Below are 272,430 nucleotides of genomic sequence, written 5' to 3'. Positions count from 1 at the left end.
GTGAAATATTATCCGAATTTTTTTCAGCGTCAAGAATGGTTAGGTAACGTTATCCCGGATGATAAAATCTGAAACCATTCAAACTAGAAACATCATGTAACCTTTAGACTCGACTCGTCAGCCATTTGAATATTGTATGGCTTGTTTAAATATTCGTATCAATAACTCGCTTTTCTTTCAACAATTCTTAACTGATATCAGATATCTGAGGCGTCAATGACCACTGCACAGATTTATATACTGCCGGATCTGTAGCATCTGTTTTTGTCATACATTTGTTTTGTTTTGGTTTTTCTTTTTGCTTAGTAGAACGCGCACAGTAATTTGATTTACGTTTAATTTGTCTTTGGAGAACCCGTTAATCAGATGGGAAATTTTTTAGACCGCAAGTAAACATCGAGGTAGAGGAGGAAACTAAATCGTTTCTCGGCCAAAGCACACGTATATTTCCTGCTGTTCTCTTTAATTTCCTCGAATTACAGTAAATGGTTTGTCTAAATGGACAAGCTATCACTTTCTCTTTGCAATTCACCCTAAATGAAACTGGAAGATTTCGCGAGCTTTCGGCTACAGCTCTGTCACTGAAAAATGTGAGGAATATGAAGATGGCTCCTCTCAGAATAAGTGGCTCAGCTTTTTGTTTGATTAGATCTAGTTTGTTCTGGACTTATCAGGAAGCGGCATGACGCGGACATGCTTATATGCGTGCCGAGGAAGCGTTCGGGCGACTGTCGTGGGCCTCAAGCAAAGTAAACTTAGGTATCATCACTGAGTTCGCTACAGACTCCTTACCATCAATCATCACCTCCTCTAAATGTAAAACGATTTCGCGATCTATCCGAAGAGTTTGCAACCGATGGTGTCTAACCCAATGAACATGGCCAACAGGAGGAGCAAACATACTTGTTCTCATCTACTGCATCGAGAATATCAATTTGTACTTTTAGTAAAGCGGTCTCAGTGTAGGCATTCGTAAGCTGACTGATACCTTACTTTAGCCCCGACAGCTCTTTCAAAGATCATACTTACAAACGTTAAATCAGATATGGGCAGTTCATAGTTGCGCTAGTAAAAGAGAGATCAATCTACGTACTCCCAGCGGCCCCAAAAGTCCCTTTGCAATCTACGGTACCATCATTATTCAACACAACGAGACCACTTTGCCCAAGGTTCCATAGTTGATATTTCGTTTCGATCTGCACTAAATGAGGCTTTTCAAAGATGATTGTCGGCGGTGGCGGTGTCGGTGTCGGTCCCCTGTCCGAGATAGAAATATTTCATCCTCAAAGGAAACAGTAAATAATCATCACCCTCGCGATGCTGGTTTATATAAGATTTGAAAAGGTGAGAATTCATACTATGTTAATTGTTTGATAAGCTTAAATTTAAAAGTCCGGTTAGAGGCCTCTCTTGCTTCATCAGTAAGGAGGCCCGGTGGGGATTCTGAGTTAGAATGAGGAGTTCAGTTACAAAATAATATTAATGAAAAGAAAATATATACATACATACATACGCGCATACATGCATGCATACATACATACATATACATACTATATATATATATATATATATATATATATATATATATATGTATGTATGTATTGCTGTCAATTCTATTAGAAATGACATCTATAACTATAGTGTTGATGTGAAGAGATTCCTAATTGATGGGGTACGGAAGATCTTATCTAAGTTGTAGTAACCGAGTAAGAGAACCTAAGAACCTAAGGAGGACAATTTAGTAGCGCGCGTTTGGCCTCTAAAATAAGAGATGGAGGTATTTTTATATCTGTTTTGTTTTGCTTTGTTTTTTCTAAGATCCTATCATATTTCTTTTCCTGAAAAATTAAAATTAAAATTTAAAATACAAAGTTATGCCTGCATTCTGGAAAAAAAAAAAAAAAACGTAAAGGTTGCTGTTGGTTTCGTACCTTTACAATTATCAATGAGTAGGAGACAAACGATCCACTTAACTTACTAAATATTAAGTTTGAACTAGGAAAATTTTTAAACCTTACCCCTTCAGCATGTAAAGTGCAACCACACTACATGCTAGAGCGGTGTTGCTAACGAGATGTGCCCACCCCAATGCAACACGATGTAGCTTCCATGTCCGACCCTACAAAAGTAGGAGAGATTTAATTGGGAAGTAAACTAGATCCGTCTCTTTTTATTTTAACCGGGAAATGTTACACGGCTATATCAGTCCATTACAACAGTCTTAAGATATCTTGATTTAGTCTAAAATATGATTTGCCTTCAATTTCATTGCTTACCCTTTTTTGAGTAACACATTTGCCCAAAGATTAGCATACTGCTCTCCAAATCGAAACTTGGCTGAGATTATTTAAATTAAAGTATTTTTGCATAAGATAGGAAGATATAGCTTTCCTTTTATTTCACAGTTTTTTCATTTACTCGGAAGAATCAATAAAAAATATCAGAAGATTATGCCGGGGGATAGCTTGTTATGAACTTGAAGATTAATACCAATTATTAACTATTATAATTCACCGACAGTTTAGCTACATTTATCACAGACAATCTGAGTCGGCAAGTGGCTCATTTCCCGTTGTGTTCCTACTTTTCCCTAGTCCTCCTTTCATCATCCGTTGTATTAAATGAATAATTCTTTGATACAATTGCATCAAGACGGGAAATGGCAGCCTTTTTTCGAGGAACAAGTGGATCAAAGGCCTGGATACTGCTATATTCAGGAAAGAAATACAAAGGTTTCATGGAAGTTCCTAGAATGCAGCCAAAACTAATAAAACTAATCAGGAATGCTGCTGCGGGATGTGGGTATCAGCAGGCTCTACAGGGACAGGGCTATCAACCAGTGTCCATCTGGGCTCCCCTTGAAAAATTTTCAGGAGAGTGGGGTGTGTCATTAAACATAAAACGAGAAAATGGAAGTTCAATTAGTTTCTATGCGTTTTGTCTTAAACTGGAACTAAATGGAACTTTTCATTAACTTTTGGAGGCTTTCTTTCAGGGATGAGAATAGGTTAAGCGATTTTAAAACGTAATTAAATAAGATGATATGATTCAGGAAATATAAATTTTAAGTAGAAAACGTGAGCTGAAAGGTGTTTTTAATATTCAGCAGAAAATAATGAAAAACTTCAAAATCCGATCCATACTAGTCTGGGCCAGCGCCAGTTTTATCCAGACCTTGACGCCATGAAGCATTATCCATCATCAAATCATTATTCAGTATTCATTAATAATTAATAATGCCAACGAATAATACTAATGAATCAAGCTTGTGAATAATGCTTATAAATAGCGGTGATAAATGATAATTAGTATTAATAATACTATGAGTAATGCCATTACCGAGCCGCGATGCGTTCAGGTAAACATTCATCACTTCTACCTTCCACTTCGGTGAATAATTGTTTATAATCATCATCATGATGTTAATTTATAGATAAATTAGAAAGAGAGACGCACACCAGACAAGACGACCCTGGTTCTGAACAAAACCCAGTGTTTAGGGATTTAATTTTTCTATTTCGAAATGGCTGTCAGGGGGTGGCAATTGTTCATGAACTAAGTTTCCTGCTGTTTTGATCTGATATTCATCTAAGACTTTCTTACCCTCTTCGTTTGTTTTAAAGAAACATCCCCTTCAGAGATAGAAGTTCCCTTTGTTTCGTGTTCATACATTTCGACCGCATCAGCTGTTTGTGAATCCATCTTTATATCTATAAACATTAAATATAGTTAAATGAATATAGTACTAAACATTAAAATAAAAAAATAAAAAAACAAAAGTTTAAAAAAAAATTAATAAAATATTTCATATACTATTTTATCAGTGTGATAATTGTTCTTCTAATGAGATTAGGAAACGACGAAGAAATACTGATCGTTCTTTAACGCCGGAACCTCTGATTAAAAATAAAACGCTTTTTCGTCTTTTAAAAGAAGGGTACTTAGAAGGGAATTTCTAGAACTTGATGCGTTTAGGTTCTACTTCGCCTTACAGAACAAACAAAAATATTTTAAGTTGGTCTAGAAAGAAATAATCTGATTGGGACCGAAACGCATTTTACGCCAGAATGAGTGAATATTACACAATAACTTTAGCTATTTGAGGTTTCCCTTCATCGGGACACAAACTTCCAATGTAAAATGCACAGTTTGGTTTGCTGCAAAACCTTTTTTTTTTATTCATTTTTTCACTTGTTAATTAACCCTGCGACCTTAACTCTCTCTTATACCATCTGATAATGGCGGCGACTTCTCGTAATATGTGACGGAAGGTTAAGAGCGAAGAGGGATGGAAGGGAAACGAAAAATATCGAACAGCTCGGCTGAACTGACCAACTGGAGAAAAGTCTAACCCTGAAAATCCGCTTGGCTAACAGAAAGCAGAAATATGTCACATATTTCTTAGTAAACGTACGTCATTACTTTACCATTAGTATAAGTCGAGTCTTTGAATACCTTGAAGCTTACTGACAGACGTGATGTTTCTTACGCAGTTGTAAGACAATTTGTTAAAAAGAATAGCTATAGCCTTAGAAAAAACGATCACAGATAATAAGATTACCCGTTTGGTCTGAAGTTATCGACAGATAATGACACCGGGTCGCCTACGTCATGCAACAACAACAATAACAACCTTTGTAGCTGCCAGGATTTCAAGTTATTACGTAATTGTATTTTTTTCGTGCTTTTCGTTTCTGCTTAGCATGGTTTTTGCGCCTTTGTAGCCTTTATTACCATTGGTCAGTAAGTCTTACCTTGTGAGTTTATTCCTGATCCGATGAAGTGTTGATAGCAGAGTTCCTTACCAAGGATCTCAGAGTTGGTCTTTTTTTTTTGGTGTTTCGTCTGACCACAAGTTTTTGAGATATATTTGAAACTTATGATGTCCAAAATGGAAAGTTTATCAATCCTTTAAATGTGCTCTTGGCCATGCTTAAAGGTATGCGCTTTTGATTTTATTTCCATTACCGAATGATTCCGGTATTTTATCCGTAATCATGTTCTTATGACTTAAAAGTTTTGCTCTTCCGTTTTCACTATATTGTCTTTTTGCATTTATTTTATAGTCCGCATACACAGCACTGAAGAGTCTTCATAAGTTTTTTTTATAATAAGCACAACAGGACAAGCAATTTGCTTGGCTGTCAAGTGAAAGGCTTCCACATGTGGTCAAGAGCTTTAACAATGAAGTATGGTTTGTAGAATTTACTTCTTATCTGGAGCATTGGAGAAGTGACATGTTTCACAGTTTTAATAAATTTTGAGGTGTCAACTGAAACATAAACAGAAGAGGAAGGAGGTGGAACATGAGAAATTACGCTATTTTAAGTCGTTTGTGACCTTCCGAAAGATGACGCAGAGGTTTTGTTGCTTTTTTTTTTCTTTAACGTCAGGCTTAAGATATCGAAACCTACCCCAGCATGTTTACTTTATGACACGTTTTGTGGGTTTTCGGCGCTTTTGATCCTATTTCCATCACCAAATCATAAGTTTTGTCTGTAGTTATATAGTTTTAAATATAATGGGTGCCAAGCAGGCTCAGCTTAGCTCTAGATTTTGAAGTCACTCGATAGTGAAAAGGCACATTGGACGTGCTCTTCTGGACTAGAACTCAATGAACCATGTCCTGCCCAACCAAAGGTTTAATACGATTCAGTACGGAAGCGTCGACATCTCGCCCCCTCATATTTCTTTTTCCGAGTTTAATGTGTAATATCAACTTAGATCCATGAGTCCTTCCGAAAAGTAAAGCTAAGCAGTTTAATGATTGACGTCAGGCCTTAGATACCCAGAAACATCCAGACATACTTGCGGTATTCAACTATTGCTTCACTTACGGCGTCGCTGAAAAATTAAAACCGGCCAACTTGAATCTTTAAATACGCCAGGGATACTGTCCGTCCGTATTGGTGAAGGTGTGACTTTGTAAGTCTTGTAACTTGACTTGCTTTAGCTAATGTGTCAGGGACTTTAGATAATAGCGAAGAGTGAAAAATGAGTGGGATAACCACGCTGCAACTCGTCTTTCCCTGGTTTGTTTATTGACCGTAATTAACTTAAGGTTGATATTTGATATACGTTGCAAACTGTGAAAATATCAGAATGGATGTAAAAAATCAATCCAATTTAAGAATCAAGGTTAAGGCTTTTAAGGCTGGCAGAAGTCTGTATTTATTTTATGCGCCACACGCAGTGGTATTCGTTCAAAAACACCATCCGGTCATTCGGAAAAATTATCTACTGTGTGTGGGGGCCCTCTATCGCAGTTGAGCAACAACCTCTCCTTTCCCTTCAAGCCCAAGCTAGTTTTAAATGGATCGACGATTATCAAAACAATTGACGTGAACTGAGACCGAGACACTCGGGAAGAGGAGAGGGGTTATTTTGCTCAGAAAATGACTTTAAGTATCCCGCCTAAAAAAACAATTACAGAATTGGATACCTGTGTATTCCGTTAGAAGAGACGGCGACTGAGATTTTTATACCGAGCACAAGAAATTGTCAAACTAGAACAGAAATAAAAGTTACGGGATTGCAACTACATACGATTGAAACTCTCCAAAAACAACTTTCCTTCCTGCTACCAAGGCTCCACATTCGATAAGTGGTGCCTTTCGTGATATTAGACGACGGATTCAAAGTTATGCTATACGCATAAAACATATGATGGCTGCCCGAAACTTTATAACAAATCTTATACAATAACATTACCTATTTAAGGTTTTCTTCCATACGAGCACACTTTCGTTCAGCCCGGCAAACGCCTGATGCAAGGTACATGATAGTCTACTTTGCCACGAACGCTCTTTTATCTTATTTCCAACCGTTAAACGTTAACTGAAATAAATACCTGCTCACCTTCGCTTTTCTTAAAACATCTAGGCTCTTGCAAGTACACCACTGCTGGAAGACAAAAATCGTATATGGAACAAATCAAAGACACAAGTATTTATAACAGTAACTACTTAAAAATGTTGTGACACAGCAGTGAAGTTGTCACCGCCTGCATCGCTCTCACGAAAAGCATCTTAACTATACTAATAACAGGAATGAACAAACCTATGATAACAATGTCTAAAATAGGAAAGTTCAATTAAATTTTAATGATTTTTTCGTGCCTGTTGGATTGCTTTTGCTTTTGCCAAACGTAACTTAGGGTCACGTTAGAAGTAAAAGAATTGTTGCATGGGTCTTCGGTCCTTCTAAATATATTATTCTTTCTAATTGTGATATTATTCTTTTCAACACGCGTAAAAAAAGAAGGAAAAAAAGCACACGAACTTATTCTTGTTAAGTCCTGTTCGAGACTTCAATCCTTTGGGCAAATTTCCACCATTCAATTCTCACTGTGATTATACGTCTTGTTCTAACAAATTGCTTTTTACTTTTCCTGTCATTTTCTAGAATGGTTAGCGCAATGGACTAATTCCAAAACTAAAATAAGCCCTTGTATTAGCTTGTATAGGAACAAAAAACGCACACGAACTTATTTATGTTCTGTCCTATTCGAGACTTAAATTCTTTGGGCAAATTTACACCATTTAATTCTCACTGTAAATTAAACGTCATGTTCAAACAGACGTCTCCTGCCATTTTCTGGGATGGTCAGAGCAGTAGACTAATGCCAAAACTAAAATAAGCCCCGGTATTAGCTTGGATTGTCTTGATATGAACCATAACGCATGTACGTATGTCACGTTATTTAGGAATATATATTTTTTTTCTCGTCGGTTTACAGAACCATAATGAATTTAAAGGAGTGTTGGCAGGTTATAAAAACGAAAGAAAATTAATTGGTTATTCTTAATAGCAAGCTGTTGATGCAAAAATTTAAATCCTGCACAGAATAGTAAAAAAATACATCTGGCACACTCGGATATTTAATATGACGGAAAGAAAAAAATGCAATTCAACTTGCACATGATTTACCAGAATCTTAGTTTGAGAAATTCGCTAAATAGAGAATAATACATGCGTACTTGTAGGTTAGGAATTTCGCTGCGCTCACTCGTGAGCTGTCGAGTTGAACGCTCGAAGAGAAATTCCATACCTACGCGCACCCATGTATTATTCTCTATTCAGCGAATTATTCTTTTTAAGTCCTATTCGACTCTTAAATCCTTGGGCGGAAAAAGTCGAAAAGTGCGTCGACGATAAGGCTCAACATCGCGCAGAAGTGTGTGGCACATCCGGGATATTTACGGGTGCAATGGCGCTAACTTTAAAAGACCGAGACGACAAATGGCATCACACAATAAAGAAAAATGGCCGTAAGAGGCAAAGGTCTCCCTGCTTTTAATATTTTCACAGCTTAACTACAAAAAAAAATCGAAAGGGTTGCATATGGCTTTTAAAAAAATGATTTTCATAGTGAAATAACAACCATGGATGACCAAACGCGTTAGATCATTACAAGAACAAAATTATCAGTTATTGACTCTGTACCGGCAGGTGTTGACTTTCGTTCTCAGCCGCGAGAAATGCCATTACCAAAGCCACTGAATAGGTAAATTTCGGTTTTTCTTTTCGTCCTTTGGTTTTATTCCTCTTCTAAGAAATTTTTAGCGTCACTGTTTGAAAGCTATAATAATTTTTCACTGTTTTAGGGACTGGTCATTAGTTATGTAGAGGAACGGGGGAAGAGAGAGAGAGAGAGAGGGGAGAGATATGTTGGCGGATTAAAATTTCTGCAAATAGCAAGTAACCCCCCTTCCCTTCTTAATTCAATATTCAATATCTACGTGATGACTCCCCCCCTGTCAGATCATATCTCCTCTTACATGTCTTGTAATTAATATAATTCATGTCACATACAAGCCTAAGATGATTACTTTGCATAACAACGGAACTAGCCTACTAAATTACAAAATCGGCGTATCGTGGAGACTTAGTGACCAGTTTGTCTAACATGCCTTGTAATTAATGTAATTCATGTCACATACAAACATCAGATGATTACTTTGCATAACAACGGAACAAACCTACTAAATTACAAAATCGGCGTATCGTGAAAATTTAGTGACCAGTTTGTCGTCAAATTCTTCATGTCTTTTGAACATACCAGTATTATTAAATTATTGAGAATGAAGTTTTGTTAAATATGGAAAATTATATCTTGACTTTGGAAAATTACTAGATAGTTACAAATTATGTCTTCATGGTGAACAAAAATATATATAACAACCATGCAGAATTTATTCTTTTCCAACGATTTTCTGGCAATTGTAATAGGACTACTTTCTTGTTGTTATATCATGTTTAATTATTTCTGGGGTTATTGAAGTTACAAGCTTTCTGTCAAAGAAAGCACAATAAAACTAATGGGTCTGGACTCTTTATTATTTAAAATTTGAGATAACAACTAAATCACATCATAAATGGTTTTAAAAATATACAGCCATTAAAAATCACTAAGATGTAGATCACTGAGTGATGTTTAAACCAAAAAAACTGTAGAATTAACACAAAATGTATAATTTCACATTACTCAAATATATTATTTACAATCTACTATTTAACTGCTTTACCCACCTTGGGCGATGGACCACTCTAAAACTGTACCTCAACTTGCTGATGCTCCCCTCAACTTCTTTACAAAAAATGTCAGTCCTCTTTCTTGCCAATCTGAATAGCCTTAGCCACCCCCCCCCCCCCACTTCTTTTATTCCTCCCCCTCCCCCTATCTACTACGTAAATAATGACCGGTCCTTTAGCAGCCATAATCCAAGATTATTTCAAAAAAAGACCTTGGATTGAGAATAGCGAAGGCTTTCCCATTCATCTAGCAACATGACGGAGTGGCGCGAAAGGAGGATTACACGCCAGTAGCTGATTGGCTATATCAAAGACACGTAAAAAAATTATCGTATTATTTTTTTCGCGTGTGTTATTGCGACTTTTCCCAGGGCAGAAAATCCTTGTGTAACTCTTTACATCGTAATATCAATATGCATATTCTCCATACTGTTCTCTATACATTTCTAAAGGTGCTGACAAGGAGAATTTGTTTAACAATCAAGAGCTGCTTTGGTTGGTGATCATTTCCTTTATTCTCATGATCCTGATATGTGATTCCGAGGTGATGGTGTAAGGAGAATTTGATGCAAGTCACTCCAAGGGTTGATAGGGTTAACACCGTAGTCTATGTGATGAATTAGTTTATCGAACTTTATTAATCTCAAATGAATAAAGGGGTAAGTTTCTAAAGAAACTGTGATACTGTTTTTTTTTCTGGCGTAGCTCCTTGGTAAGTTTCTTATTAATCTCAATTTGATAATTACGAAGTGTCCTTGTAGACTGAAGTACGAGGAAACACGTTAGTAGACAGAGAAAAGAGAAGGACAAACAAACAAATTACCAAACAACCAAACTCTCTGTTGGCAAAGGCAAATTTGTTCAGCATTTCACATCTAGTTTTCTACGCGAAGCCTTGCAAGGAATTAATCAATTAAAATAGGCTTCGCGGTGAACGTGCGCGTAGCTAGTTATTACTATTATCATTACTATTATTATTATCATCATTATTATTATTATTATTATTGTTGTTGCTATTATCATTATTATCTCTTCTATCAGAGTCTTTGCTAGTGTTCTTTTTGTGCATCAGCCAGGCGCATACCATGCACCCAGGGCATCAGTCACGCACGTCAATAATCATTATTATCATTATTATTATTTCTATTCATTTAATTTTTTCTTCATCATTTTGTTTTTCATCTTGTGTCTTAGTGCATTTTTCAGTGTTCATGATAAGTATGCCAATACGGATATTCTCATCCAGGAAGGTATGCCAAAGCTTAGTCCTTATTTTCCGATACAGAAAACAAAACCAATTTTTACAGTCAATATATACGGTGACGCTAAAACGTGAGTGTTAAGGGTTCATATCAAACTGAAGTAAGATACCAAGGAAATTATCGATGCAGTTCTCTTGGTCTGTTGCTTGTTTTAACAATTTTCTGCAGCCATTTTACGTGTAATGGATATAATCCGTGATGTTTTCGGCAAGGAAAGGGTTCAATTATTTGCTTAGTGTCTGGACGCAGACTGAAGGCTGAAGAGGAAAAGGGTGAGAGAGAGATTAAAGAAGCTAACGCATGCTATTGTTTTGTTTAAATTTGTTGTGTTGTTGTTGTTGTTGTCTGGGTGGTTGTTTTTACTAATGCATGACCTTTTAATTAATAATTTCGTAAAAATCCTAACTTAACTTCTTTTGCATGAAATTCAAGAAATTGAAAATTGCAAGAAAGCTTTGCTATAGATAACTTAAAATATTTTCCAGCATTGAATGTTTTTTTATCTTATGATAGCAAACTACAAAGGTCAATTTTTTTTAGACATACTTTGGTAGATCTTATAATCACCATAGGCGCGACAAAAATCAGCTTTATAGGACAAGAAAAAAAAACGGTAAATCTACATGTAAGAAGCTCAGAGAAAAAAACATGGTTAAATAGTGAATGTTGAACTTCGGCTACCTTATTTCATAATGTTTTGCTGGATTTTGATTTCACGATAGCAGAAAAAATTGCAAAAATACAATTCAAACAACTTAAAAGAAGTTCCAGAAACATGACATGACGCGAAATGTAAATGATAATACTGAGGGAAAGAGAAACAAAAAAAACCAACCGTGAAACGATCAACGCAAATTTCAAGAGACAAAAGATTTGCTGTTTTCCTGTAATTATTTTGTTAAGAAATTTGCGCAATGCTAGTTTGCAATACGACATTTACGTGTTGTAAGTAAGATTTCATGAAATAAAGTTACCGGCTAAAAAAATCTACACCTAAGTTTGTTTATATTTGGAAAATCGAGCTTCTTTTCTTCAGCAATCCATACTGAAATCATCCTTGAAATGCAAGTAATGCTTTCAGCTATCCAACTGGAAAGAGACTTGCACGCCGACTAAGATTGTAGCAAATAGTCTATAGTATCATCCCACGAAAGATTAATGATCGCATTAATTATTATCTTTGAAAACGAATCATAGTAAGCATTAGCCTGATAATAATAAACCCAAATAAAATATAATGCTATACAAAGTTTATAAGGATGAAGGTAAGAATAATTCAAGCAAGTAGCCAACATTCTCCTTTGCCATTTGGCCTGTCAAATTAAAATGTATTAAGGATGAAGAGTGTTTGAGGGTCCGGATAGCTGAGGTCCCAATTTTCAACCAAAGTTGTTTTTCCAGTGTGGTCGCATCCCAGATAACAGTTGCTGTAGAAACAATTTCTGAACATTGTATAGCTCCAGAAGTACAAAGGCTCAAAGACACTTACGTCCGAAATAATTCCTGACACTGGCACTTCCTGAATATAAAACAACTTTGATTTAGAAATAATGTAACAATGTATCAGATAAATCAATAAAGGGGGTATGTTTCCCAAAAGACTTTGGTGCTGCGTCGGTGGGAGAGTATAACAGGGTAACGTAGTATTATAGTCTCTCTGATAGGTATAGTTACACTAAAATACCGGGAAGACGTTAGCCTTCTGAATCATACATCCTAAAAAGGTTGACCTAAATAAAATAATCCTTTTATTATTGGCAAATGATGAAATGACCAAACTGTGAAGAAAACAAAGAAATACTGGAACCAATCAGTTAGTGGCCAGTAACAGTGAACGATTATAAACAAAGGAAAGAAAGAAAGAAAGAACAGCGAACGGATGGATGGGTGAAAATCCTGTCTCTTACATTGGTTTTAACCTGATTTCCTTTGCCAGTTCCAGTCAATACATAATTCTTCTGTGCGTTAGTGTCTTTGAACATTAAGGCTACATAAAACGTTTTCTGTCTTGTTCCATCTATAGCTTCAATTCGAACTAGAGGGAAAATGAGAGCAATTTTAAGTTCAGCAAGCAACCAGAATACAGAGGACAGGCTGCCTTGTGCGACGTCCTAAAAGACTACAACCCTTATCACAACCCCCCACCCCTCCCCCCTCCCCAAAGCGTCACCTCTTCAACCTAATCATACCACACATATGGTGGGTAAGGCGTGTTTGTTTGTTTGTTAGTTTTTTTCAAGATAATCAAATTCCATTTTGTAGAAATGGAGACCTTCAGCATCACATATTCATCGATCATTCAGATCAATGTAATAGATAAGCGGATACAAATCGTGATAATAAGCCACGTGGCATGATTGACACTCTCTCCTGTCCGCATATTTTTCGCATGGGTATCAATGCTATCTTGCACCTAACACACACCGTTCGTGGTGGTGGCTGAGGGCAAAGGCTAAATCACGGTAAGGGGAGGGAAGGAATGCGAAAAAGCCAAGAAAAACACACTTGTTACATTCTGTATCATTTAGTATTTAGTTTAGGTGCGTTTAAAATTTAGCTCACTTACTTATGTTTTGAAGTAGTAAATAAAGTTTTACCTACCATCATCACTCCGGGCCATGTTAAAACTTCCATTGCAAGTAACAGAACCATCTTTGGTATCTCTCATCATAATACCATCGTTGGTCTTGCTAACTAAGCTCCACAGTCGGTAATTGGTGTTTATTTTGACTGGATGGGTCCTCAAATAGTTGATAAGCCCTCCAGAAATGCTTGCCTCAACCGCATACCAAGGGATTTGGACTTTTGAGTTTTCTTTAAGACAACATAATCCCTTCGAAGAAAGGATATGGCCATTAATGATGCGCTTATAAGGCCTAGTGTCAAAACCCAGACAAACCCAATGTGTGACATATCAGACATGGCATATAGTATGTAATGATGTTTATGATTTATATCTTCCTTCCACTCACTAGACGTCAGATTTCTTACTCCTTAAGCCCAAGAGTAATTCTTATTATAATGATAGTTAGAGCAATAATGGTGATGGTTATGATGACGATGATGATGATAATAATAATAATAATAATAATAATAATAATAATAATAATAATGGTGATGATGCAATGATGATGAAGATGAGAATAGTTATAAAAGCAAAGTATAATTCGATGAAATTCTTGCCAAAGCAATTTTCGGAAGATTTGGTGCGAATCAAACGTTTTGAAGTCAGTGCTTTGATGGTATTTCGGATTGTGATTTCACGATGACTCGGCTTTCTATTTTTGGGACGTAAAATGTTTACATGAGTAATTCACGATTCCCGCATTGGTAAAAAGATAAAAAAACATATATATAGGAAACACATCTCAATAAAATTTCAATTTGACGAATTTTTGCATTAAAAATTTCAATGTCGATCGAAGACCGCCTCGGTATTTTTACCTTCACTATCTCTTCCTCTTTCCATATGAATGCTCGGAGTCTCTTTTTGTCATCAAGTTTATCGTTATTTTGAAGTTCCTGGTAGTCTTCCGGACCCATTTTGTCATCGCACTGTAAAAACTTGACTTGAATTGGCGTGACCTTGCTTGGTAACACGTCAGAGAAGACGTGCAGAAAAAGATGGCAAAATCCCTGAACATCTCCGTCTTTTTGATAGGAAATAATTCTCTTTGTTTTGTTGTACGTCACGTTGACGTTAATCACATCGGCCATGTCTAGGTTCTGTAAAGGTCTTAAAGATAAATGAAGACAGGTAGAAATTGTGGTTTGTTGACTTCCCATAGGCATAAATAAAATAGCAAATATGTGAACTTCTTATTTTTCGGGGGAAACTAACACTTTTAAATGATGGCAATAATTGCGTCATCTCCGAGTTAGCGCTGTCTTCAATAAATTTGTCTAACTGCTTCTCTGTCTCGTAAATTTCTTCCTGAGAGTCCTTTCGTTAGCTTGCATGTACAGCTTCCTTGCTCCCAATGATAACGTAATAGAGTGGGGAAACATGACTTTCACCGCAGCCAAAAAAACAGATATAAATGACTAGAATTAATTACCATTGCATGCTTCTGCGTATTAGTGAATACCGTTCACAAATTGTGAGAGATGTCGAAAGTCAAGTAACACGAACGTTTTTGGCAAACAGGGACGACAGAGCAGAGGACTTATGACAGTTTGTTGTGCAATGCGATTGCGGACGTAATTCACGCTAACGACCGACAATACGACGTCAAAAACTGATCTTTTGCCCTCTGTCCACTTGCGATCTAATCCTCAGTGTGAAAATATTTGTGTAGTTTATCAATGCCGTGAGTTTTTTTTCTTTTCTCTTTTCTTACATATTGCGTGGTAAGTTTCAGAACAGAGAAAGTGGAAATGAAAACATCTGAAAGCCGATTTTGACAAGGGAGAAAAAACTTCGATTGATGTCATAATTAGAGAAACCGTCTGCGGTTTCAACCAGGGAAATGCTACTTCAGACTATTAGTGGGACAAAAATAGATGAAAAGGCCGCAGCGCTTGAAGATTCCCAAAATACCTGTTCTTGTTCCTACTTCTCTTGGCTCTTTTAGTCCTCTTTGGATTCTCAGTTGCGGATAGAGTGATGGAGACCTTCAAACCGAGATAAGGCGATTGGGATGACAGTTGTTATACGCAGGCAACACAAGTATTTATAGCAGTAACCAACGTAGGCATGTTAAAACAAAGAAGTGAAATATCATCTTCGTTTTCTTGTTTAAACTAGTCGCTGATGACATAACATTAGAACGCTTGAGCCAATTTGCACCGGCGTTTACTTGCATTACCTTTTTTTTAACATGTTTCTTTTTTTACGTATTTCAATATGTTTTCCTTATTTTGTTATTTTTTATCCTGATTAATCATTTTGTCATAACAAGTGACCTTTCACAAAACCAGGATTGAAAATGTTATTCTATACTATCGTGCTTAAGGCCAACACAATGGATTTGTATCAAAATAATCACTGAAAACTAAAATACATACCCGACATCGGCTTGAAATACCTAATTAATTTTGAGTATCGTTCTTCACTCACAGCAGAACAACATGCAGGTTGAAGGCGTCTTAAATATGTAAGATTGTGAGACAAACAATTAAAACCAAAAAAACAGTTCCTGACTTGAAGTGTATTATATGCCATTATGGAAACATTATGAAGCTGTTACAAATATTTCATTTATTTCTTCTTTATTTGCATTCTGCAGTTAGATGAGAATGCGTGTTTGTAAAGGTAGTCGTGGATACGAAGTGATCTTTTTCTAAGGAAGTTGTGTACAAAGTTGAGCTTACAGTTTCCGTGAGATGAATGGACATGGAATCCACTTTTTCTACGAGATGAACCAGGAAAATCGCATTTTATGCTCAGCATTCTGTTCAGGCAACGAATTTTCAGCTTCAGTCCTGCTCGGAAGAGGTGATAATGCATCGTACAAAGTTGGCAACCGGCCGGGTAAACGATATACCTGCGTTATGCAAAGGGTTACGGACATTCACATACTATTGTAGGCATCGCCGTATTACCAAAAAATTCACCACCACTCATTATACATGAATGGGTTGAAGAGGCAAGCTTTCTGAATACATACATTCCAATTTTTCGCTTGGAAAAGAAAGTTTCACGCAACCGAAAGTTACAAAACTTTCCTTACTTGCCTCTGTCGTGTAATTACCTTTTCCTAGTGAATTTCAAAAATCATACCTCGTACTGTATGACTTCAGTCTTTAGTCACTAAAAATAAAACTTGCATTAGCTGTGGATAAGAGATGTTTGCGGTTAATAATGTTCAGCATTGGCTTTAGTAAAGTGTAAAAGCATAAATGAAAGAGAACTTTTTTGCCGAATACCATAAAAGTTTGAACCCACCACTGAAAATCAATTTTTGAATTAGTAGCCTCGTATAAACTGAAAACGGAAGTCACACTTGAAATAGACAACATGACATTGCCTGTTCGCTTTTTACCGCAGTCGGCTCAGGTATCTTCATCTTGAAGAATATGAGTCTAGGCTTGTCATCATCGAACAGTTCCCAGTTCTTACTAGTGTCAACGCAAAGAACATTGTCAGTTAAATGATAACTACTGGTTTGTTAGCTTCGCCATTCCAATCTGTAACTGTGCATCCCCAAATGATAGACACTGACGCAAGATCGTGATCGTTCTCTACAGTTCAATTAGCTGAAAAGCCTAGGTCATCCTACTAATCAGTTTAATAAGGATTGGCTTAATTTACTTAGTCGGTTACCCATAAAACGATTTTATTACCTTTTATTGGCCTGAATGCACGCATGTTTATACCATCGGTTCACACCATTAACGCTTTGTGGCGATAATTAAAGAAAAAGCTTTGAAGCACTGTTTGAAATACCAGCCCCAATCCCTTGAAATTTCTATCAGAAATAACGCATAGCATGAAATTTTATTCATCTTATGCCTAAGGGAAAAAGAAGTCAACAAACCACATCCCTGACTGTCCTCATCTATCTTTATGACCTCCTCAGAACCTAGACATGGGCGATATAATTAACGTCAACGTGACGTACAAAAAAACAAAGAGAGATATTTCCCATAAAAAAGACGAAGATTTAAGGGACTTTGCCGTCTTTTTCTGAAAGTCTTCTCCGATGTGTTATTAGGCCAGGTAACGCTAATACAAGTTTAAGTTCAAGTTTCTACAGTGCGATGACAAAATGGGTCCGGAAGACTACCAGGAACTTCAAAATAGCGATAAACTTGATGGTAAGAAGAAACTCCTAGCATTCATATGGAAAGAGGAAGAGATAATGAAGGTAAAAATACCGAGACGGTGTCTTCAGCTGTCAAGTGTTTCGATCGACAGTAAAAATTGTTAATATGGAAATTTGTTGACTTGAAATTCTACTCTTATGTTTTTCGTATATATTTGTTTTTTTTTTCTCTTTGTCAACACGGGAACAAAATCGAGAATTACTCACCGTGAATTAATCACCGTGAGATTAATAAAGTTAGAAAAACTCATTCATTTTATAAACGGCTACGGTGTTAATCCTAGAAACACTTGGAGTGGCTTGCATCAAATTCTCCTTACTCTATAAAGCCAGAATCACACATTAGGGTCATGAGAATTAAGGAACTGATCACCAACTAAAGAAAAAAAATACATGTTGATATTAAGATGTAAAGATTTATACAAGGATTTCCTGCCCTGGGAAAAGCCAGAACAACACACGCGAAAAAGATAATACGATAATTTTTTACGTGTCTTTGATATAGCCAATCAGCTGCTGGCATGTGACTGCTGACACGACTTTCAAATCGGGTGATGGCGGACATCGCGAGAGTCCTGGATCGAGTTGCATGAAAACGAGGCCAGAAAGGCCACACTATCGCGTCCCTCTTCGTTTGTTATGGCGAGCACTTAGAATATTTCAAAATGCGAAATTTCTTACGGAAAACGATATACCTGGCGCTTCTCTTCTCAGAAGAAAACCTGAGGAGTTAAAAACCTCAAAGATTAAATTTTGGCTTAAATGTTGTGGAGACGCGGTGAAGCGAGTGCATGACTACATACGAAACTTACTTTCTGGGCCGAACAAGGGCAGAAACTGCTTTCTTATTACCTTGAATATTTTATTAAGTTCGCGTAAGCAAAGCTTTTCAATTGAAATTGTCTGGTAAATAACAACAATGATGGTGAAGTCTTGTGAACAGCTACATCTTGTTGACCCTGTCATCCACAGTTTTCCTGCAAAAGCTATTTTGCTATGACATCTCTGTTTTTTATCAACGGAATTGATAATACCATGCTTCTACATTCAAATATTCTTAATTGTCGTGAATTTACTTGTTGACTGGCAATTAATACCTTAGATGAATAAATTCTTATTGTTTTGTAGCTTTAATTTGTTGTGGGTTGAAATTTTTCCAACCAGTTTGATTTTTAATCTCCTTTGTTTCAAAGTATGCTAAAGAATACAAAGGAAAATTAAAACCAAACTGGTTTAAACATTTTGCACCAAAGATGATTTAAATACAACATAGACAACATGGTCTTTACATACAGAAAAGAAGTCACTCAATTATGATGTAAACCTTACAATAAATAGTAAGAACAGAGGGGAAAATGTTGTCTTTATCTGAATGACTTATTTGTAGCCCCTTACAATCTAGGGAGAGAAGAGATTTGTAGACAATTTATGGGTAAAAGAATTCATTCATGCCTCACATGAATGTGATATTTTGATATTATGTTAGGTTGTGCATTACAACAGAATGCACACACTGCCCACATGTGGTTTTCAACTATTCCCATTTGATTCAGTAGAACAACTCTGTCCCAGATGTGAAAATTCTCAATCCTGTTAAAGGCAGGTTCAACATGTATCCGTAAAATTGCAATTTCCTGTGTTTTTACCACATCTTCTACAGCTATCTGAGAAGATGCTCCAAGAAAGGGTAGCAAATTTAAACTGACTCCCAAAGGCAACAAATCCTAAACTATGAATCCCTTATCTGCCATAATGGAGTCTTTGTCATCAAATGGTAGATTTAAGAATCCACTCCATCTCACAATTTCCCGATCAGAGATAGAACCTGTATACAGTTGACTTCTGAATGTCACTGCTCCACTGGGAGAAATACCAACAAAACCTTTCAAAGTTGTGTGATTTTTGTAAGCTCTGAAAAGTTGTCAATTCAACTGCAAGCTGTTTGGCATTTGACATCTAACCTCAGTACAGTCAATTATGACTCAAGTAGATTTGTACCTTCCCTTAAAAGATTTGGGCATTGTATCAATTACTTTTCTGGTGGGCCAAATGTTTATTTGTCCAAACTTAAAGGACACAAAATTGACCCATGTGACAAATATTCTACTTACTGTGGATGCTGATACATTAAATAATTGAGCTAGATAGTCCTCTAGGAATCCTTGCCTTAGTCTACACATGACTATAAAAAATTCATCAAGGGGCCTTAAAGATCTAGCTCTCCCCTTTTTTGTTAGAAGTCTGCTTTCACTATAATCAGACTCAGTGATGTTGTCAGTTTTTGACCGCCAGTAGGAAATGATAAAGATACTCAAAAACAGCCATTAAAGTCTCCCAGCTTTGAAATCCAGTATATAAAGCAGCATTGGAATCTTTTGACTTACAGTTTTCAAAGTTAAACAATCTTTTATTGAGAGCATCACGTTGCCGCTGGGTATCTTGCATTTGGCGCTTAAGTTCCTAAATTTCCTGTTCGAGTTTATGAATCTTCTCGTTATTGTTGTCAATAATTTCTCTCAAGTAGGCCTCCTGGTCGGTAAAATCAGTCTGTGTTTCGTCTTCGACTTTTAAGCTACAATCTGGTAGATCTAGAACCATTTCGTTTGATAATTCGTTTGACGATTCATTTGATAATTCTTCAAGAACAACAGCTGGGGTAGACAATTTTCGTGATGCGCTTTTCGAAGCTGTCAGCTCGAAGTTTCTTTCCGCCGGCTCCTTTCCCTTGCGTGGCGATGTTCGAATTCATGAAAACACAGAAGGGACAACTCCATCTCTTAATTCATTTTTGACTGCGTGACATTTCTAATATAACCTTTCCTGAAATGCTGGGAGCATATCTTTGTATTTTCAGTTAGCTTGAAGTGCTTTCCTTCGTCTCTTCTTATCGCGTAGAGGCATTTCTTCTTAACGGGTTCTCGGTCGGAAATTAAAAATAAGACTCTTTTGTCCCATCGTCTATCCGGTAGCATTTCTTCGTACATTCTGGAACACAACAATGAGTCGGCATTTCCTCTTCTTGTAAATAATTCGACCGAATCGAGTCAATCCTAGTAGACCTTTTGTTTACAGTGATGTCCTGAAGTGTGGCCTTTCTGACCTCGGTTTTATGTTTAGGAGTGTTTGTCTGTAAAAATCAAACACATCACGGCAAGGGTGGAAAATTCGATTTCTTTCTTATTTTAATGTTAGATAGGTTAGACTATAACTAAAATCACCGGATACTTTTTTTGGCAAAATATCTTTTTATTTCAGAGAAAAATACAAATAACGAAGTTCCGTTAAAATCGTCATTTTTAGCAGCAAATTATTGCACTAGTTTGAGAGCTTCGCGTGCAAAAACGAATCACTTTCTCGTCTTTTAGACACTCAAATCTTCTTTTTCGATCTCATAAGACCTCACAAAATGATTTTTGTAAACATTGCGCTCTTCTTTGCCCTTAAAATAATTTAATTTCGAAAGCATGCATTTCTCTTCAGTAAAAATACTTCGTGAATAAAATTAATTTTCACCATGTGCTAAACCTTCAAATGGATTAAGCTTTTGGTGATTGAATTTCGAAAAGATGTTCTCAATATTACTGTAAAAATTTGTTTGGGCAAATGATTGAAAGCGATACAAAAGCTTTTCAAAGTCCGTTAAAATGCAGTTCTTTGACCTTTTGCGGTCAACATTCCAGTCGCGAGTCACACATATTTTAATGTTTCAACCCATATGAGGCCGAAAAATGTACATAGAAAGATATTTCCAAATGCTCTGACCTCATTTGCCGCAGAAGACCGATCCAGAGACCATTTTAGTGTGATTCTCTTGTCGTTCGTCGTATTCTGTCATCATCATTTAACCATCAACCTTGTCGAACACCATCTTGGGTAAGTACTAAAACAAGGAACGACGTAAAACCACCTGAAACCACCTAAAACCACCTAAAACCACCTAAAACCATCTACAACCACCTCAAAAGATTCAACAACCACCTACAACCACCTCAAAAACATCTACAACCACTCGCAAACTATCTAAAACCATCTAAAACAAGGCATAAATGTCTAAAATAAGGCGAAACGAAAACATGTCACGTACACGAAATACGAGAATCGAACGAAACCTCTACCTCCCACTGAAATCTTACTCTCCCTGGTCCCATGTATAATCAACCATCTCACGAAATGAAATGCGATAGCATGCTGATTATTGTACATTCCCTCAGCAAAAGACTTAAAGAACTTTACGAAATGAACTAACACGTTACAAAAAATAATAAATAGGGAATAATACATTGGCGCGCGTAGATATGGAATTAATCTTCGAGTGTTTAACTCGATAGCTCACGAGTGAGCGCAGTGAACGAGTGAGATGTCGAGTTGAACACGAGAAGAGAAATTCCATATCTACAAGCAACCATGTATTATTCCTGTTTATTATTTTTGTAACGTGTTATAAACACAATAGCCCTTTTCTGGGAAGAAAATCCGACCTCATTAATGAATGCAAATAAATGAATCGACAATCCTCGAATAACAATCGTAGAGTGCGTTGGCGCTGACTCTTAAGATGGAAAATGCTTTGAATCATGATTACAAAAACTTCCATAGATACGCGCGCCTATGTATGATTCCCAATTCAACGGTTCAGTTGACTGCGAGTATTGCTCAGTTTACAATGCACTAAAAAATTACATCTGACAGTCTCATTCAATCCTAAACTGAGTTGACTACAAACATGTACGCCCTTTGAGTATTTGGGTTGTCACGCAATACCGGTGACAAAGGAACTTTAGGGGGTAGGTGAAGGGCAAAACTCCATATAATTAAGCACTATCAGAATTGAATTCTTGGAACCTACACAATATTTTATTCTGTAAACATTTTTGTAATAGTGTCATCTTTGTCTGGTGACAAACAGTAAAATATATTTCTTTATTGCAGGGAATAATTCTTGTTTTTTTGGCGCTCTGTGCCTGTCGTACTTATTAGGGGTGTTTTTCTTTCGTCTAAAATTGCAAGGAATACCCTAATAGCATGAAAGAGAACCTTTTGTACATTTTTACAACACCATGCTACAAAACGCAGTGGTGGGGATGTGTGGCTTATGTGAGGCTGGGGTGCTATGCTCCATGGCCAATGGGTGAGGCTTGCATAAGGGAGTGGTATTATTAACCGCTGTTAACAGACCCAACTACCGTTTAAAACCATAAACTACAGAGGGGCCGACATATGTGCGCTCGGTACAAAACAAGGTCGATCTCATCTTCAGGACCGGTAAATTTGAAAGCCGACTGATGACTGGCGATATTCTTGGTGCATGAAAGTAAAGGAACAATTTCCGTTTCACGCATTCGATCTCTAGTGTTGTAACCACAAACTCCGCCAATAAGCAACTTAAACGAACAACAACCTTCCATTTTTTTTTATGTAATAAAGTTGACTGTATAAGTTAGTGTATTTGTGAAAAACAAAGTCCGAAGCCCCGCCTCTAAGCGAACAATAGGTATCGTGTAATTACCATAAACCAGGTTTTGTTTACTTAGGCTTACTATATTTAGCAGGTACTAAATTTAGCTTTCCAACGAGTATTAGCCAAAGGCCCGATCTCCGCGACTTACATGTGAGAGATTTCGATGTTCACAACAACAAAAAAGCTTAGCAGCAGAGTGACGTCTTTTTTACTTTCCCCTCCCCCTACCCCCTAAAAAATAACTTTCCATTGTATCATTTGCATTGAGTGACGACTCTCCGTAAACAAAACTACGTTGACTGCAACATATGTGTAGTGCCACTTTTAAAAGCGTCGATCAGTTCTACTGCACCCCAAACCGAGCAACACTCACAGTCCACTGAACCGCTGGATAAGATGCCACAGTGCAGAAAGATGTCAAACGTTTTACAACGAAGGTTGGTGACAGTTTGCAGATTGACAGGCAGTTTCATCGGATGTTATAAATACGACGAGCGACAAGATAACCAAAGTAAAATTGTCTTTGGATCTTTCTTCTGCGGCAAATGAGGTTAGAGCATTTGGAAATGTGTACCCATGTACATTTTCCGGCCTCATATGGGTTGAATCATATTAAAGTAGATGTGTGACTCGCAACTGGAATGTTGACCGCGAAAGGTCAAATAACTGCATTTTAACGGACTTTGAAAAGCTTTCGTATCGCTCTCAATCATTTGTCCAAAGAAATTTTTATAATAATATTGAGAACATCTTTTCGTAATTCTATCGCCCAAAGCTTAATCCATTTGAAAGTTTAGCACATGCTTAAAATTAACTTTACTCACAAAGTACTTTTAGTGAAGAGAAATGTATACTTTCGAAATCAAACTATTTTACACGCAAAGAGGAACGCAGTGTGTACAAAAATCGTTTTGTGAGGTCTTATGAGGTTGAAAAAGAAGATTTGAGTGTTAAAAAGACGAGATTGTGATTCGTTTTTGAATGCGAAGCCCTCAAACTTGTGCAATAATTTGCTGCTAAAAATGACGATTTTAACGGAATTTTTTTAGTGATTTTAGTTATAGTTTAGCCTATCTAATATTAAAATAAGAGAGAAATCGAATTTTTCACCCTTGCCGCGAAATTTAGAATTTGTCTGATTTTTACAGACAAGCGCTATTAAGTGATTACCAATCTCGCGCTCCGCGGCCATCATGAAAGTCGTGTATGTTGCTTAATGAATGGCAAAGTCTTCGCTATTCTCAATTGGAGGTGGTTTTTGAAATAATCTTGGATTATGACTGCTAAAAGCCGGTTATTATTTTTGTAGTAGATGGGGGGAGGGGTAGGGATAAAGGAAGTGGCGGGGGGGTGGGGGTGGTTAATGCTATTTCAGATTGGCAAGAAAAGAAACTGACAAATTTTTATAAAGAAGTTGAGAGGGGCATTAGCAAGTTGAGGTACAGTTTGAGAGTGGTCCATCGCCCAAGGTGGGTAAAACAGTTAAATAGTAGATTGTAAATAATAACTCTGAAACAGTAATGTGAAATTGTACAACTTTGTGTCAATTCTACCGTTTTTTTGGTTTAAACACCACTCAGTTTTGTACAACTTAGTGATTTTTAATGACTGTAGATATCTGAAAATCATTTATGGTGTGATTTAATTGTTAACTCAAATTTTAGTTAATAAAGAATCCAGACCCATGGGTTTTGATGAGTTTTCTTTGGCAGAAGGCTTGTAACTTCAATAACCCAAGAATTAATTAAACATGATATAACAAGAAGAGAGTAGTACTGATACAACTGTCGGAAAATCATTGGAAAATTATAATTTTACTTGATTATTATATATATTCGTTCACCATAGAGGCATAATTTGTAACTATCGGACAATTTTCCAAAGTCAAGAAATAATTTCCTATATTTAAGAAAATATCGCTCTCGGTAATTTCATAATACTGGTATGATCAAAAGATATCAAGAATTTGACGACAAACTGGTCACCTAATCTACACGATATTCCGAGTTTTTAATTTAGTAGGTGAGTTCGCTGTTATGCAAAGTGATCATCTTATGGTTGAATGTGACATGAATTATAATAATTACAAGGCATGTAAGATAAACTGGTCACTAAATATTCACGATACGCCGATTTTTTTAAAGTTAATTGATTAATTCCGTTGTTACGCAAAATCATCTTATGTTTGTATGTGAAATGAATTATAAAAGTTACGAAGCATGTAAAAAGAGATATGAGGTGACGGGGGGGGGATATTGAATAAAGAGGGGAAGGGGAGTCACTTGCTATTTACAGAAATCTTGATCTTGCTAAAATATCCCCCCCCCTCTTCCCCGTTCCTCTACGTAACTAATGACCGGTCCCTAAAGCACTGAAAAATATCTTATAGCCTATACACAGTGACGCTAAAAATTTCCTAGAAGACAAAGAAAACGAGTGAGCGCAGCGAACGAGTAAGATGTCGAGTTGAATACGAGAAGAGGATTTCCATATCTACAGGCACGCATGTATTATTCTCTATTTAGCGAAGTTTTCATGCTGAGATTATGGTAAATTATGTGCAAGTTGTATTGCAATATTTTAATTTCCGTCATATTATATATCCGACTGTGCCCAATATATTTTTCCTGTTCTGTGCGGGATTTAAATGATTGTATGCAATTCATTGCATCAACAGCTTTCTGTTAAGAATAATCAATTATTTTTCTTTCTTTTTTTTTATAACCTGCCAACACTCTTTCAAATTCATTGTGAAAAAAATGCATTTATATCGATGCATGTTTCGAAGAAAAACGTCCCTTTACTTGAGCTCTGCCCGAAAAAGATGTCCCAACGTGAAGAAAATGCTAGAATAAACACAACAGATGATTTGGAACAATTTGGCCACAAACTGTGGCAGTTTTAATTAAATCAATTATAACTAAGTGATAACAAAGAGCGGAATATCTGAAATTATCAACCGATAATGTCAACGTGGGGCGACAAAAAACGCCACAAGCCACAAACTGTGGCTGAAGCCCCACAAAAACGAACAGACACGACAAATACAAATGAAAGAAAGAATAAAAATGCAAAGCTCACGTAATGGAGGGAAAGCAACTCTACACAAAAATCCATGAAGACTGCAGCCCATGTCTGAACAGTCCCATGTGACTAAAATCAAAGAGAGAATGCAATCCAAAAAACGGCAGCCACTTGTCTGAACCCACTGGAAAGCATTCAACTCATCGAGATAAGTAACATGAATGACCTGAAGTTATAAAGAAGAAGTGGGCAAAAAACACTAAAACATTTAATGTAACGGCAGAAAGCCTGCAAAAAAGCAGCCACTTAAAAAACCGGCATGACAACAACTTCGCAGCCCTTGACTGAACGAAGTGGCGCCCAAGACTGTAATGGTCTATCAATTAGTAGTAAGAATTTCGGAACGTAAATAAACTTTAAATGCATCCGATTTCCAGCGGCCAAGCGCACGAATTTGGGCATCAGAAAAACCATTGTCGGCAGCATGACAAGCGCCACCAATGCGAAAACTATGGCTTTTATAGCGGCTAAGATCGAGACCACAGTACGTTAAACACCTCTGAAGTTCTGTGTTGAATTGATGTAAAGACACAGGCGAAAAATCAGCGCTACAGAAAAGTGGACCTGACCGTTCGCCGCGAAGCCTAGTATACTGCAAGAGAGCAGTAACTGGGCAGAGAGAAGGAACGTCTTCTCGAGCAAGCAAAATGTTAAATGGCCTTTTGGAAGGGTTGTGTTTGTATTCGGAAATGCTAATTTTCGCAATATGGGACAGGCCGTGACAAGTCATATTGAACAACTGATGAGCCCAAATGCGTGCTCTTGACGACAAGTTCGCCAATGCGAAATAGACCATAGAAAGCGACTAAAAATATTGTCCCAAAAAGAGAACGTTGCCATGCCGAAGAGTTGGTGAAATCCAGAGACCGAACAAGTTGATGTAACACAGGCTTCGTCACGGGAAGACGAACGTCTGCAGCTCGTTGCCGACTTAATGCTGTCAACAACTTTTGAATTAAGAAAGATTTGGTGGGGTCACGTAAGCCCTTTAATTTGTGTACATAAGAAATAGCCGAAAGGTAGGAGTTTATTGTAGAGTATGCCATCTTCCGAAAAGAGAGGTAAGAAATGAAAAGTGGAATACAATTTGGAACTAAAGGTAAAATGGGATTTTCAGACCCATAAAAACGACAATAAAATTGGCGGAAAACAGCCCAAGCGCGTTGATATTGACGCCTGGAGCTATCTGTCAATGCACTCCCTAAGAGGCCTCGGCATTTGAGTGGATTTCTATCCACCATCTCGGAGCTCAGTCCGTTTTACACATTTTAGACGATTTTCTCTTCATTGCGCCGACCAAAGCCTAATGCACACGCGACTTGTCGAATTTTGTTGCTTTGTGCGAATATATTGGCGTTCCTCTCGCCCCCGAGAAAACAGTAGGTCCGGATTCAGTTTTGCAGTTTGCAGGAATAATTTTAGACTCCGTTCGCATGGAGGCGCGACTTCCAGACGATAAGCTGGCTAAATGTCGCCAGTTATTGACTGTTTTTCTCGCTCGTAGATCTGTTTGCTTCAAAGAGCTTCAATCACTCATAGGCTTACTCAATTTCACGTGTCTCGTCGTCGTACCCGGTCGGGCGTTTTTGCGTTGCTTAATCGATCTTATGAAAGGCGTTCGCAAGCCCTATCATCATATTCGTCTTTCAAAAGGCGCAAAGCTGGACATCGCACTTTGGCTTAGATTTTTAACAGATTTTAATGGCAAATCGTTTTTTCTTGATGACGCCTGGGAGACATCAGACACGCTTAAACTTTATACCGACTCAGCTGGTTCCATCGGGTTTGGAGCTGTGTTTGGCAATCGTTGGTTGCATGGTCTTTGGCCGGCCTCTTGGAAGACCTACAATATCGCTGTATTAGAGCTTTTTCCAATCGCCATTGCAATTCACATTTGGGGTTCGTTGATGGTTGATAAGTGTGTATTGTTTTTTAGCGACAACGCCACCGTTGTTGACATTATTAATAAGCAGACATCTAAGGACGCATCTATTATGGTTCTCCTCAGGGATTTAGTTTTAAGCTGCCTTACGCACAATATTCTGTTTCAAGCTCGCCATATTCCGGGGTTGATCAATTCTCGTGCCGACTATCTTTCACGTTTCCAGGTTGTGAAGTTCAAAGAATTATCACCGGAAGCAGACGACTTCCCCACTCCAGTTCCCGAGATTTCTTGAGCACTTGACGTTCGAATGGCGAGGGATAGAAGGGCGAATCAAGGAATTTCTCCTGGTTTTAACATAGCAAACTCCGCCCTTACTACCGATTGGTTACTGTTCGTACCTGGTGCAAACCTCCCAACGGGTTATCATATAAACATGCCCCGACATAAAAAAACATTATGTCTAGACATAATGTTTGTCTATATTCCCAAATAACGTGCATATATACATGCGCTATGGCTCATATCAAGACAACCAAGCTAATACCGGGCCTTAGTTTGGTTTTGGCATTAGTCCATTGCGCAAACCATTCTAGAAAATGGCAGGAAACGTAAAAAGCAATTTTTTTAGAACAAAACGTTTATTTTACAGAGAAAATTAAATGGTGGAAATTTGCCCAAAGGATTAAAGTCTCGTACAGGACTTAACTAGAATAAGTTCGCGTGCGTTGTTTGTTCCTATCCAAGGTAATACTGAGGCTTATCTTAGTTTTGGCATTAGTCCATTACGCTAACCATTCTAGAAAATGGCAGGAAACGTATAGGTAATTTGTTAGAACAAAACGTTTAATCTACAGTGAGAATCAAATGGTGGAAATTTGCCCAATGGATTTAAGTCTCGAACAGGACTTAACAAGAATAAGTTAGTGTGCATTTTTTTCCGGCTTTCTTTACGCGTGTTGAATAGAATAATCTCCTAATTCGAGAGAATAATGTGTTTAAAAGGACTGAAGACTCATGTAACAATTCTTTTACTTCAAACGTGGCCCTAAGTTACGTTTGGCAAAAGCAAAAGCAATCCAACAGGCACGAAATATCAATTCAAAGTTGACTGGACTTTTCCTATTTTAGACATTGTTATGATAGCTTTGTTTATTCCTGTTATTAGCACAGTTAAGATGCTTTTTGTGAGAGCGACGCAAGCGATGACAACTTCACTGCTGTGTCAGAACATGTGGAGGTACTTACTGTTATAAATACTTGTGTCTTTGATTCCTTCCATAAACAGTTTTTGTCTTCCAGCAGTGGTGTATTTGCAAGAGCTTAGAAGTTTTGGGCAAAGCGAAGGTGAGAGGCATTGCCTTTAGTTAATCTTTAAGGAACAGTTTTCCACAACATTAAGAATCCTTTACAATTCAGAGAATTGCTTTTGAGGTTAAAGCCAAAGAAAACTTTGCTTTTTTTGATAGAGCTAGAGCGTAAAACTCAAAAGGAAAAAGCAAAAATTTAGACGGTCAGATTGTGAGTAGACTGAATTAACACACAATTATGTGTCTCCGTTTCACCCTTGTAGACATATGCTTACCTTTTCTCGAAAAATCCTCCTCTGGTGATGGATATTTCCGTTTCTAACATAGGGTCAACAAGCATTCAGTTTCCGTTGTAGCCGCCAGCCTCACCATAAACTTATTTCCTCACACAATTTCAATATCACAGTATCAAACAGACGGGTTGTGAGGTAAATTGCGTACACTGGACAAGCTGGCATGGCATAGGATTTGATATAACATCACGTTTTTAGCTAACAGAGTCACTATAAGGAAATAATGGCAGAAAGTCTGGACAATATTTAGTTATTAGCAGATAAAGATTTAGAAACCATGTCACGCAACACGTTAACAGTTTAGAATCATTTGGAACAATTTATAATAAATGTCGGCAGGGTTCATTAAGAAAGAGCTGAATGCATTTATCTGAATAGGTAATTAATCCTATTCAATAAGATGCAATTGCGATTTGACTGAAATGAGAGGCATAGTATTCATACGAGGTCAGTTTATAATAAAATGCAACAAAAATTTTAGTTTCTTATCGCTATAAGAAAAGAGCTGGAGATAAAAGAATTTTTATGGACAAAAATGTAGGTACAGTTCAAAACTCGTACTCGTATCGAAACAGTTTCAATTACTGGACCATCTGCTGAAAGAAAAAAACATCAACAGCAACATCACTTGTGATCCATAGGAACCATGCAGTTTGACCCTGTAAAAGTACAATATTTGATCTACTATATGACAAATGAAGACACCATGTAACAGAATTACCGTCATGATGCACTGATATATCCTCATGAATTTTCCAAATTTTAGAGATGGCCGATCAGATTGATATCCATGTGACCTACAAGGATTCGAAGCGCATCATTTCCTGTCCAAAAGGAGAAGTTGTCGAGGACTTTGCCATTCGTTTTCTTGAAGCCTTCGCCGATGTGTTACCGCGCGAGGTGGAGCCAAGTAATGTCAAGTTTCGGCTTTACGTTGAAAAATTTGATGACTATGTGGATCTGCAGAGCGACGAACTGCTTAAAGATGGCATGAAACTTCGAGCTCGAATTCAAGAGAGAGGACAGGTTGAAGAAGCAATTTATATTAAGTAATTAACTTAAAGTGGCTAATTTTTGAGTAATGATAAGTCTCGCATGCGCGTGTGTTACACAAGTAATACCTCGATGCGAGTATTCGGCAAAGTTTGAACAAATTTGAATTTTGGCCCTCTACGGATTAGGCCTGTAAACTGCAAGGAAAGTTACAGTGTAACAACGATCCGTGAAATCAGTGAGTGTTGCGTATCTTGCGGAATCAACGCGCGATAAAGAATGAAAGAAAAATTAAAAACCAAATGGAAAAGCAATCTGATATTTTACTCCATGCTCTGTTACTGCCGAGTAAAACTAGAGTCTTCTTCTATCGTAAAGTGCTGGAGAAATAATCTGCGCATTCATGTTTTTCATTTATTCATTTATTAAATTTTTCCGCTTCCGATGAGATCGCAAATGATCGAGTGAGAGGTTCAAGATGGCCAGAAATAAACGCCTCAAACGCCAAACGCTGATTTGCCTCAAATAAAACAATCCATGAGTGTTAGTGGTATCTACGAAATGTCACCCATCAACTTTTATGTGATTTTTTTCGGTCACTTATTAAGCGTCATCCCATCCTGCCGAAGACCATTTATCGACTGTGGAGCCCCGTTAGCAGAAAGAATGAGGGTGTTGTAATGAGGAATCCAAGCACTAACATTGTGACTTGCAGTGGAACTTTTAGCTCCGGTGGTGACAGTACGTATATCATTCAGTTAATTTTAAGAATAACGTGGGCTGTATGCAATTTCTACCCAAATGTCCCTGTATAAATGAAAGCTTCGCAATGTCAATGTATGTGTTTTTTACAGTTCCTGCCCATTCCCCCTCATCTCATCATGACTTCCCTCTCTGTCTCATTGACACTTCTACTGTGAAGCTCATGTTAACCTTCAGGCAGAAACAACCCTCATCAACTGACCTCAATAGTATAATAGCAGATGGAAACAAGAGGCTTTTTCCATAACAAAGCAGCGAGAAGAAATTACCCTAGCATACTAACATTTATCAAAACAAGGATCAATTTTTTGTTATTTCTCATAAATGCCAAATGAGGCCTCCCATCCAACAGTCCAAAATTTAAGGTGGATGAAAAATTCACCAAATTTGGTAACCTAAACTAGCAGTCTACCAATTAAGAAATATTAGCAATTTGAATTGAATATCCTAATATGAGTGATATCGCAGCGCCCAGGGAACGTTGATAAAATTACCAGAAATTGCCAAAACTTTTGTGAGTCAGGTAACTGGTGTGACTGCTGGTTGATTGAGGAACTCGTTTAACATGACCGGCTTCCTGGACCCTTATCATAGGAATTGAAATATCATCTAACACTACATCTTCTCTATGTCCCTTTTAGCTCTTATGGAGACCATTGATGAAACATATAGTCAGACGGCTTCATTTGCCCTGCTATTCAAAGATGGAGCAAACAAACCGTTAGCACTGACCGGAGATGGTAAAGGAAATCCTGTCAAAGCCAAGGTAACTAATGGTATATTCTGTCTTATCACCTCTCTCTACTACATTCGCCAGTTCCTTTACCTTTTTTATCTAATAATTAATACACATAGAATCGTTCCCATTTAATAGCTTTTAAATTTTTTATAATCAATTTATTCTTTTCATTGTTCCATTTATATATTTTCCCCAGGGTCCTTTTAAAATAACTGATTTCTCCAACTGAAATGTCTTTTTTCTCCAACGCCAAAATAACTAAGTGCTATAGGGAAAGCTTGTCTTTCTAACTCGAAGGTGACTTAAAGCAATCTTCGATTGAGTGCCGTAATTAAAACCAAAACTAACTGAAAGCTGGGAATCGCAACGGAAGGACCAAATCGTAATGATTTTAGTTTTGCATCTGTTGGTTGAGAGAGTGGCGCAAGGTTTGTGGACCAATCAAAGAGCGAAAGCAAACCTTGGGCAACTCCGGATTACTTTCGACACTCAATAGAAAATTGTTCAAGAAAGGGACTTCAATAAATCGCCTGAAAAATGTCAATTGTTTCCAAGGTTGTAGCTAAGAAAGCAACAAGGGAAAAGAGCGTTATTTAACAATGAGAAAAAGAATTCAAAGCTTTTTAATTCAAAGCTTTTAATTCAAAGCTTTTAATTCAAAGCTATTTTTAAATAAGGAAATACCAGTTGCAGCAAGGACTCCAGATGAATCCATCTTTGATCCTGAATACTTCTGGAGCTATACGATGTTCAAACAACGTGGCAGTGACTACTATCTGGGATGTGATGATTCTGGAATTCTGACTTTGGTTGAAAATTGGAATCTTAACTATCCGAATCCTCAAGCTCTTTTTATTGTTAACGAACCTAATAAGTCCACCTAAGATGGCCAAAGATTCATTGACTTTCGCTTATTAATACTTTGCTTTTTCAAATTTCTGTATTTGAGTCGATAAAATCTTAACAGGTGTATTAGAGCTGCAATAACCTTTCAAATCTCTAATAAACCATTAAATATTTTGAGATGTTCAGTTGTGGTCCATTTCTATATCATGGCTTAAAATGACCAATTCTATAATTTCTATTCTACTCAAAGAGTTAAAGCAAAGCGATAGTTCGACAGATCAAAGTCTAAGGCAAGGTTACTTCTCTTCCCGAACACAGATGCCCTTCTATTCAGAAAGGGATGTTTGCGCAAATGTTCATTTGTGTGTTTCTTATCAATGTCAGACTGCTGAGTGGTCACCCTCCTGAGAAGTCAAAAGTGTAATAAGCCGATGTTCGCACACACCTTGACAGACTAAACACAGCCAAACTTATGGTGACAATGAAGCCAAACATTGATAAAGTGAGATGGCAAACTTTGACCTCCCCATGGAATGTGAAAAAATGTTTTTAAATTGAATTATGCATCGACAGAGCGCAAAAGTTATCATTCATTTATACACACAGCGTTACCCTAGAGGAGAAATAACACAACAGACATCGACAGAAGAAAAACTCACTTTTTCCACAATGTCCTAAGTGAAATTAGAATAAACAACTCCTTGGGATGGTTACTTAAATTAATGTTTTTCACCTTGACCTTAAATTAATGTTTTTCACCTTCAAAGGATTTGCTAAATAATCTGCGTGTTATATCATTCTAAGTTGATGTTCCAGTCTTGAAGGCCATGTAGACTTCAGTAGGGGTAAGCTGTTCATATAACTCCAAAACACCAGCAATGCAGTGGGTTGGAGCATTCACCCACTCACTAAGCCATGTGAAACAACTCTTATTATAAAGTTGGGTCACCATCTTGTCAATGATGAGGATGTCTGTGGTTGCATTAAATCTGGTCTTCGCCCCCCTCTGTTCCCCTTTTGTCACGTTATTTGCGTTAAGGTGGATGTCACGTGGGATCTGCATGCACGATGTGAACCATTTATAGATGTTGTGAAGACTAGTGATAGGTCGTTAGTTCTCACTCTAGAAGTTTCCTGGTTTGGGTATGAAGTCTCCTGGTTTCTGAGTATTATTATCATTATTATCATCATTATCATCATTATCATCATTATCATCATTATCATCATCATCATTTTCATCATTATCATCATTATCATCATTATTATCATTATCATCATTATCATTATCATCCTTATCATCATTATCATCATTATCATTATTATCATTATTATCATAATTATAATTATTATCATAATTATCATTATTATCATAATTATCATAATTATCATTATTATCATTATTATCATTACTATCATTCAGTGAGAATCAAAGTGTGAGAGTCTAAAAGGTATAAACGCACCACGACAGTCAAATCTATATGAATCCTCTTTAGGAGCGAGGGAAGCATAGAAAAATATAGAAAAGGACATAAATACTTGCTTTTACAGGCTAAATTATCTTGAATATAAACGCGGTATGAAATTAATTTCGTTTTAGAACGACTTGATATGTGTCACGCTTGTCATGCAACTGATATAATAAGATGGAGAAGATATATAAACCGGAACTCAAATCTGGCTAGAATGTCGTATAGCATTACGTGATCATCGAAACAGCTAATAAAATCATAAATAAACAAGAGTATTATGTTAGATTTTTTTTACAAATTGTAATGATTTATGCTCGTAAACGGTGGCGACAAGTAGGCATACCATGCATATTTCATAGTCGCGAGAAAGTAAATTTTGACGGACTTTGAGTTCCTCTCAAGATAGAACAACACAAATACACAAGGAAATTTTTACAGTAACTTTGTAGCCATTTTTTTGTCTTTTAAAAAGCTTTCTGCTACTTTTCGACAAAGAAAGAGGATCTCGGAGAAAAATATTTACCAAAAAAATTAATATTTCTTTACCAGCTTCACTAATGACAGGGGATTAAGTTTAGATGATAAAACAAAGGATTGTGTGGACAGAAATACCGGAGGTCAGATAAATTCGTTACATGAGGTCACACAACTCGGATAATATTCACGGTGAAAAGTTGCATATTTCAGCGGTCGAACGAAAAGAATCATTCTCGAAAACTGAAATATATTTTCACAAAAAATTACACTACAACCATTAGAACACACCGGGCTACAACATATGGAAGTAGGAGTAACAGCAAATTCTGGGTGGCTTGCCACTGTTTGTCTCATGTATGTTGTCATTAACTCTTAAAATCTCACTTAGACGATTTTCCCCTTCTCACTTCCGATTTTTTTCGCACTATAATATAGATAAAATGACAGGAAGAAGTTTAATTTTGGATGGCATTACGAGTACTGTAAATGTAAGAAAATAATATTTCAAGACTGAAATGCAACGACTTAATTCGACTTAATCTTTTTCATCAAGATATTTACAGGCGCAATCACTTCTGTCCATATCTTCTACATTCACATTTGTGAGCAAAAATCTGCAGAAGAATCCGCTCATTGGGGTGCATTCCTCTGATCCCGTGCAAGCAACAAAGGGACAGTTCCACCAGTTTCTAAAATCATCTTCGGTATGGAAGTTGTCTCAGTTTTTCCACTCGCCTCTGTACTTGACTCTGTCATATCTCTTTGGTAAAGTTTCTGTATCTACAAGAAACTTTGGGGCTGCCTTGGTAGAGGGTATTGCAAAATAACATGGTTTTATCATGTGATTTAACAATGTAAATTGGCCACCGTAGAGAGCTTCCAAAGTTGACTTTTCTAGTGTCAGAGCGGAGAAAATAGGAGCACATCTTTTCGTTTTAAAAATTCTAAGGGTTAAAGGCCAGATTTAAACTGGTTAACAGAATTAAGTAAGTCAAATTCAAATCAGAAGTTTTAGAATATTTTACCTTGTATATTGCTTTTGTCTTTTTTGAAGTGTTTGGCAGGAGCCAAAAGAAATGCCAAAGACAAAAGCAAAACAACACTTGTGAGTTTGAAACTCATCTTAGAGATAGAGCACACTGGAGACACTAGAGCGCACTGGAGGATAAGAGCAAACAAGAAACTAAAATAAATCACCAAGAGTAAGAAATTGTTACTTAATAAAAAAGTTTAAAATGACAAAATAATTAAGAATATACTAGTACGGTTGTCCCATTGAGCTACTCTCTGCAAGGCGAGTGTATCACCGCTCTTTTAACTCATAGTTCACATTACACAGAAGGCTTTTGTAGAAGATCATCTTGCATTATGCAATAGAAAAAACGTAAAACTTTCACTTCTAAAAAGCGTGGACTTCATGATAAAATCCATAGACAAAGATAACCAACACCACACCGGAGAATAAAACGAAAGAAAAGAAGCTGTTATACGGTCAAATATTAGAGACATAGTGAAGAAAAATGTAATGCAATTTTTGTTGTATAATTACATACCATAAAAATCATAAATTTTATGTGATTTCTCTTCTGCTGAAAGGATCCCTCGTAATTATGAGCTTTGAGTGAGAAAAAAGAAGTTCAAGAATGTACAAAAAAGGTTTCAAGTACGACAGGACTGTACCTCAAAACTTATCATCAACGGAGCTTTTGGTTTCAATTGCATTGGAGAATTAAAACGTCTTTGCGCTGCTCAATAGACAAAGCGTTTCACGGAACAAAGCAACCAAACTTCGACCAAGCTGCAAACTGAAAAAAACAGTTGAAAAATTTAGGTGACCTTGCTGGTATATTGAAGGTACAGTCTGACAAACAATCTAGTTTATATACATTCATCACTTGAACAAGTGGTGTATTTTCAAAGGCGACTGGCTTTGTGCATTGTTTGATTTTCTTTTGCTTCTTTTCTTAATGTACTTATTTTTAGCCCTTCCTAAAGCACCTTTGTTGCCTTTAAGAAAAACAAGAAAATAACCGGAAATTGTTTATAAAAAAGGGAGAAGCTCGTTTTAAAACTTCAGACTGGCAAACCAGAGACTGATTTGTTTCTCTATTTTATAGCCGCGTCTTAAAAGAAACGTCAAGATTTTCCCATCTAGACCTAGAGGAAAGGAAATGGCCGATCCTTTTCCATAATACCAAATGGAAGAGAAAAAGGGAAAGCATTAGCAAATTCAAGTTCAGTTACGAGCAAAGGCAATGTCCAAATTGAAATATTTCTGCAAGCGGAGAAATCCAAAAACACTAAATGTAAGAACGGGAGCGACTGAAAAGCATAGAAGTAGTTTTATCACCCACTAAAACACCTTTGTTCCTGTGTTTTCTCAATTATCATTACTTTATCTCCGTTCGTTAACAAATGGTATCAAGTACGAGCCGTGTACAGTTTTTTAAGCTGCTTGCATGAAGGCCCGAGAGAAAGGATGCTCTTCCACTACAACGCATCAAAATGTCTTCAAGTTATGTTACAGCGTGAACGGTGACACACTTGAAGACTGTGCATACAAGATCAACGTTTTCTGCAGTGATTAGTAGAAGCTCGCAATGCTTTTTTTTTTTTTTAATCAAGCGTGTACAAGAATACGGCAATTCTTTACTTATTAACCAAGTTTGTCTAAGCCTAGCCTTTGAACAGTTATTTTAGTCCTATTTGAACTGGAGTCAAATGACAGAATCGACGGAAAGGAAGAGCGAAGTAGAAATTTAGTTGCGTATGGTATGGATGCCAGGGAAGGTCCAAACCATCGGATCTAAATGGTGTCGTGATCGAGCCAGTCAGAGGATTGTAACATAAAACTATAACTACATTCGAAACGGTAAGGTATGAAGTTTAAGAACAAAATGTTTGGAAACATTGTGCCGGCAAAGAAAAAAGTTCGTAATATTGACTGCTTAATACCGGGCAACTGAGTTATTTCCCGCGTTAACTCTTTCATCGTAACTCGTAACTCGTCAGTTAAGAAATCGTTTGGAGTTGTAACACCATTCAAAATTTGTAGTAAATGTCAGCAAAGGATCGAAAAAGGTTCATGCAAAATCTTTTTTAATTGTCATACATTGAATGCATCTGCTAACGCTGTTACTGCAGAAAGAAAGAAAGTCAGTCTTTACGAAGAAAGTGTTAAATCGTTATAAGGATACACAAAGCAAGTTTCTTTCAAAACAATGAGATTTCTCCAATTATGGGTGGCTGATACATCTCGAAATATAGTTTTTTTGAGAATTAATTTATGAGTAGGTCGATAAATCCTGTATAATCTTTCTATATAGTCACTGTCGATGACGATGATCAAGATGATAGTATTCATGATAACGATGTTAATAGTGATGATGATAATGATGATGACGTGATGATCAGTTAAAAATGTACTTTTCTGAATTTAGATACGACCCTGTACGTCTGCTTCTGTAGACGCGTGAACAGTGGGTAAAAACAAGTTTGGTGAAAGGGATTTTTAGGTGGAGACTCGAATGCAAGAGCGGATTTTCACCATCATTAACATATTCCCATAAGGATAGAAAAAATATATATGAATGGTCTAAATAACAGACAAAATCCTCCGTTTCTTGGCAGCAACTGAGTCAGATGTTCAACTCTGATTTGCAGCTAAGGAATATTACAATGACCTGTTACATTACAGAAGACATGCAAGGAATTCCCCTTCTGAGTCTTTGATTTGAGTATCTTTGATTACTTTGATCGTAAGTGCTGATCGTGACTAGCATAATTACATTCAATCGAAATCATTCTTCGCTCTCTGAAACGAAAAATGGAAATTTAGTTCAAGCAAAACTGGTTTACAAAAGAGGCACTGTACCAATCCCAACACTTGTGCTCATAGTAACAATGTTGAGAAATTGGCGGTTTAATTCGGAGAACCTTTCGCTCATATGTTTAAGAGCTTTGTTAATGGGGCTCATATTGAGGTGGTCATAAGCTAAAAGTATATCCAGGAAAAACACAAGTTTACAGAAGAATTGATATACTTATTTTTCTCATTTAGCACCAGTTCGATTATTTTGAAGCTGATGGTAAAAACTTCCAGCTTTTAAGTGGATTGGTAGCTCGCGAGTTGATCTGCGTCTAATAAAGTTCATAATTTCATCTTCTGAAGAATTTTTTGACTCACTGCTCCTGTTACATTCAATGTTGTCTTGTAAAGTGGTTGTTGCAGGGGAAGACTCTTCGATCCGATATAGTGTTGATGAAGTTCCTTCACATGAAATTTCACGATTATTTCTAAGAGACAATTGGCTGATCACATAGAGCAATTTTACATCTAGTCGTTCATCTTCCCTTGCGAGATCACCGGCCAACACACCGATCCTTTCAAACAACTGTACTAATGAAGAATCCAAATCGAGCTCAGTTGAAGAAACTTTTTCGGGTGTTTCGGGCGTTCTTTTTAAAGATTTTGGATTAATCGATTCCCCCAACTCCAACTTGGTTGCCGAATGCTGTGATGGGGATTTTGTAATGGGTGTCTGATTTGCCGAGTTTTCGTTAGATTTTGAGCCGCCGTCCTCGGACGTTTGTTTAAGAGGGAAATCGAAGTTGTCCAGGGAATTGGTTGAAGCTATGTCATCCTCTCTCACTAAGTCATTATGACCCGCATCTTTCCCTCGCTGGTTAATTCTTAACATCTCACACACTCTCTCGAGTATAAAATCAGTCATCTCAAATTCTTTGGATTGTTTATCAGTTTTGCTTTTGACGTCTTCGAAAGAATTGTTCAAAATTGCCACGAAAAAGTTCATAAAAATGAAAGACATCAGGGTAAGAAAGGAAATACCGTATAAAGGACCCAAAAAGCGATGAACTCCTGTTAACTCATGAAATCTCATTTGGCCGCCAAGGCACACGATGACTTCTGAAAACAATGCATTGTAGACTGATGAGTAACCATGAATGTGGTTGCCGAACGCCAGCTTCCCCATCTGAGCGTATGAGACGAAAATAATGATAAAAATCACAGAATAGGACAACAATAAACTCTTAGAAATGCGAAAAGAGGACATCATTATGGAGACCTGCTGATTAAAGCGAATTACGTGTAGAAGTTTCAAGGTTGTGAAGAAAGCTGCAATGGCTAAAGCAGTGGTTTCTGCATGGCTCCAGGTAACAGCTTCTCCAAAACTTACGGTGGCGAATGGGTTTTCCTTCACATTAGCAGCGAGTTTAAGTATCAGCTTGGACTTTATTATGTAGAATACCACGACCAGTACCGACAAAAATATTCGTAGAATTTCCACCCAGTTCCACACATCTCTTAAATAGGTCCACGTGGCTCGATATAGCTTGTACATCTCGATAATGAAAAATACGAATGCCATCATGATAAATAAGAACTGACAAATCAGGTAAAACTCGTAAAAGCCTGTTTCAGTACTTGTAAGCAGAAGAGTGTCTATCTTTGGAAAAGGATAGCCATACCCTGTCGGCAATATTTCAAAATGGTATGCTGAAATGATAAGGTAGCCCGTGTTAGGGTTATAGATAGTGAACTCAAGTAGGACGACGCGGGTCTGCCGGTCGATCCAACCGTATTCTATCAAGTCGGAGATGACTGCCTGAGCTGTACTGCTATTGTAGCCTAGATCTGCAACATAGCCACCTCCGTCATAGAAATTGAAGTAACCCCAGCTCGGTGAGCTGCGGAGTTCCTCGTTTGGCACATATTGCCATGGCAGTGGGCATAGCTCGGAAAAATTTCCCCATTCTACAGAACCTCTGAAGGGCCTCCAGCCTGGAAGGTTTGCAGGAGTTTTATCCTCTTCGTCGAAATCATAGAGGTCGTAGCAGCCCCTGTTTATGATGCCTCGCACTATCCTTGGAACAATGCAAGAATCTGACGAGAAAAAAAAAAAAGCTAATGTCTAAAAATATTCCTCACAACTTTAATTGCTTTGTGTACTATTCTTTCTTGTTGCTGGGGCGAAGATTTCATTGTCATAATCAGAGGAATCTACCCTTCCTTTATTCTTTTATTTCTTTTCGTATCCAATGTTTTCCTTTATTCCCACTCTTTCTTTTCTTCTCTATCATTAATTTTAGGTTCTAACATTTGCTATATATGCACTAAAAACAGGACAGTATTGTGAAGTTTATTATAGAAAATCACCACAATTTTCTTGCTCCTAGTTTCACCGCCGACGAGGATTTTCACCAATTTTACATTTATAAGATTGAACATACCTAAGTAATGTTATACTTACCTTTCTGTATCCTTAGTTGTCGCAAGCGAGGCATTCCTAAGAGAAGAGAAATCTTGTTGCCAATGTACTCTTGCTTTTTGATTTTGTTGTTGTTGTACCAGTTGCTGCCGTAGACATCGTCCACAAACTGATTATCAAGCCATTCCCAGAAATACCGTGGATCGTGAGCCTAGGCAAGAAAAAACGTTCTAAAATGTGCAGTGACAACGAATCAAAAGGGACACATACTGGGGTCTCTTAGAGGAGGAAGAGTAACATGCTGTGTCATTATAACGCGATAAATTTAAAATTGAATGTGAGTGGTTACAAGTGTTTAAGAGCAGCTAAGTAACAGCCACCTCCGAAATAAACTTCGACTTTCGTATAGGGGATTTTCAGTAGTAAAATCTTGCTTTAAAATGAAATATAACAGTATTATATCGAGTATAGTTATATCTAAATGTGCTTGGTGGAACTCTCGGAGTAATGACAAAAATCCAAAAACATCCCATATCGTCATCTACACTAAGTAAACCCAGGCCCTGGCCGAGGAATACGATTGATCTCATCACTGCCTCATTTCCGTCTCCCTATGACTCTCAAATAGGGACGCTTAAATTTAACAGAATCAGTCAGTTACCCTAAGATTTAGAGCTACTTACCAAAGAAAAGTCTAGAAGGGTATCTTTTAGATCCATAGTCATGAGATATCCATGATAACTTCTGCTTCCGTAACACACAATTATAAACAAAAAGAGAAACAGAAGATATCCCAGAAGCTCTCTCAAAAAGGAAAACATCTTTGCCTCCTTTGTCCTGTACTCTCTTGCAAGTATAAGGTCACCCTCTTTTGGCATCTCTACTTCAACACTCTGATTTTCGCTGACAGATTTTATTTCTGATTGCAGTTTCCCTTCACTATTGTGGCTGACAGTTTCAGTTTCATTATTATTGCGAAACAAAGAAGCAGTTAACACCATAATAATCAATATCTTCATAGGCTGGAGGACAAATAGGTCTTGGGCGAAAGATACAAACATCGAGGAAAGCCACTGGTTCGAAATATCCTTTCCCCACTGCAAACTAAAGAGGAACGTAAAGACGGCACACACAGAAACAGTAACAAGGACCAAAAACCAAGCAACGTGGATAAAGAAGTGAGGGAGCATAAATTTCTTCTTGGCATCAGCCTGACTTTGGGGTTTTTTATTAAAATATGACCTCTTTTCATTTAGCGTGACATCAACGTCGTGAATATCCCCTGAACTGGTAGTTGACGACTTGCCACAAAAGGGAGCAGGACTGCTTTTCGGTTTTTTTGCGTCGACTTTATTCGGAGTTTTCTCGCCACTCCTCTTGAAAAATGTCATAATCATCAAGTTTACTGGAGTTATTATCAGGGCGCTTTCAATTCCCACCATTATTTGTCTCCAGCTGAATTTTAACGGACCAATTTGTAAGGTAGGATCTGGCTCTTTGTCCGTCCGGTAGAATAGGGCATTTGCTAACATCGCAGAAAACAATATACAAAGGCAGCATGTTGCCCTTTGGACACGTGAGAATTGACTCCTCGGTGGCTTAGTAACAACCGAAAGCCAAACGTGTCCATCGGAAAAACCTCTGGAGCCTTGCGATCTCAAAGAATAACTAAACTTCTGCATCTCCTGCGAACCTACAGGGGTTAGAATTCTGTTTATTTTACCGTCCCCTTTCTCAACCGCAAACCAATCGTTGCAAAAAAATGTCAATTTTCTACCCGTCTGGAGATCCATGACAATCGCATGGCTAAGAAACCATGAAGGATCTTTTCCAGAATTATCGTGCCATATGTGAATGTATTCAATTTCACCCAGTGACATCGGCAGGTGAATCCTGAATGTATCCTCGTTTCCACGCGCCAGCAACGTCCTTGAGTCTATCGTGTTCTTGTGCAACATTAGAGGTTCACTTTGCGCCTCGTTTCCATGAATGGTGATAACGATACGAGCATCAGTCCCAGAATTCTTCCATACTCCTGTGGCCAATGTCAATTGGTAATTAAATTCATTTGCGTCGTGAAAAGAAGGTAGATGGAAAACAGGACCACTCTGAGAATTAAAAAAATGCGGTGACCTGCTTAGATCAGTTTGATTTACCAATATATTCAACTCATATCATTACCGTGTAGCAGAAAGTTACGCAGCTTTGCAGGATTTGCATTTGAAGGTTATAAAATCTTCCTTCGATAGGGAAGTAAAAAAGTAAACAAGAAACAATGAAGCAGTAAAGGAACACGATTTGTTCAGGATAAAGGGACGAAACCAAATTGCAAATGAGATGGGTCTTTAATTGGGGCGAAAATTCCGTAGGGACTGTCAAATCTGTTACAAAATAATGAAGCTGCAATGTTGCATCGCCTAGTTGTTTCAATTTTTCTACTTTTTGACCTTGTGCTGATTTTTTTTTTGGAACTAACTTCCCATACTGCTTAGCATCTGTCTGTGATAGACCTCCCCTAAGATCATGCTTAAAAGTATTTGTAGAAAAGCATTACTGTTATCATCATTTCTGATGCGACCACGTGTGCATCGAACCTTCGAGACCATGTTCTTCTCCAATTTTGGGTAATAATGATAATAAATTGACTGATTTTTTCCCACAAAATGAAAACTCCTTCTTTGTTCATATTTACATCAATGTATTAGTCATTCTTACTTCCACTTGATTGGTGGTTGCTACGCTTTTAATTTTATTACTTTTCTTAATTTGACAGCTGAATGTATTTCATTCCTTTAAAGTCTGTCCTTAATTTAATAGAAAATATAAGTTCTACCTTTTCCATACCTTGGCCCTATCTTTTCTATCATATTTCCTTGCAAATACTACCACTAAAAAGTACAATAGCAGTACTGCAATTATTGTGACAAGGACGGCAACATTTCCAGTCTCATGGAGGCGCGTGAGTTCATAGAAGACTACATCAAAATCTAGCTTGTTCGGCATCATTAGGACACCTCCACCAAATGACGTCAGATGATTACACAAACAATGTAAGGATGACACCTCTGACCCTGGGCCTACCTGCAAAAGATCAAACGGTCAAAGGATAAGAGGGTGAAATTATTTTCATATCGAAAAGATAGGAATAACTCGAACTCCTTAAAACCGAAATCCCGTCGTAATATAGTAATGTGAGGCAAGGAACAGTTGAAAAAAGATAATTTTTTGCACTAGTTTTTTCAGAGATTGCATTTTTGAAGAGGATTTAATATCAGCATTTTGTTTTTCAGTGATTACAAACTTAAACTTTGCTTAGGCAAATCAGTCACTATGGTAAATAAACTGTGACGTCACATGGAACACAGGACGATCTACACTAACCTTCCTTTCAGAAATTACTTTTACTGTGGAATTTCAAGATGGCATATTTTTTATACCCACAAATTGTCTTTTCCCATCATTTTAACCCACCCTATCAAATATGTCATAAGTATCTTTCAACATCTCTCCTCCTCCCATTCAATTTTTGAGACAACTCATGTTTGGTCAGTTAAGAGGTGCAAAAAAGAGAGGGTGATGCTTGTCTATGTAATTGGGTTTAAGCAATATTAGACAAACCTACTTTGCAACCTCTTGATAACCAACGTTCTTCTTTACTGTCCCAAAACAGACAGTTTTCTTTCAGCAGACTCAATGAATAATTCACGTCTGTCTTTGGGTCGTAAACTGGCTTTACAGTGATGTTCTCAGGTCTTGGTGCTTCCTTAACCTCCACACATGATCTCTTTTGGCGGCCCCCTCCGGAACATGACCGTTTCTTACGTCGACTCTGAAGTTCTCCTTCATCATTTTCGTACAGTATGCCAATATAGTATTTTCCTGGTTTGTTCACCTTGTCAGGTAACAATAGGACGTCGTACGCATCATTTCTGCAATGGCTGTAAGAATCTTGGGAGGACTTCAAGCACGAAGGATGTGGAATTTGCCTCGATACATCATGCTCTCTGACAGTTGGTCGCTGGCCATATCGCACGAATACTTTAAAGATGACTTTGCCTTCACTTGGTTTTATCTGAAAGAATAGTGATTTGATGAGCAACCATTTTATCCTCAGGCAGTTTTCAATTGAGCATCAAAGGTGTCCCAGGGTTGCACTGCTTTTAATCACTTCATTATGGACTGGTGTAAAATAATGATACCGCCCCTTTAACTGGTCACTTGCAAAACTAGAGCTAGTCCCCTTATCTTGGTCACCCGCTTTTTCTGCGCCTCTGGCCGTTGGCTTAACATTAAGTCTCTTTTTAGTCCTTTTTGCTATTCTCTTTTCTTTGGATTTTCGCTATGATCACTATGGTTCGGGTTCATGAAACTTATCGAATAAGTTTTACAGCGGGTAAATCCAAATTTGCATCCCTTATTCTTACAGTATCTTAAAAAGAAAACATTTAAGCCTCCTTAAGCATTCATTTAAACAACACCTATCCAATTTTCGCCTCCACTTGCTGCCCTCTGAAAGATATTGCTCATAAGCTGAACACATTCTCCCTTTAAAGGAAGGTGTCCTCGTATTCTCTCCTCCATAATCAGTTTCTTGTTAATTTTAAGTCATAATACTTACTCTAAATCTTACAGCGCCACCGTCCGCATGCTGCAAGCTCACTACATGGTACTGCATCTTTCCTTCACTACTGGGTTTAGTAAAATACAAGCCACTTCCTTCGGGCTGAAAATTGCCCTCACGTGGAATCTTCATCTCGATATATTCGTCACTATCTTTCACTGATAAAGTCTGACCCTCGTGGTTTTTGATGGTCAAGCTGAGGACGTTAGAATCAACACGGGATGCACTGTCGTCCCACGTAAAAGGATTGAATGTACTCAGAGTCATCTGATAGAAAAATAAGAAAACCAACTTTGTGTTTTATAGTAGAATTTTACGTCGATGCCGTCACAGAAGTGATGCATAGAACCCTTGATACATATATTGTAAAAGCAACGGCCAAAAAGTAGCCAGTCAGTTAAAGTTTCGCAAAGAAATCCTTTAAGAACTGGGTAAGAGAAATGCATGTTTTGGAAAGACTGATGAAAGTTTTTGTGTGATAGTTTCTTTAATAAGAGGGGAGAGGTATCCGAAATATGTCTGACGAATCATTTGTTTTTCCTACGAAACTAAGAAGTAAACCATACATAACTACAAATTTAAAATCATTCAAATCTCCTGGGAAAGCTCACTTTGCTTACCACACTGTCTATGTACTCAGCATCTCTCGCTCTCTCGTCGGTTATGGCGTTAATGGAGAATTTGAACTCTCCTGCATAAGGATCGTCTGTAAAATTTGTCGCTGTTCCCAGTGATCTAGGACTAAGTCTGTTGAGCACCATGCTCAAGGACTGTGTTTGCACGCGGTTGGGTTCCTGGTCCACTAACATTTTTGATAGGAGAGCAACGCTTACATCATCGATAAGCTTCGCTGTGTCTTTCGAGACATTTTCGCTCTGTTAAAAACGAAAAAAAAAAACACGGAACTGAGGGAGTATATATTTGTATTTGATTTTAGTGTCGGACCTCGCGTTGAAGAGACACATGCACCGCCAGAAAGAGAAAAATGGAGAGTGAAAGAGGAGATGAAAACGAAGGATTAAATGAAAGAAGAAATGAACTGATGAATGAATAAGTGGATGGACAAATGGATGGAAACTGTCTAAATGAATGAACAAACGAATTAATGAGGGCTTGGACACATTCAGAAAAGAATACTCAGAAAACAATGAAGCAAGGTATTCACCTTGGACCGTATTTCCGATGTCTCCGCTGTTCTTTCGATCACACTTGCCTTCTGAGAAGCAGAGTTGAGAATGTTACCCAGACTCAGTACCAGGTTCTCCCCGCCTTGTTCAACTAGGACAGACTCTGAACCGTAATCTTCTTTGGTCTTGCTTCGTAACAATGACGTCATAGATCTTAAAGTTTGAAGAGCAAGATCCTAAAAGATAGATGGAAGATTGTTTTCAAGTCTCGCAGTCAATGAACGTCAAATGTTAGAAGAATATTCGGCTACCCCTTTTCTTTGAGGTAATCATGTAATTGAGACAATGAGACCTCTCGATGAAGAGAGTTCAGCATTTATCGGTGGAGCATCGCTCCGAATTCGATGTGTAAGCGCTGTACATACCTGTGTATCAAATGTCACCTCACTCGGTTCCAGTGTGGCTCGTGCGATTACAGACGTCACTTGAGTCAAGGATTGTAAATTATTCACTTGAATATTTGACACACTTCGCACAATGGAGTCTTTGATCTGAAATACCAATAAACCTATTAGCCTAACGTTGAATAACACCCTTACTAAGGATCATTTAACCCCTTTCCCTCCTCCCCCGTGCCACTTCAGCACCTCTTAAAGAGAAAAATTGGTAACAAAATATGGTGTTGTAGGCAAAACGAGGTCAAGACATTTTTCTTTCCTTCTTTGGTTGAAAAAAAGGAAAGGGAAAAAAGGGAGAGGAGAAAAATGTTTGACATAGTTTGAAGCTACACTGGTTTGCAGATTTAATGAATGTAACCGAAGAAGTTACAATTCATAGACCCAACGTTTCGACACTCCTGTCTAGTGCCTTCATCAGGGGTGATCTAAACGCTGCAACAAGAGGTCCTTTTATATGATCACTAATTGGCGGCCTTTTTTCTGACGAGGTGTAAATAGGCGTCAGGAAGCAGACCGCCATCGTCACGATTTAAAGGAGCGTGGGCGGAGTTAATGTGCCAAGCCTCCAAACAAAGGCGCTGGTGGTAACGCCGATTAGTAGTGATAATTTTAGAATTATCCCACCCAATTGTATGGTTGGTTAGGCAAGTATGCTCCGATAAAGCTGAATTTTCCTTTTTGCAAAGAAAAACCGCTTTTTGGTGCTCTTTTAACCGTGTACCAAACTGGCGTTTGGTCTGTCCGATGTATTCGTTATCACAGTCATTGCAAGGAATAGAATAAATGGCGTCGGTTCGTTGTTCTTTCGTGACAGGATCCTTAGGTTTGGCGAAAATATGCCCCAAAGTCTGAAAAGGTTTTTGAGCAACTTTAAGTTGCTCAAAAACCTTTTCAGACTTTGGGGCATATTTTCGCCAAACCTAAGGATCCTGTCACGAAAGAACAACGAACCGACGCCATTTATTCTATTCCTTGCAATGACTGTGATAACGAATACATCGGACAGACCAAACGCCAGTTTGGTACACGGTTAAAAGAGCACCAAAAAGCGGTTTTTCTTTGCAAAAAGGAAAATTCAGCTTTATCGGAGCATACTTGCCTAACCAACCATACAATTGGGTGGGATAATTCTAAAATTATCACTACTAATCGGCGTTACCACCAGCGCCTTTGTTTGGAGGCTTGGCACATTAACTCCGCCCACGCTCCTTTAAATCGTGACGATGGCGGTCTGCTTCCTGACGCCTATTTACACCTCGTCAGAAAAAAGGCCGCCAATTAGTGATCATATAAAAGGACCTCTTGTTGCAGCGTTTAGATCACCCCTGATGAAGGCACTAGACAGGAGTGTCGAAACGTTGGGTCTATGAATTGTAACTTCTTCGGTTACATTCATTAAATCTGCAAACCAGTGTAGCTTCAAACTATGTCTGATTGTCCACCTGGTTGCCGTGTGAACTTTAATATAGAAAAATGTTTTTTTAACATGCAGTTGTAAAATTTGATTGAATTATATATATTTCTATATTTTTTGTAGTAATTCCAAATTTTTTAATTCAATCGATTCTGAGCGAGAAGTTGACTTTAGATGACTTGCAGTCGAACTTGTGAAACGTCAGGTAGTACAACCCATGGCTGTCTTTCTAAGGGTCACCCTGACCTAGACGTTACGAATGCATAGCCACAGATAGCTTGAGAGGATGAAAAGTACAAATACCTCTATCTTGTCTTCGGTGGACGTAGAATTTGATCCCTCGACTGTTCCTAACACAGCATTTGCTAGTTGTGTAGCACCTACAACATTCCCTGACTTGACCAAAATGTTAAACTGGCTATTGTTTCCAACTGCAAGTCCACTGAGACTGTCATTAGCAGGCGGCGGCTCGACCTAAAAACACGGAAAGGTAACATAGGTTTCCCATAAACTAACAACTAACTTTCCCCTTTATCAAGTATCACACTGGGGCGTAGTTACGGGCGAGGGGTCCTGAAATGCCCATGACCCCGGCCCCCCTTCCTCCTTGGTCAAGCTTTTTTAAAGGCAAACAACCTACAATATTCAGTTTGCAAAAACTGTTGAGTACCCTCTTTTTGACACAGTGTGGCCCCCCTTTCACGTCATTGTGACATGACACGATAGAGCAGCGTTAAGTGACTCGCAAGGGGTTTTGCTGATTGGCAAAAAGAAATTAACAAACAAACAGGCAAGCAATAAAAACAAAAAATTAACAAAAAATCAACCAAAATCACAAAATGTTTGCAAATTGCAAAACTTGCAAATTGCACCCAGTTTGGAAATTACATAGTTTACTTGTTTATATTTCAGGGAAATATCCTAATTATGTTCTATTACCTGCCCTTCCTTAAGAGTTCGAGTTGCTAGTAATTCGAATTTTCAAAAGTTTTCAAGTTTTTCCGTGGAAAATTTACACCTTACTCTGATCATCGTATCCTTTGAACTCAAATAATGGTAAACATTTTTCTATACTATTTGGAATTTCAGACAGAGCTAGCAAGTATTAAAACAATTACCTTTAGGTGGAGAACATAGTTGCTGGAAGCCGACAGACTGTCTGTTATCAAAATTTCAAAATCAATGATAAATCCACCATTTCTCTTTCCTGAGGGAAGCACTGTTGACACGTGATCAGTAGACCCGTATTGCACGACGGTATACAAGCCATGGTCCGTTTTGTAATGAAACTGATACGTCAGAGGTTGATGTGGATCCTTAAAAATATAAGAAATGTATAACCTTTGTAGAATGTTTGAAACCGGCGGTCAATGATGATATGAACTAATCGACTGATTACTTTTATTAATTCATATCTGAACTTAGAATAAAAAGCCTGAAAGTGTGAAGGAGGAAACTGCAGGAAGAAAAACGTACCAACACTGAAAGATCAGATTTGGTTAGAAACTCCTGGCTTTCATGTGAAGTCGCATGTCAAAGGATTGCTAAATAGGTTGGCAAGGTTTGCTCTTTATGTTTTTGGTCGTCGTGCAAGAGAATTCTGTCAGGAACAAGCAATTTTATTTGTTACCTGCCTGTCAGGAACAGGAAATTTTATTTCTCACCTGCCAACCAGTGCATAAAATTGAAAATGCCGTCTTCAATGCCTGTCCACTCTTCGGAGTCACAGTGCAATTTCCGGGAATTGGCGGAGCGTTCACTCTGAACTGATAAGCTGCATTTCCAGCGGGTCCGTGCTCTTGCGAGACCCAGACTTTCAATCGATAAATCCAATCACTGTTAATGAGTGGAGGCAGTTGATTTGCTTTGATGATAATACCAGGAAGATCCATATCCGTCTCTGTCATGTTACGGGTCAGGATATTTCCTGGGAGCTCATGTCCAATGGAATTCACAATGACAAGCTGCCAGCTGTAGATTGCTGTCTGACACGCTAATCCCTCGCACGTAGTTACAATGCTGATTCTTGTAGAGGCGCTTGCCATCTTCTCACAGTTAATTAGGCATCTATGATGTAATAGAGATGAAGTTGCGAAAGGAAGTGGTATCGCAGTTGTTGTTGTTGTTGTTTTTATTGTTGCTTATCTAAATCTATACAACACACGATACTTACGCCATTCTCAACCAATAATTTGCACAAATTCATTGCACGCATGCATTGCTAGTATACGTTGTACGCTTACTTTTGAGCAGTCAGGCTTTTAAAATATTTCTGAAGGTAATCGCTTAGAGTAAATTAAAATGACAGTTCAGAGGAAGTAGCCATGAAAATTCATGTTGGGAAGAGGCAATTTGTTCACTAAAACTGCAAATGGTTTATTTATATAAATTCCTGTGAAATCGATTTACTAACAGTTATTCCCAGAATTACGGTTCAAAAATTCGACAATAAGTTAGAGGAATGATTTTTCATCATCAAACGACACCAATTCATTAAAAAATTCGTTTCGACTGGCCAAAATATTTCAAAATAGAATTAAGGTATTAATTCTTATAGGTACTTACCGGATAGTCACTTGTGGTGGATTACCGCTGACAATCTTAATTTCTTGAATGAAGTCGTCTATTCTGTTATCCTTTGTAACGATGAGCTTGACGTCATACATCTCACCAACAGTCATCTGACTCGTGTCCAATTTCACTATTGAACCATTGGAGCTTAGTTTTCCAACACCGGTTCCAAAACATCCACCACTACCAGGACCCAGAGAGTTGTTAATCACTGGTAGCGAGTGCAACGAACCATTGGGAAAGTGCTCTTGACGTTTCTTGCACAGCCACGTGAAATGCATCGATGCATGGTTACCAGGCTCTACGTCTGGATCTCTAGAGGCTGATCCGTCCAATGAAATGGGATTTCCCTTTCCTCTTGTGACTTTGTTCCCTCCTGCAATGTCGGCTATAAGTTGAGACTTACTTATTGTAAAAAATCCTAAAGCACTGCTAATCACAGAAGGTTGGTTTGAGTAAGTTGCTCTAACATCCACGTAGTACTGCCCATAATCAAGCATCCGTTTCTGCAAGGTCCACTCTGTAATTCTTGAATCCAAGAGAACTGTCTCCTGTATCTGGACCTTTCCTGAAGCTCTTACCTCAAATTTAAATAGATACCACGCAAATTGTAGTGCTTGTGAAGAGTTACACTCCGCCTTTCCGACATAAGCCTGGATAATAAAATCTTTGGAACGCGAGATGGAAACAGCAGATTCTCTCCCTCTTCTCTCTGGTAAATTAGTTATTTTGACTTCGGGAGGACTGCAAGAATTATCTGTGAAATAATAAGGTATGCTTAAGAGTTTTTAAATATTTAATGTGTGGTTAAAAGGTTACGAGCAGTTTATATTGTAACAGCAACAGACACTTCACAACAACATCTCTGGGTGAAGGGGGGTGCTCCTTTACATAATATATGTGAAATCAGCTGCCCAATAAGGTCTAATCCTTGCGTCGTCTTTTGACTGAAAACGGGTTCAGTGCACAGATTTTGGCCATAATGGCTACTACTACAAATCATGTTTGGTTCTCAAATGAACGAGAAGAGATCGTTGAATTAACGGTTAAACTTCGCCAAATTTGACTTAGCATTGGTCTCCAACATAGAAGGGGTTTCAGAGGCCGGCTCTGAACGCAGATATGGAAAACAGCATGCTTTGGTTGAAAACAAGATCCTGATTGAGAAGTCCGGGGATCGAATTTCTTCTAGAGATTCTTCAGAATCCCTGCACAAAGGAACCACTCGAGCACGTCAGTAACGCATAATTGTATTAGCATTGACCTAGACTAACACTGATATCCTCGTTGACACATCACAGCATTAAAGGAATTAGTGACGTACCTTCCACACCCCAGTAAAGCGCAGTCAAAGTTATCTTCCCCATTTTACCGGTCTTGTTTAACTTGTTTAATTCCTCTTGAACCTTTGGTGTGTCGTGTTCATTTTCAAGGTTTAAAACAGCGGTTACTTCTACGCTTCCGGGTCTGTTAGATCAAGAAAACAGAATGGAATACACAAACAGATAGAAATTGACCGATCAAAACTGACGTTTCTTGAAGCTTTCGACTAACAACGATATGGCAAATTGATCAATCAGTTTCTTCGAGCCAGTTCCAAGGCATTCAACCGTGATGATGACTTGTGCTTAAATTTTCGAAACATAAATGAATGCCATCCATCATCAACAGTCTTTTTAAAATTTTTGACCATGAAAGTGACTAAATATTGACTTCTCCTTACAACATAACCCTGAATCAAATAGTAAGGTTACGAGATTAAGGGAAAGATTACCAAATGAAGATGCTCTCAGTTGTTTTTTAAACAAATTCTCCGTGTCAGCGTCTTATGCAATTTATTCAGAGAACAGTGGAAAATGTGCCTACTGATATTAGGGCTTTGAGACTACAAATACTTTTAACGAAAAAAGTGAACACCTAACATAATAATTATGTCACATATTCGAAACACTCCACTCTAAAAAACTTCTGGTCTCAATGTAAATACATGCAAGAAAGACAGTTGCTCTTACTTCATAGAGAGAATCTTGACGGTTGTGACACCATGTGACCCAAGACGTGATAAAATCTGTAAATACATCACAGTAGAAATGAACATAAGTAAAATCGTGATTTTGTAGTGCGCACACCGCGTACTTTTTCAGGGCGTTTTCCATTTATCATAAGAACTGACACAACATGTTCTGATAGCCCAAGGGACTGCACAAAAATGCGTGCGCATATTTCAGACGATACGACAGGAAAACAATCGAAACCACGCTACTTCCGTTACCGAAGCAGGGAGGTTTCGATTGCTTCTACGGTGTAAAATCAGGGGGATTAGTGTTTCGATTCTTATATATATTGCAAGAGCCACTTCCTGTTCAAGATCAGCTAGATCTGATAAATGAAGTAATTCAAGTGGCAATAAATTAAAATATTTTTTCGATATGAAGTTTAATAACGCAAGAATGCAATCTTCCTGATATTGCTATTTCTTTACGTTAGAGCGACTTTTCAGTCATTTTGATCTTCCGTTGAGCAATCCGCTTGGATTTTTTACCTAAGTCAAGTGTATTGAATTACTCAAAATAAAACAAAATGCAGAATAAATTGCCCACCCAAAACTAGGGCTGATCCATGTATCCCGGTCACACGCTTTACGCATGCTCTTCTTCAAATGTCGGTTAAGAATGAGCTAACTTGGTGAGCTTTGTAGAGCAGTCTGACTGAGATTGTCTTCTACTCTTCTAGAAACCAATCTTGCCTTACCTCACTTGTTACGTTTGCCTCTAAACGTTTATAGATTGCAGAGGAGTCGTTAAAAAGGTCGAAGTCAAAATTGAAGCTTTTCAGCAAAAAGACAAATCGCAAAGTTGTCACTAAAGGAAAATAGATATTTAAGCATTAATGCATTTTTGCTCATTTAGTAAATCATTAACCGAAATATTACTTCTAAAGGAACCAGAAAGCTTGGAGAAGGGAAAAAAGTCGTGAGGAAGCTAGGTGGATCACTCCTGACAGAAGTTAGGTTTCGTGGTATCGGAGGCATGAATTCGAAGTAATTGAGAGTTTTTCTTCCCTGGGCGAGCGCTCCCCCCTTCCCTGCATTAACTAGGTTGCTTTAAAGTCTGTTGGAACAACAGCTTAGTAGTCGATATGTTTTTCTTCCTCTCTGTTCTAGCAACTTCTTACCTATTCGTAACAGTGGCAATGTAATTGCTGTTGATTGTTGAGTTGAATAAAATTGACTTGAAGTTGCTGTTGTTTGGACAGTGAAGCTGGTTGAATTTCTCTCCTGTAAAGATGAATGAACGCTAAGTTTTGTCGTTTTAAATTTTTGTTCGGAAGAACTGACTTCAGGCAGTAAAGTAGAAGGTTTCGGAGTAGACTCGTCGTCAAGTGTGGACGTCGGTGTAAGCTTTTGCTGAAGGGTGGAGTTTACAACAAGTACAGGTGTTGCAAAAAGCCTAGAAGAGTTCTTGTTTGGCGGTCTTAGTATCGTCGAGTTATCTTGGTGTATAATTGATGAATTTTGCTCCACAGTGTGTTTATGAGCCAATGTTGTTTGCAATGAGTTTGATTGTACAGAAGCTGATACCGTCATCAACTGTTCTCCAGAATATTTTTGAGAGACAAGATTTGTTGGTTGCAATGCTGTTGTAAATTTTTGTTCTACGGTTAAATTTGCCAGAGGAAGGGCTGATGGCGGTACTTCAGTGAGAATGGAACTGTTTTGAGGAATAAAAATTGTCAGTTGCACAAAGGAGTTCGCTTGAGATTCGGCGGATGTTGGCTTCAGGCTAAAAGGACTGTCTTGAGAAAGCAATTTCACAGCTGATTTTGTTTGATTAACAGGTGATGATGGTTGTTCAGCAGAATTGCCTTGGAGAATCAACGACGAAAGTTTAATCGAAAGATTCTGCTGAGGCGCAGAAGTTGAAATCTGCTCAGTATTGCCAGTGTAAGGTATTAGAGTTGCATTTTGTACCTTTGAGCCAACGTCAAATAAATCAGTTGTTGGTTTTCCACTATATATTAGCGACGTAGGTTGCTGCTTATAAGTTATATTTCCTTGGTGCGTAATGGATAGTAGCTGCTCAGTGTAGTTATCTTTTGTAATCGAAGATGGTAACTTTATGGTAGAATACGGCCTAGTTGAAGTTGTTGCTAACTGTTCAGTAGAATCATTTTGAAACATTGAAGGCAATGATAGTAGTTTTGGAGTTGAGTTTACGTAAGGTTCGTATGTTTTTGTCTGTTCCAAAATGCTGTTTTGAGGTTTCCTTGAAGAAAGTTGGGCAAAGGAAGTAGTGTGAGATGAAACAGTTGTTGGCTGTCCATTGGAACCATTTTGAGCCAGAAATGTGAAATTTGGTTTTTGTATAGGTAAAGTTAGCTTTTCCACTGATAATAATGATCGAAGAGAAGAACTGTTTGAAGAAACCATAGTCTGAACCTTGGCAGGGGCACCTTCGAAGGATTTAACAGTCACTGATTGCTCATGGTATTTACTCTGAGCGAGAGAAGTGTAATTGTGTAGTTCCTGTGCTGAAGTCACCCGGTCAACCACTGATGATGGCTGAGTAGATTGTTGAATTGAATAAAATTGACTCGAAGTTGCTGTTGTTTGGACAGTGAAGCTGGTTGAATTTCTCTCCTGTAAAGATGAATGAACGCTAAGTTTTGTCGTTTTAAATTTTTGTTCGGAAGAACTGATTTCAGGCAGTAAAGTAGAAGGTTTCGGAGTAGACTCGTCGTCAAGTGTGGACGTCGGTGTAAGCTTTTGCTGAAGGGTGGAGTTTACAACAAGTACAGGTGTTGCAAAAAGCCTAGAAGAGTTCTTGTTTGGCGGTCTTAGTATCGTCGAGTTATCTTGGTGTATAATTGATGAATTTTGCTCCTCAGTGTGTTTATGAGCCAATGTTGTTCGCAATGAATTTGATTGTACAGAAGCTGATACCGTCATCAACTGTTCTGCAGAATATTTTTGGGAGACAAGATTTGTTGGTTGCAATGCTGTTGTAAATTTTTGTTCTACGGTTAAATTTGCCAGAGGAAGGGCTGATGGCGGTATTTCAGTGAGAATGGAACTGTTTTGAGGAATAAAAATTGTCAGTTGCACAAAGGAGTTCGCTTGAGATTCGGCGGATGTTGGCTTCAGGCTAAAAGGACTGTCTTGAGAAAGCAATTTCACAGCTGATTTTGTTTGATTAACAGGTGATGATGGTTGTTCAGCGGAATTGCCTTGGAGAATCAACGACGAAAGTTTAATCGAAAGATTCTGCTGAGCTGCAGAAGTTGAAATCTGCTCAGTATTGCCACTGTAAGGTATTAGAGTTGCATTTTGTACCTTTGAGCCAACGTCAAATAAATCAGTTGTTGGTTTTTCACTATATATCAGCGATGTAGGTTGCTGCTTATAAGTTATATTTCCCTGGTGCGTAATGGATAGTAGCTGCTCAGTGTAATTATCTTTTTTAATCAAAGATGCCAACTTTATAGTAGGATACGGCCAAGTTGAAGTTGTTGCTAACTGTCCAGCAGAATCACTTTGAAACATTGAAGGCAGTGATAGTAGTTTTGGATTTGAGTTTACGTAAGGTTCGTATGTTTTTGTCTGTTCCAAAATGCTGTTTTGAGGTTTCCTTGAAGAAAGTTGGGCAAAGGAAGTAGTGTGAGATGAAACAGTTGTTGGCTGTCCTTTGGAACCATTTTGAACCAGAAATGTGAAATTTGGTTTTTGTATAGGTAAAGTTAGCTTTTCCACTGATAATAATGATTGAATAGAAGAACTGTTTGAAGAAACCATAGTCTGAACCTTGGCAGGGGCACTTTCGTAGGAATTCACTGATTGCTCATGGTATTTACTCTGAGTGAGAGAAGCGTTATTGTGTAGTTCCTGTGCTGAAGTCACCTGATCCACTACCGATGATGGCTGAGCAGTTGAATTGTTTTGAAGTTTCAAAGATGGAATATTTGCAGAGGAACCTTTGATTGGAGTAACGGTTATTGGCTGACTGTACTGAGTACTATTTTGAACCAGAGAAGTGCTATCTTTTTGTTCCAGAGTTGAATGTAGTTGCACCACTGGTGATAATGTGCGACTAGGGTAACTGTTTTTAGATATCGAGGACTGAAGCTCAGTGTTATTGTGTAGTTTCTGTGCTGAAGTCACCTGATCTGCTACCGATGATGGCTGAGTAGTTGAATTGTTTTGAAGTGTCAAAGATGGAATATTTGCAGAGGAACTTTTGAGTGGAGTAACAGTTATTGGCTGACCGTACTGGGTATTATTTTGAACCAAAGAAGTGCTATTTTTTTGTACCAGAGTTGAATGTAGTTGCACCACTGGTGATAATGTGCGACTAGGGTAACTGTTTTTAGATATCGAGGACTGAAGCTCAGTGTTATTGTATAGTTTCTGTGCTGAAGTCACCTGATCTGCTACCGATGATGGCTGAGTAGTTGAATTGTTTTGAAGTGTCAAAGATGGAACATTTGCAGAGGAACTTTTGAGTGGAGTAACGGTTATTGGCTGACCGTACTGGGTACTATTTTGAACCAAAGAAGTGCTATTTTTTTGTACCAGAGTTGAATGTAGCTGCACCACTGGTGATGATATGCGACTAGGGTAACTGTTTTGAGATAACGAGGACTGAAGCTCTGACGGGGAACCTCTGAAGGATGTAAGGGTTATCGGTTGTCCAAAGGACGTATTTTGAGCTAGAGAAATGGTGTTTTGATGTCTCAAAGATGCTACTGATTGGTCCAATGATGATATTTTCTGACCAATGGAAGTATTTTGAGGTAGCAAAGACGGGATTTGGTTAAAGAAACCTTGATGAGGTGTACTAGTTGTTGGCCATGGCTGCCCATAGGATGTGGTATTTTGTTGCTCCTGAGTTAAATTTACCTGGTCTACTGATGTTAATGGCTCACCAGCAATCAATGACGCATTCTGTGGAGAGGGATTCAGCTGAGACTCAACTGTCTTTGACTGTTCTGTAGAAAAGTTTTGAGGATGTAAAGGTAATGATTGTACTACATTCGTCATTCTATATTGTGGAGTTGAAAGCGTGCTAGGTACAGCCGTTCCTTGCACTCCAGCAGTGCTTGAAGGCGTAGGTATCTGCTCTTCATGGTAGCTATTCCCTGGCGCCGTTGTTGATGTATGCCCAGAAGAACTCGTTTGAGAAATCAAAGATGCACGCTGCTCCTTTGAACTCTTGTGAGACTGTAAACTAACTTGCTGTTGATTTCCGGTGGAACTGTTTTCAGAAGCAACTTTAAACGTTTCTTGAGATGCAATATGATTGTGTGTAGCCAGAGTTGCGCTACTTGTATCGAGCACAAGTGTTGCTGGTTGATATCGCCATTGCTGGTCTACCTGTGAAGCTACATCTGGAGATCGAGCCGTAACTGATTCCTTAGTAGATGCGTCCAATGCCTTTGATACAGTTGAGTCGGATTGCAGAGCTGTAAAAACTTGATGTGCAGTTGTTGTTGGATGCTCAGTGTAAGTTACTTGACGTTCTAAACTTGTCGTTGCTTGCACAATCAGCCATGTTGAAATCAGTTGAAGTCTTGTAAACAAGAGCATCGTCATCAGAACGATGGGAACTTAAAGTATGTAAATTAGGCACGCTAGGACCGAAAAAAAAAATAAGTTGCTAGACATTAGTAGTGGCCATTCTGCAACGAAAAAAAAGCACTCAGAAGTTAGATTTCTAAGGAGGTTTCGGCTTTCAGTACAAAACCGTGCGTGACTAAAATATAAAAGCGCTTGATAAAGAATATGTGTGAATTAAATTGACAACGTAAAACTTAATCAAGGGATAGATAAGAAACAAATGTGCGAAATTAAAAGAAAAGAGTATCGTTTCGGCAACAGCTCGGAGTTATTGTTTTCTTTTCGTGGACAAATCGTTGGCAATAATTCTAAAGTTGTGTATACATTTTTTTTGGCCAGCTGTCCTTAGCGCAATATTTGCAATGGTTCTTAAGGATGTCTCTGGCTGTCAAGCAACCTAACCGCTCGGGGCCACACAGAACTTTTATTAAGTCTTGTAAGGTAACTGCTAGCGACCTACAGCGCGTTACCGCATTCGAAATCCATTGTCGTCATTTCCTGACTTGACTAAACACATACCCCGGAAATATTTTCAACTTATTACCCAAAAATGTTCTCAAAAGGCGTAAGAATGTAAAGATAGATTAAGATTTCACGATGTTTCGTTAGGTAAACGATTGTGGAAAATATATGTGCACCTTTCGATTCCGAACCCAGGGCAAGCCGTCTTCTGAACATGGATGTGAAAGGCTTCTCGCAATTAAATTATGTTTTTACGGGATACGTCCTACGGTTTTTGTTTAGTCTTCGGCAATGTTAATTAATCTTTTCTTCTTACCGAAGTAATGACCAACAAAACAAAAGGAACCTGAAATTCAATCAATGCTTACAGCTTTGACCACTCCAAGAAGTTCAAAGAACTATTTTGAACTGTTAGTCACCTTTAATATCTTATTTGAACTGTGAATCATAAAAGCTGTTCGAGTAGCTGTACCACTAACTAAATACATGCGTAGTTATATTTAAAGTTGAGATAAGGCATGGTTGTAGGCAGGACACGGCCAAATTATCCATTCTGAAAGGGCAATCGACTGGAAATTTTAATCAATTATTCAAAATTAACTGTTTGTGAACCTGGATTAGCCATGAATATTTTAAACGAAATATAGCATGACCGTCCAAAAACATGGTCATCCCGATTTATATCCCATGGTCATCCCGATTTATTTTTCTCTTGATATGCGTTTTTCTACTAAAAAAAAGATATACACTGTTCTTGAGTGGTTTTTGAAGTGGCCGTTAATGATCGAGAATTAGAATAAATTTCGTTCCGTCACGAAGCAGTGTAATTTCTCGCAACTTTCTGCAAGTTGTTCGCTTTTTCTTTAAGCAGTTCCACTTGCGTATGACCGAAGCCATCCCAGATAAACAGTTGAAACATAAAGAGCTCATCATGAGTAAAAAGAAAACACGACGAATTAATGCTTTAAACTGGCTAGAACATTCTCGATAATTTAATCAACGCAAAATTTCTCACTACAGTAACAGCAGAACACACCCGGAACATTATATCTTTGCAAGAAAAGAGACATATTTCGCACGGTGCCGTTTCGTTCTATCTTGCCAGAATAATATGGGCGAAATGTTCACAATTCTTGTAAGATAGATTGCATTTTTTTGCGCGGCATGTGTCATATCAACTTCGATATCCTAACGACCCTTACGCTAACGGCAAAAATGGAACATATTTCCGTCAGATACCAGCCTTTGTAACTTACCTTTACTGACGTTTCGAGCGTTGGCCCCTCGTCAGAGCAATGAAGAAGGGCTAACGCTCGAAACGTCATCTTTCAAACTTCCTTTGGTGGCCAATTTACTTAATTACCCTATAATATTCTCCCACCGACGCAGCACCACAGTTTCTTTAGAAACTTACCCCCTTTATGAAAGCATTTACTCGGAATAATAATATTTTCCAACTGGAGTAAAACATAAGTTACCCGAGGCAAAATTTATTTTCGCCGTTATTTTTGACGTCAAAACGACCTGCTTGAACCTTCTCCACTAAAGTAAAATCTTGACTTCATAGAAGTTGTGTTTTATGAAAATCAAAAATTCTACCTAACCCAGCCCCATTGTAGATGAATCTAGAAGAGTAATTATAAGTTATTTGCTCAATACCTTGAACATTGAGTGATCTTTCGCGACTTTTGAGCACACTTTGTTAACCATTAAAATCTCTAATTATGCATGATGGCCGAGTTTGCGCCTGGTCGAGTCGTAAACAAAACACCTATTTTGGTCATCAAGAAAAGATGTTCCTGTTAGATCTTTATCGCATGGAATGATGACAATTGATGTCTGAAGCCCTCAGGCACCCCGCAAAAACTCTGTAAGAAAGTGTTCAGTAGAGAGTCATCACTAACTACATTTAGAATAAAAAATAGTGCCGCTTTTGCTAACAGCCGACCAGGGGAGTAAAATTTACTCTAATGCTGTATAAATTTAAATATAATTATTGGAAAGGTTCAACAACCAACAACGTTCAACAACGTTCATTTGAGTGCTAAAATTTCACCGTCGAAGATGGCCTCATCGTCGAAGCGTGCACGGGTGAGCTTTATCTCCGCAGAAATTGCTTTAGAAAAAATATTTGACGGTGAAGACTCCGCTGATGGGATGGAAAGTGGAGAAGAAAGTGATTTAGACCGGCAGATCGAGGTGAGAAGTCAATATCGGCCATCGCGAAATGGTCGCCATCGCACATGTTGTCTTGAAATGCGAAGTTGTTCGCCTCAGATAGCCTTTTTGTGATTGATTTCTCGTGTACTTCTTGAAATTTGATTACAAATTGATTTTTGCGACTCTGAAAATCAATAATTTACGCTAAGAGTGTGTTTTTAACAATGAGATGTGATTCAAACTATTTGCACAAGCGAAATATTAGACGCGTAATTCGATCAGCTGCTAGTTGTTGCTATGGAGATATGCATTTTTCGAACGCGTCGGATGCTTGGGATTCGTTGGCGATTTGGCGATTTAGTTAAGTATCGCTTGTTCATTCGGTTAATTTTGAGTATTTTACGGAATATAAGCAGTGTACATTTTATATTTTTAGCGAGGGAGAAGTTGAAGATGACGAGCGGCCGGAGGAGGCTTGCGCTTCGACCTTGGAACCCATGGCTCCTGGTGAGTGAAATATTTCCAACCTGCGAAATTTAACAACAAGTATAATTTCCGAATGCGTATACCATAGAATAACTTGAATTTGTTTAGGATATTATTCTATAAATGTTGAGGATAATTGATTTATTCATTGCAAATTATATTTTTGTTTGAATGTGTTGTTGGTGGCCCCTCTGCTCCTTCTGCTGCTACCAGATTCTAACCACAAATAGTGTACTACGTAATTAAGTCCATGAAGTGGTGGAAAACTATGGTTTACCACCTATTTGACATGGCTGTAATCAATGGCTTTATCCTTTTCAAAGAGCATCGGGCTCAGTTTCCTGACAATAAAGCTCTAAAAAGGCCCTCTCAGTATTCTTTGTGTGATTTCTGGGAAGAAATTGTTAGGCAACTCTGTGGTTTACCCGGTTATGGTAGTCCACCAGAGAATACCATGGTGAAATCACCCCCTTCCACTCCAGAGGAATTTACAACTGTCCATATCCCAGTTTTCTCTGATACAAAGAGACACTGTGTGGTATGTTATAAAGAGGGTAGGGGAAATTTCAGGGTTCGATCTTATTGCAATGCCCCTCAATGTCAAAAGTATATGCATGTTAGTAAGGGTTGGGATTATTTTGCAGTGTTTCACTCTAAGAAGTACCACAGGCAAATTTTGCTGATGTTTATTCCAATGTTTTCAGATGTTGTGTTTCTCAAAAATATCAGAAAAAAAATAACTTTTTTCACCTTGTTGCTTTTATCTTTGTGAGTGGGAATAGTTGTGATTTGGTCCTAGTTTTCTCAGGGAGGACTCTCGTTAGTTAGTAGGGATGTTAAAAGGCAAATTCATTCACCCAGTAACACATCAGGGCCTACCCATCCTCCTGTTATAAAGTCGAATTTCCCAACAAATTTTTTTTCTGCTAATTTTTTTGAATGACATTGGCGCACATAAAAATTCATAAAAAATTCATTATTTATTCTTTTTCTTTCAGAATTTCAGGAAATGTTGCTGAAAAGGTAATAATTAACTTCTGCTATCAATTAATCTTGAGTAACCTTTACCTGTGAGGAAAAGTGACTTTGACCTCAAGTTTTACACCACGTCTTACTTATTTTGTGTTTTAAATTTTACTTTTTAGGAAAGTCCTGGGTTTCAATGATGATTTTTTTTTCCTGAGAAGCCCATTTTATACACTTTAAAATAACATATTGTAGGTGTTATTCCTGTAAATGTTTGTTGAGATATGAATTAAAAACTGAATGTGGACAAATTTTTGCTAATTTTTTTGGAATGACATGGGTGCACATAAAAATTCATAAAAAATTCATTATTCTTTTTCTTTCAGATTATCAGGAAATGTTGCTGACATGTTAATAATTAACTTCTGCTATCAATTAATCTTGATTAACCTATACCTATGAGGAAAAGTGACTTTTACCTCAAGTTTTACACTTTTACACACACGTTTTAGGAAAGTGATGAAATTTTTTTTTCTGAGAAGCCCATTTTATACACTTTAAAATGACACATTGTAGGTGTTATTCCTGTAAATATTTGTTGAGATATGAATTAAAAACAATGTGGACAAATTGTTGCGTTTTTTTAACTGATGTTGTTTGGACCTCGTCTTTCAACTCTTAAAATTCTTGAGTCACAAACCGGCTTTAAACCCACTGAAACTTTTCATTATACACACTTCTCATCCTGCCACTCTTTTATGAAAGTGTTTTATCAAAGGAGAAGCACTACGTCTTTTAAGAACCAACTCAGTAAAGGAGAATTTTGATAAACACAAACGAGGCTTTCAACCCTATTAAGAACCAATTAAGTCACTAGGGGTAAATTTATCATAGAACCAAGACAGAAAAAATAATCTGAATTTTTTTGTCAAATTCACAAGATGGGTACTAAGTTAAATATGTACAAAACGAGAGACCTAACTTTGTATGGTCGCACAATGTCAGTTAAGTCTCCAGGCCTATGCAAGATCGATAGTTCATGCGGCCTCAATGCTTAGTGTTCCTAGAACGGTTATTAAAACAGTGCAGGATAGAATATTCAAATTCTTGTAGAAAAATAAACAAGATAAAGTAAAAAGAACAGTAATATATCAGCCTCTCTCTCATGGTGGTGTGAACTTCCCAAATTTCCTCACTGCGGTAAAATCACTACGCTTGAGCTGGTTAGGCAGGTTCTTAAATTGTGCAAATGAGCAAGTTATTCTTAATAGTTATTTTAACAAATATGGCGGATTATTATTCTTCTTGAAATGTAATTACAACTCTAAGCACTTTGACAAGAAAATTCCTCTTCTTTATAGCGAAATGTCAGACTATTTCAAGGAATTACGCAGTGGTTATCCGGATGTTTAAAATAGTGAATTTATTTTTTGGAACAATAAAGAAATTACAATAGAGAGCAAATCTATTGCTTCAAAAAGGAATTTATTTCGTACAGGATTTACTAAATAGAGACGGTAAGTTCTTATCTCTGAAAAATTTTCAAAGGAAATATGATGTGCAACTAAACTACTTGAAATATTTTCAACTTATTGCTGCAATCCCAAATTATTTGAAGAGAAAAAGAAATATATTTTAGTAATGGGATATTTTCTATCTGTTTAAAAACAAAGTTATCTCTTTAACTAGATGTAGATGTAAAGATTACAAATTGCTTCAGGAAAAGATTAGGACAGAGCCTACCGCTGTTAAAAGATAGTGTAGACGTTTTGCGAACTTTGACTCTAATTGGAAACAGATCTTACACAAAATTTACAAAAAACGCTAAGGGAATTTGGTTATAAGGTTTTCCACAGAATATAAGTCACTAATAAGGAACTCAAGCAATTCAGAATCAGGAATGATAACTTGTGCTTTCAATGTAAAAATCCCAATTCATTAGAACACCTTTTTGGAGTGCTCTATGAGTATTTAATTCCATCATGAAATCCTATCTTCGTTCAATACTTTGAATAGCACCCACATAAGTTTATCTGTTGACCAAATTTTACTTCAGAATTTCCCCCTCCTGCTATTAGGGATGACCTCCTACGCCGACTGGATTTGCTTATCTTACTAACAGGAAGGTATATATATTTATATATAGTTGTAAAATTAATAAGAAAAATCTTTATAATTTACAATTTATAAATAAGATAAAAATGCAAAGGACAATTGAGAATTTAATTTAAGAGATTCAAGTATAAATATTGTCAACAAACATCTTTGTGTGTTCTTCTTTTTCGTGTTTAAATTTATCGAATTGGTATTTCATTCAGTTGTAAGTAATCAAGTAATATAAACAATTTTACATTAAATAAATGTAATCTTGTACATATAGGGGAAAAAAACTAGAATTTCATACCATGGGTTAATAATTAAGGAAAAAGAAAAGAGATGTGAATAATGTAAGAAAAGTGTTGTAATTGCCAGTGGTGTAAGTAACCAGTATTGTAAATACTGTAAGTAATGTATGTAGATCGCAACGGCTTACATTCTTTTTCGTTTATTGTTCTTGTGCAAGAGTGCTAATTGTAGTAAAATTTTGTGTGCGCTTTCTTTGTGTCATTGAGTAACGTTGCGTAATGTAGCGCGTATTTAACCGTATTGTTCATCGTAGTTTGGGGCAGTTTTGCAGAGTAGTTTCGTCGAGTGTGGTTTGGTATATTTGTTCTTTTTGCTTCATGCTGTTTGTTCGCCATTAGGCAGGATCTTTAACATCGCAACAAATGTAAGTTTTGTATCATGTAGTTTTCTTCGTTGTTCTCGTTGTAGCTTTCCTTGTGTATTTAGTCTAGTTTATATAATAAATTGTAATAGTTTTCGTTCGCTGTTTTATTTGCAGTTTTAACCGTACCGTGTACCGTTCGCGTTTAAAATTGTTAGAATTATGAAATTAGAAGATCCTCGCAGCTAAGAACACTACTGAAACTAGTAGTTGTAAGTAGGACCTGAAAAAAAAAATTTCGGGCCCGTACGGGATTTGAACCCATGACCTCTGCGATACCGGTGCAGCGCTCTACCAATTGAGCTAACAAGCCAACTGGGAGCTGGTCAATGAACTGGGTACAAATAAACATCCGAGTAAATGAAGATTTAGATATATGAAAATTCACATATTTGCACTGCGGTGGAAAGATGAAATTAGAAGATCCTCGCAGCTAAGAACACTACTGAAACTAGTAGTTGTAAGTAGGACCTGAAAAAAATTTCAGGCCCGTACGGGATTTGAACCCATGACCTCTGCGATACCGGTGCAGCGCTCTACCAATTGAGCTAACAAGCCAACTGGGAGCTGGTCAATGAACTGGGTACAAATAAACATCCGAGTGAATGAAGATTTAGATATATGAAAATTCACATATTTGCACTGCGGTGGAAAGATGAAATTAGAAGATCCTCGCAGCTAAGAACACTACTGAAACTAGTAGTTGTAAGTAGGACCTGAAAAAAATTTCAGGCCCGTACGGGATTTGAACCCATGACCTCTGCGATAACGGAATTTTCATATATCTAAATCTTCATTCACTCGGATGTTTATTTGTACCCAGTTCATTGACCAGCTCCCAGTTGCCTTGTTAGCTCAATTGGTAGAGCGCTGCACCGGTATCGCAGAGGTCATGGGTTCAAATCCCGTACGGGCCTGAAATTTTTTTCAGGTCCTACTTACAACTACTAGTTTCAGTAGTGTTCTTAGCTGACTAAAAAGTTGCCTATGTTTTTGTCACGTTTGAATGAAATAAGTGGGGGTTGCGAAAAGATAGTGCCAGTCTCTGGATCGTTTTGGAGTAATTTAAAACTTTTAAGAATGATAGATTTAGTTGCGTGATTGTGAGGGTGAAATGTAAGAGTAAATTGAATGCGGTCAGTGTTATCCTTCTCAGCTGTTTGTAGTGCTGACTGTCGATCAATTTGTTGGGCACGGTGTTGGCCCGCTTGAACGACAGCGACAGGATAGCCACGTTTATCGAAAAACTGGCACATTGCCTTTTTCGGAAAAATCAGAGTCGTCACTACATAAACGACGAAGTCTGACAAACTGTGAAAAAGGTATGGAGTTCTTGACGTGTGATGGATGTGAAAATGAATACAACAAGTAACAATGTGAATCTGTTGGTCTGTAGACTTCGTCGTTAGTTAAATCTATACTTTCCCACCGACGCAACACCACAGTTTCCTTAAAAACTTACCCCTTTATTCATGATATAGTGTATTGTTATTAGTGTAAGTAAGCAGTATTGTAAGTAATGTATTGTATTTGCACGTTGTTGCACGATAGCTTTTAACAAGAGATGTCGATATCATGGAATGCAAAAGACGAGCAAAGGCTTTAACTTTTTCGCAAAAACCGCCTTGTAACCGCAATGGCAGAAGGAAAGACTACATTGAAGTCATAAAAGAACTATGAGACGAGAAAGGGATTGGCACCTTGAGTTGAAAAGTCAAAACTTACGAGATCAGGCATCGAGGCTAGAAAAAATGAAACTTTCTCTGGCATGGGAGATCTAACGCGAATACTTCATATATTGCTGCAACTCACGGCCACGGTTCTAGTCGGGAATTTGGGGAAAGTGAAAATCAAAATATTATCGGTCACCAATGCGAAAATTCTAATATTTCACTTCCGCTCAGCAACTTGGATTTACATACGTATGCCACACGGTCCCTACAGGACGGAAGTGCTAATGATCCTACGGGTGTCGAAAGCCCGTCTCAAGATCATTTTGAGATGCCAGGGTGTTTACCTAATTATGAACCCGTGAGCATGCCTTCAAGTGTTTATTGGGGACGCAAAAGTGACGGAGCAGAAATTTGGCTGAATACAATAGCTATTGCCAAGGCGTACAATGAAGTGACGACCTGGCGGAAGAAAACCTTTCTAGTCCCATATGGGAAAATTGGTCGTGATTTTATTGACCAAGTAGCCAAGCACAATAATGACTGGAATAATAAATCGGAAATGCACAATACAGCAGTCATTGTTCTTTTGGCATTAGCGCTGCAAAAACCTAGTCAAGGTTCAAAAGCGAAAGATCATCAAGAGTGCTTGTCAATGAGGTTAGCTCTATGGAAAGAGGGCGAGATAGACACACTGCTACGCGAAGGACGAATGATACAAAAGCGCCTCACAAGCCTCGAAGAAATGATCCACCGAATAAAGCTAGGATGTTCGCAAAACTGATGTTGGAAGGTCAGATAAATTCCGCTCTTCGGTACCTTAGTAAACAGGACTCTGGGGCATTCTTCCACCTACTGATGATGTAGTGATCTAACTTCACGATAAACATCCGAGTAGACAGAAAGCCCAGTTAGGATCCCTGGTCTTTGGTCCAATTAAAGATATCCCTCATGTTATCCAAATAAATGGAGAAATTATAAAAGAAGTGGCACTTGAGACAAAAGGTTCTGGCAGTCCTTCGGGGATAGATTTAAATGGTTTTTAGAAGAATGGTAGCCAGCAAGTCCTTTAAGAAGTCCAGTGCAAGTCTTTGCGACGCCATGGCCATGCTTGCCAAGAGACTTTGTACAGAGCTTGTTGATCCTGCTACAATCGAACCAATTTTAGCAAGTCGATTGATTCCACTCGACAAGGGCAATGGTGAAGTGCAACCGATCGGAGTCGTAGAGGTGGTGAGGAGAATAATCCCCAAGTGTGTAACAAAGGTGACAAAGCAGGATATTATTGAGGCCAGCGGCCCACTACAAGTGTGCGCGGGTCTGAAGAGTGGAGCTGAGGCAGCCATTTACGCCATGCACGGTTTATTTAATGCTGATGATGCAGATGCCGTGTTACTAATTGATGCATCGAACGCTTTTAATTCGTTGAACAGGGCTTCTGCCTTGCATAATGTCGCTGTTCTTTGTCCTACTTTAGCCACATACGCCCCCAACACCTTTAGGGCTTCTGCGCGCCACTTTGTCACGGGCGGTAAAAAACTGAAATCTACAGAGGGCACTACACAGGGTGACCCCTTGGCAGTGAGCTTCTCTGCTATAAGTCTTCAGCCTTTAATCACGCATCTCAATCTATCCAGCAATGCGAAGCAATGCTGGTACACTGATGATGCAACATGTTCTGGTTCGCTCGAAGAGCTAAGGAAGTGGTGGGACGGGCTAAATGAAATGGGACCTAGCCTGGGGTATTACCCCAATGCTAAGAAATGCTGGTTGGTCACCAAACCAGAAAAGGAGAATGAAGCGATGGAAGTATTCGGTGACACGGTAATAAAACATCGACTTAAGGCCAAAAACATCTGGGCGCCGTGCTAGGCTCTAGAACTTACCTAGAGGAGTACATGAGAGGGAAGGTAGAGGACTGGGTCGAGCAAGTGGCGAAGCTCGCAGAATTCGCTGCAGCTAATCCACAAGCCTCATATGCAACCTTTACCATTGGATTGAAACATCGTTGGACTTATTATCTCAGAACACTGCCTGACATCGAAAATTTGAAAGAGCCGCTAGAGCGCGCAATAGGCAAAGTCCTCATACCCGCTATGACAGGGCACACTTGTACACCCGCTGAGCGTGAATTATTAGCTCTACCGGTGAGGCTAGGGGGACTGGGTCTCACAAACCCATGCCGAAACGCGACTAAGGAGTATAAAGCCTCAATCAGGGTAACAAAGCCTCTGGTAAAGCAGATAGAGGCTCAGGCACTCGAGCTTCCGGAAAATGATGACATACGGAAAATGCAGCAGTACAACCGAAGGGAGAATGACAAACTTCTTAGAGAAAGGCCCAGAGGAAGTAAAGAGCGTACTCCCTGATAACACCAGGAGAGTTGCTGTCCTTGCTACAGAAAAGGGCGCGTCTAGTTGGCTAACAGTTATCCCGTTAAAGGATATGAAATTTACTTTAAACAAGAGAGAGTTCAGGGATGCCGTTCATCTCCGCTATGACTGGCACATAGCTGACACGCCCTCCACTTGCGTTTGCAGAGATGCTTTTACGGTGGATCATGCCATGATGTGTAGACGAGGAGGATTTATCATCCAGAGGCATAACGAGCTGCGTGATCTTGAGGACGATTTGCTAAACATTGTTTGCCACGATGTGCAAGTGGAACCCGTTCGCCAGGAGATAACGGGAGAAGTGCTGACGAGGGGTACGAACCCAGCACTGGATGCCCGATTGGATGTTCACGCTCGTGGGTTTTGGGATAGGCAAGGCTCTGCCTTTTTCGACGTAAGGGTTTCTCACCCAAACGCAGAGTCTTACAAAGATCTCAACATTCAGCAGATTCATCGCAAACATGAAGATGAGAAGAAGAGGTTATACGCGAACAGGGTTTTGGAAGTTGAACGAGGGACTTTTACACCTTTAGTCCTCAATACTACCGGAGGCATGGCGGACGAATGCAAGCGTTTACACAGTAGATTAGCGGAACTCATATATATTAAGAAAGGAGAGGAGTACCGCACAACGATTTCATGGATACGTTCAAAAGTGTCCTTCGCTCTATTAAGGTCCGCCTTACTTTGCCTGAGAGGTTCACGCACCACCAGGCGTGTCCCTCTGAACATTGAACATTGTGACTTTGAGATCGAAAAAGAACAAGCAGGATTTAGAGAATAGTTTTTGTTTTTGTTTTGAGATTTTTTAATATAGAAGATGGATGTTTTTTAATCTTCAAATAAGATTTTCCATGATATTTCCCTTGAGCTAGGCTGAACTCGGAAATAGTTAAGGATAGGATTAGGCAGTAACAGGGGCAGGGTTAGAAGATTTTGGTAGTGTCAAAATAAATTTTTTCCGACCCTCCCTTAAGGCTTTGTAGTATTCCAAAGACCCACCCCTCTCCATTCTCTCAGAAAATATGCGATCCCTTAAACTCTGCAACGTTTTCGACAACAAGTTAGACGACCGATTTTCTAGTAAATATACGCATAAGTGTTCCAAAAAGAATATCTCAGTCAGTGAAAAAACTATTTGCAAGTTAAATACAATTTATTGTATTGTAATGTTTTTCTAACCTTAAATTGAATTAAAGGTGATGCTTAACCTTCGAAGATGAGTTTTTCAATAAAATTATTATTACGCTGTGTGAAGGAATACCTTATTCCGTGTTAACTGATGGAGAGAATTTACAAATGATTTCATGACTCAGGAAAACCATGAACAATATAAAGGTCTACCAGGTGTCGTTGTTTTCCGAGTAGAAAGCCAATGAGGCATAAGATTATTATGCCGCAATCAGTGATGGTAATTAGTTTGCGGTTTTGAATTTTTTAAGAATTCTATTGCAGCATTGACCTGTCAGAATCAAATCAAAGTGTTCAAGATTTTCAGAGTCCTACCACTCGACCGTCGACAAAAATATCGATAACTTACAATTTGACGTAACGTGAATCTTTTTTAGATATCTCCACCCCATTCGCCGGAATTCGACCAGGGGAGCCCATTTACATTGCACATTAACTGATAACTCTACCCTGCACTGCTGGTCAAAGATATTATGTTGACTTAGCCGACATCCTTTTAATTGGACAGTGTAATAGAACAGTAAAAAGACAGTTAACAATCATGCCTGTCTGGGTGGACAGAACGCATCAAGTGCGCGCGCTGTCGTCTCAGATTTCACCGAGTTTTTTTGTTTTGGTTTTGGTTTTGTCTTTCTTGTGAAAACGTACAATCGATGTCTAGATTATTTCTTAAATTTTGTCCTAGTTTTGATTAATTGTTAACAGGACTTCGTGTCGCCAAAATCTATCTTTAATCATACTCGACATTGACAAATCGGACTCCCGCTTCGCGGTCTTTTGTTTTTGTTAATCACTAGAATAATTACAGACCGAATTGGACTCCACTTAGTCCTATTACCATTATTTATGAGCATTTAGCTTGATGATAACAGGGGAAAACTTTAAATTTCATCTTGTTATTTTTGTTTTGTTTTTGTTTGTTTTTTATCTTTTTTACTAAAAGCATAATTTCAAGCGCACTTCAGATAAAGCATATGCTAAAAAAATATCATTGCTCGAGTTACTTTCCAAAGTAAATGCGGCATCCAAGCCTTGACACGATTAATCAAAAACTGCGTCATATTCCGGAGGGACACGAGTAAATGAGAAAGGGACCATGCTAATAACCCCTCACCTTTCCCCCCTGCGTCTTGGTTTTAACGCTACTTGTTTTGGCAACCACCAATCCAGCGGAAACGATCCTTGGACTGAAGAAAAGGCGAGGTCGGTCACCTGACAAATACACTTTCCTTTCGCTTCAGCTTTTCTTTCAACTTTAGGAACGTCAACAAGTTAGTGAGCGTCAAGGTAAGAAAGGTATTGAAATATTAAATCATTAACCTACGTATTCACTATTAATCTTCAGTGCTGACTAAAACGTCTGACAGACGGATTCGATGACGAGTATCACAGACGACCAGATTGAGGTTCATTGCTTTCCCATCCTCACTGATTTGTGCAAGGAATTTACTAGATGCATTAGATAGGCCAGATAAAGCTTTTAGCCTTTTCCAGTCTTTCTGGATTGTCTCATCGCTCGCTATTACGTATTTCAAAAGAAAAAAGGGGTTCAATTTTTACCTAAATGGTGACTTATTTGAGTTGATTGAGGTATTCTACGACTCTTCTTTGATTGAATTGTACCTGTTGGCCTACATTAGTTTTGGAGCGTAACACACACATCGATCGAGAACGAATTTTTAGGAATACTTCATAGTGGATTTGAAATTTTGTTTCTTCTCCTAAGGTATAACATGTATCGAATATAGCTGGATCATAAAAGCTCGTATTTTGTTTATCAACAGAGGATCTCGAGCGTATAAAAGTTGTTTTATTTTTTAAGCACCAGAACGTCGACAATTTGACGCTGTCTGCAAATATATTGATTCTTGGTCAGTTGGAGCGACATGATCAAGTAAAAGGCTTTCTTCAGCATAAAATGATGATAATTTCCAAAATTCTCATATGTAATGGAAAAATATTGGCTTCTACACAGTTAGTTTCCGTTCTTACTCGACTGCAATAGAAGGCCCAATATGCAGTAAATAATTATCCGCATAAACTAATAGCATGGTTACGAATGCATTCAGTTGTATTTGTTACTAAACGAGTAGCATTTGAATTTTGGTGAATGTGGCATATAAAAGCCATATAAACTTCTACAAGCCTTAAATGCGATAAGAGTAATATCTTAAACTAGATTTTTTTAACATCCATTTTGACACTTTCACAGTTTGCAACGTTATTCGAACACGATATCAACCTTGTGTTCAGGTCAATACAACCACACAAACGACGTGTCGTGCAATTGTTATTCTAAAGACCACTTAAAAAAGTTGAATTCCGTAATTAGTTGAGTTGTAATTAGCTTTTGTTGACTGGCAAGTATGTATGGGTGTTTTTCGGTATCTAAGGCCTATCGTCAATCATTAGACTACTTTGCCCAACCCCTTGTTTGTTCTTAGTAGCACTGAACTAACTCAGTGGTCCAATACTATCCAGTTTGCTTTTAGGGGCAAGAGAAGGGGGAAGGGGGGTTCGACTCCATATTTTCATTCACTTTCGCGTGTGGGCTTCTTTCTTCAAAAGCAATGTTTCCTCTTTGTGCAAGTAAATAGACCTTTATTTTTGAGCAGTCCAAAAATTAATGACCTAAGGGAAGCATTTATTTCACTTCTCCAGTAGTTAAAAGGAAATCAAGTGAATAATCTAGTCATTTCAGAGAGCATTTTATCGGTATTGCCCTTTTGATGTTTGATTTTGAAATTTCGCAATCAATCAAAAATATTAAAATGTAAAATTTTAAGACTCCCATAATACTTTAAGAGACGAAAAGATACGGATCCTTTTAAACGAATGGTATAATTACGGAAACCCTTTCTCCTGAACGGCCATGAAATAGTGAAGTCAGTTCAATGAAGTGACGATATTCGCGTGTTACCTTCTCCTGCATGTACCTTCTCAGTTCCGCCATCGACGAATTATGGCAGCAGAGGACTCAAACGGATGAAAGTGAGTTGCTATTCAATCTCTGAGATCTCTTTCAAAATATCGTAAGTTCTGGGCTTTAAAAAGTCGTGGTATTTTGTTTTAGCCTTGCTCAGTCCTTTAGCAAAACACCAAGAGTTATCAACAGATCTATCTAGGTCGCGTGTGATTCGAATTCAGTGTGTTCGTCCACTATTACCCGATGCAGCTTAATGGAAAATTTACCTGGCTGACAGAGTAACACTGACATTTACAGCTTAGTATAGTTGAATACCGCAAGCATATCTGGATGTTTCTGGGTGTCTAAGGCCTGACGACAGTATTTAGGCAAAGCGAAGGTGAACATGCATTGCCTTTAGTTAATCTTTAAGGAACAGTTTACCACAACATTAAGAATCCTTTACAATTCAGAGAATTGCTTTTGAGGTTAAATCCAAAGAAAACTTTGCTTTTTTGATAGAGCTAGAGCGTAAAACTCAAACGGAAAAGGCAAAAATTTAGACGGTCAGATTTTGAGTAGACTGAATTAACACACAATTATGTGTCTCCGTTTTACCCTCGTAGACATATGTTTACCTTTTCTCGAAAAATCCTCGTCTGGTGATGGATATTTCCGTTTCTAACATAGGGTCAACAAGCATTCAGTTTCCGTTGTAGCCGCCAGCCTCACCATAAACTTATTTCCTCACACAATTTCAATATCACAGTATCAAACGGACGGGTTGTGAAGTAAATTTGCGTACACTGGACAAGCTGGCATGGCATAGGATTTGATATAACATCACGTTTTTAGCTAACAGAATCACTATAGGGAAATAATGGCAGAAATTCTGGACAATATTTAGTTCTTAGCAGATAAAGATTTAGAAACCATGCCACGCAACACGTTAACAGTTTAGAATCATTTAGAACAATTGATTGGCGTTTGAGGAATGTAAAAACATCAACAACAACATCACTTGTGATGACCATAGGAACCATGCAGTTTGACCCTGTAAAAGTACAATATTTGATCTACTATATGACAAATGAAGACACCATGTATCAGAATTACCGTCATGATGCACTGATATATCCTCCTGAATTTTCCAAATTCTAGAGATGGCCGATCAGGTTGATATCCATGTGACCTACAAGGATTCAAAGCACATCATTTCCTGTCCAAAAGGAGAAGTTGTCGAGGACTTTGCCATTCGTTTTCTTGAAGCCTTCGCCGATATGTTACCGCGCGAGGTGGAGCCAAGTGATGTCAAGTTTCAGCTTCACGTTGAAAAATTTGATGACTATGTGGATCTGCAGAGCAACGAACTGCTTAAAGATGGCAGTAAACTTCGAGTTCGAATTCCAGAGAGAGGACAGGTTGAAGAAGCAATTTCTATTAAGTAATTAACTTAAAGTAGCTTATTTTTGAGTAATGATAAGTCTCTCATGCGCGTGTGTTACACAAGTAATACCTCGATGTGAGTATTCGGCAAAGTATAAACAAATTTGAATTTTGGCACTCTACAGATTAGGTCTATAAACTGCAAGGAAAGTTACATTGTAACAACGATCCGTGAAATCAGTGAGTGTTGCGTATCTTGCGGAACCAACGCTCGATAAAGAATGAAAGAAAAAATTAAAAACCAAATGGAAAAGCAATCTGATATTTTACTCCATGCTCTGTTGCTGCCGGGTAAAACTAAAGTCTTCTTCTATAGTAAAGTGCTGGAGAAATAATCTGCGCACTCATGTTTTTCATTTATTCATATATGAAATTTTTCCGCTTCCGATGAGATTGTAAGTGATCGAGTGAGAGGTTCAGAATACCCAGAAATAAACGCCTCAAACGCCAAACGCTAATTTGCCTCAAATAAAACAATCCACGAGTGTTAGTGGTATCTACAAAATTTCACCCATCAATTTTTATGTGATTTTTTTCAGTCACCTATTAAGCCTCATCCCATCCAGCCGAACACCATTTATCGACTGTGGAGCCCCGTTAGCAGAAAGAATGAGGGTGTTGTAATGAGGAATTCAAGCACTAACATTGTGACTTGCAGTGGAACGTTTAGCCCCTGTGGTGACAGTACGTATATCATTCAGTTAATTTAAAGAATAACGTGGGCTGTATGCAATTTCTAACCAAACGTCCCTGTATAAATGAAAGCTTCGCAATGTCAATGTATGTGTTTTTTACAGTTCCTACCCATTCCCCCTCATCTCATCATGACCGTCTTCCCTCTCAGTCTCATTAACACTTCTATTGCGCAGCTCATGTTAACCTTCAGGCAGAAACAACCTTCATCAACTGACCTCAATAGTAATAGCAGATGGAAACAAGAGGCGTTTTCCATAACAAAGCAGCGAGAAGAAATTACCCTAGCATACTAACATTTATCAAAATAAGGATCAATTTTTTGTTATCTCTCATAAATGCCAAATGACGCCTCCCATCCAACAGTCCAAAATTTAAGGTGGATGAAAAATTCACCAAATTTTGTAACCTAAACAAGCAGTCTACTAATTAAGTAATATAAGCAATTTTATTTGAACCTCCGAATATGAGTGATATCGCAGCGCCCAGGGAACGTTGATAAAATTACCAGAAATTGCCAAAACTTTTGTGAGTCAGGTAACTGGTATGACTTCAGCTGGTTGATTGAGGAACTCGTTTAACATGACCGGCTTCCTGGACCCTTATCATAGGAATTGAAATATCATCTAACACTACATCTACTCTATGTCCCTTTTAGCTCTTATGGAGACCATTGATAAAACAAATGGTCAGACGGCTTCATTTGCCCTGCAATTCAAAGATGGAGCAAACAAAGCGTTAACACTGACCGGAGATGGTAAAGGAAAGCCTGTCGAAGCCAAGGTAACTAATGGCATGATTCTGTCTTATCACCTCTCTCTACTTCATTCGCCATTTCCTTTACCTTTTTTATCTAATAATTAATACACATAGAATCGTTCTCATTCAATAGCTTTCAAATTTTTAATAATCAATTTATTCTTTTTATTGTTCTATTTATATATTTTCTCCAGGGTCCTTTTAAAATAACTGATTTCTCCAACTGAAATGTCTTTTCCTCCAACGCTAAGTGCTACAGGGAAAGCTTGTCTTTCTAACTCGAAGGTGACTTAAAGCAATCTTCGATTGAGTGCCGTAATTAAAACAAAAACGAGCTGAAAGCCGGGAATCGCAACGGAAGGACCAAATCGTAATGATTTTAGTTTTGCATCTGTTGGTTCAGAGAGTGGCGCAAGTTTTTTTGGACCAATCACAGAGCGAAAGCAAACCTTGAGCAATTCCGGATTACTTTTGACACTCAATAGAAAATTGTCCAAGAAAGGGACTTCAATAAATCGCCTGAAAATGGCAATTGTTTCCAAGGTTGTGGCTAAGAAAATTGGCAAGGGAAAAGAGCGTTATTTAACCATGAGAAAAAGTAATTTAAAGCTTTTAATTCAAAACTATTTTCAATTAAGGTAATAGAAGGTGCAGAAGAATCCATCTTTGAGCCTGAATACTTCTGGAGCTATACGATGTTCAAACAACGTGGCAGTGGCTACTATCTGGGATGTGATGATTCTGGAACTCTGACTTTGGTTGAAAATTGGAATCTTGAGTATCCGAATCCTCAAGCTCTTTTTATTGTTAACAAACCTAATAAGTCCACCTGAGATGGCCAAAGATTTATTGACTTTTGCTTATTAATACTTTGCTTTTTCAAATTTCTGCATTTGAGTCAATAAAGTCTTAACAGGTGTATTAGAGCTGCAATAACCTTTCAGGTCTCTAATAAACCATTAAATATTTTGAGATGTTCAGTTGTGGTCCATTTCTATATCATGGGTTAAAATGACTAACACTACAATTCCTATACTACTCAAGGAGTGAAAGCGAAACGATAGTTCGACCGATCAAAATCTGAGACAAGGTTACTTTTCTTCCCGAACACAGATGCTCTCATATTCAGAAAGGGATGTATGCGCACATGTTCATTTGTTTGTTCCTTATCAATGTCAGACTGCTGAGTGATCACCCTCCTGAGAAGTCAAAAGTGTAATAAGCCGATGTTCGCACACACCTTGACAGACTAGACACAGCCAAACTTATGGTGAAAATAATGCCAAACATTGATAAAGTGAGATGGCAAACTGTGACCTCCCCATGGAATGAAAAAAAATGTTTTTAAACAGAATTATGCGTCGACAGAGCGCAAAAGTTACCATTCATTTATACACACAGCGCTACCTAGAGGAAAAATAACATAACAGACATTGGCAGAAGAAAAACTCACTTTTTCCACAATGTCCCAAGTGAAGTTAGAATAAATAACTCCTTGGGATGGTTACTTAAATTCATGTTTTTCACCTTAATATTTACAGTTCATGCTGCTCTCATGGGCTCTCATTGGCACCTTCATTGCAGCGTTGTCTTTCCAAGTACTTTGTCTGTGTTACGCGTGAAAAACCTAACAGTACATGTGCCAAACTTTTCTGAGGATTTGCTAAACAATCTGCGTGTTACATCGTTCTGAGTTGATGTTCCAGTCTTGAACGTCAAGTAGACTTCAATAGTACATAACTCCAAAACACCAGCAATGCAGTGGGTTAGAGCATTCATCCACTCACTCAGCCGTGTGAAATAACTCTTATTATAGAGCTGGGTCAACATCTTGTCAATGATGAGGATGTTTGTGGTTGCATTAAATCCAGTCTTCGCCCTCCTCTGTTCCCCTTCCATCACGTCATTTGCGTTAAGGTGGATGTCACGTGGGATCTGCATGCACGATGTGAACCATTTATAGATGTTGTTAAGACTAGTGATAGGTCTTTAGTTTTCACTAGAGAAGTCTCCTGGTTTGGGAATGGGCCGTGTTTTACCCTTTGCAAACCATAACAGGGAGGCCTCGTTGACTTCAGAAATGGCCTTAAATGCTCGCATAATCGCTTCGTGACACCTTGCTCGCTTCCACCAGAAGTTGACTAATCTCTCCGGACCAGGTGCACTAAAGTTTCTCTTCTTGAGAACGACCTTTACGAGTACCGCGGTTTCTAGCATCCAGTCCTGATCTGTAAAGGAAATTGCTTGCTACCAGTCCCTCTTGTTTCCCATAGGCTCTTCCAAAAGATACTCGCATCTTCAATGTTCTCGAATACATCAGTGTTACCATAAGAAGCGTTCTTAGTTTCTCTTGGTTACGTAAGTCAATCTTATGTTCCATCACACATGAATGCAAACAAAGAGTAGGACCGTCTTGTATCTTGTTTAAATTGTTGTTAAGTGATCTTTCCTCATCTTGTTTCAGTTGCCTGCTGTCCCTTGTCTCTCCAGCTCTGCCTTCGCAACGGATATTTTCTTGCGGATTTCAGCCGCTTTATCCTCAAAAACGTTCTTCTTCCTGGTACAATTCTAAGTTCCACTGTGACTCGTGGCTATTTTCCAGCCTTTTAACAATAGAGAACAGTAGAGAGCGCAGTTATCGAGCCACAAAGAGCCAAAAGGGTTTTCAGAGGACGATACGCGGTGCTGGTTCATAAATTTCATCACACTCTTATTTATGTGTTATTATTGTTATTATCTCTTCCATCACAGTCTTAACTGGAGTTTTTTTTTTGAGCATCAGCCGGGTGCAAACCATGCACCTAGAGCATCAGTCACTCAAGTCAATCATTCTGTTCATACGCCAAGCACCTTGTGAGGATTCGCGCAGATCCCATGTGCTTCTGATACTTTCTTTACGTCTTCCACGATCCTCCTCTTTTCTGTACCAAGCGCACCAACAACCACAGGGATCACCACGGTTTTCATATGCCACATTCTCTGTATTTCTTATTCTAGGTACTTGAACTTGCTTTTCTTCTCCACTTCCTTCAGAGCGATGTTTCTTTCTGATGGAACAGTCATATCAATCAGTTTGCAGATAGAATTCACTGGATCTCTAAATACGATATCTGGTATATTTTCTGTTATAGTTCAGTCAGTATTGACCGGCATGTACCATATGATAGTGATGTTGTTGTCTCTGTGTGCATCACAGTCTCTGGCTCATGTTGGTACCATTTGTCTGTAGTCTCGATATCATGATCTTGACAGATTCTCCACTGGAGTTGGAGTCCTAGACTTGAATATGTGTTTCAGGGCCTTAGCATTTTCCGAGGCCAATTTATCTCCTCTGTTCTCAAGCTCTGGCATTGTTACTTCCCTTTTGAACTTAGTAGCATTCTTGGTTATTGAAATTTTGTCTTTAGATCTTTCATGTTCCAACACCTGCTTTGGATATTGCCCCCTGTGTGCCTCAGATAATTATTGAGCGCTATTGTTGCTGTTTTGAATGCCGTTTCTACATCAATCAGGCCTCTTCCTCCATCTTTTCTTGGGATGTACAGCCTTTCCACACCTGCTTTAAGATGTAACATCTTATGCATTTTCAATAGTTTGCGTGTTTTTGTGTCAATCTCCTTCAGTTCCGAGATTTTCCAGTCTATTTGACACAACTAGGACTGCAAGACTATTGATAGCTTCTACTTGGATTCTTCCATTGAGCTCAGTTTTTAGGATCAATTTGACTCTCCTATTGTATTCGTTTCTTATCTTCTCTTTCAATTTGCTTTGCTGGATACCATCACTCTCATCTACACCCAGGCATTTGTATATCCTTTCCTGGTCCAACTCTTGCAATTCTGTGTCTTCATCTATTACTATGTTTCCAGCTGAGGTCAGTTTACCTTTCTTCATACAGGCTTTGGCGCATATACCAAGGAGTTGGCATATAATTTGCTGTTGCATATAGGCCAAATACCATACCGATATCATCACTGAATTGTTTCACTATTTTCAGTTCTCCAACTTGTTCCTGCTCCTTCTTGCTGTATAATTTTAGATCATCAATATAATACAGATAAACTGATGTTAAAGACACAAGGGCTAGGCAAAGTAGCAGAGGTGAGAATGAATCTCCTTGAAAGATTACCCGTTTGATCTTGATCTGATCCGTTGTGATGCATCCATTATTGTAAAGCAGCTTCATTGTAGTTTTCTAGTTGCTCATTAAGGTTTCCACTAACTTGATTAGTTTTTCATTTCTGCTGAATTCTTCAAGATGGAACGCCGAAATGTTTCTGTTGCTTCTTTCTGGTGGTTTTTCAACTGATGTCTGTTCTTTACCAAGGTTTCTAAAGAATTTTTTCTTTTGTTTGCAAACATCTGGTTTTGCCTGAATTGTTTTCTTCTTTTTACATATCTCCTGAGTTTTTGGGCTTTTGCTTGAATTTTGATGGATTCTCTTACTGTTTGCAGTTCTTGATTACTATCATTATTATTATTATTATTATTATTATTATTATTATGATCATTATTATCATTCAGTGAGAATCAAAGTGTGAGAGCCTAAAAGTTATAAACACACTACGATACTCAAATCTATATGAATCCTCTTGAGGAGCAAGGGAAGCCCAGAAAAAGACAGAAAAAGGCACAAATACTTGCTTTTACAGGTTAAATTATCTCGCATGTAAACGTGGTATGAAATTAATTTCGTTGCGGAACGATTTGATATGTGTCACGCTTGTCATGCAACTGATATAACAAGATGGAGAAGATATGTAAAACGGAACTCAAATCTGGCTAGAATGTCGTATAGCATAACGTGATCATCGAAACAGCAAGTAAAATCATAAATAAACAAGATAAGAGTGTTATGTTAAACGGTGGCGACAAGTAGGCACGCCATGTATATTTCATAGTCGCTAGCAAGTAAATTTGCCAGACTTTGAGTTCGTCTCAAGATAGAACAACACAAATACACAAGGAGATTTTTACAGTAACTTTTTAACCGTCCTTTTGTCTTTTAAAAAGCTTCATGCTACTTTTGGAAAAAGTATCTGGGACAAAAATATTCGCCAATAAATAAATATTTCTTTACCAGCTTCAACAATGACAGAGGATTAAGTTTAGTTAATAGAACAAAGGATTGTGAGGACAGAAATACCGGAGGTCAAGTAAATTCGTGACATGAGATCATACAACTCGGGAAATATTCACGGTGAAAAGTTGCATATTTGAGCGGTCGAACGAAAAAATCATTCCTCGAAAGCTGAAATACATTTTCACAAAAACCCTACACCACAATCATTAGAACATATTGGGCTACAAAGTATGAAAGCAGGAGTAAAAGCAAACTTTTGGTGACTTGCCGCTGTTTGTCTCATGCATGTTGACATTAGCTCTAAATATCTCACTTGGACGATTTTTCACTTCTCATCTCCAATTTTTTTAGCACTATATTTTCGATGAAATGACGAGAAAAAGTTTAATTTTGGATTGCATTACGAGTGCTATTAGTTTTAGGTAAATGTAAGAGAATAATATTTCAAGACTGAAATGCTACGCCATTTTATTTCCCTCTTTTCCATAGTTGCATACTGGATTTTTCTGATTATTAATCCGATTTATTTCTCTTCAAGATATTTACAGGCACAATCACTTCTGTCCATATCTTCTACATTCACATTATCGTGCAAAAATCTGCAGAAGAATCCGTCCGTTGTGACGCATGACCGTGTTCCCGTGCAAGCAACAAAGGGACAGTTGCAATAGGTTCCATAATCATCTACGGTATGGAAGTTGTTACAGTCTTTCCAGCGGCCTCTGTACTTGACTCTGGCATATCTCTTTGGTAAAGAATATCTATCTACAATGAAATAATGAATAAAGTTCTTATTAACGATAGTAAGCAAAACATATCATAGTTTGCACAAGCCTAAATCATTCTCTTCAATCTCCAGACGTACTGATGTGCAATGTATCACACGTCACCAAAAAAAGAAGAAAAACAAATAAACATCAAGGGGAGTAAGTTTCTACAGAAACTTTGGGGCTGCGTTGGCAGAGGGTATTGCGAAATAATATGGTTTTATGATGTGATTTGACGATGTAAATTGGCCACCGTAAAGAGCGTGTAAAGCTGACGTTTCGAGTGTTAGCCCCTCGTCAGAGCAGAGAAAATAGGAGCACAATTGAGATATAGCATCCTTTCCTCGTCTTTCGTTTTAAAATTCTGATCGTTTAAGGCCAGATTAAAACTGGTTAACAGAATTCAATAAGTCAAATTGAAAGCAGAGGTTTTTAGAATACTTTACCTTGTATCTTGGTTTCGTTTTTTTTCAAGTGTATGGCAGGAGCCAAAAGAAATGCCAAAGACAAAAGCAAAACAACACTTGTGAGTTTGACATTCATCTTAGAGATAGAACACACAGGAAACTGAAAGAAAAGCAAACAAGAAACTAACAACATCACTGAGAGTTAGCAATCGTTACTTAACAAGAAAGATTAAATGACAAAATAAGTACAAATGTAGGAGCACGGTTGTCCCGTTGAGCACACCGTCTGCGAGGCGAGTGTATCACCGTTCTTTTAACTCATAGTTCACATTACACAAAAGGCTTTTGTAAAACTTCTTCTTCCATGATGCAATTGCAAAAAGTCGAACTTTCACCTATAAAAAGCGTGAAGTTCACGATGAAATACATACACAAAGATAACCAACACCACGCAGGAGAATAAAATGCAAGAAAAGAAGCTGTAATACGGTCAAATATCAGAGACAATTATTAAAGACCATAAAAATTGTAAATTTTACGTGATTTCTCTACTGCTAAAAGAATACCATATAACGACGAGCTTTGATTCAGAAAAAGAAATTGAAGAATGTCCGAAAAAAAGTTTCAAATATGAAGAGACTTTACCTCAAGACTTATGAATCAACAGACCCCTTGGTTGCGTTTGGATTGGAGAACTGAAACGTGATTGCCCTGCTCCTTAGATAAAGTTTTTCACGGTGACTGCGTGGGACAAATGTAACAAAGCAACCACACTGCAACCAGACAAAAACAGCCAAAAAATTTCGGTGAGCTTGGTGGAATATTGAAGGTACAGTCTGATAAACTATCAGGTTTATATATATTTATTACCTGAACAAGTGCTGTATTTTGAAAAGGGTGATTGGCATGGTGCTTTGTTTGTTTTTCACTAGCTTCTTTGTTTTATTTTTAGCCCTTTCTAAAGCGCCTTTGTTGCTTTTAAGAAAAATAAGAAGATGACCGGAAATTTTTGAAAAACATAACAAACGAGTTTTAAAACTTTCGACTAGCAAACCAAAGAGACAGATGCGTTTGTTTATTATATGTGCGCTTCTCAAAAGGACTAGAAACTGTCTAATTATATTACTAACCTAGTCAAGATTTTCCCGTTTACACCGATATTTTTGGCTTTTTCCCCACCAAGTTACATAGGACAAAAAATGGCCGATCCTTATCCATAATACTAAATGGAACAGAAAAAGGGGAAGGTATTGGCAACTTCAAATCAAGTTACGAGCAAAGGCAACGTCGAAATTGAAATGTTTTTACAAGCGCAAAAATATAAAAACATTTAATGTAATACTAAGAGCGACTGAAAAGCATGGAAGTAGTTTTGAGAGTCACTAAAAGAATGAGGTTTATTGAAAACATACCTGCCTTTGTGCTGGAGTCCCCTTTGTTTAAGTGTTTTTTCAATTATCATTATTTTATCTCCGTTCGTTAACAAGATGGTACCAAGTACGAGCTATGCACAGTTTTTTAAGCTGCCTGCATGAAAGCCCGAGAATAAGGATGCACTTCCATTACAACGCAGCAAAATGTCTTCATGTTTTCTAAGAGCGTGAACAGTGACATCTTGAAGACTGTACATACAACATCAACGTCTTCTACGGTGATTAGTCTAAGATCGCAATGCTCAACTGACGAGAACATATCAAGCCACAGACAGGCGTAAAATTCACTACATTTTCTTTATCGAGCGTGTACCACAATAACGGCCATTTTTTTTCTTCATTAACCAAATTTTTCTAAGGCTGGCCTTTCAACAGCTATTTCAGCCCTGTTTCAACTGGAGTCAAATGACAGAATCGATGGAAAGGAAGCGTGAGCCATAAAAACTGAAAAAATAAGTGCCTGGGGAAATTTAGTTGCATATGGTATGGACCTTAGGGAAAGTCCAAGCCATCGGAGTTACATTGTGTCGTCATCAAGTTAGTCAAAAGATTGTAACATAAAACTATAAGTACATTTCGAAACGGTAAGGTACGAAGTTCAAAAAAAAAAAAAAGCCTCGAAACATTCTGCCGGTAAGAAAAAAGTTCGTAATATTGACCGCTTAATACCGGGCAACTAAGTTATTTCTAGCGTTAACTCTGTTATCTTAACTCGTAACTCGTCAATTAAGAAATCGTTTGGAGTCGTTACACCATTCAAAATCAGTAGTAAATGTCAGCAAAGGATCGAAAAAGGTTTATGCAAAATCTGTTTTATGTGTCATACATAAATGCATCTGCCAGCGCTATCACTGCAGATGAACTTGTTCGCTTCTCTCGTCTTGAACAGCTATTCAACGAAAGTCAGTCATTATTACGAATCAAAGTGCTCTGTGAGCAAACCCGTGAATTGACACATGATTTTTTAGATTATGTTTAATGTTATCTGGTTTAGGGAATTATGTGGTTGATTGTCATATCTAGAGTACGAGCAGTAGTTCAGTGTTCGCTAATGTAGCAGAGAAACAAAGTAACGTTGGGATAAGAAGGCATTACAATTGAAATGATCATGCTATTACGTTTGACCAGGGTGGATGGTGTCGTGTTTTAAACGTATATCGTTTTTGTTTCTGGTTCAAAAGAAAAGGTTGGAAGTAAATGTGGGTGAAAAGTGAAATTTACTGTCTATCATTGGGAATATTAGAAAATCAAGAAAATATTAATGAAAATATTAACGATTCCCTTCTTGTCAAATGAGACAAACGGGAACGAGTTTTGAGTGATATAACTAAGCTAAGAATGCCGCCGTCATTTTGGATCTCCGCCTGGGTAGATTTGAGTCACGTGCTAGGCAACGTATAATCAAGAACAAGATAGAATTTCATTTCAGGCCTATTTATCAATTTTGTGGTGTATAACTTCCGCATTTTAGTACGTAATATCTATTTTGAATCTTCAAATTGTCTTGAAACTTAAAAGAAAATTGTTCTTTAAGAATTCACTGAAAATTGATAGCTAAAATTGTTTGTTTAGGTGTTATTTGATTTTCGTGTTAAATTGTAATTTCGTCAGTCGCCGGCATCTTTTATTGCTTCACACAGGAAAAACACACGATACGAAACGTAATGATCGATTTTGTCCTCAATCTCACGCCATAACAGAAAAAGCTTTTGAACATCTGTAAACTCCGAGCGCTTCGCAGTAAGTGATATTTTCCATGAATCTTCGGATTGTTTTCAAGTTCAAGGATTGTAAATTACAATTTTATGAAAAACGAAGGTTGTTCTGTTATTTCAGTGTGAATCCTTGGATGCCTGCCAGTCGCTGGCGCCGCTTGTAGAAACTAAAACGAAAAAAAAAAAACTCTTTTAAGATTATCATTGGCTTCTTTTTCACCCCACCACTATTCTTAGCAACAAAGGTCGCCATTTCGTTTGTTTATTGCTCGCCAAAAACTATCAAATGCACTCAAAAGCCTAAAATCGAAAAAAAGTTTACAGGAATCGACCAATCGAGCGAGCGAGTGCCATTCTCCACATCATATCTACAACTCGCTCTTCCGCATGCACGCAATTCACGAGTTAAAAAGGTTTGAAATCGTCATAAAGTTTGACAAGCAAGTTTCTTTCAAAACAATGGCAGTTCCCCAATTACGGAGGGTTGTTACATCTTGAAATATGGTTTTATTAGAATTTATTAATTGGTGCGTCGATAAATCCTATACAATCTTTCTATATAGTCATAGTAATTATAAAAAATTCCCCCTCCTAGAAGAAAAATGGAAAATGTAGTTCAAGCGAGACTGGTTTTCAAACGAGGCACTGTACTGATCCTTACACTTGGGCACTCAGAATAGATGTTGAGAAATGAGTGGTTTAATTCTTAAAACTTTCGTTCACATGTTTAACACCTTTGTTAATGGAGCTCTTCTGGAGATGGACATAAGCTAAAAATACATCCATGAAAAACACAAGTTTACGGCAGAATTGATTAGCCTATTTTTCTTATTTACCACCAGTTCGATTATTTTGAGGCTGATGGTAAAAACTTCCGACTTTAAAGTGGATTGGTAGCTCGCGTGTAGATCTGCGTCTAATAAATTTCATAATTTCATCCTCGGAAGAATTCTTTGACTCACTGCTCCTGTTATATTCAGTGTTATGTCGTCAAGTGGTTGTTACCGAGGAAGACTCTTCGAGCTGATGTAGTTTAGATGAGGTTCTTTGGCATGGAATTTCATGATTGTTTCTAGGGATCTGGCTGATCACATTGAGCAATTTTGCATCTTGTTGTTCATCTTCCATAGCGAGATCACCGGCCACCACACCAATCCTTTCAAACAGCTGTTCTAGTAAAGAATCCAAATGTGTTTCGGGCGTTCTTTTTTCAAGATTTTGGACTAATCGGTCTCTCCAACTCTAACTTGGTTGCCAAATGCTGTGATGGGGATTTTTTAACGGCTGTCTGCTTAACTTTGGCGCTCAAGTTTTCGTTAGGTTTTGAGCCGCTTTCCTCGGACGTTTCTCTGGGAGGAAAATCGAAGTTGTATTGAGAATTAGTAGAAGCTGTGTCATCCTCCCTTACTGAGGCGTTATGACCCGCATCGTTCCCTTGCTTGCTAATTCCTAACATATCCCACATTCTCTCTACTATAAAATCAGCCATCTCAAATTCTTTGGATTGTTCATCAGTGTTGCTTTTGATGTCTTCGAAAGAATTGTTCAAAATTGCCACGAAAAAGTGCATAAAAATGAAGGTCATCCGAGCAAGAAAGGAAATACCGTATATAGGGACAAAAAAACGATGAACTCCTATTAACTCATGAAATCTCATTTCGCCGCCAAGGCACATGATAACTTCAGAAAACAATGCACTGTAGACTGATGAGTGACCATGAATGTGGTCGCCGAATGTCAGCTTCCCCAACAGAGCGTATGAGACGAAAATAATGACAAAAATCACAGAATAGAACAACAATAAACTCTTAGAAACGTGAAATGAGGACATCATTGTGGAGACGTGCGGATTGAAGCGAATTATGTGTAAAAGTTTCAAAGTTGTTAGGCAATTCGGAGATGACTGCCTGAGCTGTACTGCTATTGAAGCCTAGATCTGCAACATAACCACCTCCGTCATAAGCATCGAAGTAACCCCAGCTAGGTGAGAGTTCCTGGTTTGGCACATATTGCCATGGTACCGGGTATGGCTCGGAAAAATGTGCCCATTCTACAGAATCACTGAAGGGTTCCCAGCCTGGAAGGTTTGCAGGAGTTTTATCCTCTTCATCGAAACTATAGAGGTCGTAGCAGCCCCTGTTTATGATGCCTCGTACTATACTTGGAACAATGCAAGAATCTGCCATCTCTTTATTCTTTTCTTACTTTTATTATCTAATTTTTCCCTTTATTCTCTCTCTTTCTTTTCTTCTCCATGATTTAGGTTCTAATATTTGCTATATTTGCATTAAAAACAGAAAAAAAGTTGTGAACTCTGTTTTAAATGATCACCACAATTTTCTGGCCCCTAGGTTCACCGTCGACAATGATTTTTACCAATTCTACGTTCATACGTTCGTTCTACGCTCATCGAAAGTTCTTAAATAATGTCATAATTACCTTTCTTTATCCTTAGTTGTCCCAAGCAAGGCATTCCTAAGAGAATAGAAATCTTGTTACCAATGTACTCTTTCTTTTTGATTTTGTCGTTGTTGTACCAGTTGCTGCCTTAGACACCGACCACAAACCGAATATCGAGCCATTTCCAGAAATACGGTGGATCGTAAGCCTAGGCAGGAAAAAAACGTTCTAAAATGTGTAGTGACCACGAACCAAAAGACACACATAAAAAAAAATTACGCAACAGACTGTACCTTTCTGGAAATTGCTTGTTTTATTTCCTGAAGCCATTCAGTATTGTTGTTACCAGTCCCTCTTGTTTCCCATAGGCTCTTCCAAAAGATACTCGCATCCTCAATATTCTCGAATACATCGGTGTGGCCATGGGAACCGTTCTTAGTTTTTTTTTTCTACGTAGGTCGATCTTATGTTCCATCACTCATGAATGCAAACAAAGAGTAAAACCGCCTTTTATGTTGTTTAAATCGTTGTTCAGCGATCTTGCCTCATGTTGTTTCAGTTTCCTGCTGTCTCTTGTCTCTCCAGCTCTGCCTTCGCAATGGATATTCTCTTGCAGAGTTCAGCGGCTTCATCTTCAAAAACTTACTTCTTTCTGGTAGAATTCTTAGTTCCACTGTGACTCGTGGCTATCTTCTAGCCTTTCAACAATAGAAAGGCAATAACAGTTAAGTAGAGAGCGCAGTTATCGGGCCACAAATAGTCAAAAGGGTTTTCAGAGGACCATACGCGGTGCGGTTCATAATTTCCATCACAATCTCTTTTATGTGTTATCATTGTTATTATCTCTTCCATCGCAGTCTTAACTGGAGTTTTATTTTTTGAACATCAGCCAGGTGCAAAGCATGCACCTAGGGCATCAGCTCTCAAGTCATTCATTCTGTTCATACGCCAAGCACCTTTTTGAGGATTGCGCAGATCCCATGTGCTTCTGCTACTTCTTTATGTCTTCCACGATCCTCCTCTTTACTGTACCAAGCGCACCAACAACCACAGGGATCACCACGGTTTTCATATGCCACATTCTCTGTATTTCTTATTCTAGGTACTTGTTCTTGCTTTTCTTCTCCATTTCCTTCAGAGCGATGTTTCTTTCTGATGGAACAGTCGTATCAATCAGTTTGCAGATGAAATTCACTGGATCTCTTAATACTATATTTGGTATATTTGCTGTTATAGTTCAGTCAGTATTGACCGGCATGTCCCATATGATAGTGATGTTGTTGTCTTTATTGTGCATCACAGTCTCTGGCTCATGTTGGTACCATTTGTCTGTAGTCTCGATATCATGATCTTAACAGATGCTCCAATGGAGTTGGAGTCCTACACTTGCATATGTGTTTCAGGGCCTTAGCATTTTCCGAGGCCAAATTATCTTCTCTGTTCTCAAGCTCTGGCATTGTTAGTTCCCTTTTGAACTTAGTAGCAGTCTTGGTTATTGAAATTTTGGCTTTAGATCTTTCATGTTCCAACAACTGCTTTGGATATTGCCCTCTTTGTGCCTTAGGTAATGATTGAGCGCTATTGTTACTGTTTTGAATGCCGTTTTTACATCAATCAGGCCTCTTCCTCCATCTTTTCTTGGGATGTACAGCCTTTCCACATCTGCTTTAGGATGTAACATCTTAAGCATTTTCAATAGTTTGCGTGTTTTTGTGTCAATATCCTTCAGTTCGGAGATTTTCCAGTCTATTTGACACATCTGGGACTGCAAGACTATTGATAGCTTCTACTTGGATTCTTCCACTGAGCTCAGTTTAGGATCATTTTGACTCTCCTATTGTATTCTTTTCTTATCTTCTCTTTCAATTTGCTTTACTGGATACCATCACTTTAATCTACACCCAGGCATTTGTATATCCTTCCTGGTCCAACTCTTGCAATTCTGTGTCCTCATCTATTACTATGTTTCCAGCTGAGGTCAGGTTACCTTTCTTCAAACAGGCTTTGGCGCATTTCTCAAGGCCAAATTCCATATCGATATCATCACTGAATTGTTTCACTATTTTCAGTTCTCCAACTTGTTCCTGCTCCTTCTTGCTGTATAATTTTAGATCACCAATATAAAACAGATAAACTGATGTTAAAGACACAAGGGCTAAGCAAAGTAGCAGAGTTGAGAATAGTTCTCCTTGAAAGATTCCCCGCTTGACCTTGATCTGATCCGTTGTGATGCATCCATTATTGTAAAGCAGCTTCATTGTAGTTTTCTAGTTGCTCATTAAGGTTTCCACTAACTTGATTAGTTTTTCATTTCTGCTGAATGGTTGTTCACTCTATTTTTCTTCAAGATGGAACGCCGAAATGTTTCTGTTGCTTCTCTCTTAGGTGTTTTTCAACTAGTGTCTGTTCTTTACCAAGGTTTCTGAAGAATTTTTTCTATTGTTTGCAAACATCTGGTTTTGACTGAATTGTTTTCTTCTTTATTATGATCATTATTATCATTCAGTGAGAATCAAAGTGTGAGAGCCTAAAAGGTATAAACGCACTATGATACTAAAATCTATATGAATCCTCTTGAGGAGCGAGGTAAGCCCAGAAAAAGACAGAAAAGGGCACAAATACTTGCTTTTACGGGTTAAATTATCTGGCATGTAAACGTGGTATGAAATTTATTTCGTTCCGGAACGATTTGATATGTGTCACGCTTGTCATGCAACTGATATAACAAGATGGAGAAGATACGTAAAACGGAACTCAAATCTGGCCAGGATGTCGTATAGCATAACGTGATCATCGAAACAGCAAGTAAAATCATAAATAAACAAGATAAGAGTGTTATGTTAGATTTTTTGCAAATTGTAGTGATGTATGCCAGTAAACAGTAGCGACAATTAGGCACGCCATGTATATTTCATAGTCGCTAGCAAGTAAATTTGCCAGACTTTGAGTTCGTCTCAAGATAGAACAACACAAATACACAAGGAGATTTTTACAGTAACTTTTTAACCATCCTTTTGTCTTTTAAAAAGCTTGATGCTACTTTTAGAAAAAGTATCTGGGACAAAAATATTCGCCAATAAATAAATATTTCTTTACCAGCTTCAACAATGACAGAGGATTAAGTTCAGGTAATAAAACAAAGGATTGTGAGGACAGAAATACCGGAGGTCAAGTAAATCGGTGACATGAGATCATACAACTCGGGAAATATTCACGGTGAGAAGTTGCATATTTGAGCGGTCGAATGAAAAAATCATTCCTCGAAAGCTGAAATACATTTTCACAAAAAACCTACACCACAACCATAAGGACATATTGGGCTACAAAGTATGAAAGCAGGAGTAAAAGCAAACTTTTGGTGACTTGCCGCTGTTTGTCTCATGCATGTTGACATTGGCTCTTAATATCTCACTTGGACGATTGTTCACTTCTCACCTCCGATTTTTTTAGCTCTATATTTTTGATCAAATGACGAGAAAAAGTTTCATTTTGGATGGCATTACGATTACTATTAGTTTTAGATAAGACTGAAATGCTACGCCATTTTATTTCCCTCTTTTCCATAGTTGCATACTGGATTTTTCTGATTATTAATCCGATTTAATTCTTATCAAGATATTTACAGGCACAATCATTTTTGTCCATATCTTCTACATTCACATTATCGTGCAAAAATCTGCAGAAGAATCCGCCCGTTGTGACGCATGACTGTGATCCCGTGCAAGCAACAAAGGGACAGTTGCAATAGCTTCCATAATCATCTACGGTATGAAAGTTGTCACAGTCTTTCCAGTCGCCTCTGTACTTGACTCTGGCATATCTCTTTGGTAAAGAATATCTATCTACAATGAAATAATGAATAAAGTTCTTATTGACGATAGTAAGCAAAACATGTCATAGTTTGCACAAGCCTAAATCATTCTCTTCAATCTCCAGACGTCGACAGAAATCGTTACTTAACAAGAAAGATTAAGTGACAAAATAAGTACAAATGTAGGAGCACGGTTGTCCCATTGAGCACACCGTCTGCAAGGCGAGTGTATCTCCTTTCTTTTAACTCATAGTTCACATTACACAAAAGGCTTTTGTAAAACTTCTTCTTGCATGATGCAATTGCAAAAAGTCGAACTTTCACCCATAAAAAGCGTGAAGTTCACGATGAAATCCATACACAAAGATAACCAACGCCACGCAAGAGAACAAGACGAAAGAAAAGAAGCTGTTATATGGTCAAATATCAGAGACAATTGTTTAAGACCATAAAAATTGTAAATTTTACAAGGCGAGGCGAGTGTATCTCCTTTCTTTTAACTCATAGTTCACATTACACAAAAGGCTTTTGTTGAACTTCTTCTTGCATGATGCAATTACAAAAAGTCGAAATTTCACTTATAAAAAAGCCCGAAGTTCACGATAATACATACACAAAAATAACCAACACCACGCAAGAGAATTAAATGCAAGAAAAGAAGCTGTTATACGGTCAAATATCAGAGACAATTGTTAAAGACCATAAAAATTGTAAATTTTACATGATTTCTCTACTGCTTAAAGGATACCATATAACGACGAGCTTTGATTGAGAAAAAGAAATTGAAGAATGTCCGAAAAAAGGTTTCAAATATGAAGAGACTTTACCTCAAGACTTATTAATCAACAGACCCCTTGGTTGCGTATGGATTGGAGAACTGAAACGTGATTGCCCTTCTCCGTAAATAAAGTTTTTCATGGTGACTGCGTGGGACAAATCTAACAAAGCAACCACACTGCAACCAGAAAAAAACAGCCAAAAAATTTCGGTGAGCTTGGTGGAATATTGAAGGTACAGTCTGATAAACTATCAGGTTTATATATATTTATTACCTGAACAGGTGCTGTATTTTGAAAAGGGTGATTGGCATGGTGCTTTGTCTGTTTTTCATTAGCTTCTTTGTCTCATTTTTAACCCATTCTAAATCACCTTTGTTGCTTTTGAGAAAAATAAGAAAATAACAGGAAATTTTTTAAAAATATAACAAACGCGTTTTAAAACTTCCGACTAGCAAACCAAAGAGACAGATGCGTCTGTTTATCATATGTGCGCTTCTCAAAAGGACTAGAAACTGTCCAACTATATTATTGATCTAGTCAATATTTGTACATTTACACCGATATTTTTGGCTTTTTCCCCACCAAGTTACATAGGACAGAAAATAGCCGATCCTTATCCATAAAAGTAAATGGAACAGAAAAAGGGGAAGGCATTGGCAACTTCATATCAAGTTACGAGCAAAGGCAACGTCGAAATTGAAATGTTTTTACAAACGCAAAAATATAAAAGCATTAAATGTAATACTAAGAGCGACTGAAAAGTATGGAAGTAGTTTTGAGTGTCACCAAAAGAATGAGGTTTATTGAAAACATACCTGCCTTTGTGCTGGAGTCCCCTTTGTTTAAGTGTTTTTTCAATTATCATTATTTTTGTCTCCGTTCGTCAACAAGATGGTGCCAAGTACGATCTATGCACAGTTTTTTTAAGCTGCCTGCATGAAAGCCCGAGATTAAGGATGCACTTCCACTACAGCGCAGCAAAATGTATTCAAGTTTTGTCAGAGCGTAAACAGTGACAAACTTGAAGACTGTACATACAACATCAACGTTTTCTGCGGTGATTAGTCTAAGATCGCAATGCTGAACTGACGAGAACTGATCGAGCCACAGACAGGCGTCATATTCACTGCATTTTCTTTATCGAGCGTGTACTAGAATAACGGCCATTTTTTTTCTTCATTAACCAAATAAGTCAAATGACAGAATCGATGGAAAGGAAGAGTGAGCCATAAAAACTGATAAAAAAACTGGCTGGGGAAATTTAGTTGCACATGGTATGGATCCTAAGGAGAGTCCAAGCCATGGAGTTACATTGTGTCGTCATCGAGCCAGTCAGAAGATTGTAACATAAAACTATAACTACATTTCGAAACGGTAAGGTACGAGGCTCCAAAAAAAAAAAAAAAATACCTGGAAACATTCTGCCGGTAAGAAAAATGTTCGTAATATTGACTGCTTAATGCGTTAACTCTGTTATCTTAACTCGTAACTCGTCAGATAAGACATCGTTTGGAGTCCTTACACCATTCAAAATTAATAGCAAATGTCAGCAAAGGATCGAAAAAAGTTTATGCAAAATCTGTTTTATGTGTCATACATAAAATGCATCTGCCAACGCTATCACCGCAGATGAACTTGATCGCTGCTCTCGTCTTGAACGGCTATTCAACGAAAGTCAGTCATTACGAAAAAGAAAATTTCCCCAATTACGGAGGGTTGTTACATCTTGAAATATGGTTTTATTAGAATTTACTAATTGGTGCTTCGTTAAATCCTATACAATCTTTCTACATAGTCATAATAATTAACAAAATGCCCCCTCTTAGACGAAAAATGGAAAATATAGTTCAAGCGAGACTGGTTTTCAAACGAGGCACTGTACTGATCCTTACACTTGTGCACTCAGAATAGATGTTGAGAAATGAGTGGTTTAATTCTTAAAACTTTCGTTCATATGTTGAACACCTTTGTTAATGGAGCTCTTCTTGAGATGGAGATAAGCTAAATATATATCCATAAAAAAACACAAGTTTACGGCAGAATTGATTAGCCTATTGTTCTTATTTATCACCAGTTCGATTATTTTGAGGCTAATGGTAAAAACTTCCGACTTTTAAGTGGATTGGTAGCTCGCGAGTTGATCTGCGTCTAATAAATTTCATTGAATTCTTTGACTCACTGCTCCTGTTATATTCAGTGTTGTCTTGTGAAGTGATGGGTACCGAGTAAGACTCTTCAAACTGACGTAGTTTAGATGACGTTCTTTGGCATGGAATTTCATGATTGTTTTTAAGGATTTGGCTGATCACATTGAGCAATTTTGCATCCTGCTGTTCATCTTCCATAGCGAGATCACCGGCCAACACACCAATCCTTTCAACAGCTGTTCTAATGAAGAATCCAAATCAAGCTCACTTGAAGAAATTTTTTCGGGTGTTTCGGGCATTCTTTTTGAAGATTTTGGACTAATCGGTCTCTCGAACTCTAACTTGGTTGCCAAATGCTGTGATGGGGATTTTTTAATGGCTGTCTGCTTAACTTTGGCGTTCAAGTTTTCGTTAGGTTTTGAGCCGCTTTCATCGGACGTTTCTCTTGGAGGAAAATCGAAGTTATCCTGGGAATTGGTAAAAGCTGCGTCATCCTCCCTCACTGAGGCATTCTGACCCGCATCTTTCCCTCGCTTGCTAATTCCTAACATTTCACACACTCTCTCTAGTAGAAAATCAGCCATCTCAAATTCTTTGTATTGTTTATCAGTGTTGCTTTTGACGTCTTCAAAAGAATCGTTCAAAATTGCCACGAAAAAGTGTACAAAAATGAAGGACATCAGAGCAAGGAAGGAAATACCGTATAAAGGACCCAAAAAGCGATGAACTCCTATTAACTCATGAAATCTCATTTGGCCGCCAAAGCACATGATAACTTCAGAGAACAATGCATTGTAGACTGATGAGTAACCATGAATGTGGTCGCCTAATGCCAGCTTCCCCGTCTGAGCGTATGAGACGAAAATAATGACAAAAATCACAGAATAGGACAACAATAAACTCCTACAAACGCGAAATGAGGACATCATTATGGAAAAGTGCTTATTAAAGCGAATTATGTGTAGAAGTTTCAAGGTTGTGAGGAAAGCTGCAATGATTAAAACAGTGGTTTCTGCATGGCTCTAGGTAACGGCTTCTCCAAAACTAACGGTGACGAATGGGTTTTCCTTCACAATAGCAGCGAGTTTAAGTATCAGCTTTGACTTAATTGTGTAGAATACCACGACCAGTACCGACAATAATATTCGTAGAATTTCCACCCAGTTCCTCACATATCTAAAATAGGTCCACTTAGCTTGATACAGCTTATACATCTCGACGATGAAAAAGACGAATGCCATCATGATAAATAAGAACTGACAAATCAGATAAAACTCGTAAAAGCCTGTTTCAGTACTTTTCAGCAGAAGAGTGTCTATCTTTGAAAAAGGATAGCCATACCCTGTGGGCAATATTTCAAAATGATATGCTGAAATGATTAGGTAGCCCATGTTAGGGTTATAGATAGTGAACTCAAGTAGGACGGCACGGGTCTGCCGGTCGATCCAACCGTATTCTATCAATTCGGAGATGACTGCCTGAGCTTTACTGCTATTGTAGCCTAGATCTGCAACATAACCACCTCCGTCATGAACATCGAAGTAACCCCAGCTAGGTGAGAGTTCTTCGTTTGGCACATATTGCCATGGTACCGGGCATAGTTCGGAAAAATTTGCCCATTCTACAGAACCACTGAAGGGTTCCCAGCCTGGAAGGTTCGCAGGAGTTTTATCCTCTTCATCGAAATTATAGAGGTCGTAGTAGCTCCTGTTTATGATGCCTCGCACCATCCTTGGAACAATGCAAGAATCTGATAAAAAAAAATGTAAATTAATGTCGAATACAGTCCTCACAAGTTTAATTGCCTTGTGTACTTTTCTTTCGTGTTGCCGGAACGAAGATTTCATTGTTATAATCAGAGGAATCTGCCCTCTCTTTATTCTTTTATTTCTTTTATTATCCAATTTTTCCCTTTATTCCTTCTCTTTCTTTTCTTCTCCATGATTTAGGTTCTAATGTTTGCTATATTTGCACTAACTTGAAAAACAGAAAAAAAGTTGTAAACTTTATTTTAAATAATCATCACAATTTTCTGGCTCCTAGGTTCACCGTCGACGATAATTTTTACCAATTCTACGTTTATGAGAATGAAAGTTTTTAAATAATGTCATAATTACCTTTCTTTATCCTTAGTTGTCTCAAGCGAGGTATTCCTAAGAGAATAGACGTCTTGTCACCAATGTACTCTTGCTTTTTGATTTTGTCGTTGTTGTGAAAATCGAGCCATTTCCAGAAATACGGTGGATCGCAAGCCTAGCCAGGAAAAAATGTTCTAAATGTGTGGTGACCACGAACCAAAAGACACACATGCCAGGGAGGTAGAGAAATATTCTGCGTAATTATAACGTGATAAATTGAAAATTGAATGTGTGTGGTTTCAGTTGCTCAAGTGCAACTAAGTAATAGCCATCTCTAAAATAAAACTTTGACTTCCGTAGAGGGAATTTTCAGTAGTTAAATCTCGCTTTGACATAGAATATATCAATATCATATCGCGTTCAGTTAAATTTAAATGCACTTAGTGGAACTTTTACCATTCATTTAATACATAAAGCGCTACCTAGAGGACAAATAACACAACAGACATTCACAGAAGAAAAACTCACTTTTTCCACAATTTTTTGGGGCGAAATTAGAATAAACAAATTATTGGGATGGTTACTCAAATTGGTGACATAACTCCAAAACACGAGCAATGCAGTGGGTTGGAGCATTCATCCACTCACCCAGCCATGTGAAATAACTCTTATTATAGAGTTGGGTCACCATCTTTTCAATGATGAGGATATCTGTGTTGCATCAGATCCAGTCTTCGCCCTCCTCTGTTCCCGTTCTATCACGTCATTTGCGTTAAGGCGTATGTCGCGTGGGATCTGCGTGCACGATGTGAACCATTTATAGATGTTGTTAAGACTAGTGATAGGTCTTTAGTTCTCACTCGAGAAGTCTTTTGGTTTGGGTATGAGTCGTGTTCTACCCTTTGCAAACCATAACGGGTAGGCCTCGTTGACTTCAGAAATGGCCTTAAGAGCCATTTTCAGAGAAAATCGAAAATCGCATGACACTCGTGAAAAAAACGAATTTTTTTTCCTCTCGCCAAAACATCCCTTTTAGTAACCTTATTGAAGAAAAAATAATTTTGGGTTCAAGCGATTCATTATACGGGAGAAATTACAAAAAGTTTGAAAAATCGATTTTTTGCTGGTTTTTCGTACTCAAAAGAACAAAATCCGACCGCAACTTCGAGAAAACGGTGAACGCATAAGAAACAATCCCTAAAATCGAAACTTCAGCCGAATATTATTTCGTACTTACTCTTTAATTTCCTGAAAGAAATTTGAAGAAAGAAGTTTTTAACATTTACAATCGACAAGTTTAAAAAGGTCAAATTTGTATCCCTGGAAATGTTAATAAATGAAGGCGAACTTTAACTGTTGTAAAAGGCCACTGGTATATGCTGATTCTTAGTAAAACCCATATAGAATAAAACCTTGGCTATTGAACTAAATTACTGGAAAGTTTTAGCTCCGGAAATCCAATATAGTCCTCACACTAAAGTAAGCAATTTGAGTATCTGAGTAAATAAAATTTATGCAAATTAGACGGCCCGCTGAATGAATTCATATTTTTAACGCAAAGTTTTGTTGAACGAACAACTTACCATTGCTTGTTGCGATAGAAGTTAAATCCATCTCTCAATCTGTTTTTCCTGTGAAGTGGCAACTCATCTATACCTGATTTTGACCAAAATGTGTCCAGCAACTTCAGCGCTTGAGCTATCTAAACTCTTCCCACGCAGCGCTTATTACGCAATATAAGACGCTTTAATAATAATGAAACCCGATTATGTTTTGGTCCGAAAATAACATACAATGATGAAAATTAACCACTGCTCAAACCACACAGTTAACAAGGTGAGTATTATTCTTATTGAGCGAACAAATCAGATACTAGACGGGATAACAAGATCATGTGATGTGTAATTTAGAAAACGTGCAGAGATTGGTCACGCTAGCTTGTCGCATATGACGGTACGTGCTATACTTCGTACACAATGTAAACAGACAAAGAAGCAATTACAGCAGTCCCAATGAAAAAATGTACAACCGTACGTCTGTTTATAGATCATCAGTGTAGAAATATTCGACTCTAGGAACAATATTAATAAAACATTTCCAGGTCAAATGCTCCTGGAATAAAATTTATATATTGTCACGAACTGTTTCGCCACTTACTATTGCACGTGCCTCTACGATATTATTTTTAATTGAATTATTCCCGTCTAGTATTACGAATACCGAAACAGTGTTAGTGGAGTTTGTCTCGTTTGTTGGGAGAGCTTTGTTTTTTGTCATGGCTTCGGCAACGTTTCACTCGTGTAGTTTTTCTGGTTTATTACACGACGCCACACCCTGTGGTTTAAGCAGCGATTATCCAGGCCAAGTTGAAGTTTTCGCTTTAAGAAATTGTACAAGGGACATTTCGAGGCACTGCAAGCTGTATGGATTAAAAGCAGATACAGCACTTGACACTGAATGGAAACTGCTGTTAGCAAGAGCAGGTAAATCTTATGTACTGTCTTACCGTCTTACGTAGCGGCTAATAGTGGTGTACATTTCCATCATCTCTTTATCGCAGACCTCACGATGGTCATGTTATTCTAAGAAAATCTTCGGGTGATTTCCATTCAGCCCAAAATTCCGCAAGTTTCGGTTAGAAATCAAATGGAATGGACCATTTTGGTTCGGTCCTACCAGAATATTTGGGAACGCCTTTGAAGCTGGTCCAATTTGACCGGTCAGGTTATTTCGGTCGATCGAACCGAAATGTCCCCTTCCATTTGACAAAATTGTTTTCCCCAGTACTTGCCTACCGCTCTTTTGTATCCTTCTTGCAAGAACAATAAGCAAACGAGTTCATCTCTTTAAAAATCGCAGGCTTTTATCCGCGGCGCTAATATTTTGCAAACCAAATATTAACGCTTACGATAGCAAAAAAGATCTTTATTCACCACCACCACCCCCCCCCCCCCCGCTCCGCCACCCACGCACACACACCTGTCACTGATACACAGACTTTAAAGACTTTTTTATGAAAAAGGGGACCTCGAGATCTCCTAGCACACGAGCCTCTCAACTCGCTCTTGATGCATGCAATGGGTAATTTTCCCTTTACCTTTGTTTAGGGGTATTTGCAGTGGAAGAGTCCCACTTGTCATTGACAATATGCCCTCACCACAGAGCGGAATTTGGTATGCGCTGGAGATCCTCAAAAGTGAAGCGTAGCATTCCACTAGAAATAGCTGCTCACAAAACAGCCTCGGTCAAAGGCGATCGGCATTTGGACAGCGTTCTATCTGCATTTATTTTAAACACTGAAGGAATACTTATTCAAGTTGGATCGCGTAAGTTTATCGTAACACATTTGTAGCCAAAGTATACGCTTTAATTTTAAACGAGCGAGGGCGTAAAGCAACATATGCGCAAGCGTTACAATACCCTTTATTATCCTGTTCCCCTCCCCCCAAAGAAGAAAATGGCTTTGAAGAATAGTAAAGAAATCGGCGATGGCCTTTTAACAAGGTTAACATTTATTTTTGCTACAGCTCTTTGCAGAATGTGCAAGCAACATTTCGCGGAGACAAACCAACAACGGAAAGTGACACCCGCACCAATGATTGAAGTTACTCCATGCGTAGAACTAGAGACTTCAGAAGCAAATGTAAGTAAGTAAACGGTAACCTTGGATACAGACTGTTATTCCAACATAACAAATGCCAAAATTCCGAAAGGGCTGGGTAACTGTGAATAACTGTAAACTTTGAAAATGACTCTGAAAATGATTTTAAGACGAATAGGTCACTGTTCGTTTCTTTAAATTCCTTTCGGTCTGGCTGGAGCGGGAGTATTTATAATGATAGCGGTATGCATGTAAATTCATATTTTCTTTTTTTTAAAATGATTTATAACTTAAGTTTCGAACTATAATAAAAAAAATAATTCCTAAAGACAAAATAAACAGAAATATTGAAGTAACATTGATGTCTAATCGTCTTTTTTGTATGTTACAGAACAGCTCAAACTCATCTCCAGGACAAAGTGATGCTGGTCAATCTGTTGAAGAGTTCGCAGAAAGCCTTGGACGTCTAACAATCGCTGATGACACCTTTCTGTCACCAGACACAATAAGCACAGCTTCCACTCAGAGTGACGAGCCCACACCTGTGATCTTACATGAGCCGCGCGAAAAGCTGAGTGAGTTCCTGGCAGCATGCAAACTTGAACCGCTTGGAAAGCCATGGCTTTCTTGGAGTGATTCCTCTGAGCGAACAAGACAACGTCAAACAAGGACAGCCACAGAAATAGTAGCAACTGTGCTAAAGAGCGTCACCCCTGATAATGCTGGTGAACTCTGGCGACGTTTAGCCTCTTCTACGGCTATGAACAAGGCCCTAGGTGTAAGTGAGTTGTCACATTCAGAGCATTTGTATTTAGAGGCCCTAGCAGAAGTGTACCAGAATGCAACCAGCTGGGATACCCGTAGACAAGTGCTTTCGATTATGGCAGGGGTTGGAACTTTCAACGACACTTCCAGTTATATCCCGGGGTTGACAAGATACCGATACTCCATGGCTAATCTTCATCGATCACAGTTTGGCCGAGGCGCTCAAGTTCCACAACAGCCTACCACACGAATACGAGTAGACTTGAGGCAGCTTGACCACTTTCTTGGTTTCATCACGAGCCCGCATCTTGTTCAGGACCTTCCATTTGGGGAAAAACATCTCAAGCTTTCGTCTAGTGAGGTTATTCAAGTACCTAACGTAATCCGTATGATGATACCCGAGCGAGTGATACAACAGTACACTCAGTACTGTTTGGAGATCAACTTCAAACCATTCAGCGAAACTACTATGAGACGGGTACTCTTTGAGTGCAGTGCCTCTGTAAGAAAATCACTGCAGGGCTTAGATTATTTTGCAGCTGGAGGTGCTCGCGCATTTGATGATCTCGTGGCCCTCGTACGCCAAATAGGGGGATTAGGTTCCGGCAAGGAGTGGGAGACTACAGTTGTGCAAGCTCTTATGACAAGCAAGCAGTATTTGAAGGGGAACTATAAGGTAATGTGAATTCTGACTCCAGAAAGACAGCTTGAATAAAACTAAAAGTAAGTACTTATTTTACCTCGTCAACAAAATCATTCCGTAGAACAAATATATATTTTGTACTCTTTTTCTTCACTAAATGGTGCACGTGTAACTAGCTTACATAAATTCTCGAGATTAACAATGCGCGCACGAGGATAGTTTTTTTTCTATGGTTAAGGTTAAAAGTTATTCGCCCCCTTTCGATAATAATATACGTTAGATTAAAAAATCATTTGATTAACTATTATATTGAAGTATAAGCACAGACAAACAGTAATCTCAGTTTTGTCTTATCAACAGGTTCATGTCACAAGCCCCTCTAACGTAGCAGACCATTGTGTGTTGTTTACTCTTAGCGAAAGTAGTGATGCAGATTACCAGCAACAATGCAGTCACCAACACACTGATCTTTGTGACCGTTGTCAAAGTCTTCAGGAAACTCTGGCAAAGATTGAACGGGTCCTTGGCGAGACGACCTTCCGACTCAGGACGCGAAAGACGAAGCGCTATTTATATTCCAGACAGCCCAGCTGGCCATAATGTCCTGGAAATGCCACATCCTTAGATCAGCTAACCAAGACCAAGCGAGAATAGATGCACTGGAGAAACTTGATAATTAACGACTGGGCCATGAAGTTCCTGCCACAGAAATACAGAGAGTCCCAAACCGACTGGTTTGGTAAGCGAGGTATCTCCTGGCACGTTTCTGTCGTCTACCGTCGTGTGAGCGGGGTACTCCAGTGGCAGGGCTTTCTGCACATAGTCCAGTCGTGCAATCAAGGCAGTGCTGCAGTGGTTAAAATCATGCAGGATGTCCTGAATACCATCAAGCTGGAGCACAGTGAGATTAACAAGGCGTTCTTTCGCCAAGATAACGCAGGATGTTATCATTCGTCGTCCACCGTACTCTCATGCCCAGTGATATCCTCCTCCACCGGCATCGAAATCAAGCGCATTGACTTTTCTGACCCACAGGGTGGAAAAGGTGCCGCAGACAGGCTCGCTGCAACCTGCAAGAATCACGTCAGGACTTTCATAAACGAAGGAAATGACGTGACCAATGCCGAACAACTGAAGAGTGCTCTTCTTTCGCATGGGAGGATAGAAGGAGTTCGAGTTGCTGTCATGCAAAGTGTTGAAGAGGAAGCAGTAGTAGATGACAACAGAAAGATTATTGGTATCAACAAATTAAACAATTTCGAGTTTAAAGACGAAATTCTCGTAGCTTGGCGCGCTTATGGTATGGGAAAGGGAAAAGAGATCCCATTGGAAACAACATCAGAAGGTTAGCCTAATGAAAATTCACAATTCTTCCTTTTTTAGAATTATTTAATCGCGCAAATATATATTTTTTTATAGTTTGAGTAAAAAGGTGTACGTTTATCGTTTGTTATAGCCTTCAGACGCATGAAAGGCATCCATTTCCCATCCTGGTACGCAGCAGGAGCGGGTGTCTGCCACCCCGTGGGGTTTTGCTTTGTAAAAGACTTAAGCCCCTTAGACCCTTTATAAATTTATAGTCCTTGATTTGTTCTACAAAATTTTTAAAACGAACATTGCAGAATATGGCGGTTCTGAAGAACATGTCCGGTCATAAGATGTAAAAAGCAAACGTTTCATCTGTTCGCGCAGCAAAGTGGACCAAAGGGGCACTCTTCACAGGCTGTGCAGAGTGAAGTATTGAAGTAGGTGAACAGTGCTTTTTTATGTAAATCTTGTTTCTTTATGTGTTATCTACTTCAGAGCATGGCATTGGTTGGCTTTCATCTGAGTTTTCTTCTGGAGACTTTAGACCCCTTAGCCCAAAACCGACTCAGTCAAGGAAGAAGCAAGAGACGGAAGTGGAGCAGGTTCATGATCCCACTGACAATACAAATGAATCGTCATCCGTGTTTACCTGCCCTCAGGATGGGTGTGTTAAGGTCTTTCAAAGGCTGTCTTCTCTCGAAAAACACCTATCTTTAAAGAAATGCACCAAGTCTTTAGAGAAACGGTCTTTGTTAGACCTTGCCAAACTAGACTACAAGTCCAGGTTCAAAGAGGGCACGACCAGTCAAGTTATTTCGTTTGCGTCTTTTAGGGATACAAGAGAGGCTACATCCGGCGAAGTAGAGGTAAAAGAAGGATGGGCGCTAAAGCCGAGCGAAAAAGCATATCGCTTTAACCAAAACCAGAGGGATTATCTAAATGCGAAGTTTACAATTGGTCAAACCAGCGGCAGAAAACTGGACGGTGATATCGTATCACGTTAGATGAGACGTGCACAAGGACCTGATGGTGTTCGTTTGTTCAAAGTATCCGAGTTTCTTACCCCGCAGCAGTGCACTTCATATTTCTCACGTCTTGCAGCGAAGGTCCGACGGCAAACATCCGACGATGCTGAAATCCAAGCTGTAGTAGAAGAGGAAAACTTTACCATGGCAAGAGAAACAATCCTATCCATCACGCTACAGCACCCCATCACTTACGATCAGTACGATCTCTGTGCCATGGCCAAGGGAGGATCTCTGGAGCGACTTAAACTTGGAATGCTTCAAAACATTTGTCAGCAACTAGAATTAGAAGTACCTCCCAAGCCTGTTCGCCGCAAAGCGCTCTACGTTGACCTGCTGAAAAAAGCCGTCATTAATTGCACTTGCCAGCTCCGTGGGAAAAATATGTAGAAACAGAAAGTACTACCCTGCTCACAGACGTTTTTCTGTTTTGGGAATTTGGTGCGCGCACAAGATAAGCGATTGCTCGTGAGAGAGGGCGGAACGCGCTTTTTTTTATACGTGCACTCGACGATATCTAAAAATGAAGAGAGTCTGTGAACAGGCTAGTAAAGTACACAAATTGTAGAGTTTTGCCTAAACGGTGTTCTTACTTCTCCTCAGAGGCTTGCTTCCAGGAGTGAATCATTCACCATTTGCTCTCGCCGGAATAACTAAGTCAAGAAAAAATCTATTTTGTTGATTGTTTTGCTTCCTTTACTTATTTTTGAAGTTTGTTTATGTTTAAAAGAGCGTTCCTTTTCGGAAAGTGAGATCATTTCTTGTTTGTCAGGGTGAGTCCTTGTTACAAATCAGTCAGTTACCTTTCAGCTTGTGACTATTTGTACATTGTAAATGTCTCTTCCCGCTCTGACAAATCAATGACACCTTATCTTATAAGTGTGAAGAGGCATTTTAGCCTGCATAACAGCCGCTTTATGAGCCAAGCGAGGCGAACACGGTATTTGTTCGAAGCACGAAACGAGTGCGAAGCGCGAGACGAGGGATGGAGAAAAATAAAGCTTTATTTTTCTCCTCCCCTCGTCGCTTCTCGCGCTTCGTGCAAAATGCCACTTTCGCCTCGCTTGGCTCTTTTATGCAGGCTGGAGGTATTTCTGCAAGCTTTTTGAGTTAACCAAAGATAACTTTATTTATCTTCGCTAAACAACACTTCTAGAGGTCTCTAGAGAAAGCGTTACGCGCGAGAATGTGGAATTTTATAACACTTCACATCGCGTATTCAGCCCTGCGGAGTGGTTCTCCTTTTCTCGCGCTCGCGGCGTGAATTGGTCATAGTTAACTCAAAGATTATTATTAGCCTCAATAGGCTTTTCAACAATTTTGAAGAGGTCTGGAAGGTTTTAAGGATGCGATAAGCACACGCAAGTTTGAAGTTGTGTTGTGGACAAGCTCTAAATGAAACTGAGAATTTCTAGTTACCTGGCTAGGGTTTCCTGGTTTCGAGGAAAAATTATAAAAAAAAATCCAAAACAAAACTAAAGCAAGCTATAAAGTTGACTTTTATGCTTTTTTTTTTTTTTTTTGCTGTAGGGACTATTGCAAGGTGGGAATTTCGGGAATAACGAACTTATTAAGGAAACATTTGTGTTTGAAATATTTTGGGAAATATTATACCACTCTGAATCAAAAACTGTGATGAATGTCTTTCACAGCCGGTCAGCATATGCATGTGTCCAGACCAATACAAATATATAAATCAAATAATGCAAGAAGGTCGGTTCTGTAAAAAGTTTATATATTTCTTTCTACCAAAACAAAGGCCGAAAACAGAAGCTATTGAGTATTTCGTGACAGTTTGCCAACGTGACTTTGGCATGTAACCGATTTCCGGGTGAGTAGAGGTCATAAGACCTTGTGGTGGCTTGAAATCTTAATTAAACGAATTCAAAATCGAAGTCAACGGTGATGATGATGACAATCTTTAATGAGGAAACTTTTTCACTAAAAAGTGGTTTACAAAAAGGACCTCGAAAATTAAAAATTAAAAATTTACAATGAATAAAAATGCTAAAAGATGCTACTAAAAACTAATGTATCTTATGTGTAATACAAAACTTAAATCAATGAATTAAAAATCTGACGCTTCAAAATATTTACATTATCAGAGGCTCGTATAGTTTTGTCCAGCGAGTTAAAATCACTTACAGCATGATAGCCAGTTCTTTGTTTGCCCCAGTTTCTTTTAACGGATGGAATTTTGAGGTTTGCTTTATTTCTTGTGTTGTAACTATGCTGTTCTTGCTGAGTGACTAATGTTAGTTCGTGATGCGTGAGACCATTAAGACATTTATATACATGTACGCATCGGCGCTGGAAGCGCCTTTTTTCTAGTGTTAACCACTTCAGTGTAGTTAACGCATCAGACGCAGAGGAATACAGTGGTCGATCTAATATTATTTTAGCCGCCTTATTTTGAAGCACTTGCAAACTAGACATTAAAGTTACATTATGTTTGTCTCCCCAAACTAAATCAGCATACTCGAATAAGGGCATAACAAGGCTTTTATAAAAAAGGATGCGCGCCTTAAACGGTAACAAATGCTTAATGCGTCTAAGTAGGCCAAGCCTTTGATTAACTTTCCCTGCCATGTATTCGACATGATTTGTCCACGAAAAATCAGACGATATTAAGATTCCAAGATATTTAAAACAAGTAACATTGTTTATACAATGATCAAAGATTGAAACAGTTAGAGCTATTTTCCTCTGTAACTTCTTGTTACTGCCTATAAGCATGCATTTGGTTTTGTCCAGATTCAGTGTTAACTTATGTTCATTCAGCCATTTCGCCACAGCCAGGAGGTCTTGGTTGAGCTTTTCAGTCAGCTCCTGAGAGGAAGACCCATAGCAGTAGATCACCGTGTCATCTGCATAAAGTGATGCTTGACAGGCATCTAGAACGCTTGGCAAATCGTTAATGTAGATGACAAATAGCAGAGGACCCAGAATACTTCCCTGAGGGACCCCATGGGTAACTGGCAATTCATCAGACAACTCATTCCCACAACATGTACGCTGTTTCCTGTCATTAATGTAAGAGCGGAACCACTGAAGCGAGTTCTCACATAAACCAATTTTGGAGAGCTTGCGTAACAAAATCCGATGGTCCACAGTGTCGAAAGCCTTGGTTAAATCCAAAAACACGGCCCCACACAGTTTACCTTGTTCCATGTTCAATAAGACTTCATCAGCAAATGATGTCAAAGCAGATTCAGTAGAGAGACCCTTCCTGAATCCAAACTGTTTCCTTGTGAGAAGGTTGTTAATAACCAAGTGCTGGTACAGCTGGGAGCGTACGGCTTTCTCGAGAATTTTACTGAGTGTCGGTAAAATAGAGATAGGTCGATAGTTCGATGCATTTGACCGGTCGCCTGATTTAAACAAGGCTGTAATTTTTGAACATTTCCACAATTTAGGAAATTTACCAGTAAGAATCGATCGATTCAACAGCTTAGTGATGGAGGGAGTGATTGTATTAGCAGAGCTCTTGAGTAGTCTAGCACTAATTTTGTCCAAACCAATTGCTTTATTTTTCTTCAAAGAGGTAAGCTGCTGAAGCACAAACGATTCCTCTAGTTCAGTTAACTGGAACTGAAACAACGGTTGTTCTAAAACCAAGTTGCAATTCGACCAGGTAGTCGTTATTTTGTCAGCTAGGCGCTTGCCTATGGATGCAAAGAAGCTATTCAAAGCAACAGCAATGGATTTGGAAGTGGTGTGCTGAATGCCATCGGAAATGATGCACTGAACCTTTTCTGAGGATGAATTACGATTGCAAGCTTCGTTTACAGCTTTCCACATTTTGCCGTGATCTCCTCTGGCTTCCTCGATCATTTCGCAGTAATATTTCGACTTAGCAGATTTTACTAAGCGGTTTACTTTGTTCCTCAGTTTCCTGTAAGTGTTCCAGTGCTTTTCTGAGTTCGATTTACGTGCTTTACGATGATACCAGTCTCGATCTCTCATTGATTCGCTAATTTTGCTATTCATCCAAGGAATAGGTGTTCCCTTCACACGTCGTCGTTTGACAGGTGCATGATCGTCTGCAACTTCTGAAAACAGTTTGTTCCAAGTTAATAAAGCGTCATCGATATTGTTTTCATTGCCAACGACGTGCCAAGGAACATTCCTAAGATCTTCGTTAAATGAATTCGCATAAAAATTCTTGTAAGAGCGATACTCAAACATTCTTGGATGTGCTTTTGTGTGCACACCAGTCTTTAGAATGCAAAACACCAGGTAATGGTCACTCAATGGAAACGGAACAACACCAGATTTAACAATGCGATGTTCATTATTGACAAAAATCAGGTCAATCAAGGTCCGTGAGGTGTCAGATATTCGAGTAGGCTCTTTTATCAGCTGTGTGAAGTCAAAAGCGCGCGAGAAGTTGAGAAGTAGTTGTTTGTCTTTCTTGGGCAATTTTGAATTAGGCATCATGTTTGCGTTTAGATCTCCTAAAATGATCACATCCGATTTTTCAAGATCAACAGCAGGCATACTATCTCGCAGAGACGAAATAAAAGTGCGGAGATCGGCATCTGGTGCTCTATAAGCGCAACATAATAACGTTGGCTTACATTTATCTCGAATTAACTCAATCCATAAACATTCCTGTCCACCAGTATTGATATCATTCCGCAAACGAAACGCCAAATCTTCTCTTACATACATAGCAACTCCGCCATATCCCTCTTTATTGCCAGTGCGATCTAACCTTATGCACACAAATCCAGGGAGTTTTATTTCAGCATCACTTGTTGAGGAATCCAGCCAAGTCTCGGACAGAGTTAGCACGTCAAAAGTTTTGTTGTTAATTCCCTCAAGACGCAGAGAGTCGGTTTTGTTTGCGAGACTTCGTATATTCAAGTGAGCAATCTTGAGACCTCTAGTGGACTTGATATCAGCAAATGTCTGGTAGCCGGGATTAACCTCAATGTCACCAGCAAGAGAAATAAGAGTCAAAGCAAAACAGGCACGATGAAAAAGCTTACAAAGCATAACACTCTTCAGTCGTCCATTAGACTCTTGCCTCCGGGTCGGTTCGTTTCGATGAAATGAAGCACCAGCAACTTCAGCCCTGCAATTCATCTGGGAAACAAAATACGTCTCTCTATCGTTAAGCAAAGTGTTCTCATATACATCTGAGAACCTGAAGAACTCCAAAGTGATGTAAATACAGAGAAACACACATAAATTTGCGGAGAGCTTGAAGCCGCGTCCGAACGCCATGATAAAAGTATCACCTATGATGGCTTGAAATCTTAATTAAACGAATTCAAAATAGAAGTCAACGGTCTCGAATGCATTTTAATTCTGCTTTTTCCCCCTGAAGAAAACTATTTTAAAATTGTGGTAACGGAGTTTCGTCAAGCGATGACAGCTTCAGTTCGAAGTTGCGATCTCAATGATTTCGCTGGTAGCAAAGTAGCTAAACAAACGTTTTTCAGTCGTCATATAAAAAGTTATTTACGGCTCTTACCAACACAGCTGAAAGCTAGAAATAACATTTTCACTGTAAAAACATATTACAAGCAACAGTAAGTAGTCCTTTTACACTAAACTTTGCATTTAGTATGAATTCATTCAGCGGGCCGTCTAATTTGCATAAAGTTTATTAACTTAAATTCTCAAATTGCTTACTCCAGTGTCAGGGCTGTATTTAATTTCCAGAGCTAAAACGTTCCTGTAATTTACTTCAATAGCCAAGGCTTTATTCTATATGGGTTTTACTAGGAAGCGGCATATACCAGAGGGCTTTTACAACGGTTAAAGTTCGCTTTCATTTTCTAACATTTCAAGAGACACAAATACGACCTTTTTAAACTTGTCGATTGTAAATGTTAAAAACTTCTTTCTTCAAATTTTCTTTTAGGATTTTAAAGATTAAGAACGAAATAATACTCGGCTGAAGTCTCGATGTTAGGGATTGTTTCTTATGCGTTCACCGTTTTCTCGAAGTTGCGGTCGGATTCAATTGTTTTTAAGCGCAAAAAGACTGCAATAAAACGGTTTTTCAAACTATTTGTTATTTCTCCCGTACAATGAAACGCGTGAACTCAAAACTATTTTTTTCTTGAATAAGGTCACTAAAAGGGATGTTTTGGCAAAAGAAAAAAAATTCAATTTTTTTTTACGAGTGTCTTGCGATTTTCGATTTTCTCGGAAAATGGCTCTTAAATGCTCGCATAATTGCTTCGTGACACCTTGCTCGCTTCCACCAGAAGTTGACTAATCTCTCCGGACCAGGTGCACTAAATTTTCTCTTCTTGAGTACGACCTTTACGAGTACCTCGGTTTCTAACATCCAGTCCTGATCTGCAATAAACTGTACCTTTCTGGAAATTACTTGTTTTATTTCCTGAAGCCATTCAGCATTGTTGTTACCAGTCCCTCTTGTTTCCCATAGGCTCTTCCAAAAGATACTCACATCCTCAATATTCTCGAATACATCAGTGTTGCCATGGGAACCGTTCTTAGTTTTTTTTTTTCTACGTAGGTCGATCTTATGTTCCATCACACATGAATACAAACAAAGAGTAGAACCGCCTTGTAACTTGTTTAAATTGTTGTCAAGCGATCTTGCCTTATGTTTTTTTTAAGTTTCCTGCTGTCCCTTGTCTCTCCAGCTCTGCCTTCGCAATGGATATTCCCTTGCCGAGTTCAGCCGCTTCATCTTCAAAAACTTACCTCTTTCTGGTAGAATTCTTAGTTCCACTGTGACTCGTGCCTATCTTCTAGCCTTTCGGCAATAGAAAGGCAACAACGGTTAAGTAGAGAGCGCAGTTATCGGGCCACAAATAGCCAAAAGGGTTTTCAGATGACGATACGCGGTGCCGGTTCATAAATTCCATCACATTCTCCTTTATGTGTTATCATTGTTATTATCTCTTCCATCACAGTCTTAACTGGAGTTTTTTTTTTTGAGCATCAGCCGGGTGCAAACCATGCACCTAGGGCATCAGTCACTCAAGTCAATCATTCTGTTCATACCCCAAGCACTTTTTGGAAGATTCACGCAGATCCCATGTGCTTCTGACACTTTCTTTATGTCTTCCACCATCCTCTTCTTTTCTGTAGCAAGCGCACCAACAACCACAGGGATCACCACGGTTTTCATATGCCACATTCTCTGTATTTCCTATTCTAAGTACTTTTACTTGCTTTTCTTCTCCATTTCCTTCAGAGCGATGTTTCTTTCCTATGAAACAGTCATATCAATCAGTTTCCAGATGGAATCCACTGGATCTCTAACTACGATATCTGGTATGTTCGCTGTAAGTTATAGTTCACTCAGTATTGACCGGCATGTCCCATATGATAGTGATGTTGTTGTCGTTATTGTGCATCACAGTCTCTGGCTCGTGTTGGTATCATTTGTCTGTAGTCTCGATATCATGATCTTAACAGATGCTCCAATGGAGTTGGAGTCTTGAACAAGTGTTTCAGGACCTTAGCATTTTCCGAGGCCAAATTATCTTCTCTGTTCTCAAGCTCTGGCATTGTTACTTCCCTTTTGAACTTAGTAGCAGTCTTGGTTATTGAATTTTTGGCTTTAGATCTTTCATGTTCCAGCACCTGCTTTGGATATTGCCCTCTTTGTGCCTCAGATAATGATTAAGCGCTATTGTTACTGTTTTGAATGCCGTTTCTACATCAATCAGGCCCCTTCCTCCATCTTTTCTTGGGATGTACAGCCTTTCCACATCTGCTTTAAGATGTAACATCTTATGCATTTTCAATAGTTTGCGTGTTTTTGTGTCAATCTCCTTCAGTTCGGAGATTTTCCAGTCTATTTGACACATCTGGGACTGCAAGACTATTGATAGCTTCTACTTGGATTCTTCCATTGAGCTCAGTTTTTAGGATCATTTTGACTCTCCTATTGTATTCGTTTCTTATCTTCTCTTTCAATTTGCTTTGCTGGATACCATCACTTTAATCTACACCCAGGCATTTGTATATCCTTTCCTGGTCCAACTCTTGCAATTCTGTGTCCTCATCTATTACTATGTTTCCAGCTGAGGTCAGTTTACCTTTCTTCATACAGGCTTTGGCGCATATACCAAGGAGTTTGCATATAATTTGCTGTTGCATATAGGCCAAATACCATACCGATATCATCACTGAATTGTTTCACTATTTTCAGTTCTCCAACTTGTTCCTGCTCCTTCTTGCTGTATAATTTTAGATCATCAATATAATATAGATAAACTGATGTTAAAGACACAAGAGCTAGGCAAAGTAGCAGAGGTGAGAATGAATCTCCTTGAAAGATTACCCGTTTGATCTTGATCTGATCCGTTGTGATGCATCCATTATTGTAAAGCAGCTTCATTGTAGTTTTCCATTTGCTCATTAAGGTTTCCACTAACTTGATTAGTTTTTCATTTCTGCTGAATTCTTCAAGATGGAACGCCGAAATGTTTCTGTTGCTTCTTTCTGGTGGTTTTTCAACTGATGTCTGTTCTTTACCAAGGTTTCTAAAGAATTTTTTCTTTTGTTTGCAAACATCTGGTTTTGCCTGAATTGTTTTCTTCTTTTTACATATCTCCTGAGTTTTTGGGCTTTTGCTTGAATTTTGATGGATTCTCTTACTGTTTGCAGTTCTTGATTATCATTGTTATTATTATTATTATTATTATTATTATTATTATTATTATGATCATTATTATCATTCAGTGAGAATCAAAGTGTGAGAGCCTAAAAGTTATAAACACACTACGATACTCAAATCTATATGAATCCTCTTGAGGAGCAAGGGAAGCCCAGAAAAAGACAGAAAAGGGCACAAATACTTGCTTTTACAGGTTAAATTATCTCGCATGTAAACGTGGTATGAAATTAATTTCGTTCCGGAACGATTTGATATGTGTCACGCTTGTCATGCAACTGATATAACAAGATGGAGAAGATATGTAAAACGGAACTCCAATCTGGCTAGGATGTCGTATAGCATAACGTGATCATCGAAACAGCAAATAAAATCATAAATAAACAAGATAAGAGTGTTATGTTGGAACTTTTTGCAAATTGTAGTGATGTATGCCAGTAAACGGTGGCGACAAGTAGGCACGCCATGTATATTTCATAGTCGCTGGCAGGTAAATTTGCCAAACTTTGAGTTCGTCTCAAGATAGAACAACACAAATACACAAGTAGATTTTTACAGTAACTTTTTAACCATCCTTTAGTCTTTTAAAGAGCTTGATGCTACTTTTCGAAAAAGTATCTGGGACAAAAATATTCGCCAATAAATAAATATTTCTTTACCAGCTTCAACAATAAAAGGGGATTAAGTTTAGGTAATAAAACAAAGGATTGTGAGGACAGAAAAACCGGAGGTCAAGTAAATTCGTTACATGAGGTCACACAACTCGGGTAATATTCACGGTGAAAAGTTGCATATTTGAGCGGTCAAACGAAAAAATTATTCCTCTAAAACTGAAATACATTTCCACAATCATTAGAACATATTGGGCTACAAAATATGAAAGCAGGAGTAAAAGCAAACTTTTGGTGACTTGCCGCTGTTTTTCTCATGCATGTTGAGATTAGCTCTTAAAATCTCACTTGGACGATTTTTCACTTCTCACTTCCGATTTTTTTCGCACTATATTTTCGATCAAATGACGAGAAAAAGTTTAATTCTGGATGGCCTTACGAGTGCTATTAGTTTTAGATAAATGTAAAAAAATAATATTTCAGGACTGAAATGCAACGCCATTTTATTTCCTTCTTTTCTATAGTTGCATACTGGATTTTTCTGATTATTAATTCGATTTAATTCTTTTCATCAAGATATTTACAGGCACAATCACTTCTGTCCATATCTTCTACATTCACATTATCGTGCAAAAATCTGCAGAAGAATCCGCCCCTTGTGGTGCATGACTGTGATTCCGTGCAAGCAACAAAGGGACAGTTGCAATAGCTTCCAGAATCATTTACTGTATGGAAGTAGCTACAGTTAAACGAACGGCCTCTGTACCAGACTGTTTCATGTATCATTGGTAAAGAATGATCTACAAGAAATGGAAATAATGAATAAAGTTCTTATTAACGATAGTAAACAAAATATGTCATAGTTTGCACAAGCCTAAACTATTCTCTTTAATCTCTAGACGTACTGATGTGCAATGTATGACACGTCACCAACATTAAGGGGAGTACGTTTCTACAGAAACTTTGGGGCTGCGTTGGTAGAAAGTATTGCAAAATAAAATGGTTTTATGATGTGATTTGACAATGTTAATTGGCCACCGTAAAGAGCGTCTAAAGCTGACGTTTCGAGTGTTAGCCCCTCGTCAGAGCAGAGAAAATAGGAGCACAATTGAGATATAGCATCCTTTCCTCGTCTTTCGTTTTTAAAATTCTAATAGTTTAAGGCCAGATTAAAACTGGTTAACAGAATTAAATAATTTTTAGAATACTTTACCTTGTATCTTGGTTTTGTGTTTTTTCAAGTGTTTGGCAGGAGCCAAAAGAAATGCCAAAGACAAAAGCAAAACAACACTTGTGAGTTTGAAACTCATCTTAGAGATAGAACACGCTGGAAACTGAAAGAAAAGCAAACAGGAAACTCACAACATCACCGGGAGTAAGAAATTGTTACTTAACAACAAAGATTAAATGACAAAATAAGTACAAATGTAGGAGCACGGTTGTTCCGTTGAGCACACCGTCTGCAAGGCGAGTGTATCACCGTTCTTTTAACTCATAGTTCATATTACACAAAAGGCTTTTGTTGAACTTCTTCTTGCATGATGCAATTACAAAAGGTCGAACTTTCACTTATAAAAAGCGCGAAGTTCACGATGAAATACATAGACAAAGATAACCAGCACCACGCAGGAGAATAAAATGCAAGAAAAGAAGCTGTTATACGGTCAAATATCAGAGACAATTGTTAAAGACCATAAAAATTGTAAATTTTACGTGCTAAAAGGATACCATATAATGACGAACTTTGATTGAGAAAAATAAATTGAAGAATGTCCGAAAAAAGGTTTGAAATATGAAGAGACTTTACCTCAAGACTTACGGATCAACACACCCCTTGGTTGCGTTTGGATTGGAGAACTGAAACGTGATTGCCCTGCTCCTTAGATAAAGTTTTCACGGTGATTGCGTGGGTCAAATGTAACAAAGCAAGCACACTGCAACCAGACAAAAACAGGTGGAATATTGAAGGTACAATCTAATAAACTATGAGGTTTATATATATTTATTACCTGAACAAGTGCTGTGTTTTGAAAAGGGTAATTGGCATGGTGCTTTGTTTGTTTTTCATTAGATTCTTTGTTTTATTTTTAGCCCTTTCTAAAGCGCCTTTGTTGCTTTTAAGAAAAATAAGAAGATGACCGGAAATTTTTGAAAAATATAACAAACGTGTTTTAAAACTTCCGACTAGTAAACCAAAGAGATAGATGCGTCTGTTTATTATATGTCCGCTTCTCAAAAGGACTAGAAACTGTCCAATTATATTATTGATCTATTCAATATTTGCCCATTTACACCGATATTTTTGGCTTTTTCCCCACCAAGTTACAATAGGACAGAAAATGCCCGATCCTTATCCATAATAGTAAATGGAACAGAAAAAGGGAAGGCATTGGCAACTTCAAATCAAGTTACGAGCAAAGGCAACGTCGAAATTGAAATGTTTTTACAAGCGCAAAAATATAAAAACATTAAATGTAATACTAAGAGCGACTGAAAAGCATGGAAGTAGTTTTGAGAGTCACTAAAAGAATGAGGTTTATTGAAAACATACCTGCCTTTGTGCTGGAGCCCCCTTTTTTTAAGTGTTTTTCCAATTATTATTATTTCATCTCTGTTCGTTAACAAGATGGTACCAAGTACGAGCTATGCACAGTTTTTTAAGCTGCCTGCATGAAAGCCCGAGATTAGGGATGCACTTCCACTACAACGCAGCAAAATGTCTTCATGTTTTCTTAGAGCGTGAACAGTGACAATCTTGAAGACTGTATATACAACATCAACGTCTTCTATGGTGATTAGTCTAAGATCGCAATGCTGAACTGACGAGAACTGATCAAGCCACAGACAGGCGTAAAATGCACTACATTTTCTTTATCGAGCGTGTACCAGAATAACGGCCATTTTTTTTCTTCATTAACCAAATTTGTCTAAGGCTGGCCTTTCAACAGCTATTTCAGCCCTGTTTCAATTGGAGTCAAATGACAGAATCGATGGAAAGGAAGCGTGAGCCATAAAAACTGAAAAAATAAGTGCCTGGGGAAATTTAGTTGCATATGGTATGGACCCTAGGGAAAGTCCAAGCCATCGGAGTTACATTGGGTCGTCATCAAGTCAGTCAAAAGATTGTAACATAAAGCTATAACTACATTTCGAAACGGTAAGGTACGAAGTTTAAAAAAAGAAAATGCCTGGAAACATTGTGCCGGGAAAAAGTTCGTAATATTCACTGCTTAATACCGGACAACTAAGTTATGTCCAGCATTAACTCTGTTATCTTAACTCGTAACTCGTCGGATAAGAAATCGTTTGGAGTCGTTACACCATTCAAAATTAGAAGTAAATGTCAGCAAAGGATCGAAAAAGGTTTATGCAAAATCTGTTTTATGTGTCATACATAAAATGCATCTGCCAGCGCCATCACTGCAGATGAACTTGTTCGCTTCTCTCATCTTGAACAGCTATTCAACGAAAGTCAGTCATTATTACGAAAAAGGTTTGAAATCGTCATAAAGTTTGACAAGCAAGTTTTTTTCAAAACAATGGCAGTTCCCCAATTACGGAGGGTTGTTACATCTTGAAATATGGTTTTATTAGAATTTATTAATTGGTGCGTCGATAAATCCTATACAATCTTTCTACATAGTCATAATAATTAACAAAATTCCCCCTCTTATACGAAAAATGGAAAATGTAGTTCAAGCGAGACTGGTTTTCAAAAGAGGCACTGTACTGATCCTTACGCTTGTGCACTCATAATAGCTGTTGGGAAATTAATGGTTTAATTCTTATAACTTTCGTTCATACGTTTAACACCTTTGTTAATGGAGCTCTTCTTGAGATGGAGATAAGCTAAATATGTATCCATGAAAAACACAATTTTACAGCAGAATTGATTAGCCTATTTTTCTTATTTACCACCGGTTCGATTATTTTGAGGCTGATGGTAAAAACCTCCGACTTTTAAGTGGATTGGTAGCTCGCGAGTTGATCTGCGTCTAATAAATTTCATAATTTCTTCCTCGGAAGAATTCTTTGACTCACTGCTCCTGTTATATTCAGTGTTGTCTTGTGAAGTGATTGGTACCGAGTAAGGCTCTCCGATCTGACGTAGTTTAGATGACGTTCTTTGGCATGGAATTTCATGATTGTTTCTAAGGATCTGGCTGATCACATTGAGCAATTTTGCATCCTGTTGTTCATCTTCCATAACGAGATCACCGGCCAACACACCAATCCTTTCAAACAGCTGTTCTAATGAAGAATCCAAATCAAGCTCACTTGAAGAAACCTTTTCGGGTGTTTCGGGCGTTCTTTTTGAAGATTTTGGACTAATCGGTCTCTCGAACTCTAACTTGGTTGCCAAATGCTGTGATGGGGATTTTTTAATGGATGTCTGCTTAACTTTGGCGCTCAGGTTTTCGTTAAGTTTTGAGCCGCTTTCCTCGGACGTTTCTCTTAGAGGAAAATCGAAGTTATCCTGGGGATTGGTAGAAGCTGCGTCATCCTCCCTCACTGAGGCATTCTGACCCGCATCTTTCCCTCGCTTGCTAATTCCTAACATATCACACACTCTCTCTAGTATAAAATCAGCCATCTCAAATTCTTTGGATTGTTTATCAGTGTTGCTTTTGACGTCTTCAAAAGAATCGTTCAAAATTGCCACGAAAAAGTTCATAAAAATGAAGGACATCAGAGCAAGGAAGGAAATACCGTATAAAGGACCCAAAAAGCGATGAACTCCTATTAACTCATGAAATCTCATTTGGCCGCCAAGGCACATGATAACTTCAGAAAACAATGCATTGTAGACTGATGAGTAACCATGAATGTGGTCGCCGAATGCCAGCTTCCCCATCTGAGCGTATGAGACAAAAATAATGATAAAAATCACAGAATAGGACAACAATAAACTCCTAGAGACGCGAAATGAGGACATCATTATGGAGACGTGCTGATTAAAGCGAATTATGTGTAGAAGTTTCAAGGTTGTGAGGAAAGCTACAATGGCTAAAGCAGTGGTTTCTGCATGGCTCCAGGTAACGGCTTCTCCAAAGCTAACGGTGGCAAATGGGTTTTCCTTCACAATAGCAGCGAGTTTAAGCATCAGCTTTGACTTAATTATGTAGAATACCACGACCAGTACCGACAAAAATATTCGTAGAATTTCCACCCAGTTCCACACATCTCCTAAATAAGTCCACTTAGCTAGATATAGCTTGTACATCTCTACGATGAAAAAGACGAATGCCATCATGATAAATAAGAACTGACAAATCAGATAAAACTCGTAAAAGCCTGTTTCAGTACTTGTCAGCAGAAGAGTGTCTATCTTTGGAAAAGGATAGCCATACCCTGTGGGCAATATTTCAAAATGATACGCTGAAATGATTAGGTAGCCCGTATTAGGGTTATAGATAGTGAACTCAAGTAGGACGGCGCGGGTCTGCCGGTCGATCCAACCGTATTCTATCAATTCGGAGATGACTGCCTGAGCTGTACTGCTATTGTAGCCTAGATCTGCAACATAACCACCTCCGTCATAAACATCGAAGTAACCCCAGCTCGGTGATAGTTCCTCGTTTGGCACATATTGCCATGGTACCGGGCATAGCTGGGAAAAATTTGCCCATTCTACAGAACCACTGAAGGGTTCCCAGCCTGGAAGGTTTGCAGGAGTTTTATCCTCTTCATCGAAATTATAGAGGTCGTAGCAGCCCCTGTTTATGATGTCTCGTACTATCCTTGGAACAATGCAAGAATCTGATAAAAAAAAAGTAAATTACTGTCGAATACAGTCCTCACAACTTTGATTGCCTTGTGTACTTCTCTTTCGCGTTGCCGGAGCAAGATTTCATTGTTATAATCAGAGGAATCTGCCCTCTCTTTATTCTTTTATTTCTTTTATTATCCAATTTTTCTCCTTATTCTCTCTCTTTCTTTTCTTCTCCATGATTTAGGTTCTAATATTTGCTATATTTGCAATAAAAACAGAAAAAAAGTTGCGAACTTTTTTTTAAATAATCACCACAATTAACAACAACGATGATTTTTACCAGTTCTACGTTTATAAGATTGAAAGTTCTCAAATAATGTCGTACTTACCTTTCTTTATTCTTAGTTGTCTCAAGCGAGGCATTCCTAAGAGAATAGACATCTTGTTACCAATGTACTCTTGCTTTTTGATTTTGTCGTTGTTGTACCAGGTGCTGCCGTAGACACCATCCACAAACTGAATGTCGAGCCATTTCCAGAAATACGGAGGATCGTAAGCCTAGGCAGGAAAAAAACGTTCTAAAATGTGCGGTGACCACGAACCAAAAGACACACATACCAGGAAGGAAGAGAAATATTCTGCGTAATTATAACGTGATAAATTAAAAGTTAAATGTGTGTGGTTCCAGGTGTTTAAGTGCAGCTAAGTAATAGCCACCTCCGAAATAAACTTCGCCTTCCGTATAGGGAATTTTCAGTAGTTAAATTTCGCTTTGAAATAGAATATAACAGTATCATATCGCGTTTAGCTAAATTTAAATGCGCTTGGTGGAACTTTCGGAGTAATGACAAAAATTCAAAAACGTCCCATATCTTCATCTATACTAGGCAAACCCAGGCCCCGGCCATTGAATGCTATTGATCGTATCACTGCCTCATTCCTGTCTCCCTATCACCATGACGTTCGAATAAGGACGTTTACACTGACCGGGTCAGTCGGTTACCCTAAGATTCAGAGCTACTTACCAAAGAAAAGTTGCCAAGTGTATCTTTTAGATCCATAGTCATGAGATATCCGTGATAACTTCTGCTACCGTAACACACAATTATAAGCAAAAAGAGAAACAGAAGGTATCCAAGAAGCTCCCTCAAAAAGGAAAACATCTTTGCCTCCTTTGTGCTGTTCTCTCTTGCAAGTCTGAGGTCATCCTCTTTTGGCATCTCTACTTTAACACTCTGATTGCCGCCGTGAGATTTTATTTGTGATTGCAGTTTCTCTTCACTATTGTAGCTGACAGTTTCAGTTTCATTTTTATCGCGAAACAAAGAAGCTGTTAACACCATGATAAGCAATATCTTCAAAGGCTGTAGGACAAATAGGTCTTGGGTGAAAGATACAAACATTGAGGAAAGCCACTGGTTTGAAATATCCTTTCCCCACTGCAAGCTGAAGAAGAACGTAAAAACGGCGCACACAGAAACAGTAACAAGGACCAAAAACCAAGCAACGTAGATAAAGAAGTGAGGGAGCATAAATTTCTTCTTGGCATCAGTCTGACTTTGGGAGTTTTTATCAAAGTAAGACCTCTTTTCGTTTAGCGTTACATCAATGTCGTGAATATCCCCTGAACTGGTAGTTGACAACTTGTCACAAAAGGGAGCAGGACTGTTTTTTGGTTTTTCCACGTCGACTTTATTTGGAGTTTTCTCGCCACTCCTCTTGAAAAATGTCATAATCATTAAGTTTACTGGAGTTATTATCAGGGCGCTTTCAATTCCCACCATTATTTGTCTCCAGCTGAATTTTAACGGACCAATTTGTAGAGTTGGATCTGGCTCTTTGTCCGCCCGGTAGAACAGGGCATTTGCTAACATCGCAGACAACAGTATGCAAAGGCAACAAGAAGCTCTTTGGACACGTGAGAATTTACTCCTCGGTGGCTTAGTAACAACTGAAAGCCAAATGTGTCCATCGGAAAAACCTCTGGAGCCTTGCGATCGCAAAGAATAACTAAACGTCTGCATCTCCTGCGAACCAACAGGAGTTAAAATTCTGTTTATTTTACCGTCCCCTTTCTCCAGCGCAAACCAATCGTTGCAAAAAAATGTCCATTTTCTACCCGTCTGAAGATCCAGGAGAATCGCATGGCTTAGAAACCATGAAGGATCTCTTCCCGAATTATCATGCCATATGCGAATGTATTCAATTTCACCCAGTGACATTGGCAGGTGAATCCTAAATGTATCCTCGTTTCCACGCGCCAACAACGTCCTTGAGTCTATTGTGCTTTTGTGCAATATCAAAGGTTCACTCTGCGCCTCGTTCCCATGAATGATGATAACGATACGAGTATCAGTCCCAGAATTCTTCCACACTCCCGTGGCCAATGTCAGTTGGTACTCAAAGTCATTTGCCTCATGGCAAGAAAGTAGATGGAAAACTGGACCACTCTGAGAATAAAACAAATGCGGTGACTCGTTAAGATCAGTTTGAATTAGCAATATATTTAACTCATATCATCACCGTAAATATTAGCAGAAAGTGAAATAGCTTTGCGAGATTTGCATTTGAAGGTTGTAAAATCTTCCTTCCGTAGGGAACAAGCGAAGCAATAAGGAATACAATTTGTTGAGGATAAAGGGAAGAAACCAATTTCAATTGAGTTGGGTTTTTAATGAGGCGGAAATTCCGTAGGGACTGTCAGATCTGTTACAAAATAGTGAAGCTGCAATGTTGCATCGCTTAGTTGTTCCAATGTTTCTACTATTCGACCTTTTGCTGATGTGTTTTTTTTTTTTTTTTGGACCTAACTTCCATACAGCTTAGCATCTGTCTGTGATCGACCTCCGTTAAAATCGTGCTGAGAAGTATATATAGAAAAGCATTAATATTATCATCATTTCTGATGTGATGGCATCGAACCGTCGAGACCATGTTCTCCTCCAATTTTGGGTAATCATGGTAACAATTTGACTGATTTGTGCCCACAAAATGAAAACTCGTTCTTTGTTCCTATCTACATTAATGTATCAATCATTCTTACTTCCGCTTGATTGGTTGTTGTTACGCTTCTGATTTTATGGCTTTTGTTAATTTGACAGCTGATTATATTTCATTCTTTTTAATTCTGTCCCTATTTCATAGAAAATGTAAGTTCTGTCTTTTACATACTTTGGCCTTATCTTGTCTATCATATTTCCTTGCAAATACTACCACTAAAAAGTACAATAGCAGTACTGCAATTATTGTGACAAGGACGGCAACATTTCCAGTCTCATGGAGGCGCGTGAGTTCATAGAAGACTACATCAAAATCTAGCTTGTTCGGCATCACTAGGACACCTCCACCAAATGACGTCAGATGATTACACAAACAATGTAAGGATGAAACCTCTGAACCTGGGCCTACCTGCAAAAGATCAAAGGGTAAAAGGGTGAAATCATTGTCATATCGAAAAGATAGGAATAACTCGAATTCCTTAAAACCAAAATCCCGTCATAATATAATATTTGTGAGGCAAGAAACAGTTGAAAAGGAAATAATTTTTGCACCAGTCTTCAGAGATTGCATTTTTGAACAGGATTTTATATCAGCATTTTGCATTCCAGTGATTTCAAACTCAAACTTTGCATAGGCAAATAAGTCATTATAATAAATAGGCTATGACTTCATGTGTAACACGACGCAAGGCAATTTACAACATAACTGATTTTTCATAACTGATTTTTTTTCTGATTTTTCAGGTTTTTTCAACCGATGTTATGGAAAACAGGATGATTTGCAATAACCTTCATTTAAGAAATTACTTTTCCTATGGAATTTCAAGATGGCTATCTTTTATATCCACACATCGTCTTTTCCCATTATTTTAAACCACACCCTATGAAATATGTCATAAGTATCTTTCAACGTCTCTCCTTCTCCCATTCAAATTTGAGACAACTCATGTTTGGTCAGTTAAGAGGTGCAAAAAAAAAAGAGGATGATGCTTGTTTATGTAATTGGGTTTAAACAATAGTCGATAAACTTACTTTGCATCCCCTTGATAACCAGCGTTCTTCTATACTGTCCCAAAACAGACAGTTTTCTTCCACCAGATTCAACGAGTAGTTTACGTCTGTCTTTGGGTCATAAACTGGCTTTACTGTGATGTTCTCAGGTCTTGGTGCTTCTTTAACCTCCACGCATGATCTCTTTTGGCGGCCCCCTCCGGAACATGATCGCTTCTTTCGTCGACTCGGAAGTTCTCCTTCATAATTTTCGTACAGTATGCCAATATAGTATTTCCCTGGTTTGTTCACCTTGTCAGGTAACAAAAGGACGTCGTACGCATCATTCCTGCAATGGCTGTAAGAATCTTGGGAGGACTTCAAGCATGAAGGATGCGGAATTTGCCTTGATACATCATGCTCTGTGACAGTTGGTCGCCGGCCATATCTCACGAATACTTTGAAGATGACTTTGCCTTTACTTGGTTTGATCTGAAAGAATAGTGATTTGACGAGTAACCATTTTAGTCTCAAGAAATTCCCAATTGAGCATCAAAGGTGTTCCTGGGTTGCGCCGCATTTAATCACTATATTATGGACTGGTGTAGAAGAAAAATACCGCTCCTTTAACCACTCAGTTGCAAAACGAGAGCTAGTCTCCTAGTCTTGATCACTCGCTCTGTCCTAACCCTCTGGCTGCTTGCTTGATATAAGCCTCATATAAGTCTTTTTTGCAATTCTCTATTCTTAGGATTTTCGCTATGATCACTTTGGTTCGGGTTCACAAACTTCTCGAATGCACTATAGAGCGGTAAATCCCAATGTGCATCCTTTATCCTTACAGCATCTTAAAAAGAAAACATTTCAGCCTCCTTAAGCATCTCTTCTAATCAACCAACACATATCCAGTTTTCGCCTCCACTTTCTGCTCTCTGAAAGATATTGCTCATAAGCTGAACACACCCTCCCTCTAAAGAAAGATGTCCTCGTATTCTCTCCTCCAGAATCAGTTGTTCATTTTAAAGTCATAATACTTACTCGAAATCTCACAGCGTTACCGTCCGCATGCTGCAAACTCACTACATGGTATTGCATCTTTCCTTCACTGCTGGGTTTAGTAAAATACAAGCCACTTCCTTCGGGCAGAAAATTGCCCTCACGTGGAATCTTCATCTCGATATATTCGTTACTATCTTTCACTGATAAAGTCTGACCTTCGTGGTTTTTGATGGTCAAGCTGAGGACGTTAGAATTAACACGGGATGCACTGTCGTCCCACGTGAAAGGATTGAATGTACTCAGAGTCATCTGATAGAAAAATAAGAAAAACCAACTTTGTGTTATATAGCAGCATTTTGCGTCGATGCGGGCTCAAAGGTGGTACATAGTACCCTTGAGACATATATTGTAAAAGCAACCGCCAAAAAGAAGCCAGTCAGATAAGTTTCGCAAAGAAATCCTTAAAGAACTGGGTAAGAGAAATGCATGTTTTGGAAAGACTGATAAAAATTCTTGTGTGATAGTCTCTTTGATAAGAAGGGAATGGTATCCGAAATATATCTGATAAACCAATTTTCTCCTACGAAACTAAGAAGTAAACTATACATAACTACAAATTTAAAATCATTCAAAACTCTCAGAGAAACTCAATTTGCTTACCACACTGTCGATGTACTCAGCATCTCTCGCTCTCTCGTCGGTTATGGCGTTAAAAGAAAATTTGAACTCTCCTGAATATGGATCGTCAGTAAAATTTTTCGCTGTTTCCAGTGATTTGGGACTAAGTCTGTTGAGCACCATGCTCAAGGACTGTGTTTGCACGCGGTTGGGTTCCTGGTCCACTAACATTTTTGATAGGAGAGCAACGCTTACATCATCGATAAGCTTCGCTGTGTCTTTCGAGACATTTTCACTCTGTTAAAAACGAAAAAAAAACATGGAAAGGTGGTATATATTTCTGTTTGGTTTAAGTGTCGGACCTCGTGTTGAAGAGACACATGCACCGTGAGAATGAGAAAAATGGAAAGTGAAGGAGGAGGTGAGAATGAAGGGTTAAATGAAAGAGGAAATGAACTGATGGATGGACAATGGATGGAAACTGTCTAAATGAATGAACAAACTGACGAAAACACCAAGAAGAACGCACAAAGAAACAGGGAAAGAGCCAACAAATCAATCAGCGATTGGACACATTCAGCAAAGAATGCTCAGAAAAAAATGAAACGAGGTATTCACCTTGGATCGTATTTCCGATGTCTCCGCTGTCCTTTCGATCACACTTGCCTTCTGAGCAGCAGAGTTAAGAATGTTACCCAGACTCAGTACCAGGTTCTCCCCGCCTTGTTCAACTAAGACAGACTCTGAACCGTAATCTTCTTTGGTCTTGCTTCGTAACAATGACGTCATGGATCTTAAGGTTTGCAGAGCAAGATCCTAAAAGATAGATGAAAGATTGTTTTCAGAAGTCTCACAGTCGATGAACGTCAAACGTTAGAATAATATTCAGCTACCCCTTTTCTTTGAGACAATCATATAATTGAGACAATAAGACCTTTAAGAGCTGTAAATACCTGTGTATCAAATGTCACCTCACTCGGTTCCAGTGTGGCTCGTGCGATCACAGACGTCACTTGAGTCAAGGATTGTAGATTGTTTACTTGAATATTTGACACACTTCGCACAATGGAGTCTTTGATCTGAAATACCGATAGAACCTTTAGCCTAACGTTGAATAACACCTTTACTAAGGATCATTTAACCCCCTTCCCCGTGCCACTTCAGTACTTCTTAAAGAGAAAAACTGGTAACAAAATACGGTGCTGTTCGTCAAACGAAGTCAAAACATTTTTCAAATCAACAGTCTTTCTCCTTCTTTGGTAAAAAAAAGAGGAAAAAAAGGAAGAGGAGAGAAATGTCTTTAAACCCGCAGTTGTAAAATTTGATTCAGTTAAATAGTATTCCTATATTTTTTGTAGTAATTCTAAATTTTTGAAAATTCAGCCCATTCTGAGCGAGAAGTTGACTTTAGATGACTTCCGGTCAAGCTTGGAAACGTCAGGCAGTACTACCCATGACCCTGACCCAAACGTTGCGAATACACGGTCACAGATAGCTTGAGAGGATAATAGGCACAGATACCTCTATCTTGTCCTTGGTCGACGTAGAATTTGATTCCTCGACTGTTCCTAGCACAGCATTTGCTAGTTGTGTAGCACCTATAATATTCCCTGATTTGACCAAAGTGTTAAACTGACTATTGTTTCCAACTGCGAGTCCACTGAGACTGTCGTTAGCAGGCGGTGGCTCGACCTAAGAACACGATAAGGCAATATAGGGTTCCTGTGAACTAAAGCTAATTTTCCCCTTGATCAACTATCACACTGGGGCTAAGTTGGGGACGAGGGGTCCTGGGATGCCCGTGACCCCGGGCCCCCTTCCTTCTTCTTTAAAGGCAAGCAACCTACAATATTCAGGTTGCAAAAACTGTTGAGTATCCTCTTTTTGACACAGTGTGGCCCCCCTCCCCCCCCCCTCCCCTCCTCCCCCACGCCATTGTGACCTGACAAGATAGAGTAGCGCAAAGTGATTCGAAAGGGGTTTCGCTGATAGACAAGAAACTGAGAGATTAACAGAAAAACAGGCAAGCAATAAAAACGAAAAATAAACAAAACACAAATAAAAATCATTAAACAGAATGTTTGCAAATTGCATCCAGTTTGGAAATTACACAGTTTACTTGTTTATGTTTCAGGGAAATATCCTAATTATGTTTTATTACCTGACCTTCCTTAAGAGTTCGAGTTGCTAGTAATTCGAATTTTCAAAAGTTTTCAAGTTTTTCCGTGGAAAATTTACATCTTACTCTGATTATCGTATCCTTTGAACTCAAACAATGGTAAACATTTTCCACAATACTTTGTAACTTCAGACAGAGCCAGCAAGTACTAAAACAATCACCTTTACGTGGAGAACATAGTTGCTGGAAGCCGACAGACTGTCTCTTATCAAAATTTCAAAATCAATGATATATCCACCATTTCTCTTTCCCGAGGGAAGCACTGTTGACACGTGATCAGTAGACCCGTATTGCACGACGGTGTACAAGCCATGGTCCGTTTTGTAATGAAACTGATACGTCAGAGGTTGGTGTGGATCCTTAAAAAAATAAATAATGTATAATCTTTGTATAATGTTTCAAACCGGGGATCAATGATCATTTGTGCCAGGATTTCTCCTCAGTTTATCCCTGTTTAGCCTGGGGTATTGATTTCAGCTCTTTGTTCATGAGACGTGGGAATTCCTCATTCATTTTGATGGCGAGGGACTTGATAGAGAGGTAGAGGTATTGGTATGGTGTCTTTACATAAAAGTGACATCTAGCACTACACAACATGAATCATTCACACGGAAACTCTATCGAATAGAACTTCCATTAGTCTCTCTAATGCCATCACTTTCTTCGGTTTACCTTTTTTCATTTAACTTATGAAAGAATCGATTGACTACTTTTATTGATTCATTTCTTAACTTAGAATGAAAGCCTGAAAGTGTGCAGGAGGAAACTGCGGGAAGAAAAATTTACCAACAATGAAAGATCAGATTTGGTTAGGAATTCCTGGTGAAGTGTGGCTTTCATGTGAAGTCGCATGTCAAAGGATTGCTTGAAAGGTTGGTAAGTTTTGCTCTTTATGTTTTTGGTCGTCGTGCAAGAGAAGTCTGTCAGGAACAGGCAATTTCATTTTTATCTGCCCTCAGGAATAGGCAATTTATTTCTCACCTGCCAACCAGAGCATAAAAATGAAAATGCCGTCTTCAACGCCTGTCCACTCTTCGGAGTCACAGTGCAATTTCCGGAGCTTGGCGGAGCGTTCACTCTGAATTGATAAGCTGCATTTCCAGCGGGTCCGTGGTCTTGCGAGACCCAGACTTTCAGTCGATAAAACCACTCACTGACAACGAGTGGAGGCAGTTGATTTGCTTTAATAATGATACCAGGAAGATCCATATCAGTCTCTGTCATGTTACGGGTCAGGATATTTCCTGGGAGCTCATGTCCAATGGCATTTACAATGACAAGCTTCCAGCTGTAGGTTGCTGTCTGACACGTTAATCCCTTGCACGTAGTTGCGATGCTGATTCTTGTAGAGGCGCTTGCCATCTTCTCGCAGTTAATTAAGCATCTATGATATAATGGGAATGAAGTTGCAAAAGAATGTGGTATCGCAGTTGTTGTTGTTGTTGTTGTTTTTGTTGTTGCTTATCTAAATCTATACAACACACAATACTTACGCCTTTCTCAACCACCAATTTGCACAAATGCATTGCACGCATGCATTGCTAGTATACATTGTAAGCTTGCTTTGAGCAGTCAGGCTTTTAAAATATTTAGAGGGCAACCGCCCAGCCTTTAAAATGACAGTTCCAAAGATGGAGCAATAAAATTTTTTTAAGGAATGTGGCAATATGTTCACTAAAACTGCAAGTGGCATATATATATATAAATTCCTGTGAAATCGATTTCCCAACAGTTATTCTCAGGATTATGGTTAAAAAATTTGACAATGAGTTAGCAGAATGAATTCTCATCATCAAACGACACCAATTCATTAAAAATTCGTTTCGAATGGCCAAAACATTTCAAAATAGAATAAAGGTATTAATTCTTATAGGTGCTTACCGGATAGTCACTTGTGGTGGATTACCGATGACAATCTTAATTTCTTGAGTGAAGTCGTCTATTCTGTTATCCTTCGTAACGATGAGCTTGACGTCATACATCTCACCAACAGTCATCTGACTCGTGTCCAATTCCACTATTGAACTATTGGAGTTTAGTTTTCCAACACCGGTTCCAAAACATCCACCACTACCAGGACCCAGAGAGTTGTTAATCACTGGTAGTGAGTCCAACGAACCATTGGGAAAGTGCTCTTGACGTTTCTTACACAGCCACGTGAAATGCATCGATGCATGGTTACCAGACTCTACGTCTGGATCTCTGGAGGCTGATCCGTCTAATAAAATGGGATTTACCTTTCCTCTCGTGACTTTGTTCCCTCCTGCAACGTCGGCGATAAGTTTAGACTTGCTAATTTTGAAAAATCCTAAAGAACTGCTTATTACAGAAGGTTGGTTTGAGTAAGTTGCTCTAATATCCACGTAGTACTGCCCGTAATCAAGTGTCCGTTTTTGTAAGGTCCACTCTGTAATTCTTGAATCCAAGAGAACTGTATCCTGTATCTGAACCTTTCCTGAAGCTTTAACCTTATATTTGAATAGATACCATGCAAATTGTAGTGCTTGTGAAGAGTTACACTCCGCCTTTCCGACAGTAGCCTGGATGATAAAATCTTTGGAACGCAAAATGGAAACAGCAGATTGTCTCGCTCTTCTCTCTGGTAAATTAGTTATTCTGACTTCTGGAGGAATGCAAGATTTATCTGTGAGAGAATAAGGCATGCTAAAGAGTTTTTAAATATTTAGTGTCTGGTTACAAGGTTACGGGCAGTTTAAATTGTAACAGCAAACAACACTTCACAAAAACATCTCTGAGTGATTGGGGGTGCTCCTTTACAGAATCTATGCTGGAATGAGCTGCCCAGTAATGTCTGGTCTTTGCGTCGTCTTTTGCCCGGAAACGGGTTCAGTGCAGAGATTTTAGCCATTGTGACTACTTTGGTCTTAAATCGTTTGGTTCTCAAGTGAACGAAAATAGATCATTGAGTTAACGGTTGAACTTCGCCAAATTTGACTCAGCATTGGTGTCAGGTCTCCAAAATAGAAGGGGTTTTAGAGGCAGGTTCTAAAAGTAGGTGTGGAAAACGGCACGCTTTGGTTTAAAACAGGCTCCAGATTGGGATAACCGTGGGGCATCGAATCCTTTCTAGAGACTCTTCAGAATCCCTCCACAAAGGAACGACTCGACAACATCAGTAATGCATAGTTGCATTAGCATTGACCTAGGCTAGCGTTGACATCCTCATTGACACATCACTGCATTAAAGAAATTAGTGACGCACCTTCCACACCCCAGTAAAGCGCAGTCCAAGTTATCTTCCCCAATTTACTGGTCTTGTTTAACTTGTTTAATTGTTCTTGAACCTTTGGTGTGTCGTATTCATTTTCAAGAATTAAGACCGCGGTTACTTCCACGCTTCCGGGTCTGTTAGATCAAGGAAACAGAATGGAATATGAAGCTTTCGACTAACAGCGTATTGGCAAATTGACTAATCAGTTTCTTCGAGCCACTTCCAAGACACTCAATTATGGTAATGACTTGTGCTCAAGTTTCAAAACATAAATGAATTTAATCATCGACAGTCTTTTTAAAAATTTTACCCTTAAGAGTGAACCCTGAATCAAACATTCAGGTTACGAGAATAAAGGAAATGATTACCGAGTGAAGAAGCTCGTGATAGAGAACAGTTTGGAGAATATGCATACTGATATTAGGGTTTTGAGTATTACAGATTAACTTTCATCCAGACCACAGCTTTAAACCATCAGCTGTTACTCTGAAGCTTAAACTGTTCAATATAAAGCAGAGTATGTCACTTATTCCCCCTGAGACTGCGAATATTTTTAACGAAAAAGCCAACACCAAACATGATAATTACGTCACATATTCGAAACATTCCACTCTGAAAAACTTCTGGTCTCAATATAGATACATGCAAGAAAGGCAGCTGCTCTTACTTCATAGAGAGAATCTTGAAGGTCGTGACACCATGTGACCCAAGACGTGATAAAATCTGTAAAAACATCACGGTAGAAATGAACATATGTAAAATCGTGGCTCTGTCGTACGCATACCGCGTACTTTTTCTCGGAGTTTTCCTTTTATGATATGAACTGACACAACAAGTTCTGATGGCCCAGGGGACTGCGCAGAAAATGCGTGCGCATATTTCAGACGGTATGACAGGAAAACAATCGAAACTGCGCAGCTTCCGTCACGGAAGCGTAGCGGTTTCGATTGTTTCCACAGCGAAAAATCAGGGGATTGATGTTTCGATTCTTGTTTATACTTGCAAGGTCGAACCACTTTCTGTTGAAGATCAGCTAGATCTGATAACTGAAGCAATTCAAGTGACATGAAAATAAAATGTCTTTTCGATACAAAGTTTAATAACGCAGGATGCAATCTTCCTAAAAGTTGATATTTCTTTACGTCAAAGCGACTTTTGAGTCATTTTGATCTTCTGTTGAGCAATCCGCTTGGATTATTTACGTAAGTCAGAGTATGTTGAGTTACTCAAAATAAAACAAAATACAGAACACATTGACCACCCAAAGTAGAGCTGATCCCTGTATTTCGAACACACGCTTTAAGAATGCTCTTACTTCAAGTGTCAGTTAAGGATGAGCTAATTTATGAGCTTCATAGAGCAATCTGACTGAGGTTGTCCTATCCTCTTCAAGAAACCAATCTTGTCTTACCTCATTTGTTACGTTTGCCTCTAAACTTTCATAGGTTGCAGAGGAGTCGTCGAAAAGGTCAAAGTCAAAATCAACGTTTTTCAACAAAAAGACAAATCGCAAAGTTGTCACTAAAGGAAAATAGAAAATTATACTCATTTAATAAATCGTTAACTGAAATATTACTTCTAGAAGAACTAAAAAGCTTGGACAAGGGCAAAAAGTCATGAGTAAGCTGAGTGGATCGCTCCTGACAGAAGTTAAGTTTCATGGTCTGGGAGGCATGAATTCAAAGGAGTTTAGAGTTTTTCTTCCCCAGGCGAGCGCTTCCGCTTCCCTGCATTGACTAGGTTCTTTTAAAGTTTTTTGGAACAAGAGTGATCCACCACGATAAAAAAATACTTCTTCCTAAGCATATTATTCAATATTTTTTTCTTTCTCTTTGTTTTAGCAACTTCTTACCTTTTCGTAACAGTGGCAATGTAATTGCTGTTGATTGTTGAGTTGAGTAAAATTGACTTGAAGCTGCTGTTGTTTGGACAGTGAAGCTGGTTGAATTTTTCTCTTGTAAAGATGAATGAACGCTAAATTTTGTCCTTTTAAATTTGTGCTCTGAAGAACTGATTTCAGGCAGTAAAGTAAAAGGTTTCGGAGTAGACTCGTCGTCAATTGTGGACGTTGACGTAAACTTTTGCTGAAGGGTGGAATTTACAACAAGTACAGGTGAGGCAAAAAGCCAAGAAGAGTTCTTATTTGGCGATCTTAGTATCGTCGAATTATCTTGACGGATAACTGATGAATTTTGCTCAACAGTGTGTTTATGAGCCAACGTTGTTCGCAGGGAATTTGATTGTATAGAAGCTGACACCGTCATCGACTGTTCCGCAGAATATTTTTGGGAGACAAGATTTGTTGGTTGCAATGCAGTTGTGACTTTCTGCTCCACGGTTAACTTTGTCTGATGAAGGGCTGATGGTGGTATTTCAATGGGAATGGAATTGTTTTGAGGAATAAAAATTGTCAGTTGCACAAAGGAGTTCGCTTGAGATTCGGCAGATGTTGGCTTCAAGCCAAAAGGACTGTCCTGAGAAAGGGATTTCTCAGCTAATTTTGTTTGATGAACAGGTGGTGACGGTTGTTCAGCGGAATTGCTTTGGAGAATCAACGAATAAAGTTTGATCGAAAGATTTTGCCGAGACGCAGAAGTTGAAATATGTTCAGTATTGCCATTGTAAGGTATCAGAGTTGCATTTTGTACCTTTGAGCCAACGTCAAATAAATCGGTTGTTGGTTTTCCACCATATATCAGCGCTGTAGGTTGCTGCTCATAAGTTGTATTTCCCTGGTGCATAATGGATAGTGGCTGCTCAGTGTAATTATCTTTTGTAATCAAAGATGCTAACTTTATAGTAGAATACGGCTTAGTTGAAGTCGTTGCTAACTGTTCAGCAGAATCATTTTGAAACAGTGAAGGCAGTGGTTGTAGTTTTGGAGTTGAGTTTACGTAAGGTTCATTTGTCTGTTCCAAAATGCTGTTTTGACGTTTCCTTGAAGAAAGTTGGGCAGAGGAAGTATAGTGAGATGAAACAGTTGTTGGCTGTCCATTGGAACCATTTTGAACCATAAATGTGAAATTTTGTTTTTGTATAGGTAAAGTTAGCTTTTCCACTGATAATAATGGTTGTAGAGAGGAACTGTTTGAAGAAACCATGGTCTGAACCTTGGCAAGGGTACTTTCGTAGGGTTTAACTGTCACTGATTGCCCATGGTATTTAGTCTGAGTGAGAGAGGTGTTATTGCGTTGTTCCTGTGCTGAAGTCACCTGATCCACTACCGATGATGGCTGAGTAGTTGAATTGTTTTGAAGTGTCAAAGATGGAAGATTGGCAGAAGAACCTTTGAGTGGAGTAACGGTTATTGGCTTGCCGTACTGGGTACTATTTTGAACCAGAGAAGTGCTATTTTTTTGTTCCAGAGTTGAATGTAGCTGCACCACTGGTGATAATGGGCGACTAGGGTAAATGTTTTGAGATATAGAGGAATGAAGCTCTAAAGGGTAACCGTTGAAGGATGTAAGGGTTTTGGGTTGTTCAAAGGACTTATTTTGAGCTAGAGAAATGGTGTTTTGATGTCTCAAGGATGTGGCTGGCTGGTCCAATGATGATATTTTCTGCCCAATGGAAGTATTTTGGGGTAACAAAGATGAGATTTGGTTAAAGGAAACTTCATGAGGTGTACTAGTTGTTGGCCTTGGTTGCCCATAGGATGTGATATTTAGTTGTTCCTGAGTTAAATTTACCTGGTCCGCTGACGATAATGGCTCACCAGCAATCAAAGACGCAATCTGTGGAGATGGATTCAGCTGAGATTCAAACATCTTTGACTGTTCTGTATAACTGTTTCGAGGATGTAAAGGTAATGATTGTACTATATTCGTCGTTTGATATTGTGGAGTTGGATGTACGTTAGTCACAAAAGTTGCTTGCACTTCAGCAGTGCTCGAATGAATAGATTTATGTTCTTCAACGGAACTAACAACAGAACCCTCAGTTGTTATTGGCTCTGGTGCTCGAAGGATAACAGCTGGTAAGGGGACCGGTTGGAAATCTACTTGGAACTGTGGTTGTGCTTCTGTTGTTGTCTGCTGCTTAGTTCGGTGTACTGATGCCAAGGTTGTTGATGCTCCAAAAACTGATGTTAATAATTTTTCAGCGTAACTGTTGTGTGAAACTGGATTTGTCGTTTGATATTGTGGAGTTGAAAGCGCGTTAGGCACAGCCGTTCCTTGCTCTTCAGCGGTGCTTGAAGGCGTAGGTATCTGCTCTTCATAGGAGCTATTCTTTGGCAAACTATTTATATTTTGATGATCCAGGATTGCATGTGCCTGTTGTATTAGGGATATCAGCCTTGGAGTGTCGTCGTCTTGAACATGCTCAGTGGTAGAATTCACCGCTGTATTGGTCGCAATAGCGTAGGATGAAACTGTTGTTTGTAACTGAGTTGTATTTTTAAGAGTCAATAAAGTTGTTGGTTGTATTATAGGGGCCAAATACATATCAGGTACGACCGTTGTCTTCTGTTCTGTCGCTCTTAAAATTGACGTTTCTTGATCTGCTTCTTTTCTTGATTGTCCACTGGGACTATCTAAGGACGCTGATGCAGGCTGCTCTTTAGAACTCTTGTGAGACTGTAAACTTACTAGCTGTTGTTTTCCGGTGGAGCTGTTTTCAGACACAACATTAAACGTTTCTAGAGATGCAGTCTGATTGTGTGTAGCCACAGTTGTGTTACTTGTATCGACCACAAGTATTGCTGGTTGATATCGCCGTTGCTGGTCTACCTGTGAAGCTACATCTGGAGATTGAGCCGTTACTGGTTCCTTCATAGACGCGTCCAATGCCTTTGATACAGTTGAGTAGGATTGCAGAGCTGTAAAAACTTGATGTGCGGTTGTTGTTGGATGCTCGGTGTAAGTTACTTGACGTTCTAAACTTGTCGTTGCTTGCACAATCAGCCATGCTGAAATAAGTTGAAGTCTTGTAAACAAGAACATGGTTATCAGAAAGATGAGAACGTAACGTCTGCCAATCAGGTACGCCACGACCCAAAAACAAATCAGTTGCTCGACATTAGTTGACCGTTCTGTAACGAAAACAATCACTTGGCAGTTAGATTTCTGAGGAGCTTCGGCTTTCAGTACAAAGCTGTGTAAGACTGAAATGTAACAGCGCTTGATAGAGAATATGTGCTAATTAAATTGACAAAGTAAAACGCAATCAAGGGATAGATAAGGGACAAACCTGCGAAATTAAAAGAAAAGAGTATTGTTTCGGCAACAGCTCGGAGTTATTGTTTGCTTTTTCACGGACAAATATTTGGCAATAATTCTAAAGTTGTGCATACAATTTTTTTCTCCAACTGTCTTTGGCGCTATATGTGCAGTAGTGCTCTTAGCCACTGGGGCTACACAGAACTTTTATGAAGTTCTGTAAGGTAACTGCTAGCGACCTACAACGCGTTACCCCATTCGAAACCCATTGTTGGGGTTAAATTAGATGATAGAAGGAATCATTTCCTTACTTGTCTCAACACAAACCCCCGAAAAATTTTCAACTTTTTTATACTTACCCAAAAAATGTTCTCAAAAGACGAAAGAATGTCAAGGTAGACTGAGATTTCACGATGTTTCGTTGGGTAAACGATAGTGGAAAATATATGTACACCTTTCGATTCCGAACCCAGGGCGAGCCGTCTTCTGAACATGGATGTTAAAGGCTTCTCGTAATGAAATTATGTTTTTACGGCATACGTCCTACGGTTTTTGTTTAATCTTAGGCGATGTTAATTGATCTTTTCTTCGTACCGAAGTTATTATGACTGACAAACAAAAGGAACCTGAAAGTCAATCAATGCTTACAGCTTTGACCATTCCAAGAAGTTCAAAAAACTATTTTGAACTGTTAGTCACCTTAAATTGCTTATTTGAACCGTGAATCATAAAAGTTGTTCGAGCTGTTAACCACTAAATGAATTGACGCGTATTTATATTTACAGTTGAGACAAAGCCTGGTCGCAAGCAGGACACGGCCAAATTATCCATTCTAAAAGGGTAATCGACTGGAAATTTTAATCAATTATTCAAAATTAACTGTTTGTGAGCCTGGATTAGCCATGAACATATGAAACAAATATAGAATGACCGTACAGAAAAATGGTCACACCAGGCTTAGAACTCATCCCGACTTAAATTCCTCATGATATGTACTTTTCTACTTACGTACCATTTTTTTCATCCGTAAAGCATTCGAAAATAAGATATATTGTTTATGAGTAACGAGTGGTTTTTTAAATGGCCGTTAATGACCGAGAGTAAGAATTATTTTCGTTCTGTCGCGAAGCAGTATAATTTCTCGCAACTTTCTTCAAGTTATCGCTTTTTCGTTAAGCAGTTCCACTTTCGTATGACCTAAGCCATCCTAGCTAGATAAACAATTGAAACATTAAGAGTTTATCATGAGTGAAAGAAAACACGTACGATGAGCCTATGCTTATTACTGGCTAGAACATTCTAAATAATTTATTCAATACAATATTTCTCATTACAGTTACAGCAGAACACACCTAAGACATTTACCTATCTCTGCAAGGAGAGAGACGCATTTCGCACGGTCCCGTTTCGTTTTGTCTTGCCAGAATAATAGGGGAAAAATGTTCACACTTGATATGAGAAATATTGTAATTTTGCTGCATGACACGTGTCATATCAACTCCTATATCCAGACGACCTCTACGCTAACGGTAAAAATGGAACATATTACTGTCAGATACCGGCCTTTTTAACGCACCTTTGAAAGCATTCCGTAAAGAGTTTCAAGCTGACGTTTCGAGTGATAGCCCTTCGTCAGAGCGATGAAGGTTTAATGCTCGAAACGTCAGCTTTGAAAATTTTTACGGTGGCCAATTTACTAAATTACCCTGTTATATTCTCCCACCGACGCAGCACCACAGTTTCTCTAGTAACTTGCCCTCTTTATGAAAGCATTTACTCGGAATAAGAATATTTTCCAACTGGAGTAAAACATAAGTTACCCGAGGCGAAGTTTATTTTTGCCGTTTTTTTTTTTTTGACGTCAAAACGACGTGCTTGAACCAACCTCACTGAGGTAAAATTTTGACTTCATAGAATTTGTGTTTTATGGAAGTTAAAAATACTACCTAACCCAGCCCCATTGTAGATTAATCTAATAGAGTAGATATAAGTTATTTGCTTTATAATACCTTGATCATTGAGTGAACTTTCGCGACTCTTGTGCACACTTTGTTATCCATCAAAATCTGTAATCATGCATGATGGCCGAGTTTGCGCCTGGTCGAGTTCGTAAACAAAACACCTATTTAGGTCATCAAGAAAAGATGTTCCTGTTAGATCTGTATCACATGGAATGATGACAATTGTTGTGTGAAGCCCTCAGGCACCCCGCATAAACTCTGTAAGAAACTGTTCAGTAGGGCGTCATCACTAACTACATTTAGCATAAAAATAGTTCCGCTTTTGTTAACAGCCGACAAGGGGAGCAAAATTTACCTTAATGTTGCATAAACCTTAATCTGATCATTGGAAAGGGGAGATTCTTGAGATTACCCGTGACTAATTCTTTTTTTATGTTAAGTAATTTATTTCAAAACAAGGTATCTTTAATTTAAAAATGTGGCCTAATGGATGTCGCTGACTAAAGCACACGGGCTCAAATTCCCAACCACCTGCTGATAAGTCGGTTGAATGTGAACACATCTCCGTGACGTCAGTAAACATTACTTCTAACATAGTAGTCCATTTATTCGATGACGCACCGCATCATTCAAAGGTATCGCTTGAAGCTTAATAAGTATCATTTTTCAGAAAATGATAACAAGGAAAAGTCCACCGTAAACAGGAAAAATGTTCAAAATGCTTTGCATCGTCTGTTTCGATAGGAGAAATTGGCTCACAATTTGCAAATATAAAAAAAATTACAGCTTCTCTTTTGATATTCGAGTACATTCGAGTGCGTTGTTATTAATGCGAGGAAAACATTTTTGTTGATATGGATATGAATTGATCAACAAGCCTGTTTTAAGGCCCAGTCAAACGTACGCAATATTTCAACGCGGCATGTTGCAGCCTTGTTGGATCGTGTTGTAAATATTGCTACAAAAATGATATTTTAGCATTTTCAAACATCTCGCAACAGTTTGCAAACGGGAGGTCAAGCGCATGTCGCGCATAACACGCTGCGCGAATCATTGTGACAGGATAATGGGTTGAAATGTTGAGTGCATTTGACTGAGCCTCAAGAAAAAATTTTCCCGCTCAGGTTACTTTTATTTCACACGCGTTATTGAAAACCCCCCAAAATACACCAGCTTCGCCGGTTATACTTCAATTCACCCCCCAAAAGGCTTTCCATAATTTGAAGAGTGTGTAGATCCCTCTTTCCAGAGGGATATGTGTACCATATGATAAATTTTTTGTTATTCAGTAGTGATCCCAGTTCTTTGAACTTGTCTAGAACAGAGAGAGTATGAGATTTTTAAAGATTTACACGGCTCTAGGTTTCCTTGATCTGTCAGGAACGAAAGTGAAATTTTACGAATGGAATGAACAAATGAGATGGGAATGGGACCAGAAGAGGACTGGGCACCAATGTATCGCTCGGCCGACACGTTGCTTCAAAACATTGCTTCGTCGGTCTGATGAGTGTAGCGATATGCGGCAACGAACTCAAACATCAGTAATTTCTTTAGTTTTTCTTTTTATCTGCGTTAGATGTTTTAATCCTTTTGACGAGGGGCAATATGATATTAATTGGGGTGGACCGGTATCGTTGCGAGAAGGACAAGTGACAACGGTGAGTTGGCATGATAAATGCTCACTACTGTAAATCGCTTGTTCTGTATAACAATTGAGCAACTGTTTTGTAATATTTGCCACAAAATCTGCTACCTTTTGTCAAGATCATGAAATGAATTCCTGTAAGCAACAGTTCCGGCCTAGTTCATTGAACAGTTAGAAATATTTACCGAAAGAGCCTAAGTTTTAGAATATCAGATGGAAACGATGTTCTGTATATTTTTTAAGCTTTGGATCTGAGCTTAAATAATATCCTACCGGCACAGAAACGTTATGAGTGGAATCTTTTATCATTTTGTAAATCCTAGGAGATAGTCTTTGGCATCAAATTGCGTCAAATAATTAGATGGAAGCGAAGAACTGCCAAAAGTCAGGAAGAATCTTCCAAACGACGCATTCAAAATTGTCCCAAAAATTCTTATTCTGAGCTTGAAATACACAGATTGGAAAATGTTGTCATGCCCCATTGTGTATTTGTTTGTTGTAAAAGATATTCTTCGATACATTGATTATCAAATTAAATACAAGTATTTAATCTATCTACAATTCATAAAATCAACAGTAAAATTGAAGATAAATTTTCTGATATCAACCAATGTCAATTGGATTTAAACTAAAATCTGTAGTATGGTTGAACAAATACATGCATTGAAATGTTTTAATGGGGTTTGCCAATCATCACATCAGTAGGAAGAAATTTAACATTGTCTCTGTGGCTGTAAGATACCATGTACCAGGACTGTAGATAGGAAATGGGGCTGCTGGCTAATATTTCAAATGAGGCAGCTTAAAGAAGGAACTTTGCAGCTTCTATTGTTATGCTTTACCGAGCAATCACTGGCAAAAATCAAGCTGGAGATTGCCGCTTTTTCGTTCAGTCAATTTAGGTGGCAGCCATGGCTTAGCAACAATCTTGCTTATACACTCATGAAATGAGCCAGTTTATCAATATTTCTTTCCATGTGCCAGTTTAAACATTCTCATACTCCCCAAGCTCATATTCTGAGCTAAATGGCAGCCAAGGCATAGCAACAATCTTGCCTGGACACTTATGAAATGAGCCAGTTTTTTCTTGTACTGAACACTGCTTTGCCTTCCACGCCACATGCATTGGGCATGCACAACATTCCTGTGGATCAAAAACATCATCACAGGTACACAGGAAAATTTCGCATGCATGAATCAGGTGAAAGAAATTTTTCAAACTGGTCGAGCAATCCTTTTACCTGTGTAATTTTCCACAATTTATTACTGACACAGGGATAAGAGGTACCACAGGCAGTCTATTTGACTGATTATTGTCGTTAAAGGAGAGTTCAAACATATTACTTTTTGCTAAGTGAAAATAATGACATAGATAGTTAAATGAGGTCTCACCTAAACTGCCATTTTACACAAGCACTGGGCTGCAGGTATTCTTTATGAGAGGGTTGATTTAATGAAATAGTCATGTTCCTTCCACTCTTAGCTTTTGGCCCTCTTGAAACTAGTCACAAAAAGAAATGTTCAGATTAAAGGTTCAGCTAAATTCAAGATAGTTAAGAATGTGGTTTTGTTAAGCAATGGCTATACTTTGTTTAAATAGCTGGCTCATAACAGGGCTCAAACTTAACTTTTTTGTCTACTAGCAAAGTTTTGCTAGTAAGATTTTTTTTACTAGCAAAAGAAGGAACCTAACTAGCAAATGTTTGCCAGAAGATATTTTTTAGACTTGCAACTTCGAAAAACCACTCGCATTTCGTGAGTTTGCGAGTGCTAATTTCGAGCCCTGCATAATTGTTTGAATGAATGAAAAATTAATTGAAGGAATATCTCATTGCTTTCAGAATGGTGAGGAATTCTTAAGCAGTAGAGAGTCAGTGGTAATGATAACAAAGGATAATGAAAAATACAGATGTATACTACCCAAAGATGAAACACTTAATGAGGTAAGTTGATTTAACATTGGACTACCTGTTGCTAATTTCTGAACCACATGATGTGATTATACTGAAGAGAATTTGGTTTTATCAACTGGGTTGATAATGTAAATTGACCTTAGTAAAAGGGTTTCTAAAATGATTTTTTAAGAGTCATTTTCTTTGACATAGAGCTAAATAATGGTTATTAACACTTTACACCCTAACATCAGTATGCATATTCTCCATACTGTTCTTTATACATTTCCTAAGGTGTTGACAAGGAGAATTTGTTTAACAATCAAGAGTTTCTCTAGTTGGCAATTGTTTCCTTCATTCTCATGACCTTAATTTGTGATTCAAGGATGAGACTGTAAGGAGAAATTTCATGCTGATCACTCTTAGGGGTCACAGGGTTAAATTATTCAAAGAGTGAGCTTCTCTGCAGGAGATTCAGCCAAACCATATGTTGACTTTTTAATTTGCATTATTTGTAGAAAAAACATTTGTACAATGAACCAGATCCAGAGATACTTTTGGAGTCTCTTCTAAGGAGAGGAGAGTGCTCATACAGGGTGAGTTCTGCCCTCTAGCTGTTACACATTACCTTGTCAATTAGTACATAGAATTTGTTCATAGATCATGATAACAACTTCTACCTGTCAGGTAAATAAGTTATAAGTTTGAGTAACTTCTCATGTACAATGGTGTGCATCACTCATAAGAGTTACAGGATTAAATTTGAGGCTAAAATTTTACTGTTGGCAATCATTTCCTGCCACCAAGGTTCCAAAAGGAAATAAAGATTTTTTTTTAACTTTAGGCCCTGCTTCTAATGATTTTTGTTTTGATTTGTTTTTGTTTTTGTTTTGTTGTTTTTTGCTTTTGCTTTGTAGTTAGATTCATATTGGACATATGAACTCTGTCATGGAAGACATATCAAACAGTTCCATGAGCTTAAAGCTGGTGTACAGGTTTGTAAAGTCTTTCTTTCTGATAGAAAATTTTTAAACATTTTCTTAGTTTAAATAGACATTAGTTTATGTAGACATTCTCAATGATTATTTTTGAGAGAGAAGTATGCTTTTGAAATCATGAATATAATTAGTTTTCATTTCTGCCATTTAACACCATAATGAAATTCTGATGGGCTGCATTTTGAGATTCTAAGGAGTAGCCTTATCTGTTGGAAATTTTCTCTTCAAGTGCGCTAAAAATTTTGGCTGCTGTTACTATCATTTTAATTTTGCTCAGCTTTCTGACTCCTCGTTTATGAAGCAACCAAGGCTTCCTTTTTTTCCATCTCATCCAAGCAATCTGTTTTCATAAATAAGACCCACCCAAATGGCATTCTTGCTTCAAATGATGAATTTTTTTTTCAATGACCAGTGCCAATGTCATTCCTACTATTTTTGATGTAAGGCTCGTAATGCCAGGTCACTAAGTTGATTTCATTATGATAATGGACTCTTCCAAGTTTTATTTCTGAATGGTCATGCTTAAAATGCACCTTAACTTTCTATACCTTATCATGAGTATGCATTTCTCCATTCTGGTCTCTTTGCATTTTCTCAGTTACTGACCAAGATAATATGTTTAACAATCAAGAGCCTCTTTATTTGGTGATCATTTCCTTTATTCTCCTGACCTTGATGTTTGATTAAGGGGTGATATTGTGAGGAGAAATTAGAACTCTTAGGGGTCAAAGAGGACAATCTCATAGAAACCCAGCCAAGAGGAAGGCTGACTGTTATTCTTTTTCCATCTACCTGTCATGTATTGCATGGTTTTCTTTGTACTGTATGCATGACCTAGAGCACTTTACTTTTTAGGATTCAAAAGCGCAGGAGTATTACTTAGGAAAACTTGAACCCAAGATCTTAGACAAGAAGTCCTCAGGTACAAACATGTGTGGATGTAATTATTTTATCCCAGTAAATTGGCCATGAGTGAGTCCCTAAGATCCTCATCTTAAAATTCAAGCTAAATGCAAACCTTTTCTTGTGAGTTTGGTTGATTTAACCCTTAACTGACCACCAGAAGTGATTAACATGTTACTTCTCCCAACATTATCCAGCCATTATCCAGCAAACAGATAATGAGAATATCATTAACTTATCAGACTTGTACAAGTTGCTATCTTGATCTAACACCAAACTGTTGTAAAATGAAGAGTGTCTCAGCAAGAGGGGAGAATTAACTATTACATCATGGGAGTTAAAGGGTTAAAAGCAAGGCTTTGGGAATCTTCAGTATGGCATAATGTGGACTGCCTCATTTTATTTTGTTATCTCAAATTAGTTTGTTTGTGTTAGGGTAGGAACAAACAGGTGAACCTGTTTTTTTAACCCTTCCTCCCCTCCCTCCCCTCCCTTTCCCACCCCATCCCCCAATGTAAACTATGTTTTCCATACAAACCCATAGCTTGATTTGGTATTGTGGTGTTCGCCTGGCTCAGAACTGTCGCTTTTGTTCAATTTTTTTGACTTACTCTGACTTCTGAATAAAGGGGGTAAGTTTTTTAAAAAACTGTGGTGCTGCGTCGGTGGGAGAGTATAGCAAGTAATTTAGTGTTAATAACTGAGTTGAAAACGTAAATGGGCCACCGCAAAGAGTGAATAGGCTGACGTTTCGAGCTGACGAAGGGCTAACGCTCGAAACGTCAGTCTGACACTGACTTCTGTTCTTGAGTATGAGTTTTGTGTTTATATGTTCATCTGTTGGATTGAAAATAATGTTGGATGCTTGTCTTTTAGGTGATCCCAAACCTTTAGATTCGCCTCCTATGGAAGCAGAAGATCCTAGCAAGATTGTAAGTTAGAATTGTGCCATACTAAAGCAACTAGTTGAGGTTTGCTTTCATGCTCAATTTAAGTGTGGATAGCTAAAATAAGTGCATTGTCACAATTTCTTAATAAAATCAGTTTCATTTCACCTTTGAATGAAATTCGAGCGAAGAAATACTCCTCTCAGGTGGACTGCAATTTTAGAAGTTGCAGAAAAGAAGCCTGAAAAAATCCAGACTTCGACGGAATTCGAACCCGTGCCTCCTCGATATTAGTTGAGCGCTACAACCAACCGAACTACGAAGTCACACGCTGGCAGAGTGGCAAATCTCAGAGGGTTTGTCTTTCTCGTAAAGAAATCTTATCGCAATTTCTCAAGGCTTCTCGAATTTCTTATCCAGCGGATAAGTGTTAACAAAATGTACTGCGCTTTCCGCCAGAAAGAGATTTGTCCAGTGGATAGCGTGAACCAACCAAGGCAGCTGGGGCCTGATCTGTCACGTTCTGTGGATCTCACTGTTTTACTTTAGTTAGTAAGGCTGTTTAGATCAGGGAACTCTCTGATGCCAATGGCGAACTATCTCACTAGCGTCAACAATGACCTCGTAATGGACGAACTGATCATACTACTCAGCCACTGATTGATCTACTTTTTTACCACCATTGCCAGATTCCAACTCGCAAGATCAATGGTCAAGTCTTTCCTTACTACAAAGTGGTCATGGATAATGGCACCGCTTGTGATCTGCTCGGCAATAAACCCCGAACAACAAATATAATTTACATGTGTGCACCGAGGTCAAGTAACGAGGTAAGACATTGAGGCAAATTTGTCCATACTACGCTAGATGCATTTGAAAACGACTTTTCTTCCTTTTTTTCCGGTAAACGCAATTTAGTGTCTTAGGTTCTTGTTATTATTATCATTAATTACGATTAGTTTTACAGTTGATGAAAATGAATTGCGATTGTAAATTGGAACCCATGTTCCTGAATGAGAACGAAGCAAAATAGCAGAAGGGGCCAATGATAGATAAACACGAAAAGTGATTGCCCGAAGCGCGGGAAAACGCGGGTGACCAAGTCGCGACAACTTGTAGTTTTATTTACATCTGATTGGCTGAGAGGATGACGCGAGTTGTCAAGGCCAATCACAGACCATGATGACGTTTACTCGAAAACTGATGTGAAATGGTTTTCTTGGTTCAGCGTAGCTGTAAGCTGAAAATAGCTTGGGTTTAGGACTGAAAATGACCGTAATTGTAGAACAAAGAAAATAAATAGAGGGATAAAATACCGAAGGAAGTAGGAAACAGAAAACTATGGGTGCTCTGTTTCAGTTCCAAAAATTTTTTTTTTTCCCTAAACTTTATTAACAAATTAGGACTCTTTTTCAAAAGTTGTCACGTGGGCGAATTATCATGTTGTATTTATCAACGCACACTTTTCTTTGGAACCGATTACTTGGTGCTTGTTTATTGTCCCGGTGGATCTTCGTGGCTCTTTTTATTATTTTATTTATTGTTTATCGCAGTTCGTGGCATGTCAATGTGCGCGTTGGAACCTTTTTTAATTTTTCTATCTTTTATTTTTTTGTAAATTAACGGCTTGGTACCTTGTGATCTTTGCCATGGCTGCCTGTCCTCAACAAAACCACATGTGCTTAAAAAAGTTTTTTTTTTTAATTTTGGTTAGTATAGAATAAAGGACATCGGAACATATATTATAACTTTAAACGGTTACGCAATTGCATTTAGTTTTGCAACAATTGTAGAATCTCTGAGTAGACGATGCTGTATTTGGTTCAATGTAGATTTTGCAAGCGCCATTTTCAGTAGTCTTCTCTTCACTATCTGATGTCACGGTCTCGTCTTCCTGAACTTCTGTTTGTGTTCGTTTCGATTGTTCGTATTCCTCAGCAGACATTTCAGGTGTTGGCTTTGGTGTTGTTTTGTCAAAGGACGATAAGTCCGTCTTCATCGCGTCGTAGAGGGAAATGTTGCAAAACTTCTGACCCCAAAGAATTTCATCCGCCAAGTAAGAAGTTTTAGCCTGGATAACACTACCTGTTGATTCCACTACACCTTCTAACACAACGATGAATTCCATCCGGGAATTCGCCAGCTGTTGAGGCCCAATTTTGTACAGCGGACTTTGCTTGTCAATGACATGCACTACTGTCAGAGGTATCAGCAGAAACGGCTTGATGAGCTCGTCGCTCTCCTGTTCATGCTCGATAGTGATCGGAATTTTTCTTTGAGACTTCAACACTTCGTGTCCATTTTCGTCGGTCTTAAAGCGAAAGCAGTGGAGAGAGATTGTCGCGTCTATCAGTTGGCTCTTACGCGCGTCAGCAACCCGAAACATTAATGCCAACTGGTCGTTGTGTAGCTTCACGACTGCACACTCCGAGAACAGGACCATTTTGCTCCTGGGATTAGCGCGGGAGAGTTTTGCGAAAAAAAAGCCAAGGAGCGACGTAGTTAAGAGGAAGCCAGCGAGAGACTGGAGAAGAAGGCAGACCACGGCCTCAGGGCATTGAGGGGTTATCTGAAGTAAAACAAGAAAAGAAGAGAAAAGTTAAAAAAAATATATTTATTCGCGTAAGTTTCACTTGTTTGCGGAATGTGTTTTTCACGACTTTGTCGTTTGCGAGACAACACTGCATGGCTCAATATCTTGTTTCAGATATTAAGTAGGACGAATTTTGTAAAGAGTGGAAAAAGTCCTTGATTCTCAATTTAATTAAAATGGCCAGAAAGTTTTATTGTTTAAATTTTAAAACTATGTAAACCCTCATCTTGAATTAAAACAGGACAGCTCTACGGGCTCGCTAAGTTACCGAGACCTTCGAGAAATGGTTCCCTGGCCGGGTCAAATTGTTGTGTTGTTGGGCAAAACGTTTTACTATCACGGTACCTCTCTCCACCAAGGAGTATAAATGGGTATCGGAATCGTGATGAAATGCTGGGGATTTACCTTGTGAGCATGCTTCAGGGGTGGGGGAAGGGAGCAGGGATACTCCCAGTCACTTCATGCTTCAGAAACTGGTTTATACTCCGACTGGATGTGTCGCTAGGCTCGAGTACAGACTGATTGTGACTTGTAGACCTTTTACAACAAGAGAATTATGCAGTGTGTTTGTAGTGGTTTTTCGACCAATACCGGACGAAGATGAGCAAAACAAAAGCAATCCTGGTCCACTTTTGACACTGAATGGGATGATACTTTTCATCACTTACAGTCCGCTTTTTGTTTCAACAGGTTCATCAGAGTACTTAAAAAGGACACTTAAGTTTTAAGTTCAACCTCGGCAGATCCTCGGATTGGCGCATGAAACGCTTATTTAAAATTCTCATTTTATTTGTCCAAATCGTGGCAAGATATAATATTTGTTGTTGTTGTTGTCGTTTTTATATATATTTTTTAATTGTTTCTTCCTTTTCGGATTGCAAAATTTGCGCGTAAACAGCGACATAAACTTTGTGTTCATACACACGCGATGGGCGGGGGGGGGGGGGGGAGTGCTGCTCCCCTCGGGCATGTCTCGCCCCTCATGTTCGCCTCGCGCCTGCTTCAATTCGCATGAAAAATGCAGAAAAGAGGAAGGGGAAGAACAAGAGCGCCATACCTGTCGACCGCCATAACCAATAGTAGTCTGCGTTTCCACAGAGAGTAAGAAAGCAGAGGTCCATGAATCAACATTGTCCACGCAAGTGACCCCACTATCGAACCGAAACCGGAGCCAAAAGATCGCAAACCAAACTGTGCCGAAAAATGCCCAGCTGAAGATGAAAACAACCAAGTACATCCCAATCACCAAACACCAATTGGCCTCGACGAAGGTCGTGAAAAAATCACTCATGGTGAGCTTTTTCATCTGAGGTACTCTGGAGGGCTGCAGAGTCACTTTGCCACTTTTTTGTATCAACCGATTGGCCTTTGATGGGAGAGTGTAACTCTTTGTTAGCGAGAAATCTGAAAAGATACGGTAAAAAGTTATGTAAATTTTTTAGAATTGTTTCTGGAAGAAATGCTCGCCGAAGTTGGGCTGGGTCTGCATGCCACTTATCTCTCCAAAATGCCTCAAACCTCTTGCTCTTCTTCAAGTTGCACAATTGAAAGTATTTCTAGTTGAACACGTGAAAAGGAAAGAAAAGAAGAGAAAAGAAAGACCCAATGATAAGAAAAATAAAACAAAGGAAAACGACTTTATTAGCGTTTTTCCGAATAATTTTCCTTGAGACGTTTCCGGGAGGACTCGCTTTCATTTACTCGATCCAGGTCCACTGGCTAGCGTCCAAACACATTAAAGGTTGACTTGCCAGACATTTCACTCTATTTCCTGCTATTAACAACTCTCTCACTGATTCAACTCACCTCCTCTCGCACATGCTACATTACTATGAGAGAATTGTTTTTCTTACCTGGATAACTGAGATCACGACAATCCAATTTTCTTTTGGGTATCGGTTTCATACTGTACGCCATAACTGCAGAAAAATTATACCGTATTTATATTACCTCAAAACTGTCTTTATATTATCGTTGTTTCAGAAATTTTAAAATCCTAGACTGTCATCTATTACAGTTTTGTTGACAGTAAAGCAGGCAAGGAAAGTTAAGGTTCTCTTCCGTCAAGGAATTAACGTTAAACGTTTTCGTTAAACTTACTGATGCTATACAGCCATTGAAGCAGTTAAAAGTGAAAGAGAACTTTAAGCTTGACATTGTGGGTACAATTCCAGCATGAAGTCAAAATGAAGTAGTGAGCTAAGATCTTGGCCACATCTGTACACTTCTACTGGCTAAACGTATGTAGTTTTTCCTTTGAAGAGGTGCACTTTATTGTACTCGAGTCGTGAGTTACAGTTTATCAATACGGTAAAACCGCCCTTTGCAATAGATTTCCATAAAAGTCGGTTATTAGCGGTCTACCGCCGTCTGTTTAGCCTGCGAGCTGCCTCTCTCGCTGGGGTTTCGCCTTATGGCCACTATTATGGCACAGTCGCCTATCATACCTTCGGCAACCATTGAACCCCTACCTTTGGGGAGACGTGCAACCGAATGCTTCAAGAATACGTTACTCGCAATCCGGCGATCCTGACTTTGACTCCTTCGCTATGCTCGTAAAGAACAAACTGGTGCTCCTCCTACCTGTTACTTTAAAGCCAAATATTTATCATTGAAAGTTTTGCTCAGCCTAACGAGCGTTTATGTTATGAATGCTGCCGATGTAAACGCCGAGATTACTTACTTGAATTTACCGTTCAGAAGTTCGACTTACCACGTTAAACGAGAAGATGACCGATTCACTTTGATGACGATCAGAGAAAAAAAATATTTGCTTGTAGATGTAGGACTGCTGCTGCTTTTAGGAGAGAGTGAAGTTGAATAATAGAGTCATTTCAAGCAAGGTCGTACTTTAAAAGCGTTTGTGATCCGAAAGTGGAAGAAAGTTAAACTCCGCTGTCAAGTAATGTTGAATACAGAATTAGATGGAATCAACGTGGTCGGAATTTTACGGTGAATAACAGTGAAATCCCGATCTAGCGCCGGATGTGACGACAGACTTTAACAAATACGTTTGTGCCTTATTAACAACTCAAAGAAGTTCTTGTGTTGGAAGACCTGAGTAATTTTTTTCTATATATACACGATTAAGCTGAGCCAAACATGGATTAAATTTTTACTGAACCCTTTAACACCAAATAATGACTAGCATCTAATTTCTCCTTACAATATCACCCCTGAATCAAATATAAAGGTCATGAGAGTAAAGGAAATTATCATTTACTAAAAAAAGCTGTTGATTGTTAAACAAATTCTCCTTGTCATCGCCAAAGGAAACATTAGTTTGTCCGTGTTAAGTTTCAGCGTGTGCGTTTTTCTGACGTTCAAGTAAATTCCACGTGTTTCTTTTTCGGGTTTATTATTCCCTCGTTCACGTTCATGTCGAAACCGAAAAACTTAGTGGTGTAATCTTTCGAAATTCAGAAGCTTAGAACAATGCCTTTTTTGTAAAGTCGAACAAATAAATTGTGAACGCAAGTGGTTGAGGCGTTTGTTTATATTTTGTGTTGCAAAACATATTTTCGAATAGTTATAGAGCGCCTCTGAGAGCTGTCAACTTCTATTCCCGTCATCTGCGTTGTAACCTTCCCCTCAAGCTACTCTACAGCTCTTTGAGAATGAATAATGTTAATGTTAAATTAAGATAACACCCCAAAGCTGATAAGTTTGTATTTTCTAATGATCCGTTCGCAGGTTGTGTTAACATTTTAAACACACGGTTTTTTCTAAAATTCTCCTCCAAGAATTGTAAGGCTGAAAATAGAAAAAAAATTGCTTTATCAACTGAGTTGGTAATGTAAATTGGCTACTGAAAAGAGTTCAGCTCTAAAGCTGACGGTTCGAGCGTTCGTTGTTTCGATTCTTTCTGACGAAGGGCCAACTCTCGAAACGTCAGCGTTTGAAACTCTTTACGGTGGCCAATTTACGTTATCAACTAAGTTATAAAAACCAATTAGGCCATTTTACAGTTGGGCACTTAGTCGCGAAGCCTTTGATTTGGAGTGAGGCTGAAGGTGACTTTGTTGTGATAAAGGTCAGTATCTAGTTAGCATGATAACAAAGTAATTTACATTTGAAAAGCAGCAAGGTTTGTATCATAACAAGGTCACCCTTAGCCTCACTCCTATTCAAAGGCATGGCAACCAAGCACACAACTGTAAAATGGACTATTGTCTTGTAACACACCCTCCCCTCCTCCCTAATCGACGCATCACCATAGTTGTTTTTAGAAATTTACCTCTCTTTAAAAATAGAGTCCAACCTCTGGAATCCTTATGTGGAAGTTCTGCACCGCAACATAACAATACTAAATCATGTTCTTGTTTCGATCATCAGATTATTTCTGTCAAAGAGATCCATACTTGTCACTATGAGGTTGAAGTGTTCACGCCACTTATTTGTGCCAACCCAGCATACAGGTTTGTTTCTACTTTATCTTTCGAATGAGACTCCGATGGTCTGTATCACGAAAGTCTCAATAACCTAATAGACTCGAAGCGTAGTTTTGAAATTGTTAGAGAACGGTCATTATTTATCGCGCAAGGGGGTAGGGGAGGGGGAGGGGGAAAGGATTTTGGTTGTATCACGATAACATTTGCCCGACAAAGCTCTGTAATATTTTTAAAATTCCCACCCATGATTGGCAGTTAATTTTCGGTTGTTCCTTCTTTGGCTTTGAATAGGAAAAAAAATGATAAAAAGATGAAACAAGATCAGTAAAATTATAATTTGCGAAGTAAGAAAAACACAAGAGGTACAAGGTTACCAGAATGAAACGGGAATGGTTAACCCTAGGACCTTGAGAGTGGCTGGCGTCTAATTTCTCCATACAATATCACTCTTGAATCAAGCTTAAAGGTGATGGGAGTAATAGAAATGATCACCTATTTAGGAAGCTTTTATTTTATCACAAATTCTCTTTGTCAATACCTCAGTAATTGTAAAGAGATTAGTGTGGAGAATATGAAGGCTTATGTTAGGGTGTAAAGGGTTAAGAACCAAGAAGACGAGCGCAGATTGCAAATTGGATGCGCAAGTCATTATACAGCTGCTTGTAGATATGTGCAAAATATTGCCGACTCGTTTTATTGAGATACAACTATGGCACTGCTCCATCAGTACTGTTTTAAGCAAGTGGAAAGTGATGTTTGTCGTTGCTGTATATAATTCTAATTTCCTCTTTATTTTTTCAGTTATCGTGAAAAGCCTGTGCATCATATAAGTTGTCACTCGATGGAGGGTTCACCAGAGTGAGTAATTGTTGTTCTTAACATCTCTAGTCAGAAGAATTTTTAATTCGATATCTTAAAGCGAAAGAAAGAAATCGCGGAGGTACATCAGAAAAATCTCAAATGGAGCAATTTTTATTTGAGTTTCGAAAGTTATCCATGTGTTCCTTAAGTTTTGCGTAACTCCGCTCTGTGATTGGCCAAGAACACTCGCGCCACTCTCTAAGCCAATGAGATTTAAAAGTAAATCTAACTCGCGTTTTCCCGCCCTTCAGGCAGATTACTTTGAGTTCTTAGTGGCCCCTTCTGATATTTTTCTGTACTCTGAGTGGCTGTTTTGATAAGCATGATTTTGGTATTTGGATACTGTAATTATAAACTAATCAAGAGTCGAAGTAGAAAATAACCGAAACTGCCGGAAGCAGAACGAAACGGGAGTCACGAAGTTGCGCTTAACATAGTTTTGTGTGTTTTCTTCCCGTTCAAACGGGGGTAAATTTTAAACGCTGTAGATTTTTAAGGTAGGAAAAATACATGATGACACGGCAAATGACAAATCAAAAATTTATGGCACTCAATTTTCAGGCAAATTTTGTGGTGCTAATTCCTATCGTAGCCACCGATTTTCATCATGACATCATTGATTAGTAGTGTAACGTTTATGGAAAGAAAGATGAATGTCCCTTCAAGTTCCTTCTCAAGATTAGGCCAGCTCTGTGTTCGCTAAAGTTCTCAGGCCTAGAAATGGTATCAATTACGGTTCTTTAATTCTATTTATAGTGAGCCCAGAAGTTATTCTGAATTGATGGAGGAGAAATTTAGTGTTGAGGGATTCTTGGTAAGAAAACTGATTATAATTAGCCAGTTATTAGTGTGCACCAAGTATTGCCGCGTATAGGTGTTTCAAATGTTTGAAAAAATTCGTAGTGAGATTTGTTTGTTTAATCCTCCTATAACTTGTTAAAGATGTTTCCGTTTTTTTATGACCCATTTAACAAGTGAAACAAATATTCGGCGGTTTTCCCTTTTCCGCCATGGTCCAAAGTCTTTCACTGACCTGTTTTACTCCTGAGATCGCTGGCCCAACTACTAACAGAGAACTCCTGTCCAGAGATGGAACACCTCTGGTTAGAGATTCTCGGCCGAAACAAGTACAGCAAAGCGTTGGTGGGCGTGATTTATAATTCTGAACGTATTCTAAATCCATCCAGCTGGTTAGATAGCCGCAAGAGTTTGCTAGGTCATCTCACAGTGTCATGGGATGGCATGCTAATCCTTACTGGCGATGTCAATATCGACATGCTTAGTCTTCTCCACTACCTTACAAAAAGGTACCAGACCATCCTTGACGTCTTTGGATTAACGCAAGTAGTGACGCATCCAACAAGAATTACAAAGACAGCGGAAATTCTTATAGATCACCTCATCAAAAACTACCCACAGAAGGTTACGGACACAGGTATAGTACCTTATTTTATAATAAGTGATCACGACGCCATCTACGCTTGCATCAATGTCCGTTTGCCCCGCTTTCAACCGTGGTTTAATCGCAAACGGGATATGAAAAACTTCAAAGAGGAGTCTTTTGTAGAGGATTTCTCTACGCTTCCCATGTCCATCATATCATATTCGGACGATCCTGACGAACAATTAGAGACCATCAACTCCCTGATTCGAGAATGCATAGAAAGACACGCCCCGTTAAAAAGGATACGTGTTACTGGGTCACCAGTGCCTTGGACGAAATGTTCCAACATTAGAGACCTACAAAAGGAGAGAGACACTGCCAGATATGAGGCCCACATTACCCCTTCTGTTACAAAGTGGGACTACTTTCGTTCAGTAAGGAACAAACTGAAAGCTGCTATCCGAACTGCCCGTAAAGCTTTTATTGAGAAAGCGCTTTACTCAAGCAAGTCAAGTGAAGTATGGTAGGTCATCCACAGAATTCTTAGGCCTAGCCCAAAGCCTTTGTGCTTCAACCCTGATGAGCTGAATGGTCATTTCACGTCTACAGCGCAAAGACCTCTTAACATAAATGCGACCTCCTACGTTGAGCTGACGGAACTGATCGAAAATCTCCCCGATGTATATAATTCTACTAGAGAAGAGGTATTCAAAGCGATTAAAACCTTAAGGTCCGATTGTTCCTCGGGAGCTGATCAGATTCTAACTACATTCATAAAGCTAGTGGCTGACCACTTGGCGGGCCCCCTCACTTGGATCATTAACGGTTGTATAACTGGAGCATACTTCCCAAAGCTTTGGAAGATCGCCAGGGTGTCGCTTATATCCAAGGTAGACAACCCAACGACCAATAACGAACTAAGACCAATCTCGATATTACCGGTGTTGTCTAAGGTGTGCGAAAGGTTGGTCGGCTGGCAGACGTCGGAGCTCGCAAAAAAGCGCCTCTCTTCTTCGTGATAACATTTCCAGTTTCTGTAAAGAGCACTCTACCACTACTGCCCTTCTTGGAGTAAGAGATGACATAAAGCGCGCTATGAAAAGGAGAGAGGTCACCTCGATGGTTCTCGCCGATTTTACTAAGGCTTTTGGTACGGGTACGGTTTGTCTCAAGACGACGCTAAAGAAATTCAACAAACTCGGCTTCTCCAAAAACTATTTAAAATGGCACCTTTTTATTGCGCGGGGTTAACATCCACATCTGCTTCAGCATATTCAGTTTTCCGCTGCCAGCTTTGTCACGGATCACTATATGAAGTCTGTGAATACTCTATTTAAATTAGGCTGGTTACCAATGAGAGAGCGTCGGGACTGGCATTTAATTAAAGAAGCACACAAAGCCTTGTATGATGAACATTGGCCCAGGAATCTGAGGCTTGAAGCAGTACAACACGGTAGATGCTTACGTTCCAGCGAAACTATTCACCTTAAAATACCACTGGAGGCAGGCACATTTCAAGACTGTGCCGCTAAGCCTTTTAACTCCCTCCCAGCTGCAGTGAAATCCTGCCCGGACTTTAATACCTTTTCAAAAGAAACTCATAAAATTTCAAAAGCCGTAGTAGATATTTCGTAGAGATACGCATGTCTATATTATTATAAGTAATCCTGATTTATAGCATTTTTTATTTTATTTTATTGTTATACCTAATTTTATGTATGTATATTTCTTTGAGAAATATCTCGTGTCGTGGCCATCATGATTATTTGTTCCTCAAGTATTACAGTCACGTGGCGCTAGGTGATATGGCGTAATTACCTTAGCAGCTAAACTGAAATGACGTAATTCTTTGGTTTTATTTCCTTGAAAGCCTCCAGAAGACGATGACAAGTCACCAGTGCCAGCAGATGAACACAGAAAAATTTTACCCCAGCCTGACAATCTGCTGACTGCATCATTTCTAAGTGGAGATTACTGTCTTGTTGGTGTGAGTACAAAGCAGACATACCTGAGTGAGCTTTGCAGATACGTACAGGAAGGCCCTCATTATTAGTGTTACAGGACGCGCTTTTCTCCGCCCGCAGGAAGATCTGAGACTAGTTGGGGTACTTTCCCAATGGTGACGAGACGCTCGTGCTGAAGAGCTAATAATTAGGGCCGTCCCGTTTTCTACTCTTTACGAGAAGTGCGTGGGTTCTTTAGCGTCCCCTGCTAACCAGTACAGAGATGTAGGGGACTGGGCCTACGGCTTATCGTCCGTACTCGCGAAGGCTAGAAAGTCTAACCTTTTTGCAAATGTCATAGCGAAGGCAGCATATTCCCATCAGTTATTTTAAGACCTTGAGTGTTAGTCCAGTGTGGGACGAATTTTGGTCGTCTGTTCATATAAAAAAATTACAGCCCAATTTACCTGTGAACTGAGAAATAACAGCGAGTCATTTAGAAGTCAAATTGAACACACGTAACTTACTTTAAACTTAGGAATATGTGAGAGATCAAGTCGCAACAAGTTTTGCACCTGATTGCGGGAAGGGGCGGGTTGTTTACTCAGAGCCACTTGAAGCAAAAGCAATGCACTCCCAGATTGCCTTAACCCCTCCACCATTACGAGTGACTAGCATCTAATTTCTCTCTATTACCACTACGTAACAAAACATAAAGGTCACGAGAATATAGGAAATTACCACCCATTCATGAAGCTCTTCATGGTGAAACAAATTCTCCTTTTAATACCGTAGGAACTGTACAGAGAATAGTATTGAGAATGTGTATACTGATGCACACTGATATTAGGGTGTTTTTCGCTTGGTGTTTGTTTTCAGGGAGGGTCTGGCTGGTGGAAATATGAGTTTTGTTACGGCAAACAAGTGACACAGTTTCACCAAGAGGTAGGGAACGTTTTTGACACAAACTAAGCGGAGAGATATTGCAGCATTTTTAAAACATTTCTTCTGCCTTTTTGGAGGTCGTGTGGATAGGGTGTTAGGCCAGTAATCTGATGGCTCTAGGTTCATTCCTTTTATCCTGCTACTTATTTATAATTGCATTTTGTTCTCGTTTGCACCAAGTTCAACTCCTTGGCTTTATGTAGCCTAATGGTCTACCTCCTGCCAGTTGGGATTTTTATAATACACGATGGTCTGACCATTTATGTAAACTTTAGCCGTTGTTCAACAACACTACGTTCTAAACTGTGTACAAGTTAGCTGAACCTTTTATCTGAACATTTATTTTTGTGAACCGTGTCAATAGAGCCGAAGGCTACACTGGAAGGACATTTAGTTAATTAAATCAATCCTCTTATAAAGAATACCTGAGGCCCGTTGCTTACATAAAAACCTTACTCTGGGTTGAACCTCGTGTAAATAGCCGGCAATGTTGGGTTCCAGTTTGTTTGTATTGGCTCTGAACTGAAAAGCCCCATTGGGGGAGAGGCCAATTAGGTATACATACGTTGTGAATTGATGAATGACTCATTTTATTTTATTTTGTAGGCAAATGGTCCCAGAATAAATATACTTCTCGGAAAATGGGTGGAAAATGTATGTTGTGGTCTTGAAATGTTTAACTTGTACAGTGTGCATTGGCCAATTAAGCATTCCAGTCATTTAGGGCAATTTATTATATGCAAAATAAAAAAAAAAAAGCAAATAGAATATCTGTACTACCCTGAAACAAACTTAGACGTAACCCTTACAAGAGTCCTCCCCAATTGATCACTCCTATATAATAATCCGTTCACCATCTTAAATAAGATGCATGCCTTAGGCTGTGCTAACGGCTCGACCTTTTGCATATCGATTCCCCTCTTTCACTCGTTCCAATGCCTTGCATATCCACCGGTAAAAAGATCTGTTTTGAATTACAGGCTCATATCAGCTGGAAGAAAGATAAATGGGCAGGTGACGGGTAAGATATACCAGTTACATCTTCAAAAGTAAATAACACTTATTCACTGAAGTGGAGGCAAATATCCACCACTTTCACCGACACTGCGAGAAATAATGTTTTTATTATTTTTTTAAATTTATTTTTTTACGGAATACACCACACAGGAAGCACCGAAATTAGTGTACTTCTTTTAATAAACCAGTGATTTTGTCTCTTCGGCTGCTGGGAGTTGAATGATACCTGTTACTCACTCCCGAACTGTTCAATCCGCGTGCGCTAACAGCACTATTCGCTCGTGTGGTATATACTAATCATAATTAGTAGTACATGAGAGCTGAGCCAGTTTACTAGTTAGTCCGCTGGATTGTTGACTTTTGTTTGTCTTTGGGTTTTTTTTTCTCTGTTTTAGTGTTTTGTTTTGTTTGTTTGTTTGTTTTTTAATGGTTATACTAGTCACGGACGCAAGGGAGACCTTTTTTTAGGTAACGCTGCTTGAATTTGATGCTCTAAAGCTCTCATTTGAATTGTCACACCCAATGGTCTGTCCAGCGGAGATTTTTATAATCGTAAAACTAGAAAGCCAAGCTAGCACATGTCGTTAAGTTAACGATGGAGTCGTATTTGTAGGGTTAAAACATTTCTGGCGCTGTGTCGCATATTCTGTTTTCAGGTACATCGATCATTTTTACAGTGCAGGGGACGTTTGCGACTTAACTGGAAAACCAAGGAGTGTCGTAGTTAGATTAAAGTAGGTATAAAGCCTTCAAAGAGCCATTGAACGATTGTATGATGCATCGTAAGTCTTTTTAAGATGGGACAATAGAGACATTACGGCGTTTTTTTTCGTCCTAAAGGAGCAAAGAGGTTTGCATATCGGTAGAGCTTTCGGTTTAATTTTTTTAGCAGTTATTGTGAATGGGTCAGTGGATCATGCGCAAAGGACCAATAGGTATAGAAACACACATGATGAAAGAGACAGACAGACAGACAGACACGATTGAAGGACGTAAGGCAGCTTTTCAAGGAGTTCAGTCAGTAACACGGGGCGAAATAGCGAACGGAGTGATGGTAGCAGAAGAGCAAGTGAAAAATCGAGGAAAGTCTGAGTCATGTGGGATTCATTACGCGACTCGACCAAAACCTCCCTCGGTTTTTCACTTCTCTGCTTCTCTAGTTAATAATTATTCACCGAAGTGGAGGTGAATAGTGAAATATCCACCACTTTCACCGACACTTAAATGAATAATTGTCTTAGTGTATACCACACAGATACCGAAAAAATATATAGTGAAAAGTAGTCGTAAATTAGTCGCTTGACGCTCGATTTTGTCCCGTAGGCTGTTTGGAAGTGAATATTACTTGCTATTCAATTCCGAATTAGCCAATCAATGCAGGCGAAAAGCATTTTCACTTGTGTGGTATATACTAATACTGTTTACTTTTGCGCTTCGTTTTACTAACTGAACGCTCGGAACAGAGTAGACGAGCAGACGTAACGACGGACGAGCCGGCGGACGAACAAACGTGTACGGAGAGACTATTAGTTTGAAGATCTGACAGGCAGACCGAGAGACAACACTGGAACATATCAGCTAAGTTTATGGTATAACTAAGCAACAAGGTCTGGTAATTAAAAGTAGCATTCGACCGCGCGATCGAAACTGGCTTGAGTTGGAACCCCCACAATCGTGACAATTGTGCAACATCTTACAATTTGACACATACTTGTTGCAGATGCAAGGAGTCCACACATCTACAAGAAGTTGCCCTTTCGCTAACGGAGCCAAGCACGTGTGAATATATTCTAAGGGTAAGATTGATAAACGTAAGGAAAAAAAATACCTGATTCAATTTTTCAGATGCCAGGTGTCAATTGTCTGGAACCTCATTTCAGGTGACCGCTTAATACGATTTATAACTCAGGGGCCGGTTTTTCAAAAGGTGGTTAGCGGTAATCCAGGATTCAAAAAATTGATTTAACCTGTATTTCTCGTTAAATTTGGGGTATATAACGGCTCACGTTTTCAAGAGTTTAACAATAGTGTATAACAAAACTGAAGGAAAAAAGTACAAATTGTTTTAACTGTCTGTAAAGCAACAAAACTGAATCAAATATTGTTGGGTGACCCTCGGTTAGCTTAATCTTGCTTTGAACAACTCGGCTCAGGCCTTTATATTCAAGTGTAAAGTGGCTGAGTTATTGTTTTGTGTTCTCAGACAAAACACTTGACTCTCCCTCTGTTTCTCTTCACCCACGAGTATAAACGGATAGTGGCGAATTGTCGGGGAAGCCGGATTAAATGCTGAGGGGTAACCTCGTGATGGACACTGGCATGCCAACCAGGGGGGAGTAGTGACGATCTTTGTCGCTCATGCCATGGAATCCGGGTTAAGCTCCGGCTGGGTGAGACACTGGGCTTGAGTGCAGGCTTTACCTTACCATCTCGAGTGAAAAATTATGTTTGTCCTTATTTTACGTCTACTACAGGTTGAATCTCCAATTATTTGTCCTCTCTTGGAAAAGATGGATGAACATGGATTATTTGTAGTGGAAAATTTGTGAAAAAAAAACCCGTCTGCCGATGAACGTCTTCATCCGAAAATACCAGCAAATTTCTTTTTGTGAAAATATAAGTGAGAAAGACAGTGTTTATCTATGAAAAATAGAAAACCCTGTTTTCTGGGCTTAAGTATCAATTAATTAAAACTATTGCATCAGGGTCAGCCAACTTTGGATGAACTCCGACGCTCCGCTTTGTTGGCTTCGCTGACCTCACTTTTAAGAACCATCACAAAACTGCTAGCCTGAAAGGTTACATAATGGTTCTATATCGTAAGGTATTTTCACGAAATTTGCTGAAACTTACGTTGGGCGGGTTTTCTCGCCAAGTTTCCCATGAACCGTTGCATTGCTCGGCTCTTTTGTTAAGAGAACAGAATCGTGTTCTGCTTGGTTTCTTCGTTTCCTGTCTCAATAGCCTAAGTCCTTTTTTTATCGCTGTGAAAAAACTATCGCAATTATGCAAGGGGTTGCAAAATATTACAAAGACAAGATAGCGCATCAAAAAGGCAGTGATATTAAGAGGAAGGAGTGATTGTTAAGGACAGAGAGGATTAAATCGGTTAACAAATACTTAGCCTCATTAGGTTTGGGTATTTTGTTTTCGTTTTGTATTATTATTATTATTATTTTATTTATCTATTTTGTGCGCGCGTGTGTGTGTGTGTGTATGTCTGTCGTGCAATAACCGTGAACCTCAATATCGTAGTTGAAGACACTTTCTCTAACCTGCATCGCTGGAAATAGTTTTGAAACGAGCAAAAGAAAAAAAAAATTAGGAAAAGAAGACGAAGAAGAAACTGAGGGCGCTCGCCTTACATAAGAACTGGCCGGCCATTCCGGTTTATCAGAAAAGAGAATTCCTCTGTAGATCAGAGGTGTGCAGCTACATTTTTAATTCCTATATTCCTATAACCTTTACAGTGTACTGTTGCGTTTTTATAGGGGAACACTCCACTGGGAGACATTTTTATTTGCCATGTGTCGTTTTGGCCCGTGATTTCTGTAAAATAAGTGCCCCATTGTTTAGAATGCTCTCGTGCTGTTCTTTCAGTACGATTTGCTACGGTTTGTAATTAAGATATTTTTACAAATTTGAAAGGAAACAATTTATTTAGGGTAATTATATTTTATGCGAAAGTCTAATGAAAAAGGTAAAAATCAGAGAAAAAAAACCATGGGGCTGTTGTTTGTGTTTTATTAACGTCGTTTTAAAACATGATTCAGCTGTCTAAAAAAATCCTTTCAATTGGTAACACAATAGTGAATTGTGTTGAAATTGGAGGAAAGATTGTGGATTGCAGTTTCCGTTGCGGCCGTGCTTTGGGCTGAATCAATACCCTTCCCTTCCACCCCCACTCATTGTAAATAAAAACAAATTTCGGCAGCGCTTCCTAGGCCGGGACACAGTTGAATTTTTCTAGCATTACCACTTCGCTGCTTGCCATCATTTTACTACAAACCCTAAGAGAGGTTTAAATATGAAAGTTTTGCTGATATTGCTGAAAGGAGACCAGAAGCGTTTTTCTCAGAATCTGAAACAACCACAAGACAACAAAGGTACGTGCGGAAGGAAGTGTTCGTTCTGAATCAACACAATTCATTTTGTTACACCCAGTCCCTGTTCAGGGAAGGATTGAATTTATGTCTCAGTTTGTCAGGCCTTTGAGGCGATTTTAATATTTGAAGCAATTGGGTTCCCTGAAGCATATCCTTCATGTAATCGAGGAGTTTAGTAACAGTTTGTGAATCGTAAATTTACTGTGAATCTTCAAAGCCCATAAATTGCAATCCGTAACAGTCTGCTCCATCCTTGACAACTGGTGCCCTTCCTTTTTGACAATTGTCTATCACACCGAAAATTAATTTAATTCTTCCAGATTATTTTCTTTTGATCAAGCTTTCCTTCTCGCTGAAAGTAATTTTCACCTTACTCAAATTATCTCACCGCGGAAGTTGTTTTCTTCCGCTTACTCTGCAGTAGAAAGGGGGAAATTACAGTGGATGGAAATCGGAGTAACAGTATACGAAAGAAATAGTCATTTGTCGTTTATGAATTCAAATTGGTGCATAGGTTTAGCGACACTGGAATCGAAATACCATGTTTCAAGGGAACGATTTAGACAAAAACAGGAAACCGAACGTAACACCCGTTTGACTTCGAGAAACGCTTCAGTGACAGTTTCCGCTATGATGAGGTGAAGCACTTTGCGTAATTACTGAAATTACAGGACTGATTAGATTAATGAGCTCATTCGAAAAAGAGGAAATAGCGAAATACTTTGATGTATGGAGACATTAGTGACGTTAAATGAATGAGTAAAGATTGGGTAAACTAAGTTGGAATTCTTTTTGAGTTCACAATGCCTCTACTTCTCAAGTTCATCTTACAAACAGCCCATACGTGGGCGAATGCCGTCGCCAAACATTAGAAGATCGATGACAACATTAATTGACCTCTGAAATCTCATCCACTTCCGTTCAAACTCTATTAAAAAACCGCCGTCAGCGCACGAGACGTTATTCTTCATCAACTTACCTACCTTGTTTCAACAGGCAGTTTAACCCTCCTAGCCATGAAGAAAGCAACTTTGCTGCCCTTTACGGTGCTCGTTGCCTTAGTACTTTCACTTGATTTTTCTGAAAGCGCTGGGGATTTTTTTTCGATCTTAGACCAAGAAACGGCAGAGTATCTAACCAAAGATGGCACAGTTAAACTTCATCGAAGCAGTTCTGGTGCAGTTCCAGCGCCTAGGAATAACAAATATTTGGAAGCATCGATGCAGATCATCAGGGGTAAGATCGTACAAACTGAGATAAGTTGTACACCTCTGCGATTTGTATGTCGTAACGAATTTTTCAAACACTTTGCTCTCAGGTAATATATTATGACTGCTGACTCTCAGGCTTGCAGAACGCTTTTTTATTTCTGACACCAGCTACGTCTGCGAATTAATCGCTCGCGCCTTGAAGCGGAAAATTTGTGGCACAATAGCCTTCACTGACACATTTCCACATTTCCTCGATGCAAGAAGAAGAGTTTATATGAATTATCATATTTTTTTTAAATTTGCGATCTCTTTTAGGAGAGTACTGGACACAAGGCTTAGTCTGATTTCGGAAACTTTCGCAAAGTCTCCTGAGCGATTGCGAGAAATGACCTAAAACAGAATTCGTCCCTTTAAACTCCCATTTCCCCACGCGAATATGCTTGTTTAGAAATGTTAGTTTAGTAAAAACTTCGACTTTAGGCTCGCGGTTTTTGTTGCTCTCAGGTCTCTTTCTCTCTCGCATAAAACATTTGCAATTAATGAGGACTAAGAATAGTTTGTAAAAACAACAGAATTTTAATCAGCAGCGTGTAAATGTAATGTAATTTTGTAATTGCGTTATTACACGGCAGGAGTGCGTGAGTAGAATCGGTCCATGGGCACCATGTATTTCGATCGTCACAAGCAGTATAAATGTTCGGATTTTTCTATTTTTTTTTCATATTGTTTTGAAATTTCCGCTTATCCGATTTCGGATTTTTCTCTTCTGCCAGGTATGGCCGAGGCAAAGGTGACGACAAGAGGAAGAAGTATGGATTTGGATTCTACCATCAAGAAAGCTGTCAAGAACAAAGAGATCCCAAAGGCACGACAGATGATAGGTCACCTGGTGAGATGGTCATTTTCAAAACAATTCAGTCATTTAAAACAATCCAGTCGTGTTATAGAAAATGTTTTTGTTCACCGTGGTTCTAGAGATAAATTTGTATTTAATCGTGTTTCACGATGCAAGAGTCAGACTAATCAGTTGAGGTAATCGCAACGTTTCGATTGCTAGTCTTCGTCAGGCGACGAGGTCAAAATTCTACATGTCGCTCATGACCGTGGTGTGTTTAATTGCACGCTGTCATTGTAGCATTTCGTTCCTCATAATTATTCCGACTAGAAGATCCTGTTCCCATCATGTCCCGACTCGTCACTCCTGCTTTTTTCCTGCATCGTTCATTTCCGAATTTGCTCATTCTTGTTTGCGTTCATTCCTGCATGTTTGGGTTTCCTTGTGTTCTTTCTCCGCAAATGTTAATCCCTGTCTTTGTTCATACCTGTGTGTGTTCATGATAGTATAAAGTTAGCAAACAGTTTATGCGTATCGCCAACGTTGATGTGTGACGCACATGATTCGTTAATTTATGAACCAGCGTGAGGCGTGATTGGCCTCCTGAAATATACGTGACCCGTGAATCTTTAATTTCGGGAAAACCTTAAGATTTCCCTGAATCGTCGCATACATGTGGAGTGATTTGAAGTTTCCCTTTACATACGTGACGCATGTTTTTTTTTTCTAAAAATTTGCGCATGAAACGGGATTAGGACATTACTTTGCCACCCTCTAGGAAATATCCGTCATTTCATACGGTTCTTCATTTGATGACCCATGATCCATGGAGTTATCTACATTATACCGGCCTGATTTTCAGCATAATAGTGAGGCAAAAAAATCCAGCATTATGCTGGAATAAAAAATAAAAAAAAAAAAAAAAAGAATTTCATATGCATTTCTTATTCAAATTATAATGGAGCATAACAGTGATGTGATTTGAGCATAATTGTGACATCTAATTTCTAAGTATAAATAATTAGCGTTACATGAAGCATCGAGCTTTATCGTTCGAGAATATCCGTTAAGCTAAATTTTAATTGTTTGTTGTTGTTGTTTCAATCAAAACAGTTTGAGTGCCACTGTCCACCGGAGCAAGGAAAATGCCGGAAAGGAGACCTGCCGCGCCACTGTAGAAAGAAGAACAAATCGCATGAAAATGTTTTCAAAAAGCTTCGTAAAGTTTTAAGCAAAACAGAATTTGACATTCTGCTGGGAATCACTGGCGATGTATCACTTGTTTTCGTCATTGATACAACAGGAAGTATGGGTGACGAGATTGAAGCCGCAAAGACAATCGTTAAGGCTATTGCAGCTCATCCGAGGGATTCTTCGGTAGATTTTATCCTGTCGCCATTCAGTGATCCAAGTAAGTGTACAGGTTTGAGGTGTGAATAAACTAAAATGAGGACTACTTTGTCACACTTCTGCTGGCAGCGTCTGTAAATTTAATTGCAGTTGTAATTACAACTGCATTAATTGCAGAGGGTATGATCAGACTTAGGATCCCATAGAATCTCTTTGTTTTATATGAGTAACCCTTTAACTCCCAAGATCTCAATAGTAATTCTCCTTACTGTCTGCCATACAGTTCTTGTGATGTTAGTTTGGAGAATTTAGTATTGGATCAACTCATAATCCACTGACTGATGTTTTTCTTTATTCTCACTCTTGTCTGCTTGATATTGTATTCATATTGTGAGGAGAAATTCTGTCTTGGTCACTCATGGGAGTAAAAGGATTAAGAGGCGAAAGGTTGATAATAGTGACTTCATCTACTTGAGCATAAGAAAGATCCAATCAGAGAAGACGTGTATAATTTAGCTAAGTGTATAACGGTTTTTGACCGATCGGAGCACAATCGTACTCACTTTATGATTTCACAGCCGTCACCTTTATACCCCCTAATTTATTTTGTGAAACCAATTTTATTTTAAACAGCCTGGGGAAACACACAGAGATTTCCTGATGAACAGTCGTTCGTGCAAGCCCTGGACCAGCTGACGGCTAAGGGAGGTGGGGATTGCCCTGAGTTGACTTTCAACGGGGTCATCGACGCCATAGAGAATGGAGACCCCTATGTCGGCTCGCCCATGTTCGTATTCACCGATGCTGGCGCCAAAGACGGTGAGAGGCCTAAGTACACCCAGGAAAACTCTATTGGCCTCGCCCTGCAGTACATGATACCTGTGAACTTCTTCTATAGTACCGAATCTGGGCGTTGTGGTTCCTTTCGCAACCACGACAGCCTCATTGATCTCATGGACAGTACTGGAGGCTTTGGACTGCAGTTCAATTCCTCCGGACAGATATCGAAGATGGGTAATGTTGTATCTGCAGCTTTGGACGGTACAACAACTATCGACGAGGGCCGATCAAGCTTGGGAGAAGTACGATCTTTACGTTCCTCTCCGCGTCGCAACTCCAATATAGAGAAAAGATACACAATTCCAGTGGACAACACTGTTGAATCGTTAATTGTTACATACTTCGCCTCAGCTAGAGCCAATCTGGTCGAGCTCCGCTCTCCTAAAGGGGTTGCTCAACCTCGAACGGAAAACCTTTCCCAGGGAGGGTTGTGGATGATCGAGGGCCCCACCTTAGGGACGTGGGAGCTGTTTGTGCCAGCTGCGGTCGGGACGCATTCTTTCAAGGTCAAAGCAACCAGCAGGCTGAACTTGGAATTTGATTTCTTCTTCCTTCTAAGAAAGAAGCTTGGAAGGCGGTGGTACGAGTATCCAATAGATTACCCATTATTAAGTAAGTAACTTGCGGAACGTTTTGTTAAATGGCAGTGTTCGTGAATGCTGAAATGATGCACAGAGTTAATCCGCCGACATAGACCCTACAATCTGATTTTGCCTAACTAAACTTGTAATGACTTAAAATTTGACATAGAAAAAATATTACAAATTCGCAAGCGTTTAGGACAGCTAGAGAACACTGATAAACAGTTTTCTATCTCTTGTTCCCAGTAATACTGTTATACCTAAGAGCACTAACTAACGCGAGCATAAAGTAAGCGAGGTAGGTCTTTGAGGCTGTGGGAAAACACGCCATTATTTAGTCAGGTAGCCATTCATTCAGTCAGTCACTAAATAATTCAGTCAGTCAGTCAATGCGTCAGGCAGGCTGACACTAACAGCCAGTCAGCCTGCAGGTCCTGCAGTCAGTCAGCCACGCAGGCCATTTCGTTGGACAATTCGTCAGATAGTTTGGTCGTTATACAAACAGTAAGACTAGCAGTTTGGGGTTGAGGCGAGAAGTAAAAGAAGCCAGGCAGAGAGGTAGACAATCAATCAGTTAGTCTGTCAGAAAAAAAAAAGAAAGCAGCTACACATTCAGTCCGTCAAGTTGTACCAGCTGCACCGCTATGAAGGCAGGCAAGCGTCAAGGAGGTTAGTTAGTGGCGACAATATATATTTATAAGTACATACACGTATCATTCTTACAGCTTTGCGTCACCTTAAATTCCAGATCAAAGTTCAACTCTAAGCCTGGTAATTCCACTACAAAAACGCTTAAAACGTTCATCCCTCCAACTGTCCCTCGTCGATGGATCAGGACGCGTCATTCAGAACGCCAACCTAGCCACACCTAGTCTGGTAGGTACATTTGTTCCCCCTGCAGTGCCCTTCAAACTCAAGCTGTCTGGGACAACAAAGGCCGGTCGGCCTTTCCAAAGGATCTCTCGTAAATTCATAAACGCAAAAAACCTTTTGCTTCAGCTGCAAAACACACAGCAGTATGATACTTTAGAGTGTGGCAAAACCTTACGACTCTATTTTGTGATCGACTACACTGGAGCTGCAGGCGAGGTATTTGATGTCATGGTAAACTCGACCCTGAAAGATTCCAACACGTCGACAAAAGCAATTGAAGTTAAGTACAGAAAGACGGTGCAGAATGTTTGGACTGGTAATAGAGTTTACCTGACTGTACATCTGAAGACACCTCTGGATGTCGAGGAACATATTGGCAAGTGGGATACTATTCAAGTCACTGTAAAGAAGAATCCGGTCACCAGTGAAGCTGACGTTGCATACTTCACCGAGCACTTCAAGATAACATGCTCCGAAGTATTTTGAACCTTAATAGACAGAACGTAAAACGTTAGACACTTTTGTGTAGAGTAATTTTCGTTAGCGTCAAAAGCATTAGAGCAATTTTCAATTGTGTGTCAAATGTAATCCGAGACTGATTTGATTTTGCTCGTGCCAATTTTTCTGCCAATCAGATTCAAAACTGAAATCAATCGTGACTTGGTCACTCGCGTTTTCCCGCGCTTCAGGCAGTTTGCTTGTTTTTACCTCGAGTTCTCATTGGCTCCTCGTGATATTTTCCTTCCTATGATTGGCTATTGTGATTGCTTTGTTCTTTTATTTTACAACCTCAATCGAAAGGCGCCCCATGGCACAGGGTGTTTTGATTTTACTTCACGGCGTTTTGTTTTGGCTCACTGGGAGCGCTCTTGTCATCTTCTAAAACAGCCAAAGACAAACCTAAAAACCAATCACAACTTGGCCAATTGCGTTTTCTAGCGCCTTGGGCAGTTTAACCGTATTAACATGCTTCTGTTTCATATCAATGATCCCTTTTTAAGGCTGTAGTGATTGATTTTGTTTTGGTTTCACGATGCTTCTATCAAAATACGCTAAACTCAGGGTCTGAATTCGTATAAGTAGTTGCTACTGAAGTCGCCACGAGTTAGGGAGTTGGTAGAATAATAGGCGCAGCTAAGAGGAAATGAAGGCATTTTTCTCGTGAAAGATTTTGCAATATTCTCTCACTTCTTAGGAAATTACAGGGACATTTATAAGCTCTGTTAACGAATTGTATTTTTCCGTTTTTCAACCTGTATACCGAAATCATGGAGAAAGGAACACTTGTATGATGAAGAGATTTCATGAAATATATTTCGCTTTTTAGTGTGGCAAATAAACGAAAGTTTTATGAACAATCTTTCATATGGTGCTTTAGAAACGTGAGAGGTGATTGAATCTTTATTTATCTTGGAAAAGCTATCAGTATTGAAAGAATGCAGAGTGAAAATTTATAATGACGAGTTTCTATCGTGGAGCTCCCTTCTGCTAATAAATCAACCTTCCAGCTGCGTGAAAATGTCAGATTGACTTTCTCTAGGCTTGATTTCCACCGCTTTTCTTATGGTCTTATATCCAGTCTTCGGAAGGGGGGTGGGGGGAAAGGAAGGCGTTCTGAGTTAGTACAAGCGTGAACATACGTGTGGTCGATGTACGAACTACAGTGTAGCTCTAAAGTAATGGATGGTAAGGATTGGGAATCAGTAAGACCCTTCGGAAAAATTCCAGGAAAAGACTCCAAGCAGAACTTATACAAGGTACTGTTTATTTCAAGCTGTACAAGATGTTTCAACTTAATAGTCTGTTGGTGAATCGCTTAACTGTGACAATAAAATGAAAGGGAAGAGAAGAGCTCTGATCTTTAACAAAACGCAAGTAGTCAACAAAGCATAAAATTTAACGCAGTCACTTTAAGAGTAACACGGTTTTGTTTATCATCCCTGATTGTCCTCGGGTCTCCTCCGGAGACAACACGAGGCCTCAGGAAAAGTATTATGATATTTTTAGAGCACGGTGATATTTCGTCGGCTCACGAAATTGAATCAAACGTTAGTTAGAGATTGGTCAGATTGTGAGAATAAGGAGAAAACTGAAATTTCAATTTGTTCTGAACTCAGTTAGTCATGACATATTGTGAAGTTTTCGCAATTTCCTGCGCTCCTAGTGGTTTGACGGCTATAAATTCGAGATAAGATTAGCTCCTTGAGATATTTTCTTTGTTTTAATTGCCGTTTAGTTGTTCTTAGAAAAGCATTCTTCTGAGGAGAACTTTTGGAGTATAGCCTTTGGAATAGAGCACTTTTCAACTGAGTGTTGAGGGTGGGTTTTGCTCACGTCGCTGTATGATTGGCCCAGAAAACCCGTGCCACTTTTTCGACCAATCAGATTTAAAATCAAAACTAAATGCTGCTTGGTCACTCGCTTTTCCCGCTCTTAAGGCAGCTTGCTTGTTCTTTTACCACGAGTTCTCACTGACTCCTGGTGTATTTTCCTTACTATGGTTGGCTGTTGTCGACACTCAATCGAAAAGCGCTCAAAACGGTTTCTAACTCAATTGCTTCAGCCGCTCGCATACCACTACAAAAACTTCAACACTCCTACAATGCAATTCAATCACTTACATGAAACAGGATTCAAACTTAAAAACCCTAACGTTTTTTTTTTCAGCAGAAAAATATATATACTTTCACCTAACTAGTGTGAATTCAAATTCCCAACTCTCAAACATTAGTATCACATGCCAGAGCGTGTCTGCCGCAAGGGAGGGGTACCAGAGGCACTATGCGGTGATTCAGATCTACCGACAGGACCACCGAGGGGTTTTTGCTCCATCATTTGTTGAATTAGATGTGAGTGAGCTGGCGGGGATTGCCGCATCATTGGGTTCGCTTGAGGATGAAGTGGCTGAAAATAAATCAGTAAATAAGTAAAACGAATGGAAATCTAAGACCTCCGGCACAGTTTTTCCCCAATACGGACCTCCCGTCTGGTGAATAACATATATGTATGTACACAGCCATTACTGAATGAGGACGCGATTTTTTCAAGGGTTATATTACTTTTCTCTTGCTCTTACGCACAGCAAGCGGAAACGTACATCGCAGTTTCACTGGCCCCGATTCTACCACACCAAGTCAACTCCATACCGCTTTTCAAGATCTTCCCCGAGCGCACTTAACTGTAGTCAATCTTCAGCTACCGAAGGTTCCTTGAGCAGGATTTCACAGCGCAGTTGAACTTATTATTATGTATTCTCTATGTCCTACATGTTAATGTCAATGTTTGATTAGTGTCAAAAGGTCTTAGTAGGCCTACAAGTCCGTGAGGCGTGGTAGATCCGTCCCAAACTTCTCGCCGCTTTGACACTCGCTATTACGTTTTGACGCCGCTTGATGCTTCAACTATGCAAGCAGTTTTTTTTTTCTTTAAGTTTTCAAAGATTTCCGAACAAAACCTATCACTTTCCAACCCCTACTCCCCCTCCAAAAAAGAAAAAACAAAACGTAACAAGAAAAAGCAAAACGAAGTACCCCCTTTATTATATTATGAGAATAAACATCGTCACGATCGTCACCTGTGGTCGTATAGGTGGGACCATTGGTTTTATCAGTGGAGGCGGGCCCTGCAGACCCCCCTGACTGGTTCGTGGGACTCCGACCTGAGCTTGCAAGGGGGGAGGATGACGTTGAGCTTGTGATCCAGACGGCTTTAGAAGAGGCGGCGGCTGACTGGGGAGGCCTGGAATGGGATGCAAATCAAAAGTTTTGCTTTTCAGCGTAAACTCACCACAGGAAACTTTTTCAGGGCACATTTCCAACGCGTATCGTTTAAGCAAAACCAAAGTAAAAACAACAAAATTCTCAGGAAGCCGATGTGAACTCAACCTCACAAAAAAAAAACAAAACAAAACAAAACAAGCAAACTGCCTTAGCTAGTCACGATCGGCTTAAGTTTTGAGTCCTATTGGTTGGAAAAGTATCGCGAGTTTCTGGACCAATCCCAGAGCAAAGTTAAGCAAAACTATTTAAACTAATCTCTGACTACTCTCCACAGTAATAAAAATTTCTCTGAGAGTCCAAGGTAATTCAGAACGATCATCTGGGAATGCAGTGGTTTAGGTTCACTGCACTATGTGACCGGTCTGGGAACGCGACTCATCCTCTCAAAAAATCAGAAGCACATTCGTGTTTCCCCAGTGCATCAAGCAGCCTTTTCTCACTGCTTCTGAAATATTTACCTTTTCCCTGATTATCGACTTATGTGACTGATGATTCTAGCTATATCGAAATCCCATCAAAACTCTAACCAGGAACCAACAGAATAAAACTGCAACAAGCATATCGCCTCCACTAGCAGAATTATGTAAGCAGCAGTATTCAATTTTGTTCCATACATGTACGTTTGAAAATTGCACAGAAGACAAATACTTACCCTGATTGGGAATGGACGGAGAGGACCTGTCTTGTTGATTGGGAGATGAGTTTCCACTGCTTCCGGGAGATCCTGACATGTGCAGAACCTGCAAGTCATCGTCTTTTCTGTCACTGCTTGTGATTCCTTGTTCCGCTTCATACTCTTCCAGAACTTGTTGAAGATTGAAGCGTCTTCGGTAGTTGACGAAGAAATTTCGGCACTGGCTGACACTCTTATTGCCCAAGACTTCAGCCATGGCTTGGAAGTCTTTCCCATAGCGTCTAACGGCTATGCAGAAAATACGCAAACATCAAACCTCCTCGAAGCAACCACACTTAAATTGGATATCAAGCCTTCATCCGAGTTTTCAAGTAGAGTAACTTTCATCTCCGTATCAAAGCATTCATGATCTGCACCACTTTTCTTAGCAAAACTAAGAAACGGAAATCGAAATTTCTGACGCCTACCTTCTACTGACAGCACATACTACTAGTTAAGAATAAGATACTTTTCCGCCTCTTTCTTCCCAGTTAATTCAAGGAGCAGCGGAAGGGCGTGCAAAATCAGGGTTCCTGTTTGATATAAACCCCTGCTGTGACCATCACATTGTCGCTTGGTGATCAAAAGTCAACCAGTCTCTGACTGAGGCAAGATAAAAAGGAACTAATTCCAAACTTACATTGCACCGCTAAGAGAAGCTCATCGTTTGACCATCTGGCATTGTTTTTGTTATTTTGCTAAAAAATATAAAATAAAACAAAAAAGCAATGGAAAAAAAACATTCCACTACAAGAAAAAAACGTTTCTTCGCGGTATACTTATTAAGTCTAAAGTTAAAGACAGTAAATTATAAGTATCATTTGCATCACAAGTGGCGTGTAACTAGAGGTACAAAACAGGTCAAAATTCCTTGGGATAGTAACTGAACATGTCCCACATCCAAATATATGTAGAGTATTACAAAAGACCACTTGTTGTTTCTTTATGGTATACTTATCAAGTCTGAAGTTAAAGACAGTAAATTATATGGATCATTTTCAACACAAGCGGCATGTAACTAGAGGTACAAAACAGGTCAAAATTCTTTGGGACGGTAACTGAACATGTCCCACATTTATATATATGTAGGGTATTACAAAAGACCACTTGTTGTTTCTTCATGGTATACTTATCAAGTCTAAAGCTAAAGACAGTAAATTGTATGTATAATTTTCATCACAAGTGCCGTGTAACTAGAGGTACAAAAGAGGTCAAAATTCCTTGGGATGGTAACTGAAAGCATATCCCACATTCAAATGTATGTAGGGTATTGCAAAAGACCACTTATTGCCAATTCAGGTGTGTACACAGAACTTCACCCCCCCCCCCCAAACAATGATGGAGACCAGACAGTCACCATGCCTTGGTAAAGTTTATAAAGCACACAAAATTCAAAATACTTAGGGGGGGAGTGGGAGGATTAAACTTTTGTAACATCCCGTTCTATGTTTTAACCTCCCATTGTAGCTTTAGCATGGAGTGTGAACTGCCATCGCATCAATATCAGTATCTGGGCAACTGTCCACCTACCCCTCCCCTAACCCAACATTAACTTTAAATTGTTATCAATTGACTGTTGTTGAGTTAGGGAAGGGGTAGGTGTGCAGGACACTGTGACAGTGTGTCATGTATTACTTAAGAACTACACACCCCAAACAATATGGCGGTTCGGTAAGTAAAAGACTGTTTAATGAAGCCTCATGCGTGCGCATGAGCAAACCATATATGGTAACACACAACATACAACACACTGGAAAACCATAACATTCCTCCACACATACACGATCTGTCCCTAGTTTTCAAAACAAGCCCTAAAATACAATTTCAAGGAAAACATAAAATAAACCAACAGTGTCCGGTAACCACAGTTCGAAAGGTAAGAACGACCTTTAAACAAGAAAACGAACAGAATAAAACAAAGTTCAGAGATCAAGCCTCTGTGGTGCCCTGCGAACTCTCTGAGGGTGTTGTCGCATTTTGACCATCGGACTAACTGTAGCTGGTTTAGCATCAGGAGGGTCAGGTACCGTAGGTGTGGAAACAGGAACCATCTTTGGTTGATCTTTTTTGGAACCTCCTGGAGCTGTGCCGCCCTCAGTGGTTGGAGTACTTGATGTAATTGGGGTCAGTGGTGTGTTGGCCATTTCAGGTTGGCTGACTTCAACACTACAGTCGGCGTCAGTGCTTTCAACTGTGTGTCCAACTGCCGTTGGTCTCAACTGATCAATATGTCGGCGCCAGATCAGTCCCGGTGCCACCTGTACCTCATACATCAGCGGACCTGTCTTGTTAACAATCAGCCCTGGACGCCACTTCAGATCCCCTCGATAATCCCGTGACATAACTGAGTCACCCATCTCTAACTGGCGATACTGTTTACCCTTGTCAATCGCTGCCTTAATGCTCTGCTGGTGTTGTTGGTTAACCATCTTACGGTTTAAGTTAGGTTTCACCAAATCTAGGAGAGTACGCAATGGTCTTCCCAGGAGTAACTGTGCTGGGCTCTCACCGGTGGTGGAGTGTGGAGTGTTCCTGTAAGCTATGAGAAACTTCGCCAACTTCTCCCTCACTGGCTTGGGGCTTTGACGCATGGAACGCAAAGCCTGTTTGAAGGTTTGTACTGTCCTTTCCGCAAGACCATTCGTCGCTGGATGGTACGGTGCTGAAGTTATATGGCGGATGCCATTGGACTTGACAAATGTCTGGAATTCCTCAGAAACAAACTGTGTACCATTGTCACTGACTATCTGTTCTGGAATTCCAAATCTGGCGAACAAATCGCGTAGAATTTCGATAGTCGAACTTGAAGAAGTTGACTTGACTGGAACCACTTCTGGCCACTTGGTGTGTGCGTCGACAACCACTAAGAACATCGAGTTCTGAAATGGCCCTGCGTAGTCGATGTGTATACGCTGCCATGGTGTAGTGGCCCACTCCCACGGATGTAGTGGTGTTTTAGCAGGCATCTTCTGGTTTTGCTGACACCCGCTGCAGCCTTTCGCTAGCTCTTCCAGATCACCATTGATATTAGGCCACCATACGTAGCTCCTCGCGAGTGCTTTCATTTTGACCATGCCCAGATGCCCATCATGAAGTTCCTCTAACACTCTGCTTTGTAACTTATTGGGAACTACCACTCTCATTCCCCATAGGATGCAGCCTTGGTGAACTGTCAGTTCATTGCGTCGCTCGTAATAAGGCTTGTCTCCCTCCACACGAGTAGACCATCCTTTCACGATAGAATCATGTATCCTCGCTAGGACAACGTCACGACGTGTTTCTCTTGCCACTGCTTCACTGGTTATAGGTAATGGCACAAACTGAGAAGCGTGGAACACCTCTGTTGAATCCACCTCCAAGTCTTCTCGCTCTTTCTGCTGGAGAGGGAGCCGCGACAGTCCATCGGCATTGCAGTGTTTGGTTGTACTCTTATACTCAATGATATAGTCGAACCCAGACAAGAACAATGCATATCGCTGAAGCCTTGCAGCAGTCATGGCTGGAACTCCCTTTTCTGGGTGGAAGATGGCAGTGAGGGGCTTGTGGTCTGTAATGAGCGTAAATCGTCTCCCATAGAGGTAAACATGAAATCGTTTCACCCCCCACACAATGGACAATGCCTCCTTGTCTATCTGTGCATACCGTCGTTCAGTCTTGGTCAACGATCGGGACGCAAAAGCTACCGGCCTTTCGCTACCATCGGACATGACGTGTGAAAGAACCGCGCCGATGCCAGTTGGTGAAGCATCACATGCCAGCCTAACCGGTAATGCTGGGTCATAGTGCGTTAGCACCTGCTCAGATGTAATCATACGCTTAGCCTCAGTGAACGCTCGCTCGCACCGTTCAGTCCACTGCCATTCGTTGTTTTGCTCTAACAACTGGTGAAGTGGGTGGAGAACTGTAGACGCATTGGGCAAGAAACGGTTGTAATAGTTTACGAGCCCTAAAAATGAGCGAAGCTGTGACACATTCTCAGGTCTTGGTGCACTGACCACTGCTTCAATCTTCTCTTGTGTCTTGTGTAGACCTTCCTTATCGATCTCATGCCCACAAAACTGAACTCTATCTTTGAAGAACTCGCACTTCTCCTTGTTAGCCTTCAGACCCGCATCTTGTAATCGCTTGAGTACACTCTCCAGGTTCTCCAAATGTTCTTCATCGGTTTTGCCTGTGACAATCATGTCATCAAGGATGCACTGGGTCCCAGGTATTCCCTGTAATACCTGGTCTATGGCACGCTGCCAAATGGCTGGAGACGAAGAGATGCCAAAGACTAAGCGATTGTATCGAAAAAGGCCCTTGTGTGTATTAATCGTAAGGAGTTCCTTGGATCTTTCGGTTACTTCCATCTGGTGATAAGCTTGGCGAAGGTCAAGCTTGCTGAAATGTCTACCGCCAGCCAAATTTGCAAAAATATCCTCTATACGTGGCAGAGGGTACTGTTCTGCAAGAAGTACTGGGTTCACTGAGACCTTAAAATCGCCACAAACTCGTACCGATCCGTTTCGCTTGACTACCGGGACAATTGGGGTCGCCCATTCACTGTATTCTACTTTAGAGAGAATACCTTCCTTCTCTAAGCGTGTCAATTCTGCTTCTACTTTGGGGCGGAGTGCGTATGGCACTTGGCGTGGTTTATGAAAGCTGGACTGGCAGCCTTCCTCGACCTTCAAATCCGCCTTGTAGCCTTTAAGTGTGCCCAGATTTTCGGAGAATACAGACTCGTACTTCTGTAGTAGCTGATCCACTTTGCGTGCCATACCCCCTTCTGAAGTCTTGCTAAGCTTAAAGGTTTTGATTTCACCCCAGTTCAGTTGAATGCTGGACAGCCAGTCACGCCCAAACAGTGCTGGTCCCTGCGTCTCAACAACTTGTAGGTTTAACTCTTTTTCCTGGCCCTTGAACTTAACATTACATCTCATCTCTCCCTTAGGTGTGATTTTCTGCCCAGTGTATGTCTTAAGTGTCACAAGGCTCTTTGAAAGTTTGACATGATTAAAATGTTCCTTATATTGTTTGTATGGAAGTACAGACACCGCTGACCCTGTGTCTAGTTCCATCTTGACCACCTTTCCCTGTATTTCGGGGTTGACCCATATTACGTGATCCTTGTCACCCACATTATTAACCTCAAGGGATGCCAAATAATCATCGCTGTCCCCGTCATCGCTGTCCACATAATTTACTGGGGGTTGGGAAACTTGTGTCTCTTTTTTCTTTGATTTACAAGCCCTCACAATGTGACCAGTCTTGTTACAGTGGTGGCATTTTTCTTTCTTGAATGGACAACTTTTGTGATCATGAATTCCCAAACAGCGGTAGCAACTTTGATCACCCGTTCTCTTGGGGGAAAAAGAACCCTTTTTCTCTGAAAGCTTGGCTTCTCTCTTGAATTTAAGCTTCTTGCCTGGCTTTGATTTGGCTAATAGACCGATTGATTCTGACGCTTTATTCCCCTGGAGAGCTTCAACATCCTTGTAAGATTGCTCAATAGCTAAGCACTTTGCAACAGCAATGTCAAATGTTAGTTCCTCAAGCTTAAGTTTCAAAAGCTCTGACATCATTCTCTTATCTCGAATACCCGAAACCAGTCTATCTCTAAGCCTTTCCAAACGCATGGCGTCGTTAAATTTGCAATCCATAGCTAGATGTTTCAAAACAGCAACATATTGACTCACCGTTTCTCCTGCGTTACGTGCTCGGTTGTCAAACTCATACCTGGCTACTAAAGCAGACTTCTGTGGCTTCAATTGTTCGCGGAGACGCTCTACGATTGCGTTGTACGTGAGAGAATCTTCTCCTAACAAGGTCGGAGCCATCAAATCTTTCGCCAGTTGGTACGTTTCAGTGGGAAGATTGGTTAACAGGATGGCTTTCTTCTGTTTCGCGTCGGTCACTCCATTGGCCACGAAGAAGAATCCTAACTGTTCTGTATACGCCTCGAAGTCAGTTCCCACAGTGAACTTTTGAACTTTTCCGATGTTACGAACTGGATTTGGTGCCGTATTTGCATCGCTGGCCATCGTGGACGTTATGTGGATTTAGTTTAGGGATGTCTTCACTTTTAGCAGCCAAAAAGGTCCCTTAATATCCCATCCTCGTCGCCAAAATTGTCATGTATTACTTAAGAACTACACACCCCAAACAATATGGCGGTTCGGTAAGTAAAAGACTGTTTAATGAAGCCTCATGCGTGCGCATGAGCAAACCATATATGGTAACACACAACATACAACACACTGGAAAACCATAACACAGTGCTACTGCAGTTCTGCTCTGAATATGCCATATGATTTCAGAAAATAACCAACACACTTTTTTCTTTCAAACACAGTGTTCAAACCCCTATCGAAGTTTCTTACCACTGTTAAATCTCAAATACAATTTCACTGCCTTTCATTATTTATTCAACTTACATCTCCTGGTCTCATAGTTTCTACACCACCATCCAGCGTGTACTTGTGCTGACTTATCTCCTGCTTGTTTGTCTGGATCTGTCTCTTGAGGTTGACAATATCCACCTCCAAAGGTCGCACATGATTATCCCCAAGGGTACCAGACACAGACACAAGGTATTCCTGTGACAGAACCATTCCCTAGAGTGATTATGGACAGAATTCATTAATAATCCACAGGGTACATGTACTTCGTACAAATTCAATTAAAAAAGCTCAAGGGGAGAACTAACAATCAGATCTTTGGAATTAAAGGGTTAACCATTGACATATCTATGGTTTCAGTTCTTGGTTAATTAAGGAAAATGCATTCTTAACCATGAATGAGAGTAACTGAGGACTGAACAAAGGAGAGGGAAATGAGTTGTCACAAGTCAAATTACAATATTCAGTAGTTCAAATAGTTGTAACAGAAATAATAACAAGAATCCTTGCAGAAAATAGTTGCCTTTGCACAGAAAAGGCAAGCTTAAATGCAATTGCTGTTGCATTTGTAATAACCCAACCTTAGGAGCTTTTCGTTTTACTTTGTTTCCTCGGTGGCCAGCTCTTGTCTCTCTTCCTTCATGCCTTGGTCGCAGAGTTCCTGTTCTCCTGTAAAATGAGGCCAGACTCAGAGTTGGTACTGCCAAATTGTGTTGTACTTTTTTACTAATGATATAAAGCAAAGGATTATCTTCACAATTTGTTAGTTTTGTGTTAGTGTAGTTTGTGACTTCAACCCTTTCACTCCCAAGATCTCATTAGTAATTCTCCTTACTGTCTGCCAAACAACTATCATGATGTTACTTCAGAGAATTTGATATTGGATCAACTAATAACCTCCTAATTGATATTTTCCCTTATTCTCATCACTTGTCTTCTCAACATTGTATTCGATATTGTAAGGAGAAATTCTGTCTTAGTTATTCATGGGAGTTTCAGGGTTAAAGCAGCTGTGAGTTGTATGTTTACATTAGTCTCATTTTTCCAGCTCCACGACATTGAAATAAAATACCTGTAGAACTGATAACATGCACTACACATGTTCCCCCTCTGGGTGGCATGCAGTTGATTAGCTTGTGTACGGCAATTTGCACAAGAACCAGAAATGTTTGTTGCCGTTGCTGCTCCCTGCATAAAAAAGGCAAAAATACTTGATCACACATTAGTGTCTAAACAATAATGGTAACAGTTATAATGGTATTATTCCATTGATAAAAGCAATAACAACACTAGTGTTAACGATATGGAATGAAAACAAAAACATAATAATACTACAAGTGGTCAAGCCTTGCAGTGAGGCTGGATTTTTTTTAGAGCACAACTTTGCACCACTGTAGTCAGTATTTTAAAATGCAAGTTATCAAAATTAAAAAAAATTACATATTTTTTTTGCACAATCATCTGTTACAACTCAAACTGAACTTGCAAGTTGTTCCTTACAAACTGCTGATTACAACACCAATGTAGTGTAACATGATTGCAAAGTCACATTAAGTCAATGCAATTAGTGTAATCATAAAACCATCCAAGCTGTTTACAAAACCAGCTCTGTTTCCTAAGTACAAAGTCCATGAAGGACACCAGACATAGATGTATATTAATAATGGTAACTGTTATATGATTGTGTAATCTAAATTGAAAATTGAAAATATACATACAATGGGCTGCTTGTTCATGATCTTTGGTTTGCTTTGACCATTTGCTTGTCTTGCCTATTACAGAGAAAAAAAATCAGAAAGATTTATCTACTAGTTTAAAGCACCAATGATCAAAGATATATTGAAAGTTATTAAGTAGTTAAGGAACAGACTTTCTATTCCTATTTGCTCTGATAAAGGGATAATGCACAAAATGTCAGCTTAAGAAACTCATTATGATGGCCAATTTACATTTAATTGTCAACTCAGTTGATAAAACCAACCTATCATGTTATACTCCCCACTGATGCAGAACCACTGTTTCTTTAGAAACTTACCCCCTTTACTTAACTTTTTATTGACTCATCAGTAACGGCTGATGCAGGGTAATGGGGATAAAGAGGCCAGTCAAGGTTAATTTGAGGAAAAACCATGAACCTTTTAACTCCCCAAAGTGATTTAAATGTAACTTCTCCCTAAAATATCCAAACACTATCCAACAAACAGGTAACAAGAGTACTCAAACTTATCAGTTAAAAGCTGTAATCATGATATAACACAGAATTCTTGTAACTAAATTACAAGGAAATCTGTAACAACTGGATGGGAGAATTACCAATCAGATCTTGGGAGTTAAAGGGTTAAAGGGTTAAAGAGCTGCCTTCATACTTCTACAAGGAATATCGACGTGCAACTAAACATACACACACAGGAAGAAAAAAAAAAAAGGAAAAAGGCTAAAACACTAAAAAAATTAAACCATTGCAATCAAGTATCGTTTCCAGTTACCTCTTTTTCTGGCTCAAAGTCACTGTCACTTGAGTCACTATTGTCACTCTCAGGGTCACTGTTTGAAAATGAAAAATTGTGCGATAAAGTTGAGTCAGCAAATCCTTCTCATATGATTTCTATATGCTACAACCAAACAGACAAAATCTCAAAAGCTCTGAGAGATTCTGGGCTTCTATTATCAACCAGTTTAATAGAATTACTTGCAACAAGTGATAACAGAGATCTACCCACTCTGTTTGCTGTGGGACTAAGTTATAGCTTGCTGTAATTTTAAGACTTTACACCTTTAAACTCCCAGAAGTGATGAAAATGCAACTTCTCCTTTAAAATTCCATAAATTTTCTTGTAAAGAAGTGATGAGAACAGAGTAGCTTACCAGCAAGCATTTTTTAAGTTAGTAGGGAAAATCACTGATTGGATCTTGGGAGTGAATGGCTCAAGATAAATAAAAATTTTATTTATGCAAAATGCCAATACTCAAAAAAGCTGCAACATAATCTTTTGAAGCCTTCGAAGAGACAAAATGAAGCAGAAGTTTTTAAATCATGTTTTTTACTTATTTTCTTGTTATATTTGAATTGTTTCATCTGCTTGTTTATAATGGATAATTGTAACTCCTGAATAAGGAAGCATCTCTTAACCTCCTCATTGCTCCCTGTCCCCATATTTCTTCCACTTAACTTTACTAACTTACTTGATGGGTTCCTTTTGAACAGCCATCTTCTTGGCTTGCCGATCAATCAAACTGGTTCGGCTTCTGGTTTTTTTCCAGGAGTAGTAATATTTCACTAGCGTGGCTACTGATTTGTCAGGCAACTAAGAGTTAAAACAATACAAAACCAATGACTTGCATTTCTGGTGTTAAACAATAAAAATGACACAACTCCATACAGAGTTATCACAGAACAAACCAAGGCAAGGAGATCCATGTCCCAATAAATGCCAAGTTTCCACTATTACACATTACACTAAAAAATTCACAGTTGTACATGCAAGATCACATTGCATTCACACTCACAATTTGTTGAATCCTCTTGAAGCTTTTGCCATGAGAACTGTATGCTTGTTCAAACAGGATCTTATCTTCCATGCTCCACTCATCTGGTTAATGGCAATTCAAAATTATAAAAAGCAAAAAAAAGAGAGAAATTGAATAATATATGTATAGGTAATCACATGAGGCCAAGTACTATTAAGGATTAATTGCACGAGAGTTTTCAAAATTTTCCAAAATTGCCCAAGTCGTGAAGCGACGAGGGCAATTTGGAAAATTTTGAAAACTCAAGTGCAATTAATCCTTAATAGTACAAGGTCTCATGGGATTACTTGTTTATCAATAAAGGGCAAACGAACGGTTGCTATGCAACGGATTAGCCAATCATTAACAGGTAATCATGCCCTCTCTTGATTACTAAAAATGCCCTTGATTAAGAAAAAAATGCCCTCTCTCTCAACCAATCAGCGCTCAGTAATTTTGCCCTTTATTGATAAATATATATATCATCAGCTGTGATCATCACCAGCTGTGATCCTAATGGTTTTCAAGGCCAATATCATCAGCTGTGATCATCACCAGCTGTGATCATAATGGTTTTCATAGCCTATATCTGAACTTAGTACATACAACTAATGATTTAAGGCAAACATTATCTACTTAGTTTTTCTAAACAAAAGTGGTTTGGTGCAACGTATTGTAGTTTATATTTTTTTTCCCGATTGAATTACAAATTTATGATCATGCATTTGTGATTACAAAGGAGGGAAACATGGAATAAAGACCAATGTTCTCCTTTTCAGGGGGTTATAACCAGTAAAATTTATTGCCTGCAATAACTCTAAATACTGCCTACAATTGCTTGGAATTCTTGAAAACTCCATCGGTAAAAGGATTACTTTACTATGTGTAGTTTAAAAATTTCTTCAAGCTATCCTGTTTAAAACAAGGGAGAATGCTGAAAGTCCTACTGGCACATTTCCACTGCAAAGTGTCCTGCATTCTCTTGCAAAATACAGTGAACGTTTGATATTGCATGGATTGTTACTCAGGCATTATTACAAACATCTTTTCAGTGATTAAAGAATCATCACACACATGGTTGGTGACATTTTACTAAAAACACAATTGAACCTATACCTGGGAAAGGCGTAAAGTTTGCCAAATCAGTCAGAGACTTATCTAGATTATGCTTGTGCCAGAACAGCATTCCAAGTGCCTGAGGTAAAAAAGAGAATGCTCAGAAAAAAGTGAACTCAAGAGACCAACAGATTCTTACCAGCAAACTGCAATTAAAGCAGTAAATACAGAAAGTAAACTAAGGTAAATGCAAAGACGCAAGTCCAAAAATGTGCCCATACCTGTTCAACATTGTATCCATGCTTGTCCTTTGCTACTGTTACATAATCATCCACTGAAAATTGAACAGGAAATAAACTTAAAAAGACATTTCATGAACAATTTGAACTTAAAGACCAAGGTTCCATCAAATAACAGTTACAGAATCAATTGTGCAATTGTTTGAAAGACATGTATCTTGCACATTACAAATGTGTACCAGTATATTGCGTAAACATGAGAAAATGTCATTACTTGATTTGAAAAAGCACTGTTATAATCCAGATTAAGCATGTTGCTGTTCAAGTAAATACATGTCTTTACCATCAATAATCCAAACAAAAATGTTGTGCAATAAGATAATCCTCTCCAATCTTAAAAACACCTACTGTTGCAATAATTTTTGTTAGTGGCTTGTTGTTAATTTTTTTTAATAGTTAAAGATCATCTCAAGCAATTTTTTGACTGAAATTGAATCACTTGTATGTTTGCCTGAAGTTGAAAGGTTACATCAACCCTGAAAAAAAACTCATAATGGTTTTTGCTGGACACAAAAATGGTTAATGCATGTTAACACAGTAAAAGAACAGAACAAAAGGTGATATTTTAGTGGGAAATTATGTGAAAGTTATTGTACTTACATTTTGAATTTGGAATATCTTCAACAGGGGCCCACACGAGAAGAGCATTATGGCGAAGAGTTGAGTCATGTTTAGCTTCCTCCTTGTCTGAATTTAGAATAACAAAAGAAAAAAAAGGCAAATTAAATGGACAGGAAAATTTTACTACACTAATTTATGCAGGGAAGCCTGATGAAATGATGGAGGCAGAGGGGCTAACTTTGAGACAGACTGGCATCCCATTTAGGGGGGGGAGTCGTGATACTCCTAATAGCTTCATGCCATGGACACTTAAATAAGCTTCAAATGGATGGGTGACATGAAGTGAGAACAGACTTTACCTTTAACCTTCCTCATTCATGTACCTCTAAATCATGAGTCAACTGAAAATGTATTTCAGTGTGCTTAGTGCTACTTCTATTGAAAAATAGATAAAATGTTTGGTTGAACCTTCACTCCAAAACACAATGTTTGGTGGTACACCTACTACTTCTATTGCCCCTCTTTGTGTTGTTATGCTGTTCACAGTCTTTCTACTAGCCAGGCATGATAGATAAAATGAGACCATTATTTTGGTTAGGTGAAGCATTTCTAAAACTGTGCAAAACCCACTTCAATTTTAAGTCAGATTAGTAGGTTCACGACTGCACAATGTACACAGGTGTACTGTGTGTGTGGATTTTGATGATGCACAGCACAGTTTGAACTATTTTCAATCAAATACAAATCATTTGTAAATTGATCTCATGATACCTATGACAAATCATGAGATTTAAAGCAAATTATGCAACAAACACCCTTTGCCTTGAAAAACCAGCTGCAGGATAAAACACAGACTGGTTTAAACCAAGCATAAATAATTCATAGTGAAGAAACATCAAAATTTGAATGTTGGTAAAAGAGCCAAAGTATAAAACATTTTTTTGTCATCTACGAACAAAGAAACTAGAATTTTGGCATCCTTACTGTATTAACTAGTAAAAAAAGCGTTCTGGTTAAAAAATGGTGTTTTGAAAAGCTTTTCCCAAAACTTCGATTCCCATCCATTCACCTTCTAGTTGTCAGAACATCAAAGTAATTTTCCTGACTTAACGTTTTAAAACAGGAATTTTATGGAAGGTTTAAATGATAAATTGTAAATGCTGGTCTTAGCTAACAATTAAAAGATGCAAATGAGGGATCGACCGAACCGGAAACTCGATTTAGTCGGGAAAAAATCACGAAATTCTTATCACAAAGTACTTCATGTATTTCCAGTGCGACATAGTAACGCGAAATCCCCATTTAAGTTCCGAGTTTTAATTAGCTAAAACAAGTTGCACATAATCAGATCGATGCAAAGTTAAAGAAAAAAATACGTAAGTCATAAATGCGTTGAAATGCGGTGGAAAATACATCAAAAAGTTCAAACAATTAACGAAAGAAATCATCAAAGTTAAGTTAGAATTTGTGCAATTACAAGTCAGCGGGCCGGTGAAGTAAAAATCTTTCCGATTTTAAAGAATATCTCTATCAGGCCCTCTATCAGTTAAACAACTTCTTAATTGGATCATTTTTCGCCTTTCACAGCAAGAAATGTCCATCTTCATTTAACGTAAACAGAGGAAACTTACTCTCGGTAACGAGCTCTGGTATGGAGGCTTGGTACTCCTCACCGACTCTCATCCCCGGCTCTGCGAAAACAAACATTTAAGAACAATTCATACGTGTTTACGATTTCCAGGAAGAAGTTGCACTTCTCCCGGGAAGGACATTGTGGTTTTGATTCTCTAACCGTGGTATTCCCCGTCACTATCGCTTTCTATCTTAGACACGTGTTGGTTGTTGTCAGTGTCTTTCTCTTCTCCTTTCTTCCCATCCACTCTCGAATGTGCCATGATTGAAGTTCGAGTCTCCGAAGCCATTGAAATCGTCTAAATGCTTTAAATCACTTCAGTGTACTTAATTAAGTTGTTTTCCGCCTCTTACTACCTCAAGAGACGAAACGCATGGAAATTAAAAGAAATATTAAGAGGTTTTCCCACTTTTCAGAGACGAAAGACGAAGCGAAGCCGACGTTAACAGGACAAAATCACGTGATGTGTTTTCATACTAACATATGATAATGTATTCATGACAATGCAAATAAATTATATAAGAATGCGTTACCTTTGTAAGAATGTCCATTTCCATTTTCCCTTTTATCTGTCCAAAAGAAAACAAATTAAAATCTTGATTTGATACACAGTAACAAAGGGTAGAGCCAATGAAAAAATCGTACAACGGTTCTTTAACTTTCATCAAGTTAGCATCATTGGTTATAGGATTAGTATCCGAAATAACAATATTTTATTTTAGTTTTTATATCTCGATGAGTGACTCTTGTGATTAGATCATGTCTCCTCCTGGTGTACCAGTTGCCTAGCGCCACAAATCAACCACATGGCTTTTAATTTCTGTCTGACAGAGTTTATCGCGGGCTGTAGTTTTCGGTCACTTTGTCGTCTGCACAGATTTAACTAGATTTGATTAGAGCGTGACAATATATATATCAAGTTAGCGATTTTTATTTCCTAGCAATCGTCGAAATACTATCTAAGGAACTCCGAGAACATATACACTATTGAATAATTCATAATTAGAGGATGTCTTGTGAAAGAAATCAAACAATAAAACGCCTGTAAACTCATCTGAAAAAACGAGATGCCTTATTTGATGGAATTTTTGAATAAAGAAGCTTGGAAATTGAGAGTTTCTGAAAATTTCCTTTCCTGCTTGTTCGATAAGAAATTGACCGGAAATGAGAAGGAAAAATATTTTCCACAATCATAGAATATATTTTAGCGGTGCTTTTGGAATAAAGAAGGACATCTGAAAGCCCGGTTGATCGAACACTAGATCCAGAAGAAGAAGAGCTTTCTTTCGAGGTAAGAACCAAGTATTTGTTTCGTACCGAGCTAGACAACAGACGCTCAGAACTGGCAAGTCACGAAATTTTCAACACTTCGCTTGGTAAAAATTTGAAGCGAAAAGCGTTCGAGAACGTCATTTCAAGCAAATGTCGAGAATGAAGAAATTAATGGGAACCGGGCAATGCATTGATAAGTGTAGCAGAATAATAGATTTTTAAAATGATGTGGGATTGGACTGCTAAGTTGTTAACAATGGCTATTTACTCACGGCCTTTCATATTTTCTCCAGGAAAATTTCGCCAACCCACTTATGCGACGTCTGACGCGTAGAAATCCTCTTCTCACTGCCTCGAAATAGCTTTCTCTCGAGTTTCCGAAAGTTCGGCCGAAAATCTACGCTAACGGGTAACCAGCCGCTCTTGAATCATATTTATAAAGTCATATATTTTCTGTCCACATGTCTGTATGTATGTTAATTTCTCGTGGTATTCAGGAGCAGTCAAGCATGGAAAATTATCACGTGTTGGATTTGCATGTGAATTTGCTGATTGGCGAACAACAATTCCGTGGAGATCTTTGCGACGAGGCCGACAGGTTTTCGATACGGAAACGAACTTTGGCAATTTTTCATCTAATATTTACTTCTCGTAGAGTCTTTAGGGAGATCTATCTTGTAGATGCTCAGCATGTATTTGATAGGTCTGTGATAATAAATGCCAACTCAATATTTTGTTATCATGGACCTTGTTGACGTAAATGGGAAATGAAAAAAGGGACTGAATGGAAAGAAAGAAGTGAACTATACGAAAGTGGTAGTAATTAGCTTGGAATTAATTGTCCTCGTTAAAGTCACATCATCGGTTTTCAGAGCCGAATTTGGTTTTTTTCATTTTGAGGAGCACTTCTTAAAGTCGACCTGTCAAGTCGTTATACCGGGCTACGTGACGTGTGCGTTCCTGATACGAAAACTTCATATGCGCCGAGGGTCACACATTTGGTCAGTGATTTCCTGCTCTTCTGCCCTTTTTGAGCGTGTAAATACGCAAAACATTTACAGATCAGATAAGCGGATGTTAATTCACTCAACGAGAGTGCAGGGGCACGTGTTACCAGAAGAAAACGCGTGTTTGCGCCCAATATCAGAATGACACGCTTTCGAATTAACGCTTGCTACAATTCTCAAGTGCTAGTGACGCTAGTAATTATAAGCCGAAGAGTGAGACCTCGTCTATTAAACACTTGTAAATACGTAAGTAATGTCCACACTCGTTTTTATTTACATTAATTCTTGACACTCGAGCAATTTAGATGATATATTATTTTACCACTTGGTGAACGCGCTTTTTAGAAAGAGGTTATCTAGTAATTAGTGGAGCGGGAAGATGGCGAAACGCTTCAGACTAATTGTATCATACGCCTATTCTAAGCAAGGAAGGCATCTGCCTTACAAGCTATTTGATGTCCAGAGTTAAGGGTCTGCGTCTGGACCCTGAATGCCTTGGGAGAGAACGTTCTGACGTCACGCGGCGTCCTATTTTTGACTTTTTCGGAAGGGTGGTTGATGATCTTTCTCATGCGACCTCCACTGATGACAGTTGGATTTTGTTTCGTTTTCGTATGTGACAGAAGTATGAAACTAAGTTCAAGAAGGGCAAACCTCGTAACACTAATCCGTCTGTTTTGGGCTAGTATCCTCCCAAGCCGTGACGCATGCGAGTTCTGATGGGGGACAGAGGACGTGTTGCATGACGGTTACTTGAGGGCCGGTTTCGCCTTTTTCCTTCTTTTTTATTTATTTATTTATTTATTTTTAACAAAACCGCGTTCTATGTCATCTTCAATTTAGTCGAAACGGTCGGTCTGAAAATTTATTTTTGTGGGTTGTGTCAAGATGACCGAAAGGAAACAGTGGAAGAACATGTATTTAATTAAATCAACTCTCTTACGTAGAATCCCTAAGGCCCACTACTTACGTAAAAACCGCGTCGTGTAAATAATCAGCCCTAAGCCTAAATTCTTTCCTTCTTTCGGATTTGTTTCTTGCTTTCTTGCTCTGGTCTGATCGAATTTTTGTTTTTTTTGCTTTCCTGGTTTGTTTCTTTGCTCATGCACTTTTTCGTTTGTCTAATTGTCTATTTGTTTGTTGGTTTTCGTTTTTTTCCTTTTTTGGCCTTCAAAATGGAAATTTAAGTTCGCCAGATCGCTTGTTGAAATCACTCACGAACAATGTGCTTTCACAGCCGAGGGTTCAATTCCATCAAGGGAGTCATGATAACTTACACAGCCGACTTCCTATAAAGTTCTTTTAAGGGAAGTTTCATTTATCAGACCTAGTTGCCCTGCATATGAAAGACCCACTTTCTTGCCGGTGTCACAAGAAAAGAAGGGATCACCTTTAATGATCCCTAAATCGCGTGAGCAAATAGGCGGCTTGAGGAAAGGGGGACAGGGTGAGTGGGTAGACACTAGTTTGGAACGCCCCGTTAATAAATAACAACAACAGAAAAAAAAAAAAAGCAAAAGCAAAATATGAAAATTAATTTGCCACAAGGCTTTCGGCCGGGGAAGTTGTTACAAAGGATGGAACTTATTGAAAACTCACTAAGGGCCAAACCTTGATCTAACATGTAACTATACCTACAGCGTACATTTCTTTGATTAAAACCTATTACAAGGAAACTAATAAGCGTTTCGCAAAATTATAGAATAATAGGTTTTGATTTGATACCTATCTACCCCCCTCCCCCCCCGAAAAAGACAAAAACAAAAACAGACAAGAAAATTAAAGACCAACGTTTACTTCCGGTACAAAAGGACCGGTGAGTAAAATATACGTCTCCATCACCTTTTTTACATTTTTACTACTGGACTTCCGGTATTCCAAGGGGATATTGAGTCGCAGCAACTAAATCTATTCGTCTTAAAGGAAACGAACACAAGCTTTCAAATTCAAGTACATTATGTTTCGAAACGCTACCTAGCTCACAAAAACCAAGCCAAACCAAACCAAACCAAACCAAACTAAAACTACTGTATATCCGTTCGCAAAGCGTTATGCCTGCAACCGTGACAAGGGCAGTTCCGAATTGATATTTTTACGCACGAGGGGTGGGGTGAGGTGTAAGCAAGGACCTTAGTTCCAACTGGGCAATTCTAAAAACAAGGACAGCAGTATTACCTATGTAACATATATATGAGGATATCCTAACGGAAAACGAAAAAGGATACGATCTATTTGCAACAACTACTTTTGAGAACGAAAATCTGGGCACTACAATGACAACAGCTATATTTTTTGTACAGTAAAGTATATAAATATATAATTTGTACTGAAATATTAGACGCTTAAGACAGAAAACATTTATGCCGTACAAATGTAAAGCAAATCTGTGGCGTCATGATTAGATACAAGATTTTCAGTTGTGGTTTGGAATTGACCCAGCGTCACGTACTTCCTCGTTTTTCGTCCAGGTTGAGATCGTCAAATTTGTCTATTTTTTGTTCAGCATCGATTGGCGAACTGTGATTTTCTGAATCGGGTAAACTGTTCGTAGAACCCTCATCCCCAGTTATGGTAGCTGATTTTGAGGCACCTGAAGTTCCTTTGACCTGAAGAAAAAATAACGAATGACATACAACAGTTTTACGAAATCAGTTTTAGAGAAAAAGGATGCTCCTTCGATTGATTCGGAAGACAAAGCATTTTTTTTTGTCTACAAATGGAATAGAAGCGCGATGGAAAATATGAGTTGTTCGCAGTCGTTTTTTGCTGAAGCTTTGCCAAGAAAGTTACCAAAGGAACTAGACGATTTTTCGCGCGCAAAAGAGTATTTCGAGGGATCCGGAGGCAAACGCAACGAGTAGGTGGCAGTATAGACTTGATTGGAACAAGAAATCGACCAAAACTATGGGGTTACAAAGCTTGAAAACCTGCTTTTGTTCAGGAAAAGCGGTTATCCCGAGGAGCAGCGAGGAACTGATTCGCGTAGGCCTTCAGTATCATCGCTGCAGAACACTCGTTTCTCTTCCTGTGAGAAGATTTTAAGACGGAAGAGATTTTCCGTGAGCCTAGCACTCAATATCAGTGCTAGACCCAGATCTCTCGCCGGCTCTCGTCGCTTAGACCTATTCAAGGCCTCAAATTTCCTGCGAGCGAAGAAACGCTCGGCCAAAGCATTTATAATCAGGGCCTGCTCGTGAGCTAGGACTGATATGGCGCCTATCAAAATGCTATCGAGCGCACAAAGACGCCTTTAGCATCCAGGGTCAGAAAAAACCAAGAAACGAAGAAGAAAAGAGAAGAAGCCAAAAATTAAAAAGAATAATGAGGATCGAATTTAATAAGCAAACCTGTTTTTGTTGCATTGGTTTTGGCGGTGGCGTTTCTAGGGATATTGTAACTGGACCATCATTCTGAATGTGAACTTGCATGTACGCTCCAAATTTTCCGTCTGAGACAGAAACATAAGTAAAAGATAGAAAATTTAAGAAAATATTTGTGTGTTTACTCAATTACTTTAAATTCACTTCACATGCACATCTATGGGACAAACAGTGAAACGTTTATTTAGTATCATTCGCTGCGTAATTAGCAAATTCTTTCCACAGCACTTCTCCCTCACAAAATCAATCTTTAGTAACTTTCCCGCCCTTGCGGTGAGCGAACGACAAGGCCCATTGCAATTGGCTGCTTTCGAAAAATGACCAGTGCTGATTGGTTTAAAATTTGTCAAACAGATCGTCGTCACCCTGTACGCGCTCAAAAGTCAGTTTTTACCTCTCCTTGCACCTTCTAAGATCTATCACTGCCTCTAGGGTATTTTACCACCATTCTACACTATTTATAAGTCTCCTTCAAACTATGAAAAGCCTCACAAGTTGCTCAGATTTACGTAAAATCCATTCTTGTTCCTTCACCGCTTACGACTCTCTAATTACAATGATCACCTTTAATGGCATCAGGTTTGTAGGCCGATTTCATTGCTTGAAGAAAGTCACCATAGAAAGCCTTACTCTGTTCACCACCCATTGCAAGATGATAATCTGGTTTATTTCCCTTTAGAACTGCTTGTAGTGTGAACTAAACAGGAAGACAAATATACAGAAACCACAAAAAAGATTTAGGTGCACTAATTCAAAATTTGACACAAGAGAGATCCTTCAAAAAAGGCTTGTGATGGACTTTTTCCCCCAGGCTCCCTCTCAAAAGGACTTTAACCCTTGAACTCACAAGATTTCATTACTAGGTAATTTTCCTTCCTGTCTGCCATACAATTCATATGATGTTAGTTTGGAGAATTTGGAATTGGATCAACCAATAGTCCCCTGATTCATATTTTTCTTTATTATCATTTCTTGCCTGCTTGATACTGTGCTGATGGTGTAAGGAGAAATTCTCTCCTGGTCACTAATGGGACTTAAAGGGTTAATCCTTGAATTCTCATGAGTGTCAGAAACAAAATCTTTCTTACAATATCAATAAAATATCAAGCAAACAACTGACGAGAATAAAGAAAAGCATCAATTAGCATATTACTAATTGATCCAATAATAAATTCTCCAATCTTACATCATTTATAGCAGACAGCAAGGAAGATTATTACTGGAATCTTGGGAGTCAAAGGGTTAACTGAGCTCATAGGGTAAGATCCAAGCCTTAGGCCTAACCTTATATTTGCAAAGTATGTATTAAGGAATTTTTTAACTGAAAAAACCCCAACACAAAAATATAGGGACAGCAAGAGGCTTAGCTTCAAGCCTTAAATTATTGCTGCACAATTATTACCTATCAGTGTGTTACCAAAAAATTTGATACTATCAATTGAATCTAACTGCACACTAATGCCATAAGTTTAATTGTCAAGATCATTTATTAAATAAAAAATTTGAGACAGCTACCAGATTAACTCTTTACACCCTAACATCAGTATCAATATTCTCCATAGTCTACTCGATTCATTTCCCTTGATACTAACAAAGAGAATTTGTTTAACAATCAAAGCCTCTTTCTTTGTAATATGGTGATCATTTCCTTTACTCTCATGATCCTAATAAATGATTCAGCATTATTACTATAACAGGAAATTAAATGCTGGTCACTTCTAAGATTTAAAGGGTTATGGCATGTCTAAAAAGTGTAATTTTTTATCTTGCATATCACCAGCATTGGAAAAAAAAGATCATCTAGGTTGTTACAAAATCATAATTATTATCAATGATCAATTTCATTTTTTCTTTCAATCATAGCTTACTTCAAATACATATCTTGCGAGATCAAAGTGAAATTACCTCTGAAAATTATAATAATACAATATTGTAATGGAAATAAAAAGAAAGAGTAAACCTTGTGTATTTATTAAATTTCTAATTTAATCCTCATATTCTGCAAACTTCTGTTAGCTCACCTGACTCACACAAAGTACTTCAAAATTTTTATCTACAACAGACTTCTTCCATCTTTGATCATTCTCATCAAAGACTCTTAAGTTCAGAATTTTTCTCACCCTTAAAGAGAAAATCACCAGAGCATCATTCAACAGTTTTTGGGAGGAGAGCATTGTATTATGTTGAAAATAAATGAACTTCTCCTTGACAGCAAAATGATTAAATTGTTTATTTCTCTCACTCTAGGTTTATATTGAGAAAAAAAAATACTCACATATATTCAATGTCTTTGGGAGTGTCATACTTTGATATTCCCATTAAAACACAGAGTCCTTTTCCAATGGAACTAATAACTTCACCATCAACTGTCAAATGCACACAAATTGAACAATTTTAACAAAAAATGCTTTTAAGTACTCAAAATCTGTTGTGCCAGTTGACCATCTACCAACTACCATTGCAGAGTTTCTGAACTATTGACCTATATATTCATTAATCAAAACTATAACAAAATTCTTGGGTGTGAGTGGTTATCACCAGCCTGATTTGAGCACTAATAGGACTGTGTACGTATCATACTTGTAATTGGATAGAGTAAAGACAGTTGACAAGTCATGCCTGTGTGTGTGGAAGGTAAGCATCTAGTATGTGCACTGTCGTTGGGCATTTTACCAGGTTATCCTTTGTTTTTGTTTTTGTTTTTTTTTAATGAAAATGTATAATCAATGTCTAATTTCTGTCTTGAACGATATCATAGTTTTGGTTAATTGGTAACTCCGACTTTGTGTCATCTAATTGTCTGTAATCATACTCGTGATCAAAAAATTAACAAATTGGACAACAAAACAGACTCCTGCTTCATGGTTGTCTGATTTTGTTAATCACTCATGATTACAGACCAAATTGGATTCCACTCGGTCTTATTACCATTGTCAATCATCAACTGTAGCCATGGTGCATGTAATACATATAGGAGATATGTGACACTAAAAAAAAAAATTAATAATAATAATAATAATAATAATGATAATTACAATGAAAAAAAAAAAGAAGTGTCATGACTTCCATTATTCCACTGATAGATGGCTAGTTTGTCTAAAATTTTGGTGTTATAAAATCCACTCTACTTACAGTAGGTGTAAGGGCCTATTTACACGGTATGACTTTGTCGCATGCGACAAGCTTACGACAGGCTTACGACTCGAATTGTTTCGTGTAAATCAAACCTACAACTCGCTTACGACTCTTAAGTCATGTCGTGGGCCTGTCGTAAGCTTGTCGCATGCGACAAAGTCGTGCCGTGTAAATAGGCCTTAAGAAATGCAGATCATGTGTGCCATAAGACATTTTGTTTCCTATATAATGAGATTTACATTGTAAAGTAATATCATTCATGTCTCTGATCAGGCCAACACAATATTTTAACTGTCCTTCACTTTCAATCTTTGAGAAAGAATCTCTGTCAGTATATATGGAAAAAAAGTATCATACCACAGTAAGTGCTTGAGCAATTCTAATTCACCCATTGCGATGCAACAAAAAACTCACACATTTGCTGCACTCACAGATTTTTTTTAATCCATCGCAGTGCCTGAATAAATTTTTTTGGCGCACACTGTCCATGGGATGATCTCTGTTTATCTATCCATGGTCAGTCAACATGACAGTTTGTAATTTGTCTTAACTTTTTGTTCAGTTGGTCAATGGGTTATCACCTGTTGACCAATAGTTGGCTGATGCACAAGTATCCTCCACCCTAAGGGATTTAGCCTGTTAATTTTCTCTAGGCCACAACACAATATAAACCTTTCTACAAGTCCTCCAAGGAAGGATGCAAAAAGAAAAATCAGCTGGAAAGGCCTGCCTAGCAGAGATGAACCTGTTTACTTCCAGATCAAATTTGTAATTCTCCTTACTGTCAACAATACAATTCTTATAATAATAGTTCAGAGAATTTAGTATTGGATCCACTAATTATTCCCAAATTGTTATTTTTCTTTATTCTCACCTCTTATCTGGTTGATATTGTTTTAATACTGTTAGGAGAAACTCTCTTTTGGTCACTCATGGAAGTTAAAGGGTCAAAGATAAACCTAAAAATGACCTAGTTACTAGTAGGTGTTCAAAATCTTTTAGCCTCAAGGCTTTGGAGACGGCAGCCAGAAACACATCTATGGTCACTGATTGGCTAATCCCTGGGCTGGGACTAGGAGCAAGCCATTTAAACCGTAGGATGCCTTGCTATGCTTTTAAGCCTGCAGTGCAGGCAACTTATTAGGTTGAGTTAACTTAACTAGTGCGCAATTTTTAATCCATATGGCTGTGGTTTGTTTGGAGTCAGAGTGCATGGTGGAGGTAGGGGGCAGGGAAAGGCACTCCCCCACCCCACTCCTCTTCTTATTTTTGACTGTCGATTGCCCCCTCGGTACAAATTTCTTTCTCTCCCCAGCCTTTCACTGCCATTAAAATCAGAGATGGTGGCCATAATTTTTGCTAGGGAAATAGGGAGCACTTCCTCGCCAATCCCGAAACAATAAATGATGACTGGAAAGACTGTGGCAGCTAATTGATAGCCTGACACTGACTACATTCACCCTGACAAAAATCTACCGTTCTCCTTTAAACAATGCAACTTGAAAGGAAGGCAGGAACGAGGCATAATTAAGGTGATGCAGTGAATTACACTCTTCGCTCGATGAGAACTGAACTCTTAATTAAGGAAAGTTCTTTCTTCCGCGTAGAGAAGTGAGAGAAATCTGCAGAACTGAGTCCAAGAAAAATTACAAGCAAGCTGATCTAGACTAAAAAACCTTACCAGAAACACTTGCCTGTGTGACACGCTGAACAATGGCTCTCATTAGGTTGAATGGTAAATAAAAACTCTAACGATCGCGAATATGATATCGCAAACAGACATCTATAGGAAATAATTCCTTCCAACTAACACAAATCGGTACAGCCGTAGCCTCTCACAAAAGCATGCGTAGCACCTGTTTTATCCAGGCTATTGCTCGGCCATTAGTAGGTCGTAATTAACATAATTTCATAACCTAGGTGTCTTTATTGATGTCGTTGAGATATGGCTTTTGGCTTGTTCGTGGGAGCTATAGCTCTTTGGTATCATGTTTCTGCTTTCTGTTTTCTCCTGAGTTACTTCGTATCGCAGTTGTGATCAAGTCTGACCGTACAGAAAATTTAGGGTTGCGACGGTGAGGGTTGTTGCGAAAATAGTGTTTTCCCGTGGACAATGACACGATTCTCGACAAAGTTCTGGCTATTTTTACGATTGCTTCGATGCAGTCCACAGCGGTGAAAACTTCTTCCTTGGAAACACCGATCAAATTCGTTGCAGTGACAAAATTTTACTACTAGAGCGTCGAAGCAGTGCATGAATTCTGGCCTTAGAAACTTTCTCTCGTAGGAAAGCATTTCTATGAAAGAAATTACATCTAAACAAAAGGCTTTCCTTTTGTAAACATTAGCGGGCTTCAATGGGGATTGTGCTTCTTTAACCGAAACTTTCAAGGAAATAACTAGATGAACGACAATCAATTCTGCGGATCCATACTTGTTCAAGACGTTCTGTGGGTTATCTATCATCTCTCAGCTGTTCAAGAAGAATTTTGCGTTTGAATTATCAGAAAATGAATGCGTGGATGAATTCGTGTCAACTATCGCTGTAACAGGTGATTTGGACAGGCTTCAAACAGAATACGCGACGTTATTTGAGGGAAGATATTGTCGAAAAACCTTTCTCCTCGTATTTGTTGAAAATTTGCGTTAGTTGAGAGGAAATATTAGTATGGAGTTGTGGAAAAAGTACTTGATTCGGTGGCGTTTATCTTTAAGTCGTCTGCTGTTAGGATTTTAGATTTTTTTATCATTTGCGTTTCTGTAAGCGCAGCGACTTATTCAACTTCAGTTGGTGCGACCTCTGTGGTTGGAAAAGCCATTTAAATGCGCGACGCAATAAAATTCGAACAAATGATCGACGTGAATGTGTGATAAATATTACTAGATAAGGCACGCGATTACAAAACTGTGTGATATCAGAATAATTATTCACATCTTGAAAGCCTCTCTTAAAGTTCTTTACAGAACGACAGTGATTGTCACTCCTTTTGATCTTGTAGCGCAAACATTTCTTTTTTTAATTTGGAAACAGCGGAAAAGTTCACCCATGTACTATTATTTATATGTGTGTCAAATTTTACAATAAGATGATAGATTTTTAGGCATTGGACAGATGTTGAGTATTGTGAAGTTGACGCATTTTTAATAAAAATTAAGGAAAAAAAAAAAGAAAAAGACGACAAACTGTCGCACTGATGTGTTTGTAGATGTATGAATAAACATTAACGTGAGATAGAAAATATTGCTTTTGCTTTTTTATTCGTTACAGCAGAAGAATTCTTAACGTGACTTTTTCATCATCGTAAATTAGTACAGGTGAGATTATGAGGTGACATCGAATCGATTTAAAGTGATGCAAAATTCCATTGCGAGGAAAATTTAATTTCTCATAATTCAAGTGATGTTCGGATCATTACAAGATTACAAACAGTATTTGAAATTTTGAATTAAGTGTACACTTGCCTTTTGTTGTCAGTGAGACCAGTCCAGTAGTATGTTACAGCGCTTTCAACTCTGTTTATTGACTGCTTGACTGTACTTCGGGCTTAAAGGGAAAAAAGGGGAAAAATGAGCTTTGAGTTCTCACTACAGACGACATTTTGTTGTGTTTTTATGCGAATCCTGCCGTGAATAAATTGTTTTCGATTGGAGACCCTGCCGCAAGAAATTCGTCTTACGAAAGTGAACGCCAGAGACCATGTGCGTTCACGACGCTGCCTAAATGTGTTTGTTACTACCTTATGATACCAGCTTTTACTTCGATTCCATAACGAAAAAAAAAAAATTAAGATCGCAAGGCCTTTTTCTTTTGCAATTGCTGTTCTCTTTGGAAATAGGAGCAAAAAGGATATTCAAGACTGTCATATTTTTTAAAAGCACGCAATCGATGTTACTTCGATAGAGTTCAAGTAAAAAACACTTATTATAACGGAAAATATTTGGGTAACTTTTCTGACGCATAAGCAGTTATCAAAATTAAAATCCAGACATAACAAATATCGTTCTTCTGACGGACGATCTGACTTCAATTTTTTTTATACCTTCTTTTGTTTCGTTTTTTTTTTAAAGGAGTCATTAAAAACTCAGAACATTATATACAGAAAAGAACAATAATCTCTTGCTTCATTTGAATGCTGCGGAAATTCATTATTACTTTAACCTGCCGGCAAAGTAATAAAATGTTCTTAGATAGCTATTGTTATATTATTATATTTCGCTGTTTGTTTTTATAAAGGTTTAAAAAATGTTTTACATAGAATCACCCTAGTTATGTTTCTGCCCGAATCAATCCGATTGCTCCAGTTTTCGAGACGGCCGGGACGATTCCACGATCGAAAAGACAAGCACAATCTGAAACCAGACAAATTTGCTTTCGTAGTACTAGAAACTAATGTTTTTATGCGTTTTTGTCATTATCATTCAAGTCGAAGACAGTCGAAAATACACATGGGAGCGAAGCCTTTCGAACACGATTTCAAAGTTAGGGCAACGCTTTGATACTATATCGTCTTTAAAAAAGTTCCTTTTTTTGCGTAGATGGGTGAAAACTGGGACTTTTGAAAACGTTAACGGAAAATACTTGACATATTGCCGCTTCCATCAGCGTTTGCGAGTGTTTTTACGGTACGTGGGGAAAGTTTCGTGTGTTACTAAAGGTAGGGATGTGGAATATGGACTATGGAATATGGACTATGATTTGGAGAACGTGGAATGCGAAATATAGAGTGAGGAACTGGGATTGGGAATGGAGAATGGGAAAGAGCAAATAAAAAATAGAAAATGGAAAATGGAAAATGGAGAGTGGTAAATGAAGAAAAAGAACAGGGAATAAGGGAGGAAGATTGGAGAATGGAGAATGGAAAACGGGAAAAGAAAAATAAAAAATGGAAAACGAAAAATAGAGAATGGAGAATGAAGATTGGAGAATGAGGAACAGGGAACGGGGAACGGAGAAAAGAGAACGAATAATGGAAAATTAAGAATGAAGAATGGAGAATGAAGAATGGAGAATGGAGAATGGAGAATGGAGAATGGAGAATGGAGAATGGAGAATGGAGAATGGAGAATGGAGAATGGAGAATGGAGAATGGAGAATGGAGAATGGAGAATGAAGAATGAAAAATGGAGAATGGGTATGAAAAAGGAGAATGGAGAATGGCGAATGGAGAATGGAGAATGGAGAATGGAGAATAAAGAATGAAGAATGGAGAATGGAGAATGGAGAATGGAGAATGGAGAATGGAGAATGGGTATGAAGAATGGAGAATGGAGAATGGAGAATGGAGAATGGAGAATGGAGAATGGAGAATGGAGAATGGAGAATGAAGAATGAAGAATGGAGAATGGAGAATGGAGAATGGAGAATGAAGAATGGAAAATGGAGAATGGGTATGAAAAAGGAGAATGGAGAATGGCGAATGGAGAATGGAGAATGGAGAATAAAGAATGAAGAATGGAGAATGGAGAATGGAGAATGGAGAATGGAGAATGGAGAATGGGTATGAAGAATGGAGAATGGAGAATGGAGAATGGAGAATGGAGAATGGAGAATGGAGAATGGAGAATGAAGAATGGAGAATGGAGAATGGAGAATGGAGAATGGAGAATGGAGAATGAAGAATGGAGAATGGAGAATGTAGAATCGAGAATGGAGAATGGAGAATGGAGAATGGAGAATGGAGAATGGAGAATGGGAAATGGAGAATGGAGAATGGAGAATGGAGAATGAAGAATTGAGAATAGAGAATGAAAAATGGAAAATGTAAAATGGAGAATGGAGAATGGAGAATGGAGAATAAAGATTGAAGAATGGAGAATGAAGAATGGAGAATGGAGAATGGGTATGAAGAATGGAGAATGGAGAATGGAGAATGGAGAATGGAGAATGAAGAATGAAGAACGGAGAATGGAGAATGTAGAATGGAGAATGGAGAATGGAGAATGGAGAATGGAGAATGGAGAATGGAGAATGGAGAATGGAGAATGAAGAATGGAGAATGGAATTTGGAGAATGGAGAATGGAGAACGAAGAATGGAGAATGGGAAATGGAGAATGGAGAATGGAGAATGAAGAATGGAGAATGGAGAATGGAGAATGGAGAATGGAGAATGGAGAATGGATAATGGGCAATGGAGAATGGAGAATGGAGAATGGAGAATTGAGAATGGAGAATGGAGAATGGAGAATGGAGAATGGAGAATGTAGAATGGAGAAAGGAGAATGGAGAATGAAGAATGAAGAATGTTGAATGGAGAATGTAGAATGGAGAATGGGGAATGGAGAATGGAGAATGAAGAATGGAAAATGAAGAATGGGGAATGGAGAATGGAGAATGAAGAATGGAGAATGGAGAATGAAGAATGGAGAATGGAGAATGGAGAATGGAGAATGGGGAATGGGAAATGGGAAATGGGAGAAGAAAAATAAAAAAATGAAAAATGGAAAATGGAGAGTGGAGAATGGAAATTGAAGAATAGAGAATGGAGAATGAAGAATGAAGAACGGAGAATGGAGAATGTAGAATGGAGAATGGAGAATGGAGAATGGAGAATGGAGAATGGAGAATGGAGAATGGAGAATGAAGAATGGAGAATTGAGAATGGAGAATGGAGAATGGAGAATGAAGAATGGAGAATGGAGAATGGAGAATTGAGAATGGAGAATGGAGAATGGAGAATGGAGAATGGGGTATGAAGAATGGAGAATGGAGAATGAAGAATGAAGAATGGAGAATGGAGAATGGAGAATGGAGAATGGAGAATGGAGAATGGAGAATGGAGAATGGAGAATGGAGAATGAAGAATGGAGAATGGAGAATGAAGAATGAAGAATGGAGAATGGAGAATGGAGAATGGAGAATGAAGAATGGAGAATGGAGAATGGAGAATGGGGTATGAAGAATGGAGAATTGAGAATGGAGAATGAAGAATGAAGAATGGAGAATGGAGAATGGAGAATGTAGAATGGAGAATGGAGAATGGGCAATGGAGAATGGAGAATGGAGAATGAAGAATGGAGAATGGAGAATGGGGTATGAAGAATGGAGAATGGAGAATGGAGAATGGAGAATGGAGATTGGAGAATGGGGAATGGAGAATGGAGAATGGAGAATGAAGAATGGAGAATGGAGAATGAAGAATGGAGAATGGAGAATGGAGAATGGGGAATGGGAAATGGGAGAAGAAAAATAAAAAAATGAAAAATGGGAAATGGAGAGTGGAGAATGGAAATTGAAGAATGGAGAATGGAGAATGGAAAATGAAGAATGGAGAATGGAGAGTAGAGAATGGAGAGAGGCGAATGAAGAATGAGAGGAGAAAATTTAAAAAATGGACATTGGCATGGCTGTTTCAAAACGCCCGCCATGTTAATTCCTTATAAACAACCTGCATTTTATGACGTATTTCACACATAGAAGGCAAAGTCCAGATAGTCAGCAACCAATCAAGAATCCTTCTTTTAAATGTTATCCTTTTCTCTTGGTCAATGTATCTTCACTGATCGACATCGCAATTTATCTTTGGTTAGGGTATATTGGAGATACAACAGAGTTTCAGCTTGCTTTTTGTAGTAAAATTACGTGAAATTATATTTTTGAGACAACTAGCTGTAGACGAATACTTTTGATTTTCTCTCTGTTAGAGGAACAGCAGTAAGCGTAGTCATCTCTTTCGCAACCGTTATTTGGTCTCGTCGCGCAACGCGTTCTCTCTCCAACGGGGAATAAATGGCGTTATGTGACGAGACAGGAAACAACAATACTGAAGTGTGGCACTAATGCATTTTATTTTTGCGTAGAAGTAATTAGACAATAGACCACAAAATACCTGTGTAAGTTCAGAAAAATTAGTCTTTTTTTCTTTCTCTTACTGTTTAGTAATGCGATATTTTCGTCCGTTTGAAAGTTATGTTCTTTTTTTGTTACAAAAGCAATTGTAAAGTGCCCCATCTCAACCCGCCCAGTCGAAAAAATAATTCTTGCAGGCAACGCATGCCATATGTTTGCCTAGAAGTATCTGGACAGCAGAGACAGTAGGAGACATAATATCTGTGTGAGTTCAGATAAATTAGGTTTTTTCTGTCTTTCAGCAATTTTTTCGTTTTTTGAAATTTATGACTTTTTCAGTGACAAAAATGAAAACATTAAGTGCACAAACTGTCCCATCTCAATCCATCCAGCCGAAAAGGTAACTCTTGCATGCTATGCATACCTATGTCTAAGAACTGGTGTTGTGGTTAGTCTGGAACGCACACAATGCAAACAAACACTAGATAGCAGAGTCCTAGACAAACAAATATCTTCCCGTTACATGATAGCTAAATCCATTATGATAATTGGCAGCTACTTCTAGAAAAGCCAAAAAGAGATTATCACAAGGCTTCATTGTTTCAAGCTGATTTCTGCCAAATAGTTACTCTCCTCGCTCACATTTGACGAACAAAATGGATATCAAAACGTTGCTACATGATCTTCGTGAAGAAGTGTCATGTCCTGTGTGTACTAACATATACACGGATCCAAAACAGCTCCAATGTTTGCACAGTTTCTGCCTCCAGTGCTTGCAGCAATGGTACAGAACAAGTCATGGCCGAGACACAATCAGATGTCCGAAATGCCAAGCTCTAAACAAAGTGCCGGAAAGTGGCGATCTGAAAGATCTACCAACCAGTTTTTACCTGAACGGCCTGATTAATGTGTTAGCCATTAAAGAATGTAACAACAGTCAAGTACAGTGTGGAAATTGCGACAAGAAAAGCTCCGAGACATCTTATTGTTTCCAGTGTTGCATATTTTATTGCCAACAATGCGTCATTGGACACAACATCATGCGAAGCAACAAAGATCACCGTGTTCTGGCGCTCAAGGATTTTCAAGAAAAGGACTTTGAAGATGTGATGAAACGACCCATGTACTGCTCGAAACAGCGGCACGAGAAGGAAGAACTGAAGTACTTCTGCAAGGATTGTACTAAGGCAGCTTGCCACAGCTGTGTCGTGTTATATCATGCGGGTCACGCTATGGTGCACCTAGACGAAGAAGCTGAAAAACAAAAGATCCAAATGAACTCATTGATAGAAACAAAGAGGAGTGATTTACAAGCAAAAAGAAACATTGTACGACAACTTGATGAGGATTACGCAAAAATTAAACAAACAGGAGAAGACTTGGAGCGAGAAGTACAGGAGTTTGTGGACAATTTGTTTGCAACTGTTGAAGCGAAGAAACAAGCCATTTGTGAAGCAGTGAAGAGAGAAACGGGGAAATCGCTCGAAATTATTGCAAGGCAGAAAACGGAGATAGAACGTCAAATTGACTTAACCGAATTATCGTTGGAGAAAGCTGATAAACTGATGATACGAAGTACAAACGCTGAAGTCGTTCTCCTAATGAAATCATTAGAGACAATGTTTCAGCGAGATGATCAAAACCAACCAGTGGACCTCGACTTAAAAAACCCTCCTTTTTTAGCTTTTGTTGAGAATCGTAAGCTACGGAACACTATTGAAGGCGACGGAATTGGATCTTTGAGATTAGCACACCAAACAAAAGCAAACCAGTCCGTTGCTGAAGGTAAAGGACTTGAAGAAGGATTTGTTAACCATATAGCGCAGTTTACTTTAACTACAAGAGACGCCGAACGAAGACAGTGTTACAATGAAGATGATCACGCAACGGTGGAGATTATGGACGAACATGGACGAGAATGCGTAACGGAAGTGCAAATAAAGGACAACAAAGATGGACTCTATCAGATCAGCTATTTTCCCAGAGTTTTAGGAAGGTTTAGAGTAACAGTAAAGGTAAACGGAGAACATGTTCAAAACAGCCCTTTTACTATAATAGTAAAACCATTTCAGTTCAAAGCCGTGTTGTCTTTCGGAAAGAGTCCTTGGGGAGTAGCAGTGAATGCCAGGGATGAAATAGCTGTAACTAATTCCCTTGACAACAGAGTTGAAATTTTTAACAAGAATGGAAATTACTTGAGATCATTCGGTAGGGAAGGTCACATGGCGGGAGAGTTTAAATATCCGAGGGGAATAGCATTTCATAATAACGGGAATATTTACGTGGCCGACCGGAATAACCACAGAATCCAGATTTTTAGTGGGGAGGGTCAGTACGTGAGCAGTTTTGGTGAGAAAGGAAACCTTGATAGTCAGCTTAATTCTCCTTTGGGCTTATCGGTAGACAGTAATGGAAACATTATTGTCGCTGATACAGGTAACAAAATGATTAAGATCTTTTCTTCTGATGGCACGTTTCTAATGCAGATAGGTGGACAGGGAGCTTTTACTTGTCCCATCCACTGTGTCCAGTACGATACATATCTCATAGTGTCGGACAGAAATGAACATTGTATTAAAGTTTATGACAGGGACGGAAACTTTCAGTACAAGTTTGGAAAGGAAGGCGAACGAGACGGGAAGTTTTATTATCCCGAATGTTTGTCAGTGAACAAGTCAGGACATCTGATGGTATGTGACTCATATAATCATAGAGTACAAGTATTTGAACTGAATGGAAGGTTTCTCAGTAAGTTTGGAACTAAAGGTGGCAATTTAGGAGAATTCAATGGTCCAAGGTCTCTGGCGGATCTTTCTAATGGGCAAATTGTTGTCGCCGATGATGGAAACGATCGTATTCAGATATTTGAGTAAAATATAATCAGTAAAGAAAATTGATTTGATTTCTGTTTCAAAAATGTATTGGTGAAATAGTAGTAAAAATGACGGACGTGGCTCTATCAACAAGTGTGTAGAATGAAGTCTATCTTTTAGTCAACCCCGTTGGTAATTTAGTCAGATAATTAACATAATACTCTTCTGATGTAATAACTACATTTCGACTTGCTTGATGTTCAGATCCTGCCGCATAATATTCAATGTTTTATTTCTAACTTTATGAGTACAGAGCTCGTCAGTTTCCCTGTTAAAAAATGATTGTATTTTGATATTTCTCTCTCTAAGATTTGAGGTCGGATGGGTTGACAAACTTAACGTTAAATTCTGTTGAAGCAGGTACTGTGTAACTTTTGTGTTCTCGGGTATTGCCGCCTCTTTTATCGATAAAATTTCCTTTACGTAAACGGAGGCGAAAGGCGAAGACGTCATATTACTTTTCGGCTGTTCGAAAGCAAATGGTTCTTGGGTGAATACCCACGACCTAACCAATCAGCACGTTCGAAAAGTAATATTTACACATAGTGATCGTAATCATATACTTAGACCGGTGCTACTTTTTATCATAAAGAAATGATAGCTAGGTATGAAGATAATGCCTTGCTAGATACTAAGAGAACGAGTTATACCAAAGAAGTGCATTTAATCTAAGTTCATGGAATAGTTTAGAGGAAGCGTCAGCAATACATGATAATTTGAAAATTAATTGCTCTAGATCTCCAAAAAATGTTTGTAGTTATGTTTTCTATGTAAGCTTTAGCTTCAATATTCTTCAATATTGACATATTGTAGAGATATTATTCGAATTAATGTAGTCGCTTTATTACTTATTAACGAATGTTTTGTATAAGTCTTTTTGATTAGCAGATATAACTATGTAATTAATTACTTCGATGTAACGAGAATAAACTTTGTGTAATCGTGTGTCTTGAAACAGAAGTTGATTTTTTTTATATATCCATTTTCAGAATTTCAGACATTTTTTTTGAAAACCGTATTTGTTTTGGAAAGCGGGTGTAGAGTTATGATGAAAGTATTCACTTTCCTTCCCCCTCTCCCCCTTTCCTGATAAATCGTGAATGGAAAAAAATGCTATCACGACATCTTCCCCTTTTTGATATGTTGTTCAGTTAAGAGGACGCGTCCTGAGTGGGTGTCACGCGTGACTATACGACATGGAATCTGGTCATAATTTTTCGTGGACACACACTCAGGACGCAGTCTCTCTAAAAGCAGTCCAGTGTGTTTCGGGTCGAAAAATCAATTTCTTTCAAACTTTGCCCAGGAATCTATCTTAGTCTAAAAGTGATCGAAACCACCCTGGTTTTTTCAAATATAGCAAAATAATATTTTTCTGAGTGAAAATCGATTCAGCGCTCAAACGCCAATTTTTAATAACACCGAATATCAAAAATGGCACAAATAGCCGAGTTGGTTTTTTTTTTTTACAAAATTCTAGTTCAGGGTTTGTTTTGCTCCGCACATTTAGATCTACCCTTTCTGAGAACAAAGAGCATAATCGTTTTGTTTTTTTTTTTTTTTGGCGGTTTTTGTCACTGCAATTTCTATTTGTATGACAGACCACCATGACCTGAAATATGTAACTTTTTATCTCGGCTCAGCGCAAAATTCCAACTTCTATCCCACGATATTTTTATATATACACTGGCTAAAATAGGGTAGAAGAGCATAGAAATATTAAAACATGTTATGGTTTCGGCGAACTTCTAGAATAGCCGGCCAACAAATCGCGCGCATTTTCGAAAAATCGACCCAACAATGCACATGGAGCGGTCTAAAAAATAAACAAAACTTATACGACCAACTTATGTTTGACGAGTGATTTGAGTCCATAAAAGCGTTTTTATGACTTGCAATAGGAGAAAACACCATTAAGTAAAGAAAAATGAAAAGGGCCCCTCTTTTGTAGTCTTAAACTGTAAGTTCTCATAAAATCATCAGAAAAAAAGATATTTGTCGATGAAAACTACATAAAACAGAATGATGGAAGATTGATCTATTTCCCTACAGGTGTAAAGAACGGTACAGAAATTTTCCTGTGAATTTTTTGTCACTCAAATTCAATTACGCAGTTCGTTTGCAATAACTTTACTCCCATGTAGTTGCGTAAATTTAGAAAAATACCTTAACCCGCTACTTTTTCAAAATCGTCTGTCATGTAAAAGTAGTAACCATTATAGATCTGTTAGGAGGCATCGTTTAAACTCGGATGGATATTCAATTTTTTAAATTGTTCTAAGAAGCCGCCTTAACCTGAGAAAAGCAATTTAATTTACAAGAAATCTTAGTAATGATTTGGTTTACGAGTTGCGAACAACAAGATGGGGACTCCATACTTTTTGTTGTACTTTTCGAATTATAGAGGAACATGTGGTAGCTCAAGAGGTATTACACAGTCCGTGAGCCTTGGAGATTGCAATAAGTCAATTGTAAGCCATCTGAGCTCTTGTCATTTATTTCGCGAAACGCTAACTGAACATGAACTCATTTTAGCAAGAGTGGGCTTTTTGAATTGCCAGTTTCAAAGCTTAACGAAATGATGATATGCCCAAGACATGTCGTGGAGGTACTGGATTCAGGGAAGGCCCTGCCAATACTCCACCCACCAAGGCGGTAGTAAAGCGATAAAAAATAGGGATATAGTCAATCTCAAAATGGCGAGAGAAATCCTGAAATTTCATGGAATGGTTGTCCCGATTTGATCAGGTGGGTCAGTTACGAAGTTATCCTTGTTGTATTTTTTGGAGAACCAAATTCACATCTCCCGCATTTTCGGTGTTTTCTCTTTGAAAATAGTGTTAGATAATATCTATTAGCCCAGTCATGGGCTCGTGCCTTAGTATCATATCTCAAACCTTATTAAGACGTACAAAATGCGATTGTGTTGTAAACAAATCCGTTTGTAGAATGATCGCAGCAGAAGAAAGAACGAAAAAGTACTCAGTTTTACAACAGGACTAAGTGACGACATTTGCCTAGGGCAGCCTCGTACTCCGTGTTTCGTCAGTCATGCCCCTGGGGCGAGAAAAGAGAGAAGACTATGATAAATGCTAGGAATGAGCTTGCCCCGGGGTGTCTTGAGGAAGTTTTGATAGTGTAGCCAAATACTGTGTATGATTGCTAACAGACATTTCGATAAAAGCTTTAAATAGTATATTTCTTCTTCCAGTGATATGATTTGCAGTAATTGCCGGAAGAGACTTAAAGCTACCTTTAGGGAGTCGGCCTGGGCTTCGGATGTAGAGGATAAGGCCGGTAGCGACTCAAGCAGCTCACTAAATCCTCATATGTAAACTTGAGATATCGAATGGTACGAGATTGAGCTCGGAGAGAATTAAATTGAAACTTATAGACGGAATGTTGTCGGACATAGACAGATGAAGCCGGAGGGAGATAGGAGAAATGAAGGAGGAATGACCGTGAAAAATTAGAATAAACTGCCGGACAAGTAAAGACAAAAAGAGGGGAACATATATAGGTGGACGAGACTGTTTGGAGATAAATTGGAGGAGGGAAAGTAATGGCGGTGACTTCTCGTGATTAACCTCTTCTATAACGTTCTTTTTACGGGGCTCCTAAAAAATTTGCCGTGGCAGCTCTTTACGCCCACGAGGAAGTGCCGTCAACACCAGGAATCGACGTTATCCATGCTCAGGCAGACACAGTCCTCGGTTAAGTCCACTGGTGAATTGGAAAGTAGTAAAGAAGAAGAATCACACCTGACGGTAAAGAACAATTTCCATTCTTCCGTTCAGGTTTTTAATTCTCCAATGGAAAAGCTTGCAGAGGTATCAGTGCTAAAAAAAAATTGACCAGCTGCAACATCAGCTGAAAAGCTGGGATGCTTGTAGTGATGTGGAGTGAGAAGAATTTGTTTGTAAAGCTACAGAGGCATGCAGGTTGGTTTGCAATGTCATAGCACCAAATGATGGAGAGAAGCTGCTCCAAGCTCTCCAGGGAGAAAAAGTGAACGACACGACTGTTGACCCTGGTCTAGGGGCGTTAGTCGCGGCCTAGAGGAGAGTGCCAATTAATATGCTTAAGACACAGATCCTTAGTATATACGCCAATAAGTTTTAAGCAAGCAAGTTGAAGGCTCTTCATCGATCTTTTGAAATTATCAGTGATGGGCAAATAAAAAAAGCCAGAGTGCACAGTTCTTCTGGAGGCCCCGGTATCCCAGTAGCAAAGATACCACAGCATCGAGTTCGATCAGATAAAGTTCAGTTGGATCACTTTCTGGAATTTACATCAGGATGTGGCATTTGGAGGCCGAAAACTCAAGCTTGAAAGTGGTAAAGAACTAGTGATGCCAAACATAGTGCGTACCATTGCAAGATGACAATCACTAACCAGTACCTTGATTCGTCGATGAGTCGCGCCTTTTGGAAGTTTAGGAAGCGTCCCAAAGAAAATCTCTTAAAGGTCTTGATAACAAGGCGGTAGATGACGTCGATGGTTTTGAAGCACTTCACAATATTTCAGACGAATTCAAAGAAGTGGGGGCAAACAAGGATCGAGTAATGTGCGCAAACGTGCACAAGGTTGAAAGAGGCTAAGTTATACTTGAAGACGGCCTATCAAGATAACTGCAAAGCGTAAGACAATTGTCCCGACCACTGCACTACATTCGCCCTGAGCGATCCTGCTGACTCTGATTATTGCACGGGTTGTGGCCACGACCTTAATATTTCATGTAACGACTGTAAGGCACTGAAGGAGGCTATTCAGGAAATTCATTCTGCCATTGGAAAGTATTCCTCCAAGATAAATAATAAAGAGGAGGATGATCTTCGACATAATGGACTTGTCGCTGAAGAGAAAGTCAAAGAGTGGAAGGCGCACATTCTGCGCGCCCACAATCAGGAATAATACAAGCAAAGCATCCTGCTTTCTCTTCTGGAAGACGAAGTTCTTGTATTATCTGACAAGGCAATGAAATGTTTTTGGAAATAAAGTTTCGCGAGAAGCAAACAGAGTGGTTTGCAAAGAGAGGCATAAATTGGCATATTTGCAGTGTCATTTTCAAGAAAGGCGGGAAGCTTGAAGTCTCCTCTTACGCTCACCTGTTGAACAGTTGTAGCTAGGATTGGTTCGCTGTTCTCTCGTTCAAGAGCAACTCATGACTGCCATAAAAAGGCGTAGATTAAGATCAGATGACGCCGGTTGTTGTCACAACAGCAGTCCGTTTAGCGGCCTCCGAGACGTCGGAAGTAGTCAAGGGAATTGACGTTGTGAGATATGATTTTTCGGAACCACAGCACGGTAAGGATATTTGCGATAGGATTTTATGCCCGATGAAAGCCGCCGTCAAACGTTACTGCAACAAAGGTTATGATATTTTGGCGGATCGAGGCATGCAGACTGCCCCAAAAAAAAGACCAGTTCGAGGAACGACAGCAGGAGTATTCTGCATGAACGACAAGAATATAACTATAAAGTTAAAGAAGATCCCTAATTTCACTGAGCACAACGCACAATTTTGGCAGACTTCGAATGTGGAAGGCTTTTAAAATTGGAGCTGGTAAGCTAATTGCATGGAATGAAATCATATTTTGTCCTCAAGAAGCTACCTGCCACAGCGAAGAAAAACTGTTTCTCCCAATCTCAGCGCAAGAGATGGATAAGACGACTACGCACTATGGAAGAGTCGATGATGTCAGTGGCATCTTCAAATATCCCCATCCCTCGTGCTCAAAAGAATTTCTTGGAAACTCTTCGAAGTGTGACTGCAAATCACAGCCCAGTGAAGACGGTACGGAGCGGCGTGTATGACCAGTTACGAATCTATTGGCTCTCAGCGCCTCCAGAGGATTTCACTGGATTCTAAAAGAAAGTCATGCCTCCAGTTCAAATTGAAACCACAACCGAACAGGGAGAAAGGAAGATCCCGCACAAGTAGCTAACGATATGCGCAATGCTCGCAACACCGATGACACATGAACGTTTAGTAAAATGGAATGGCTTTCAAAGCTTCAAATCCAGGGATTTTTTCGCGAGTCTCTGCGAAGAGAAAGCAATCAGGTGGTAAGGAAACCTCCAGCCATGGCGACGAGCCTGACGATAGTGAAGAGCTGGCTGAAGAGTATGCCTCGCTAACAGATGAAGAAATGCTCGAGAAATCCAGTGTAGCCATACAGTCTGAAATTAGTGTCAAGCGTCTAGTGATGTATGATGCATGTCTACAACCTTTGCGAAATGGCATTTGAAAACAGACTTTCATTTTTCAAGGTTAAGATGCTCAGGGAAATGTGCAAGCATTTTGAAATCCCATCTAACTCAAGAGACACCAAATCAAGTTTGATTAAGAAACTCTCAAATGGTTGAAGACTGTTCATGCACGAAATAATAAAATTACGCAATGCAAGTTTCAAACAATTATTTTGGTAAGTTGAAATTCCTCTAGTTTGTCAATAGTGACATTTGTGACGGTTTGGATTATTTGGATTCTGCACCAAAAAATCGAAAACTATTTTACCTGGTTGATTTACTATGTGTTCTGGTTAAATATATTTTACCCTATTTTAGCCAGTCTGGATAAAGATATCGTGGGGAAGAAGTTGGAATTTTGCGCTGAGCTGAGATAAAAAGTTGCATATTTCAGGACATTGCGCCAGTAGCGTCAAAGTGGGTGAAACAAAAAAAATTGGAAAAAACCGTTAAAAGAACAAAATTTATGTTATTTGTTCTCAAAAAGGGTTGATCTAAACATGATATGTGAAGCAAAACAACACCTCGCACGAGAATTTTGTGAAAAGACGAGCTCGGCAATTCGTGCCATATTTGATATTCGGTGTTGTTAAAAACTGGCGTTTGAGCGCTGAAGCAATTTTCGCTCAGAAGAAACTTATTTTGCCATATTGCACTGGACCGCTTTTAGAAAGACTGCGTCTTAGTTTCTCAAACGTACACACAAGGGAGGAAGACAAGCATACGACAAAACTAAAGTCGATTTGACGGATTTTACTGTGTATAGCATGTAGCTCAGTAAATAGCTTCTAGCACAAATAAATTTATATTTGAAACGAGTAAATGCGATACAAAACTCCATCGCGAGAAAAATTTAATTACTTACAATTAAAAGGATACACGGATCATTTCAAGATCAAAAACAGTATCTGAAATTTTGAACTCAGTTTATATTTGATATTTATGTTCAGCGCAACTGTTCTAGAAGTGTGCTCATTCGTTTCACTAACACTTGATGGGTCAAATTAAATTTGTTGAAGTTGATGAAAGGGCTATTTTAATGTTTATTTGAAAATTAGTCAGTTGGGAGTTTAAGAAAGGTTAGCCGTTCGATACTTAAATTTTTCAGAGTCCAAATCACTTCTAAACTACGATAAACGAGCCCTCAGGTTTGCTTAATGAGAAATTTCGATCAGACAAAGCACTTGCCTCACTTTTTAAGCTAGCGGCTGCGGCGCTGGAAAACATATGTTCCTCCTTGTAAACAATAAATCTGAAAAAAAAGTTGAGTTCCCATTTCACTGTATGGTGTGAGCAGACTTTCATTAGCACTGTGAAATCACCGACGAAGCCCGTGGGTTTCGAAACAGCGAGGGATGCGAGCGTGCGAGTGATCTGGAGAGGTTCTCGCACCCATCGCAAAGTGCAGCCATTGAGAGGCTGCTCGTCGTTACGAGACCAAAACAACACATGATTGATCGGCTATAACAGTGATACAGCTTGAAGTGGAGGACAATAGAGACAACACATTTCAGAGATAACTTTAGAGGCTTGTGCGCAGACTCGTAGCTTAATCCTTTAGGCGTTTTAAGAATGATTTGACATTTTCCTTAACAACTCGAAAAGAGTCAGAGGTAAATTTTTCGTGTCGTTGTTTTCAGAAATTGGTGTTGTGGTTAGTCTGGAACGCAGACAATTCATTAAGAGATTTGTGTTTTGGTTTAATCAGCGTTTCAATAATATCAAGGTCACAACACTGGATAAAAGAGTCTGATATAAACCAAACATCTCCGGTACATGATTGGTTGACTGAGCTAAACCCATTATGATAATAAGGAGCTAGTTCTAAGAAAAGCTAAAAAAAGATCATCGCAAGTTCATTGTTTCAAGCTGATTTTTATTGATTTCTGCCAAATAGTTACTCTCCTCGCTCACATTTGACGAACAAAATGGATATCAAATCGTTGCTACATGATCTTCGTGAAGAAGTGTCATGTCCTGTGTGTACTAACATATACATGGATCCAAAACAGCTCCAATGTTTACACAGTTTCTGCCTGCAGTGCTTGCAGCAATGGCACAGATCAAGTCATGGCCGAGACACAATCAGATGTCCGAAATGCCAAGCTCTCAACAAAGTGCCGGAAAGTGGCGATCTGAAAGATCTACCAACCAGTTTTTACCTGAACGGCCTGATTGATGTGTTAGCCATTAAAGAATGTGAAAACAGTCAAGTACAGTGTGGAAATTGCGACAAGAAAAGCTCTGAGACATCTTATTGTTTCCAGTGTTGCATATTTTATTGCCAACAATGCGTCATTGGACACAACATCATGCGAAACAACAGAGATCACCGTATTCTAGCGCTTAAAGATTTTCAAGAAAAGGACTTCGAGGATGTGATGACACGACCCATGTACTGCTCAAAACAGCGGCACGAGAAAGAAGAACTGAAATACTTCTGCAAGAATTGTACTACGGCGGCTTGCCAAAGCTGTGTCTTGTTGGATCATGTGGGTCACGCTATGGTGCACTTAGACGAAGAAGCTGAAAAACAAAAGATCCAAATGAAATCACTGATAGAAGCAAAGAAGAGTGATTTACAAGCAAAAATCAACATTGCACGACAACTCGATGTGGATCATGCAAAAATGATTAAAACAGGAGAAGACTTGAAGCGGGAAATACAGGGGTTTGTGGACAATTTGCTTGCAACTGTTGAAGCGAAGAAACAAGCCATGTATGAAGCAGTGGAAAAAGAAACGAGGAAATCGCTCGAAATTATTACAGGGCTAAAAACGGAGATCGAATCTCAAATTGAGTTAATCGAATCATCGCTGAAGAAAGCTGATAAACTGATGATACGAAGTACAAACGTCGAAGTCGTTCGACTGATGAAACCATTTGAGACAATGTTTCAGCGAGATGATCAAAACCAACAAGTGGACCGCGACCTAAAAAAACCTCCTTTTTTAGCTTTTGTGGAGAATCATAAGCTGCGGAACACTATTGAAGGCGAAGGAATTGGATCTTTGCGAGCAGTAAACCAAACAAAAGCAAACCAGTCCGTTGCTGAAGGTAAAGGACTTGAAGAAGGATTTCTTAACTATATAGCGCAGTTTACTTTAACTACAAGAGACGCCGAACGAAGACAGTGTTACAATGAAGATGATCACGCAACGGTGGAGATCATGGACGAGCATGGACGAAAATGTGTGACGGAAGTGCAAATAGAGGACAACAAAGATGGACTCTATCAGATCAGTTATTTTCCCAGGGTTTTAGGAAGGTTTAAAGTAACAGTAAAGGTAAACGGAGAACATGTTCAAAACAGCCCTTTTAGTGTAGTAGTGAAACGATTTCAGTTCAAAGCCGTGCTGTCTTTCGGAAAGGAAGGTTCCTCTGAAGAAATGTTTTGCGAGCCTTGGGGGGTAGCAGTGAATGCCAGGGATGAAATAGCTGTAACTGATTTTAACAACCACAGAGTTCAAATTTTTAACAAATATGGAAATTATTTAAGATCATTTGGTAGGGAGGGTGAGAAGGCGGGAGAGTTTAAATATCCGAGGGGAATAGCATTTCATAATAATGGGAAGATTTTCGTGGCAGACTCTGGCAACCACAGAATCCAAATTTTTAATGGGGAGGGTCAGTACGCGGGCAGTTTCAGTGGGAAAGAAATCCGTGATAGTGAGCTCAATTCTCCTCGGAGTTTATGGATAGACAGTGATGGAAACATTATTGTTGCTGATACAGGTAACAAAATCATTAAGATCTTTTCTTCATGGCACGTTTCTAATGAAGATAGGTGGACGGGGGGCTTTTACTTATCCTATCCACTGTGTCCAGTACGATACATATCTCATAGTGTCGGACCAATTTGAACATTGCATTAAAGTTTATGACAGGAATGGAAACTTTCAGTACAAGTTTGGAAAGAGAGGTGGAGGGGACGGGGAGTTAATTCACCCCGTATGTTTGTCAGCGAACAAGTTTGGACGCCTGATGGTATGTGACACAAATAATCATAGAGTACAAGAATTTGAACTGAATGGAAGGTTTCTCAGTAAGTTAGGAACTAAAGGTGGTAATTTAGGAGAATTTAATAGTCCAAAGTCTCTGGCGGATCTCTCTACTGGGCAAATTGTTGTCGCTGATGAAGGCAACAATCGTATTCAGATATTTGAGTAACATATAATAACTAAAAAAAATGGATCGGTTTTGTTTCTGTTTCAAAAATGTATTCGTGAATTGGTAGTATAAATGACAGACGTGGCTCTATCAACAAGTCATGAAATGAAGTCTATCTTTAAGTAAACTGCATTGGTAATTGAGTCAGATTATTAACAAATCACTGTTTTGATGTGATAATTACATTTTGACTCGCTTGTTGTTCAAATCATACCTGCATAATATTCAATGTTTCATTGTTAACTTTATGAATGGAGAGCTCCTCAGTTTCCCTGACAAAAAATTATTGTATTTTGATATTTCCCCTTAAAATTTGATGTTAGATAGGTTGATAGACTTAACGTTTAATCCTGTAGAAGCAAATACTGTTTGTGTTCTCGGGTATTGCCTCCTCGTTCATTGAAAAAATTTCCTCTGCGTAAGCGGAGGCTAAAGGGGAAGCTTTCATATCAGTCCTATGATAGCTTGGTGTTTGTATTTATGTTTTCTACGTAAGCGATGGCTTCAACATTCTTCAATAGTGACATATTGTATCGAGATATTATTCCAATTAATATAGTCGCTTTCTTACTTATTAGCATAAGAAATAGATAAGTCTTTTTGATTGCCAGATATAACTATGTAATTAATTACTTCTGTGTAACGAGAATAAACTTTTTGTTATCTGATGTCATGTGAAAGAAGATAAATTTTTTTTAATAAATCCATTTTCAGAATTTCAGACATATTTCAAAAAACCGTATTTGTTTTGGAAAGCGGGTGAAGAGAAATAATCGATAAAAGTACTCACTTTCCTCCCCCTCCCTTCCCCTCATATTTGTTTCGGAAAGCAGGTGTAGAGTAATGATAAGAATAGTCACTTCCCCCCCCTCCCCTCCCCCCCATGTTTGTTCTGGAAAGTTGGCGTAGAGCAATGGTGAGAGCACTCACTTTCTTCCCCCCTCTCCTCCCCATCCCCTTGCAAGAGGTGCGGCCAAAAAGTGATAAGTGCTAAGCTCTCTGTGGAAGAAGCGAGGAACGGGCAAGTATTCTTTGCTGGTTATGGTTTTCATGTCAAGGTAACGGTTACTGCTTCATTATCTTTTATATCTAGCCCTTGTTTGAGGTGCGTATTCTGTCTAAGTACAAGAGATCAAATTAATGCATTTACTGGATTTTCAAATCACTCATCTAAGTTTCCTACGAAGTCTGAAAAGATTAATCTTATCGGTTTTACAGACCGCCCGTGACGGTTGTCCACTCAAATTATTGAAATACCTAGCGGGAAGGTTCCCTCGTGCGTAAAACACTTTTTCTGAATAATGTGCTGAATTTGCAAGGTGAAGTCACATGACTATAAATTCTAAGAGGAAAATCTCTAAAGCGTAAAGGCTTTAAAGTATTAAAAGCCGATTTTACTGTTTGACAAAAAAATAGGCTGATAAATCGATTTCTTTCACACTTTGCCTAGGAATCTATCTTAATCTAAAAGCGATCGAAACCACCATGGTTTTATTAAATATAGCAAAATAATTTTCTTCTGCGCGAAAATCGCTTAAGCGCGCGAATGCCAATTTTTAACAACACACCGAATATCTAAAATGGCACAAATTGTCGAGCTCGTCTTTTCACAAAAAAAATTCAAGTTCAAGGGTTTTGTTTTGTTTCGCATATTTAGTTCAATCCTTTAGGAGAACAAAGCACATAAACTTTGTTTTTTTAACGGTTTTTGTCACGGGAATTTTTTTTTTGTTTGACAACTAATTTGACGCTACCGCCATCACCTGAAATATGTAACTTTTTATCTCGGCTCAGCGCAAAATTCCAACTACCTACCCACGATATTTTTATCCACACTAGCTAAAAAAAGGGTAGAAGAGCATGGAAATATAAAAACATGTAGTGATTTTGGCGAACTTCTAGGATAGCCGGCCAACAAATTGCGTGCATTTTAGAAAATTACACCCAACAATGCACACGGAGCGGTCTCAAAAATAAACGAAACTTAGACGGCCAACCTATGTTTGCCGAGTGATTTGAGTCCATAAAAAGCGTTTTTATGACTTGCAATAGGATAGCACCATTATGTAAAGAAAAATCTTTATTTATTCTTTTGTTTATCACTCAATCAATGAGAAAAGGGGAAAAAAAACTTTAGAGGCCAGGATAGTTTTGACAAGACTCAGGTTTATTCAGAATATTTCATGTTGTTCATTTAGAAACTGTTCATCTTAAAAGCACCTAAGAGGCAGTCCTTTTAATTCGAAAATGTAACCTTCAATCTTAAAAAAATTCGCCACGAGAACTTACTTAATAAAAGGGCCCCTCTTTCGTGTTCTTAAACTGCAAGTTCTCATAAAATCGTCAGAAAAAAGATATTTGTCGATAAAAACTAAATAAAACAATGATGGATGTTTGATCTCTTTCCCTATAGGTATAGGTATAGAGAACTGTACAGAACTTTTCCCGTGTTCGTAAATTTTTTGGCACTCAAATTCAATTACGCAGTTCGTTTGCAATAATTTTACTCCCATGTAGTTGCGTAAATTTAGAAAAGCACATGTACCCCCTACTTTTCAAAAATAGTCACCATTATAAGTCTGCTAGGTGGCATTAAACTCGGATAGATATGCAATTTTTCAAATTGTTGAAGGAAGCCGCCTTAGCCCGAGAAAAACGATTTAATTTACAAATAATTTGAGCTCGGAGAGAATTAAATTGAAACTCATATACGAAACGTAGTCGGACATAGACAAATGCAGCCGGGGGGAGGTCAGAGAAATTAGGGAGGAATGACCGTGAAAAATTAGAATAAACGGAGAAGTAAAGACAGAAAGAGGGGAACATATATGGGTGGACGAGACTGTTTGGAGATGAATTGCTGGAGGAGGGAAAGTAATGACGGTGACTACTCGTAATTAACCTCTACTATCACGTTCTTTTTACAGGGCTCCTAAAGGGGTTGCCGCGGCAGCTCTTTATGCCCACGAGGAAGTGCCGTCAACACCAGGAATCGACGTTATCCATGCTCAGGCAGACACAGAGCAGACTCCTCGGTTAAGTCCCACTGATGAATTAGAAAGTTGTAGAGAAGAAGAAGAATCACACCTGACGGTAAAGAGCAATAGCCATTCTTCCGTTCAGGTTTTCAATTCTATGATGGAAAACCTTGCAGAGGTATCAGTGCTAAAAAAAAATTATTATTGACCAGCTGCAACATCAGCTGAAAAGCTGGGATGCTTGTAGTGATGTGGAGCGAGAAGAATTTGTTTGTAAAGCTACAGAGGCATGCAGGTTGGTTTGGAATGTCATGGCACCAAATAATGGAGAGAAGCTGCTCCAAGCTCTTCAGGGAGAAAAAGTGAACGATAAGACTGCTGACCCTGGTCGAGAGGCGTTAGTCTCGGCCTATAGGAGAGTGCCAACTAATACGCTAAGGACACAGATCCTTAGTATATACGCCAATAAGTTTTAAGCAAGCAAGTTGAAGGCTCCTCATCGACCTTTTGAAATTATCAGTGATAGGCAAATAAAAAAGCTAGAGTGCACAGTTCTTCTGGAGGCCCCGGTATCCCAGTAGCAAAGATACCACAGCATCGAGTCCGATTAGATAAACTTCAATTGGATCACTTTCTGGAATTTACATCTCGCCCTTACTACTATCAGGATGTGGCATTTGGAGGCCGAAAACTCAAGCTTGAAAGTGGTGAAGAATTAGTGATGCCAAACATAGTGCGTACCAGTACGGCCTTGACTTCTGCAAAGTAGAAAATTTCAGTCCCATGAGTCGCGCCACTTTGTGGAGGATTCTTGAAGTTTAGGAAGCCTCCCAAAGAAAAACCCCTAAAGTTCTTGATAATACGGCGGCAGATGACTTCGATGGTTTTGGAGCACTTCACAAGATTTTAGACGAATTGAATGAAATGGGGGCGAACAAGGAGTGGTGTGCGCAAACGTATACAAGGCTGAAAGAGGCTCAGTTATACTTGAAGACGGCCTATCGAGATAACTGCAAAGCGCAAGACAAGTGTCCCGACCACTGTACTGCATTCGCCCTAAGCGATCCCGCTGACGCTGATTATTGCACAGATTGTGGCCACGACCATAATATTTCATTTAACGACTGTAAGGCACTGAAGGAGGCTATTCAGGAAATTCGTTCTGCCATTGAAAAGTATTCCTGAAAGATAAATAAGAAAGAGAAGGAGGATGATTTTCGATATGATGGACTTGTCGCTGAAGAGAAAGTCAAAGGGTAGAAGGCACACATTCTGCGCGCCCACAATCAGGAACAATGCAAGCAAAGCATCCTGCTTTCTCTTCAGAAAGACGAAGTTTTTATATCATCTGACTGGGCAATGAAGTTTTTGGAAATAAAGTTTCGCGAAAAGCAAACAGAGTGGATTGCAAAGAGAGGCATAAATTAGCATATTTGCAGTGTGGTTTTCAAGAAAGGCGGGAAGCTAGAAGTTTCCTCTTACGCTCACCTGTTGAACAGTTGCAGCCAGGATTTGTTCGCTGTTCTCTCGTTGTTAGAGCAACTTATGACTGCCATAAAAAGGCGTAGCTTAAGATCAGACGAAGTAGGTTGTTGTCACAACAGCAGTCTCTTAGCGGCCCTTCGAGATGTCGGAAGTCGTCAGGGAATTGACGTTGTGAGATATGATTTTTCGGAATCATAGCACGGTAAGGATATTTGCGATAGGATTTTATGCCCGATGAAAGCCGCCGTCAAACGCTACTGCATCGAAGGTTATGATATTTTGAAAAATCGAAACATGCAGACTGCCCTTAAAAAAAACCAGTTCGAGGAACGACAGCAGGAGTATTCTGCATGAATGACAAGAATATAACTCTGAAGTTAAAGAGGATCCCTAATTTCAGCACAATGCACAATTTTGAGTTTACCCCTGGCGGATTTCGAATGTGGAAGGCTTTTAAAATTGGAGCTGGTAAGATAATTGCATGGAATGAAATCATATTCAGTCCTCAAGAAGCTACCTGCCTCAGCGAAAAAAAAACCGTTTTGCCCAATCTCAGCACGAGATATGGATAAGACGACTACGCACTAAGGAAGAGTCGATGATGTCAGTGGCACCTTCGAAAGTCCCCATCCCCAGTGCTCAAAAGAATTCCTTGGAAACTCATCGAAGTGTGACTGCAAATCACAACCCAGTGAAGACGGTACAGAGGGGCGTGTATGACCAGTTACGAATCGATTGGCCTCAGCGCTTCCAGAGCATTTCACTGGATTCTACAAGAAAGTCACGCCTCCAGAAAGAAGTTCAAATTGAAACCACAACCGAGGTAACTCACTCCGAATGGATTGGGCACTTGACAAGCCTAAAGGTGGACAAACACGCTTTTCTGACGAAGTCCGTGGGTACTTAAAAAAACATTTTGACATTGGTAAAAAAATTGGGAGAAAGGAAGATCCCGCACAAGTAGCTAACGATATGTGCAATGCTCACAACACCGATGACACACGAATGTTTAGTAAAATGGAATGGCTTTCAAAGCTTCAATCCAGGGATTTTTTTCGCGAGTCTCTGCGAAGAGAAAGCAATCCAATGGTAAGGAAACCTCCAGCGATGGCGACGAGCCTGACGATAGTGAAGAGCTAGCTGAAGAGTATGCCTCGCTGACAGATGAAAAAATGCTCGAGAAAGCCAGTGAAGCCGTACAGTTTGAAATTGGTGTCAAGCATCTAGTGATGTATGATGTCTACAACCTTTGCGAAATGGCATTTGAAAACAGATGATGCTCAGGGAAATGTGCAAGCATATTGAAATCCCATCTAACTCAAGAGACACCAAATCAAGTTTAATTAAGAAATGGTCGAAGATTGCTCATGCACGAAATAATAAAATTACGCAATGCAAGTTTCAAACAATTATTTTGGTAAATTGAAATTCAACAACTTTGTCAATAGTGACATTTGTGACGGTCTGGATTATTTGGATTCTGGATTATGCGCGGCAGACCTTTAGGAGGGAACACTTGGAGGAAGTGAGAAAAAGCAGAAGACTCGAAAGATTTACATTTATTTAACTTTCTGAAATGCCAGGACCGAAAAAAAAAGGTACTGAATGAAATTTAAGTCCTTCTTTGAGGTATAGGGTCTAGGACTGCTTAAGGTTGTGTGACAAAAAATTAATTGATACAAAAAATACCCGTGTATATTTTGGTGCGGGAAAGAACAAAAAAAACGGAAACTATTCTACCTGGTTGATTTACTACATGTTCTGATCAAATATATTCTACCCTATTTTAACCAGTCTGGATAAAGATATCGTGGGGAAGAAGTTGGAATTTTGCGCTGAGCTGAGATAAAAGGTTTCATATTTCAGGACATGGTGCCAGTCATGCGTCAAAGTAGGTGAAACAAAAAAATTGAGAAAAACCGTTAAAAGAACAAAATTTATGTTATTTGTTCTCAAAAAGGGTTTATCTAAATATGTGAGGCAAAACAACACCTCGCACGAGAATTTTGTGAAAAGACGAGCTCGGCAATTCGTGCCATATTTGATATTCGGCCATATTTGAAAAAACCATGGTGGTTTCGATTACAATTAGACTAAGATAGATTCTGGACAAAGTTTGAAAGAATTCGTCCTAACACGCACCGGACCACTTTTAGAAAGACTGCGTCTTAGTTTCTCAAACGTGCACGCAAGGAAGGAAGACAAGCAAACGACAAAACTACAAAACTAATGTCGACTTGACGGACTCTACTGTGTATAGCACGGGGGTATCATGACGAGGTGGAAGTAGCTCATTAAATAGCTTCTAACACAGATAAATTCATATGATTTGAATCGTGTAAATGCGATGCAAAACTCCATCGCGAGAAAAATTTAATTACTTACAATTTAAAGGATGCACGGATCATTTCAAGATCAAAAGCAGTATCTGAAATTTTGAACTCAGGTTATATTTAATATTTATGGTCAGTGCAACTGTTCTAGAAGTGTGTGTTTACTCGTTTCATTAACACTTGATGGGTCAAATTAAATTTGTTGAAGTCGATGAAAGGGATATTTTAATGTTTATTGGAAAATTAGTCAGTTGGAAGTTTAAAAAAGGTTAGCCGTTAGGTACTTGAATTTTTCAGAGTCCAAGTCACTACTAAACTCCGAACGATAAACAAGCCAAATCAGACAAAGCACTTGCCTCACTTTTCAAACTTGCGGCTGCAACGCTGGAAAACATATGTTCCTCCTTGTAAACAATAAATCTGAAAAAAAAGTTGAGTTGCCATTTTCACTGCATGGTGTGAGCAGACTTTCAACAGCGCTGTGACATCACCGGCGAAGCCCGCGGCGAGGGATGCGAGCGTGCGAGTCATCCTGAGGGGTTCTCGCACCAGGCTTCTTACACCGCCTGTCGCACGATTACTTCGTTCCCCCACGCTTAGCCTCCAGTGTCGACAGTGTAGCCATTGAGAGGCTGCTCGTCGTTACGAGACCAAAACAACACATGATTGATCGGCTTTAAGAGAGAGAAAAATTTTCAGAGAAAATTTTAAAGAGACTTGTGCGCAAACTCGTACTTAGTCCCTTTAGCGCTTTAGGAATGATTCGACATTTTCCATAACAACTCAAAAAGAGTTAGAAGTAAATTTTTCGTGACGTTGTTTTGAAAAGTTGATGTTGTGGTTAGTCTGGAACGCAAACAATGCATGTGTGTTTTGATTTAATCAGCGGTTCAATAATGTCAAGGTCACAACACTGGGAGAGATAACACAAGCATCTTCCTTTACATGATTGGTTGCTCAGCTGAGCCTATTATGATGATTAGCAGATAGTTCTTTGAAAAGCTAAAAAAAGATTGTCACAAGGCGTCATCGTTTCAAGCTGATTTCTGCCAAATAACTGTTCTCCTCGCTCACATCTGATGAACAAAATGGATATCAAAACATTGCTCCAAGATCTTCGTGAAGAAGTGTCATGTCCTATGTGCACTAGCATATACACGGATCCAAAACAGCTTCAATGTTTACACAATTTCTGTCTGCAATGCTTGTAGCAGTGGCACGGAACAAGTCATGGCCAAGACACAATCAGATGTCCGAAATGCCAAGCACTAAACAAAGTACTGGAAAGTAGCGATTTGAAAGATCTACCGACCAGTTTTTACCTGAACGGCCTGATTGATGTGTTTGCCATTAAAGAATGTAAAAAATGTCGAGTACTCTGTGGAAATTGTGAAAAGAAAAGCTCTAAGACATCTTATTGTTTCCAATGTAAATGGAAAATAAAAACTGAAAAATGAAAAATAAACAATAGAAAATAGAAAAGGAAAAATGGAAATTGGTAAAAGAAAAATTGGAAAATGAAAAATGAAAAATGGACACTGGAAAACGAAAAATGGAAAACGGCAAAAAATGGAAAATGGAAGCGGAAAATAGAGAACGGAGAATAGAGAATGGGGAATGGGAAAATAATATGTGAAATTAAAAATGAGAAATGTAGAATGGGGGATGTAGAGTGGAGGATAAAGAATGAAGAAAGGAGAATGGAGAATAGAGAATGGAAAATAGAGAATGGAGAATGAAGAAAAGAGATTAGAATATGGGGAATGGGAAAATACTAAGGGAAATTTAAAATGGGATATGTACAATGGGCAATAGAGGGTGGAGAATGGGGAATGGAGAGCAGACTTTCATTAGTGCTGTGACTTCAGCAGCGAGACCCGCGGGTTTCTAGACGGCGAGGGATGCGTGCGTGTGATAGATCTGGAAAGGTTCTCTTGCTAGGCCTCTCACACCGCCTATTGTACTATCACTTTGTTCCCCTGCTCTGGGGCTTAGCCGTTAGTCTTGACGACACAGCTAGTGAGCGGCTGGTCGTTACGAGACTAAAACAAGATATGAAAAAAACAACACCATCAAAGGAGGACAGTCTGATAATAAGTTTGCAATTAAGAGATAATTTTGAAGAGGCTTGTGCGTAGACTCGTAGATTAGCCCCTTTATTGACTCAACATTTCTCTTAACAAATCAAGAAAAGCTTGAGGTAACTTTTCGTGTTGTGCTTTATTTTTTAGAACTACTGTTCTGGTTAGTCTGGAGAGCAGAGCATGAGAGATTTTTGTTTTGGATTAATCAGCGTTTCAATAATGCCGAGCTCACAATACTGAATAACAAAGTCTGAGATAAAACAGAATCTTCCGTTGCATGATTGGTTGAGTGAGTTAAATCCATTATGATAATGAGCAGCTTGTTAAAAGCTGATTTCTGCCAAATATATGTTCTCCTCGCTCGCATCCGAAGAACAAAATGGATGTCAAAACATTGCTCCAAGATCTTCGTGAAAGAGTGTCATGTCTTGTGTGTTCTACCATATACACGGATCCAAAACATCTCCAATGTTCACACAGTTTCTGCCTCCAGCGCTTGAAGCAGTAGCACAGAACAAGCCGTGGCCGAGACACAAGGAGATGTTGGAAATGCCAAGCTCTCAACAAAGTGCCGGAAAGTACCGATCTGAAAGATCTACCGACCAGTTTTTACCTGTACGGTCTGGTTTATGTGTTGGCCATGAAAGAATTTTAAAACAGTCAAGTATTGTGAGGAAATTGCGACATGAAAAGCTCCGAGGAATCTTATTGTTTCCAGTGTTGCATATTTTACTGCTAAGAATGCGTCATTAGACACGACATAATGCGAAGTAACAAAATCACTGTGTTCTGGCGCTTAAAGATTTTCAGGAAAAGAACTTTGAGGATGTCATAAGACGACCCATACACTGCTCGAAAAAGCGGCACGAAAAAGAAGAGCTGAAATACTTCTGCAACAATTGTACCAGTGCAGCTTGCCAAAGCTGTTTAATGAAGTACTGTTCAATTTTTGTGTTATCGGGTATTGCCTCCTCGTTCATTAATAAAATTTCCCCTGCGTAAACGGAGGCGAAAGGGGAAGCCGTCATATTACTTTTCGGCTACTCGAAGTTGAATGGTACTTGGGTGAATACCCACGAGCTAAACAATCAGCACGCTCGAAAAGTAATATTTACTTTTGTGTTATGTACTGATCGTCATCATATACTTAGACCAGTGCTACTTTATATCATAGACAAATGAAAGCTATGTGTGTAGATAATGTCTTGCTAGATACTAAAAGAACGAGTTATACCAAGGAAGTGCATTTAAACCAAGTCCTTATTGCTAAGAAGCTAAGAAAGTAAATTACAGGTTAGTGAATCAATAAAAACCCTAGCAAGCTCGGGAAAAACGCGTGTGACCACCAGATGGCTTTTGTAGATGATTGATTCAGACTTGAAAGCTGAGGAGATTTTTTAAACCAATCATGAAAAAGCGTAGAGGAAGCGTTCGCAATACACGATAAGTTGAAAATTAACTGCTGTAGATCTCCAAAAACAGTTTGTATTTATGTTTTATACGTAAGCGATAGCTTCAATATTCCTCAATAGTGACATATTGTAAAGAAATATTATTCCAATTAATTCGCCTTTTTACTTATCAACAAATGTTTTGTATAGAAGAAAAATAAGTCTTTTTGATTGCCGGATATAACTATTTAACGAGAATAAACTTTGTGTAATCTAATGTGGTGTGATTAAAGATGTTTTTTATCATGATTAACTTTCAGAATTTCGGACAATTTCTTTGAAAACCATACCGACGACGGCCTGTTACTTCAAGGATAATTGATCCTCCATAAGCGAGAAAATACCACGCTATTCTCGAGTATTCGTGCGGTAGATGGCCCACTGTTTGTTCGCCGTTGAGCACTTTGATAGCAAATTTGTCGAACTGATTACCAAACTCTGTATGTGCAATGAGTTTTTCACCAACAGATGGCTCCCAAATATCTTTGTAGATATGATAGCCACGAACGGCAGAGACAAACTCCAACGTTTCCATCTTGTTTTGACCTGTTTTGCTTCTGAGTAAACAAACCCACATTTATCATTCTCGCCCTAGTCCCAACGTGGCTAAAGATGAACCATTTGAAGCTAAACGCATTCTGTTGCTACGCAAGGAAATGCCTTATTTGCATTCTGTCAACAAGACACGCAGTGATTTGTTTACTGATTTTTGAGTTTTTTTCATGAAAAACTTTTTTTTCCAAAATTTGAGTTGCTAAACTCGGGGTGCGGCTTATCTGCAAGTGCGGCTTATCTGCGAGTCTTTACGGTATTTGTTTTGCAAGTGGATGTAGAGTAATTGTGAGAGTATTCTCTTCCCTTCCCCCCTCCTCTCCCCCCGCATGTCTGTTTTAGAAAGCGGGTGTAGAGTATAATGAGAGTAATCTCTTTCTTTCCCCCCTTCCCCCCCCCTCCCATATTTGTTTTGGAAAGCAGGCATAGTGTAATTGTGAGGGTACTTACGGGATTCTTACGGGATTAAAGCCAGAGACCATGTGCGTTCACAACGATGCCTGAATATTTTTGTTACTACCTTGTGATACAAGCTTTCCTTTCGATGACATAACGAAAAAAAAAATAATAAGGGCTTTTTATTTTTTGTTTGTTTTCTTTTTTCATACTATTTCTATTTTTTTCTTGGGAATCGAGGAACGTTGAGGAACGACGAAGGATATTCATGGCTGTCATGTGTTTGAAAGCATGCAATAGATTATATGATCGCAAGAGTCCAAGTAAATATCATTTAATACAGCTGAAAATATTTGGGTAATTTATCATATAAACTGCGATGTTATACAAGGATTTCCGGCCCTGAGAAAAGCTGTACACACACGTGAAAAAACATCGTATTTTTTCACGTGTGTTGATATAGGCAATAAGCTGCTTACACGTCACTCGCCTTTGGCGCCACTCGGTCAGGTTGATGAATGGACGGCAAAGCTTTCACGATTCTCAATACAAGTTGTTTTGTCGGAGCTTTCTCAAATTATGGCGGCTAGAACACTAGAAAATCTGTATTGCTGACAGACAATGAGGTTAAAACTTTCCTAGAAGGGGAAGAAAACCAATATACTAGAAGAAAAACTGAAAGTTGCGTATTCAGTGGCTTTGGTGTTAGCATTTCTCTCGGCTGAGAATGAAAATCGACCACTGGAAAATTTGCCGCTGGCCGATTTTGGCCTTTTACCTGAAAGACTTCTTTTGTCGTTAAGGACAAAGTCACTAAATGAGAATTTTGTATATTGAAAATTACGACCATTGTTGTTTTTGTAATAATGATTCAACTCATTTTTCCATCTCAAGAGTCAGCGCCAACGCACTCTACGATTGTTATTCGAGGATTGTCGATTCATTTATTTTCATTCATTAATAAAGTCGGCTTTTCTTCCCAGTAAAGGGCTACTATGTTTCCATGATAAACAAAAATTTCCTTTTTATTGGCCGATCTGACTTCGTTTTGAAACCCTTTTTTTCGCTTTTTATTGAAGTTATTGAAAAGCCAGAATATCAAATAGAGAAAGGAATTTCTCCATCTGAAAGTTTCGGAAAATTGTTGTTATTTAAACCTGCACAATTTAACGAAACGTTCTGAGAAAGCGATTATTATCATGGTTATGTGTCCCTGTTTGTTTCTTTGTTGTTCTTTTTTTAAGGTTCAAAAACTAAGTTAGGTCAAGAGAAGATACCACTTTTTACTAAGAATCGCCCTGGTCGAGTCTCAGCCTGAGTCGACCCGATTGCTCCAGTTTCCAAGAAGACTGGGACAGTCTGAGCTATCCCAAAGTTATAGGCGATATCAGGATACAAACGAATTCGGTTTTGTCGAAACTCCTTCCTTTTTCATGTGCTTTTATTTCTCATCCAAACTAAATCGCCCGAAAATACTCATGGTAAAGAAGTCTTTCGAACCTATTTGAAACGCACAGCGTTATGACAATCGCAGCATCGTTTTTAAAGGGGCTCTCTTTTCTTTGCGTTTTTCGGGGTCCTGCCGTGAATTATTCGTTTTACGGAAATGAACGACAGAGAATATGCGCCTTCACAAACATGCCTGAACATAAAAAGGGGGTAAGTTTCTAAAGAAACTGTGGTGCTGCGTCGGTGGGAGGGTATAACAGGGAACAAGTATGATCAACTGATTTGATAACATAAATTGGCCACCGTAAAGACGTTTAAAGCTGACGTTTAGAGCGTTAGCCCTTCGTCAGAGCGATAGCCTGAAAATGTTCTTTGTGATAACAGCTTTCCTTTCGATTACATAACGAAAACGAAAAATAATTTAAGACCATGCCTGAATATGTGTACTACTACCTCGTGGTACAAGCGTTTCAAATTTAGAATGGATGGAGAATGGAAAATAGAGAATGGGAAAATAAAATGGAAAATTAAAAAAAAAAATCGGGAAATTAATGTTTTTCAGATTTTATTTTTATATTGCGGAATCTATATTTTCAGCATTTATTATCGATATCCACAATTTTTAGAGGCAAAAAAAGGTTGTAAAACGAAAGATTATTCGTTTCATTAACCCTTGATTGGTCAAATTCATTCTTTTAAAGAAATAGAGGTTTGCTTAATTAAGAGGATAGTTTTCGATCAGTCAAAGCACTTGCCTCACTTGTCAAGCTGGCGGCTGAAGCGAAACTGAAAAATCATATCAAAGAATAATTCTCCTTTCACAACAAAATCATGCGCCAAGCAGATAACGAATCTAACAGGTCTCAAGAAGTAATTTGCCTGAATATTGGTGGCAAGTGTGCGGCCAACTACGGAACTTATGATGGATTATAACCACAAATACTCTCCTTAATGTAAACTTGATTGACATAAATAAAGTAATTATTTTTGCTATTCGCTCAGCTTCAGACAGTTACATAACGAAACAAGTCAGGGTAACTTTTTTTCGTATCATCAATTTAATTTATTCCGTTCCTTACGGAACGATTGAATCAAATTTTTTCTTAACAAATCAAGAAGAGTTAGAGGTCAATTTTATTTTCTTATATTTTTCTTGTTGTGCGTAATTTTTAAAAACTGGTGTTGTGAGTGGTCTTAATTGCACACAATGCATGAAAGAGATTTTTCTTTTGGTTTAATCAACGTTTAAACTTGAATGACAGAGTCTGGACACACAAATGTCTTCCTGTTACATGATTGGTTGAGTGAGCTGAATCCACTAAGGTAATTTACAGCTAGTTGTAAGGAAAGCCGAAAAAGATTATCACAAGGCTTCATTGTTTCAAGCTGATTTATGCCAAACAGCTGCTCTCCTCGCTTACATCTGATGAACAAAATGGATATCAAAACATGGCTCCAAGATCTTCGAGAAGAAGTGTCATGTCCTGTGTGTACTAACATCTACACGAACCCAAAACAGCTCCAATGTTTACACAGTTTCTGCCTCCAGTGCTTGCAGCAATGGCACAGAACAAGTCATGGCCGAGACACAATCAGATGTCCGAAATGTCAAGCTCTAAACAAAGTTCCGGAAAGTGGCGATCTGAAAGATCTACCAACTAGTTTTTACTTGAACGGCCTGATTGATGTATTAGCCATTAAAGAGTGTAAAAACAGTCGAGTACCGTGCGGAAATTGCGACAAGAAAAGCTACGAGACATTTTATTGTTTCCAGTGTTGCATATTTTATTGCCAAGAATGCGTCATTGGACACAACATCATGCGAAGTAACAAAGATCACCGTGTTCTTGCGCTCAGAGATTTTCAAGAAAAGGACTTTGAGGATGTAATGAAACGACCCATATACTGCTCGAAACAGCGGCACGAGAAAGAAGAACTGAAATACTTCTGCAAGAATTGTACTGAGGCGGCTTGCCAAAGTTGTGTATTGATAGATCATGCAGGTCACGCTATAGCGCACTTAGACGAAGAAGCTGAAAAACAAAAGATTCAAATGAAATCACTGATAGAAACAAAGAAGAGTGATTTACGGGAAAAAATAAATATTGTGGGACAACTCGACGAGGATTACGCAAAAATAATACAAAGAGGAGAAGACTTGAAGCGAGAAGTACAAGAGTTTGTGGACAATTTGTTTACAACTGTTGAAGCAAAAAAACAAGCCATTTATGAAGCAGTGGAGAGAGAAACGAGGAAATCGCTCGAAATTATTGCAGGGCAAAAAACGCAGATCGAACGTCAAATTATGGTAATCGAATCATCGTTGGAGAAAGCTGATAAACTGATGATACGAAGTACGAACGCCCAAGTCGTGCAACTGATGAAATCATTAGGGACAATATTTCAACGCGTTGATCAAGACCAACTCTTGATCTTCAACCTTATAAAGCCTCCTTTTTCAGCTTTTGTGGAGAATCAAAAGCTGTTCAACACTGTTGAAGCCGAAGGAATTGGATCTTTGCGAGTAGTACACCAAACAAAAGCAAGCCAGTCTGTTGCTGAAGGTAAAGGACTTGAAGAAGGATTTGTTAACCATAAAGCGCAGTTTACTTTGACTACAAGAGACGCCGAACGAAGACAGTGTTACAATGAAGATGATCACGTAACGGTGGAGATCACGGACGAACATGGACGAGAATGCATGACGGAAGTGCAAATAAATGACAATAAAGATGGACTCTATCAGATAAGCTATTCTCCCAGAGTTTTAGGAAGGTTTAAAGTAACTGTAAAGGTAAACGGACATCATGTTCAAAACAGCCCTTTTAATGTAGTAGTAAAACAATTTCAATTCAAAGCCGTGTTGTCTTTCGGAAAAGAGGGTTCTTCTGTAGGAATGTTTCGTTGTCCTTGGGGTGTAGCAGTAAATGCCAGGGATGAAATAGCTGTAACTGATTTGGACAACCACAGAGTTCAAATTTTCAACAAGAATGGAGATTACTTGAAATCATTTGGTAGGGAGGGTGACAAAGCGGGAGAGTTTAAGTATCCGAGGGGAATAGCATTTCATGATAATGGAAATATTTTTGTGTCAGACCCGGGTAACAACAGAATCCAGATTTTTAGTGGGGAGGGTCAGTATGTGGGCACTTTTGGTAAAAAAGGAAACCATGATAGTCGGCTAAATTCTCCTTGGGGTTTATCGGTAGACAGTGATGGAAACATTATTGTTGCTGATACAGGTAACAAAATGATAAAGGTTTTTTCTTCTGATGGTATGTTTCTAATGAAGATAGGTGGACAGGGGGCTTTTACTTGTCCAATCCACTGTGTCCAGTACGAAACGTATCTCATAGTGTCGGACAGAAATGAACATTGTATTAAAGTTTATGACAGGAAAGGAAACTTTCAGTACAAGTTTGGAAAGAGGGGTGGTGGGTACGGGGAGTTTTATAATTCCGGATGTTTGTTAGTGGACAAATCAGGAGACCTGATGGTTTGTGACTCATATAATCATAGAGTACAAGTATTTGAACTGAATGGAAAGTTTTTCAGTAAGTTTGGAACTGAAGGTGGCAATTTAGGAGAATTCTATGGTCCAAGGTCTCTGGCAGATCTTTCTACAGGGCGAATTGTTGTCGCCGATATGGACAACAATCGTATTCAGATATTTGAGTAACATATAATAAGTAAAAAAGTATCGATTTCAAAAACGTATTCGTGAAATGGCGATGTAAATGACAGACGTATCTCTACCAAGAAGTGTAAAGAATTAAATCTTTCAGTTAACCCAATTATCTAGTTGTGTAAATAATCTTGTCTAGCTAGATACTAAAAGAACGAGTCATACCATGGAAGTGCATTTAAGTTCTTTTTGCTAAGAAGCTAAGAAAGTAAATCACAGGTTAGTGAATCAATAAAAAAAAAACCCAAGGAGGTGCGGGGAAAACGCGTATGACCACCAGACGGTTTTCGTAGATGATTGGTTCAGAACTGAAAGCTGAGGAGACTTTTAAACCAATCATGGAAAGTTAAGAGGAAGCGTTAGCAATACATGATAAGTTGAAAAGTAATTGCTCCACATCTCCTAAATAGTTTGTATCAGGAGCCCATCAGGTGATGGGCTCCTGTTTGTATTCATGTTTTCTATGTAAGAGATAGCTTTAATTTTCTTCAATATTGACATATATTGTATATAGGTATTATTCGAATTAATGTAGTCGCTTTATTACTTATTACCAAAAGTTTCGTATATAAGATAAATAAGTCTTTTTGATTGACGGATATAACTATTTAGCTAATTGCTAATTGCTTCGCGAACAAACTTTTTTTAATCTTAAGTCTGGTGATCGAAGATGATTTTTTTTAAAATTCATTTAAATTTAAGACATTTTCTTTGAAAACCATATTTTTTTTGTAGGCGGGTGTAGATTAATTATGGGTGTACTCGCTTCCCTCCCCTCTCCCCTCCCCCCTTCATATTTGTTTTGAAAAGCGAACGTAGAGTAATGGTGAGAGTACTCACTTTCCTTCCTCCTTCCCCCTCCCCTTGGAAGAGGGACCAATAAGTGATAAGTGCTAGGCTCTCAGTGGAAGAGGCGAAGAACGGGCTAGCATTCTTTGGTGGTTATGGTTTTCATGTCAAGGAAACGGTTACTGCCCCATTATCTTTTATTTCTAGCCCTTGTTTGAGGTGCGAATCCTACCTAAATACAAGAAATCAAATTGATGCATTTACTGGATTTTCAAATCACCCCTCTAAGTTTCTTACTAAGTCTGAAAAGAATAATCTTATCGGTTTTACAGAACCGCCCGTAAATTCTAAGAAGAAAATCTCTGAAGCATAAGGCTTTAAAGTCTCAATAGCCTATTTGTACTATTTGACAAACATTTTGTTGATAAATCGTGAATGGAAGGAATTTTATCACGACTTGTTCACCTCTTTGTCATGTTGTCCAGTTAAGATCGCGTAACTATACTACATGGAATCTTATTACAACAAAAAATATTTGAATAACTTATCAAATGCATGAGCGGTTATTAAAATTAAAGTCCAGGAATAATAAATATTGTATTTTTGACCGACTATCTGACATCTTTTTTGTATATATACCTTTTTTTTTTTTTTAAAGAAGAAGTCATTGGAAAGTCAAAACATGAAATAGAGAAATTTTTAGTATTATTTTTAACTGCAAAATTTAAGGAAAGGTTCTTTGATAGCTATTGTTTCCATGGTTAAAGACAAGCGCAATCAGAAAGCAGACGAGTTCGGTTTCGTTACAAGAAACTAAGTGTAATTAGGCGTTTTTGTCATGATCATCCACGTCGAAGACGGTTGAAAATACTCATAGAAACGAGGCCTTCCGAAAGCGACTTCAAAAGTGGGGCGTATTAACATCACATCTTCTTTAAAAGTGTCATTTTTTTGAGTAGACAAGTCAAAACTGGAGCATTTGAAAACGTTGACAGAAAATGCATCAAATACTGCCGCTTCCATTAGCGTTTTCGAGAATGTGGAGTGCTGAATGGGAAGTGTGGAATGGGAATTATAGAATGAGGGGGAATAAGGAGTGGATTAAGGGAAGTAGTAAATGGAGAATGAAGAATGGGGAATAGGGACTGGGGAATGAAGAGTGCACAATAGACAATGGACAATGATCAACGGACAACGGACAACGGACAACGGACAACGGACAACGGACAACGGACAACGGACAACGGACAACAGACAACGGACAATGGACAATGGACAATGACCAATGGAAAATGGACGATGAAGAATGGAGAATGGAGAATGGAGAATGGAGAATGGAGAATGGAGAATGGAGAAAGGAGAATGGAGAATGGAGAATGGAGAATGGAGAATGGAGAATGGACAATGGAGAATGCAGAATGTGGAATGGGGAATGGAGAATGGAGAATGGAGAATGGAGAATGGAGAATGGAGAATGGAGAATGGAGAATGGAGAATGGAGAATGGAGAATGGAGAAAGGAGAATGGAGAATGGAGAATGGAGAATGCAGAATGGGGAATGGGGAATGGGGAATGGGGAATGGGGAATGGAGAATGGAGAATGGAGAATGGAGAATGGAGAGTGGAGAGTGGAGAATGGAGAATGGAGAATGGAGAATGGAGAATGGAGAATGGAGAATGGAGAATGGAGAATGGAGAATGGAGGATGGAGAATGGAGAATGGAGAATGGAGAATGCGGAATGGGGAATGGGGAATGGGGAATGGAGAATGGAGAAAAGAGAAAGGAGAATGAAGAATGGGGAATGGAGAATGGAGAATGGGGAATGGAGAAAGGAGAATGGAGAATGAAGAATGGAGAAAAGAGAATGAAGAATGGGAAATGGAGAATGGAAAATGGAGAAAGTGGAAGGAAGAATAAGGAATGGAGAATGGAGAAAAGAGAAAGGAGAATTAAGAATGGGGAATGGTGAATGGCAAATGAAGGTGTGGAATGGAGAATAGAGAATGGAGAATGGAGAATGAAGAATGGGGAAAAGAGAAAAGAGAATGGGGAATGGAGAATGGAGAATGGAGAATGGAGAATGGAGAATGGAGAATGGAGAATGGAGAATGGGGAATGGGGAATGGAGAATGGAGAATGGAGAATGGAGAAGGGAGAAAGGAGAATGGAGAATGGAGAAAGGAGAATGGGGAATGGAGAAAGGAGAATGGGGAATGGAGAATGGTGAATGGAGAAGGGAGAAAGGAGAATGGAGAAAGGAGAATGGGGAATGGAGAATGGGGAATGGGGAATGGAGAATGGTGAATGGAGAAGGGAGAAAGGAGAATGGAGAATGGAGAATGGAGAATGGAGAATGGGGAATGGAGAAGGGAGAATGGGGAATGGAGAAGAGAAAATGAAGAATGGGGAAGAGAGAATGGTGAATGGAGAATGAAGAATGGGGAAGGGAGAAAGGAGAATGGAAAAATGGGGAATGGGGAATGGAGAAAGGAGAATGAGGAATGGAGAATGGTGAATGGAGAAGGGTGAAAGGAGAATGGAGAAAGAAGAATGGGGAATGGAGAAAGGAGAATGGGGAATGGAGAAGGGAGAATGGGGAATGGAGAAGAGAAAATGAAGAATGGGGAAGAGAGAATGGTGAATGGAGAATGAAGAATGGGGAAGGGAGAAAGGAGAATAGAGAATGGAGAATGGAGAATGGAGAATGGAGAATGGGGAATTGCGAATGTAAAATGGAGAATGGAGAATGAGGAATGGAGAAAGGAGAATGGGGAATGGGGAATGGAGAATGGGGAATGGGGAATGGGGAATGGAGAATGGAGAACGGAGAATGAGGAATGGAGAATGGGGAATGGAGAATGGAGAATGGAGAATGAGGAATGGAGAAAGGAGAATGGGGAATGGAGAATGGAGAATGGTGAATGGGGAATGGGGAATGGGGAATGGAGAATGGTGAATGGGGAATGGGGAATGGAAGAAGGAGAATGGGGAATGGGGAATAGAGAATGGGGAACTAGGAATGGAGAATGAAGAATGGAGAATGGAGAATGGAGAATGAAGAATGGAGAATGGAGATAGGAGAATGGGGAATGGAGAAAGGAGAATGGGGAATGGAGAATGGAGAATGGAGAATGGGGAATGGAGAATGAGGAACGGGGAATGGGGAATGGAGAATGAAGAATGGAAAATGGAGAATGGAGAAAAGAGGAAGGAGAATGAAGAATGGGAATGGAGAATGGAGAATGTGGAATGGGGAATGGAGAATGGAGAATGAAGAATGGGGAATGGAGAATGGAGAATGGAGAATGGAGCATGGAGAAAGAAGAATGGGGAATGGAGAATGGAGAATGGAGAATGGGGAATGGAGAAAAGAGAATGTGGAATGGAGAGAGGAGAATGGGGATTGGGGAGAGGAGAATGGGGAAGGGAGAATGGAGAATGGAGAATGGGGAATATTTTCAGATGTTTTGTCTATGATGTGGAATAGATATTTTCAGCATTGATTACCGATATCCACGCTTTCTTACAAAAACTATCAAAGGCAAAATTACGTAACAGAATAAATTGATGATGAGGAAATATCAAGAATATATACGTGATAAAATAAATCTTGTTAAACCAAAGTTTTTCGTTTTAGACACACGATAGGACAAATAAAATTTGGTGAAATTATTGAAAGAGCTATTTTAATATTTATTTGAAAATTAGTCGATTAGAAGTTTAAAAAAGGTTAGCCGTTTAGTACTTAAATATTTCAGAGTCCAAGTTGCAACTCAACTCTAAACGATAAACAAACCCACAGTTGACTATCCATTTAAAAAAAATATTACTTCATTCTTCGAGACTAATAGATGTTTCCCTAATAGAAAATTTTCGATCAGGCAAAGCACTTGCCTCACTTTTCAAGCTGGTGCCTGCAGTGAAACTGAAAAGTCATATCAAAGAATAATTCTCCTTTCACGACAAAAACACGCGTCAAGCAGATAGTGAATCTCACAAGTCTCAAGCTGTAATTTGCATGATTATTGGTAATGTAAACTTGACTGAGAAAAACAAAGTATTCATTTTCGTTACTCGCTCAGCTTCAGATAGTGACATAAAAAACAAGTCAAGGTAACTTTTTCGGTATCTTTCATTTATTCCACACCTTAATTAAATCAGTTTTGCCTATGAACGTTTTTGGAGAGAACTTGGATATCGATAATCACTGCTGGAAAATATATGTTCCCCTTTGTAAACAATAAATCTACAAAAAAGTGAAAAAACCTAAGTTCCCATTTTCAGTGCCTGGCTGATTAGCCTGCAAGCATGCTTTCATCAGCGCTGAGACATCACCGACGAGGCCCGCGGGCCGGTATCGAGACGGCGAGGGACGAGAGCGGGCGAGAGGTCTAGAAAAGGTTTCGCGCCAGGCCTCTTACACCGCCCATCGCACGATCACTTTGTTCCCCCGCTCGAATCTCTAGTGCTTAGCTACAAGTGTCGACGGTGCAGCCATCCGCCAGTGAGAGGCTGCCCGTCGCTATGGGACCAAAACAACACACGCACTTTGAAGTGGAGGACAATCGGACGATAGATTTGAAACATAATTTTGAATAGGTTTGTGCGCAGACTCGTAACTTAGCCCCTTTAGTCCTTTGATAATGATTCAGCATTTTCCTAAGTAAAGAAAAGTTAGAGGTAAATTTTTTGTGTCGCAGTTTTTGAGTTATTTCTCTTTTATTAAAAAAATAATAATAACGCTATGTTAGCGTATAAAGTGGTTTGTTGTTCGCATCAATTAGATCGCCGCATTAGGGTATGTATCTCGCACCAATTAGGTTGCCGCATTAGAGAATGTATCTCGCACTAATCATATCACAGCATTTGAATATCTTGCAACAATCACAGAGTTCGGGTATTGTTTTCTTGTAAATGATGTCATGGATCAGGGGGCTGTGCACAGAAAATGACACAGACCACAAATTTTGGGCTAATTTCGATAAGTGTTATGGTTTGCGGCCTTCGCAAGAGCCTCGTCGATTAAGGTCGAGATTTATCGGGATATAAAAAGGTTCGCAGTTGACCTTTTTGTATTATTTTTAAGTGAAAACGTTTTTTTTCCGCTCCTTTACTCACAACTCACACACAACTCTTTCGCAACCGTTATTTTGTCTCATCACAGAACGCACTCTCTCTCCAACGGGACGGGGAATATATTGCGTTGTGTGACGAGACAGGAAACAACAGTAAGTGTGGCACTGATGCATTTTGTTTTCGCTTAGAAGTAATTAGACAATAGAGACAATAACCACAAAATACCTGCGTGAGTTCAGAAAAATTGGTTTTTTTCTTTCTCTTAAGGTAAAGTAATGCGATATTTTCGTCCGTTTGAAAGTTATGCTCTTTTCCTATTACAAAACAATTGGTACACACAGTGTCCCACCTCAACCCACCCAGCCGAAGAAATAACTCTTACATGCTACGCATGCCTAAGTTTATGTAGAATTATCTGGACAGTAGAGACAGTAGATAGCATAATATCTGTGTGAGTTCAGATAAATTAGGTTTTTTCTGTCTTTCTGCATTTTTTCGTTTTTGGAAATTTATGCTCTTTTCGGTGACAAAAATGAAAACAGTAAGCGCACAAACTGTCCCATCTCAACCCATACAGCCGAAAAGATAACTCTTGCACGCTATGCATACCTATGTCTAAGAATTGTTGTTTTGGTTAGTCTGGAACGCAGACAATGCATGCAGAGATTTTTGCTTTGGTTTAATCAGCGTTTCAGTAATATCAAGATCACATCACTGGATAAGATTAATAGGAAAACAAATATCTCTCCGTCATATGATAGGTAAATTCATCATGATAATTGGCAGCTGCTTCTAGAGAAGCTAAAAAAAAAAAGATTATCACAAGGCTTCATTGTTTCAAGCTGATTTCCGCGAAATAGTTACTCTCCTCGCTTACATTTGCTGAACAAAATGGATATCAAAACGTTGCTACACGATCTTCGTGAAGAAGTGTCATGTCCTGTGTGTACTAACATATACACGGATCCAAAACAGCTCCAATGTTTACACAGTTTCTGCCTCCAATGCTTGAAGCAGTGGCACAGGGCAAGCCATGGCGGAGACACAATAAGATGTCCGAAATGCCAAGCTCTAAACAAAGTTCCAAAAAGCGGCGTTATGAAAGATCTACCAACCAGTTTTTACCTGAACGGCCTGATTGATGTGTTAGCCATTAAAGAATGTAAAAACAGTCAAGTACCGTGTGGAAATTGCGACAAGAAAAGCTCCGAGACATCTTATTGTTTCCAGTGTTGCATATTTTATTGCCAAGAATGCGTCATTGGACACAACATTATGCGAAGCAACAATGATCATCGTGTTCTGGTGCTCAAGGATTTTCAAGAAAAGGACTTCGAGGATGTATTGAAACGACCCATGTACTGTTCGAAACAGCGGCACGAGAAAGAAGAACTAAGATACTTCTGCAAGAATTGTACTACGGCAGCTTGCCAAAGCTGTGTTTTGATAGATCATGCGGGTCACGCTATAGTGCACCTCGACGAAGAAGCTGAAAAACAAGAGATGCAAATGAAATCACTGATAGAAACAAAGAGGAACGATTTACAAGCAAAAATAAACATTCTAGGACAACTCGACGAGGATTACGCAAAAACGATACAAGGAGGAGAAGACTTGAAGCGAGAAATACAGGAGTTTGTGGAAAATTTGTTTACAACTGTTGAAGCGAAGAAACAAGCCATTTATGAAGCAGTGGAGAGAGAAACGAGGAAATCGCTTGAAATTATTGCAGGGCAGAAAACGCAGTTCGAACGTCAAATTATGGTAATCGAATCATCGTTGGAGAGAGCTGATAAACTAATGATACGAAGTACGAACGCCGAGATCGTTCACTTGATGAAATCATTAGAGACAATATTTCAGCGAGATGATCAAAACCAAGTATTGGACCTCGACCTAAAAAAGCCTCCTTTTTCAGCTTTTGTGGAAAATCAAAAGCTGTTGAACACCATTGAAGCCGAAGAAATTGGATCTTTGCGAGTACTACACCAAACAAAAGCAAGTCAGTCAGTTGCTGAGGGCATGGGACTTGATGAAGGATTTGTTAACCATATAGCGCAGTTTAACTTAATTACAAGAGACGGCGAACGAAGTCAGTGTTACAATGAACACGATGACGTAACGGTGGAGATCATGGACGAACTAGGACAAGAATGCGTGGCGGGAGTGCAAATAAATGACAATGAAGATGGGCTCTATCAGATCAGTTATTTTCCCAGAGATGTAGGAAAGTTTAAAGTAACAGTAAAGGTAGACGGAGAACATGTTCAAAACAGCCCTTTTACTATAATAGTAAAACCATTTCAGTTCAAAGTTGTGTCGTCTTTCGGTAAAGAAGGTTCTACTGTAGGAATATTTCGTAGTCCTTGGGGGGTGGCGGTAAATGCCAGGGATGAAATAGCTGTGACTGATTCTTTAAACCACAGAGTTCAAATTTTTAACAGAAATGGAAATCCTTTAAGATCATTTGGTAGGGAGGGTGACAAGGCGGGACATTTTAAATATACGAGGGGAATAGCATTTCATAATAATGGGAGAATTTTCGTGGCAGACTCTGGTAACCACAGAATCCAGATTTTTAGTGGGGAGGGTCAGCACGTGGGCAGTTTTGGTGAGAAAGGAAACCCTTATAGACGGCTCAATTATCCTTGGGGTTTATCGGTAGACAATGATGGAAACATTATTGTTGCTGATACAGGTAACAAAATGATTAAGATCTTTTCCTCTGATGGCATGTTTCTAAGGAAGATTGGTGGACAAGGGGCTTTTACCTGTCCTATACACTGTGTACAGTACGATACATATCTCATAGTGTCGGACAAAAATGAACATTGTATTAAAGTTTATGACAGGAATAGAAACTTTCAGTACAAGTTTGGAAAGGAGGGTGAAGGGGACGGGGAGTTGATTCACCCCGCATGTTTGTCAGTGAACAAGTCAGGACACCTGATGGTATGTGACTCATTTAATGATAGACTGCAAGTATTTGAACTGAATGGAAGGTTTCTCAGTAAGTTTGGAACTAAAGGTAGTAATTTAGGAGAATTGAATAGTCCAAGATCTCTGGCGGATCTCTCTACTGGGGAAATTGTTGTCGCTGATATGGATAACAATCGTATTCAGATATTTGAGTAACATATAATAACTAAAAAAAATTGATCGGTTTTGTTTCTGTTTCAAAAATGTATCTGTGAAATGGTAGTATAAATGACAGACGTGGCTCTATCAACAAGTGTATGAAATGAAGTCTGTCTTTAAGTAAACTGCATTAGTAATTTAGTCAGTATTAACAAATCACTGTTTGATGTGATAAGTACATTTTGAATTGCTTGTTGTTCAAATCATAACTGCATAATATTCAATGTTTCATTGTTAACTTTATGAATTTAGGGCTCCTCAGTTTCCCTGACAAAAAATTATTGTATTTTGATATTTCCCTTAAAACTTGATGTTAGATAGATTGATAGACTTAACTTTTAATTCTGTAGAAGCAAGTACTGTTTGTGTTCTTGGGTATTGCCTCCTCGTTCATTGAAAAAATGAAAAAACGGAGGCTATAGGGGAAGCCGTCATATCACTTCTAGGATAGCTTGGTGTTTGTATTTATGTTTTCTACGTAAGCGATGGCTTCAACAGTCTTCAATAGTGACATATTGTATCGAGATATTATTCCAATTAATATAGTCGCTTTCTTACTTATTAACATAAGAAATAGATGTCTTTTGATTGCCAGATATAACTATATAATTACTTCGGTGTAACGAGAATAAACTTTGTGTAATCTAATGTCGTGTGAAAGAAGTTGATTTTTTTTATATAATCCATTTTCAGAATTTCAGACACCTTTTTGAAAACCGTATTTGTTTTGGAAAGCGGGTGAAGAGAAATAATCGATAAAAGTACTCATTTTCCTCCCCCTCCCCAACCCTCATATTTGTTTTGGAAAGCAGGTGTAGAGTAATGATGAGAGTGGTCACTTTCCTCCCCCTACCTTCCCCCCCAAAATAAACGAAGCTTATACGGCCAATCTGTGTTTGCCGAGTGATTTGAGTCCATAAAAAGCGTTTTTATGACTTGCAATAGGATAACACACCATTAAGTGAAGAAAAATCTTTATTTTATTCTTTTGCTTATCACTCAATCAATGAGAAAAGGGGAAAAAAAACTTTCGAGGCCAGGATAGTTTTGACAAGACTCAGGTTTATTCAGAATATTGTATGATGTTCATTTAAAAACTGTTCATCTTAAAAGCACTTAAAAGGCAGTCCTTTTAACTCGAAAATGTAATCTCTAATCTTAAAAAAAATTCGCCACGAGAACTTACTTAATGAAAGGGCCCCTCTTTCGTGTTCTTAAACAATAAGCTCTCATAAAATAGTCAGAAAAAAGATATTTGTCGATAAAAACTAAATAAAACAGAATGATGGATGATTGATCTATTTCCCTGTAGGTATAGGTATAGAGAACGGTACGGAACTTTTCCCACATTCGCGAGTTTTTTTTTCACTCAAATTCAATTACGCAGTTCGTTTGCAATCATTTTACTCCCATGTAGTTGCGTAAAGTTAGAAAAACTCATGTACCCACTACTTTTCAAAATCGTCTGTCGTGTAAAGGTAGTTACCATTACAAATCTGCTAGGTGGCATCGTTTAAACTCGGACAGATACGTAATTTTTCAAATTGTTCTAGGAAGCCTCCTTAGCCTGAGAAAAACGATTTAATTTACAAATAATTTGAGCTCGGAGAAAATTAAAATTGAAACTCATAAACGAAACGTAATCGGATATAGACAGATGCAGCCGGGGGGAGATCAGAGAAATGAGGGAGGAATGACTGAAAGATTGGAATAAACGGAGAAGTAAAGACAGAAAGAGGGGAACATGAATGTGGAGATGAATTGCTGGAGGAGGGAAAGTAATGACGGTGACTCCTCGTGATTAACCTCTTCTATCACGTTCTTTTTACAGGGCTCCAACGGAGGTTGCCGCGGCAACTCTTTACGCCCACGAGGTGTTGTCAACAACAGAAATCGACGTTATCCATGCTAAGGCAGACACAGTGCAGACTCCTCGGTTAAGTCCACTGATGAATTAGAAAGTAGTAGAGAAGAAGAAGAATCATACCTGACGGTAAAGAGCAATTGCCATTCTTCTGTTCAGGTTTTTAAAACAGAGGTATCAGGGCGAAAAAAACGTTGATCAGCCGCAACATCAGCTGAAAAGCTGGCATGCTAGCAGTGATGTGGAGCGAGAAAAGTCTGTTTGTAACGCTACCGAGGCATGCATGTTGGTTTGCTATGTCATGGCACCAAATGATGGAGAGAAGCTGCCCCAAGCTCTCCAGGGATAAAAAGTGAACAGCATGACTGCTGACCCTGGTCTAGAGGCGTTAGTCGTGGCCTATAGGAGAGCGCCATCTGAGATGCTAAGGACACAGATCCTTAGTGTATATTAATATACTAATAATTTTAAAGTTAGTGATTTGAAGGCTCTTCATCGACCTTTTGAAAATCTCAGTGATAGGCAAATAAAAGAAGCCAGAGTGCACAGTTCTCTTGGAGGCCCCGGTATCCCAGTAGCAAAGATACCAGAGCATCGAGTCCGATTAGATAAACGTCAGTTAGATCACTTTCTGGAATTTACATCTCTTCCTTACTACTATCAGGATGTGGCATTCGGAGGCTGAAAACTCAAGCTTGAAAGTGAAGAATTAGTGATGCCAAACATAGTGCGTACCATTTCTGCAAAGAAGAAAATTTCAGTCCTACGAGTCGCACCACTTTGTGGAGGATTCTTGAAGTTTAGGAAGCCTCCCAAAGAAAATCCCTTAAAGGTCTTGATAACACGGCAGAAGATGACGTCGATGGTTTTGAAGCACTTCACAAGATTTTATACGAATTGAAAGAAGATGGGGGCGAACAAGGAGTGGTGTGCGCAAACGTGCACAAGGCTGAAAGAGGCCAAGTTATACTTGAAGACGGCCTATCGAGATAACTGCAAAGCGCAAGACAAGTGTCCCGACCACTGTACTGCATTCGCCCTGAGCGATCCCGCTGACGCTGATTATTGCACAGATTGTGGCCACGACCATAATATTTCATTTAACGACTGTAAGGCACTGAAGGAGGCTATTCAGGAAATTCATTCTGCCATTGAAAAGTATTCCTGAAAGATAAATAAGAAGGAGAAGGAGGATGATTTTCGATATGATGGACTTGTCGCTGAAGAGAAAGTCAAAGGGCAGAAGGCACACATTCTGCGCGCCCCCAACCAGGAACAATGCAAGCAAAGCATCCTGCTTTCTCTTTTGGAAGACGAAGTTTTTATATCATCTGACTGGGCAATGAAGTTTTTGGAAATAAAGTTTCGCGAAAAGCAAACAGAGTGGATTGCAAAGAGAGGCATAAATTAGCATATTTGCAGTGTGGTTTTCAAGAAAGGCGGGAAGCTAGAAGTTTCTTCTTACGCTCACCTGTTGAACAGTTGTAGCCAGGATTGGTTCGCTGTTTTCTCGATCCTAGAGCAAGTCATGACTGCCATAAAAAGGCGTAGCTTAAGATCAGACGAAGCGGGTTGTTGTCACAACAGCAGTCTCTTAGCGGCCCTCCGAGATGTCGGAAGTCGTCAGGGAATTGACGTTGTGAGATATGATTTTTCGGAATCATAGCACGGTAAGGATATTTGCAATAGGATTTTATGCCCAATGAAAGCCGCCGTCAAACGCTACTGCAACGAAAGTCTTGATATTTTGACGGCTCGAGACCTGCAGACCGCCCCCAAAAAAAGACCAGTTCGAGGAACAACAGCAGGAGTATTTTGCATGAACGACAAGAATATAACTCTGAAGTTAAAGGAGATCCCTTATTTCAGCACAATGTACAATTTTGAGTTTACCCCTGGCGGATTTCGAATGTGGAAGGCTTTTAAAATTGGAGCTGGTAAGCTAACTGCATGGAATTAAATCATATTCAGTCCTCAAGAAGCTACCTGCCTCAGCGAAAAAAACCGTTTTGCCCAATCTCAGCACGAGATATGAATAAGACGACCACGCACTAAGGAAGAGTCGATGATGTCAGAGGCACCTTCGAATGTCCCCATCTCCAGTGCTCAAAAGAATTCCTTGGAAACTCATCGAAGTGTGACTGCAAATCACAACCCAGTGAAGGCGGTACAGAGGGGCGTGTATGACCAGTTACGAATCGATTGGCCTCAACGCTTCTAGAGCATTTCACTGGATTCTAAAAGAAAATCACGCCTCCAAAAAGAAGTTTAAATTGAAACCACAACTGAGGTAACTCACTCCGAATGGGTTGGGCACACTTCACAAATCTAAAGGCGGACAAACACGCTTTTCTGACGAAGTCCGTGGGTACTTCATTGACATTGGTAAAAAAATTGGGAGAAAGGAAGATCCCGCACAAGTAGCTAACGATATGCACAATGCTCACAACACCTATGACACACGAATGTTTAGTAAAATGGAATGGCTTTCAAAGCTTCAAATCCAGGGATTTTTTTCGCGAGTCTCTGCTAAGAGAGAGTAATCCAATGGTAAGGAAACCTCCAGCGATGGCGACGAGCCTGACGATAGTGAAGAGCTAGCTGAAGAGTATGCCTCGCTGACAGATGAAGAAATGCTCGAGAAAGCCAGTGAAGCCGTACAGTCTGAAATTGGTGTCAAGCATCTAGTGATGTATGATGTCTACAACCTTTGCGAAATGGCATTTGAAAACAGATGATGCTCAGGGAAATGTGCAAGCATATTGAAATCCCATCTAACTCAAGAGACACCAAATCAAGTTTGATTAAGAAATGGTCGAAGATTGCTCATGCACGAAATAATAAAATTACACAATGTAAGTTTCAAACAATTATTTTGGTAAATTGAAATTCAACAACTTTTTCAATAGTGACATTTGTTACGGTCTGGATTATTTGGATTCTGGATTATGCGTGGCAGACCTTTAGGAGGGAACACTTGGAGGAAGTGAGAAAAAGCAGAAGACTCGAAATATTTACATTTATTTAACTTTCTGAAATGCCAGGACCGAAAAAAAAAGGTACTGAATGAAATATAAGTCCTTCTTTGAGGTATAGGGTGTAGGACTGCCTAAGGTTGTGTGACAAAAAATTAATTGATACAATACATACCCGTGTATATTTTGGTGCGGGAAAGAACAAAAAAAACCGGAAACTATTCTACCTGGTTGATATACTATATGTTCTGATCAAATATATTCTACCCTATTTTAACCAGTCTGGATAAAGATATCCTGGGGAAGAAGTTGGAATTTTGCGCTGAGCTGAGATAAAAGGTTTCATATTTCAGGACATGGCGCCAGTAGCGTCAAAGTAGGTGAAACAAAAAAAATTGAGAAAAACAGTTAAAAGAACAAAATTTATGTTATTTGTTCTCAAAAAGGGTTTATCTAAATAAGCGAAGCAAAACAACACCTCGCACGAGAATTTTGTGAAAAGACGAGCTCGGCAATTCGTGCCATATTTGATATTCGGTGTTGTTAAAAACTGGCGTTTGAGCGCTGAAGCGATTTTCGCTCAGAAGAAAATTGTTATGCCATATTTGAAAAAACCATGGTGGTTTCAATTACAATTAGACTAAGATAGATTCTGGACAAAGTTTGAAAGAATTCGTCCTAACACACACCGGACCACTTTTAGAAAGACTGCGTCTTAGTTTCTCAAACGTGCACGCAAGGAAGGAAGAAAGCATACGACAAAACTACAAAACTAATGTCGACTTGACGGACTCTACTGTCTATAGCACGGGGGTATCATGACGAGGTGGAAGTAGCTCAGTAAATAGCTTCTAACACAGATAAATTCATATGATTTGAATCGTGTAAATGCGATGCAAAACTCCATCGCGAGAAAAATTTAATTACTTAAAATTTAAAGGATGCACGGATCATTTCAAGATCAAAAGCAGTATCTGAAATTTTGAACTCAGGTTATATTTAATATTTATGGTCAGTGCAACTGTTCTAGAAGTGTGTGTTTACTCGTTTCATTAACACTTGATGGGTCAAATTAAATTTGTTGAAGTCGATGAAAGGGATATTTTAATGTTTATTGGAAAATTAGTCAGTTGGAAGTTTAAAAAAGGTTAGCCGTTAGGTACTTGAATTTTTCAGAGTCCAAGTCACTACTAAACTCCGAACGATAAACAAGCCAAATCAGACAAAGCACTTGCCTCACTTTTCAAACTTGCGGCTGCAACGCTGGAAAACATTTGTTCCTCCTTGTAAACAATAAATCTGAAAAAAAGTTGAGTTGCCATTTTCACTGCATGGTGTGAGCAGACTTTCAACAGCGCTGTGACATCACCGGCGAAGCCCGCGGCGAGGGATGCGAGCGTGCGAGTCATCCTGAGGGGTTCTCGCACCAGGCTTCTTACACCGCCTGTCGCACGATTACTTCGTTCCCCCACGCTTAGCCTCCAGTGTCGACAGTGCAGCCATTGAGAGGCTGCTCGTCGCTACGAGACCAAATCAACACATGATTGATCGGCTTTAACAGTTATGCTTCCTGAAGAGAGAAAAATTTTCAGAGAAAATTTTAAAGAGACTTGTGCGCAAACTCGTACTTAGCCCTTTAGCGCTTTAGGAATGATTCGACATTTTCCATAACAACTCAAAAAGAGTTAGAAGTAAATTTTTCGTGACGTTGTTTTGAAAAGTTGATGTTGTGGTTAGTCTGGAACGCAAACAATGCATGTGTGTTTTGATTTAATCAGCGGTTCAATAATGTCAAGGTCACAACACTGGGAGAGATAACACAAGCATCTTCCTTTACATGATTGGTTGCTCAGCTGAGCCTATTATGATAATTAGCAGCTAGTTCTTTGAAAAGCTAAAAAAAGATTGTCACAAGGCGTCATCGTTTCAAGCTGATTTCTGCCAAATAATCGCTCTCCTTGCTCACATCTGATGAACAAAATGGATATCAAAACAGTGCTCCAAGATCTTCGTGAAGAAGTGTCATGTCCTGTGTGTACTAGCATATACACGGATCCAAAACAGCTTCAATGTTTACACAATTTCTGTCTGCAATGCTTGAAGCAGCGGCACGGAACAAGCCGTGGCCAAGACACAATCAGATGTCCGAAATGTCAAGCACTAAACAAACTGCCGGAAAGTGGCGATTTGAAAGATCTACCGACCAGTCTTTACCTGAACAGCCTGATTGATGTGTTTGCCATTAAAGAATGTAAAAAACGTCGAGTACCGTGTGGAAATTGTGAAAAGAAAAGCTTTAAGACATCTTATTGTTTCCAATGTTGCATATTTTTTTGCAAAGAATGCGTCATTGGACACAACAGCATGCAAATCAACAAAGATCACCGTGTTCTGGCGCTTAAAGATTTTAAAGAAAAGGACTTTGAGGATGTGATTAAACGACCCATGTACTGCTCGAAACAGTGGCATGAGAAAGAAGAACTGATATTCTTCTGCAAGAATTGTACTACGGCAGCTTGCCAAAGCTGTTCCTTGATAGATCATGCGGGTCACGCCCTAGTGCACCTTGACGAAGAAGCTGAAAAACAAAAGATGGAAATGAAATCACTAATAGAAACAAAGGTGAGTGATTTACAAAAAAAACTAAATATTGTAGAACAACTCGACGAGGATTACGCAAAAGTGATACAAAGAGGAGAAGACTTGAAGCGAGAAGTACAAGAGTTTGTGGACAATTTGCTTGAAACTGTTGAAGCGAAGAAACTAGCTATTTTTGAAGCAGTGGAGAGAGAAACGAGAAAATCGCTTGAAATTATTATAGGGCAAAAGACGGAGGTCGAACGTCAAATTGAGTTAATCGAATCATCGTTGGAGAAAGCTAATAAACTGATGATACGAAGCACAAACGCCGAAGTCGTTCGACTGATGAAATCACTCAAGACAATATTTCAGCGGGATGATCGAGAGCAACTGGTGGTCCACCCCCTTAACAAGCCTCCTTTGTCTGCTTTTGTGAAAAATCAAGAGCTGTTGAACTCTTTTGAGGGCGAAGGAATTGGATCTTTGCGAGTAAGACACCAAACAAAAGCAAGTCAGTCGGTTACTGTGGGTAAAGGGCTTCAAGAAGGAACTGCTAACCATATAGCGCAGTTTACTTTGATTACAAGAGACGCCGAAGGAAGACAGTGTTACAATGAACATGATCACGTAACGGTGGAGATCATGGACGAACAAGGACGAGAATGCATGACGGAAGTGCAAATAAATGACAATAAAGATGGACTCTATCAGATCAGCTGTTCTCCCAGAGGAAGGTTTAAAGTAACAGTAAAGGTAAACGGAGAACATGTTCAAAACGGCCCCTTTACTAAAATAGAAAAACGATTTCAGTTCAAAGCTGTGTCGTCTTTCGGAAAGTGTAGTTCTCCTTGGGGGGTAGCAGTTAATGCCAGGGATGAAATAGCTGTAACTGATTTTAACAACCACAGAATTCAAATTTTTGACAAGAATGGAAATTACTTAAAGTCATTTGGCAGGGAAGGTGACGAGGCGGGAGAGTTTAAATATCCGATAGGAATAGCATTTCATAATAATGGTAATATTCTCGTGGTAGACCATGGTAACCACAGAATCAGGATTTATAATGAGACGGGTCAGTACGTGAGCAGTTTTGGTGAGAAAGGAATCCGTGATAGTGAGCTCAATTCTCCTATGGGCTTATCGGTAGACAGTGATGGAAACATTATTGTTGCTGATACAGGCAACAAAATAATTAAGGTCTTTTCTTCTGATGGCACGTTTTTAATGAAGATAGGTGGACAAGGGGCTTTTACTTGTCCTATCCACTGTGTCCAATACAAAACATATCTCATAGTGTCGGACCAAAATGAACATTGTATTAAAGTTTATGACAGGAATGGGAACTTTAAGTACAAGTTTGGAAAGAGGGGTGAAGGGGATGGGGAGTTAAATCATCCCGCATTTTTGTCTGTGAACAAGTCAGGACACCTGATGGTATGTGACGCAAATAATAACAGGGTACAGGAGTTTGAACCGAATGGAAGATTTTTCAGTAAGTTTGGAACTATAGGTGGCAATTTAGGAGAATTCAATCATCCAACTTCTTCAGCGGTTCTTGCTACTGGGCAAATTGTTATCGCTGATATGGGTAACAATCGCATTCAGATATTTGAGTAAACTATAATATTTATAAAAAATAGGCATGCGTAGCAGGGAAGAGTTTTTTGTTTGGCTGGGAAGGTTGAGATAGGACACTTTGTGTACCTAGTGTTTTTATTTCTGTAACAGAAAAAGAGCATATTTTTGAAACGGACGAAAATATCGCATTACTTCACTCTAAAAGAAAAAAAAAACCTAATGTATTTGAACTCACACAGGTATTTTGTGGCCTATTATCTCTATTGTCTAAATATTCTAAGCAAAAATAAAATGAATCGGTGCCACAATTGCTGTTGTCTACTTCGCGGTATTGGAGATAGAGTGCGTTGCGTGACGAGACCAAATAGCGGTTGCCAAAAGGCCCACGCTTACTGCCGTTCCTCTAACGGAGAGAACATCAAAATTATTCGTCTACAGTTAGTTATCTCAAAGATAAAATTCCTGATAATTTTACTACGGAAAGCAAACTGAAACTCTGTTTTATCTCCAATAGACCCTAACCAAAGATAAATTGCGATTTAGACATAAGTGAAGATACATTAAACAAGAGAAAAGGATAATATTTCGAAGAGGGCTCGTTGATTGGTTGTTGCCTATCTGGACTTTGCCCTCTGTGAAATACGTGTTAAAAGGCAGGTTGTGTACAGGGAATTAATACGCGATTGGGTCCAAGTCCAAGGTCGCTAGAAGCGAATTGTATTCGTAGAAAAATACAAAACGCGAGAGAATTGCGTGGAAAATTCACTATCAGTAACATTTAGTTCCATGTGAATCTATCTCAGTAAGGTTGGACAATGCGGATAGAAAACATAATAAAATGCAGGTTTTTTTTGCAAGGAAATGACACATAGTAGGGCGAAGGCTGATGTGGCAAAATGGAATTTGATAAGGGGAATACAAATTGCGTAATGTCTATGTAGTGAAATGATCGGGTATGTTCTGATTGGACTTCGGACGTTGTTTTCAAGGAACGTAATGGAATGTAAGCTGTTTGGCGTGTGCGTTGTGAGTTAAGGAGCCAAAAAAACACGCTGGAAGATATCCAAATGCTGTGATATGATTGGTGCGAGATACATACCCTAATGCAGCAATCTGATTGGCGCGAGATACGCACTCTATAAAAAACAAATATATACTATATAAACAAAGCCAGAATTTTTCATTGCAACCCATAGATTACATCAAAACAACGAAAATTGATTGAGTGGGGTTCCCCCCCCCCTCCTCCATCCTTTAGTGCCTTGGTGTGGTTTCTGCATCCAATGGTAAAGTTGCCCTTACATCGTAAAAAAAAACCGACAAATAGATGGTAAAAACGTAAATTATAATTAGCTCTATATAAAAAAAACACCAAACAAGGGAAAGAATTCTCTTGAAAAAGAATACAGAATGCCGGACATGACGAACATTAACACAGATTCTGAACGACAAACCTCGAAAACTTAGGTGAAAGATGAATGAGCAATAATATCACTCCCTTTACATTTAGTGGTTTTGATTCTTACCTGCCAATTTCAATAAGAGATGCTAACTAACGCAAAGTGTTGAAAGTCTCTGCATACCTCTAGGGCCACCCTGAGATTGCAGCAATTGGTTAGAAGTATCCTCAATTATGGCGTGAGTGGCGGCTCTGGGCCAGCAGCGAAAAAAGGCTCTTAAATCCACGATAGTTATCTCCCAGCCTTGGGTTTTCGCAATTTTTTCCGTTACACTGCGTCACCTCTGCCTTAATCCGTACATCTGCCTTTGCACGATGACTCTGAGCGCATCGGGATTTTCTAGTTTGTTCAAACACTCAACAATTTTAATAACAGTGTTCTTGCACCGCGTCAGCAGGATGGAAAATTGTCTCATACCTCACCATCCTCAACCTTGATTGCTGGTCCAGTTGACAACTTTTCCACGTAGTAACTAGCTATCTCAAAGCTTAACTCATATAGTTCCTGTAGTAGGACACCTGCTGTCCGATGGCCAATTTCCTTCTTACTGAGAGGCAGCTGTTCACCAGCTTTGTACTTTAACAGAGGTATACAGCAAAAGGAAGTAAAGTTGAGTGTTCTGACCCGCAATTTTCTTGACTATTAAATTCTCGAGCGCTCTAATGAACGCCCAGTATTCGACTGCGTTTCCACTGATGCCAAAATCATTTGGCTTAGCAAGAGTTAGCACCATTGTGCTGTCGGTGGATCAAAGCTTGCAGTCTTGGTTGTTTAAGAACTGAGCTTTTCACAATTGCTGAGTTAGTGCGTCATTCCGTGTAGGATCTGCGCAAAAAGAACCATGAACAAACCCATAACACTCTGATTTCACAACGGTTGGAGGAAAGGTGGGTAATTTTGCAATCAGCGAGTTACAGTGAAGCGGAGCAACTGCATTTGCATCTGATCTGGAAAAGCCTGTAGCACCCGGAAAATTAGGCGGGGTTAAATTTTTCTCTGCGGCACTTTCTTGTTGAGCGCCTTCGTCTGTATTGCCTTTGTCATTTGGCAAAGCATCGGTAGTTAGGTGTCGCTGCACCTTAAATCTGAATGAAACAGTATTGTTACATTCGGCTGCCGAATCTTCAAAAGTGTTTCCGGCTTCGATGTACACACGTTCTTCAGCTTGGGCTTTAGCGATTTCTATTTTGAGCTCTGAAGCTCTTTTTTTTAACTTTAGGAACGAGATCTTCCATCTGTAACGCTTGACGATTTTCCAGGCTTGTGGCCTCTACTTCTCTTCTTAGAACTCGCAGAGGTGATTTATAATGGTAATAGGACCAAGTGGAGTCCAATCTGGTCTGTAATCATGAGAGTTATTTACAAAATCGGACGACTGCAAAGCGGGAGTCTGATTTGTCAATCACGAGTCCTGTTACCAATTTATTATAACCGTTACAACTTCGAAAAAAAAAATTTAGGACAAACATCTCCGGTAGAAAGAAAGTCTCCAACAAAATATTTCCTCCATTTTGGAAATTCCCCATTTAATTTCAGGATTATTGGTTGTTGCTATGATTATTAATTCTGTGATTGGTGGATTTAGCTGATATATGATTGGCTGCTTCAACTGTTCGACTACAGGTGTCCAATAACAGCCAACTGTCCGACTACGCTGCCTGATTACAACTGTACAGAATGATTAGTGTATAATAAAGCCGCAAACGCAACAATCACGTTGAGGAAATTGTAATGGTTATGATTAGTCCAATAATAATATACATGCAAAAATTTCAGCTTGTTTATTGGCCCTGCTCATTGCGCAAACATAAGGATCCGACTACTGGCGACTCATTCATTACAGCGATAGAAATACTGATCTGCTGATTGCGATATGACAAACTTATTATGCCATAACCATTAATTAACCGAGCATAAACCAAAACAAAGCATTAATACAAAGTAAACAGATAAAATGTTTCGACACTAAAAGAAGGTATCAGCTTGCAAAATCCTTCCCAAAGATATACATTTCCTTTCTCCTGTTAAATGTTAATGAATTTTTTTCGTTAGTGCAGTCCACTTAATTTATTGTCAAAGAAAGGCACGAAGACAAAATCACTGCTGATCAATTCACATGCACGCTTCAATTGATGTAAGACATGAGCCTCAAAAACGGGTCAAAGAGCAAGGTCGCCTGAATAAATCTCAGCTTGCCAATTTAAGATCTTCTTTTTGACAAATAAGTTCAAACGAAACGATCGTGGAATGCAATCGTCGGCACAGTCCTTGGCAACTAGTTCCTGTCTTCCAAAATACGATGGATATTGGATTAAGGAGACAACAAAATTTACTACCGGAGCGTCGAAGCAATGTATGAAATCTGGCCCTAGAAACTTTCCTTCGTCGGAAGGCATCGTAGGAAAGAAATTACATCTAAACAAAAGGCCTTCCTTTAGTAAACATTAGCGGGCTTCAATGGGAAATGTGCTTCTTTAACCGAAACTTTCAAGGAAATAGCTTGACTAGTAACGATCAATTCTGCGGATCCATACTTGTTAAAGAAGTTCTGTGGATTATTTTTCATTTTTTTAGCTGTTCGAGAAGATTTCTGCGTTTGAAATATCACTCCTTTTGATCTTGTAAGGCAAACATTTTTTTTTAATATGGACACAGCCGAAAACTTCTCTGAAGTACTACTATTTATATTTCTGTCAAATTTTACAATAAAGTGATAGATATTTTGGCATTTGACAAATCAGTGAGTATTGTGAAACTGGCGCGTTTTTAATGAAAAAAAAAATGAAAAAGACGACAGGCTGTCGATCTGATGTATTTGTCGATGCAAGAATAAACATGAACGTGAGATAGAAATTATTACTTGTGCTTTTCATTCCTTATAACTTAAGAATTCTCAACGTGACTTTTTCATCATCGTAAATTGATGACTGGTGAGTTCATTTGGTGACATCGAATCGATTTAAGGCGATGTGAAATTCCATTGCGAGGAAAATATAATCATGATATGATCATTTCAAGATCAAAAACAATGTTTTAAGTTTTGAATTCAGTTCAAATTTGACTTTTGTTGTCAGTGCGACCAGTCTAGTAGTGTGTTACAGTTAGAGTTATTAACTTTGTTTTTTACTAACTGCTCGAAAGTACTTCGTGCTTAAAGGGAAAAAAGGGAAAAATGAGCAGTGAGTTCCCACTACAGATAACATTTTGTTGCGTATTTAGGCGAGACCTGCCGTGAATAAATTGTTTTCGATCGGGGAACCTGCCGGAAATGATTCGTTTTACGGGGGCGAACGCCAGAGACCATGTGCAAAAACAACGCTGCATGAATTTGTAGGTTACTACCTTATGATACCAGCTTTTCCTTCGTTTACATTACGAAAAAAAATAATTAAAGATCACAAGGCCTTTTTCTGTTGCAATTACTGTTCTCTTTGGAAATAGGAATGAAAAGGATCTTCTCGATATTACTTCGATAGAGTTCAAGTGAAAAACACTTATTATAACGGAAAATATTTGGGTAACTTTTCTGACGCATAAGCAGTTATCAAAATTAAAACCCAGGCATGACAAATATCGTTCTTCTGACGGACGGTCTGACCTATTATTTTTATTTTATTTTTTTTTTGGGTTCGTTTTTCGGCTTTTTGTTATTTTAGAGGAGTCATTAAAAAGTTGTATTTTCAAATAAAGAAAAGAAAAAACAATTTCTAGCTTCATTTGAATGCTGCGGAAATTCATTATTATTTTAACCTGCTCAATTTAATAAAATGTTCTTAGATAGCTATCGTTATCAAAGTTATATTTCGCTGTTTATTTTTGAAGGTTAAAAAATAGTAGAATTACCCTCGTCATGTTTCTGCCGGAATCAACCCTACTGCCCCACTTTTAGAGACGACTGCAACGATTCCACGGTCGAAAAGACAAACACAATCTGAAACCAGACGAGTTCGGTTTCATTACTAGAAATCAATGTCTTTATGCGTTTTTTTGTCATAATCATTCACGTCGAAGATAGCCGAAGAAAATCGAAGACAGCCGAAGACAGTCGAAGACAGCTGAAGTCAGTCGAAGACAGCCGAAGACAGTCGAAAATACTCATAGTAGCGAAGCCTTTCGAAAACGATTTCAAAATTAAGGTCGTATTTTGACAATACATTGTCTTTAAAAGGGTCAGTTTTTTGAGTAGAAAATTGAAAACTGAGGCTTTTGAAAACGTTGACGAGAGGTGCATCACATACTGCCACTTTGATCAACAATTTCGAGTTTTTCGATGGTGGGGAAAGTTTCGGATGTTACTAAAGGCAGGAATGTGGAATGTGGAATGTAGAGTGTGGAATGGAAAATGAAGAATGGGAAATATAGAATGAGAAACTGGGAATGCGGAATGGAGAGTGGAAGAAAGAGTGGGGAATGAAGAAAAGGAAGAGGTAAATGGAGAATGAAGAAAAGGGAATATGGAATGAGGAATGGAGAGTGGAGAGTAGATTATCAAAAGTGGAAAATGTAGAGTGGAGAATGAAGAATGGAGAATGAAGAATGGAGAATGGGAAAAGGAAAATAAAAAATTGAAAAACGGAAAATGGAGGGTGGAGAATGGAGAATAGAGAATGGAGAATGGGAGAATAAAATGGGAAATTGAAAATGGGAAATTAATGTTTTTTTTTTAGATTTTATGTTTATAACGCCGATTAGCCTGCGAACATAATTTCATTGATCACGGTGACATCATCAGCGAGGCCCGCGAGTTTCGAGACGGCGAGGGATGCGAGCGTGCGAGAGGTCTGCAAAGGTTCTCTTGCCAGGCCTTCTACACCGTCAGTCGCACGATCACTTCGTATACCCTCACGAATCTCTGGCTCTTAACCACCAGCGTCGACGGTGCAGCCAGTGAGAGGCTTCTCGTCGCTACGAGACCAAAACGACACATGATTGATCGGCTATAATAGCTTTTCTCTTTAAAGTGGATTACAATCAAACAAAGCATTAGCATTTAAGGGATAATTTTGAATACGCTTGTGCGCAGACTCGTATCTTAGCCCCTTTAGCGCATTGAGAATGATTTGACATTTTCCTAAACAAGTCAAGAAAAGCTTGAAGTATGTTTTTCGTGTTGTGCATAATTTTTTGAGAACTAGCGTATGGTTAGTCTGGAACGCAGACTATGTTTAAGGTTAATCGGCGTTTCAGTAATGTCGAGGTCACAACACTGGATAACAGAGTTTTAGATAAAACAAATAATTTCCGTTACATGATTGGTTGAGTTAGCTAAATTCATGTTGATAATGGATAATTAGCAGCTAATACAAAGGAAAGCTAAAAATAAACTCCTAAGGCTCCATTGTTTTAAGCCGATTTCTGCCAAATAGTTTCTCTCCTCTCTCACATCTGACGAACAAAATGGATATCACAACGTTGCTCCGAGATCTTCGCGAAGAAGTGTCATGTCCTGTTTGTACTAACATCTACACGGATCCAAAACAGCTCCAATGTTTACACAGTTTCTGCCTGCAGTGCTTGAAGCAGTGGCACAGAACCAGCCGTGGCGGAGACACAATAAGATGTCCAAAATGCCAAGCTCACAACAAAGTGCCGGAAAGTGGCGACATGAAAGATCTACCAACCAGTTTTTACCTGAACGGCCTGATTGATGTGTTAGCCATTAAAGAATGTAAAAACAGTCAAGTACAGTGTGGAAATTGCAACAAGAAAAGCTCTGAGACATTTTATTGTTTCCAATGTTGCACATTTTTTTGCCAAGAATGCGTCATTGGACATAACATCATGCGGAGCAACAAAGACCACCGCGTTCTGGCGCTCAAAGATTTTCAAGAGAGGGACTTTGAGGATGTAATGAAACGACCCATGTACTGCTCGAAGCAGCGGCACGAGAAAGAAGAACTGAAATACTTCTGCACGAATTGTAATACGGCAGCTTGCCAAAGCTGTGTCTTGATATCTCATGCGGGTCACGCCATAGTGCACCTCGACGAAGAAGCTGAAAAACAAAAGATCCAAATGAAATCATTGATAGAAACAAAGAAGAGTGATTTACAAGCAAAAATAAACATTGTGCGACAACTCGACGAGGACTACGAAAAAATAATACAAAGAGAAGAAGACTTAAAGCGAGAAATACAGGAGTTTGTGGACAATTTGTTTGCAACTTTTGAAGCGAAGAAACAAGCAATATACGAAGCAGTAGAGAGAGAGACGAGAAAATCGCTCGAAATTATTGCAGGACGAAAAACGGAGATCGAACGTCAAATTGACTTAATCGAATCATCGTTGGAGAAAGCTGATAAACTGATGATACGAAGTACAAACGCCGAGGTCGTGCGACTGATGAAATCATTAGAGACAATATTTCAGCGAGATGATCAAAACCACCTAGTGGACCTCGACCTGAAAAAGCCTCCTTTTTCAGCTTTTGTGGAGAATCAAAAGCTGTTAAACACTATTGAAGCCGAAGAAATTGGATCTTTGCGAGTGGTACACGACACAAAAGCAAGTCAGTCGTCCGTTGCTGAAGGAAAAGGACTTGAAGAAGGGATTGTTAACCATATAGCGCAGTTTACTTTGACTGCAAGAGACGCGGAAGGAAGATATTGTCACAATGAAGATGATCACGTAACGATCGAGATTATGGACGAACAAGGACGAGAATGCATGACGGAAGTGCAAATAGAGGACAATAAAAATGGACTATATCAGATCAGCTGTTCTCCCAGAGGAAGGTTTAAAGTAAAAGTAAAGGTAAACGGACAACATGTTCAAAACAGCCCTTTTACTCTAATAGGAAAACGATGCCAGTTCAGAGCTGTGTCGTCTTTCGGCGAAGAAGGTTCTTCTGTGGGATTGTTTAGTTTTCCTTGGGGGATAGCAGTGAATGTCAGGGATGAAATAGCTGTAACTGATTTTAACAACCACAGAGTACAAATTTTTAACAAGAATGGTAATTACTTGAGATCATTCGGTAGGGAAGGTGACGAGGCGGGAGAATTTAAATATCCGACTGGGTTAGCATTTCATGATAATGGGAATATTCTTGTGGTAGACCAGTGGAACCACAGAATCCAGATTTTTAGTGGGGAGGGTCAGTACGTGGGCAGTTTTGGTGGAAAAGGAAACCTTGATAGTCAGCTCAATTTTCCTCGAGGTTTATCGGTAGACAGTGATGGAAACATTATTGTTGCTGATACAGATAACAAAGTGATTAAGATCTTTTCTCCTGATGGCACATTTCTAATGAAGATAGGTGGACAAGGGGCTTTTACTTTTCCTGTCCACTGTGTCCAGTACGGTACATACCTCATAGTGTCAGACCAAAATGAGCATTGTATTAAAGTTTATGACAGGAATGGGAACTTTCAGTACAAGTTTGGAGAGCACGGTGAAGGGGACGGGGAGTTTAATCGTCCCAAATGTTTGTCTATGAACAAGACAGGACTCCTGATGGTATGTGACTCATATAATTATAGAATACAAGTATTTGAACTAAATGGAAAGTTTGTCAGTAATTTTGGAACTAGAGGTGGTAATTTAGGCGAACTCAGTTGTCCAATGTCTCTGGCGGTTCTTGCTTCAGGGGAAATTGTTGTCGCTGATATGGTCAACAATCGTATTCAGATATTTGAGTAAAGTATAATCTATATAAAACATAAGCATGTGTTGCATGCAAGAGTTACTCTTTGGCCTGGCAGGCTGACATGGGGCACTTTGTGTACCTAGTGTTTTCATTTCTGTTGTATCTCCAATAGACCCTAACCAAAGATATATTGCGATCTAGACATAAGTGAAGATACATTTAACGAGAAAAGAGAATAACATTTTAAAGACGGTTCCTTGATTGGTTGTTGCCTATCTGGACTTTGCCCTCTGTGTGTGAAATACGTGATAAAATGCAGGTTGTTTACAAGGAATTAACAGGCGATTGGGTTAAGTCCAAGGTGGCTGAAAACGAATTTTATTTGAAGATAAAGACAAAACGCGAGAGAATTGAGTGGAAAATTCATCATTCGTAGCATTTAGGAAACGGACAGGCATCTTTTCAGTTCCTTTCGGCTGTTCGAAGGCGAGCATCACTTGGGTAAATCACTTACGAGCAAGCCAATAGCTAGCTTAAGCAATATTTACTTCTGTGGCATCTTCAAATCGTTATTATATGCTTAAAAAACTTATTTTTATTATCATCAAAACTAGTCATTTAGATCGAGTATAGGTATTAGAAAGAGACATCATTTAATCAAGGAAGAGTAAAGAAACCAGAGCCTCCAGGTTAAGAAACGACGTCTGAGATTATTGAACCAATAAGAATCTCAGCCAAGCCTGGTACTATAAGAGAGTTTTTACACTTAATTGGTTCAGACTTGAAATCTCCGATTTTTTATCCAGTCACTGAGTAATTAAAAAGGGACATCGGAAATATATATTAAGCTGAAAATTGCTCTAGATCCGTAAGAAAAAGCTTGTTTTTATGTTTTCTAAGTAAAGGATACTTTCAATATTCTTTAAGAGCGACATTTTGAGTTTAACTTTTATTGACAGTTTATTCGAATTAACCCTTTCACACCCAAGATCGCAATATTAATTCTCTTTACTGTCTGCCACTCAATTCTTATGATGATAGCTCAGAGAAATTGATATTAGATCAAATTTTAATTCCCTAATTGATATCTGTCTTATTGTCATCCTTTGTCTGCTTGATATTGTATTGATATGGTAAGGAAAAATTCTCTCTTGGTCACTCATGGGAGTTTCAGAGTTAGCCAAGCTTTGTATGAGTGACAGATATAATATATTTCTGATAAATGGATGCAATTAAGTGATTACTTAGATAATTTTTATTTCATCAACTGAGTTGATAATGTAAATTGGCCACCATAAAGAGTTTCAAAGCAAGCTTTTACTCACCTTCTTTGTTCATTAATAATTCCTTACATCGATAAAATGAGAATAAAGTTTGTGTAATCTCTCATATAATTTGAGAGTTTGATAGAATTTCTGTCCTGTTGATTTTCCAGCTTCATAGCCTTTATTTCTAAAATTGCTCTGATAAGAGCAATCAGGAGTAAGGTTACAGACAGAATTGGACGACGCAAAGTTCTTTTACCAATTTATCATAACTGTAACAATTTCCAAAAATAAACACATTTGTCTCGAGCAGAAAATTCCTCCAGTTTGGAAATTCCCCTTTTTTTCAGGATTAGTGGTTGTTGCTCTTCGATCAATTCTGTGATTGGTGGATTTAGCTGATTTATAATTGGCTGCTTCTTGTTCGATTACACGAGTCCAATTATTGCCAACTGCCCGATTACATTGTCCAATTACAACTGTACAGAATGATTAGTGAAATTAAAGCAGCAAATGCAATAGTCACATTAAGGTAATTGTAACGGTTGGGATTTATCCAATATCGATATATTTTAATAAATTTCAGCTTATTTATTGGCCATGCAGAAACACAAGGATCCGATTACTGGCGACTCATTTATTGAAGCTATAGAAAAAACTGATTTGCTGATGAGGATATAGGAAACTAATTACGTCATCACCATTAGCTGACCAAGCATAAACCAGAACACAACATCAATACAAAATAAGCAATTAAATTAATTCGAGACTAAGAAAATTTATTAGCTTGCAAAATCCTTCTCACCGTTTGAAAAAGAAAGAGATAAACTTTCCTTTATCCTGTGAAATGTTGATGAAAGTACAGCAGCAGTTGTTCCTCAGTCACTTTTTTGGTGAGTTCAGCTTCCTAAGTGCGGAGTTATCTGAGTAAATCGCAGCTTGACGATTTAAGAACTTCACTGTCGGTAAATAAGTTCCAAAACTAAACGATCGTGGAATGATATCGTCAGCAAGATATTAGATCAGTGATGTTTTCAAGGGACCCAATTAAGGAGAATGAGCCATAGTGACGACCATATTGTTTGTTCCAAGGCAATTGTGAAACAAAAAATGGGTGTGTCCTTCATCGAAGTCGTTAGGCTTAGCCAGGCGGAATGTTATGCTCTCCATTGAAGAGACGATTTACACACGTAACCCTTAGGATTACTCCCTTAAATTCCATAAATTCCAGTGACTGTTAAGCTATGAATAGCCCATTTCCGAATTCTCTCCTAATTGGATCACGCTTCTTCAAATGTTTTAATATTTATAAGGTAGTCTATCACTCAGTCTCCCGTTCATATAACGGGAATCACAATCGAAATTATGTCATATTTTATTTTTGCCCTCTGGCAATAGGCTTGGAAGTTGGGTAAAATTATGTCGCCGGGCAGAAAAAAGAAATTCAGCAGCGGAGGCAGGACAGAGCAAAACGCTTCTTCCAATTAAAAAAGGGAAAAGTTTCTAAAGCAACTATTAATTTAAGTTTAGAGCACTATTTCCCCTGTAAAAGTACTCCATGTATGAGGCTCAAATTTTTTGAGAAAAAAAAATCGTCTTTTTAAAATTCACGATTTAAAAATAGATTAAGTCTACATTTCCCACTCTCGTGCCAGCAAAGTTTGATGAAACATATCAAAACCATTCAGGAAAATCATTTCGTAGAGCGGCTTTTAAGAAAGTTTTCTTTTGAAGAAACTAGAGAAGTGATAAAAAAATTGGTTCCAGATGAATCCGCTGGGATCTAAACAGGAGATCACGAAGAAGAAGACGAAGGGGAATTTAGAGTGTGGAGAGGCAGCATCCACGATACAAAGTAGAATAAAATAGTTTTTCACATTAACCCTAAAATCTTCCTTCTGTTTATTTCGCACAATTTGACACAAATTTTGAAGTCAATTTAAATTATGTAACTCGACACATCACAATCAGATCACTACAGTCAATTTTTATATTCTTCCAACATATCACTCGGGGGACATTTTGTGCGACATTTGCAAAACTTTTTAGTGCTTGTCACACGAGGTGGTTCTTGAAGATGGCACCCACTTCTAAGTCGCCTAAGGCCCTGTTGTAAACTCGATATTCATCCAGAGTTCCCTTGGTTTTCCAGCCGTGAAGGTAACCAAATGCGAGTGGTCTGTCGTTGTTAACGCTGCCTCGTACTGCTGAGATGTCGAGGGAATCCGACTGCTTTTTGCCATTGATGTAAAGGAAGACTTTCTCCTGCTGTTCGCGATCAAAGACAACTGCATAATGAGCCCACTGATAAAGAAGATAATGTTGCTGAAAGCCATCATCAAAGTCGATTCTTTTTTGAGCCATTCTGTTTTTCCTGTCTCGTATACAAACATAAAGTCCTTCGGCACTATAAGCATGCCCTATTTCCCAACCGGCTTTCCAGCCCTCTTGGCCTGGGGGAAATAAACAGCCATAACCCTTTTGGACAGCGAAGGTTGTCAGGGGGTAGGAGACATCCAAAATCTTAATCCATCCAGCCACGGTGAAGCTTGACATCCCCGAATTTAATACCGGGGAGTCTGGAACCAAGATGACTCCATTGGAGTCAAAATAGCGACCACGTGTGAACTTGGATTACTTAGTCACCGGGCCAGTAGCCAAGCCGTGGTTCTCATAACCCGAGTCATCAGCCACCTCTTCTCCAGTCTGCTCGTTCATGCGCCAATGACCAATCAGACCAGGAATACAGATGTCATAGCAAGTCGGAACAGGACTTACTTGGGGGTAATATGGCTTCCATTGGTTGTTGAGGCAAAGGCTTAAAAATTTTTGACCTTCAGTGGAGCGTACCATTCCTGTCCTAATTGCAGTGCAAGGTGCTTTTTCAAACGGTGAGTCATCATCCTGGATTGAAGAAATCGTGGAACATCCATGTTTACAGAACTTTACAATCGCTTACAAACTGAAATTCTTCTGTTTAATTTTAACATTTTATTCCCACGATCTAACTGCGAAGCACTCAAATATTATCTAAACTTATTTTCAAATTTCTCTGCCTGCTCATGATAGATTTTAGCGTGCAGCCATTATTCATCACCATGCAGGGGCAGTCAACCCTCTATATACGCCTTTATGCTCTGCTGATGGCGACTGATCCCTCTCTGTTCCAACTGAAAGCCGTGTAAATCCCCCAAAGTTCATCGAATCCTTCTTCCCCCTCTCTTACGTGCGCCCCAGCCGATAAATAAGGACCGACTCCTGACATGAACGTGATTTAAAATATTTCTGCATCCACGATATTTGCATAATAGTTTCTCAATTTTATGAAATTTTTCTGGATGCTGACAAGTAAGATTAAGCTCGGAGCTTGTCCAAGGCTACGGAAATACATCATTGCGATAGAAAAAACGAATTACTCAGATAGTCACTGTCCTCTGTTAGAGAATTTGAAGCTTTCTTACAAAAAAATTGTCAACATAATTGTAAAATCAAAATTTACCTTGTTAGAAAAAAAATCTTTTCCAACTACACTTTGCAGCAACCCGTCGAAAAAGGAGGTTAACAAAATCACGGCGACACAGAATCTTTTCATTGTAAGAAAGGCCCAGCTTTAAACGCACAGGTTCAGTTATAAGAGATCGTCTGAGAAACCTTTTCTCACGTTCCTATTTTTGTCGCATGTTAAGCTACTTTAGGATTGGTGCGGCATAAATTCAATGGAAAAAAATTTTAAAAAACATAAAAAAAAAATTAAGAAAGTTATTAAAAAAATAATTAAAAAATTAATTTAAAAAACTGATTAAAAAAATTCAGAAAATGAAAAAATTCTTTAAAAATAAATTGAAAAATTTTTTTAAAAAATTCTTTAAAAAATTCAGTAAAAAAATATTGAAAAAATTAATTTAAAAAATATTGAGAAATTAATTAAAAAATTAATATCAAAAATTTCAAAAAATTAAAAAGTAATTTAAAAATAGTTAAAAATTGATTAAAATTTCTTAAGAAAATAATTAAGAAAATTTAAAAAATCAATTAAAAAATAATTATAATTTTTTAAGAAAATAATTAAGAAAATTAGAAAAAATCAATTAAGTAGAATTTTTTAAAAATTAAAAATTTAATTAAAAAATAATTTTAAAAAAATATAAAAAGTTATTGAAAATTTCTAGAAAATCTTATTAAAAAATTAATTAAAAAATTATTGAAAACTAATTTTAAGAAGTAAATGGAAAAGGGAAAATGAAAATTGGAAAAAGAAAAATTGGAAAATGAAAAATGAAAAATGGACATTTGAAAATGAAAAATGGAAAATGGAAACGGAAAATAGAGAACGGAGAATAGAGAATGGGGAATGGGAAAATAATATGTGAAATTAAAAATGAGAAATGTAGAATGGGGGATTAGAGTGGAGGATAAAGAATGAAGAAAGGAGAATGGAGAATAGAGAATGGAAAATAGAGAATGGAGAATGAAGAAAAGAGATTAGAATATGGGGAATGGGAAAATACTAAGGGAAATTTAAAATGGGATATGTACAATGGGCAATAGAGGGTGGAGAATGGGGAATGGAGAGCAGACTTTCATTAGTGCTGTGACAGCGAGACCTGCGGGTTTCTAGACGGCGAGGGATGCGAGGGTGCGAGAGATCTGGAAAGGTTCTCTTGCTAGGCCCTTTCACACCGCCTATTGCACTATCATTTTGTTCCCCTGCTCTGGGGCTTAGCCGTTAGTCTTGACGACACAGCTAGTGAGCGGCTGGTCGTTACGAGACCAGATAATTTTGAAGAGGCTTGTGCGCAGACTCGAAGATCAGCCCCTTTATTGACTCAACATTTCCCTTAACAAATCAAGAAAAGCTTGAGGTAACTTTTCGTGTTGTGCTTAACTTTTTAGAACTAGTGTTGTGGTTAGTCTAGAGCGCAGAGAATGAGAGATTTGTGTTTTGGATTAATCAGCGTTTCAATAATGCCGAGCTCACAATACTGGATAACAAAGTCTGAGATAAAACAGAATCTTCCGTTACATGATTGGTTGAGTGAGTTAAATCCATCGTGATAATGAGCAGCTTGTTTAAAGCTGATTTCTACCAAATAGTCGCTCTCCTCGCTTGCATCCGAAGAACAAAATGGATATCAAAACGTTGCTTCAAGATTTTCATGAAAAAGAGTGTCATGTCTTGTGTGTTCTAACATATACACGGACCCAAAACATCTCCAATGTTCGCCCAGTTTCTGCCTCCAGTGCTTGAAGCAGTGGCACAGAACAAGCCATGGCTGAGACACAAGCAGATGTCCGAAATGCCAAGCTCTCAACAAAGTGTCGGAAAGTACCGATCTGAAAGATCTACCAACCAGTTTTTACCTGTACGACCTGGTTGATGTGTTGGCCATTAACGAATTTTAAAACAGTCAAGTACTGTGAGGAAATTGCGACTAGAAAAGCTCCAAGGCGTCTTATTGTTTCCAGTGTTGCATATTTTACTGCCAAGAATGCGCCATCAGACACGACATCATGCGAAGTAACAAAGACCACTGTGTTCTGGCACTTAATTAAAGATTTTCAAGAAAAGGACTTTGAGGATGTCATAATACGACCCATAGACTGCTCAGCGGCACGAAAAAGAAGAGCTGAAATACTTCTGCAACAATTGTAGCACAGCAGCTTGCCAAAGCTGTGTCCCGATAGATCACGCGGGTCACGCCATAGTGTACCTCGACGAAGAAGCTGAAAAACAAAAGATCCAAATGAGATCACTGCTAGAAACAAAGAAGAGTGTTTTACATGTACAAGCAAAAATAAACGTTGTACGGCAGCTCGACGAGGATTACGTAAAAATGATACAAAGAGGAGAAGACTTGAAGCGAGAAGTACACGAGTTTGTTAGCAATTTGTTTCCAACTGTTGAAGCGGAGAAACAAGCCATTTACAAAGCAGTGAAGAGAGAAATGAGAATATATCACTTTTTACTGAGAATCACCCTGGTCGAGTCTCAGCCCGAGTCGACCCGATTTCCTCAGTTTCCAAGAAGACTGGGACAGTCTGAGCTATCCCAAAGTTATAAGCGATACCAGGATACAATTCGGTTTTGTTCGAAACTCCTTCCTTTTTAATGTGTTTTTATTTATCACCCAAACTAAATCGCCCGAAAATACTCATGGTAAAGAAGCCTTTCGAAACCTATTTGAAAAGCACAGCGTTATGACAATCGCGGCATCGTTTTTAAAGGGGCTCCCTTTTTTTTGCGTTTTCGGGGTCCTGCCGTGAATTATTCGTTTTACGGAAATGAACGCCAGAGACTACACAAACATGCTTGAACATATAAAGGGGGTAAGTTTCTAAAGAAACTGTGGTGCTGCGTTGTTGGAAGAGTATAACAGGGAACAAGTATGATCAACTGAGTTGATAACGTAAATTGGCCATCATAAAGAGGTTTAAAGCTGATGTTTAAGTAGAGCGTTAGCCCTTGTCAGAGTGATAGCCTGAAAATGTTCTTTGTGATAACAGCTTTCCTTTCGATTACATAACGAAAACAAAAAAATAATTTAAGACCATGCCTGAATATGTTTACTACTACCTCGTGGTACAAGCGTTTCAAATTTAGAATGGATTGAGAATGGAAAATAGAGAATGGGAAAATAAAATTAAAAATTTTTAAAAAAATTGGGAAATTAATGTTTTACAGATGTTATTTTTATAATGCGGAATATATATTTTCAGCGTTTATTATCGATATCCATACTTTTTACAAAAATTGTCAGAGCAAAAAAGGTTGTAAAACTTAAGATTATTCGTTTCATTAACCCTTGATTGGTCAAATTAAATTGGTTGAAATTAATGAAAGAGATATTTTAACGTTTAGTTGAAAATTGGTCGATTGGAAGTTAAGAACAGGTTAGCCGTTAAAAGGTTAAATTTTTCAGAGTCTACGTCACTACTCAAATCCGAGTCCACCGTTGAAAGTCCACTTCAAAAAGTCTGTCATTTCATTCTTCGAAAGTAATAGAGGTTTGCTTAATTAAGAGGATAATTTTCGATCAGTCAAAGCACTTGCCTCATTTTTCAAGTTGGCGGCTGAAGCGAAACTGAAAAATCATATCAAAGAATAATTCTCCTTTCACGACAAAAGCACGCGCCAAGCAGATAACGAATCTAACAGGTCTCAAGAAGTAATTTGCCTGAATATTGATAGCAAGTGTGCGGCCAACTCCTGAACTTATGATGCATTATTATCACAAAACACTCTTTTTAATGTAAACTAGATTGACATAAATAAAGTAATTATTTTTGCTATTCGCTCAGCTTCAGATAGTAACATAACGAAACAAGTCAGGGTAACTTTTTTTCGTATCATCAATTTAATTTATTCCGTTCCTTAAATTTTGCCACTTTAGGATTGAATCAAATTTTTTTTTAACAGATCAAAAAGAGTTAGAGGTCAATTTTATTTTCTTATATTTTTCTTGTTGTGCGTAATTTTTAAGAACTGGTGTTGTGAGTGGTCTTACTTGCACGCAATGCATGAAAGAGATTTTTCTTTTGGTTTAATCAACGTTTAAACTTGAATGAAAGAGTCTGAGACAAACAAATGTCTTCCTGTTTCATGATTGGTTGAGTGAGCTGAATCCACTAAGGTAATTTGCAACTAGTTGTAAGGAAAGCCGAAAAAGATTATCACAAGGCTTCATTGTTTCAAGCTGATTTATGCCAAACAGTTGCTCTCCTTGCTTACATCTGACGAACAAAATGGATATCAAAACATGGCTCCAAGATCTTCGAGAAGAAGTGTCATGTCCTGTGTGTACTAACATCTACACGAACCCAAAACAGCTCCAGTGTTTACACAGTTTCTGCCTCCAATGCTTGCAGCAATGGCGCAGAACAAGTCATGGCCGAGACACAATCAGATGTCCGAAATGCCAAGCTCTAAACAAAGTGCCGGAAAGTGGCGATCTGAAAGATCTACCAACCAGTTTTTACTTGAACGGCCTGATTGATGTATTAGCCATTAAAGAATGTAAAAACAGTCAAGTACAGTGTGGAAATTGCGACAGGAAAAGCTACGAGACATTTTATTGTTTCCAGTGTTGCACATTTTATTGCCAAGAATGCGTCATTGGACACAACATCATGCGAAATAACAAAGATCACCGTGTTCTGGCGCTCAAAGATTTTCAAGAAAAGGACTTTGAAGATGTAATGAAACGACCCATGTACTGCTCGAAACAGCGGCACGAGAAAGAAAAACTGAAATACTTCTGCAAGAATTGTACTGAGACAGCTTGCCAAAGTTGTGTATTGATAGATCATGCGGGTCACGCTATAGTGCTCCTAAACGAAGAAGCTGAAAAACAAAAGATTCAAATGAAATCACTTATAGAAACAAAGAAGAATGATTTACGAGAAAAAATAAATATTGTACGACAACTCGACGAGGATTACGCAAAACTGATACAAAGAGAAGAAGACTTGAAGCGAGAAATACAGGAGTTTGTGGACGATTTGTTTGCAACTGTTGAAGTGAAGAAACAAGCCATGTATGAAGCAGTGGAGAAAGAAACGAGGAAATCGCTCGAAATTAATGCAGGGCAAAAAACGAAAATCGAACGACAAATTAAGTTAATCAAGTCATCGTTGGAGAAAGCTGATAAACTGATGATACGAAGTACAAACGCCGAAGTCGTTCCACTGATGATTTCATTAGAGACAATATTTCACCGAGATGATCAAAACCAACCAGACGACCTCGACCTAAAAAAGCCCTCCTCTTTAGCTTATGTGGGGAATCAAAAGCTGTTGAACACTGTTGAAGGCCAAGGAATTGGATCTTTGCGAGTAGTGCACCAAACAAAAGCAAGTCAATCCGTTGCTGAAGGCAAAGGACTTGAAGAAGGGATTGTTAACCATACAGCACACTTTACTTTAACTACAAGAGACGCGGAAGGAAGACAGTGCTTCAATGCAGATGATCACATAACGGTGGAGATAAAGGACGAACAAGGACGAGAATGCGTGACGGAAGTGCAAATAGATGAAAATAGAGACGGACACTATCAGATCAGCTACTCTCCCGGAGAAGTAGGAAGGTTTAAAGTAAGAGTAAAGGTAAACGGAGAACATGTTCAAAACAGCCCTTTTACTATAATAGTAAAAGGCTTTCAGTTCAAAGCCGTGTTGACTTTCGGAAAAGAAGGTTCTTCTGTAGGAATGTTTAGAGGTCCTTACGGGGTGGCAGTGAATGCCAAGGATGAGATAGCTGTAACTGATTTTTTCAACCACAGAGTTCAAATTTTTAACAAGAATGGATACTACATTTGGTAGGGAGGGTAACAAGGCGGGAGAATTTAAATATCCCATAGATATAGCATTTCATGATAACGGGAATATTTTCGTGGCAGACCAGTGGAACCACAGAATCCAGATTTTTACGGGGGAGGGTCGATACGTGAACAGTTTTGGTAGGAAAGGAAACAGGGATAGTCAGCTCAGATCACCTTGGGGCTTATCGGTAGACAGTGATGGAAACATTATTGTTGCTGATTCAGATAACAAAATGATTAAGATCTTTTCTTCTGATGGCATGTTTCTGATGAAGATAGGTGGACATGGGGATTTTACTTTTCCTATCCACTGTGTTCAGTACGATACATATCTCATAGTGTCGGACCACGATGAACATTGTATCAAAGTTTATGACAGGTATGGAAAATTTCAGTACAAGTTTGGAAAGGAGGGTGGAGGGGACGGGGAGTTTAATTATCCTGCATGTTTGTCAGTGAACAAGTCAGGACACCTGGTGGTATGTGACACAAATAATCATAGAGTACAAGTATTTGAACTGAATGGAGGGTTTCTCAATAAGTTTGGAACTAAAGGTGGAAATTTAGGAAAATTCCATTATCCACAGTCTCTGGCGGTTCTTGCTTCAGGGCAAATTGTTGTCACTGATAGGGGCAACGATCGTATTCAGATATTTAAGTAAACTATAATCTATATAAAAAATTGATTTCCGTATTTCAGAAATGTATTATTGAAATGGTGACTTAAAAAACAAATGGTAAAATAAACAAGTTAAAAAATGAAGTTTATCGGGGAATAGTGGGGTGACCGCTTAATACACGTTCAACTTTAGACATTATATTTTAATACTTCTCTTTGAAATTTGAGGTCGAAAAGGTTGATTAACCAACTATTTATTAATGTTGAGCCAAGAGAGTTTGTAGCAATTTGGTGTTCTGGCTGTGGCCTCCTCTCTCTGCTCTGCGGGAACTGGCTTGGAAGCGAAACGGAAAGCTATCTTTTCAGCTCTTTTCGGCTGCTCGTAGGCGAGCATTAACCGGGTGAGTCACCTACGAGCAAGCCGATAGTTAGCCTGAGGAATATTTACTTCTGTGGAAAAAATAAACCGTTATTATATGCTTAGAGAACTTCTTTTTTATTATCACAAAAACTGGTTATTTAGATCGAATTTAGGTATTGGAACGAGAAATTACCAAGGAAGAGTAATGAAACCAGAGCCCCTAGGTTAAGAATCAACGACTAAGATTACTGAACCAGTGAAATCTCTGACAAGCCTGGTACTACAAGAGGGTTTTACATCGAGTTGGTTCAGACTTGAAATCTCAGATTTTTAAACCAGCCATTGGTTTGAGTAGTCAAAAGGAAACATCGGAAATATATATTAAGTTGAAAATTGCTCTAAATCTGTAGGGAGAAGTTTATTTTAATGTTTTCTATGTAAAGGATACTTTCAATATTCTTTAATAGCGATATTTTGAGTTTAAGTTTTTATTGACAGTTTATTCGAATTAACCCTTTCACTTTCAATATCTCATTAGTAATTCTCCTTACTGTCTGCCCCACAATTGTTATGATGTTAGCTCAGAGAATTTGGTATTGGATCAACTATTAATTCCCTAATTGACATTTTTCTTATTCTTATCACATGTCTGCTTAATATTGTATTGATATAGTAAGGAGAAACTCTCTCTTGGTCACTCATGGGAGTTAAAAGGTGATTTATGATAACTGGATGTAACTATGTTTATTCATATGTAATTAGTTATTTCGATAAAATAAGAATAAAATTTTTGTTATCTCTCAATAATTGTTTCAGAGTTTGTGAGAGTTTCTTTCTATTTAGGATCTAGCATGGTGTAATTGTGATAATACTCACTTATCAGAGCGTTGACCTGGTTTCTATTCTTGTTGATACCTCATTTGGGCTGAGTTTGTTGATGGTTCACGCCCTTTCTTTAAGTTTATTTGTTTGTCTGTTCATGTTCAGCGGGTTTTCTGGTTCTCGTTCATTCACAAACCCAGGATTCCAAATTTAGATCGGATCTCAAGGGCACTTGAATTGAAGTAAGTAAAGGTGACGCCCTATAGATTCAAACTTGGATTTTCGATATAATCTTAAAATAACTTCCATGTCAAACCATTTTTTGAGTAGTTTGAGACTAAGTGGCATTCAATTGTAACTAAATGGAACATATTCCCTATCAGAACAACCGAAATTATTATTCGCAATCCAACCCCAGAAGGAAGTAAGTGTCATTTCTGAGAACCGAGGTTACAAAAGCTTTCTAGGGGAGCTACCTCTGCAAAACCTCCCCTCTCTCCTTAGAGGGAGTACCAATAAGCGCTTGCAAAGTTCCAGGCCCTCAGTTAGTAGAGTAGAAAAAATGATTGTTAAAAACTCCTCCATCTTTGATTACATATCAAAATTGTACTTAATATGCAAAGACATTATTTTTCATTGCAACCTTTAGATTACATCAAAAAGATGAAAATTAATACAAAGTAATATGGATATTGGATTGGAAAGACAACAAAATTTACTACAGGAGCGTCAAAGTAATGCATGAAATCTGGCCCCAGAAAATTTATTTCGTAGGAAGGCATCGTAGGAAAGAAGTGACATCTAAACAAAAGGACTTCCTCTTGTAAACATTTGTGGGCTTCAATGGGAAATGTACTTCTTTAACCGAAACTTTGAAGGAAATAGTTAGATGAACGACGATCAATTCTGTGGATCCATGTTTGTTCAGAAATTCTGTGGATTATCTATCATCTCTCAGCTGTTGGAGAAGAATTTTGCGTTTGAAATATCAGCAAATGAACGCGTGGATGAATTCGTGCAAACTATCGCTGTAACAGGTGATTTGGAAGGGCTCCAAACAGAATGTGCGACGTCATTTGAGGGAAGATATCGTCGAAAAACCTCTCTCCTCGTCTTTGTTGCGTTAGTGTAGTGGAAATATTGGTATGGAGTTGTGGAAAAAGTACTTGATTCGGTGGGATTTATCTTTAGGTCGTCTTCTGTTAGGGCTTTAGATTTTTTTATTATTTTACGTTAGTGCGACCTCTGTGTTTGGAAAAGCCATTTAAACGCGCGACGCAATAAAATTCGAACGAATGATCGACGTGAATGTGTGATAAATATTACTAGATAAGGCACGCGATGACAAAACTGTGTGATATCAGTATAATTATTCACATCTTCAAAGCCTCTCTTAAAGTTCTTTACAGAACGACGGTGGTTCACTCCTTTTGATCTAAAGTACTGTTATTTATACTTGTGTCAAATTTTACAGTAACATGTTAGATTTTTAGGCATTGAACAGATGTTAAGTATTGAGAAGTTGACGCTTTTTTAATAGATAATAAATATAGGAAAAGAAAAAAGACGACAAACTGTCGCATTGATGTGTTTGTAGATGTATGAATAAACATTAACGTGAGATAAAAGATATTACTTGTGCGTCCTGCCGTGAATAAATTATTTTCGATTGGAGACCCTGCCGTAAATCGTTTTACGGGGAAGTGAACTCCAGAGACCA

General features: G+C 38.7%; 18 protein-coding genes, 3 long non-coding RNA genes and 2 pseudogenes across 37 annotated transcripts in view; 14 read left to right on the top strand and 9 right to left on the bottom strand.

Annotated features, from left to right (window-relative positions):
* Positions 1 to 6,996, bottom strand: part of LOC131776866 (uncharacterized) — a 10,080-nt gene extending 3,084 nt beyond the window's left edge. Inside the window, exons 1-5 of one of the 4 annotated variants that reach the window (XM_066160169.1) lie at positions 6,859 to 6,969; positions 6,443 to 6,506; positions 3,604 to 3,710; positions 2,019 to 2,119; positions 1,094 to 1,257 (exon numbers count right to left, since the gene is read on the bottom strand). In XM_066160169.1, the coding sequence (XP_066016266.1) occupies positions 1,094 to 1,257; positions 2,019 to 2,119; positions 3,604 to 3,702 (364 nt within the window). In that variant the 5' untranslated portion in view covers positions 3,703 to 3,710; positions 6,443 to 6,506; positions 6,859 to 6,969. Of the gene's footprint in view, positions 1 to 1,029; positions 1,258 to 2,018; positions 2,120 to 3,603; positions 3,711 to 4,427; positions 4,714 to 6,442; positions 6,507 to 6,858 lie in introns of those variants that run through there. The other 3 variants (XR_010715969.1, XM_066160167.1, XM_066160168.1) reach the window with 3 other exon arrangements.
* Positions 6,997 to 10,146: 3,150 nt separating this feature from the next.
* LOC136277902 (uncharacterized) lies at positions 10,147 to 16,937 on the bottom strand. 5 transcript variants are annotated; one of them, XM_066160751.1, is made up of 7 exons: positions 16,684 to 16,937; positions 16,110 to 16,570; positions 15,337 to 15,410; positions 14,241 to 14,532; positions 13,398 to 13,629; positions 12,704 to 12,831; positions 10,147 to 12,315 (listed from the first exon to the last, which is right to left on the bottom strand). In XM_066160751.1, the coding sequence occupies exons 2-7, from the start codon at positions 16,131 to 16,133 to the stop codon at positions 12,118 to 12,120; spliced, it is 948 nt and encodes a 315-aa protein (XP_066016848.1). In that variant the 5' UTR covers positions 16,134 to 16,570; positions 16,684 to 16,937; the 3' UTR covers positions 10,147 to 12,117. The 5 variants fall into 5 exon arrangements, with proteins under 5 accessions (XP_066016848.1, XP_066016847.1, XP_066016849.1 ...); XM_066160750.1 differs by having other exon boundaries at positions 16,110 to 16,937; XM_066160752.1 differs by having other exon boundaries at positions 12,716 to 12,831; positions 16,110 to 16,937.
* A 12,240-nt stretch (positions 16,938 to 29,177) lies between these two features.
* Positions 29,178 to 33,107, top strand: LOC136277903 (uncharacterized). 2 transcript variants are annotated; one of them, XM_066160756.1, is made up of 6 exons: positions 29,178 to 29,227; positions 29,276 to 29,334; positions 30,357 to 30,616; positions 31,192 to 31,324; positions 31,987 to 32,111; positions 32,762 to 33,107. In XM_066160756.1, the coding sequence occupies exons 1-6, from the start codon at positions 29,193 to 29,195 to the stop codon at positions 32,966 to 32,968; spliced, it is 819 nt and encodes a 272-aa protein (XP_066016853.1). In that variant the 5' UTR covers positions 29,178 to 29,192; the 3' UTR covers positions 32,969 to 33,107. The 2 variants fall into 2 exon arrangements, with proteins under 2 accessions (XP_066016853.1, XP_066016852.1); XM_066160755.1 differs by having other exon boundaries at positions 32,747 to 33,107.
* A 2,467-nt stretch (positions 33,108 to 35,574) lies between these two features.
* LOC136277900 (uncharacterized) lies at positions 35,575 to 115,901 on the bottom strand. Of its 2 annotated transcripts, none has more exons than XR_010716076.1 (3): positions 115,802 to 115,901; positions 115,208 to 115,328; positions 35,575 to 35,656 (listed from the first exon to the last, which is right to left on the bottom strand). It is a non-coding gene; the product is annotated as an uncharacterized lncRNA (long non-coding RNA). The 2 variants fall into 2 exon arrangements; XR_010716075.1 differs by lacking the exon at positions 35,575 to 35,656 and adding an exon at positions 114,501 to 114,794.
* LOC131775490 (polycystin-1) lies at positions 38,031 to 61,098 on the bottom strand. Its single transcript, XM_066160207.1, has 18 exons — positions 61,031 to 61,098; positions 54,472 to 58,923; positions 54,049 to 54,158; positions 53,310 to 53,365; positions 52,622 to 52,764; positions 51,292 to 52,054; positions 50,391 to 50,793; positions 49,845 to 50,042; positions 49,030 to 49,200; positions 47,280 to 47,405; positions 46,893 to 47,090; positions 46,348 to 46,602; positions 45,725 to 45,994; positions 44,729 to 45,178; positions 43,951 to 44,187; positions 41,790 to 43,214; positions 41,149 to 41,317; positions 38,031 to 40,781 (listed from the first exon to the last, which is right to left on the bottom strand). Exons 2-18 carry the CDS (start codon positions 58,883 to 58,885, stop codon positions 38,929 to 38,931), a joined length of 11,241 nt encoding a protein of 3,746 aa, XP_066016304.1. The 5' UTR covers positions 58,886 to 58,923; positions 61,031 to 61,098; the 3' UTR covers positions 38,031 to 38,928.
* LOC136277695 (uncharacterized) lies at positions 61,238 to 63,890 on the top strand. Its single transcript, XR_010715974.1, has 4 exons — positions 61,238 to 61,570; positions 61,968 to 62,038; positions 63,016 to 63,040; positions 63,370 to 63,890. It is a non-coding gene; the product is annotated as an uncharacterized lncRNA (long non-coding RNA).
* Positions 67,788 to 70,597, top strand: LOC136277786 (uncharacterized; annotated as a pseudogene).
* Positions 75,072 to 77,732, top strand: LOC131775487 (uncharacterized). Its single transcript, XM_066160470.1, has 4 exons — positions 75,072 to 75,330; positions 75,895 to 76,039; positions 76,707 to 76,831; positions 77,446 to 77,732. Exons 1-4 carry the CDS (start codon positions 75,073 to 75,075, stop codon positions 77,638 to 77,640), a joined length of 723 nt encoding a protein of 240 aa, XP_066016567.1. The 5' UTR covers position 75,072; the 3' UTR covers positions 77,641 to 77,732.
* Positions 103,635 to 104,639, top strand: LOC131789587 (uncharacterized). The gene is made up of 3 exons (XR_009340621.1): positions 103,635 to 103,781; positions 104,059 to 104,181; positions 104,577 to 104,639. It is a non-coding gene; the product is annotated as an uncharacterized lncRNA (long non-coding RNA).
* LOC131789614 (uncharacterized) lies at positions 106,718 to 107,778 on the bottom strand. The gene has a single exon (XM_066160437.1). The coding sequence runs from the start codon at positions 107,503 to 107,505 to the stop codon at positions 106,825 to 106,827; it is 681 nt and encodes a 226-aa protein (XP_066016534.1). The 5' UTR covers positions 107,506 to 107,778; the 3' UTR covers positions 106,718 to 106,824.
* A 1,673-nt stretch (positions 115,902 to 117,574) lies between the features above and the next one.
* LOC131789607 (polycystin family receptor for egg jelly-like) lies at positions 117,575 to 137,935 on the bottom strand. Of its 2 annotated transcripts, XM_059106770.2 has the most exons (18): positions 137,893 to 137,935; positions 132,577 to 135,756; positions 132,136 to 132,245; positions 131,392 to 131,447; positions 130,716 to 130,858; positions 129,374 to 130,136; positions 128,474 to 128,876; positions 127,654 to 127,851; positions 126,835 to 127,005; positions 126,267 to 126,392; positions 125,932 to 126,129; positions 125,356 to 125,610; positions 124,735 to 125,004; positions 123,739 to 124,188; positions 122,879 to 123,115; positions 120,733 to 122,157; positions 120,097 to 120,265; positions 117,575 to 119,754 (listed from the first exon to the last, which is right to left on the bottom strand). In XM_059106770.2, exons 2-18 carry the CDS (start codon positions 135,665 to 135,667, stop codon positions 117,902 to 117,904), a joined length of 9,918 nt encoding a protein of 3,305 aa, XP_058962753.2. In that variant the 5' UTR covers positions 135,668 to 135,756; positions 137,893 to 137,935; the 3' UTR covers positions 117,575 to 117,901. The 2 variants fall into 2 exon arrangements, with proteins under 2 accessions (XP_058962753.2, XP_066016591.1); XM_066160494.1 differs by lacking the exon at positions 126,835 to 127,005.
* A 1,387-nt stretch (positions 137,936 to 139,322) lies between these two features.
* LOC131789601 (endoplasmic reticulum lectin 1) lies at positions 139,323 to 160,995 on the top strand. Its single transcript, XM_059106758.2, has 17 exons — positions 139,323 to 139,502; positions 141,331 to 141,432; positions 141,900 to 141,977; positions 142,299 to 142,376; positions 143,235 to 143,301; positions 144,159 to 144,214; positions 144,859 to 144,999; positions 151,098 to 151,180; positions 151,955 to 152,011; positions 152,771 to 152,828; positions 155,269 to 155,385; positions 156,221 to 156,286; positions 156,893 to 156,940; positions 157,267 to 157,307; positions 157,960 to 158,037; positions 159,024 to 159,099; positions 159,778 to 160,995. The coding sequence occupies exons 1-17, from the start codon at positions 139,362 to 139,364 to the stop codon at positions 159,850 to 159,852; spliced, it is 1,362 nt and encodes a 453-aa protein (XP_058962741.2). The 5' UTR covers positions 139,323 to 139,361; the 3' UTR covers positions 159,853 to 160,995.
* On the bottom strand, positions 145,592 to 149,848 carry LOC131789602 (ATP-sensitive inward rectifier potassium channel 11-like). Of its 2 annotated transcripts, XM_059106760.2 has the most exons (5): positions 149,476 to 149,848; positions 149,234 to 149,351; positions 148,616 to 148,681; positions 147,820 to 148,166; positions 145,592 to 146,738 (listed from the first exon to the last, which is right to left on the bottom strand). In XM_059106760.2, the coding sequence occupies exons 3-5, from the start codon at positions 148,677 to 148,679 to the stop codon at positions 145,920 to 145,922; spliced, it is 1,230 nt and encodes a 409-aa protein (XP_058962743.2). In that variant the 5' UTR covers positions 148,680 to 148,681; positions 149,234 to 149,351; positions 149,476 to 149,848; the 3' UTR covers positions 145,592 to 145,919. The 2 variants fall into 2 exon arrangements, with proteins under 2 accessions (XP_058962743.2, XP_058962742.2); XM_059106759.2 differs by lacking the exon at positions 149,234 to 149,351 and having other exon boundaries at positions 145,593 to 146,738.
* Positions 160,996 to 161,127: 132 nt separating the features above from the next.
* LOC131789603 (von Willebrand factor A domain-containing protein 7) lies at positions 161,128 to 168,495 on the top strand. The gene is made up of 6 exons (XM_059106761.2): positions 161,128 to 161,409; positions 162,406 to 162,645; positions 163,394 to 163,509; positions 164,569 to 164,866; positions 165,439 to 166,257; positions 166,975 to 168,495. Exons 1-6 carry the CDS (start codon positions 161,331 to 161,333, stop codon positions 167,583 to 167,585), a joined length of 2,163 nt encoding a protein of 720 aa, XP_058962744.2. The 5' UTR covers positions 161,128 to 161,330; the 3' UTR covers positions 167,586 to 168,495.
* A 352-nt stretch (positions 168,496 to 168,847) lies between these two features.
* Positions 168,848 to 186,756, bottom strand: LOC131789604 (REST corepressor 3). Of its 5 annotated transcripts, XM_059106767.2 has the most exons (17): positions 186,535 to 186,756; positions 185,524 to 185,559; positions 184,989 to 185,048; positions 183,397 to 183,483; positions 182,779 to 182,831; positions 182,558 to 182,636; positions 181,442 to 181,524; positions 181,118 to 181,239; positions 180,421 to 180,478; positions 179,653 to 179,706; positions 179,007 to 179,122; positions 178,516 to 178,660; positions 177,971 to 178,150; positions 172,192 to 172,249; positions 171,531 to 171,800; positions 170,674 to 170,837; positions 168,848 to 170,003 (listed from the first exon to the last, which is right to left on the bottom strand). In XM_059106767.2, the coding sequence occupies exons 1-17, from the start codon at positions 186,542 to 186,544 to the stop codon at positions 169,833 to 169,835; spliced, it is 1,746 nt and encodes a 581-aa protein (XP_058962750.1). In that variant the 5' UTR covers positions 186,545 to 186,756; the 3' UTR covers positions 168,848 to 169,832. The 5 variants fall into 5 exon arrangements, with proteins under 5 accessions (XP_058962750.1, XP_058962746.1, XP_058962747.1 ...); XM_059106763.2 differs by lacking the exons at positions 185,524 to 185,559; positions 186,535 to 186,756 and adding an exon at positions 185,150 to 185,433; XM_059106764.2 differs by lacking the exons at positions 185,524 to 185,559; positions 186,535 to 186,756 and adding an exon at positions 185,150 to 185,433 and having other exon boundaries at positions 178,537 to 178,660.
* Positions 186,757 to 189,048: 2,292 nt separating this feature from the next.
* On the bottom strand, positions 189,049 to 195,604 carry LOC131789606 (D-aminoacyl-tRNA deacylase-like). Of its 2 annotated transcripts, none has more exons than XM_059106769.2 (6): positions 195,466 to 195,604; positions 192,925 to 193,015; positions 192,671 to 192,770; positions 191,214 to 191,346; positions 190,617 to 190,717; positions 189,049 to 189,875 (listed from the first exon to the last, which is right to left on the bottom strand). In XM_059106769.2, exons 1-6 carry the CDS (start codon positions 195,506 to 195,508, stop codon positions 189,711 to 189,713), a joined length of 633 nt encoding a protein of 210 aa, XP_058962752.2. In that variant the 5' UTR covers positions 195,509 to 195,604; the 3' UTR covers positions 189,049 to 189,710. The 2 variants fall into 2 exon arrangements, with proteins under 2 accessions (XP_058962752.2, XP_066016710.1); XM_066160613.1 differs by having other exon boundaries at positions 195,479 to 195,600.
* A 6,442-nt stretch (positions 195,605 to 202,046) lies between these two features.
* LOC131789597 (E3 ubiquitin-protein ligase TRIM71-like) lies at positions 202,047 to 205,362 on the top strand. Its single transcript, XM_059106753.2, has one exon. It carries the CDS (start codon positions 202,228 to 202,230, stop codon positions 204,442 to 204,444), a length of 2,217 nt encoding a protein of 738 aa, XP_058962736.2. The 5' UTR covers positions 202,047 to 202,227; the 3' UTR covers positions 204,445 to 205,362.
* Positions 205,363 to 212,560: 7,198 nt separating this feature from the next.
* LOC131789599 (E3 ubiquitin-protein ligase TRIM71-like) lies at positions 212,561 to 215,500 on the top strand (annotated as a pseudogene).
* Positions 215,501 to 229,029: 13,529 nt separating this feature from the next.
* On the top strand, positions 229,030 to 231,318 carry LOC131789615 (E3 ubiquitin-protein ligase TRIM71-like). Its single transcript, XM_059106774.2, has one exon. It carries the CDS (start codon positions 229,030 to 229,032, stop codon positions 231,271 to 231,273), a length of 2,244 nt encoding a protein of 747 aa, XP_058962757.2. The 3' UTR covers positions 231,274 to 231,318.
* Positions 231,319 to 237,974: 6,656 nt separating this feature from the next.
* On the top strand, positions 237,975 to 240,905 carry LOC131789611 (E3 ubiquitin-protein ligase TRIM71-like). Its single transcript, XM_066160734.1, has one exon. It carries the CDS (start codon positions 238,038 to 238,040, stop codon positions 240,279 to 240,281), a length of 2,244 nt encoding a protein of 747 aa, XP_066016831.1. The 5' UTR covers positions 237,975 to 238,037; the 3' UTR covers positions 240,282 to 240,905.
* Positions 240,906 to 247,070: 6,165 nt separating this feature from the next.
* On the top strand, positions 247,071 to 249,524 carry LOC131789610 (E3 ubiquitin-protein ligase TRIM71-like). The gene has a single exon (XM_059106772.2). It carries the CDS (start codon positions 247,095 to 247,097, stop codon positions 249,318 to 249,320), a length of 2,226 nt encoding a protein of 741 aa, XP_058962755.2. The 5' UTR covers positions 247,071 to 247,094; the 3' UTR covers positions 249,321 to 249,524.
* Positions 249,525 to 256,102: 6,578 nt separating this feature from the next.
* On the top strand, positions 256,103 to 258,528 carry LOC131789612 (E3 ubiquitin-protein ligase TRIM71-like). The gene has a single exon (XM_059106773.2). The coding sequence runs from the start codon at positions 256,139 to 256,141 to the stop codon at positions 258,377 to 258,379; it is 2,241 nt and encodes a 746-aa protein (XP_058962756.2). The 5' UTR covers positions 256,103 to 256,138; the 3' UTR covers positions 258,380 to 258,528.
* An 8,806-nt stretch (positions 258,529 to 267,334) lies between these two features.
* Positions 267,335 to 270,613, top strand: LOC131789598 (E3 ubiquitin-protein ligase TRIM71). Its single transcript, XM_059106754.2, is given in 2 exon segments — positions 267,335 to 268,893; positions 268,895 to 270,613. Coding segments are annotated over 2 exon segments (2,235 nt in total). The 3' UTR covers positions 269,571 to 270,613.
* Positions 270,614 to 272,430: the final 1,817 nt, after the last annotated feature.

The sequence above is a fragment of the Pocillopora verrucosa genome, chromosome 13 (genome assembly GCF_036669915.1).
Source record: "Pocillopora verrucosa isolate sample1 chromosome 13, ASM3666991v2, whole genome shotgun sequence".
In the NCBI taxonomy this organism is placed as follows: Eukaryota; Metazoa; Cnidaria; class Anthozoa; order Scleractinia; family Pocilloporidae; genus Pocillopora; species Pocillopora verrucosa.
Note: the sequence above shows the minus strand (reverse complement) of the source record. Positions and strands in the feature narration are given on the sequence as shown.

Bases quoted from the DNA above. Each gene is read 5' to 3' on its own strand.
- LOC131789612 (XM_059106773.2), top strand. From the start codon at position 256,139: ATGGATATCACAACGTTGCTCCGAGATCTTCGCGAAGAAGTGTCATGT.
- LOC131789601 (XM_059106758.2), top strand. From the start codon at position 139,362: ATGCGGCAACGAACTCAAACATCAGTAATTTCTTTAGTTTTTCTTTTT. The intron at 143,302-144,158 runs GTACAAACATGT...CTTGTCTTTTAG, and splicing joins CTTAGACAAGAAGTCCTCAG to GTGATCCCAAACCTTTAGAT. The intron at 157,308-157,959 runs GTAAGATATACC...TTCTGTTTTCAG, and splicing joins GATAAATGGGCAGGTGACGG to GTACATCGATCATTTTTACA.
- LOC136277903 (XM_066160755.1), top strand. From the start codon at position 29,193: ATGACAACTTCACTGCTGTGTCAGAACATGTGGAG. The intron at 29,228-29,275 runs GTACTTACTGTT...TTCCATAAACAG, and splicing joins CTGTGTCAGAACATGTGGAG to TTTTTGTCTTCCAGCAGTGG. The intron at 31,325-31,986 runs GTACGTATATCA...TGTCCCTTTTAG, and splicing joins TTTTAGCTCCGGTGGTGACA to CTCTTATGGAGACCATTGAT.
- LOC136277902 (XM_066160750.1), bottom strand. From the start codon at position 16,133: ATGTCCATTCATCTCACGGAAACT. The intron at 12,832-13,397 runs GTAGGTAAAACT...TTTTCCCTCTAG, and splicing joins CATGGCCCGGAGTGATGATG to TTCGAATTGAAGCTATAGAT. The intron at 12,316-12,703 runs GTAAGAGACAGG...TTTTATATTCAG, and splicing joins GAAATCAGGTTAAAACCAAT to GAAGTGCCAGTGTCAGGAAT.
- LOC131789597 (XM_059106753.2), top strand. From the start codon at position 202,228: ATGGATATCAAAACGTTGCTACATGATCTTCGTGAAGAAGTGTCATGT.
- LOC131789607 (XM_059106770.2), bottom strand. From the start codon at position 135,667: ATGTTCTTGTTTACAAGACTTCAACTTATTTCAGCATGGCTGATTGTG. The intron at 130,137-130,715 runs GTGCGTCACTAA...ATTCTCTCACAG, and splicing joins GCTTTACTGGGGTGTGGAAG to ATAAATCTTGCATTCCTCCA. The intron at 128,877-129,373 runs GTAAGCACCTAT...ATTATATCATAG, and splicing joins CCACCACAAGTGACTATCCG to ATGCTTAATTAACTGCGAGA.
- LOC131789604 (XM_059106763.2), bottom strand. From the start codon at position 185,279: ATGGCTTCGGAGACTCGAACTTCAATCATGGCACATTCGAGAGTGGAT. The intron at 179,707-180,420 runs GTAACTGGAAAC...TCTCTGTAATAG, and splicing joins ACTTTGAGCCAGAAAAAGAG to GCAAGACAAGCAAATGGTCA. The intron at 170,838-171,530 runs GTAAGTATTTGT...ATCCCATTCCAG, and splicing joins TCCGTCCATTCCCAATCAGG to GCCTCCCCAGTCAGCCGCCG.
- LOC131789610 (XM_059106772.2), top strand. From the start codon at position 247,095: ATGAACAAAATGGATATCAAAACAGTGCTCCAAGATCTTCGTGAAGAA.
- LOC131775490 (XM_066160207.1), bottom strand. From the start codon at position 58,885: ATGACGATGCTCTTGTTTACAAGACTTCAACTGATTTCAACATGGCTG. The intron at 47,406-49,029 runs GTATTTGTACTT...TTGGTATTTCAG, and splicing joins CCACCGAAGACAAGATAGAG to ATCAAAGACTCCATTGTGCG. The intron at 43,215-43,950 runs GTATGGAAAAGG...TTTAATTCTCAG, and splicing joins ATAGAAAAGATAGGGCCAAG to AGTGGTCCTGTTTTCCATCT.
- LOC131789603 (XM_059106761.2), top strand. From the start codon at position 161,331: ATGAAAGTTTTGCTGATATTGCTGAAAGGAGACCAGAAGCGTTTTTCT. The intron at 162,646-163,393 runs GTAAGATCGTAC...CTCTTCTGCCAG, and splicing joins ATCGATGCAGATCATCAGGG to GTATGGCCGAGGCAAAGGTG. The intron at 163,510-164,568 runs GTGAGATGGTCA...CAATCAAAACAG, and splicing joins GACAGATGATAGGTCACCTG to TTTGAGTGCCACTGTCCACC.
- LOC131789615 (XM_059106774.2), top strand. From the start codon at position 229,030: ATGGATATCAAAACATGGCTCCAAGATCTTCGAGAAGAAGTGTCATGT.
- LOC131789611 (XM_066160734.1), top strand. From the start codon at position 238,038: ATGGATATCAAAACGTTGCTACACGATCTTCGTGAAGAAGTGTCATGT.
- LOC131789602 (XM_059106760.2), bottom strand. From the start codon at position 148,679: ATGGCGTACAGTATGAAACCGATACCCAAAAGAAAATTGGATTGTCGT. The intron at 148,167-148,615 runs GTAAGAAAAACA...GTATCTTTTCAG, and splicing joins TCGTGATCTCAGTTATCCAG to ATTTCTCGCTAACAAAGAGT. The intron at 146,739-147,819 runs GTATGGCGCTCT...GTTTTACTTCAG, and splicing joins TTGGTTATGGCGGTCGACAG to ATAACCCCTCAATGCCCTGA.
- LOC131789606 (XM_059106769.2), bottom strand. From the start codon at position 195,508: ATGAGAGCCATTGTTCAGCGTGTCACACAGGCAAGTGTTTCTG. The intron at 193,016-195,465 runs GTAAGGTTTTTT...TGCATTTGACAG, and splicing joins CACACAGGCAAGTGTTTCTG to TTGATGGTGAAGTTATTAGT. The intron at 190,718-191,213 runs GTGATCATTGTA...TTTCTGTCTCAG, and splicing joins CAAACCTGATGCCATTAAAG to ACGGAAAATTTGGAGCGTAC.
- LOC131789614 (XM_066160437.1), bottom strand. From the start codon at position 107,505: ATGCTTATAGGCAGTAACAAGAAGTTACAGAGGAAAATAGCTCTAACT.
- LOC131775487 (XM_066160470.1), top strand. From the start codon at position 75,073: ATGGCCGATCAGGTTGATATCCATGTGACCTACAAGGATTCAAAGCAC. The intron at 75,331-75,894 runs GTTGAAGAAGCA...GATTTTTTTCAG, and splicing joins GAATTCCAGAGAGAGGACAG to TCACCTATTAAGCCTCATCC. The intron at 76,040-76,706 runs GTACGTATATCA...TGTCCCTTTTAG, and splicing joins GTTTAGCCCCTGTGGTGACA to CTCTTATGGAGACCATTGAT.